The sequence below is a fragment of the Dromiciops gliroides genome, chromosome 3, assembly GCF_019393635.1.
Source record: "Dromiciops gliroides isolate mDroGli1 chromosome 3, mDroGli1.pri, whole genome shotgun sequence".
NCBI lineage: Eukaryota > Metazoa > Chordata > Mammalia > Microbiotheria > Microbiotheriidae > Dromiciops > Dromiciops gliroides.
The window spans coordinates 80,387,395-80,675,752 of NC_057863.1; the positions used below are offsets into that span (position 1 = coordinate 80,387,395).

The following is a 288,358-nucleotide window of genomic DNA, read 5'->3' on the forward strand; positions in this document are numbered from 1 at the left end:
TACTATGAGTTTTGTAAAGTTTACCAGAAAATGAATAAAGCAATTATTGGAGAAGTCATATGAAAACAGGAACATTAATGCACTATTAGTTGAGCTATGAATCAGTAACCATTCTAGAAAGCAAACTGGAACCATGCCCAAAATGCTATTAAAGTCTGCAAAGCCTATGATCCAGAAAAGCCACTATTAGGTCTTTACCACAAAAAGATAAAAAAAGAAAGAAATGACCCATGTATATTAAAATATGTATAGCAGTTCTTGGGTGGCAAAGAATTGTGAATGGTAAACAGATTATGGCATGAGAATGTAATTGAATGTGATTGTTACCAAAAATTATGAAGGGGATGGTTTCCATGAAATTTGAGAAGATTTGTATAAACTGATGAAGAGGAAAATGAACAGAATCAAATCAATTTATAAAATGGCCAAAACATTGTTTCAATTGGTGTTGGATGAGCAACTTTGAAAGACATACAATTTTCGATTAATGCAATGACCAACTGTCATGGGGACCAAATATGAAACATGCCACCCACCAACTGTTGGAGAGGTAGTAGACTGAATATACAGAGTAAAACATATTTTTGGACATGGCCAGTATAGAATTTTTTAATTAATTATATATATTTACTACAAATATTTTGTTTTCCTTTTTTCTTTGCTAATTGGATTAGATAGAAATAGAAAGTAGAGAAAATAAATGATTAAACAAAAAAATTATTTTTAAGATACTTGGACCAATGAAGAGGAAATTAAGACAACTGTTAGAAGCTATTTTGCCCAATTATATGCCAGTAAATTTGACAATCTAAATAAAATTAACTAATATCTACAAAAAATTACCCAGATTAGCAGAAGAAAAAATAAAATACTTAAATAACCCCATCTTAGAATAAGAAATTGAACAAGCCATCAATGAACTTCCTAAAAAAAAATATCAAGGACCAAGTGGACTCACAAGTGAATTCTACCAAACATTTAAAGAACAATTAATCCCAATACTATATAAACTATTTGGGGGAGAAAGGTAAAGAAGGAATCCTACCAAATTCTTTTTATGACACAAATAAGGTGCTGATACCCAAACCAAGAAGAGCCAAAAGACAGAAAGAAAATATAAGCCAATTTCCCTGATGAATACTGATGCAAAAGAATTAAATAAAATACTAATAAAGAGATTATAGCAATATATCACAAGGATCATACATTATGACCAGGTGGGATTTATACCAGGAATGCAGGGCTGGTTCAATATCAGGGAAACTATCAGCATAATTGACTACATCAATTAAAAAAAAAAACAGAAATCATATGATTATCTCAATCCATAAAGAAAACACCTTTTACAAAATATAGCACCCATTCCTATTAAAAACGTGAGAGCATAGGAATAAATGGAGCTTCCCTTAAAATGATAAGTAATATTTATCTAAAATCATCAGCAAACATTATCAGTAATAGGGATAAGCTAGAAGCCTTTCCAATATAATCAGGAGTGAAACAAAGATGCCCATTATCACCTCTGTTATTTAATATTGTACTAGAAATGTTAGCTATGGTAATGAGAAGAAAAAGAAATTAAAGCAATTAGAATAGGCAATGAGGAAATAAAACTGTCACTCTTTTCAGATGATATGATATTATACTTAGAAAATCCTAGATAATCAACTTAAAAACTACTTGAAATTATTAATAACTTCAGCAAAGTTGCAGGATACAAAATAAACCCATATAAATTGTCAGTATTTCTATATATTACCAACAAAGTCTATCAGCAATAGAAAGAGAAATTACCTTTAAAACTAAACTGTAGACAATATAAAATACTTGAGAGTCTACCTACCAAGACAAACCCAGGAAATATACGAACACAACCATAAAACACTCCTTACACAAATACAATCAGATCTAAGTAATTGGGGAATATATTAATTGCTCATGGGTAGGCTGAGTCAATATAATAAAAATGACAATCCTACCCAAATTTAGGAATTATGCCCAAAGGGCTATAAAACTGTGCCTACCCTTTTATCCAACAATACCACTGCTAGGTTTATATCCCAAATACATCCAAAAGAAAGAGAAAAGGACCTATTTGTACAAAAAACATTTATAGTAGCACTTTTTGTTGTGGCTAAGAATTAAAAATCAGAGGGATGCCCATCAATTGTGGAAATGGCTAAACAAGCTGGGGTATATGATGGCAATGGAATACTATTGTGTTATAAGAAACGACAACAGGATGATTTCAGAAAGACCTGGAAAGACTTATATGAACTGGTGTATAGTGAAGTGAACAGAACCAGGAGAAAGCTGGCATTATTGTGTGATAAAGAACTATGAATGCTTTAACTATTCTAAGCAGTACAATGATCCAAGACAATCCCAAGGGGCTAATGATGAAACATATTATCTACCTCCAAAGAAAGAAGTGATACTGATTGAACAAAGACTGAAGCATGCTATTTTTCACTTTCTTTCTTTCATCTTTTCTTTTATTTGAGTCTTCTTATACTAAATGATGAATATGGAAATGTCTTACATAATTGCACATGTATAACCTATATCTGATTGCTGACTGCTTCAGAGAGGGTAGGGGAGGAAAAGAGGGAGAGCTAGAATTCAGAACTCAAAACTTTAAATAAAAAAACAATGTTTATTACAAAAGATGTGGGCTGGACATTTTTTAACATCAAAAGACCTTGGAAGCCTAAATAATTGACTCTGTTATATCTGGGGGAGGGGAGGGAAAGACTATTCATTGCCTTTGAAACAGCCAGAATAGGCAATTTTTTAAAAATCTAAATCTCAATTGGTAATCCAGCATCTGCTTAAGAAATTTTTAATATGTACTGAAATCTAGTTACTATGGAGTCTCTTAAAGGATGGAACTCTAGAAGTAAGTCCATAATGTCAAAGTTGTCATTATAACAGCGGTACTGTCAGCCAATGCAAAACTCTATGATATAAGAAGGAGCAGAAACATTTATGTTGTGTACATCACTGAGGCGAGTTAATTTGCTGGCTGAATTTTTTAAATGATTATTTTCTGTTGTCAGGAAGTAAATCTATTTTGTGATAGAATTTTATTTATTATGGATTTTAAATTACATTTACTTCAAATAGGCATTTATGTATTTATCAAAATATTTTAATATTTTACTTTAGTTTTTATGAAATATTGACTTCTTAGCATTATATTTGGAATTTTAATTGATCATTTGTATTCTACAGATATGTTATTATTTTCTGGCTCAGTAATATTATATGTTCCATATCCTGTATTGTTTTAAACATTAACTGGAATAAAGACTAGGAAATATATGTTTCCTAGCCATAATCTCACCAGCCATGTTACTGACCCAATAAGAGGTTATGTCTTGGAGACCTTAAGCCTTTCATCTTCACACCTTGTGTTTTTCAGTCTTGCTGTCCTCATTTGGACTGCCCCTACCAGGCCCTCTACTTCAGGCAGACTCAATTTATACTTCACTTCAATCCCTACTCCCTAGATATGTTCTTGATAACCTTTCCAATCTGCCTTACCTTCATGTGTTTACCCTCCCATCTCCCCCAACCCAGTTCTGGAAATATGATCAAATTAACTCTGCCATCTTTTCTGCAAGTGGAATAGTTATTCCCCTGAAGGTCACTCATCATACCAGTAAATTGTCCTTCCTTAAACACCACTCCCCTATTTGTGTGGTCTTGCTTGGCACAACTAAGTGCTTAATAAATGCTTTGTATTTATTCAGTGTTATTAATCTGTAAATTATCTGCACAGATATGTTAATTAAACCTATATGAATAGAGAGCCAAGTGTTCCCTCTGACATATATAGTGGCTTCGTGGCCCTTAGCAAGTTACTTAGCCTCTGGATGCTAAATAACTCTCTAGAACCATGCATTGCAGAGAAGATACTGACATGCATCCATAAAGGGAGTCCCCTTTCCCCCTTAGCACCTCCTCATCACCATTGAATAAAGGAATGAAGCATTTATCTAAAGTAAGACATTCTAAAGGGAGGTGACAAACCATATGAAAAGTTTCAACTACAAGTAAAATAGAAAGGTCCCATGACCCTTGGATCACACATAGCACAAAGAAATGCCTTTTCTTTAATGTCATTTTCACTGATAAAAATATCCTCCATGTTTGATGTTGAACCATTTGACAATGCCAGGAACATTAGAGGCAATGACTCATTTCTGGGACTTCAGATACCAGACTGCATCTCCATAGGGATGGCTTGGCAGGATGATAACTGAAATCACAGGGCCTGTCCTTAACTCTTTATGATGCTGCCTTACTCTGCTTTAGAAATATCTTATTTCTTTTGAATAAGATATCCCTACCCACAGTGAGATTGCAGCCACAGGTCTCATTCCATCAAGTCTTAGGGTTAAGTCCATGATCAAATCCAGCTCCTTGTATTAGGATCTCTATTTCAGCTTGGCTGTTGCCTAAATTTTGTGCCCATGTGTTTGTCTATATGAGTGTTACCATTCCATGAGTTTTCCTGCTAGTAGCCTCTTGCCTTGGATTTTATCTCCTGTGAACTCCAGAGTCAGAACTCTGCCTACCCAGGCTGTTGTGTTCCTTGCCCTTCCTTTTCATTTAAAAGGCTCTACTGATGAAATTTATACTTTCCTTTCCAAAAGTGATCCGAAGTGAGAGGACTGAATAGAATAGAACAGATTACTCTGGCCTTCTCTTTCATTGTCCTAGCTACCATCCATTTCCCACCCTTTTAAAATCTTATCTCCACTTTGGGATAGCCTCCTAAATGCTCCCTAACTCTCCCTCTCCAGTTTATTCTTCACTTAGAAGTCACATAATTCCTCCTAAAGTGCAGTTCTAATTATGTCGTGTCCCTGTCTCAAAATGTTCAATAGCTCCCTGTTTGTCTGAATCAAGACCAAACTCCTCCACCTAACATTCAAGCCCTCCATGTCCTAACCTAAACTACTTATCGAGTAATATCTTACATTTGTCTCCTACATGGCCCCAAACTCTAGCCAAATTGGAAAATGCCGTGGTCCTCAAATATTCCCTGGACTGTCCTGCCTTCGGGTCTATCTGCACGCCATTCCTTCTGACTGGAATGTCTTGCCTCTTGTTCTGCATGGCAAAATCTGATCCATCCTCAGAAGTCCAACTCAAATTCTACCAATTTCATAAAACCTCTTGATCTCTATTTTCCCACCTAGAAATGATTCTCCTGTCCTCAACATTTTCAGGTCATTTTTTGTCCTCCCTCATTTGTCTCATTCTTCATTTCATTAATGTAAAATGGGTGCCCATATCCTTGAGTGGCAGTTTGACATGGAGAAAGTATTGGGGGCAGCTAGGTGGCGCAGTGGATAGAGCACCAGCCCTGGATTCAGGAAGACCTGAGTTAAAATCCGACCTCAGACACTTACTAGCTGCGTGACCCTGGGCAAGTTGCCCTGCAAAAAAAAGAGAGAGAGAGAGAGAAAGAGAGAGAGAGAGAGAGAGAGAGAGAGAGAGAGAGAGAGAGAGAGAGAGAGAGAGAGAGAAAGAGAGAGAGAGAGAGAAAGTAAGTATTGGACTGAGAGTCAAGAAGACCTGCCTTCAAAATCTTCTCCATTTACTTATTAGCCACATGACCTTAGGCAACACGGAACCTCACTTTCTTCATCTATAAAACAGATGATAATGGCTCCTAATCTCAAAGGGTTGCTGTGAAGATCAAATAAGATATATCATAAGCAAATATTAAGGCATTATATAAATTTAATTACTGTTGCTGTTGTTATATCCTTGATTGAAAGCTCTTTGAGGACAAGGATGCTTTCCTAGCATGACTGGAATTGCCTGAGGATTTTTTGATAGATAACTGCTGTCAGTCATAACCATCAACATGCAGAGATAAGGGGGGAAATCAGTTTAATATAATCAGAGCATAAACTTGCAACATTAAAAAAAATCAGTGAACCCTGAGTAACAGTTTCTGCAACATTATGTAGGTTTTAAATATATAGGTAAAGGGGCAGCTAGGTGGTACAGTGGATAGAGCACCAGCCCTGGAGTCAGGAGGACCTGGGCTCAAATCTGGCCTCAGACACTTAACACTTACTAGCTGTGTGACCCTGGGCAAGTCACTTAACCCCAATTGCCTCACAAAAAAAAAGAAAGAAAGAAAGAAATAGTTAGAAGGGGGCAGCTAGATGGGAAACTAGTCAACACAGGGCTTGTAACTGGAATTCACAAACCAAACAATAACACTGGAGCTAAATTTGGTATTTCAGCTTGTTTTTACAGACCCTCACTATCTTAAGTAAATGATGGTAATAAAGCTGAACCAGAAATTCTCTTATCACACTAGTCTTCTTTTTCTCTTTCCATATTAACTGGGACACTCTAGATTCTCACCTCATATTTATTTGATAAATAGGACACTGAAGGAGTTATTCTTCATATATTTTTCTACCCTCTTTTCCTGTAGTTTTGCTATGATTTTCTCCTTTCTCAAATTGTGTGGTATCTACTTATCTATATACAGGATGGATGTTCCAGTGCATGTAATGCAAGCTTCCTCGGGGCAAGGACTATTTAATTTGGTTTTTTTCCCTATCATTAGCGTATAGCCTAGTACAATATCCATGCCCATAGCAGGTGCTTAATAAATGTTTTTTCAATCAACTAGATTAGGGACTCTTCTGAAAGCACAAGATGTCAGTGTGCTGATATCTTTATACCAAGTGAGCTGACCTCAATTTTATTAAGTTCTAAGAAATAAAAGAAGGATTTCTAAATGGCTCATACTTACAGTGCAGCATGAGTCCTAAACTCCAGAGAGAAAAAACTTATACCTATACTTATACATAGAACTATGTCCTCTATGAACACGATTTAGACGTCTAATGGGATTTGGGGAAAGATAAACAAATATGTTTCTGAAGCTAAAGTTCTTAGGACAAAGCAGGAGCAAAAAAGTGGGGCAAAATGGCAAGTGTTTTAGGCAGACATTAATGAGACAAACACCAAGAGGTGGAAAGTATTCAAAGAGGAGAGTTATTAAAATTTGCCTCTTTCATAGTTCTCCCAAGAGTTTGCCTTCCTTTGACAAAGATTACATTTCCCCCTCAACCCAAAATATTAGAGTAAGCTTAGAACAAATGTCTTTTATCTGGTTGGCTATGAGGTACTAATGTTTTTGTTTTTGTTTTTTAATATAGAGGGTTTTCAACCTGAATTAGGGGAGTGAATTCCAACCCTGATTCATTCCCTGGTCCTTAAAGTATTCCTCTACTTAAAAATAATATAAAGTGGATAAAAAAACATGATTTTGATTTGTTTAATCAAGGTAGGATTTATAACTGTTAATATCCAAAGCCCACTGCAAAATACTGGTACAACAATTACTTGGTAGCTTAACATAAAGTCATTATAAGGAAGTATCAGCAATTCTTTTAAAATCCATTTAGCATTAATAGGAAGAAACAATAAACTTAGGACTCTCCTCTTATAAGTCTAGCTGTGTAGAGAAGTGTGAAGTAGGCTATTTGGCTTCCTTTTCTTTTCTTCTATTCTACCCATTCCTACCTCTTTCCATCAAACTTCTCTCGACACCCTACCCCTAAGACTGCTGGAGCTAGCTTATCCCAGCTCCATTGACTGTTAATTGTTTAGTGTGAGCATTTACACCTTGGAAATCAGCAAACTGTACATCAGAGCTTAATTTATTATTTTGCTATTCGTCTAGATTTCAGAAAGTGATGGAGAAATGTCAATAATGAAGATTCAACTAAAAGTTATAGGACAAACTTTTTTGGGAACCCATGGTTCACTAGTACACCTCTGCCCAGTGTTCCCTCTACCCCACAGAATTGGTGGTCTCTAAATGTTCTGACTACATAGAGCCAAATGACTATTTATATAAACATAACTATTTTAAAATGTAAATACTATTTTTTTAGCTCTAGGTCCGTACAACAGGCAGGATTTGGCCCATGGGCCTTGTTTGCTGAACCCTGAGCCTTCAGCTCTCCTGTGCACAGTCCTAGTTTTTCAGTCCTAGGGAAAGCTTCATGTTTTATAGTTAACCTTCCTCACCCCAAAATTAAAATTTCTTTTCCTTCAGCCTGAGAATATCATCTATTTTGAATCTTGGAACCTTACCCAATGAAGAAATTATTTGTATAGCATCCTTGAATAGTCACTCACCCTCTGCTTGAATAATTTTAGTACAAGGAACTATCCTTTAATAATAGCTAACATTTATAGAGCACTTTAAAATTTGAAAAATGCTTTACAAATATTAGCTCATTTTATCATTATAGTAACACTGGGAGATAGGTGCTATGGTTAATGGATGACTACTGATGTACCTTCTAATTCCAAAATTTTATAAAATATCCCAGGGAAGGGCAATGAATGCATCAAGTCATTTACATTTCAGTATAAATTAATTTTTCCCTTTAAGTTAAGTGACTTGTCCAAGGTCACACAGCTAATAGGTGTCTGAGGTTGCATTTGAATTCAAGTCTTCCTGACTCTAGGCCCAGTGCTTTATCCCCTGTATCACTTGCCTGCTGTGTCATGTGAGCAGCCCATATTTTTACCCAATGTGTTTTCTTGATGATGTTTTTTACACCATTTCTCCTTCGTTGTCTCTTCTTTGTAATATATTGTAGCTTGTTCATGTCCACTATGCACCCACACCATTGCCCTTTGGATGATACTCAACTTTCATTCGAAAAGTATCCAGATACTAGCCTTAGATATCTATTTTGCTTCTTACCAACAAATAAGATGGGTATTTTCTGCTATTCTTAGAATGGTTTCAAGTGAATTGGCATCATCTTGTTCCTCCATTTTCCCATCTATAAATGGTGACAACTTCACTTTCCACCTTCCTTCCAGCAATTTTAAGACTTGAAGTGATAACATCTTGAGAGAGCTTTGGTAAAGAAAGTTTCTCCAGCAGTCTTGCGAAAGACTAAAGAAAATCAACCATTAACAATATATCCTAACACCTGGACACTTGTTTAATAATAAGAGCTAGCATTGCAAAAAGCTTTAAAACCTCACACCATAAAATCAAAAATAAATGTAAAAAAAAAAAGTATTGGTTAAACAGAACTCAAAGAGTTCAGTCAGCTCATCTCTTCATAGAGGTGGAAGTTTCACAAGTGTTATACATTGTGTGGCCAGAATTTGTATCAATATATTGATTAGTTTTCTCTTTAAATTTAAAAATGTTTTTCATATGGGAGGGCAAAGGGGTAATTTCTGGAGACAATTATGATGATGTAAGAAGCAGAAGTCAGCAATAAAGATTCTTTTTTGGTTTTTGGTGAGGCAATTGGGATTAAGTGACTTGCCCAGGGTCACACAGCTAGTGAGTGTTAAGCGTCTGAGGCCTGATTTTAACTCAGGTCTTCCTGAGTCCAGGGCTGGTGCCACCTAGCTTCCCCTAAAAATTCATTTTTAAAAACTACCCTAAGATCTTGGGAATACCCTGCACATGTATACATGCTCTCCTCTCCCATTCAACCCTTCCATTTCTTTCCTCCCCCTCTGGTTCCCTCGCTTTTTCTCTTCTCTCCTCTTATCTTCTTCTTTCCTCACCTTTTCTTTCTTCTCTTGTCTTTCTCTCTTATGTCAATTTACCAAAAATATATGGTGTTTTCCTTTTTCTTTTTTCTTAGTTTCTAGAAATATTAGAGAATCACAGAATATTAGAATAGGGAAGATCATAAGGATCATCTCATTTAAACCCTTCATTTTGCAAATGAGGAAACTAAAGTCCAAAGAGGACTATTTTTTTTTTCATCTTGGCTTCCCCTCCACCTGGATAGTTTGAATATTGTTTTTTGGTTGCCTCCTTAAGAATTTAACTGAGAAGGATTTGTAGCATTCTAGGGCTCAATGCAATCAGCATAATGCTATCTGTTAATTGCAGCATTTGGGGAATCCTGTGTAGACCCAACAGGGTACTATGCATGACAATAGTAAACATATAGTTATGCACAAGGGTCATTGGCTTTACCATGGTTATTGCCTTATCATGGGTAAGGATCGCTGATCACCTTTGCCACATCTTATCTCTGTCAATTTTTCAAATTTTTTATGTTCCTCCAATAGTTCATATTCACTCCTTCTTCCTTTGCCCCTCTCTGTAGGCCAACCAGGCAATAGAAATTGGTATCAGCATATCTGGAGCATTAGGACAACTTAACAGTAAATAATTGCTCTTAAGTTTAGGAGTGTGGGGGCAGCTAGGTGGTGCAGTGGATAAAGCACTGGCCTTGGATTCAGGAGGACCTGAGTTCAAACCCAGCCTCAGATACTTGACACTTACTAGCTGTGTGACCCTGGGCAAGTCACTTAACCCTCATTGCCCTAAAAAGAAAAAAAAAGTTTAGGAGTATGAGAGGAGGGGCATGATAAAGAGATGAAAGTTTATAAAAGCTTCTGGTATTGTGGAATATAAAGAAATCTATTTCCCAAGCTACTGCTAGTTATTGCAAAAAAGAAAAGAAAAGAAAAGAGCAGATGATTGTCAGTGCTGCATTAAGAGAATATGGAGGGGCAGCTAGATGGCACAGTGGTTAAAGCACCGGCCCTGGATTCAGGAGTACCTGAGTTCAAATCCGGCCTCAGACACTTGACACTTACTAGCTGTGTGACCCTGGGCAAGTCACTTAACCCCAATTGCCCTGCAAAAAAAAAAAAAAGAGAGAGAATATGGAGCTTAGTTTAGATAGTATAGCAGCAAATTAATTCAAATTTAATTTAATCTAGGTAGTTAAACAACACTCTACAAACGTTTTATATCTCTTAATCAAATTCAAGTTTAATGTATAGAAGGGATGACAGAGCTTGAGCCCGCAGTAAAAAACCTAATGAACCATGAAACTTTAAAACCAAACCTCCTTATTCACACATTTTCAGTTTGACAACCTGTCAGTATTCTCTGCAGCCTGGTTAACAGACGAGTCAGTGATTTGATGACAAATCTAATGTCATAGCTGGCAACTAGTAGCTGGGTAAATCTGTTTGCTCCAGGTACAGGGGATTATCAGAACCAAGCATTTCCCCTCAAAATCAGTATTGCAGACAGTGTTAGCTACCGGGACAGCGATTTTTTTTTTAAACTCAACAGCCAGTCTCTGATATGTCTACAGATATCTCTCCTCACCTCCTGATTTGTGGTCCTTAGGAAAGAGAATCTGCTTCCTTGACAATAGAATTGCTTTGATCTTCCAGAAAGTGAATCATTTATTTATACTGCATGCCTGTACATATGGAGACTTCTCAACCAAAGCACGGAGGGTTTGCTATCTGCATCATTGGAGGGATAAGTACTGACATCAATGAAATCGAGGATATTTAAGCAGCATAGGGAAAGGTGGAAAAGATTCAGAGGACTTAAGAGACCACTATAACCAAACAGCCTGAGAGAGTCATCGGAGTTTTTCAGTTTTGAATCCCATCTACGCTGCTACCTCGAGTGACTAATCAGGTTGTGTGGTCATTCAGGGAACTTTTCGGACCAATCACTGAGAAGGCAGGATGATATTAGGCAAAGCATTGCTGACACCCGAGTGCGGATGCCTCTCAATTCTCTGGCTCCATCCCGTCTGGTCTGCTGCCTGAGGGGCTAAGGGAGCTGCCTGGCACCAAGTGCCCGCTGACGATCCGCAGACCACTGTGACCACACCTTCCTCCCCTCCCCCAGTTTTTCCCCCCTCCCCTTTCTTCTCCTGGCTGCTCCCTTTTCCAGGCTGCAGGAAAAACAGAGCCCGTGGCTGTTTGCATGTTTGTAAACCCTGAGCATGCAATTTCCTGGAATAGGAGAGACCTAGCATGTAGCGACTGGCTCTGCTGGAGACAACGTGGTCCAAAGAGCCCGTGGCAGCTAGGGAGCCCAGGCAGACCAGGAAGCGGTGTGCCTCTGCCCACACTGACCAAACTTGGGCACTGTCTGCCCTGCCCCTCGTGGCAAGAGGACCCGGGGCTGGAGGCGTTCTCTGGGGGGAGCCACAAGTTTGACGAAAGCCGAGAAAGTTGTCAGCACCTGGGACCGTGGTGAAGCGGTTCCCCACCACCTTTCCACTGCGCTCCCCACCTCTAGCTATTAACCATGGTCAAGCCCCGGGGGCTGCCCTATGTCTGGGGCTGGATGGCTCTCAGCAGCTGTCTCCTGACCAAAGCACAGGTAAGGGGTGGTGGGGAGCACCTGCCCAAGGAATCCTATCCTTCCCATGGATCCTAAACAGCAGAGATGAAGGCACGGCTTATTAGTAGGGGACTACCTCCCCTTCCCTGAAACCCACAGGTGGTCGGGAAGCCTGGGGCTTGTAAATATTTGATAGGGAATTGGTAGGGAATTGGGAACTGGCCAGGTGCTGTACTTCTCGTGGGAACTGCCTGGCAGCAGCCTTGGGCAATAAAGAAGGGGGTTGAAGAAGATGAAAGAGTTAACACTTCTCTTCTTAGGCAACTCCAATACCAACATAACTGTTCCAAAGATCTTGTGTTTGAGTGATCCAACAGACCCCAGGTCATTTCGAGTTTAGGAAAAACTGTAGTTATTATTTAAAATCTTATTTTTCTCCTCTATTTCAAGTAAGGAATCTCTAAGAAATGAGAGAGACTAGCCAGGAAAGATCAGTTTTATTTCTAGTGATGTTATGTTAAATTGAGGGCTTTTGCTATAATCTAGAAACAGCCTAAAGGTCAGTTTAGGGAATTTCTTTGTTATTTCCTGGTGTAACTATAAAGATCTGTAGGCTAGATGTATTGCAGAATTACCTGTCCAAGACAAAATGCTAGGTTTAAACTCAGAGCTCTGTGGATGAGTAAAATTTATGTGCTGGTGAACTACAGTATTTGTACATTACTCCTCTATAATTTGCCATTTCCAGACTCAAAACAGCAGAGGGCGCTACATCACTTTCCTATGCGGTGTCTTCACTCACCTTTCCTATTTTGGGAAAACAATTCCTAATTCTTATTTTATGTGTGTGTGTGTGTGTGTGTGTGTGTGTGTGTGTGTGTGAGTGGTAACTAACCATGCTTGATGACATTATGTTCTCTAATCTCAGGTGACAGCTTCAAAAGCCCAATAATTCTAGAAGGGCAATTATGGTCTATTAAAGTAGTTGTCATATTTATAATCTAATTATTTGGAAAATTAAGGGGGATTTCTAAAATTTAAATGAAAGGGAGTATCTTGAAGTTCTTTGAGTGTAAAGGTAATCATCACTATGTTTTAAGCCTTTCATACTCTAAACGAAAGTCAAATCAGTTTATAAGAGTAGTGAGAGCTTTAAAATGTGGCTCAACTAAACATCCAACTTAATGAGTGGGCTTTGATAGCAGAGATTACCTAGAAAGTAGAATGGGCAAGAAACCTGGTTTTGGAAACTGTTGAAAATCATATTTTTTCCCAATGTGACCCTCATTCTTTCCTTTGGAATATTACATCCCCTGTAGGACCCATTTGCTTGTTTATAGGTCAAATTAACTACAAGCAAGCATTATTAAAAATGTTAAGTGCACTGATTTTTTTTCCCTCTAAGGTGATAAGGACATATCCTTTAGTAAATGGGGAGAAATTCCCAATAGGGTGCTCAACTAGAGTGTTCTGCATTAATAATTGAATTCTGCTTTTAGATTGTGTTTAAAAAAAAACTTGTAGGGAACTTTTAAAGCAAGGTATCAAGTAAATGTTATTTGTGTTTTCTGAACACATGATTCAAACTGTTAGCCACTCGCAGTTGGAGTTTAAATTAACTTTAGGATGATAATATAGAAAGATATGGGAAATTGAACCAAGGATTTTTCCTTGGTAAATTTTAAATACTAAATAGGGCAGTTAAGCACTGCAGTGGAAAAAACAATGGGCTTGGAATCTGAAAGATTCATCTTTATGAGTTCAAATGTGACCTCAGATACTTACGAGCTGTGTGACCCTGGGCAAATCACTTAACCCTGTTTGCCTTAGATCCTCATCTGTAAAATGAGCTGGAGAGGGAAATAGCAAACTACTCCTATATCTTTGCAAAAAAAAAAAAAAACCCAAAACAAAAAACAAATAAACAAACAAACAAAAAAAAAACAACAGATGGAGTCAGGAAGAGTCAGACAAAACTGAAAAGACTAAAAAACAGCAATAACAAATGCTAAACTAACAAACCATATAGAATTCTTATCTGAAAAACAAACATGGATCTAGAAAATGGAAAGATCAATAGACTGAAAGTCAGGAGACTGGAGTTCTTGTCTCAGCTCTGCCATTAAACTGTGTACCTGTTCAAATTACTTTATATCTCTTGGCCTTGGTTTCCTTATGTGTAAAATGAGAAAACCTCTGTGATTCTATTGATTTGCAGAAAGTCCTTTACCATGTGACTGATATAATTTTATATCACTGATACAAAAAATGAAAAGAGTTGCAAGAAGTATGGCTAGCAACCAGGCAGTCCCTGCAAATGTTGAGCACCTTAGAGTAGAGAACATTCTCTGTGGAGAAGGAAAACATTTCTGGGGATGTTAAACAAGGAGGGAGAAGCCCTTTACAAAATTGAACTTAAATGATCAACCCTGACTTCTACCTGTCCCACAAGGACAATTGTAATTAGTATTCTGAGGGTCTGTTTGACTTTGTTCTTTTCTGATATCTAGGATTTTAATCATTAATCTTTTTGTAAGAAATTTATGTCCATGGGAGGAGGTGGGGGCACTGAAGGAGGAAGCTAATTGTTGGCAGGCCCTTTAATCCCCCAAAGCAAGGGAGCATCAAGATGGAAGAGAGCCAGGGAAAACTGGGCTAGCTTGCTGTTCCTCTGCATTGTACAGGAAGTACACTTTGGTCCCCTAACACTTTCTCAGTTTATTAAGAATAAAAAATAGAAGACTAAGCTAATGTTCATAGGGAAGAGGGAGTGAAACAGAGCCTGGTCTTATTTTCCAGTATGGTGCTTGAACTAGTTTAGGCTATCTTACAAAGGATCGTAGACTTGTTTTCCATCTTTTCTTCTCTAAGCTTTTAAAATGGATCATAATGATAGTTTCCTGTATCTGTATTTTTTTTCCTTCTAACTCCTAATTGTCCCTACCTGATTTTTTTCTGAGAAAAAGAAAAGGAGTCAACAAAATGTTCTGGATTTAGTAGTTCTATGCAGTTATGAGTGTCTTGTTAGCTCCTTGGGAGCAGGAACTGCTCCCCTCACTCTAAGCATACTGCCTGATTCATAGTCATAAATGCTTGTTTGACTTGACTTACTAATCAAAATGCTAATGTCCTTGGCAACTATCTATTGCCACTTTTTGTATCCCTAGTATTTAGCTCAGTGCCTACACATAGTAGGCTTTTAATAAATGTTTATTGATTGGGGGCAGCTAGGTGGCACAGTGGATAGAGCACTGGCCCTGGATTCAGGAGGACCTGAGTTCAAATTTGACTTCAGACACTTAAGACTTACTAGCTGTGTGACCCTGGGCAAGTCACTTAACCCCAATTGCCTCACATACCCCCAAAAAATGTTTATTTATTGATTGAGTGATATTGTGCTTCAGGGTTATTCCTGTTGAAGGATCTTACTACCTAGCTCTGGTTACTCTAAGAACTTAGTCATCATACCTGGGGTGATAAGGTCCAGCTGGCCAACTCACTCTCTAAATTCATAGCAAATTGATTCATAAATCATTCCCTCATTCAATAAGCACTTAGTGGTATACAAGCTATACTTCAATTTCTCTTTCTACTAGAGATAGTATCACTATTCCTGGAAGAGAACTGCTGGGACAACCAAATTAAAATGGATGAGTTTTCTTACTGAGTAAGGAGGAGAGACAAAATTCAGCACCTTAAGTATGGAAATGTTTGCCTTGTGGTCTAATTAATTATTCTCTCACCACAGGCTTTAAACTCTGGAATACTCCAATGCATCCTGGTTTTATCATCATTTAATATTTTCCTCTCCTTTAGCTTCTCTTTCTGATGCTGCAAAATACTATGCAAGTCTTTTCATAGTATTTTTCTTATTTCTATGATTTTTTATTTATGCTAATGGAATTTTTTCTAATTTCTATTTTACATCAATTTTTGTCTGAAAAAAATATGTTAATTCTCAGCATAATTTACACTTTTTTTCTTTTTAACTTTGGGGCATCATGTTAATTTGTATTTATTTTGAGCAAAGAAAATTCTTCCTCTTTGGCCTTTATCTTTTTTATCTTTTGGCCTAGTTTCCAGTTAGGCATCACCTCTCCAACATTCTATAGCAAGGATCCTTAATTAGTTGTGTGTTGATTTTTTTTTTTGTGGGGGAGGGGGTTGGGGAGAGGTTATGGTTCCTTTTGTCAGTTTGAAGCCTATGGATACTATCTTAGAATAATGTTTTTAAATGAATAAAATACAAAATGTAGAATTGCTAAGGAAACCAATTATATTAAAATTTATCAAAAATGTTTATAGACCTCAGATTAAAAACCATGTTCTCCAGTTTACATCTTAAACAGGGCATCATCTATTTTTCTGGGAAAGGGAAGAGTTATTTTCTGCACATATCAATCTTCTCAACTGGAGTTCATAGCATGTAAAGACCAGGAGAGGAAGTTATACACTGCTTGCCCAGCAACTCCGTAAGAGAGCTCAATATTTGCTAAAGCCTGTTCTGTCTCACTAACAGGCAAGACTTGGAGGGCTGAGCATTCAGTACAGCTATTGAACTTATTGAACAATATATTGGCTTATAGTGTATATCATGTATTGTTTTTTTAAGATCCTTAAAAGAAAGTAAATTAATTTGTCCCTCTGTCCCTCCCCACCACCCAAATTTTAAAATTCCCCTCCCAAGTAGAGTTAGAATTTCTATACCATCATTATATAAACAGCACTCTGTAGTGCAAAGAATGCTGGGTTTTAAGTAAGAAGATAAAGGATTCTAGTCTCCAGTCCATCAATTAAGAGCTATAGGTTGTTGATCTTATGTTACTTTATCTAAGATCAGAGATGTCAAATCCACAGCCCACAGTGGCCCACAATACTCTGATTAAAATGTAATTGGGAAGATCTACTTTAAAAAAAAAAAAGGCAGAGCAAAGATGGCAGAGGAAAGGCAGTGATTTTCCAGACCTCTCCCCACAATCCCTCCAAATAGCTTCAAATAATGCCATAAGACAATTCCTGGAGCAGCAGAACCCACTAAAGGATGGGGCAAGATCATTTTCCAGCCAAAGATGGCTTAGAAGGTCAGCAGGAAAGGCCTATTGTACTAGGGTGAGAGTGAAGCCCAGATCCAGGCAGCACTGTCATAGATCAAGCCCTAGGCAGGCTGCACCAGAGAAACAGAACTCAGGAGTCTCTGAATCAGCTGCAGTAGCAGCTACTTCTGGAACTCTGCTCAAGGTCTGGTAAGGGGGTCGAGCAGTTGGCCAGGGTGAGATTGCAGGGGTCTCTCCTGGTACTGAGGTGGAACTCTGTTGTATTGCCCCTGCTCAGAACCAGAAAGCAGTCTTGAGTGGTGAGCCATGTAGGGGAGGGATGCAGGCTCAGCTGAGTTTGCAACCACAGTGACACAGAATTCTGTTCCTGAGCTAAAGAGCAAGCAGGCCTGTGGTTACTTGTAGACCAGAGCACTTGCCAGGGGAGTGTAGAACATGCCTCAACTTAAATCTTACCATGTAGGACCCCCTGAAGCTTGGAACAGTATGCCCTGGAAGCAGTGCCACACTTTAAGGAGTTAAAATTCAAGAAATAGGCTTGCAAAATGAGCAGAAAAAGATGCTGACCCTAGAAAGTTTCTTTGGTGAAAAGGTAGATCAAAATACACCCTCAGAAGAAGATAATAAAGTCAAAGCTCCTACATCCAAAGCTTCAAAGAAAAATACGAATTGGTCTCAGACCATAGAAGTGCTCAAAAAAGACTTTGAAGATAAGGTAAGAGAAATAGAGGAAAAAATGGAAAGAGAAATGAGAGTGATGCAGGAAAGTCATGAAAAAAAGCCAATAGCTTGAAAAGCCAAATGGAAAAGGAGATTAAAAAGCTCTCTGAAGAAAATAATTGCTTAAGAATTATGATTGAACAAATGGAAGATAATGACTTTATGAGAAATCAAGACACAATAAAGCAAAGCCAAATTAATGAAAAAATAGAGGATAATTTGAAATATTTCCTTGGAAAAACAGCTTACCTGGAAAATAGATCCAGGAGAGATAATTTGAAAATTATTGGACTACCTGAAAGCCATGATTAAAAAAAAAAAAAGAGTTTAGACATCATCTTCCAAGCTCCCTCAAATTCTTATTTCCTGATTCTTTAGCCTCTTTAAATCCCATTGTCTACTACTTCCCTAATTGATAACTAACATTCTGCTATTTGGCCATAATGACCTATTATACCACCTTTTCTTATGCATCACTTTTCCTAAATCTGTTCTTCACTCTCAAGATTTTCAGTCCCTTAAACATCAGTACTTTCTGAGGCCATTACCTCAATCTAATTCCAATTTCCTTCCTCTCCAATCTCAACTGAATGGTTAGTCATTTCAGCTTTACGATGTCCTCTGCTCTTGTTCCCCATCCTATAGCCACTTCACTTGCCAAATGCTGGCCCTGATTATTCCCACCATCCAACTCTTCTGCACTTCCTCAAAAGTGGTTGGAGGAAAACCTACAGCCATGCTGACTGAGTTCATTAAAAATTCATGTTATCCACACTCAACTGGGCTCTCAATGCAGCAAAGAAGTCTTTTTATTCTCTTTTCTTTCTTCCTCAACCTTCCTTTTCCTCTTCTTCCCTCCTGCCTTCCCTCATCCTCCCAAGATCAAAAACATGCCTCTTACTGAGGCAACTGAGGCTATCCAATGTGAGCTACCTTTTCTCTCATTCTCTTTATCTCAAAATCCTTTGACATTATCTCCTAATCTCTTTTCCCAACCTCTGACACAAAGTAAACCTTTTTCCTTGACCAAGGCTCTCTACATAGGCACTTTATTTCATCCCTTTTCATCTTATTCTACAGATTTTATCTTCAATTGATGTCCCCACCTTGTTTCTTGAATCTTCAAACTCTCCCTAATTACTGATTCCTTCCCTACTGCCTTTAGACATGCCCAAGTCTCCCCAATCCTTAAAAAAATCCTTTGACTCTACCTGGCCGTCCCTTCAAGTAGTTGTCCTATATCTCTCCTCCCTATCTTACCCAAACTCCTTGAAAATTTGTCAATATTTAATGTCCCTACTAACTATTTTCTCACTCCTTGGCTCCTTGAAATCTGGCTTCTGAGCTCATCATTCAATTGAATCTGCTTTCTTCAAAGTTACTAATGATTTCTTAATTATAAAATCAGATGATCTTTCCTCAGTCTTCATCCTTCTTGACCTCCCTCCTGAGTTAAACACTATTAACCACCCTCATCTGTATACTCTCTCTTCTCTGAGTTTTTGAGTGTTTGCTCTTGGTTCTCCTGCTACCCCTGTGAACACTCCTCAATATCTGTTACTAATTCATTATCCATGTCACACTCCTCTCTCTATTCTCTTCCTGTTGGTAACCTTATCAGCTCCCGTAGGGTTTAACAATCATCTCTATGTAGTTGACTCAGAGGTATACACTTTTATATATCTGTATTTCTTTCCCTTTCCTTCCTTTCTCACTCTCCTTCATCCCACATATCTATTCACTTGCCAGATCCTGACTTTCTACATTCACAATATTCTCACTTTATACATAGCTCACCCTTAATTGGGGCTTCCATCCCTTCATAGCTATATTATTGGAATAGCTTCATAATTGGTCTTCCTGCCTCAAGTCTCTTACCCCACTTCAATGTAACCTACACACTGGTGCCAAAATGTTTTGTTTTGTGTTTTTTTCCTTAAGGGAAGATCTGACCATACTCAATCTGCTCCAAGTGTCTTCTTATTGCCTCTAGGATATATAACAAGACAAATGAAGTACTCTTCTGGTGGGCTTCCCAAATATAGCCTATGCCTTAATATAGTTGCCATCACTTGAACTATTGACCAGTGATATCAGTTCTCTGACCAATACTGAATCACCGAGCTGAAATAGTATCTTAGCTAATTGCTTCTAACTGCCAGAATTCCAACACAGTACTTTTTCAGCCCCCTACTCTTGTCCTTAATTCTTCTTAGGTTATTCTTCCTCTCTTGCTACCATCTTGCATGAAAGCTCTTCCCTGCTTAATTGTTAGATGAAATCCTCTTTACTCTCAGTGATTCACCTTTTACTTAAAAAATTCATAAAGTCCCCAGCTTTCTCCTATCAAAATGACAGTCTTTTTAAAATCATTAAGATTTGTTTCATTCTTTTTGCTTATATCCCCAGTACTTTTGCTTATATGCCTATAGAATCCAAAACCACGTTGTTGTTCAGTCACTTCAGTTATATCCAACTCCATGGCTCCATTTGGGATTTTCTTGGCAAAGAAACTGGAGTGGTTTGTCATTTCCTTCTCCAGTTCATTTTACAGGTGAGGGAGGCAAAAAGAATTAAGTGATTTGGCTAGGGTCACACAACTAGTAAGTATATGAGGCCAGATCTGAACTCAGGAAAATGAGTTTTCCTGACTTCAGGTCCAGTAATCTATCCACTGAGCCACGTCCAATCCAGCACAAAGTAAGTGCTTAATACTTATTTGCTGATTAGTTGATGGGAAGTACATTACATAGTATAGTGAATAAAGAATTGAATTTAGAATTAAGAAGACCTGGGTTTGAATCCTGACTCAGTTATTAGCTGAATGATGCAAAGAAATCACTTATCCTCTCAGTTTTCTCATCTGTAAATGGGGATAATCATAGCACAGATTTTTAGAAGATTTATGTAAAGAACAAATAGGATAATCCATAGAGAACACTTTGTAAGATCTTAATATAAGTTATTATGTAAACTATATATATATGTGAGCTGTGATTAAAAAGCTACTAATAGATGTGATTTTGAATATATACTAAATTGAGTATAGTATTGCTGAAAAGAATGGGTATTGGATTTACAGTAGCCATTCTATTCTTCCCTATCTCCTAATGAAAGCACCTAGCAAAGTGGTGAGAGATTTTTTGCAGAAAATCACAGGATTTTCCAAAATAAAAGAAGAAATACAGGGTGGAGGGAAAGCAATAGGTTCTGTTAAGCACTCTAGGGTCTATCGATTAAGGACAGAACCAGCTGCATGCTTATAGCAGCATTCAGATTCTAATTTAAAATATATTGCAACAGCTCATTGATATTTCCTAAATAAGATCACAATTGGAATGTTGGTGCCTCCCAAACAGACACTGTTTACCCTATTTCTGTGGCTAGGCTTCTGCTATTACCCAGAACTGAGGGTTTGGGGCATTATTTTTTTTTTTCATTTACTTTTCAATAGACCAGTTAAAATCCAGAAAAGAGAAAAAAACAGTGAGTAAAAACACTCTTAAATTAATCTAGCTGACAAGGAGTATGTTTATGCATTTATATTCTGCTTCCTTTACCACATGAGAATATGGAATTCTATGGTTTCAGAAAGGTGCTCATGCATATAATGGCTTCCATAGTGGAACTTCTCTCCCTCATTATATATTCTGCCAGTTTATTTCCTAACTGACTAAAATCTCTGAGGAACAAAAATCCAATAGCTTGTGGAAGCCATATAAGCAAAAAGTGTGGTTATACTTTCATGTTGATTAACATACCTTGGAAATACTTAAAAGTCTGTAATGAGATTTCAGGGGATAGGGATACAAGGATGGTGTTTGATGGGTCTACATGAAGGCTCAAAAAAACATGTGCTGTAAATGAGGACTAATAACTTATTGTGTCATTCTCCCCAACTAGGTCATGATTATTCTAATAGAAGCACCTTATTAACGTTTCACTGAAGGGCAGCTACATGGCGTAGTAGATAAAGCACTGGCCCTGATCAAGAGGACCTGAGTTCAAATCTGGTCCCAGACATTTGACACTTACTAGCTGTGTGAACCTGGGCAAGTCACTTAACCCTCATTGACCCGCCCCCAAAAAATGCTTCACTGAGCATAGTAGGACTCATACGTGCCTGAAGGCAGAGATATCAAACTCAAATACATATCTAAGGATCACTGCAGGTCACATATTTTAAAATCTAATGTAATCCAGGATTGGTGTATTTTGTTTAGTTAGCTAAATATTTCCCAATTACATTTTAATCTGTTTGGGTCCAGCCATGCTTTTGATACCTCTGCCAAAGGATCAGAGATCTAGAACTAGAAGAAGCTTTGAGACTGTCTAGCATAGTCTTCTCATTTTTATAGACGAGGAAACCTAAGCTGAAGGAATTTAAGTGACTTGCCTGAGGTCACACTGGAAGTAATCACCAGAGATGAGATTTGAATCCATATTCTCTGAATTCAGAGGAGAAATCCCCTTTTGTATTGTACCACATGCTCATACACTGCCTTATATTGTAGCTATTTGTGGGCATCTTTTATTATCAAGGCATCTGGATAATGCTGTAGATAATGCTGTGGACCTGAAGTACAGAAGACCTCAGTTCCAACCCTGCCTCAGACATCTACTGGCTGTGTGACCTTAAGCAAGTGATTTCACTTCTGTCTACCTCAATTTACTCATCTAAAATAGGAAGAATAATAGGACCTTGCTCTCGGGGTTGATAGGACAAAGTAAGATGATATCTATAAAGTGCTTAGCAGAACTGAATGTGTTGTTATGCCAGCAATAATAATAATATAATTATCATTATCATCATTACTATTATTATTTATTAAGTACTAGATTACAGTAAACTGCTGACTATAACATTGGCTTGAATGTCTTTGTAGCTGCCAAAACCTCTTCCATAGTGTTTCATATCTAGTAGGTGTTCAATAAATACTTACTGAATGATCAAACTGAGTAACGACTGTTTTTGGTCTCCTATGAGTTACTCTGCTAAGGTACAAAGGTATTCTACTTATAATTAGGGAATAACCCCATTTATATTATTTCCTCTAACATTTTTTCCTTAATTTTGATGTCAAGATTCCCTTCCCTAGGAGAATCAGAAAGGAATCTTGAGTGGCAGCAGCCCAGGTGGGGGAGGGGTTCAGGCTCATCAGAACTATCAACCCAGTGGAAAAAAAATTTTGTTGCTTGGTTGAATAGCAAGTAGGCTTGGGGTTATTTATAGACCAGAGCACAGGCCAGGTAAGTGAAGAACCTGCATCTCCTTAAATTGTACCACCATGGACCCCCTAAAACTTGTGCAGTGCCCCACTTTAAGTAGTTAAAAGTCAAGAAATAGGCTAGCAAAATGAACAGACAGAAAAAATGCAGACCATAGAAAGTTTCTTTAGTGACAAGGAAGATCGAGGTCCACCCTCAGACACTTGACACTTAATAGCTGTGTGACCCTGGGCAAGTCACTTAACCCTCATTGCCCCACAAAAAAAAAAATAGCACAGATAATGTTATTTCTGTTAATATTTTCCATGTCAATGAATTTTTTAAAGTTTTAATAGAGAAATCAATCTATGAAATTTAATGGTGAATATTAAAGTGCTCCATCAACTAAAATTCACCGATTCATTCATGTAATCCACAGTAATTAGACTACTTCAACTGATATGACAAATGCCTTTTAACTTATTTTTCTGATAGGAATGACCATCACAAAAATGTCTTACCTGGTGATTTAGAAAAAAGGAGAGTGTGTTTATATTGTCTACATGGAATAGTTATGGCCCCAGAGATATTTTTTCATCCAGGTTAGTTACACTAATTGTCTCCCTTTATGTACCTTCTCCCCTTATATTTAGTATTAGTAACCATTATTGTAATTAGTACCTGCAATTTTTTTTAATCCACAGTAAAAGACAGAACATGTTCATTTCCAGTCAATCTTTTTTTGAGGAGAAAAATCAAAATGCATAGAGCACTAATTCTCCAACTTGCCTCAGTTTGCCTGGATTTCCTCAACTGAAAATGGGAATGATAATAGTACCATAAAACTCATGTAGTTGTAAATAAATGCCTCTTTCCTTCTTTTATTCCATTACAAGACCTGGTTGTACTGGGTCCATTTTTATGTTATTTTATATTTCTTTTCCTAAAAATATCCTCCAATGAATATAGAGAGTAACCTGATTTTAGGGGACAAATTGTAGGAGAGGAAATAACCCTGCGATTAAATTAGTATGACACAACTCCCTCTACCAATGCAAATTGACATTTTCTTTGTGATGGATAGTATTAAAGAGTTGCCAGTGGCATTGAGAAGTTAAGTGATTTGTGCAGGGTCACATAAGCCCACATGTGTCAAAGGCAAGACTTAGCCCATATTTCTGTCTCCAAGGTCAGTTCTTTATCCACTACACCACATTGCCTTTTATGAATATTGAAATTGCACTAATAATACTTTTTAACCTGTCATATTAAATAGTCCCCCTTCCCAATATTAGTAAACCTAGCTATATTGTAGAACTAGATTCTGCCATGTATGAAAAGAATCCTTTGATGCAGTTGCATTATTCAAAATCACACTGCATATTTCCATTGGGCTGGAACCAATTACCATATTTTACATAATTATCATTTTGAATAGTAAGAATTCAAATAAATGCAACTACTTCAGGGGATTCATTAGTCATACTTATCAGGGCCTGGCTACTACATTGCACGTGGATTTTAAAATTCAGTATGGATAATGGCAAAGTTTTACTTGGGAATTTGAATGTAGAAAGTGTCACTTTTATATTGATATATCTTTAGAAGGCTTCTGGGCTAATTGTGACTATGTCAATAACTTGCTGTGTAGCCATGGATAAGATAGCTCATTTGGATCTAAGATTTACTTTTATTGTCTGCACATTGAGTAGTTTGGTTTGAAAAGTTTACATTGTAAGCTTGTTGAGGACAAGGACTATTGTATCCTCGGCACTTAGCACAGTACCCGGAATGTGATAGGCACTTAATAAAAAGTGTATTGAATTAGACAGGATTGATCTCCATAAAGGCTGGGGACCCTTCCAGCTCTAATATTCAGCAACATTTATAAATAACACAAATTATGAGAGGCAGTCATCCAGAACATTTACTTTATGAACAATGATTCATGCTTTTGTCTTCAATTTTCTCTCTTATATGACTTCAGATTCATTTTATACTTCTTTTATGTCCTCCATTTAGGTATTACTCTTGTTGTCAAGCAGAAAGTTCGGATCTTAACTTTGTAGACTTGATTCATACTTAAAGAAAAGAATCAAGTTAACTAAATTTGAGTCATGGTATTAGTTGTCTTTGACTTGCTGAGTGTACAAATGTGCTCAGGCCATTCTACCTACAATTTGTCCTGTCTGTAGAGTAAACAGTTATACCATTTCACAAAGTGGGTGACAACTCATAAAATGAATTGCCATATAAATACCTATATATCAAAGACAGTACTAAGATTGAAAATGCCTGCCTTAAGAATCATTATAGAAAAAATAACTACTGAGTGGGACTAGATATGGCTGTGAAGTCCTGTTCAGGTGTGTCCTACACATTTGTAGGAGTTCAGAATATCTTTATGAACATATAAAAAATACTACCTACATATTTCTGTGCTTCAGACAACATAAAATGAGAATGACAAAAATGGTGGTGGTGATGACAATCATATTTGCTTCCAATTCTTTGCTGCTATAGAAATCTAGCCTTTCTAGTTTGCCTGTGAATTCCTTTAGTAATCTGCCCATAAACATGTTCCATGCATGTTCCTGACATACCATGATAACTCCTTGTACACATAAGGGTTAAGCATTCATTTCAGGAGAATCTTACTTTATTTTGAGTCAGAGTTTTTAATGAACTGAAACATCAAGAATAAATGCGGGGGCAGCTAGGTGGTGCAGTGGATAGAGCACCGGCCCTGGAGTCAGAAGTACCTGAGTTCAAATCTGGCCTCAGACACTTAACACTTACTAGCTGTATGACCCTAGTAAAGTCATTTAACCCCAACTGCCTCACCAAAAAAAAAAAAAAGAATAAATATGAATTAGCCATTTCTTAACTTATGTCTCTGTAGGAATCTGTTATGCATGTGGGTTCTATTGATATTCATAAGTATCATTTTCATCTGAGTGATTTAAATTTTGATTTAATTTTTTCTATTTTGTGGGAATTGTGTGACATTTTTAATTCATTTTTTTTACAAATATAGATTATAGGGTAAAACATCACTACAAAATTGCTTTTCCTTATTCTAAAAGTGGCTTTACATTTTTGTTGCTTTAGTAATCAATAAAGTACACAAAAGAGATTCCTTTAGTATTTTCTCAAGCCATTTTTCTAACCAACTTAGAGTCTGTTGAAATCCAAATTAGAGAATACTGTGAGTCATACCTCCACCTCCAAAAATGGTATTCATATGATAGCTTTCTTCCAATATATTTAAAGAATTCTAAAAGCATGGTTTTATGAGGTCTTATAAACCATCCTTCTGTTTTTTCCTCAAGATAGCAAGCAAGAATTAGCTTCCTGCTATCATACTGACCTGCAAAGCTCAGAACAAACACATCTTCAATTATATAATTTTGTTCACAATGAATGAATGAGGGATTCTGGTATAGTGCCTTTAATTCTTCAATGAACATTGGATGAGGAACCAAATGGGCCATGTTTTCATCCCCATTTTGATTATAATTAAGGTTCCTGGGGACCTTGGACAACGTCGTCCATTTCACTGAATTTGATTTCTCATTGAAGGATTCCAGTAGGTTAGTAGTTATCTCCATGAACTACTTCAAAAGATCAGCTACATGTCATGCTAACTGATTCACAAGTTCTCACCATACACACACACACACACACACACACACACACACACACACATACATACACACAAACCCCAAACCCTAACAATTCATTGGGGGAATGGTATGACTTTTAATGAGATGCTGATCAAATGTCATAAGTAAGTTATCTCTTCATGCTGAGAATAAAACTAAAGCTTCTACACAATGGAAATATTTGTATAACAATGATCTGGTCCCAGGGCCCCCTGAAATATAATAGGAACAGCTAAACCAGATCATTAATTAAATTTTATAAGCCTTGTATTCTTAGCTTTAGACACCACAAGCTATGATGTGAAGAATAAATGTTCACTAAAAAAAATTTACCAAAAAGAAGAACCAAACACCAAAAAAGAAGTATAGATGACTCTAATGGAAGAAACAAAGTTAGAAGGTTAAAGGGCTAGGTGGTTCGCTGAATAAACCTACATGTGTGACATAGCCTCTTTTCTTTCCCAAATGATGATGCTACAGTGTGAATGATCAAAATTGTTATTGGTGTGCTCTGCCCAATTATCTTCCACATGCTGTTTCTACAGCTTCTGCTACATATTGGCTTATTCTGAACATTTTTCTAGTAATTATGGCTTGGTAATTATAGCTCAGTAGTAGTTTAATAAAATGCTCTAAAATGAACATTTCTGTCTCATTCCCGTCTAGTGATGGCCCTTATTTTCTAAGCAAATGCTCCCAGAGCAGTGTTATTTTACTATCCTGTTATTTGTTACACTTTGAAATGTACTAAAAATTTTGGTTCCTGAATTCCAATGTGAAATTCCTTTAATTTGCATTTTTAAAAATTTACATGTCACTATACATCTTAAGAATTTGAAACTGGGAAAAGTCACAAAATTTGGTAAGAAAATGAAGGAGGGAGAGAGAGAGAGAGAAGAAAAGAAGTAGATAGAGAGAGGCAGAGGGGAAGAGCAAGAGAGCTATGAGAGAGTGAGAGAGAGGAGATAGAGGGGAAGAGGGAGAAAGAGGGAGAGGGAGAAGGAGAGGGGAAGGAAGAGAGGGGAGAGAGAGAGAGAGAGAGAGAGAGAGAGAGAGAGAGAGAGAGAGAGAGAGAGAGAGAGAGAGAGAGAGAGAGAGAGAGAAAATACTCAGAGGAATAGGGACTGAAGCAGCTGGTTTTAAGATTATCAGAAACAGTTATTTTCTTCCTCAGGTGGCAGCAGTCACAATTCTAGGCAAGATCAAGGAGGAATTTGATCAACCTCTTAATTTACTACAAATATTCACATGGGATGAATTCTATTCCTAGGAAATTTATTTATTAGAAAAGAGACAATAGGGATACCCTTAGTATTTGATATAATACTATAGTAATTATATATAAAATGAGAAAATGAAGAGACAAGGGGAAAAATACTAAAAATTGGTAAAAAAGGACTCACACTGGTGCTGACTGAAGCCTAACATCCTGTAACTTTTGCCATTTTATAAAGGAGGTCACCATGCATTAGGATAGCTGGACTGAATAAAGTCCATTTTTAGGGAACGTTGACTGCCATTCTACCAAAGTGCTATGCTAAACCATAAATCTTTTCCTAAAATCTCTATCAGGAACTAACTTTTCTAAGTAATTTATATTACTACTCATTTCCACAGTTGTCTCTCATAAAATTTCACTAATAGTGTGCGGTGGGCTTTACAACTCATGTATAGTGACAGAGAGAACACTACTCTGAAATTCCAGCATCATCCCTACTATTTGCTCTAGTTTGCTATGGGAAATTCAAGTCATCTTTATTTTTCCCATTTTTTAAAAATCTGCAAAATGAGAAGTTTGAACTGGATAATCTCTGAGTTAATACTTTTTGTCTCTTCTACTCATATCATTAAGTAGTTGTGTTCTTATAAATATCTGTGGAGATTTGCTGCATCCTATTTTAAAAGGGATTGGGATTTAAAAGAATAAAGAATTGGACCTTTATCAAGGCATCACTTTTTCTTGAAGTGAAACTAGGATGTGTGTCAAAAGACATGGATTCTGGATTCACCCTCACATTGAATATGATATAGTACTTTCTCCCCTTTACCTCATTCTATACCATTTTTCTGGGGATATTATGGAGATTAATGTGCTAATATTTTAGAAGTCAGGCCTTAATACCTCTGAAAATAAAATTATTATACAAATGCTGATAGCTCTTTATTAGCATTCTTTTAACTTTAATTTCTTGCAGATATTTAATCATTATTACACCTGGAAACAACCTATACAATGTACTTTCCCACTTATATTCCACAGTGCTGTCAATTATTTCTATTTTAGTCTCCCTCTCCCCTAATGTCTTATTCAGAAATTAAAAATACTAAATCTTACAACAAATAGATTACCAAGGAACCAAATATTTTTGGCCATCTCCTTGATTTCCTTTAAATACAGTATTATCATGTTTTCATTTCTAAGAGATCACACTTTTTTAACAGAAGGGAAATTTTTAAATTTTCTTTTTAATTTATTTCTTTTTAACATTTATTTAAAAAAATTAGTTCCACTTTCTCTTGCTCCCACACTTCCCCTACCCATGAAGAACCAAGCAATATAACATCGATTATGCATGTGAAGTCATGCAACTTATTTCCATAATCAATTTCCATACAAAAACAAAAACAATAAAAATAAAGAAACACAAAGATGAAAAAATATGCTTCAATCCAAACTAGAGATCACTTTTCCATTAAAGAATTTCATGTTTTATGTCTGGTTTTACATAAGTATATATTTCCACCATTACTATTCCCTTAAAACCATATGCTTAACTCTAGGTAGAATATCAAAAATATAATTGGGAGATTTTCTTATACCATTATCATATTTGTTATATGGCACAATGTAAGCAATCATTTTGGATTACAGCTGCTCAGTTTCTGCACTTTCAATGCCATCACAATGAGCATTATAAAATTTTTTGTTGGCTTCCTTAGGAAAATCCAAGTTTATACTTTTACTAGTCTTTAACAGACACCAATTCCTAATAATGCTAATATTAAAAGTCCCCCTTTTTTCTCTACACACCTAATAGGTCCTTATGTAGTTAGTCCTTAAATTTCCATTTTGAAGGAAATTGTTCTTTCTTGTCAACAATTTCCAAGTATATAAGACATCTAAGTTAAAGAGTTGTCACTTCCATTAAAGGTTCATATTTTTTTTCTTATGTGTATAGCTTTTGAAAGTATTCTTAATCAGTAAAATTTTCAACAGGGCTTATGTATTTGAACATTTCAAAGATCTGTAAATTCCGTAAGGTGGGCTTCCCAATAGCAAATGCTTATTATCACCTCTTTAAACTTTGCCCTGTGGCCAACCTGATTATGAACTCCTCCAAAACAGAACAGAGCCTTGCACAACAGAGGTACTGTTGTCAGATATACTCAAAATATTTCCAGCTATCAGAATTTGTGCTAAATTGGAATAGCCTTTGAGACCATGGGGTCACTACTATATTACAGTGTGAAGATGATTATGAAGGTTAGTTTGCATAAGACTAAAACTTCTAGGTAATTCCCTATATTTTAATTTTCTTTTTTAACTTAAAAATTCCTAAACTAATCTGGTTTCATTCATTCAAGATTTCATTAGAAAAGAGACAATAGGGATACCCTTAGTATTTGATATAATACTACAGTAATTATATATAAAGTGAGAAAATGAAGAGACAAGGGGAAAATACTAAAAATTGGTAGACAGGAACTCAAGATAATTTTGAGATTTCTGTATTTTATTTCGAGTAAAATAAAATCTGTTTTGGATCAATCATTATACTTAATGAAAATTTTAACTAATGTTTTCTGCCATGTTAAATAATTATCTTACAATTTATTATCAACTCAGTTTCAAGCCATTTGATTCTTTGAAATTTAAGGTCTTCTTGGGGAATAAGACAGAGATTTTCAAATGACCCCAATATTTTCCTGGATGGAATCATGATTCAGAAAGATTTAGTGAGAACCTGACCTATCCCAAATCCTAACCAGATCCATTGTGTCTGAGAATGGAATCCAAATGATACATGGAATAAATCTCATTATTGCAAAAATTACTAAGTTGCAGGGTTAAACAAAGAAAAAACAAAGTCTCCAAGCCAAAGAAAATAGGTTTATTGAGAAAGGGATCTCACAATAAAGCTGGTCTCAGGTCTAGGACCCAAAGACCTGGAGCCCCAGGATCCATGGATATTTATACACAATAACTCCTCCCACAATTTAAACACATCCCAAGTGGAATATGTACAATAAGTATGAAGTAAAGAGAAAGAAACCATCAGCCTCTCATCATCCAAGTGGCTAGGTCATTGGATTTCATTCTTCCACCTAAGACGATGCCACCTTGGTAGCTGGCCACCTAGGTGGAATCCACTGGGGCCTGGTTTCCACTAGTTTAGAAACCAGATGATTGCAAGCCAAAAAGATAAATGTCAGTTAGATAGTTTCTATACCAGATGGCCATATAGCACTTGCATTTGCTCTACTAGTACCTGTCTTACTTCCTTCATTATTATTTGCTTAAGCTACTTAAAGAATACATAAACATGTTCAATCACAGTTTGTAGTCTATAAACTGATTATTACCATAGTTAAATCACTCATATCTAAGGAGGGGGGAAAATCTCACTCACATTATCAAACGAGACATAAACATGGAGACCTATACTCACCAAAGGTGCTTGCCACTGTCAGTCATAATGCCTATTCTAGAAGTCCAAATGGAAGAGCAATTCCATAGATCAAATGGGATATTTGTAATTGACTTAGCCCAGTGCCTTGTACATAAAAGGCACTTAATAAGTGCCTGGTATCCCCCTGTTCTTCCCATAGAGTGGACAGGTGACCCTTATTTGCATCTAGCTAAGATTGATTGAAATGAAAACAGAACACTTTTTCCTTAAGATTCATAGTCACGGGGCGGCTAGGTGGTGCAGTAGATAAAGCACCGGCCCTGGATTCAGGAGTTCCTGAGTTCAAATCCGGCCTCAGACACTTGACACTTACTAGCTGTGTGACCTTGGGCAAGTCACTTAAGCCCCATTGCCCCGCAACAAAAAAAAAAAAAAAAAAGGAAAAAAAGAAAAGATTCATAGTCACTCAAAAAAGGATGACCAATAATCCACACAGGGAAAATTAAGTAAAGAGTATGTATTTATCAGATAATGACATGTAGTTACAAAGACAACTATTGAGCTAGTTCATTTATATCCTAGCTTATTAAACTGTAGGTTGTGACCCCATATAGGGTCACATAACTAAAGGTGGGGGTTATAAAAAATTTGACAACAGTAATAGTTTATGTATACCTTCTATTTTATATACCTATATACCTAGGGTCATGTAAAAATTTCTCAGGTGAAAAGGGGCTACAAGTGAAAAAATTTTAAGAAGCCCTGATCTATATGACATATAGATGTAAAGAGATGAATACACTCACATGTATTTGTAACATATGTAATATTTGTTTTGAAGAAGATAGTTGATATTTTCAGTTTCTGATATTAATACTTTCATGGGACAACTCTTCTTAAGAAGGCAAGACATTCTTTTGATGTCATTTCTTAGTAAGGAGCATATTTTGTCTACAATAAGAAATCCAATTGATACTTAAGGGCTTTCATTTTTATTTTACTAGGGTTGCATGAGATTAATTAAAATGGGGCATGAAAGGTCACAAAAATGCTAGACCTACATCCAGCTAAATTGCTTGTATCCTTTGTCTTTGGGGTAACGTGGAGATATCTCTCTGAACAATTTTCGTTTTTTGGATACTTCTTTTTTCCTAAAATATACACTGCAAAGTCTCACAGCTGTATCTGCATTCTAGGACAAAAGTACAGGAAGTAAATCCTTCTTATAAATCTGTGTATTCCAAACTTTGTGTTAATGAAATGTAAAAGATATCCAAATAAAGAATGGACTGCTTTGGATAGTAATAGATTTCACCTCCATAATACTCTGAAAATGGGCAGATTGACCACTAGTTGGGTATGTTATAGAGGTGAACTTTGTGCAGGTATGACTTCAAATGCTAGCATGTAGTCCTGTCTTTGAAAGCAGGGACTAGGTTTATTTATTTGTTTATTTGTTTGTTTGTTTGTTTACTTATTTATTTTTTCACACGTATAACTTGTATCAGATTGACTAGTGTCTCAGGGAAGGGGGGAGGGAGGGATAGAATTTGAAACTCAAAACTTCAAAAAACCACAAATGTTAAAAATTGTTTTAACATGTAATTGAAGAAAAATAATTTTTTAAAAAATAAATTCTAGGGGCAGCTAGGTGGTGCAGTGGATAAAACACTGGCCTTGGATTAAGGAGTACCTGAGTCCAAATCTGGCCTCAGACACTTGACACTTACTAGCTGTGTGATCCTGGGCAAGTCACTTAACCCTCATTGCCCTGCAATAAATAGATAGATAGATAGATAGATAGATAGATAGATAGATAGATAGATAGATAGATAGATAGATAGATAGATAGATAGATAAATTGACTGAAACAGAGGAACTATGCTGACACAGTAGGTAGAAGACTGGCTTTAGATTAAGAGAGATCTAGGTTCAAGTCTTGCCCTTGATACTATCTACATGACCAATGGTCAATTACAGATGAGTTTCCTCATAAGTAAAATGGATATTGCATTAACTACTTCACATATTTGTTGCAAGTTTCAAATGAAGGGAGGGGAAAATAAGCATTTACAAAGTGCCTATTATGTGTGAATCACTGTGTTGTGCACTTTACAAATATCATCTTATTTGATACAACAGCCCTGAAAGGTAGGTGCTGTTATTATCCCCATTTTTCAATTGAGGAAACTGAGGCAAATGGAGATTAAGTGACTTACCCAGGATTATATACCTAGTAGGTATCTAAGGCCAAATTTTTCTGACTCCAGGCCCAGCACTCTATTCACTGTGCTACCAGCTCCAGCTGCCTGAGATAATAAATGTGATATTCTTTTCAAATTTTAAAACACCCTAGGAAATATCACATGAAATTGATTTAGATTGATTTAAAACACCCTATGAAATATCACTATTATTACTTATTCATTCCTCTTTCTTTCTCTGAAGTATAGTTAGAAATGATTCTTGGATTAATCACTATACTACTATTACTGTTTTATATTCAACATTCTTGGAATATTAAACAGGTAAATAAAATAATTGGCTTTTATAGTTTAAACAATGTATTATCCATAATTGTACGTTAATCCATAAACGATAGGGGCAGCTAGGTGGTGCAGTGCATAGGGTACTGGCCCTGGAATCAGGAGGACCTGAGTTAAAATTCAGTCTCAGACACTTGACACTTACTAGCTGTGTGACCCCAAGCAAATCACTTAAGCCCAAGTGCCTCAAACAACTTGCCACTGGACCCAGATTACTCCAGAGGAGAGAGTAAGGCTGGTGACTTTGCACAGCCCTCCCCTCACTTAATTCTAATTCACTGCAAGTCATGACATCACCTCCCGACACCATGATCCTCTTCCAGAACGAAGGACAAAAAAAAAGAAAAAAAAACTCCATGAAAGATAGCGAGTTTCTAATGTACAAATCTAGGCCTCGGGTCATGTCTTGTTAGGTATTTTATTAGGTACATCACCTCCATCTAGAGGTCAACTATTTTCAGTTACATTGATGAAGTCAATGGTATGGACCCCTTACTAATTCTGGCTATCACACAGTAAAATGATGTCTGATTTCTTTTTCTAAAAACATTTCTGCAGGGTTATTTTTTCTTCTATTTATCACCTATTCTTAGAATGTCTATCAATCCTCTTTAGCTTTTTAGTGAGAAAGTGGTATTCTTTTTATAGCTATCTTACATTGACTGGGTTTGGTGAATATTGTACAAGCATTTGCTAGGATAGTTTCTAATTCTGTTAAGGTCCAATTTATAGTTCCAAAAGTGTATGTTAAGTTCTGGTATTGCGTAGCTTTTAATTGCTCTAAATGTGTTGTTATTTACCTTTGATTTCAGGATGTCTGTAATTATCTAACTGTATTTAGCCACAGTCTTCTCTTTAATGTCTTTATACTTATTGTGTCGTTCACTAGATTAGATCAAGATATTTGTAGTTATTACTCTTGTCTTTTTGCTCAATACAACCTCAAGATTCACAGTTGGTGCCTTCAGTCTCTAGTATTCTTTGGCCATTAAGAATTTTTGCACTTATCAAGTAGAGATTCTATTTTTATTTCATTGGAGGATTCCATGTGTTGAAGGAGCTACTAATGTATTTTTCTGTGGAAACATATGGCTTGATATTATCCATGTAATCGATCAAGTGATTCATAAGATATTTTGATTCTCTCTTATTTTGGAAGCTATATTCAGTTCTGTTTAGGAGAGGTGATCATGAATTTAAGGCTAGGAGGAACAATAATATACTTAAACTATCTGCTGTTCTAAACATTATTGTGTTGGTAGCATGTTTTAAATAAAGAATGAATGTCCATGAATGTAAAAATTCTAACAAAATCACAAGTTGTTTATTTTATATATTTGTAGTATACAAATAAGTCATGAGCATGGAATTTATCAAAAGGCTTTGTGATAATCAATAAATATCATTATAAGTATTAACAACTTTTTGGCATCTTGCTCAATACTTATTGAATCACTAAGTTACTTTCATCTTCCTAACCTCGACCCTACACAGGCCCTTAAATTTTTTTCCACACCCTTTTTGTTCCTAAGTCAGTGTATTAGTTTAAGAATTTCCATAACTTTTTAGTAATACAGATTATACATTCTTTGTATGAGGTACACAAATATAAATTTTAGTAAAATGTTTTGCTAATAATTTATAATTATTGTTTTTGTTATATAGTCTTTGATTATTCTTGAGATTTAATAGACCCAAAGGTAACCCAATATTTTCCAAAATGCCTGTTAAAAAAGGAGTCATTGTTCATTAAAGGCAAATAGAAAAGGCAGGATTTTTATTTGGTAACTATTTCTGGAAAATGAGTAGGAAGAAACAATTTCCTTGCCATAATCCCTTGAAATGTTGCCAGTAATGTCTCATTTCCTTCTTTCCCCCTGACATGTGGAGTTTGGAGAATTCTTTAATATGATTAGTCTGCCACTTCTCCATCACTATGCAACAGTATAGGTTGAGTTTGTGCTGTCCTTATTTGAAAGTTAGACCTGTTTGCTATTTGAACACACATAGAATGCATGATTGAGTTCACTTTTTGGTCTTTTTTTAAAAATGAAACCCTTTTATGAAATGTTAAAAGAAGAGTCTGGAGCTACCATTCGAATTTATAAAATCTGAATAGGTAAGTGCTTGCCTATTCACTGAGTCAATCAGTCTCCCATAAACCATGTAAAGAACTTTCATCCTAGTAAAATGGTTTCATCATCTATAAAATGCAAAGGTTGGGATTAGCTGAACTCCCAGGTCCTTCCAGATCTAAAATTATATGAGTTTAACATTCAGCAAAGTACAGTTTCCTTTTTCTGAAACTTAAAGTGTTTTGTAATTTTTCTTTTTCTACTGATGCCTCTAATTTCAGGTTTATTCATCACATTTTATTCTTTATCTATAATTTCAATAATTAACCAAATGAATTGACTTTTCTTTATTATTGCACTTTGTATACAACTCTACTTTCTCAAAATCCCTCTCAATATGACACTCTCCTTCATAAGATTGCCAAAACCATTACTGACGGAGCATGCAACATTCCATACTTATAACTCTTTACCTCTCTAATCGATGGACAGATGTATGTTTTAGCATCAGTAATTTGAAACCAATATTGATCGCTGGATCAATAACAAGTTCTGTCATCTTTTGGTCTTGTCTTCATATGTTTTATCATAGCAATTTTGTATATAATTCTGGTTCTTCTTTCTTCACTCTACATCGATCCGTAGAAGTCTCTCTTTTTAAACAAGGTCACCACCTACTTTTCCAATTTTTTTTTCTTTAGTCTCTTACCTACACTTTATGGCTAGGCCAGATTGGCTCTTTTTGTGCTGCCTCACACAGAGCACACTGCACCCATGCTTTTCAAGGGTTGTCTCATGTTTAGGATATACTTCCACCTCTCTTCCTCCTATTTCCTTCAAAACTACTAAAACATCGCCTTCCATGTGAAGCCTTTCCTGATAACAATTTCAGTTGCCCTCTCTCCAAAAAGGTTTTTTTAGATTTATTTTGCATATACTCATCTATGCATAGACATGTTGTCTCCCTCATAGAATCCATGTTCCAGGATGGAGGCGACTATTTCATTTTTGTCTTTCTATTCGCAGGACCTATCACAGTATTGGTACATAATGAGTTCTGAATAATAAATTGATTGTTTGGTTCTCTGAATTCCTCATATCTGTCACTTTTCACAACAACAACAAAAAAAAATCCACTACTTTCATATACTACAATGTATTTGTTGCTGTTGAATCATTTCAGTCATGTCTATCCCTTCATGGCCTCATTTTGGAGTTTTCTTAGCAAAGATGCTGGAGTGGTTTGCCATTTCCTTCTCTAGCTCATTTTACAGATGAAGAGACTGAAGCAACGAGTGTTAAGTGAGTTGCCCAGGGTCACACAGCTAGTGTCTGAGGCCAGATTTGAACTCATGAAGATGAGTCTTCCTGATTCCAAGACCAAAGCTCTATCCACAATGCCACCAAACTGCCCTAAAACATAGTCATTTCCTAGTTGATGGTCACCTACTTTGTGTAAGAATTTGTTGTTTGGTTGTTTTTTTTTCCACAACAAAAAGTGGTGCTAGGAATATTGTAATATACTTGGGTCTTTTCTTTCTGGCACTGACCTTTTGGGTGTACATGCCAGTGTTAGGATAGATGGATCAAAGTATATTAACAATTTAGTAACTTTTCTCACTTACTATCAAACTGATATCAAGAATGGTTAGACTGGCAGGGGTGGGGGGTGTGGCTAGGTGGCACAGTGGATAAAGCACTGGCCCTGGATTCAGGAGTACCTGAGTTCAAATTCGGCCTCAAAACACTTGAAACTTGCTAGCTGTATGACCCTGGGCAAGTCACTTAACCCCCATTGCCCTGCAAAAAAAAAAAATTGGTTAGACTAAGAAACAGAATCATGTTAAATCAACAAGTATTTATGAAGTGCCCACTATGTGCCAGGCACTATGCTATGCACATATTAGTGTGCCTGTATTCCATAGCAACTTCAACACTGACAATTTTTATCTTTTCTAATGGAAAAGAATAGAAAAGTGCTTATCAAGTATTTACTGTATACCAACAAATTTCCTAAGCAGTAATGGTACAAATAGAAAAGAGAGCGATTCCTTGTTCTCAAGTAATTCACAATCCAATTAGGAAAAACAACGCATAAAGGAAGTATGACTTCATGAAAAATGAAGGGGCCCATTGTTACTTAGTTCTAGCCAGAAAAGGATCAAGGTATATGGCATGGTCCTCCATATCTTGGTGAGGAATGGCAAGGCAGATGGCATCCAAGCAATGACTATTGGGAAGGGGAGAAAGGGATAAAGGCCAAAAGATCAGCATACAGTGAGGTTCTGCGTTACTTCCTTTTTTTTTTTTTTTTTTGCACAGGGCAATGGGGGTTAAGTGACTTGCCCAGGGTCACACAGCTAATAAGTGTCAAGTGTCTGAGGCCAGATTTGAACTCAGGTACTCCTGAATCCAGGGCCGGTGCTTTATCCACTGCACCACCTAGCCACCCCCGGGTTACTTCCAACAGAAGTGTGAATGTGGGTTGGGGCCAGTTAATTTAATGGATATAAGGCGATACCTCAAATTTTTTCTTTTATTGTATTTCTTTTATTATGGAACATTTTTTATGTTTTTAGAATAAACTGCATTTCTTCCTTTGAAAACTGTGCCTATTTTTTGCCACTGTTACTGGGGAATGGCTCTTGGTCTTATAAATGTTTGACAATCCTTTATATGTCTTTACATATCTTCAATTTCAAAAATCATCTTAAATCTTTTTTTCTCCCCTTCTCTATAGTTCGAAAGTCATTTTCTTTGATAGACAAAAGAGATGAACAATTTGAATGGTATAGTTTTACTTTTACTTAGTGTCAAAGTGCATTGTTGCTTCTACCACCAAAAGTAGGGAAAACCTCGCTCAGTTTATCTAATGCAACACTTATTCAATGATTTAAAACTAGGTAAGAAATGAGGCAAAAGATGGACTAGTTTGCCTACTTAAAAAAAAAAATCAAACTGGGAGGGAAAGACCCTCAGGATATGTGCAAACTGACAGAATCAACCCATTACAAAAGGTGATGATCACTCCTGGTCCTCCTCTAAACTCTTTTCCCTTCCAACAGAGTTCCTGTTCCTGTACTCTGAAAGAAAAGTAGAAACCCCAATCCCCCTTAAACACACATGCACCATGCCCTATTATCACTGCTCTAGTCAGAAGGACTAATAAATTATTATTATAATAATAATGTTTTGAGAGCCACTAGTATACGATAGAAGTATGAACATGACAAGAAGTTATTTGTCTGGAGCTTTGTAGTTTAATATTGAATTAAATTGTTAGCTTGTTTCTTTGAATTACCCATAACTCCTAGGACAATGCTTTTACAAAGATGTGCTTAGCCAATGAATGAATGAATGAAATCAAACACATCCCTGATAGGACATTTTGTCATAATCAATAAATTTCATGTTTATTCTTCAGAAATAAAAAACATTTTCAGTTTTCTTCCTAAGGGTTTAAATTATATTATCGTTGTTTATGTACTGTGGTGTGAACTTTTCCCCACTTGATGCTAAAAATCAAAATAGCATAAAATCCTTACAGACTATTGCGTATTTTGACTTTATATCAGATAATGAATGCATTGGGCATCTACCTAAAATAAAATATACTAATAACTCTATTCCCCTTTTTTTTGGAGGTTGAGACAAAAACAATGTTATCCCTCTGAGGAAATGTGATGTTTATTTTTTTTCATTCATTTACCTTTTGCAGATAGATTCTGATGACACAATTACAATGGAGGACCAGATTGTCCTCCTCCTGAAGGCTAAGGGGCAATGTGAACTGAACATCACCACTCAGCAACAGGATGGAGGTAAGGAGATTCAAAATTCTTCTGTGTTATCTTAGAATACACACAAGTTGCAGGCTTCCCTTCAGTCTCCTTAAAGTGGTAGATGAGGGGCAGCTAGGTGGCACAGTAGATAGAACACTGGCCTTGGACTCAGGAGGACCTGAGTTCAAATCTGGCCTTAGACACTTGACACTTACAAGCTGTGTGACCCTGGGCAAGTCACTTAACCCCAATTGCCTCACCCAAAAAAAAAAGTGGTAGATGAAAACCTTAAAACTAGGTTCTCATTAGTAAATAATATATACAGTTTAGATTTCTACTTTAGGTTCAGTGATAATAAGAAAAACTGGTAATTTGCAGGCCTACCAAGAGGCCACAAAATTATCTGATAAATATTTTAGGTATGATTAAACCTGATTTATGAAGGGTTGGGGGAATTTATATTTTTAAATAAGGAAACTTTTAAAATTCCTAAATACCTACATATGCTTTTGGGAGGCAGGGTGTGTGAAAAGGTATTGAGTGATAAGCATCTCTATGTTATAGATACTATGTGAACTGGGGAAGCCCCACCTCTTCTTCTTAATTGATATGTGATCTTGAGCAATCTTGTGATCTTAATCTCTCTAAAGCTTTGTTTTCACTTCTGTGTCATTATTTTGTCATTTTTCAATTGAGTCTAATTCTACATGACCCCTTTCTTGGCAAAGATACTGGAGTGGTTTGCTATTTCCTTCTCCAGCTGGTTATACACATGACAGAGGCAGCTAGGTAGCATAGAGGATAAAGCACTGTCCCTGAAGTTAGGAGGACCTGAGTTCAAATTTCACCTCAGACACTTTATGACCCTGGGCAAATCACTTAACTCAAATTGTCTTAAACATCTGGAGCCATCTCCAGTTGTCCTGAGATATCTATATCTGTAGATGTAGATATAGATATAGATGTAGATATAGATATAGATGTAGATATAGATATAGATATAGATACAGATATAGATACAGATATAGATATAGATATATTGCCACTGAACCCAGATGGCTATGGAGAAGAAAGTGAGGTTGGTAACCTTGCATAGCCCTCCCTCACTTAAATCCAATTCACTGCAAGTCATGATATCACAGATATCATGATCCTCTTCAAGAATGAAGAACAAACAACAACAGATGAGGAAACTGAAACAGTTAAGTGACTTGCCCATGATCATACAGCTAGTAAATGTCTGAGACCAGATTGGGACTCAAATGTTCCTGATTCCAAGCCCAACATTCTATCCACTATTTCTCCTGACTGCCCTTTTACATCTGTAAAATTGAGATAATGAAATAATCTCAAAGGGTTATGAAGATCAAGTGGAACCATCATTGTATGTAAAAACATATTTATACTATATGGTACATTATGAGAGGAAATCATTAAGGGCATAATTTAAAATTCTAGAAAAAGATACTTTTTAAAAAGAAATCTTTCTGTACCTAGAAAAACTAAGACATAAGTAAATGTGGGTAAATTTTAGGCTAATTTTAACAGGCATTTTTCTCATCATCTCTCCCACTCCTGCCTCAATTTAATCCTCTGTAAAATGAGAGGGTTAATAGAGCCAATACAGGACCATATCAGCATGAAAACAATTCAGCTTGAGGTATAAGAGGAGATAAGGCTAGAACAGTGCCCAGGAAGTGTGCCATTCAGGAAAGACATAAGAACAGGGAAAGGAAGGAGATGGAAATGAAGGAGAGGGGAAGGGGTAGTGCAGCTGGGGAGGGAAGAGAAGGGAACATTTATTAAGTGCATACTATGTGCCATGCACTGTGCTAAGCACTTTAAAATATTGTTTTATTTGATAATCAGAGGACTGATAAAGAAGCATTCTTCCTTCCTCATGGCCATGGGGCTGTGCTTCACTCTAATCCCAGTATAACATACCTTTCCTGCCAACCTTCTTTTTTTTTAATTGAATAGAATTTTATTTTCCAAAATATATGTAAAAACAAATTTTTACATCAAGTTTTAAAACTTTTGTGTTCCAACTTCTCTTCCTCCCTCCCTTCCCAAACCCTACCCACAAGAACTCAAACAATTCAAAATAAGTTATACATGAGTAGCCATGGACAACATTCCCACATTAACTAGGTTGTGAGAGAAAACAGTTAAAAAACAAAACTTCAGATTAAGGAATTGTCAAAGAAAAAAATGTTTTAAAGGTGTTTCCATCTGTTTTTAGATACTATCAGTTCTTTCTCTGTAGATGGGTTGCCATTTTCATAAGTCCTTCAGGGTTATATTGAATCATTGCCTTGCTGAAAATAGTCTCTTGCTTCCCAGCAGATCATTTTACACTATTGCTGTTATTTTGTATACAGTACATTTCACTCTGCTTCAGTTCATATAGGTCTTTTCAGGTTTTTCTGATAGTATCCTGTTCATCATAATCTGTATATGATACTTTAAACTTAATGGAGAATTTTCTTTATAATAGCCCAGCATTTTGCCACTATAATCAATCATCATAACTATTTCCCTCCATCCTATTCCCTTCCCATGATATTTACTCTATTTTCTATCTTCTTTTAACCTATTCTCCCTCAAAAGTGTTTTACTTCTGACTGTCCCCTCCCCCACTCTGCACTCCCTTTTTTCACCCTTCCCTCCTTATCCTCTTCCCCTCCTACTTTCCTGTAGGGTTAAATAGATTACTCCTCCCAATTGGGTGTGAATGTTATTCCCTCCTTGATCCCACTCTGATGAGATTAAGATCTTTAAGCTAATTCTGTGTTCTAAATTTTTCTTCCTTCCTCCCTCCCTCCTCAACCCTCCCTATGAAATCAAGCACTTCAATATGTCATCCTTGTGCAGTAATGTAGAACATCTTCACCTGCCTCAAAAGTGTTTTGTTTTTTACTGCTCTCTCCCCCAATCTGTCCTTCCCTCCTTCCCTTCTTCTCCCCCCCTGCCCTGCCCCTTATCTCCTTCCCCTCCCTCAGGGTAAAAACATATTACTGTACCTACTTGAGTATGTATATTAGTCTCCCTTTAAGCCAATTCTGATGATATTAAGGTTCACTCACTCCCCAACTCCTTCTCCCTCTTCCCCTCCCCTCCATAAGCTTTTTTCTTGTTTCATTCATATGAACTACCTCTCCCCAGACCATCTCTCCCCTTCCCAGTTCCCCAGTCTATTCCTCCTATACCTCAACCCTGTTTTAAAGATGTCATCATGGGTTAGTTAGGTGGCACAGTGGTCAAAGCATCAGCCCTGGACCTAGGAGGCCCCAAGCCCAAATCCGGCCCCAGACATAAGACACCACACCCTGTTTGCCTCACAAAGAACAAAACATAAATGCTTTACAGATATCATCCCTTAATATTCAGTTCAGACCTGTGCCCTCTAAGTGTATTCCTTTAAGCTGCCCTAATGCTGGAAAGTTCTTATGAGTTTGAAGTATTATCTTCCCATGTAGAAATGTAAACAGTTTGATCTTTTAATATCCCTCATGAAGTCTTTTTCCTGTTTACCTTTTTATGCTTCTCAAGGGTCTTGTATTTGAAAGTCAAATTTTCTATTCAGTTCAGGTCTTTTCATCACAAATGCCTGAAAGTCCTCTTTTTCATTGAAGTCCCACTTTTTCCTCTGAAAGATTATCATAAATTTTGCTGGGTACATGATTCTTAGCTGTAGTCCCAGTTCCTTTGCCCTCTGGAATATCATATTCCATGCCCTCTGGTCCTTTAATGTAGATGCCGCTAGATTTTGTTTTATCCTTATTGGAGCTCCACAGCATTTAAATTCCTTTTTTCTAGCTGTTTGCAATATTTTCTTGATCTAGGAGCTCTGGAATTTGGCTATAATGTTCCTGGAGGTTTTCCTTTTGGGATCTCTTTCAGGAAGTGATCGGTGGATTCTTTCAATTTCTATTTTACCTTCTGCTTCTAGAATATCAGGGCAATTTTCCCTCACAATCTCTTGGAGGATGGAGTCTAGGCTCTTATTTTGGTCATGGTTTTCAGGTAGTCCAATGATTTTCAAATTATCTCTCCTCGATCTGTTTTCCAGGTCAGCTGTTTTTCCAAGAAGATACTTCATATCACCCTCTATTTTTTTATTCAGTTGGATTTGCTTTACTGTGTCTTGGTTTCTCATAAAGTCATGAGCTTCCATTTGTTCAATCCTAATTCTTAGGCAATTATTTTCTTGAGAGAGTTTTTCTATTTCTTTTCCCATTTGGCTTTTCAAACTGTTAACTTTTTTCTCATGACTGTCCTACATTGCTCTCATTTCTCTTTCTATTCTTTCCTCCATTTTTCTAAATCTTCCTTCTATCTCTCTTACTTTCTCTTCAAAGTCTCTTTTGAGTGCTTCCATGGCCTGAGACCAATTCATATTTTTCTTGGAAGCTTTGAATGTTGGAGCTTTGACTTTGTTATTATCTTCTTCTTCTGAGGGTGTATTGTGGTCTGCCTTTCCCCCAAAGAAGTTTGTGATGGTCTGCCACTTTCTCTGCCTACTCATCTTGGCTGACTATTTCTTGGCTTTTAACTCCTTCTTAAAGTGTAGTGCTGCTTCCAAGACATGCTGTTTGAGCTACAGCATGGCCCAGGGGTGATTGAGCTTCTTCTCAGCCTGCCTGGCCTGAGAGTAACCATGGCCACTTTCTCTTTGACCTGGAAACAGAAGTCTGATTGAACTCTGATTCTCTATGGTCAGAAGCTTGGTGTGCCTGTGCCCCTCCCCAACTGGGCCACCACCACTCGATTCAGCCCACTGGTTCAGAACCAGGGTGCTTCACCCTAACTCTATCAGAGACTGCCTCCACTTCACCCCAGCCTACTGCTGAACTCCCTTACCACTCCATGATCAGAACCTCAGAAGCTGCTGGTGCTGAAGACACTGAGGCACTCTGAAAGCACTATCTGTTCCTGGCTGGGTCCGGACTGTGAGCTGAGCTGTTCAGCCCTCTTTTGCTGAAAAATAGTCTCACTCTGTTCTTATGTGCATTAGGCTGCTCTGGGGTTTTGTTGTTGTTGTTGTTGTTGTTGTTGTTGTTGTTGTTGTTGTTTTACTGCATTATTTGAGCATGAGTGGATGGGATTAGCTGGAGCTTGTGGGAATCACAACCTCTCCTCTGCCATCTTGGCTTTGCCTCCTGCCTCCTACCAACCTTCTAAGCTGTCTTTGCCTGGAAAATGATCTCACCCTGTCCTTTTATGGGTTCTGCTGCTCCAGGAATTGTCTTATGGCATTATTTGGATGTTTTTGGAGTGATCATGTGGGGAGCTCTGAGAGATTACTGCCTTTCCTCTACCATCTTGGCTCCCAGGGATCCAGTTTTATTGGGAATTTGTTTTACTTGACTAGACATAATTTGTAAAGGAATTTTCTTTTCTTTTTTTTTTAATTTTGGGAGGGGAGAAGTAAAAAAAATAGGAGAGATGGTGATAGGATTGCCCCCTCCCCCCCAAAAAAGAAGAAAGAAAAGAAGGTCCTTGAAGTTGGGCGGTGTGGGGTGGGGTTCAGTGAGCATAAATATTCAAAAGTGAACAGAAGAAAGATTGGTAAACAGGATAGCTTTAAAAGCTACATGTTCAATTTATCATATAAGAAGAAAAAACAAGCTATATGTAATACAGATTCACAATTTCATTTAAATTTTTTCTGTAAAATGATCATTTGTAATTTCTTAAGTTCACTATGAAAAAAAAACACAAATAAAATTAAAGGGTTTGGCTCAATGAATTCTGAGGTTCCTTTTAACTATAATATGCCATGACTCTATGATCAGGTTATCTCGTGGCAAGTAACAAAAGTTTCCTTATTTGATTATGTTTACAAATTCAGATGGAAATTGAGAGAGGCTAATAGAATGAGAATCTGAATTAATGAAATGAAAAGAGGGAACTAAAACCATTTCATTTCTAATTTCTCTCAAGAAATTTTTACAAAAAGAAAAATTGAAACAAAATCTCAAACAAAGGAAACTGAATAGACATTTCAAGGATTTTAACATAATTATATTTTTACCATAGATTTAGATCTAGAAAAAAGATCATCTAGTTTAACCCCTTCATTCTACAGGAAAGGTTAAGTGACTTGCTGACAGTCACATGAATAGTAAGTGAAAGAGTTAGGCTTTGACCCAGAATCTTTGACTCCTAAGTCACTGCTTTCTCTTCTACTCTATTTAGACTACATACTATGATTACCAGAAATCATAATGGTACCAGTAAAAAAAAAAAATACCACTTACAAACACAGTCCTAACTTATCTTAAGGGAATAAAAGAAGCAAAGGTAGAGTGGATGTTCAACTCCTGAGGTCTTAGGATATATTTTTTTAATGCCACAGCTTAAAACCTTCTACTAATAATTAGTTTTTGTGCTGGCACATACAAAGATTTGGGTGTGATAATTAATGGCATTAATTTAGGAAGGAAGATCAGTAAGTCATTATACAATTAGTTATAAGAAGGAAACAATCCATTTTTCCCTTTTCCCAAGTAATGAAATAGTTTATTCTTACTATGTATGAAATGATGGTGACAGAAAAATATACTAATTAAAATTTATACTCAGGCAAGTATTTTCTATAAACTCTCTGAGAGATAGCAGCCTCAGTTATAGAAATACCTGATCTTTTTTATCAAAGGGTCAACATTAAAATGTGAAATTAAGTAATCTTGTCTGTTAATTCTTTTCTTTGAGGAGGAGTAATTATTTTCAGAAATAGATATTTCTAGGGTGAAAAAATTTAGCAAAGCCCTTTTGAGTATGTTAAGCATCACTAAAAAGGAATTGTTAGTTGTAATAACCATGTAATTAGCAAATAAAACAATAATTTGATTTAACATTTATTTGAAGGATAGCACCTTTAAGAATTCACATACAATTAACCCTGTGTAAAGTGCCTCTGCCAGAAAATTTCATATGTCTGAGTCATGTATGTTTAGTGGGGAAAATAGCAGATGGGAGATAAGCATAAGGAAATTTGATGGTATAGTAGATAGAAGGCTATACTTGGAGTTTAAAAGATCTGAGTTCAAATTAAGCCTCAAGGGGCAACTAGGTGGCACAGTAGAAAGAGCACCAGCCCTGGATTCAGGAGGACCTGAGTTCAAATACAGCCTCAGACACTTAACACTTACTAGCTGTGTGACCCTGGGCAAGTCACTTAACCCCAATTGCCTCACCAAATTAAGTCTCAAGCCCTTATTATCTGGATGACTTTGATCAAGTAATTTAATCTCTTTCTACCTCAGGTTTCTCATCTGTGAAAGGGAGATAATGATGACACCTACTTCATAAGTTTATTGACAGGATGTATTGAAACAAATGGCAAGTGCTTTGCAAACCTTAAAATGCAGTATAAATTCTATCGTTATTATCATTACAGGTATAATTCATATATATATATATATATATATATATATATATATATATATATATATATATGGTAGAAAAGATGTTAGATAATATAATATGGGTGTTATAAGATAAGTAAGTTACAAAGAATGAAAGAGAAAATATAATATTTTATGTAGGAAGAAAAATGAGCCTCCAGGGCAAGAGTTAAGGATGGAGGTTGTTACATCATAAGCAGTATTTTGAAAAAAAGCAATAAGTCCAGAGTGGGTGGAAATGATGAGAGCAGTTTATACAGCTGTACCAGTGGAAAGAGATGTAGGTGGGCTTGAGCACAGAGAAAGAAGCAGGAAGCAAGGTATAGAGGTCTGCTAAAGAAACATATTTTAGTTTGTGACACAGGATGTCACAACTTTTATTTTTAATAGGTAAGAATGAAGCTTTCTCTAAGAAAATTTTATTTTCTCATGGGGGAAAAAACCCTCCACTGTGAATATAGTCCCAGAAATAAAACCAAACCATTTTCTTAAGTTATTGTCCCAGAAATCAAGGTATATGTAAGAATGAACTATACGAGTAATATGACAGGTATCAAGGACCTATTTCCTCAGAAGCGGATAAAAAAGTAAGATGTTTCTTGCATGAGATTTGAGACTTCTGTAATTTAAAAATCTCTCTTTATTCCCCCTCCCCCATTAAGTTACAAGGCAAGCACAATGCTCCCTTCATTTTGAAATTCAAGCAGACCTACCTTAATTGCACTTTCCAGCAAACAATGTTAGTAAAACTCCAGTGTGTTGACTACCCAGAACTATAGGCTGGGGGGCAGCTAGGTGGCACAATGGATAAAGCACCATCCCTGGATTCAGGAGGACCTGAGTTCAAATCTGGCCTCAGACACTTAACACTAGCTGTGTGACCCTGGGCAAGTCATTTAACCCTCATTGTCCTGCAAAAAATGAAAAAAACAAACAAACAAAAACCATCAACATCCTATAGGCTGCTTCTTTATTTTAAATATTTGAAAGAATCGTTTTTAGTGAAATAGAAATTTTAAATGAAAATTAGACAATGTAGTAAAGTAGGTTATTGAGTTATTCGGGGGAAAGTTGTGGGTCCAAAATGTCTAAGGTGATGTGTTCTGATTTGAGAGATTTAAAGATGTTTAAAGTCTATTGGAAATTTACCCAAATTATCAGCAAGGACCCTGGGCTCAGACAAGGATAAAGCCTCTATCTTTGAAAAGAAATGTTAGACTCGATGGAATTGTTGAAATGATTAGCAAAAAGTTATGCCTGAGGGCAGCTAGGTGGCACAATGGATAGAGCACTGGCCCTGGATTCAGGAGGACCTGAGTTCAAATCTGGCCTCAGACACTTAACACTTACTAGCTGTGTGACCTTGGGCAAGTCACTTAACCCCAATTGGCTCACAAAAAAAAAAAAAGTTAGGCCTAGATCTTAAGTCCTAGGTGTGATGGTCAATTTTTCCCACCTGCCCTTTTTCCTGACATTTTGTTTATACTCTTGGAAAATAAAGAATTGGGATCATAGGTTGAGAGTAAGACAGGACCTTAAAGGTCATCCTTTCCAATTCACTCATTTGCATAAGGAAACTGAGGCCCAGACAGGTCAAGTAACTTGTTCTCAAGGTTACAAAATTAGTGAGCAATGTCCGGAAGCGTATCCAATGAACTGTCCAATAACTGAAGCTCCTCCGCCTGGGAAATATTTTGAAACCAGTGAGTCCTGTTTTAATTTCCATAACTCATATTAGGTAAGTTATTCAAGTATCGTTCATACTTACAACTATAAACGCATCTTCTTAGATATTTTATAAATACAACTTTCCATTCCTGCAAATATAAAGGTCTCAATGGTTCATGAACAAGCAGTGGGGAATAACTCTCAGAGTGAGAGCCATTTCAGAGTGAGAGGAGGACCAAGTGTGAGTATTTATAATATGTAACCCTAGGCTAATTCTTTAAGCATCCTGCTCTTCAGATTCTTTATCCACAAAATGGAAATAATAGCACTTGCTCTGCCTACCTAACAGGATCATTGGGGACAGCTTATTAAGTAACTGCTTAGTATGATATCTGCCTCATTCTAACACCCCAGTTTCTCTTATACACTACAATTCCCTGGGTTTTTATATGGTACTATAGGCTGTTGCACAAAACTGAAGACCTAGGTTTATATTGCCTAATGCTTTCATTCTCTTGTTCTTTCACCTTCTTTCCTGCTCTCCATTTCTTTTCTTTCAGTGGGAAATTGTTTTCCAGAATGGGATGGACTAATTTGCTGGCCCAGAGGGACAGTAGGGAAAATTCTAGCTGTCCCATGTCCTCCTTATGTTTATGACTTCAATCATAAAGGTATTGAACTCCAGAAATGGTTAATTTCTTTTTAAAAAAATAGCTCTGTCTATGTGATAGAACTGAGGGGAAATGATCAGATTAAATATATGTCCTTACATTTTTTTATATAGGAGTTGCATTCAGACGCTGTAACCCCAATGGGACCTGGGATTTTATGCACAGCTTAAATAAGACATGGGTCAATTATTCAGAATGCATCAACTACTTCCAACCAGAAAGCAGTACAAGAAAGGTATCTTGATGTTGAGTTTTTGAAATACATAGCACATTGACTTTTTGGGGGGCGCGGCAATGAGGGTTAAGTGACTTGCCCAGGGTCACACAGTTAGTAAGTCTCAAGTGTCTGAGGCCAGATTTGAACTCAGGTCCTCCTGAATCCAGGGATGGTGCTTTATCCACTGCACCACCTAGCTGCCCCCAAGCACCTTGACCTTTTGAACATTTTTTATATCACCCAATTATGTATATAACTCATTTTTCTTCTCCCTTCATTGAGAATATGGAAAACAAAGTAAGAGCAAGACCAGAGTCTTGGATTCCTCTTATTCAATTAAGCAGACATTTAGTGCCTACAATATATACAAATCACTGTTCTCCTAGATTCTGTCCTATCTGATACTGTCCATACGGGATGAGTTTGTTTTCTCTTTTATGCACTAGTCCCAGAGAACAGGACACCTTTCTGTTTCTTCCTCAGGCCAGGGCCATTTCTAGATACCAACCAAATGGCAAACCAACAATAAAAAAAGAAGGGATTGAACTAGATGGTCTTTAAGGAGACCCTTTCCAATTCTAAACTCGATTATCTCTTATCTCTTCATGGACAGCCTGCTCCTACATCCCTTAAAGCCCAAACTATTTTAATTTCTGCCTGCCCCTCTGCTCAATGGGAGTACCTTTTGATTTTAGCAGTATGGCAGATTTTTGAAATCTTATAAGGAATGACTGGTTATTGGGTGAATATTTGAAAAGTTAGAGGCATCTTGGCATAATGGAGAAACAGTCACCCTAAAATGCAGAAATACCCAGATTCAAGTCCTGTCTTTAAAATGTACTAGCTGTGTGGTCCAGAAATAGATTTGCTTTGGTAGAGTTCCTTCACTCAAAGTTCTCTGGACCAGTGAACTCACCTTTCTGATTGCCCAATTTTGAAAAGTTACAGTTATAAAAACATAGAATGTTACTTCTTTCTTTGGTAACTTTAAGATCATCTACTCACACCCATCACCCATATCAGCTTGCAGGTAAGAAAACTCAGGGTTAGACAAAAGAAGATACTTTCCTAGTCTGAAGTAGCTAGTCACTGACAGAACTGGGACTTGAACCTTGGCCTTTTGGCTCCCAGCCCAGGGCTGTGACAATGAAGTGATCATCAAGGCCTCCAGAATTTTTCATTTTAAATAATATAGAGTAGTCCACATATTATAATGCTGATTATTGTTTTCTCATACTTAATAAAAATGGATATAGTACTTCATTTACTTATACAAATGTGACGGAATTCAATTTCAGAAATACCTATTACACAGAAGGTACATTAGAAATAGAGTGCAATTAAATGAGATTTCTAAGGACGGTGGACAGGTTTTAATTCTCTCTTCAATTAAGAAATCAATTTAATTTGGTAAATCCTTTCATAAATGGTGACTCAGATGCATTTTAACTTTGAGAAAGTCACTTAACCTTCCTCAACCTTGGTTTCCATATCTGTAAAATGGGGATAATTATAGCACTTACATGATGGAATTGTTGGAAGATCAAATGAGTTGATATATACATATACATACACACACACACACACACACACACACACACACACGTATCTTTGAAAACCTAAAAGCATTATACACATGTTAACTACTATGTTTCTGATATTTAATTTTTTAGACAGCCAGAACTTGTCTTCTTCACCTCATCCCGTACACAGCACCAAGGGATTCTATTCCATAAACTGTTTGGAAAGTTGCTAAATAGCTTGATCCTATATTTCATTACCAAATATCTCATTTTAAAGAGTTAGTCAGTCTTGGAATTTCTTTGGCAACTACAGTAATGCAATATTCATTTTAGCGTAAGTTGCCTTAAAAGCAATTTCATCTTACTATATTCATGATTTTGAATTTTATCTGTTATACAAATATTTTTATAACATTGAACTACATATCTATTGCAAAACCATTCTTTTTAATCTCACAAAAACAGCAGAGTAGCAAGTAGTGAACACATAATGGTACCTACATTTTTTTTAAATAATTAAATTATAATATTTGATTAGATACTTATTTTGGAGCTCTGGCCAAGTTATGTAATGTAATTGATTCAACTACATTTTTTAGGGTTTATTCTATTCTCAGTGTTCAAAATATTATCTCAGAAAATACAAGAAAATTATTTCCCCTAAGACTTAAAGCTTTGAAATGCCCTGAAGTCAATTCTGGTTTATGATGGTATTATCTAGTATTTGTCATTGCACAAATGATATTGCCATAAATGATTAGTTTTGAAAAAGAACAATGTGAACTTTGAAGGTTTAGGAAACATTTATTTTTAAATTTGGAAAAAGATTACTAAGAAAAGTTTTGGCATCTTCCTTTGTACTTTGAAAGATTTCAAAATTATGGGGGAACAAAATAAGGAAGCAATTGTTTTAAAGGTGGAGAAGGAAAGGAATGCTTCAGATTAGGCAAGAGTTGATTAAAAGTGTTTAAAGCACAAAATTCAATACTATCTGTAGCATACCAAAAGGTAACTTACAACATACTTTTCATGATTTCATGTCCAAAGAAAATGTGTCATATTTTCTGGATATAATTTCTTTTATAACACAGAGCAGGAAAATAAGTAGGGAATAATTATGTGACATAAGCTTGTTTGTTTCTCCTCCAGGTATTCTTTGAACGTCTCTCTGTCATGTACACTATTGGATATTCCATCTCCTTCAGTTCCCTAACTATAGCTATTTTCATCATTGGTTATTTTCGGTAAGCAGATCACTCATGATTCCCTTTTCCTCATTTTCCTCCATACATTGAAAGAGGTTCTGTTTACTATCCACAGAAGACATAAATGTTTCAGGACCCTCTATGCTGAAACACATTTATCCCACATGTTATTTTATATATTCAGCCTTACATTGTTCCATTATTCAATTTTGGCAAAGCTCTTATCACCTAAGGAAGCTAGTTAATTTTTCAAAAATCACAATGGATCAAGCAGAATAAAGCCTAGAAGTCAGCAGAATTACATTGCAATGTATTTGTTTGCCAAAGATAGATAGCTATGTGAGTCATGAAGATGAGTATCTATATTTACAAGCTGATTTAACTCATCATACCAATGAACAAAGCTGTTTCTTAGGCAAAAATAAAGAAAGTGCATGATAGGACCATAGAAGGAATTCAGTGTCTGTTACTATAATACTTCAAGGTACCTGATTTCATTAGTGAAAAGATCAAATTATTCTACTAATTGGTACATGATCTTCAAGAGTTGCCATGGTCAAATGTTCATCACCCTGATGCCAACTTTGGGATGATGCTTTCCAAACTTGCCTAGTTGGTCCCCTAATGATTTGTAGATACCTAGTCCATCACCAGGCCCAAATGTGAAGCTTTTAGGACTTAGAAGGACCTCTCAGACGCTATAGTCTACTGGTATAGATGCCAAGAACCCAGTGTCACCTTTGATAAGCATCAGAGAAGGACTTGAGCATCTATAATGACTAAATTCAAGAACTTTGAAATAATGGAAGTGAGAAAATTTTATTTCCCCCAAACATATTATTTTTAAAGAATAACTCCTCAATCAATCTCCAATACTCCTTTAACTAGTTCATAGGATGTAATCTCCTGGAGGATGAGGCTCTTTTTTGTTTTGTCTTTGGATCCCTAGCATGTAGCATAATACTTTGCACAAAATTAGTGTTAAATTCCTCCTGTGCTTCTATCAGGTAATTTTCCTTTGTGTATAAAATATCAAGTTTACAAAAAGTAATTCATTTCAAAAAAACTAGTATTTTTTTAAGTATCTACTATGTATGAGGCAAACCAACACCTCAACCTAGTCTAATAGTCTATGCAATAGTACACATGTATAGTCTCCCATGTTTGCAAAGAAGGGAGAGATGATAACTCTTACATACCTTCTTTAAGGACAAATTTAGTCATTATGAAGTATTCAGGGTTTTTTCCCATTTTTTTTGTTCTTTCCACATATTACATTATCATTATTGTATAAATCTTTTCCCTGATTATGTCTCATTTACTTGACATGAATCAATAAAATTTTGTCATGCTCCTCCATATTCTTCATTTTCATGATTTATTTCTCTATATTCTAAATAATAGGCATCTATTTTGTTTCCAATTCTTTGCTGTTACCAAAAAAAAAATAAAATACTGCTATAAATATATTGACACATATGGGATCTTTCTTTCAATCTTTAATTCCTTCCACTTCAATCTCTGGGTCAAAGGATATGGACATTTTTTTTTCATTTTTTAGCATTGTGAGAAAATAATGGGATTTGGCAGATACTCAAAGGCTCACTTGGAGATTAAACTGATTGAATTAAGTGAGAGAAATTGACTTTGCTGATTAGTCTACTTCAAGTTAATTAGATTGTAACCACACCTGGTTAACCCTTAAGGAGGTATTGTTCTCAGAAGCTAAGGACTTTGAACTCAACATGAGACCACCTTCAAGTCCAGTGAACTAATGGATTTAGATGACACTAACCAATCAACTTGAAACAGCGTGTAAGGACTGCCTCTGCTCCAGACCTATAAAAAGCTTCCACACTCAGTTTGAGAGGAGTTCATGGTTGAAGCAGGCTCATGGCAGAGGACTTGAGGAAGAACCAGACTAGGCTGGAACTCTAGGCTAGATGGGCCTTTTCTTAACTCTACATGTTCTTTTTTTTCTAATACCTAGTATGCTTTAATAGATGCTTAATGCCCAAAGACTGGCGCTAAAGCTTCTAATTTAAGGTGACCACTCATTATATTTTAGACATCCTAGTTAGAATTTTAGGACCTTACAGCATATTTTCAAATTGAATTCCAGAATAATTAGACTAACTCACATTGGCTCTTTTTCAACGTACATAATTTATTGACTCTAAAAGTTTTGTTGGAAAAAACATGAGAGATCCAATAATATTTAATTCACTAAATTTTTTTATTGGAAATGATGTAAAATGTCATTTATTTGCTATATTTGAGTTTGGGGGCATGATAATATGTAATTTTCAACATGTAATCAGATTTCATATAATCCCCATTTTAGTAATGACCCTAAAGTTATACTTGGGATCATAGGTTAATAGATTTGCAACACGTCCCATCTTAATTTAGATTCATGGAATTTCTTGTGTCCTTTTTCTCCTTTCTTATTCCCTGAGTAATTCTCTCCAAACCTGTCTCTGTTCTGTTTCCTGTCCTCAGGAGACTGCATTGCACCAGGAACTACATCCACATGCACTTATTTGTTTCATTCATGCTGAGGGCTGCAAGCATCTTTATTAAGGACAAAGTGGTCCATGATCATGTGGGAATGAAGGAGCTGGAGTTATTTATGATTGGTGATGCACAAAATACAATCATAGCACCCCCAGTGGACAAATCACAATATGTAAGTATTATCTGCTCACGATCAATTAGAAGCCCTTTTCAGAAAGAAAAATCAAATACATGTGCACATGCAGGAGAAGGCACAAGAACATCACCCATTGGGCTGCTGCTACTTGGCTTATCTTGAGTGTTTGAACGTACTCCGATGAACACAAAGAGAACATCCAGCAGCACATTGTTCCCCATTGTTGATTTTATTGCTTCTCCCACTCTTATTAGATCTCCCCTTTTACTTATTCATTCCTTGTTCATTTCCTGTGTAAAAATTAATAAGACTTGTCATTCAAGAAATCTCTGTGGTGAGAATAGTAAAAAAAAAAAAAAAGGTTGAATTACATTTTAGAATTTTATTCTCTTGCCATGTATAGACAATTCATTATCATTAGATTCACTTTATTATAAAATAGTCATCAAATCATGGGAATTCTGGGATGTTAGTGACTAGTCTGGATTAGCAATGTTCTTGTTCTCCTAAAGGTGCTTTCCCTCTCTCTTCCTTTGTTTCTATATCCTCCAAATGGAAAAAGCAATCCCTGGTCACTCCCTGGCTAACAGGAAATGGGTGTTTTGTTCAAAATAATAAGCCTGACTTCTCCTAGTTAATAGAGAGTAAAGTGCTCACCCGTGAATTCAGGCTTTTGAAGCAGTAGCATATTCTGGAGCATTCAAATAATCTAGACCTGAAACATTCAAGTAATACAGACCATTCAAGTAATCTAGATCTGGCAACAAGAATGGCATATGCTTAGTTGAAACTTCAGTTAATCCACCAGTTTGTTAGTTTCACAGGTGAATTATTTTCTCCCTCCTCATTATTAATAGTTTTGTACTACTGTACCATTAGAATGTAAACTCTTTCAGGGTAGAGACTTTTCTTTGTATGTATAGAGTTTATCACACTGTCTGGAACATAATAGGAGCTTAGTAAATAAATGCTTGTTGGTGACTATTATCTTTGACTTTTTAGAAAAAATATACTTAAAATGCAACTTGGGTTTACATTATTGTGTAAGTGATACAATAAAAGCATAAAAAGAAGTCCCAGCCCTGTGGTTTGAAGTTTTCAGTCGTGTTGTTTTGACATTTCGTTCAACTGAGAGTTCTAGAATGGAGAAAGTAATGCTTTTCATTATTTTTAACAGGTGGGGTGTAAGATTGCTGTTGTGATGTTTATTTACTTCTTGGCCACAAACTACTATTGGATCCTAGTGGAAGGCCTGTACCTACACAGCCTCATATTTGTGGCTTTCTTTTCAGATACCAAGTATCTTTGGGGCTTCACCTTGGTAGGCTGGGGTAAGGCTTTTAGGTTTCTTTTTTCATCTGACCTTTAAGATTGAATAACTTTGCTTATACCATTTTTCTTTGTCTCTCCCTCCTTGCTTCTCTCACCTGTAGGTTCTTGAATTGCCTTTATCTCTGTTGTCACTCCATCTCTGTTACTGTGTTTCTGTCTCTCTTTCTTTATTAAGAACCTCTTCTAAGTACTGTGGATACAAAGAAAAGCCAAAACAAGCCATCTTTGATCTCAAGGAAGTCATAATCTAATGGGGGAGACAATATGCAAACAACAATGGACAAAAAAAATCTAGAGATAGATAAATATATCTACATGGATAGATATTAATAAATATATCTAGATATATAGAGAGAATTTTTCTGTCTCTATCTCTGTTGCTCTGTCTCTATCTCTGCCTGCCTCATCTGCACCCCTTTTCTCTCTCATTCATTTTAAATGACATATAAACACTAAAGAGAAATATAAAAGTCGATTGCAATGCTCCTCTGGAAATAACACTGTACTTTTTTGTATTTCAGGGCTTTTTTTAGGACTCAGATTGTATTATTATTATTACTGTTATCATTTATTATCATTATTATCATTATCATTATTATTAGTAGTAGTAGTAGTATTAGTATTATTATTGGTGGGGCAATGAGGGTTAAGTGACTTGCCCACGGTCACACAGAAAGTAAGTGTCAAGTGTCTGAGGTCGAATTTGAACTCATGTCCTCCTGAATCCAGGGCTGGTACTTTATCCACTGTGCCACCCAGCTGCCCCATATTTCATTTTTAAATTAATGAATGTGCTAAATATCTTCACTTCCTAACCTGATTAACTTGTACTGAATTTTTCTAAAGAGAGGAATTTTTCTCTATCCAAGGGCACTGAGCAAGAACCCTTTTGGAGTAAATGTTTGACCAAAATGTTTGCAACTTCTAAATATGGGAATCGTAAAATTGGTATTTCTTGACTTATCAAATTAGTTCATTCCAGTATCCCAACAGTTTGGACCATTAAACCAAGAAGGATTATTGAGAAAGTCCCTCTTTCATTCGTAGACTGCAACAAGTAGATTTCCATATTCCTAGGTTATAGAATCAATGCTAGAAATTATATGATGGAATCATTTTGTCTCTTACAATACATGAAGAGATGCAAGGAAGACTAGGTACATAAACTCATCCATTATTGCTTGAGAGAAAGAAAGGAATAAAACAGCATGAGGAAAGAAGGAAGGAAAGAAAAAGTATGTAAGTTATACAATAAACAATACAACTTACTGATAGGTGACATGGTAGATAGAACATTGGGCCTGAAGTCAGGAAAATTAATCTTCATGAGTTCAAATCTGGCCTTGGACACTTACTAGTTATGTGATTCCTGAGCAAGTCATTTAACCCTATTTGCCTCAGTTCCTCATCTGTTAAATAATCTGGAGAAGGAAATGACAAATCACTCCAGTATCTTTGCCAAGAAAACCCCAAATAATATCATGAAGAGTCAGGCATGACTGAAAAACAACTGCACAATTCACTGTTAGCTCCCAAGGTTAGTGGTCTAGCAATAGAAAGACAGATACATAAGCTACCTCACAACATGACATGATTTGAAAAGATCACCTATTCCACCATTTATAAGGCTTATGAGAAGTTAAAGAGCTGAATATGTTTATATTTAGGTAAGATGTTTGAGGGCTTTAATGCTAACCTTCCTCCTCATTGAATATTCTTTACAATGAAATTTGCTACATGCTAAACATAAAAGAAATCCAAACGGAAAGCTATTCAACACTTATAGCCCATCAATAGCTTCCAAAGTCTCCTCAAAATAAAGTCACCCATTTACTTGCTTAGACTTAATATGGTTTGGAAGCAAGACATGCTGCTAGTCTTGCTAATTAATTAAAAACCTTTAATAGAAAATAAGACCAACTGAATGGCTCATTTTGCTATGACACTTCACTTATGAAGATATTATAATAGATATGAATAAAATTCTAGTTCCAAAGGCAGAATGCCTTTTTCTAAGAAACTCTTATGTCTTACATTAGTCGTTAATGAAGCCAAAGAATATTACTTTTTTATTGCAACCAAACCCATATAACCTCTGTGTTGTATTTAATTCTTTCAAACAACTAATTGAAACTCTCAAGTTACTTAATATGTGTTCAATTTGTGGAACTTGTAAAGAATTGTGTTAAGCTGCCTGCCTCACTATGAAGTGGTCTTCATTAAAATTCAAGATGGATTTTTTGAAGTGTTCTAAATTTTATTTCTCAGTAATCGGCGGGGGGGGGGGTAGATTTCCTGTTATTTCTTTGTTGTTGTTAAATGCGTGTGTGTGTGTGTGTGTGTGTGTGTGTGTGTGTGTTGATGGTTTTGTTCTGGATTGTCTGATGTTACTTTCCAAGAAAGTAAGTCTTCATTCTGAGAAAGATTTCAAAAATGGAATGTACCCTAAAGTGGTTATAAATAATATTTGTAAATTATAAACCTCAATAAATACATGAGAGGACATTCTAGTTTAAAGACCTCCCTGCTGTTCAGGCTATTAACTATATTACATGATTACCCTTGCTCTCTTCTGAGTGGACAAAGCCTATGAGGATATTCTTTGGAAATGAGCTATATGCTTGATGATTAAAGCATAGAGAGAAACCTTAATAACAAATGCATCAATGGGTCTAGATATGGAATATTTTTGTGTAAATTGAACTTGATTTTTAAAATATTATTTGACTTTCATTTAAATCTTTTACTTATGTATCATATTCATTTTGAATCTATTCATACCTTACCCATGTAAGAAAGATTAAAAAGGAAAGAAGAAAAAAGGTTTTCAGCAAAAATAAGCAACAAAACATAACCTGAATATGATAACATATACTGTATCTCACATCCCTACTCCCCCATTTCTGCAAGGAACAGAAGATAAATTTTCTCAACTTTTCACTAGGATCAACCTTGGCCATTATAATTATTTGGACTTCAGTTTGGGGTATTGTTCCTTCCATTTATATTTTTGTAGTCCCTGTTTATATTGCTTTCCTGGTTTTGTTGACTCCACTTTGTATCAGTTTATATGTCTTCCTATGTTCCTATTAATTTTTCATATAAATTCTTATTATAGATCAACAATCTTCCATAGGCAGTTTAATGTAATGAATAGAATCCTAGACTTGGAGTCATGCAGACCTGAATTCAAATCCTCCCTCACATATGTATTATCTGAATGACTCTAGACAAGTTTTTTAATTTCTCTGAACCTCAGTTTTCTCATTTGTAAAATAGGGGTGAGAATATCATCTATTTCCCAAGATTAGGAGATCATACATGTAAAGCATTTTACAAGCCTTAAAGTATTACATCAATGTTGGTACCATTATCATGTACCACAATTCATTGAGACATTTCCCAATTGATTGGCATCTACTTTGTTTCCAGTTCTTTGAAACCACAAAAAGTACTGATAGGACGTGTGTGTGTGTGTGTGTGTGTGTGTGTGTGTGTGTGTGTGTGTGTATCCTTTATTTCTGTCTTTGACCTCCTACCTGGGTTTTATTCCTATCGGCGGAATCTCTGAGTCAAAGGGTATTGATATTTCAATCATGAAGTATAATTTCAATTTGTTTCCCCAATGACTAAACTGATTTGCAGTTTCACCAATACTGAATTGGTGTTTCTGTCTTTTTACAGTCCCCTCAGTGTTGACTATTTCCATCTTTTGTCATATCTGCCAATTTTCTAGAAGTGAAATTAAACTTCAGGTCTATTTTTATGCCCATTTCTCTTATTACTGGTGATTTGAAGCAATATTTCATATAGTTGTAATACTTTGCAGTTCTTCTATTAAGAATTGTTTATGTCTATGATGGTTAAAAATATGAGAGAATAGTATCTGGGTAATTTAATAACTTTATTAATATGGCTGGCAGGATATTAATAAAAGGTCTATGGCCATCTGTCTCAAAGAACCCCTCATGGTGGTCGGGTCTCAGTTCATATACCCTTCCCACTGTAGGAGGTTCATCATATAACAATCAAATCTAATTGGTTAATATCATTCAAACCTAATTGGTTGACATGATTGGAGGTAGGTTATATTAAAATGAACTTCAGACTCCCCACTCAAACTGATTGGGCAAAATTATTTCTATCTGGGTGTGATTTAATCTTATCAGTAATGTCCTTGAGTTATCTAGACAAAAAGATCTGTCTCCACCCAAGACTCTTTTTTTGAGCTTGGGTCTTGTTTGACCCAGATGAACTTCAAGGAGACCTTAGACCTTAAGTGGAGGAAGAAAGGGCTAAGAAAGAAGGAAAGATCTCTGGGTCCCCCAAGATATTATTAATAATTATTTCTCACATGTCGTTTGACTATCAATTGGGGAATGTCTCTTGTTTGTGTATATCTATATGCTTTATCTACTCCATTAGAAAGGGACTCTTCCATGAGCAGGGACTTTTCCATTAGTATTCCCAGTGCTTAATAAACAATTAAATTGCCAGTTAATTTTTAATTTACCATATCTATAGCACTAAAGAAGAAGCCAAAGCTTGAAAGGAAAAAATTCAAGGAAATCAAAGTTCAAGTTCTGACATTAACTCTCTGTATGTCTTTTTGTAAGCTATCTATCTATATGGGATCTGTATCCTCTTCTATAAAATGGAGAATTTGTACCCGATGGCCAATATATTCTCTCCTTGTTCTAAATTTTGGTCATTATTGCCTCTAGAACTATATATAGGGGGCAGCTAGGTGGCACAGCAGATAGAGCACATGCTCTGGATTTAGGAGGACCTGAGTTCAAATCCGGTTTCAGACACTTGATACTTACTAGCTGTGTGACTCTGGACAAGTCACTTAACCCTCATTACCCTGCCAAAAAAAAAAAAAAACTATATGTAAACTCCTCTATTAACTTTTGGGCAGCTAGGTGGTAGTACAGTGGATAGATTCTCTGACCTAAAGTCAGAAAGACTCATCTTCCTGAGTTCAAATCTGGTCTCAGACACTTACTAGCTATGTGACTATGGGCAAGTCATTTGACCCTTTTGGCCTAAATTTCCTGATCTATAAAATGAGCTAGAGAAGGAAATGGCAAACCACTTTAATATACTTGCCAAGAAATCCCCAAATGAGGTCATAAAGAATGGAGATGACTGAACAACTAAAATTTAGCTTTTAAAGCTCTACACAATGTGGCTTCAATCTGCCATTCCAGTCTCACTGGACATTACTCTCCTGGACTCTGTAATTCAAGTAGATTGGCCTTCTCTCTGTTCTTCCTATATATCACTCCATTTCCTGTCTCCAAACCTTTGAGAAACTGGCTGTTCCACATGCCTGTAAGATACTTCCTTCTTTACCTCTGCTTAACAGTTAGACACTTCCTGAAAGTCACAATCCAAGTACCATTTACTGCATGAAATCCTTCATGGTTCCACCCTTGTTAGTGCCCTCCTTCCCAAACTACCTTTTATTCAACTACTTTTATACGTTTGTGTTGGTTTACTTTTTAAATTTATGCAGTATACATGTATATATGTACATACACATATGTGTGTATAGTACTCAATCCCTTCCCCATTAAAATGTAAATACCTTACATGTTGGGATTGTTTTATCCTTTATAATTGTGTTCCCAGAATGTATACTGCCTTAAACTTAATAAATATTTAATTGATGTGGCAGAAACAATAAGCTTCTAAAAAGAAAACCCCAGTGTTTTCATTAAATTATTAGTATTTTTAAGAGTGCTCTGAAGAGATGGGAAATGGATCATTTTTATATCAAGATATAAATTTGGTTGACTTTCATAGTTTCTGCCCAATATTTTGTAATTTTGTAAAAAGTGGGAATAACTGGGATAAAAATAATTTTATACCATTTATTTAAGAGTTGGTATTTTTAGTGGGAGATTATTCTTCCAAACTGTGAATACAAGCTGATAAAAATAATAGAAATTAAGAGTAGGAAGTATGATGATTTTATCATGGTATCCAAAGGTCATAATGATTGAAGAAAGGATTCTTTTAAAGATTTAGGACTCTGTTTAGTAGAATAAAAGGTACCTGAGAGCAAGTATTGTTCATTTTTTCTTTGTATCTCCACCACCTATGGACTGTGCTTTACACAGAAGAGATTTTTAATCTTTTTTTTTTTGAGGAATAGTAAGCACATTTATAGAAAACAAAAAGGGAAAGATTAAGAATGCATGAGAGTAGATGATTGGTGAAGCAAGAGTCCGAAACAGGAATACACAAAAGGTTGACTACATAGGAAGATGTTTGAACATTGGAAAGGAATACATGTCTTCCTTTGTAAAAAGAGGGATGAAGAAGATGACAGATAAAAACATGAAGAAATTTTGAGGTATGAAGGAGGAGAATAGAGGAAGCCTACATCAGATGACCTTACCCTTTTTGCTAAGTTGGAAAAGGGTTCATCAACCATGGTAGTGCTATTGGGAGGAAGCAAGGAACAGAGAGGCTAGAGAATTGAAAAAGGAAGAAAAAGGTTGAGAAGAATTGCTATGAATAAAATGCCAGGGAATCAGTAAGAGTTCAGTAACAGTACTGCCAGACATGAAGGGCCTAATCTGAGGTTTTCAAACTTCTAACAACTGTCCAAAAAGGAAAGCAAGGTTACTGGTATTTTTGTAACACACTCCCTCTTTACCTCTGCTTAACAGAGGTAAAGTCCTCTTCCTTAAAGTTACCATCTACTGCATGTTTGCCCATGAAGAAATATTTGATATGGTTACCTTTTGGATTCAGTGGAAGTCTCTGAGTAAATGGAAATGTAAATCTGTATCGGGGACCAAAACTGAACACTGAACTTAGGAAACGGGCTGAATTTGTGAATTTGCATGTTAGCTTCATAGGGCCCATGTTTCTGAGGTATACAATTATAGCTTTATTTTGACAATTGTTTATTAAATCCTTGAAAGCTTCTTCTGGGGGGAAGAAAAAGGGGAAAAAATGTGTTTAAATGCAAAGCAAAACATACCTAGTCAAAGTAGTTAAAATGGGGAGGAATAACTTAGTTTTACTTTTTTTCGCTTAAAAATTATTCAAAAAGTAGTAGGCCCACAAATTAATAGAGAGATAATTGTGTGGTGACTAAGGTATTGAACTTTTTAAAACTCTGTCAGACTGATGTATGGTGAAGTCAGCAGAACCAGGAGAACCTTGTGCCCAGTGATAGCAGTTTTGTTTGGTGAAGAATTATGAATGACTTAGCTATTCTCAGCAATACGATGATCCAAGACAGTCCCAAAGTATTAATGATAAAGCATACTATCCACCTCCAAAGAAAGAACTGATATTGATTGAACACAGACTGAAGAATGCTATTTTTTATTTCCATTCATTTTTTTCTTTTATTCAAGTTTTCTTATACAAAATAACTAATATGATAATGTTTTACATATTTGCACATGTATAACCTATATCTGATTGCTTACCACCTTAGGGAGTGGGAAGGAGAGGGAGGGAAGGAGGGATAGAATTTGGAACTCAAAATTTTAAATAATAATGTTTATTATTTAAAAACTATCAATGGAGAAATAAAAAGGCCATTTGGAAGTAACAGAAACTTTTCTATGGGAACAGAAATATTTGGGCAATTTGTCTGTAGAACAGTGGATCTGATGCTGAATATCAAGGTTTTTTTTGTTTTTTGTTTTTTGTTTTTTTAAGTAAGGCAATTGGGGTTAAGTGACTTGCCCAGGGTCACACAGCTAGTAAGTGTTAAGTGTCTGAGGCCGGATTTGAACTCAGGTACTCCTGAATCCAGGGCCGGTGCTCTATCCACTGCGCCATCTAGCTGCCCTGAATATCAAGTTCTAAGAGAAAATAGCTAGCGTTCCTCCTGAATCTGATAATTATGTTTTTGTATAAATGTGTGCACGTATACCGCATGGGTGCATGCGGATACATGCGGTACCAATAGTCTACTGAAGCTTAAAACTTCAAGAATTTTGGGTAACCCATATAGTAAATATGGGTAATATGGAAGAAATTAGAATAATTATTTGTCTTTAAGTTAGAATGACAGCTAAGCATTAGCTATTAGTAAAAATGGTGAGAGGGAAAAAGAAGTTAGTAAGCATCTATCTACTATGTGCCAAGCATCTTACTAAGCACTATATTATCTCATTTGAAAGAAAAATAATAGTTACCAGTTTGAATAATAATTGTTTGTTCATAATTCACTTTAAATATAATGTGATATTTAAAAGAGTTTCAATACAAAGTTGGTCTCTACATTTTTCATTGCAGGCAGACATACATATATTTGCATATATGCATACATATATGGTAATGTGGAACAGTGGAGAGAGCCATCCTTTTTCTACCACAGATTTGTAGTGGTTCTGAGATCCTGGACAAGTCACTTACTTGTACCCCTGGGCAGTTTCTCTGATATTATAAAGTGTAGGGATGTTGCTGATATACATGGTTAGGAAGAGTTACCTTGACATAAATGAAATTACAGGTCCCTACAAAAGAAAATAAGAAATACCTATACCTGGTCCAGTTTATGCGTGTCTATATTTCATATAGAACTCCTTTTATAATCACAGAGTTGGAAGGGACACCTCGTCCAAGCCATACCTGCATAAGAACATTTTCTGTAACCTACCCAACAACTTTTTGCTTGGAAATGTCAAATAAAGAGAAGTCCTTGCCTCCTGAGGCAGCCTGTTCCAATCCCAAACATTTCTAACTCTTAGGAAAGCATGCCTTAAATGGAGCAAAAATCTACCTCCCTGCAACCTTAATTCAGCCCTCTGAGGACAAGCAGAGAAAACAGAATCCTTTCTATACATGTCAGACTTTCAAATACTTGAAGATAGCTTTCATAACTTCTTCTGTACCTCCCTCATTCTATGGTCCAATCTAAAACTTCCCAGTTCCTTCAGCTAATCCTTTTATGTCACCCAGTCACTTTATTGTCTGCCATAGAGGCTCTTCCAAACCTTTGCATCTCTCCTTAAACCTTCCATGGCTTTCCCTCCCCCACCCTCAGCTGAAAACCTTGCCTCATAATTTAATTTTAAAAATGAGGCTATTTGCTGAGAGCATGTTCTTCCTTCCTCCTCATCTTGCATCACTCTGATTGCCTCTGCCACCATCATCATCCTTCCTGACCTTTCCATAGCATCTATCAATCACCCTTTTATCATTGTGTGTAATTTAAGATTCTAAATGTGGATTCTAATCTGTTCCCCCAGTTTTGGGGGAAACTGACTAAAATCACTGATAAAACGAGTTTAGGTTTGTGGGAAAGCTTTCCCACAGTAAGTCTCCTGTAGGTGGCATCATTCCAGTCATTACAATTGATAACCTCTTCTCTCCAGGTTTCCATCATTACTCTTTCCTGGCTTTCCCCACTACCTATCTAACAACTTCTCAGTCTTCCTTGCTGGGTCTTCATCCAAGACATACATGCTAGCCATTGGTGTTTGGCATTCTAACTTGACCCTCTGCCTTGTATCCGTCGCCCCGCTGTGATCCAGTAATAATGACCTCTTTTCCATTCCTCCAACAAGACATTCTTTTTCCTGCCTCAGAGTATTTTCTGTAGATGTTCTCAATACCAATCATGCTATCCCTTCTCATTTGGGCTCCTTGTTTCTTTCAAGTCCCAACTAAAATCCCGCCTTCTACCAGAAGCCCTTCTGGATCCTCCTAAATACTAATCCTTCCCTCTGTTGATTATTTAAAATGTGTCCTGTTTATAAGTTGTCACTACATAGTTGTTTGCCTGTTGCCTCGCATACCCACTAGACTATGAACTCTGAGATCGGAGAGTGTCTTATTTTTCTTTGTGTCTCCAGCTCTTATCACAGTGGCTATCACATGGTGGACTTTTTTTTTCTCTTTTCTTTTTTGCAAGGCAATGAGGGTTAAGTGACTTGTACAAGGTCAGTTTGTAAGCATCAAGTGTCTGGGGCCGGATTTGAACTAAGGTCGTCCTGAATCCAGGTCTAGTGCTTTATCCACTGCGCCAACCAGCTGCCCCCCACATGGTAGACTTTTAATACGTGTTAAATGACTGCTCACCATCCTTTGGATGTTTCTCTAGCCTAATGGATGTTCTCCATTCTCAAATGTATCTCCCCAGAACTAACTATAGTATTCCTGGTGTGTTCTGATCAGGGTTTAACAGTATAGCAGGACTACTGTTGCCCTCATTCGAGATCACTGCTTCTGAAATAATTAGCTTTGTTGGCTACTGGATCATACTGATGGCTCATAATGAGTCCCAAATTCACTAAAATCCCTAGATTTTTTGCATATCTACTGTTTTAACCATGTGTTTTCAATTTTTCATTTGTGAAGTTGACTCTTTTTTTTTTAAGAACTTCACATGTGTATTAAATTTTATCTTATAGTCCACTGTTCTTGTTGGGAATTTTGGATATCCAAAGGTGGCACAATGAACAGAGCACTGTTCTTGGAGTCAGGAATACAAGTTCAAATTTGCCTCAAACATTACCATGTGACCTTGAACAAGTCACTTAATCTCTGAACTTTGTTTCTCATCTGTAAAATGGGGATAGGAATCATACCTGTTCCCCAAGGTTGTTGTGGGAATACAATGAGATATTTGTAAAGCCCTTTGCAAACCTGAAAGTACCATGTTAGTCATTGCTGTTGTTATTATTATCCTTATTATCCTGAGTCTGTCATCCAACAGGTTAGCTATTGCTTCCACTGATATAGTTATAAAAATACAAATTGCTCAAAGTGTGAAAAAGAGGATATAAAAATAGAGATGACTATGGAGACAAATTATGGTTAAGTGGCACAATTGGTAGAGTAATAGACTAGGAGTCAGATAGACCAGAGTTCAAATCCCACCTCAGACACAATACAGTCTTGGGAAAGTCACTTCATCACTGCCTCAGTTTCCTCATTTATAAAATGGGGATAATCTTAGCACCTACCTCACAAGGTTGTTAGGATTATATGATGTAGCATACAAGGCATTGAACAAACCCTCAAGCACTATATAAATACTAGCTTTTTTTACCATATGTACACTGGAAATAATAAAGCACTGAAATGAAGCTCCACTGACCATTTGATTGAGTTAACTTGTCAATATACTCCTGTGATACTTATTTTGCGTTTTCTGTCAATCCTTATACTATAATACCCTATCTTGCTGTGAAGTTCAGAAGACATGATTTTTGTTTCTTATTCCTCTTTCTAAGCTTCCATCAGAAAAATCTAACAATCAAATAGACTTTAAGCCACTTTGCAGTATTCTTTGCCTGTGTAATTCATAGAAAGGCTGAAAAAGTTGTTGTTTTTTTTAATATAGAAAGGGGGGCAGCTAGGTGGCACAGTGGATAAAGCACTGGCCCTGGATTCAGGAATACCTGATTTCAAATCCGGCCTCAGACACTTGACACTTACTAGCTGTGTGACCCTGGGCAAGTCACTTAACCCCCATTGCCATGCCAAATATATATACACACACATACACACATATATACATACATACATACATAGGCTGGTTCCAAACTTTCTAGTGTGTGATTTATTGGCTTCATCAGAGGAAAGGACTTGCTTGGATTCCCTGTATACATTTGTTATTCAGGCAGGCCTAAAAGTTCTTACTTTAAGATCTACCCAGCCAAGTAAATACTTAGGCTTTTATTACATACTCTCTGTTGATTTGTTAAGTGATTTTACTTACCATAATTTTACTTATTCACAATAGTAAAAATGGAAGAAAAAGAGAGCTCTTTCAGAGGAGTAGATGGTACCTTTGACTTAGGTTGTCTTGAACAAATTAAAGATGAATACTGAAAATGATTGGTATAAGACCTATTATCAGCCTCTTTTCATCATTCTGTATGTGTTTGTTTTTATTCTAACCTAAAATTCTTATAAAATAAAGGAAAATAGTTATTAATGGCTATGTTTCTGTATGTATATATATGGGGGCATAAATGTATGTATAATGTATGCTTATATATGTAAGCTATTATATATACATATACATACATATATGTGTGTGTGTATATATATATATACATATATATAAATTTTAAAATGCTTTATAATTATCATCTTACTTGATCATCAAAAAATTCCTGGGAGGCAGGTGCTATTATTATCCCCATTTTTTAATTGAGAAAATAAAGGCAGATAGAAGCTGAAATGTCTTGTCTAGGCTCATCGTCCCAACTAGCTGCCTTTTATTTATATGCCAGGCATATATAAATATATGTATGTGTATAGGGGTGGGAGTATATGCTACACAATATAAACCTTGCATATAATGGATGAATGTATATTCAGTTATCATCTGTTGGGGCAGTTAGATGGCACAATGGATAGAGTGCTAGGCCTGGAATCAAGAAGATGTGAATTCAAATGAAGCCTCACATACCTACTAGCTGTGTGACCTGGGGCAAGTCACTTATCCTCTACCAGCCTCTGTTTCTTCATCCATAAAATGAAGATAATAATAATACCTACCTTCCAGGGTTGTTGTGAGGACCAAATGAGATATTTGTAAAGTACTTAAGAAAATGCCTGGGAGACAGTATATATAAATGTTAGTTATTATAAAATAAAGATTCAAAACTGTCTTCTTTAGAAAGAAGCAAACATAAAAACTGAACTAAATATATTTTTTAAATTTCCCTCCTTTAAATTAATATATGAGAATCAAAAAATCATTGAGGATTCAGGAGGACCTGAGTTCAAATCTGGCCTCAGACACTTGACACCTACCAGCTGTGTGACACTGGGCAAGTCGCTTAACCCTCATTGCCCTGCCCCCCCCCCAAAAAAAAAATCATTGACCTTAAAGTTTGGGCTCATTTGATTGAAGAGATAAGAGATTGAAACTAATGAAATAATTTCCTCAAAGTCAAATTGCCAGTTAGTGACTGTGAGGGCTAAAATTTGATATACGGAGCATTATTTGGGTGACTCGCCTTAATATTTCCCTCCTTTAAAATTAATATATGAGAGGGGGCAGCTAGGTGGCAGCTAGGTGGCGCAGTGGATAGAGCACCGGCCCTGGAATCAGGAGTACCTGAGTTCAAATCCGGCCTCAGACACTTGACACTTACTAGCTGTGTGACCCTGGGCAAGTCACTTAACCCCAATTGCCTCACTAAAAAAAAAAAAAAATTTAATATATGAGAATCAAAAAATCATAGAGGATTCAGGAGGACCTGAGTTTTATTACTTGGGAATTAATTAAACAACAAAGGTGAAACTAGTAAAAATCAAAGATAAGGAAATAGAAATACAGATAAATACTCTTACCTCTGAACTTAACCTATTCAAAACCCAGGCCGTTTCTAATTTAGCTAGTTCAAAGGAATTTAGGGTTTTCCGTAATTAAACTCACCAAAAACCTGAACAACCCACCAGACTGAGAATCAGCATGCACCACCAGGTCAGCAGTTGCCACACCGAGAGGGCGAACTAGCATTCCGGAAGTGACTTGAGAGCTGGCGTTCCAGAAGTGCCCTCTAACCTCCCTTCAGGGAGCATTCAATCTTTTCTTCCCCAAAAGGGGAGGCCCTTCAAAAGCTGTCTATACCACATGACAGGGAGAGGACTAGAAGACATCTTCTATCTCCTAGGCTACTGTTTCCCCTATACAATATGCATGTGTGATATATTCTAAATAATTATTTTGTTGAGAATTTCTTATGATTTTGGTTTATTCCATTCTTGCTTTTAAAAAAAATACAAGTTTTGGAAAAGAAGTACCTACAAACGGGGATGAGAAAATCTGTCTGTAACTATAGAAAATAATTCATTAAAACATAGCACCTAATATAATGGTTAGAATTTTTTTTTAGTGAGGCAATTGGGGTTAAGTGACTTGCCCAGGGTCACACAGCTAGTAAGTGTTAAGGGTCTGAGGCCAGATTTGAACTCAGGTACTCCTGACTCCAGGGCCGGTGCTCTATCCACTGCGCCACCTAGCCACCCCTGTGCCACCTAGCTGCCCCTGTGCCACCTAGCCGCCCCTGCCCCCTACTTTTTTAATTCTGAATAGTATGCCTTTGCTTCTTCCTTTTCATAAAGGTTAAATATATAAGTAAGTTGTTTATTCATCTTTCCATTTTCTGTTGAGGTATCCCAAAAAGCATGTAATTATTACACTGTTATGTTATCATATACAATTTCTTTAGGAATCAAACTCTGAACAGCTAACTTCTTACGAAGACCAAAGAAAAAAATTACCTTTGGATTCTCAGCTACATTCACCCATATCATATTTAAGTCATTAATAAACAATATCTGTTCTTATCTTCAAATGGTAAAAAACAAAGTAAGGATTGCTATATCGGGTCAACCTTAGCTAGTTAATGAATTTTGATTCTATGCTCTCTAAGCTTTCATCTTTCCAGACTGAAGTGTCTTAATCCTCAAGTGTCATATCCCATGCTTTTGATCATTTGCTCTCCATTGGAATCATGGTATCCATCCATATAAAATTAGAAGCAAAATACTGAAATCCCACCATGTTTTTGTCCTTGGTCCCCTCAGCCATTTCCACATAGTCTGATCCCCTAATTTCCCATGCTTCAATTAAACCAACCACAATCTTTAGGTTATCAGCGACAAGAAAAACAAATGTTGATGATAAATTCTAGAGAAACTGGTAATTCATATGCACACAGTGCATAGATTCAATATCATTCTCTAATATAATGAAAGTCACAGGAACTCTTCTAGAACACAAAACAATGTCTGACATTTTAAAAGTTGATTCCATTAAATACTTTTGAATGATAATTATGTATGGTTAAAAAAATCTGAAATCAATGTTACCATAAACTTTGGGGTTTTTTTTTTTTTACTTATAGGATTTCCAGCAGTATTTGTTGTGGCCTGGACAGTGGTCCGAGCAATGATAGCAAATGAGAGGTAAGTATAAAAAGAAAGGGGAAAGGGACAGCTAGGTGGCACAGTGGATAAAGCACAGGCCCTGGATTCAGGAGGACCTGAATTCAAATCCAACCTCAGATACTTGACATTTACTAGCTGTGTGACCCTGGGCAAGTCACTTAACACCCCCCTCCCATTGCCCTGCAAAAAAGAAAGAAAAAAGGGGGGAAAAGAATGTAGTCTTTTCACCAGATATATCCTTTAACACTTTAAGGCATCTGGATCTTATCGATGAGGGAACTAACTTCATGAACGCAAAAACAACCTTTTTGGTTTTTGTCTATCAGCTTTCTCTATAGAGTATACACCTAATCTGTTTGAGGCCTTCCTCTAGGTCTTATTCCATGAAACAGATATATATTTCTAAGTCTCAGTTTCTTCAGCTAGTAAAGAAAAACAGGGGGCAGCTAGGTGGCGCAGTGGATAAAGCACTGGCCCTGGATTCAGGAGGACCTGAGTTCAAATCCAGCCTCAGACACTTGACACAAGCTGTGTGACCCTGGGCAAGTCATTTAACCCCCATTGCCTTGCAAAAAATAAAGAAAAGAAAAACAAAGTATTCAAACAGTAACTAACTAACCATCTGTCAGGGATACTACAGAGAGAATGTTTGCATTGGGTAGGAAACTGGTGAAGATTGGTGGGTTTTACCCTATTTTGTATCATGGTATATAAATACATATATTCTTTTTAACTGTTATTTTTCTAAAGTTCAAAGTCTCTAGGTTTGGAATCCATGGAGAAGATGAGTTTTGAGGCTCTTTTCAACTCTAAGATTTGATGATTCCTTTTTTTAATAAAAGAAGGCATATTGTTACGTTTTTAATAAGAAATAAGAAAATAATCAAAATTCTGAAAGTTTTAATAAGTTAAACTAGTACAGTATTGAACATAATTTTCAAAATGCTTTCCTACATACTATTTGATTAAAAACTAAAGTGACCCCTTTCTATTCAGTTTTTTCTAAATAATTCAGCCTGCATGCTCCCCTTTCTAACTTCAGTAGTAGTTGTCTATGAAAGAGCTAACAGTGTAGTTAGTCAGGAATTAGCCATTTCTGAAGTCTAATCCTTCCATATTAAAGGGGGAAAATGCTTGAGAACCTTCCTCCTAAATTGTATAGTATGGGAAATATAGCGGAAAGTGGTAGCAATTAAAGGACAGAAGAAATGGACCGCATTTTGTGAGTGTTACCAGCTCTCCTCTGTCAGATTGTTGTTAACTTAGTGAAATGCTTTTAATTGGCTTTAGGTGAACTTTGTGAAGAACCTTTCTTCCCACTTCCATGCACCCCATTTGGCATATTTCCCTCTAGGGGATGCATGATTGATGAACATCGAATTGTTCGTTTTTCATCTTATTTCTGTTTGAGCAATGATGAGTCAAACAAGAAAGGAAAATTCTATGTGGTACATGCACTTTGCTGTTTTTGTCAAATTCATTAAGGAAAAGAATCAATGACTATAGTTTTAAATGATATGAGTTAGCTAATGATGTATTTAACATTAGGTGTTATGTCAAAAGCTCAGAGTATAATTAAGCAGCTGTACATCCTGTACATTTCTATATTTGTATTATAGTCCTTTTAGTAATTCATTTTTTGTGTATATTATAGTTCTTTAGCTTTTAGATTTTGGAAAGAAAATCTAAATTTCTGGATTAACTTAAATCAAATAATTATTTATTAGTTGAGCACAGAGCATTGTGAAAGTTCTGGGAAAGAAACAATGTTTAGATAAAAGATGGTTTCTACTTTCATGGAGCTTACTGTCCAATATATATGTGTGTGTGTGTGTGTGTGTGTGTGTATAATAAGAGAACCTATTGTGGGAAAAAAAAAAGATAAATTAAAGGATAGGAAGGATTTCAAAAGTTGGGAGAAATGAGGTGGGGGAAAGCCTGAGTACTCATTACAATTACAAGGAAGAATAAACATAAAGGCAGAGAGACAAGAAGTCACAAGACCTGTATTAAAGAATAGTGGAGATAATGTTTAGGGAATTACATCAGATGAGGATGAAAATGTAGATTGTGGAATACCTAATACCAGGTTAGGAGTTTGGGGTTAGGAAATCGTAATTCTGAGTTCAAATCCAGACTCAAACACTTACTAGCTGTGTGACCTTGGGCACTAAGTCAATTAGCCTTCATTTGTCTCAGTTTCTTCAACTGTAAAATGGGGATAATAATAGCACCTCCTTCTATGAGTTGTTGTGAGGATCAAATGAGATAAAATATGTAAAGTGCTTAGGGGAGTGCCTGTCACATAGTGGGTACTTAATAAATATTAATTGTTGTAATTATTGATTAATTAAAAGGTTTTTTGAGCAGAGAAATGACATAGCTAGTTCCAGGCATAATGAAGAATAATCTGGAAGTAGTGCAAAGAATGGAGCTGAAAAGACTAATTAGATTATAATAATAGTCTAGGCCAGCATTCAATGGAGGCATATTCTAAAATGCAACAGAACCACATAATGTTTTAAGAACTATGATGTTCCTTCCATACATCATCTCATTTGGTTCTCACAACAACTCTGTGAGGTAAGTATAAGTATTATCATCTTCAATTTGTAAATGAGGAAAATCACGATAAGAGAGGTTAAGTGATTTGCCCAAATTCTTACAGTTAGTGTCATTAATGGGATTTCAACCCAGGTTTCTCAACTCCAAATCCACCTTTCTCTCCTACATCAGACCCAATAGAAGAGAGAAGTTGGATTTTAGGAATTGCAAAGGTATCAACAGGGCTTAGTGATGACTCTATGGGGGTAGAGGCAAGAAGAGGTTAAAGACAGCACCCAGGTTTCAATATGGGAGGCTGAGTAAATGGTGGTACTGTTAACAAAAACAAACAAGGAATTCAAAAGGTGGGGGGGGGCAAAGAAAGACCAGCTTAGTTTCAAACATTTGAAGTTGAGGTGGCAGTGGAGCTACAAATAAAAATGCCCAATAGTTGGAAATAGAGACCTGAGATTAAGATTTAAAGATCATATATAAGATATTATAGCCAAAGCCATAGGAATATATAAATTTGATAAGGCAGAAAATACAGAAGGAAGTAGAGAAAATAACCTTGGGAAATGCCCATCTTAAAGGATTGGGTTGAAAAACAAATAATAAAACCTAAAACCTTATCATCATTAATTACAAAAAATAAACTTCTGGGGCAGCTAGGTGGCACAGTGGATAAAGTACCAGCCCTGGATTCAGGAGGACCTGAGTTCAAATTTGACCTCAGACACTTGACACTTACTAGCTATGTGACCCTGGGCAAGTCACTTAACCCCCATTGCCCTGCAAAAATAAATTAATTAATTAATAATAATAATAATGATAAAATAAACTTCTACAGAAAAACAAGAAATATAAGTAAAAGTACCTCCCTTCAAGGCTGATTTTCCCACGTTTCCTGTAGAGTAATGAAACCTAGAGCAAATGTTAAATCTGAGTGATGTTTGTACCCAAAAGCTTAATGCTTTCAATTGTCTGAAAGATATGCAACCTTTTAGTTGCTTTGAAGTACATTTTTGTTCAGCATAAAAATTCTCTAAAGATAGAAGAGGTAGCTCTTATTGAGGCACTGCTAATTGCTCTTCCCCTAATGAAATTTAGTTACCCAGGAGCAAAGAGGCACTCTGAGAGCTTTCTTGAAAGCTGAATTTTCTGCAGAGATGAATAAAATCCAGAGTATTTTTCAGTCTCTCCAAAGAAAGAAATGATCCCTTCTTTGGTCTAAGGTTTGAGATTAGCAGGGGTCCTTGGCTATTTTCAATCTAGACTACCTCAGTCAGCATTTAATTTTCTCTACAATCTGAATGGTCACTTGGGAAAGAATTCATATGTAGGCTGTAACTGGATATATCAAATATATCAAGAATATGTTCTGAGCAAAGAAGACTAAGATTAAAAGCACAGACTTGGTTGTATTAAATTTAATTCCAAAAGCATTCATTAAATGCCTACTATGTGGTAAATACTAAGGAAGATATGAAGATAAAAGAAGCATGGTCCCTGCCCTCATGGAGTTTATAATTTACTTAGGGAGATAAGATATTAACAATGATAATAATTAGTGTTCTTTCTTCTTAAAAATGTATTAATGTGGGGGGGCAGGTAAGTGGCACAGTGGGTAGAGCACCAGCCCTGGATTCAGGAGGACCTGAGTTCAAATCCGGCCTCAGACACTCAAGTGTCTTACTAGCTGTGTGACCTTGGGCAAGTCACTTAACCTCAATTGCCTCACCAAAAAAAAAAATGTATTGATGGTATTCAATTTGCTAAAAGTGATTAGTTTTGAATTTTTTGAAATAATTTATTTTAAATTATCTTAGTTCTTGAGGGAGAAGAAAAATGTTATTGGGCGGGGGGCATAATTTTTATATAATACTGGATGCTGAAGATAGACAACACATTGTGATCTAACTGAAATTATTGCACGATTTCAGAATTTTCACACCTGCCCCCAAAATGATCAGTTCCTTATAGCAGTGAGCAGGTAAAAAGTACTCAAGTGACTGACACAATACTTTTGGTCAGATGATTATTTTTTTTTGGCGGGGCAACGAGGGTTAAGTGACTTGTCCAGGGTCACACAACTAGTAAGTGTCAAGTGTCTGAGGTCGGATTTGAACTCAGGTACTCCTGAATCCAGGGCTGGTGCTTTATCCACTGCACCACCTAGCTTCCCCCAGATGATTAATTTTTAAGGAGGCAGGTAGGTGGCTCAGTGCATAGAGCACTGAGCCCCAAATCAGGAAGATCTAAGTTCAAATCCAGCCTCAAAAACTTATTAGCCGTATAACCCTCAGCAAATCACCTAATGTCTCCTTTAACCTACTGGAGAAGGAAATGGCAAACCACTCTAGTATCATTGCCAAGAAAACCACATGGACAGTACAGTCTACAGGGACATGAAGAGTCAGATATGATTGAATGACAGAACAACAAATTTTTACCTTCTCATTTCTATAAGGAATTGATCTTTTGGAGGGCAGAGTGGGAGATATGTAGAAATTGTGTAAGAAAGACACTTTGAAGGGGCAGCTAGGTGGCAAGTCACTTAACCCCAATTGCCTCACTTAAAAAAAAAATCAAGTCCAACTCCCTCATTTTGCAGAAAACTGAGGCAAAAAAGGTTATACTACTTGTCCACGGTCACTCAGAGACTTAATAATGGTGTCAAAGCTAGAACCCAAGTAACCTGGCTTTCCATTTAGTTCATTTTCACTATACTACAATGTAATATCATACCCAATTAATTCCCTTTCTCTTTTTGTTGTTGGTTTTGCGGTCTTGCTCCAAATCTATGATTTCATTGTTGTGGAGAACTTCCCCATGTGGAAATCCCTTTCATTAATATAGTCCAATAATTCATCTGGAAATTATAGTCTCATGTTAACAACAGGGTGACAGAAAGGCTAAGTACACCCTATAGTCACACAAATAATAAAGTAAAAGGCAGGACTTACATGGGGGTCTTCTATAGTTGTTACCCCCTAAGTCAGGCTGACTCTTAATGACCTAAATTGTTATTAAAATTCCCCATCTTCCTTTTTATCCCATAGTCCCAGTGATGATGAAGGAGGTACAATAACGAATCAGCTCCATTCAGTTGACTTAGAAAACTACTGAGCTAACTTTGATTTTTCCATATATGGCTAAGTCCTGATTAGTGTGAATAAGGAATCTAGTGAATTGGTTGCATGTATTTGAGTTTGCACTATTCAGAGTTATAATTATACAAAATATGGTCATTGGTTCCAGTCCAATGGGAACCTATAATACGAATTTGAATAAAGTGACCAATTCACAAGATTCATCATTTGAACTAATTGATACCTGAATGTAATTTCCATAGTACTTACTGAATATCCTGTGTGGCCTGATTACAGGGATATAGGTATAGAAGAGAGGTTCATAGTACTTTGAAAATTCTGAGGAGCAGGTGATCATTCCTGACTAGGAAGATTAAGGAAGGCTTCTTGGAAAGGTAGTATGATATAAAGGAAAGAACACTAAAATTTTAGTAGGACCATATAGATTCTGCTGTTGTTTCTACTGCTTACTTACGTGGGTAGCCATGGACAAGTCACTTCATGACTCTAAACCTAAGATCATCACTAAATTGAGAGGGTTGGATAAGATGGATCCCTGAAGTCCGTTCTAGTTATAAATCTATGAGACTGTCCTTCTAAGGAGCTGATATCTAAGCTGGACTTTGAAGAATTATTGGAAACAGAAAAGAATTATAGCAAGGTGAGGGAGAGGACATTCTGGCTGTAGTTTATGGTGGGAGCAAAGGCACAAAGTTGAGAAAAGCACCTGATGTGTTCAAGAAAGAGTGAGAAATTCAATTTGACTCATCTGTTGGGTATGAGAAAGTAAAGAAAGCAAAATGCAGCTGGAAAGATAGATTCAGCTACCTCAAATCAAAAAGAAGATGGGAAGTTTATGAAATGCCACCAAAGGATAATTATAATTGTATGTACTTTAAATTCCAGGTTGTTGCTTTCCCTCTTCAAATACAAGTATTTTGCTATTCTGATAAACCACTGTTTTTAAATGTCAGTCTTTTTTTTTTAATACACACCTTAGCATGATGAAATACTATTAATGGCATACATATATTATGTTCATTTGACGGGAAGAGAAGATTTCAGAAATAATGCTACAAAGAAGAAAAACTTACAAAACAGAAGGAACTGAACAGCTTTTGTGGTTAGAGAATTGCTGGGGGCAGCTAGATGGCACAGTGGATAAAGCACTAGCCCTGGATTCAGGAGGACCTGAGTTCAAATCAGACCTCAGATACTTGACACTTATTAGCTGTGTGACCTTGGGCAAGTCACTTAACCCTCATTGCCCCATTAAAAAAAAAAGAAAAGCAAAAAAAAAAAAGAGAATTGCTATGCTATATTTCCTACATTCTTCATCTAATCTGTCCTACAAGTCACAGAAAAGGCATCTTTTCCAGAGCAGTAAATGCTGGGAAGTTAGTTTAAGACAACCTTTTATTTTTCTTGACTGAGCTTGCATCATTTGAAAATCAGCTGCATGCAATTTACACTAGAAACAAGACAAATCAAATGAAATATCAGTAGAATTACTCTCTAATTTTTCCCCTACAATTTTATCAAGATTCCTTGAGCAACTAGAAGAGGGTGTTTGAATGACTTGTACAGAATTTCTCAGTTTTACTCTTGTGAATACTTGAATTCAGTGCGAAAATGTTTTCAGAACAATGATTCAAATATTTATTTAGCATAGTGAATAGATCAATTTGCACAAATTTTCTGTACCAGTGACATGACATCATTGACATGACAGGATGCTATTGAAAAAAAAAAAATCTAGGGACGAGTTTCTACTTCTTGTTACCTGGACAGAAAGTAAAAACCATAAATTCGACAGGATAATTTGTTCCACCAGGATTCTGCTGTCCAACTACTTGGTCAAAAAAGTACACAGAGTAGGTTATGGTAATCCAAAAGGAGAAAGCATTAGAAGTGGGGGGGGCAGGGCTAGAAAAGACCTCTTGCTGAAGGTGGGCTATGAGCTGAATATTGACATAAGCCAATGAAAATGTGGAATATTTTTGAATTGACTAGGGCTAATTTGGGGGGACTAATTTGATTGGGGTACTAATTCTGGGACTGTTGACTAGCTGGCTATCTGACTGCTATTAATTTAATGTGGGCCATTTATAAAGTTCCACCACACTGTTCCCAAATTGATAAGCAAAATATTAAGAAGCCTCTTAACCAAATAATCAAAGCAGAGTTTATTTATGAGATACTATTGAAAATTAAGAATACAGGGAAATAAAATGTACAACCTGACTGCTTTCCTGCGGTCTCTTTCCACTGCATCTCTTTCCCACCTGCTGTGCTTTGAACTTTTTTAATACAGCACGCAGTCCTTTATTCTAACTCCGAACCCCTTTTACTTTGTAAATCCCCCTGCTTCTAACTTTCCTCTCCTTACTGCCACCGCTAAACCCCTGTGTTTCTCTCTCACCAACCTTCTGTCTGTCTGCTCTGTCAGTCTACCCTTTGGCCTCTCTTTTTTCTGCTCTTAGTCCTTCTCGTCTTCTCCTGCATCCTTGTAGACCCATCTCTAGTCTGCCACTTGACCTCTTCTCCACCTCGTCTCATCAGTCCAAACCTCTGAGTCTTGTCCACAGGCCTCCAGTCCTCCTGTCACCCCCATACCTTGTCTGACCCTCTGCTTCTAACCCCAGGTCTATAAATACCTTTTCTTCTCTCCACTCAAATCTCGGGGCTTCTTGCACCCACACACCAAGCTAATCTGCTAGCCAGGGCTGTGGCTGGTGGGGGGGGGGGGCGGGGTGCGCTCCAGCTTCTCATGCTTCAGCACAGGCTACTCCAGAGCCCAGCATCTCTCAGATACCTCCGCTCAGGTCGGAGGGAGCTGGGGCCCTTTTTTTCCCCAACTGTCTGACCTGGAGTACAGCCCACAGGGCTTTTGGGCTCAGCTGAAGAGGAGGGGGAGGGGCACCAGCCCCTCCCACACAGAAGAGACCCTGAGGGCCTAAGGCTTTCTAATCTCAGCCTAAAGGTAAGGTCCCCAAATCAAAATAAATTTCCACAAAACTAAAAAGCAAAGGAAAGGGAGGCAGCTAAGTGGCACAGTGGATAAAGTACTGGCTACAGATTTAGGAGTTCAAAGCCGGCCTCAGACACTTGACACTTACTAGCTGTGTGACCCTGGGCAAGTCATGTAACCCTCATTGCCCTGCCCCCCCCCCCCAAAAAAAAGCAAAGGAAAAAAGTGAAAAATATTCCAAGTATTAGGTGCAATACTGGAGCAAAATGACAGGGACAGGAGTTGGGGTTATTTTCACAGGAGAGCAAGAAGGCCTTCTTACTAGATCATATAGTATGTGAAAAGGAGTAAAATACAAATTGACTAGAAAGGTAGGAAAGTACCAAGTTATGAAGAGCTTTAAATACCAGTGGCTTTTATAGTAGCAGAAAGAACACTTGTATGAAAGTAGGAAACCCTGGGTTCTGATCCTGGTTCTACCAATTGCATGACCTTAGAAAACTCATCTAAGTTATATAGGTCTCTATTTCTTCATCTATAAATAAATTCACAGGATTCTTGTGAACAAGAGATAAGATCATATATGTAGAAATATGTTATAAATTTTAATATGTCATCAAAATACTAAATAATAATTATTATCAGCTATTGAATCATTACTGACTATAATGGGGTACTAATCTCATTTAAAGGTTCTTCAAATCCCTAGAAATTTAAACACATTATAGTCCAAAGTTGGATCATGGAGATGTGCTGTCTTTATTTTTGTCATACTCTTTATTCCCTAGTCTTATAACATAACTATTGTCCAAAAAAAACCCCACACTAAATCTATATACTACCTTATGCTTACAAACCACTTTTGAATTCCCCTATTTTAAGAATAATTATACAGGCACAGCAAGGTTAAAAGTGATTTTTCCCAGGTTACAATGAGCAGAGATTTGAACTCAGAAATTTTATTTCTGGTTCTTTGCATCATACCATGATGGATTGAAAATTGGAAGGTTAACATTTTATAACATATCACTTAAGAGAGAAGGGTAGAACTACAAATGTGATTGCTTTTTTTTTTTTTTTTTGGTGAGGCAATTGGGGTTAAGTGACTTGCCCAGGGTCACACAGCTAGTAAGTGTTAAGTGTCTGAGGCTGGATTTGAACTCAGGTACTCCTGACTCCAGGGCCGGTGCTCTATCCACTGCGCCATCTAGCTGCCCCTACAAATGTGATTGCAAGCAGTTATTTTCTCCTCATATCTTGACTGCTTTTATTATATCTGCTGACCCAGTCATTACAAGATCATGCTACATTTGAATTGGTAATGGGAGACAGCTTGAATAGAACAACAATGAGGAAATGTCTTAAGTAGTAATCATAATAAATAGGTTGGTAACGTATCATATACTTTAAGAACAAAATGAAGAATCTTGTTGTACTTGGTTGTCCATCAACTCCAAGTGAAATTTTCATCAACATATCATCTATGCTAGAAATCCTTTTAAGCATGCCCACAGTATTCTCTAAAGAGTTATCCTGGGGCAGCTAGGTGGCACAGTGGATAGAGCACCGGCCCTGGATTCAGAAGGAACTGAATTCAAATCCGGCCTCAGACACTTAACACTTACTAGCGGTGTGACCCTGGGCAAGTCACTTAACTCTAATTGCCTCACCAAAAGAAAGAGAATTATCCTGTATGTCATCTACCATCTCTATTATAGTTAACTTTTTCTGGGGCAGATACTGACTTTTATAATTAAAATGTCAATTTTAATAAACTCTCCAAATGAGTCTTCCAATTTGCCAGATACATCAAAGACTTGTGTGTCATTTTCCATTAATTGTAGTTTGACAGTTTTATTTATAATTTTGCTTTTTTTATACTAGACCTATGTTTCCCTCATTGTAGGGAGCTCACACTGAGTAATTTCCACTGCTAATATATAATTGTACCTTTGAAGAATGTGTCTTGGAATCCCATAACAGTTGGGCAAGCCTATGTCCCCCTTCTCAGAGTAATATTTTTAAATGCATACAATTCATAGGATTACAAAAGAAACCAGTTACATTGAAATTGAGTTAACAAATTTTTAAGTACTTAGCTGAAGGTTAAGAACTCCTAGGGCCCTGAGAGTTTAAGTAACTTACCCAGGATCACCCAGCCAGTATTACGTCAGAAACAGGATTTGTACTTGGGTCTTCTTGCCTCTGAAGGAGCTCTCTATTATACCAGTTCTTATTCATAACTTAGGACCTTTCAATATCCTGTCACAAATTCAGAGAGTTTCCCCCATAGTTTGAATTTGTTTTGGTTTGGTTTTGGTTTAGCTACAAAAGATTATACAGTTTAGTCATATGAGCTAGGATGTAATAAAATTCACTTGGCTCGAGTTTTATTTACAAAATTTTAACACATGAGAAAATCAAACTCAACATTTAGCAAATTATCATACTGCAGAACTGGCAAGTTGGAAAAGACCTCAGAGCCCAAATAATACCTATACATGAACCCTCTCTCCAAACCCAAGAAATGTCCAATTTTTAACAGCTCTAGTCAGGAGATAAGACATTCTCCCCCCCTCCATTAAGCCTATATCTTCACCTCTGCAATTTGTACTCATTGCTTCTGGCTGTGACCTCTGGGACCAAGAATAACTAGTAATCTCTCTGTCACATGAAAGGTCTTGAAATACCTGAATGTCATTATCATTCCACTCCCTACAACCTAATCCATGCAAATCTCTTCTCCAGGCAAAGTAGCTCCAGTTCCTTCAGCAGAGGATTAAAATGTCTAGCTTACACCAGTTGCCATATGCTTTAAAATGGCAGCAAGTGGTCTTATCCCTGTGTTAGAGCTACATGATTTGGCCTTTATTATGTGGCTCAATCTATGATTTCTAGAGAAAGAGGAACAATAGGTCCAATAGGGGAATTTGTGGTTAAATTATTGTTTAGCTCCACCTACGTGGCCAGTTATAGTCAAGTGATTCTCCCTTTTAAACAAGACATACACTAAATTTGAGTCTAAGATGGAGAATGGGTTCTTTTCCCTGTGTCATCCTAAGGCTAACTAAAAGAAATAAAGTCAATTTTATTCATTCAAAAGTATTTACTGAGCAATTATTTAGCTTTAAAGGAGATAGTAAAAAAAAAAAAGGTGGGGGCAAGGTATAGATCCCTGCCTTCTATGAGCTTACCAGGAATTTCAGTCCCTTACTCACTGATTATATTCTCATTATAAAAGTTCATGTGTCAGGGATTTTTAAGAGATAGACATTATTATTGTGTTAAATCAAAATATTAAATTAGTATTCATATTATACTTTGAATTTTGGGAGTTTGTTACTAGGATTTCCATTAAAAAATTCTCTGAATAAGAGAGTTTACAGATGGAAATTTTTATCCATGATTTCAATTTGTAGGTTGTAGTTTTAGAACAAATAATATAGGGAAATGTTGAGAAACAAATGTAATCCTTGGATTCTACTTATTGAAAATGAAATACTTTCTATAGTAATTTGAAATGTAACTTAAGTTGCTTAGGCTACAACATTTATTTATAAATCAATTCAATCATCAAGAATTTATTAAGGATTTATTGTAGGCTAGGCAATGTTCTAGGTGCTAGAGATACAAATGCAAAAATGACAGTCCTAGGAGCTTATACTTTATTAGAGAACTATAACACATGTAGAGAAATGATGGTCAGGCAGGTTGTTTTTGTCACAAAGATTTTGAGTAAAGCCATACATATGTCAGTATACTGTTATTTCTTTTTCAGTAGCCAAGGTAGTATTTATTTGATTGTTGTTGTTCTAAGAGCAAGATATAGGAAGGGGGAATGGTATGATGTATGTGGCATGGTGTCAGGACAAATGCAAGATTCCTCAGACTAGATATGCTCCTGGGTCCTGTTGGATTGCTGGATGGGATTTGAAGGTTTTTAAATTCCATTCACCAAAGCTTCTGAGGTTCTAAACAGTGTGAAATAATTTGATCAGCTAAATGATTATGCCACTGAGAGCTAGGCATTGAAACACTATTAGAGTTTTCAACAAATATACTTTGAGAGAACCCTTTGAGATGATGTGGTAAAGTGAAAATAACTCTAGAATTGAGTTTTAATTCCATCTCTACCACTAACTAGCTGTGTAATGTTGGGCAATTCATTTTAATCACTCTGAATCTCAGTTGCTAGAATTCCATTCCCCCACCCCCATTTGTAAAATGAGAGGGTTCAACCAATTAATTACCAAGCATTTTTAAATTTCCTAATATGTATCAGGCACTGTGCTAAAGATAAAAATTTAATAATCACTTCCCAAGAAGTTTATATTATACTAAGGTAGATGACATGTATAAAATTATGCATAATATAGAAATACAAGATCATTTTGAGAAAAGACATAAGCAGCTTAAGGGATCAGGAAAGGATTTAGGCAAAAGAAGGTGGCCCTTGAGGGAAGCCTTAAAGAAAACTAGAACTTTCTAAGAGGTGCAGGTGAGGAGGTTTCCAGACATGGGGGACAGCCAATACAGAGGTACAAAGAAAGGAAGATGGGATGCTAAATATGAATGCACTTTCAATTTGGCTGGATGATAATTCTAAAGGGTCTTGTACTGTAAGGTTGGAATAGTAGGTTGGGGCCAGATTGTTCACATCATTAAATGGCAAGCAGAGGAATTAATGTGTGATCCTAGAAGTAAAAGGGAATCATGGGAATTTGTTCTATAGAGTGATATTTTCAGAATAAAGCTTTGGAAAAATCATTCTGATAAAATGAGTCCTAAGATCATTTCCATCTCAATAATCTTGTATCTAGGACAATTCCAGTTCTAAACTTCTCTATATTTTTTTTTTACTGGTAAGAATTAGAAATATTCAAAAATGAAGATCTGAGGACCAACATTTGACAATCTTTTGAGCTACTGGTGACTTCCTCACTTCTACCTATGCTCCTTTTTTTTTCTTATTCCAGGTTTATAGATACCAAATTTTTGCTTAGATTGTGTTCAGCATCAGTAACTTAATCAAAACCAAAGGAATGAAAACCCACAATGGTCTATACATGCAAACATTTTTAATTTAATTTTCTAAGTTAACAAAATGTCTAAATAACAAAGATGTATTTCCTCTCTGCCTCACCTTTCCTTGGAGAAAAAGAAAAGGAGAAAAGCAAAAGCAAAACTGTGTAGCAAATACACAGAATCAAGCAAAACATATTTGTGTATTAATATAAAAGTTCAAAATCAACTTTAGTATAATAAGATAATGGAAAAATCCTAAAATTGGGAGAGAAATGTTGGTAATATAAAGCCATGCAGCCTCAGTCAGGCAAAGTCAAGTTAGAAACAGTAGATTTGATTATAGCCTTGAATAAACTTCTGGTTCTCCATGAGTATATAAGAGCAAACAAAGCCACACGCTTATGTTAGGTCAGCAGTGACAGTGATAAACACAATAAGATGAATGCCTTGATGATCAGCCTCTTCAACTGTTTTTTTTCACAAGACAAAACTGAAATCTTGCACAACTCTTGCAGAGAAATGGAGACTTCCTTATCTGCAGCCATGCTTTATTAAGCTATCATTTACTTTTTGAACTGTCAGTATGAATTATGTACCAAAGTAAACGAAAGGATTCCTTATTCATCTGTGATTTGGAAAGAGTCAGTGACTAGACATAGTAGCCCATCTTTGGTAACATGTGGGCAGTGAGTAAAAGGAAAAAATCAAGGATGAATCCAAGACTCTGAGCCTGGGAAAGATGATAGAGTTTTATTTCAATGAACCACAAACATTTATTAAATGCCTACTGTATACAAGGAAGTATGTGAAGTGTTTGAGATACAAAGATGGAAAATGAGGCAGTCCCTGCCTTCAGTGAACTTACAGGCTGATGATGAATTGGTAGAGAAGGGGAGAGGGAGAGGCATTATCCCTCTCTTTAACCACATAGCCTAAAAGTAATGCTAAAATGACCCAGCTTTTTATTGTCTGTGCAATAGCCAGCCAATGGCGGGAGCAGGCAACTCAAAAATTCCCACATTAACAGGGACAATAGCTCAGATATCAGATGTTGCTGCCAAAATGTAATCCGCAACTCTTTGGTGTTTAAAGAGAAGATAATTCAAATAGATAAGTAAGGAAGGACAAAGTGGGCAAAATATCTAATTGCACAAATGAAGCAATTATTGGTTATTTGCTTGTTTGGCTTGTTAAAGATATGCTCATTAAAGGTTTCTACTCAAACATATAGGAAGATTAGTACAATAAGAAATGAAATATAGCAACATAAGAAAAAGATACTGGAAGGGGTTTTTTAAGCTACATTTCATCAGGGAGAGTTTTTTGCTCTCCCTTTGTACCATTTCCATATGTTGAATGAGATTTTTTTGTTTTATTTTTCTTAGATAGATACAAGAATTTCCAGAGTTTTCTATCATAAAAGTTCCAAGATGAAAGCCTCTTCTCTTTTTATGTTGTGCTGCTTACATCCCATACAAAGGATTCCATGATATTTTTTGTAAGCATTTTAACAAAAACAACCAACAATGCTGTCAACAAGTTAGGATAGTCATTCAATGAAGAAAAAAATCCATTTGTATCAAGTTCAGAATATCTTTGTATTCTTTCGACCTATGACTGACTGTTGTTGAGACAAAAGTCAATTTTCCATTAATTATGAAGGCAGAAGGCACTTGGACTTTCACATTAGAAAAAACAGGACTGATTTCACTTTTATAAGAATTAGATTTTATTACTTTAGGTCATCAGTCAATAAATATTTATTAAGCACCTACTTTATGCTGGGCATTTTGCTAAGCACTAGGGAGACAAAAAGGCAAAAGATGGTCCTTGCCCTCAGTGATCTCACAAGCTAATGTGTAAGACGGCTAGTGGCAGAGTAGGCCTAGAGTAAGGAAGACTCAAGGTCAAATCTGGCCTCATGTGAGCCTGGGCAACTTAGCTGACCTCTGTTTGCCTCAGTTTTCTCAACTGTAAAATCAAGATAATAATAGTACCTCAAGGGGGCAGCTGGGTGGCACAGTGGATAAGGCACTGGCCTTGGATTCAGGAGGACCTGAGTTCAAATCTAGCCTCAGACACTTGACACTTACTAGCTGTGTGACCCTGGGCAAGTCACTTAACCCTCATTGCCCCACAAAAATAAATACATTTATAAATAATAATAATAATAATAATAGCACCACAAAGGATTGTCGTAAGGATCAAATGAGATAATATTTGTAAAACAACCAAAACACCTAGTACGGTGCCTGGAATATAGTGGGTGCAGTATAAACACTATTCCCTTCTCCACACCTTTCTTTGTCCTTTGCTAAGTCATCAATCTGTCTGTTCCCTGATCAGCCATCATGGGGCTTCTGGAGAAGAGTTAAGAGATCTTGAAAGTTTAATTAACAATAACTGCCATGAGGGCAGCTAGGTGGCACAGTGGAGAGAGCACCGGCCCTGGAGTCAGGAGGACCTGAGTTCAAATCCAGCCTCAGACACTTAATATTTACTAGCTGTGTGACCCTAGAAGTTACTTAACCCCAATTGTCTCACCAAAACCAAAAACAAACAAAAAACCCAATAACTGCCTATTGCTCTATCACTTCATTCATAAAACATTCCTCTTTGCTTTACAGGTGTTGGGAGTTTAGTGCCGGGGACTTCAAGTGGATATATCAAGCACCTATATTAGCAGCAATTGGGGTATGTTTAATAAATTTTACAAGTTTAACAAACTTAAAGCTACAACTTGAAGCTAAATTCACTTCTAAAAAATAACAAATGGTGGAGAACAAATCGATATGGCTATATGTATTGATGTGATTATATGTATTGATATGAATAATAAATCGATAACTGAGTGTTGATTTACATAGTCTGGTGAGATACCAAGAAACAGGATGTGTCTATCATTTTATTCTAGGGTATCTTACTAGTGTAAAAGTAGCTATATAAGAAGAGTCCAGTTCAAGAATAATTTTCCGTGATACCTAGAGAAAAAGGCCCTGATTATCCTGAAACATCAAAGAAAAATTGAAACAACTTCCCATCTCTTCTATTTGCTGGTCCCTGTGGCTCTTCCTCAAACATAAGAGATTGGGAGTAGAAGCAATTTAACAGGGACCCATGTCTATCTTAGCGTTAAATCCTGAACAGATACCAATATAATGGTAGGGTGAATAGGTCTTGAAACTGCCCCTTTGTCATTCCCTGCATTTCATTTCTCCCCCTTGATATAGCCTACTAAGCCCTACTGTCCATGTCACCAGAAGGTATTAAGGATAAGTTACCAGTTCCCCTTCAATGATATTAGGAGGAAGAGAAGTAGTTAAGTTAGTCTACTAGCATTTATTAAGTATTTACAATGTGCCAAGCTCTGTGCTAAGTACTAGGAATACAGAGAGAAGAAAAAAAGAGAGACATAATATCACTGATATAGAGCTTAGGGCAACCTTAGACCTTATCTAGTCCAACTTCCTCATTTTTCAGATAAGGAAACTGAGGCACATAGAGGTTGAATCATTTGTCCAAGGTCTCAGAAAGAGTAAATAGAACTGAGATTCAGCCAATTCTTTCTCAATACAAACCCAGCCTTCATTCTATAGGTTGAGAGCAAGAGTTGGGTTTTTATATTTTTGTACACCCCCCCTCCCCCCTCCCACAGCACTTAGCCCAATTCTAGTACATACTAAATGAAGCAACTTATTTATTGAATTGTATTTAACTTCATCGTATCTTCATTATGCACTTGGCCCCTCTTTTTTAAGGGTCTAATTTGGTTTTCCTCAAGGATTAGGGTCATATAGTTGTATTTATCTACAGAAAAGCTCACAGGGTCAAGGAAAGAGAAAAAAAAAAAAGGAAAGAAGAAGATATATTTATTAAGAATGTAGTTCTGAAGGGTCTATTGCATGAGAAAGATAAAAATGCAAAGGAGGGCCTCAGATAAGAAATAAAACCCCAGGAGACCAAGAGTATATCCAGGGTTCGGAAGCTTTTCAATTTGAAATATAGAAGGACACAAAATTCACCACATTTGTAATAAAACCTGATTGCATGTTTGCTGAGGCATACTGAGTGTTATCAGACTAAACCAGACTTCCTAAGAGAAGCTCAGAGGATGGATTTGGTGCAAGAGGATGGATGAGTTAAAGGTATGAACTTTAATATACTTTAATTTTTGTATTTTAATGAAATTATACATTACTATAGTGACAACCCAGACCTGGCCTTTACTACATCTCCTTGGAACAATATTACTGGTCCTAACTTTGAGATAAAAGCTAAACTTTTTTATAAAAGCATTGAATTTTTAAAGTAGATTTTTATATTCTATCTTCCAATATATACCTTACCTATCAATTTCTATTTGATTTACCTATATACTTTTGTATTCCTTCATCCTTTGTAAATTCTATCTCAGGTTTCCTCACTTGTTATGATTTCTTTCTTTTTAAAAAATATTTTAAGATGTTTCCTTTCATTAATTCCCAGTTCAGAGTTAAGCATAGACTCAACATATGAAGTAAAAGCAAAATTGGGAACAAAAGTAGAATGGTGAAAAAAAAAGAAAATTAAAAGAAACCATATTTGGTAAAAAGTTTCGTCAAAAAAAGCTTTAATTTTTGCTTGCATACATAAAAATCTGCTGAGTTTTTTAAATGACTATGGAGTAATAACATTGATGCAATTAAAAGGCATCTAAGGGGCGGCTAGGTGGCGCAGTGGATAAAGCACCGGCCCTGGAGTCAGGAGTACCTGAGTTCAAATCCGGCCTCAGACATTTAACACTTACTAGCTGTGTGACCCTGGGCAAGTCACTTAACCCCAATTGCCTCACTAAAAAAAAAAAAAAAAAGGCATCTAGAGTACTATTCACCATCCAATTAAGGAGGGCAGACAATTAGAAATCCATAAATTTTCTTTGGAATGATGTCATGGTATTTAAGAGATCAATAAAAGGACAAGAAAATAAAGGATATACATAGAGGTGAGAGGACAGGACAGGTAAAGATATGTTGGAGATTATTTCACCTTTGAAATCATGTTTGGAAAAGGAAAAATCCCTCAGAAGAAAAAGATAACTGGGTTTTCTGACTACTGTAAATCTCATTTTGGACATTTGATAGCATGTCCCCAAAATCTTAGTAACAACTTAGAATTTTTTAGAACTGCCTGTTTATCTTTTCTCACACTTCAAATAGAAATTCATCTAAAAAAATATGCCCATTTGTAAATCTCTCTTGGCTGCCATTTTGTTTCACAATTGGTGCTTAAGGGGCAGCTAGGTGGCGCAGTGGATAGAGCACTGGCCCTGGAGTCAGGAGGACCTGAGTTCAAATCCAGCCTCAGACACTTAACACTTACTAGCTGTGTGACCCTGGGCAAGTCACTTAACCCCAATTGCCTCACTAAAAAAAAAAAAAAAAAAGAGCTGGAGAAGGAAATGGTAAACAATTCTAGTGTCTTTGCCAAGAAAACTCCAAGCCCAAATGGGGACACAAAGTGTCAGACACGACTGAAAGTACCAAACAGCTAACACTCTGTGTGTATATACAAATATGTATATGTGTGCGTATACATGGTCTGTTTGTATACATGTATATGTATACACACACAAGCAGCTAGGTGGTGCACTGGATAGAGTACTGGACATGGGGTCAGAAAAATTCATCTTCATGAGTTAAAATCTGACCTCAGACACTTACTAGTTGTGTGACCCTGGGCAAGTGACAACCCTATTTACCTCAGTTTTCTCGTCTGTAAAATGACCTAGAGAAGTAATTGGCAAAGTACTCCAGTATCTTCACCAAGAAAACCCCAAATGGAGTCACAAAGAATCAGACACAACTGAGAAATGACTAAACAGCAATGTATGTACATAGGAAAATTTTTTTAAAAGTTAGTTAGGAGGTACTAGTACCTGGGGTAATCAGGAAAACCCTCCTATTGAAGATGGTCCTTGAGCTAAGCCTTGAATAAAACTTGCAATTCTGAAACTAACGTCAGAAGAGAGTGAATTCCTGGTCTAGAGGACAGCCTATGTGAAGGCTGGGGATTGTAAGATGGAGAATCTTATGTGAAGATCAGTAAGAAGGCCAGTTTGACTGGACTTGAAAAAAGAGTACATGAAAAAAGAGTAATGTTGAATAAAACTAGAAAGGTAGATTACAGTCAGATTGGTAAAAGTTATAAATGTTCAATAAAATCTTATTTTGCATTTGACTCTAGAGGTAAGAGGGAGTGATTGGAATTCGTTGAATAGGGGTATGACATGGCTAAACATTGGATCATAAATGAAGAGCTAAAGGGTGCCTTAGAGGTAGATCATCTGGTCTACCTTCCTTCACTTCAAAGTTGATAAAACTGAAGTACAATTAATGCTTTGCAGTACATGTCATTAGGCTGTGCGCCCAAGGAATTTTGGGTTGCTTTTTAAGGGAAACATTTATACAAGACTCAATAATAAAGGATGGTTTTTGGCCTGAAGCACATTGAGTGGTGTATGTGTGGGTGGGGGAGATGGAAGAGCAAAGGGGACAAAAATCTGTGATTCAGATCCTGTACTAGGTGTTGTTTTTTTTTTCTTTGCTTGTATTACAAATAGTATCTCATTTAATTCTCACAACCACCCTGGGAGGTAGGTTCTATTGTTATTCCTATTTCACAGTTGAGGAAACTGAGGCAAATGAGGACCTTGCCCCAAGTCACCCAACAGTGTCTGAGACTAGATTTCAACTGGGAAGAAAATAAAATAAAGAGAGAAGAAAAGGGGGAAAGAAAAAGGAGGGGAAAGGATAGAAGAGAGGAGCAGGTTTAAATGTTCCCTGCTGTGCGATTAGGGATACAAATACAAGCAAAAAGAAAGACACTTGTCTTCAGGACGTTTATATTCTAATGAAGAAGGACAACATACAAAAGAGAATGAAAAACAGAAGGAGCAAGTGAAATTGGCGAGGTATCTGGTACAGGGACATGATTCAGAACTACAATAATCTGAGGTGGCACAGTGGATAAAGCACCAGCCCTGGATTCAGGAGGACCTGAGTTCAAATCCAGCCTCAGACACTTGACACTTACTAGCTGTGTGACCCTGGGCAAGTCACTTAAGCCCAATTGCCCCATACCCCAAAAATAAAAGTACAATAATCGGGGGGGGGGGAGCTATAAATGAAAGAATTGTTTTGCTGCATTGAGGCAACAATTGAGATTCAATAACCTTTTTTTTTTTTTTTAGTGAGGCAATTGTGGTTAAGTGACTTGCCCAGGGTCACACAGCTAGTAAGTGTTAAGTGTCTGAGGCCGGATTTGAACTCAGGTACACCTGACTCCAGGGCCGGTGCTCTATCCACTGTGCCACCTAGCTGCCCTTCAATAACCTATTCTTAATCTCTTTTAATTCATTAAGCCCCTACAATTTTTGTCTTTTTATCATGCCCATTTTTGTATGAAACCTTCCCTTGATATCTTTAATTTACTTGAAGTGATTTTTTATCTTTCTCATTCTATCATTTTTTCTATTTCTTTGCATTGCTCATTTAAGAAAACCTTCTGATTAGAGTAAACCTTCTGCAATAAAATAAATATCATGGGGAAGGGAATAGGATGGAGGGAAACAGTTAATGACAGTAATTGTGAAAGAGATAAAAGGAAAAAAATGGACAAAAAATATTTATAGCAACTCTTTTTGGTGGCTAATGTAACGATTGGAATGACGCCACCTGCTGGATACTTACTGTAGAAGAGTTCTGCCCATGAAGTGAAGGTCTTTGAGGGCAAGACCAGGAGTCTCTTCTTTGGCGGGAGGAAGTGACGCGGACTAGTGGGAGGAGGAAGGAAGAGACTGGCGCTGACTCTGGGGCGCTCTTTCCTGGGGACGCTGGCGGAGAAGGGAGCTAAAAATGTGCTCTCCCTTTAATAGATAGAAATCTAGGCCTTTCTCTCTCTCTTTACCAAATTCTTGTTTTCCTTAATAAATGCTTAAAAGCCTAACTCTTGCTAAAGCTTATAATTTATTGGCGACCACTCATTAGATATTTTAGACAGTTTAGCTAGAATTTTAGCCCTTAACACTAAGAATTGGAAATCAAAGGAATGTCCATCAATTGAGGATAGACTGAACAAGCTGTGGTATATGATTGTAATGGAATATTATTATGCTATAAGAAATGAAAAGTAGGATGATTTCAGAAAAACCTGGAAAGACTCATATGAACAAATGCATAGTGAAGTGAGCAGAACCAGGAAGACATTGTACACAGTGACAGCGGCATTGTTCTCTGAGCAATTGTGAACGACAACTACTCTCAGCAATAAAACGATCCAAGACAATTCCAAAGGGCTAATGATGAAGCTTACTATCCACCTCCAGGGAAAGAACTGATATTGACTGAACACAGACCAAAAAAGAAAAAGAGTACTTATGGATTGTACATATATAACATATATCAGATTGGTTGCTGTCTTGTGGAGTGGGGAGGAAAGGGAAGGAGAAAAATTTGAAACTCGAAATCTTATAAAAATGAATGTTGAAAACTACCTTTACATGTAGCTGGAAAAAAAAAAGAATAGGAAAAGAACTATTTGTAAAGCTTTAAAAAAAAAGAAAAAAGAAAATCTTATTTCTCCTTGTTCTCTGGAATTCTGAATTCAGTTTAGTATATCTTTCCCTGTCTCTTTTATCTTTCACTTTCTTTCTTTCCTCAGCTATTTGCAAAGCCTCATAAGACAGCTATTTTGCTTTCTTGCTCTTCTTTTTCTTTGGAATGTTTCCAATACAATATTATAACCCCCTGTCCATAGTTCTTCAGGCATTCTACCGGATTTTAAACCTATTTATCACTTCCACTTCATATTCATAATGGTTGTTATGTCATACCCATACAATCTGATGCTTTCCCCTACTTTTTAGGGGGGAACAGGGCATGAGGGTTAAGTGACTTGCCCAGGGTCACACAGCTAGTAAATGTCAAGTGTATGGGTCCAGATTTGAACTCAGGTCCTCCTGAATCCAGGGCCAGTGCTCTATCCACTGCACCACCTAGGTGCCCCCTTTCCCCTACTTTCTTCAATTTAAGTCTGAATTTTGCAATAAGAAGATCATGATCTGAATCACAGATAGTTCCAAGTCTTGTTTTAACTGTAAAGAGCTTTTCCACCTTAGGTTGAAAAGTATATAATCAATCTCATTTTAATAGTGACCATCTAATGATATCCATGTGTAGAGTTACCTTTTGTATTGTTGAAAAAGAGTGTTTGTTAAGACCAGCAAGTTATATTGACAAAACTCTTTTAGTCTTTTCCCTGCTTCATTTTGTACTACAAGGCCAAACTTGAATGTTATCCCAATTATCTTTTAATTTCTTATTTTAGAATTTCAATTTTCTGTGACAAATGTGACATTTTTTTTGCTGAACTTTATTTGAATTTTTTTAGCATGTATCGTCTTCATGGCATGCTTCTTTTTATTTTGGCCTTTGATATTTCATTTTTGCCAATTACCTGTAAAAAAAAAACATTTTTAACATTTGTATTTCACAAATTTGAGTTCCAATTACTCTTCCTCTTCCTCTTCCTCTTCCTCTCCTCTTCCCCTTCCTGAGATAGTAAGCAATTTCCTATAGGTTATGCATTTGCAGTCATGCAAAACATATTTTCATTATTAGTCAGGTTGTGAAGGCAAACATAAACCAAAAAAATTTTTTTAATTAAGTAAAAAGTAGTATGCTTAAATCTGCATTCAGACTCCATCAGTTCTTCCTTTGGAGGTGGATAGCATTTTTCATCATAAGCTCTTTAAAATTATCTTGGATCGGGCGGCTAGGTGGAGCAGTGGATAAAGCACCAGCCCTGGATTCAGGAGTACCTGAGTTCAAATCCGGCCTCAGACACTTGACACTAGCTGTGTAACCCTGGGCAAGTCACTTAACCCCCATTGCCCCTCAAAAAAAAATTACCTTGGATCTTTGCATTGCTGAGAATAGCTAAGTCATTCACAAATGATCATCAGATGAAACTGCTGTTACTTTGTATACTGTTCCTCTGGTTCTCCTCACTTCACTTTGCATCAATTTAAGTATGTCAAAGTTTTTCTGAGAACATCCTCCTCATTATTTCTTATAGCACACTAGTATTCCATCACAATCATAGACCACAACTTGTTCAGCCATTTCCAATTGATGGTTATCCCTTCAATTTCTAATTCATTATCACTAAAAATACAGACAAACAGACAGACAGACAGACATAAATAAATAAATAAATAAAAAGAGCTGCTATATTTTTGTATATATATATATGACCTTTTCCTTTTCTTTGACCTCTTTGGGATACATAGTAATGGCATTGCTAGGTCTAAGGGTATGCACGGTTTTATAGCCACCTGGTATCATTCCACATTGCCCTCCAAAATGGTTAAATTGGCTCACAACTCCACTAACACTGCATTAGTGTCCCAGTCCCCCCTCCCCAACATTTGTCATTTTCCTTGTCATATTAACCAATCTGATATGTCTGAGGTGGTCTTGGTGTTGTTTCTAAAAGATGTTGTAAATCTTCATAGAACAGATCAATTTTAGCCTCTTCAGTATCAGTGGTTGGAACACAGATTTGTATTACTGTGATGTTTAACTGTTTGCTTGGGATTCAAACATATATCATTCTGTTCATTTTGATATACCCCAGGTCTGCTTTTCTCACCCTTTTATTGACTATGAGGACTACTCCATTTCTTCTAAGGAATTATTGCCCACAGTCATATATGTACTGATTACCTGAATTAAATTTACCCTTCCCATCCTTTTAAATTCACTGACATCCAAATGTCAATGTTTAATCTTTCCATCGCATGTTTGACCACATCTGGCTTACCTTGGTTCATACATCTTACATCCAGGTTCCTATGCAATACTGATCTTTACAACATCAAAACTTTCTTCTTTTCACCAGGCATATCCAGTTGAATTTCCAACTTGGTTGTGCTGGGCTTTGGCCTAGCCATTTGATTAGTACTGGAACTACTTGTAATTGTCCTTTGCTCTTTCCCTTCTGACCTGAGGGACTCATCTTCCAGGGACATATCTTTTATTATTTTATACTGTTCATGGGAGTGGTTTGCCATTTCCTTCTCCTCCAACTCATTTTTCGTTAGGACTCTCTACTATGACCTGTCCATCTTGAGTAAATCTATATAGCATAGCTCATAGTTTTATTGAACTATAGTAATTCAGGAAGAGATAAGCATTCTAGTTGGAAAGACTTGTGTTCCTAGGCTCCAACTTTGGTAACTATTTTAATAAATAATTAAATTAGTTTTGTAAGTGGAAGAGCAACAAATATATCTTTATTAAATCAGATGTAATAGTATTTTATTTAATTTGTTTATGTCAGTGGAAAACATTTCAAAACAACCAAAACTCTTACTCTTCTGTTACAGTCTTTTAATCCTTAGGATGATTTTATTATGAACTTCTCTAGAGGAAAATGTGCCATTAATATCTACAGCACAGCTGTGCCCAGTTGTCTGAAGAGTCAGATATAGTATAAGAAGTTTTAAAACAAGTCTAGATAGCTGAAGCTCATTTTCTAGAATACCAAGTTAGCTGAGAATTGTATTGCTCATTGGAATGCATTTGTTGAAGAGTCTGAGGCAGCATGGTATAAGTGTATTGAGAGCTGGCTTTGGAGTCAGAAAGACCAGTCCTCCCCCAAACACATACTGTCTATAGGACCCTATACAAATCATTCAACCTCTCAGTGCCCCTCCAAACAACTCTTTTAAGCCACAAGTTTCAGAACAGATGCAGTTTTTCACTGGAAATCCATATATTATTGAAATTATAGGCCCAGGGGCGGCTAGGTGGCGCAGTGGATAAAGAACCGGTCTTGGATTCAGGAGTACCTGAGTTCAAATCTGGCCTCAGACACTTGACTTACTAGCTGTGTGACCCTGGGCAAGTCACTTAACCCCCATTGCCCAGCAAAATAAATAAATAAATAAATAAATAAAAATTAAAAAAAAAAAAAAGAAATTATAGGCCCAGTTAAAAAAAAATAGTTAATTAGGTACTTGACAGGCAGGTCCCCTTCTCTTTATTTCTTCTAAAAAATATCCAGTGACCAGGGAATCATCAAGTTTGTATACTAGTCTTGTTTTGTCACTCAGAACTTCAGATTTAAAATTAATTTACTTAGAAATATGGAAATGCTCCCAATGATCTTCTTCTGAGGTTCAACTACACAAAGCCAGGAAGGGGTTGACCATTATAAGAAAGAAATTTAATATTCTGAGGGCTCAGGTAGTCTTGGTGAATATGATGTGACAATGGGGGAAGGGCAAGTGGCTAAACTTAACAATTGAGCGTAGTTTAACAAAAACCATATCCTTAAAGATTTTCTTTGAACTCAGGAGGACCTGAGTTCAAATTCGGCCTCAGACACTTAACGCTTACTAGCTGTGTGATCCTGGGCAAGTCACTTACCCCCAGTTGCCTCACCACCAACAACAAAAAAAAGTAGGTGGAAGAAGAATTGGAGGTGCCCGGCCTCATTTTGTGTTGGAGGGATGCTCATGGGACACACCACTTGCTCAGCCCCAAAGAGAAAGCAGGATGAGTTAGTAGGGAGCAATGACAAGAAGAAACAACCTGAACTCACCCTTTCTTAGGTATTTTGAGTCATGTAGATTTTATAGACCCATGGGGTATTTGGAAGGAGCTTGCTTTACTCTTAGCAACCCCAGATTCCTTCCCTATATTTTTGTGAGAGAAGACAAAGTCAGGGTATCATTATAAGTCTGGTGTGACTATAGTGGACCCTGGGGAAGGTAAGAGTCCCACCAGAGCACAGGATTGTCTTCAATCTTTGGGGACTATTGTATGAGTCCTTGGTGTTTTCTGTTGAGTAAAATAAAACCAGTCCAACATTTGATGTTTTCTTAGCCTGTATTCTTAAATGAGAGCTGAAGGCCTTTTTAGGGCAAGCCACAAGATAAATACAGAAAAGGAACTGGGGCAAGAGCACTTAGAAGGGAAGGGACAAGGGCCTGGAGAAGAAGGACAAAGTGCCATTGCAAACCATTCTTATAGGGGAAGAGAACTGAACCTGCAATAGGAAATGAAGGACTTGTGATAGGCAGAGACTTGGGGCAAGTTTGTGTTTGGAGGAGCAGAGTTCCCCTTCTCTGAGAGATAGGTATACATACAATTTTCTATCTCAGGAGAAAAGGTGGTCAGGTAGCCTCCAGAGTGAGAGGCAGAACATAGAGCCAGAGGAGAGAGTAGTCTTGAGAATGAAGACTAAGCATTAAAGAAAGAAGGAGGGGGCGGCTAGGTGGCGCAGTGGATAAAGCACCGGCTCTGGATTCCAGAGTACCTGAGTTCAAATCCAGCCTCAGACACTTGACACTTACTAGCTGTGTGACCCTGGGCAAGTCACTTAACCCCCATTGCCCCACAAAAAAAAAAAGAAAGAAGGAAACGAGCATTTATTAAGTACTTACTGTGTGCCAAGGACTGTGCTAAGCACTGAGGATAAAAATCCAAGCAAAAAGAAGGTCTATGCTCTCGAAGAGCTTATATTCTAATGAGGGAAAACAACACACAAAAAAGGAGCTCAAAGAGGAATGGGTGAGAAGGGAAAGGTACCCACCTTGGGAGCATGGTTTTAAAGTCTAGAAGCCAAAAACAACAAGGGGAAAGTAATGAAGTCTAGTCTGAGCTCGTATAAAATTTTAAAAAGGAGGTTCCATGAAGAAGTATCAGTAGGAAGAAGTGGCAGGTATTAGAGAAAGATGTTTAGTTTGAGAAGGCTGCAGGGTCAGGAATATGGCCTAGAAGGGGGGAAAGGCAGGGAAAGGGCCCAGGAAATGCAATTTTGGGAACAGATTATCTGCAACCATGAGGCATTACTTCCATCTAGCTTTGCTACATAAATGCAACTACTATATCATTAGTAACTAGAGGGAGATTCAGTACTCATGACAGGCCTGTGCCAATAAAATAACAACTGATTTATTATTTAACCTACCAAGAGGAGTAGACAAAATAAAGACAAAATTTACCTGAAGAAACAAAAAAATGTAGAAAGGACCACGTAAATAGTACAAACAAGATTGGAATAATTTCCATACTTCTAATTATACTATAAAGCATTAATCATTGAATTTACTTGATTGTTGTCATTTAATCATTTTCAGTCATGTCCAACTCTTTGTATCCCCATTTGAGATTTTCATGGCAGAGATACTAGATCCATTTCCCTCTCTAGTTCATTTTACGGATGGGGAAACTGAGGTCAGCATGGATAAGTAATTTGCCCAAGGTCACATATCTAATAAGTGTCTGAGGCCAATTATAACTTCGGAAGATGAGTCTTCCTGACTATAGACCCAAAAGCAAAACAATTCTGAAGTTTCACCTCATGCCCCCAAAATTGTCAAAGATGACAAAAGATGTGAACAGTGTATGTTGGAGGAGTTATCAAAAGATGGGCATGGAATTTGTCCAGCCATCTTGGAAATCTTAAATTATGCAAAGAAATGGTGTAAAATGTCCATAATCTCTGACCAAGAGATCCTATTGCTTGGCATATACCCCTGTGGAGGTTAATGATTTTTTTAAAGTTCCATATACATACCAAAACATTTGAGCAGCACATTTTTTTGTAGTAGCAAAAAATCAGAAACAAGGTAGACATGCATTGATTGAAGGAATGGCTAAATAAGTATGCTGCATGTAAATGATCAAATATCACATGAATGTGATACAATAGATAATGAAGAATATATGGTGGCCTGGGAAGATTCCTGTTTTTGTTTTTGTTTTTGTTTTTTACAAGGCAATGAGGGTTAAGTGACTTGTCTAGTGTCACATAGCTAAGTAAATGTTTGAGGTTATATTTGAGCTCAGGTCCTCCTGAATCCAGGGCTGGTGCTTTATCCACTGTACCACCTAGCTGCCCCAAGATTCCTATTTTTTTATGTGAAATGAAGCAAATGGAAGGAAAAATCTAAACAATGACTACAGTAATGTATGTTGAATATTTGAAACTCAGCACTGTCATTATAATAACCAAGCTAGGCCTCCAAGAAGAGATAGGAGAATGGACCTTCTCTCCTTCACTGGGGCCTAAGATGCTGGAAGACAGGATATCCTGTCACACCTGATTAATGTGTTTTATGATTAATGTCAGTTTTTTTATTCTTATAAGAGATTATTCTCAGAATGGAGGAGGAAAGGATAAGTTGGGAAGATGATGTATTAACAAAGATATCAAAAAGAGAAAATCCAGATAGGATAGGAAAGGAAAAATACCCTAGAGGATGACTTAAGATTACCTCCTATGACAAAATAAGAGACCAAAGTTCTGATTGACACTAAAGATTTGGATATTTAGCAGATCCAGGAAAAGTAATGGCATGTGTTTATCTGATGAAAATTTTTATTGAGGAGCGTAGGATTGAGGAGGACTGATATAATATGAGACCATTCTCTGAGCATGAATGGTAGGAATTCCTTGGGGCTAGGTGGCATGCCTATGGTTGAAGTGGTATTCAGACATAAATGCCAAAGTAATATAACCAAAAATTAATGGTGTTCCAAGTTTTATCATTTTAAAAGTGAAGAAATGTAGATACCTAAGGTTTCCAATTCATACATCCCATAAAGAGAGAACAGAGAGGCTTTCTTCTAAATATTAACACAAGAACTCTTGGGTTATGGAGAGACAAGTAGTCCTCTGCCCCATCATTATAATTATTGCATAGGCCTACTTGGAATGCCCCCTCCACTCCCCCCAAAATTTAGGCAATTATTGAGTGAGACATAAAAGTCCTATGAGAACACATAAAAGTCAATGAAGATAAAGTATTTTTTTCTGGGCACCAGCATAGGCCTATTTCTTTTCCTCATTCACTACTTCCCCTCTCCTTCCCCTCTTCCACGTCTATGCCCCCCAATACTACTTAGAATGGAGGAGAACCAAATTGTGCTACTACATTGATTAATGAGTCTCCTCATATCCAATACCTATTTACATGACTTTCAAATATTTGAATTACCATCCAAGGAACATGAAAACTTCTTGGAGGAAAGAGACCAGGAATGACTAAAAATAATATATCACACATGGTTCAGCATTGTTTTGCATTTGCTCATATTCTTGTAACTGACTCTCAGCATCTAATTGATGAAGTACTGATCATCTTTCGTGGTCAAAATATCATAGGTATTTCGATGCTTTTCTTTCCACTCAGGATGAGAAGGATTAAAATATGAAGGTTTGAGTATTTACCCATTTATTTCACCGTTCCTTATGTGGTAAGCCTGAGAAATGTATTCTTCTCCAGTTCCAGATAGCCAACTTGAGATTTATGTTGGGTCCTCAAAGGTCATGAGTGCACAAACTCAAAAAGACTGGTTCCCATCAGCAGGAGTCAAGGACCAGTAGTGTTTTCTAGGAATGGCCAATGACTGTAGACAGTTCATTCCAGGGCTCATAAAGTTGCTGAATGCACTCAGTTGCTAAGGAAGCAGGACAGTATACAAGACAGGGACTAATCAAGCAGGACTCTTTCTGATCTGTCAGAGGGTATTCAAGGTTGTAGCCCTGCTCTAGCATCTGATTCAAATTGCCTTTCTTTTGTAGAAAGAAAGGCTTTGACAATGGCTATTAGGGTAACGCTAATATAAAATTTGTCTAAAAGGATTAAGAATTAGACCTTAAGACTGTATGCTCCAGTAGCATTTTTTTACATCAATTATCTTTAGGAAAAAGGAGTTCCATTGCATTTGGAAATTACTAGGCATTTACGCTGTCTTGGAAGCATGGTAGCATAATACCCTAAGTGTCAATATAACTTCAAAAAATTTTTTTCAGATTTTTAAAAAAATTTTTATTTGAAGTTTTGAGTTCCAAATTTTATCCCTCCCTTCTTCCCATAATTCCTCTCTGAGATGGTAAGCCATCAGATATAGGTTATACATGTGCAATTATATAAAACATTTCCATAATAGTCATGTTGTACAAGAATACTGGGATAAAAGAAAAAAATGAAAGAAAAGTGGAAAATAGAGTGCTTTAGTCTGTATTTAATTAACATCAATTCTTTCTCTATAGACAGATAGTATGCTTCATCATTAGTCCTTTGGGATAGTCTTGGATAATTGCATTGCTGAGAACAACTAAGTCATTCACAATTCTTCATCAAATGCTATTGTTGTTCCTGTTTACAACATTCTCCTGGTTCTGTTCACTTCACTATGCATTAATTCATGCAAATCTTTCCAGGTTTTTCTGAAATCATCCTGCTTGTCATTTCTTATAGCATAATAATATTCCATATGGTCATACACCACAGCTTGTTTAGCCATTCCCCAATTAATGGGCATCCCTTTGGTTGCCCATTCTTAGCTACCACAAAAAGAGTTACGAGAAATACTTTTGTACAAATAGGTCCTTTTCAAGAAATTTTGAAGCAGAGGCAAGAGCAATATAAGATGATGATTGATTATGATTATGATTGATTGAATGATTGATGGATGGATAGATGGATGGATTGATGAGGATTTGATGAAGATGAGGACTGATTGATGATGAAGATGATAAACCATATGGTACTTTGCTGGGCTATTGTGATGAAAATTCTTTGTGAGGTAAAAGGTGTTATGTAAATGCTATCTGTTACTGTTGTTGCAATAATCAACCTCATGGGTTTATTGTAAGGAAATCTCTCTTTAAAGTACTATATAAATGTAGTTTACTATTTTTAAAAATGATGAGCAGGATGCTATCAGAAAAACCTGGAAAGGGGCAACTAGGTGGTGCAGTAGATAAAGCACTGGCCCTGGATTCAGGAAAACCTGAATTCAAATCTGGCCTCAAACACTTGATGCTTACTAGCTGAGTGGCCCTGGGCAAGTCACTTAACCTTCATTGCCTGGAAAAAGAATTAAAAACAAAAAACCAAATTATATTAATGTTTGGGGCAGCTAGGTGGTACAGTGGATAAAGCACCAGACCTGGATTCAGGAGAACCTGGGTTCAAATCTGGCCTCAGATATTTGACATCTACTAGCTATGTGACCCTGGGCAAGTCACCTAACCCTCATTGCCCAGTCCCCCCCAAAAAAAATTAATTAAAAAAAAAGAAAACCTGGAAAGGCCTACATGAGCTGATGCAGAGTGAAATGTACTGTATACAAAATAACAGCAATACTGTAAGATGATCTGTTATGAATGACTTGGTTATTTTCAGCAATGCAATGATCCAAGACAACTCTGAAGGACTTATGAAAAATACAATCCATCTACAGAGAAAGAACTGATGGTATCTGAATACAAATTGAATCATAATTTTTTTGTTAGTTCCTTTATCTGAAGTTTTGTTTTTGTCTGTTTTCTTTCACAACCTAATGTGGAAATGTTTTGCATGATTACTCATATATAACTTATACTGAATTGCTTGAGTTCTTGGGGGAGGGGGAGGGAAGGAGGAAGAGGATTTGGAACACAACATTTTTAAAAATTGGTGTCAAAATTTGCTTTTACATGTAATTTGGGAACATAAGTTTCTAAAGAAAGAAAGAAAGGGTACAAATAGGTCCTTTTCCCTTTTTTGGATATCTTTGGCATAAAGATCTACCAGTAGTATTGCTGGATCAAAGGGTATGAAAGGTTTTGATAGCCCTTTGGACATAGTTCCAAATTGCTCTCCAGAATGATTGGGTCAATTCACAACTCCACCAACGGTATATTAGTATCCTAGTTTTCCCAAGCCTCTCCAACATCCAAAATTTTCCTTTTTTTGTAATATTAGCCACTATGATAGGTGTGAGGCGGTACCTCAGAGTTGTTTTAATTTGCATTTCCCTCATCAATAATAATTTAGAGCATTCTTTCATATGACTAGATAGCTTTGATTTCTTTTTCTGAAAACTGTCCATTCATATCCTTTGACCATTTATCAATTGGGGAATGACTTGTATTTTTATAAATTTGACTCAGTTCTCTATATATTGGAGAGGTGGGGCCTTTAGCAGAAATACCTGTTGCAAAACATTTTTCCAAGATTTGTTTGTGCAAAATCTTTTTAATTTTATATAATCAAAATTACCTATTTTATATTTTTAACGTTCTCAATATCTCCTTTGGTCCTAAATTCTTCCCCTGTCCATAAATCTGAGAGATCAATTATTCCATGCTCTCATAATTTTCTTATGGTTTTTACCCTTTATGTGTAAACCATGTACTCATTTTGACCTTATCTTGGGATACAGTGAGATATTGGTCTATACCTAGTTTCTGCCATACAGTTTTCCAGTTTTCCTGGCAGTTTTTGTCAAATAATAAGTTTTTGTTCCAAAAGCTTGAATTTGGGGGTTTATTATATACTAAATTACTATAGTCATTTATTATAATGTAATTTGTACCTAATCTATTCCATGGATTCACCACTGTATTTCTTAGCCAGTACTAGATCACTTTGGTAACTATTGCTTTATAATACAATGTGAGGTCTGGTATGGGTAGACCACCTTCTTTTGAATCTTTTTTCATTGATTCCCTTGATATGCTTGAGCATGTATATATCACATATATATGTGTATGTATGTATAATACATATACATATATACATATATAATATATATTTCTTCCAGATGAATTTTGTTATTATTATTCTACCCCTATAAAAATAAATTTTAATTGTTATGGCATGAAATATAGAGATTAATTTAGGTAGAATTGTCATTTTTGTTATATTGGGTTGGCCTATCCATGAGCAATTAATATTTTTCCAGTTGTTTAGATCTGACTTAATTTGTGTGAAAAGTGTTTCATATATTTCCTGGGTTTGTCTTGGCAAGTAGACTCCCAAGTACTTTATAATGTCTACAGTTATTTTACCTCTTGCTACTGGACTTTGTTGGTAATATATAGAAAGGCTGATGATTTATATGAGAGAAGACCTGGTGGAGAAAGTCTGGAGAGTTAAAGAAGAGCCCTGAGAGGAATGAGGAAATCATTGATCCAGGAACATATCTTAAAGTGAAGACTGAGAGGAACCAATCAATCACAGGAAGGGGTATAACATATTTCCAGTGTAAGGATACCAGGGTTAAAGTGATCTTCCAAGATGAGAATGCTGCAGTGGAGGAAATGGAGGAAAATGGAGGAAATGGAAGAAAAAGTCTGAAGAGTCAGGAGTAGAACCCAGAAAGGAAAGAAGTTAATAAAGTGTAAATTACAATGAAAAACTAATAGACTTTTGTTAACAATTTCCATGTTTGAACTACTTTAGTAACTAATCCTCTCTCCTGTCCAAATGAATTTGCCTTAATTACCATTTATATTGTGAGAGCCTAATCTGTACTGTTTGACAAAGATACTAAAATCACTATTTATGGCTCTTCTGTTATGTCCAGGACACCAACATTAACAAAATGATTCAATAAGCTACCACTAACTTCATATAAGTATCTATACTTTATCATATTTTTCATCCATTTTGTTTGTCTAGTGTTTACAGCCAGACTTCTCTTTTGTTCCTCCCAAAGGCCTGAAAGAAATTTAGTGATATTCTGGTGCTTGAGTGAGAAACTGATAGAAAAACAGTTCTTTGCCTTTCCTGTGTCATAGACAACTCTGGCATCAGTCTGGTGAAACTATGCACCCCTTCCCACACATAGGATTACAAAGTAGTAGTAGTAATGGTGGTGGTGGTGGTAGTAGTAGTAATAGAAGCAGCAGTAGGGTAATAATAGTAGTAGTAACCACAATAATGATAATAATATTTATATAGCACATACTATGTCTCAGTAATTGTACTAAGAACTTTACAATTATTACTTCACTTGGTTCTCACAACCACCATGGAAAATATAGGATATAATTACATTTTACAGATGAGGAAACTGAGGCAAACAAAGTTTAAGTTTGACCAGGATCACACAACTAATATCAGTGACTAGAATTTCAGCTCAGGTCCTCTGACTCTTGGCCCAGCATTCTATCCATTGTGCCATAAGTTACATTAAAATAGAATTATAATGATTTTTTTAAAACATTAACAACCAAGTTCATGGATTCCAGGTTTAGAATCCCTTCTATAGATTTCTAGTAGCATCTCATTTTCTGTCTATTAAATGTTAGGAGAATTAATGTATTAATATTGGTTTTGCATTATCTAAATAACAGAATTTCAATATCAGATCACTGAGGTTATTTGTTCATTCCAAACTTAATATTTTTAATATGTAAATGAGTACAATGTCTTTTGGATGAAACTATATGTGTGTATACATTCTAGTTTGACCTTTAAAGTAATGAAGCAAAAATAGCCATCCTCATTCATAAGATTTATCAGACTATATTGTAAATGTTAAGGAAGGCTTAGTATACCTTAGTGTGAGGCTTAAGTATCTGAAGTTACCTCATTTTACAAATATGCAGAGCACACATCTGTAGCGACATTCCGTCAGTATATGGATTTGAAGTTAGAACTCCTTAATCTCAATTTAGCCAGCCCTCTTTTTTATCCAGAGTAAGTTGGTGTTTTTCTTTTTTTAATGATAATAATAGAATGAATTTCACAACTGTACACCAAGGGCCTTTCCTGTAAAGTATATTGAAAGGGATGGGTTTTATTTGTTCTTTGAGCTTCTCATATTCAGAATTTGAATGCCACAAGTCATTATATTTAAGGGCACAAAAGTACCCAATAATAACTTTTGGCTTGTCTTGTTTTTGATATCTTGGTGGTTTATTTTTCTTGGAATTGAAAAACTAACCATGTGTTAACTAGTCCCTGGCTAAGTTAAATCCCATCAACAAAAAAAACCAAAAATGAACCAAAAAAATGGGGCAGCTAGATGGCACAGTGGATAGAGCACCAGCTCTGGAGTTAGGAGGACCTAAGTTCAAACCTGGTCTCAGACACTTGACACTTACTAGCTGTGTGACCCTGAGCAAGTCACTTAACCTCAATTGCCTCACAAAAACAAAATAAATCCCATCACGCTTGACTTCAAGGGACTCTCTATATTTTTTCTTATTTTAGAATTTTACCATGCTCATTATTTCTTTAAATAAATGTTGGCATTGCCCAGAGCTTAGAAGCCTGTTTTATAAAGATATTAGTTGCTGTGATATTTTTTCCATGTACTCAATTTTGCCGTGTAATTCAATTCAATAACAATTCCACTTAAACAAGTCACCATACTAATTTGTTGGCAGAACAGGGTAGTTCTTCAACTGGAACGAAACAGTAACATTTGAGGAAAATTCAAATCACATTACTTTATGTAAACACAGATGCAATCATCTATATTCTAGTAGCTTGGCTGCAGTGTTTCTGAGTAGAGGGTAAGGAGCAAGAGACAGAAGGAGAAAAACAATCCTTGTATATATGTGTTGTTTTTTTTCTGATTCCAGCTTCCTTTGGAAATTACAAAAATCATCTTCTGTGTCTGACTCTTCCTTCCAGCATTAACATCTTTAGAACTGAAGTGATAGCCAATATTTCAGGAAGGCAGAGGAGAGACAGAGATTACAAAGGTTTTGTGGTAATATAGACTAGTTACTCTTGTCTGAAAGCAAGAGAGCTATTTTTGGACTCGCAAAATCAAGAACTCATGTTTCACTACATATCTATTAATCATATGGTAGGGAATCACGGGTTAGTGTACTATTTTTATATAGATACTTGCAAATTGCAATTGGTATCCATTAATAACTTCAAGAAAAAAAAATGATTGTCTTTTTCTTAAGGGTAGAAAAACATATCAGTTTCTCCTACTTTTAGCACAATGCACCCATCACATAGGAGGCCAAATCAATGCTCAACACACACATACATACAATATACACACTCTCTTTGAATACTCATTATATGCAAAATATAATGGGCCTTGGGAACAAGGCTCTTTGGTAAACTAGGAGGAAGACTTAGTCATAAATCTGGCTGTTATTTAAAAAAAAGGTTAGAGTCTAATTGGCAGGATGAGACATTAATAAATAAAAAATAATAATAACCCAAAAGAAAAACAACATTAAAAAAAAGAAAAACCTAACTCCAGAGAAGTGAGAAACCAGCAAGAGCTGGTTCTGTCAAGGAAGGACTCATCATGGGAGATGGCATATGTGAGCACATGTCAATTATCACCAGCATATGACTCAGCTACCTAATTAGATCCCACTTACTGGAATGCAGAATCCATATACTTTATAGACTTCCTCCAGCCAGAACTAAAATTGTTTTGGCTTGATAATAATGGCCATTTATGTAGAACTTTAAAGTTTACAAAGTTCTTTGTATACATTACCATTTCTTATTAATTCTGTCTCTGCAAGTCTCTCTTATATTCACCTCTTCTCTTCATTCACATGGCTAATAAACCATTACAGACCCTCACAGCCTTTTGCCTGAACTATTGCAATAACCTAATTTGCCTCCCAGCCTCCAGTGTCTTCCCTTCATCAGTCCCTCTTCCACTCAGCTGCCAAAGTGATATTCCTAATGCTAAAGTCTGATGATGTCAATCATGTGTTAAAGGATTCAAAATAGAAAAGTAAAAAAGAAGCCTGTTTTTAGGGACCTTGTCCTTTCCTAGTGGATTTGTATCCTACTGGTACAAGTATTTTGATACTGTGATTTCATAGATGTTGGTATTCTTCCCAGTGGTTCATATCTCAACAAATCTATGCCTTCTTATCTTGTGAAGATCTTATTCCAGCAATTTTTTCATTTCTATTATTTTGCCATTGCAAATACAGGAGAGCACACATGATGGAGGGGTATTTTTTAATTTGTTACCAGCTTTGCCAAGGCCAAAGAATTCATCACCACGTTTCCATCCACTTACAAATCTCTCTGCACTTAGGCTGGCTCTCATAAAGCAGATATAATCTATTACTGATACCACACTTGAAAACGTTCCAGTATGGTGGAACCTATAGAAGCCTGTGCTCTATAGCCATAATTTTTAGGAACCCAGGGTCACCACTACACCATAATGAAATACTTGTGGGGGCCCTGCATAGTGCCTGGCCCATAAATGAGTTCTTAATAAATGATTGTTGTTGTTGACTCAAGAGTGTTAACTGGGTGGAGGAGAGATAAATTCAGGAAGTATGTCATTTAAGAAGTTGTATCTGAGCTGAATCTTGGGGAAAAAACAAACATCAAATATTCTAAGAGTTAGAGGTTAGGAGGAGGTGCTTTTCAGGTATTGGAATAATGCAAAGACAAAAAAGGTAGGAAATGGAATTCTGACTTCAAGCGGTAACAGGTAGATCATTTTACCTATGGGTTGTAGAATGTGCGAAGGGGAGTAATGTGAAATGTCTAGGGTGGTAGGTTGTAGTCAGATTATCAAGGTCTTTAAATGCCATACTGAAGAGTTTTGAGTCTAAAAAGGATAGAAACAACTGGAAAAAATTTAACACTAGGGTGCCATGGTCAGATCTTTGGTTTGAGAAGATTGTTTTAATGGCTATATGGAAGATATATTAGAAAAAATGAGAAACGTGAAGGAGGAGGATGAATTAGAAAGCTGTTGTAATAGTCCAGGCTAAAGGAATTGGGGGTCTAAATTAAGGTGGTGGCCATGGGAGAAGAGAAATGGTGGACACATGAGAGGTTTTAGTGGAAGAACTTGGCAACTGACTGGATGTAAACGGACCAAATGAAAGGTCTTATGAATTGAAAATAACTATGGGGATTGAAAAGATGGTGATACCAGAAATTGGTACTACTTGGCAGAAATAGAGAAGGAGGAGGATTAGGATAAAAGATGATGGGCTCTATTCTGGACATTTTCCATTTGAGATGCCTACAGAACATCTAGATGGACGTGTTCATTAAACAGCTGTTGATAAGGAACAAGATTTATGGAGAAATTAGAGATGTATGCATAGATTTGGAAATCAATAGCCAAGATATGACAACTAAAGCTCATTTTTTGGCAACTAGTCAGATAATGTTCTATCTGGAGAGAACCTCAAGACAGCTAGGTGGTACAGTGGATAGAGTGCTGGCTGTTTCCTCTTCCAGGTTCAAATCTGTCCCCAGACACTTACTACCTGTGTAACCCTGGGCAAGTTTGCCTCAGTTTTCTCATCTGAAAAATAAGCTGGAGAAGGAAATGGCAAACTACTCTGGTATCTTTGCCAAGAAAACCCCAAATTGGGTCACAAAGAGTTGGACATGACATAAAATGACTGAACAACTATTACATTAAGGTAGCCATCTTATTCCACAAGCCAGTCAAGAAGAATATTTAGTTGTCTTTTTCTCAATCATTTTCAATATGACTAGCCCATCCTCAGAATATTATTTTGATGTTTAATCACCCTTAATATAAAGATGTTCTTTCATATGTCTAGCCAAAATTTCTTCAACTTTAATCAATACTGAAAGATATCACTGTCTTCCTTTATGTTTTTCCAAATAACTCACATTTCTTCAGTTTTGTTTGGTCCATTCTTTTACTTCAACAACCCTTGACTAAAAATGTATTATATTCGAAAAATTATGCTGTATTTTATTCTTCTCTGAACTCCCTCTAGTTTCTCCACATTCATATCAAAACTGATTTTTAAAAATTTCTAATAGGAATAATTATTTATCTCAAAGTACATTTTTATGTCTTTTATCATAAAAAATTAATTTCACAGTTATTTCTAAAATCATTCTCCTCTTCCCACTCACATACTTCTAGATTTTAGTCCCCACTATAACAAAAAGAATTAAGCATTATGACTACATCTGATAATGTGTACAACATTCTGCTCCAGGAATCCAACAACTTTTTGTGAAGAGAAGAGAGACAGATTTAATGTTCTGTTCTTTGGCTTCTTTATTGATTTTTCAATTACTCAATGTTCAGCTGGCTATCAGATCCAGTGGGGATTGAAGAGGATCTGTGTCTACACATGAATGAATGGGGTAAGGAGCAGTCATGAGCCTGAAACTATTCAGTGAGCAAGGAAACAGAACAGAAGTGAACAATATCCACTTGACTCTGGGCCTGGAGCAGACAGAACCTCAGATGCAGCCAAGCTCAAGCTAAACCATGTGGCAGATTTCCCAAGGCAGGAAGCTCAAACAAAGAGGAAGTTCACCTTTTTGCACCTCTGAACTGACAGAGCCTTTTAAATGTGTGGCCAGGACCAGCAGCAGTCTAATGGAGCTCTAACCAGGGACAGTCCCATACCTGGAGGCCTAGACCCAAACTAGTTTCAGGAGCTTGCAAAGTTAAAATAAGTAAGCCGACAATTAGACTTCATGCTAGGTGGATAGCTTTGGACCCACTGAAAGCTTGCAGGTCCCTAGCCTGAGATTTTTCTGTGATCCCTGAAGAATGCAGCACTCAGTCCCTGGAGAGATCCAAGAGAGTGCAAAACCAAAAAAGCCGCAGAAATGCCTTCCAGAAGTGGATAGTACTTGGCCCTATCAAAACTCCTTATTTAGGAAATAATTGTGGCAGAATAAATAAATAACAAAAGAAAATCAAGGGAGAAGCTAGGTGGTGAAGCAGATAAAGCACCAGCCCTGGATTCAGGAGGACCTGAGTTCAAATATAGCCTCAGACACTTGACACTTACTAGCGGTGTGACCCTGAGCAAGTCACTTAACCCCAATTGCCTCACCAAAAAAAAAAAAAAATGACAAGAACACCCAAGTCATGAACCCCAAACAAGAAAGTAATTCCAGAACATCTACAGGATAAGCTTCATCTACAGGATACAACTTGGTCACAAGTGCAACTAGAATTACTGAAATAAACTAATCATGAGATTACAAAAGGATTTTTTAATGATTTTATAAACGAAATAAGAATGCTAGTAGGAATAACTTTAAAAACTTAGAGTTAAGACTTGGAAAGAGAAGAGCTTAGCACAAGAATTATACAACTTTACTCAAGAAAGACTCTTTGAAACTTAGAATGAACCAAATGGAAGTCACCAACTCCATGAAATAACAAGAAACAGAAAGAAATATCAGGTATCTCCTACAGAAACAGCTGACCTAGAAAAGAAATAAAGGACAAACAATTTAAGAATCACTGAACTGCTTGAAAGCCTGAGTATAAAATGTAATGAAATCATGCCCAGATCTCTTAGAACCAAAGAGAAAAATAAGAATGGAATGCATCAGTTATTTCATAATAGAAACCCCAAAATTTAGACTCCCAGGAACATCATAGCCAAAATCAGTAGCTTCCTAGTTAAAGAAAAAATAATAGAATTAGAAAAAAGAATTAAAGAACTGATAAGCCAAAGTCAGGGTCACACAAGATGTAGCAGCCACCACTACAAACGAGCAGAATGCCAGATATGTGATATTACATTACTGATTACAATATTGATAGTCTTTGGGCCAAAGATCTCACTGATAGGAAGGTATACCTTCACTGCATAAGCCAAAGACAGATAAAATGGCCCAGGTATACACCAAAATACTCATAGCAGCACTTTTTGTGAGAGAAAAGAACTGGAAACAAACCCCCCAAAAAGATAGCCATTAAATAGTTATATAGAAAACATTACTAAGTGTTTTTTTTTTAATGTGCCAGGTACTATTGTTATACACTAAAGTACAAAAATACAAGGAAAAAAAGATTTTAAAGGTCCTAACCTCAAGGAGTTTATAATTTAATGACAAGAGACAGCACAGAAAATGGACTGCAAAAATCAAGAAACAGTCGGGGGAAATGGTTGGAAGGGTACTAGTCCAGGGGCAAGGCTACTACAGAGGAGGTGGAAAAGTCTGGATAATAATCAGTGGATCTTGGAGTGAAGTGAACATGGCCTACACACCTAATGAAATAGTAGTCTGGACCAGGGACTAATCAGCTGAAAAGAGAAAGGCGCAGGGTGAAGGCATCTCCAAGTTAAGATTACTTGAAGAATGGCTAAACTAATAATGGTACATGGATGAATTTGATTGAATACTACTTCACCATGATAAATGATAAAAATGAAATAGTTAGAGAAGAGGAATTAATTTCAATTAATGCTGAGTAAAATGAGGACCAGGTAAATGATTATTTAATTGCTTGTTGTTCAGTCATTCAGTCAAATATGACTTTTCATGGAGCATAGCACATCAGTTCTGTCCAAGGTTTTTCTTGGCAAAGATACTGGAATGGTTTGTTATTTCCTTCTAAAGGGAATTAAGGCAAATAGAGGTAAAGTGACTCGTACAGAGTCACAACTAGTGTCTAAGGCAGGATTTTAACTGAGGTCTTCCTGACTCCAGGTCCAGTGCTCTATTCACTCAGCTACCTACCTACCTACACTTAATTACTCCAACAATGGAAATAGAAATAACAAAAATTAAATAAACCATTGTGAAATTAGAATGATCAATACTGGCCATGGAAAAATGGTTGAGAAAATGTTCCTTATCCTCTTTATTACAGAAGTGGGAAACTATGGATGTGGAATATTGCATATACTGCCAGACACTGGGAATATGTTGGTTGGTTTTATTGATTATCTGTGTGTGTGTATTTATGTATGTATATTCCCCTTTTCAAATCATTTCTCATGACATATAGCTCACTGAGTAGAAGACATTAGAAGGCTAAATTTGTAAATAGCGGAATGTGATGTAACAAAAAAAGACATTATATTTTAATTTATTTATATCCTACCTCTTATCTATTAGTTTCATATATTTGTGTCATTTTCTTATATATCTTAGATACCAAATGTATTAATCATGATTATTAATATTTTCCTTCTACAATTTTTCTTACCCTATTTGCAACTGTGGTAAAATATGAAAGTTTTTAACAGTCGGTTAGGATAACTGAAAGACGCCAGTTTTTCAAGGACCACCCTTTTGGGGAGGAGATGAACAGTCCGCCTGCTGCGCATGTCAGACTGCCTGCCGGGTTTTTTGACTTCCAGGGTGGAGAGAACGAGAGTAGCCTTTTTTGCCTGCTTGGCAGGACTCCTGGCGGCGCGGCATAGACGGTCTCCCTCTCTCCAAAGGTGGCCTTTTCGGTTTGGTGAGTTTTTATAAGGAATATAGACTAAGCCTAGATTTAAGACGATTTGTACTGTATTTCTATTTTCCTATCCTTCTAATCAACAACACCTTATATACAATAAAGGCTCTATCTAGAAAACCAGAAGCTTCTTCCATTTACTAGTCTGGGAGATAAATTAAGGGAAAAGTTAAGTAGGGGAGATTTATGATCTAATATCCAATTTTAAATCTCACACAACTTCAGTTGTGTGAAAGTTTTAATTTTATGTAATTGATTTATTTTCTTGTTTTTTATGATCACATATACCCCATGTTTGGTTAAAAATTTCCTACCTGATTATTGTTATTAGAGTTGCCTTCTTAAAGTCTTTCTTTATGAGGTAAGCTTTTGTATTCATATTGAGATTATTATTATATATTCTATAAGATGCTTGTCTAAACACATAGTTTCTGCAAAGTAGTTTCCACTTTTTCTAGTAATTCTTGTCAAATATGGAATCTTTTCCTCAAGCAATTTGTGTTTTGGGGTTTGCCAAACATTGAGTCATTTTTAAAATTACTTTCAGTTCTTGGTTATCTAATTCCTTGGACTAATCTACTTTTCTGGTACGAAATCAATCTGATTATCAATACTAATATTTAATATTGTGGCAAGACCACCTTGATAGCTCAGTTAGAAATTTTGCTTATTTATGCTATGCCTATATAGGGCTTTAGAATCACATAAGACAATGAAGCTTTTACTTTTAAAGATAAATAATTATGTATGAGGTATTTTATTTTTTCCATTACATGTAAAGATAGTTCTCAACTTTTGTTTATACATGCTTTACAATTTCAGATTTTTCTCCCTCCCACCCCTCCCTCCCCCCTCCCCTAGACAGCAGGTAATCTGATATAGATTATATCTATATATCTCTATACATATACATATAGATATATATATATATATATACACACACATATATATACACATAATAACATTAATCCTATTTCTGCATTAATCCTGTTACAAGAGAAAGAATCAGAGCAGTGATGCAAAACCTCAAAATAGAAAGAAAAAAAAAAAACCAACAGCACCCAAAACAAAAGAAATAATATGGTTCAATCAGCATCTATACTCCACAGTTCTTTCTTTCTTAAAGATAAATAATTATGAACAAATATGGTCCTATAGTACACAGGGACAATGGTGCCCTAGTCCAGAGTTTCTTAAACTTTTTCCACTTGTGACCCCTTTTCTCCCAAGAAATTTTTTCATGACCCTGGGCATATAGGTATGTAAAATCGGTATAGAAATCAAACATGTATTGTCAAATTTTTCACAATGCCTACATTCAGTTACACAGTCCCATAAGGGATCATCACCCACAGTTTAAGAAGCTTTGACCTAGTCTACTAGCATCTGAGCTAAGAATTTGATTCCCTTGTCCCACAGTTAATTTATTGTGTTCCTAAGGTGCAATTCATCTTGTAAATAATAAAATAAAGTCTGAATGGCATGAGAATCACATTATGTCAAAAATTATACTAAGAAAAATATTTCATTTGAGTTAACCACACAGCCAAATCCCCAGAAGACTGCCGGCCATTTAGAATTCACTAAGAAATGGACAGTTTCACATTGTTCAGGCAAGTTCTGACTTTTTCCATATAAGAGGATTTGCAGTAAAACCTGTGGGATGCTGGCAGGTGGGACGAGACAAGAACTTTAATAAGCAGGTCTTTAAATTCGCAAGATATGAAATCTAGTACCATTTCAGGTATTTGAAAGGAGGAAGGAAGAAAGGGCAAGAAACAGAGTCTAGACATAGTACTGAAAAGTTCCCAGTTCTTTCACTTCCCACCCTATCCCCCTTCAACATTGAAGTAAACTTAATTAATAACAGCTTGGGTTTTCATGGCATTTTAAAGTTTTCAAAGTGTTTTTACATATGTGTCATTCAATCTTCATAATATACCTATGGAATGGGAAATTAATTATTATACCCATCTTACTAATGAATAAACTGAGGCTCAGTTGTGAAATGACCAGTGCATGGTTACATGGTTAAAAGATCTCATATACAAGATATATGCATATATATTGTATTCACATTTCCTTCTCTGTGTACATATTATTTTCTCCAGTAGACAAAAACAAAAACAAAAACAAAAAACCTCCTTGAGTACAGAGGGTATTTTATTATTTCACTTTGATATCTTTAGTACCTAGCACAGTGCTTAGCAAAACTAAATTTCTGATTTAACTGGTGTAAGGTAAGGCCTTCCCAGTGAAGAAACTCCTCCCACCAATAGAACTTGGTGACTACTCTACAATGTAGAGAGGCATCTAGGGCATAGAAAGTGAAATGATTTACCCAGGGTAAAACACATGCTATGTGTCAAGAGAGGGCCTTGGGCCCTGGTCTTCCTGATTCAGAGGCTAGTTCCTTATCCAGTATAATATTGAGCCTTAATTAATTGATTGTTATTTTTTTTAAACTTGCCTGAAAAATTCCTTGATATATTGAATTTAAAATGTCTCCTATATGTAGGTGTTTATGATCTGTCAGAAATAAATTTAATATTTAGGATGTAAAGGAGCCAATTCCTGTTTCCTATGTACTAATTTTTACTCTTTTTGAAAGATACCACCTAATGTAATGTTGAAAGTGATGTGTAATATGGACTAAATCATATAGATTGGAATTGTAAATAGATTGCGTGGATAGCTCTAAGATATTTTATCCAACTGGCAATAGGATGAGTGATTTTCAAGACTGAGCCCTGGGATGTGTACCCAGAAGGAAAGCTCATGTTTATTTATAAAAAGCAAATTGAAGCATAGCTGATGTTTTTTCTTTCTCATGTTTGTTTTTCAGCTGAACTTTATTTTATTCCTCAACACCGTGAGGGTCCTGGCCACTAAAATATGGGAGACCAATGCTGTTGGGTATGACATAAGAAAACAATACAGGTAACTCTGGGACAGGAATCCACCAAAGGTTTATGGTGATCTCTGTGTAAGAAAAAAATCAGAAATCAAAGAAACAAATATTTGTGAGAAATGTCTGTCTCATTGTTTCCTTTGTTTCATTGGTATACCTGATTGGAAAAGTTTGTATATATTTTATGAAAATAGAAATTATGTTTTAAACATAATTATTGTATTTGGTGCACAGCATAAGATAGAGTTTTCTTTCTCTTAAAATGTTTTAAACTGACTTATTTTGAATAAATAATGTAATTTCCTGAGGGTAAAGACAATGAGCATTCTTCAGAAAAGATCAAGATAAGGGGTTTGCATTAGGAGTGCTAGAATCTCAGAGTTAAAAAGGTCACTAATAGCCACCTGTCTATCCTATATAATATCTGAACAAGAATCCCTGTGATAATACACAGGTCACCTTCCTTTATTTATATGAGTAGGACCCCAACTGTTTCCTGAAGTAGCCCATTCTACTTTGCAATACTTAGGCAGTTTTTCCTTAAATCCTTTAACCTTATTATTATCATCACTGCTCTTTTTGTTTTCATAATTTCATTATTGAGAATTCACTATTCTTCCAGGACTTATTTCCCCTGTTGAATTTTAGTCTACTTCTCTTTCCTCTAAATACTTTGAAATTTGCTATCCCAAATCTAGGGTGCATGTCAGACTATTCCCATCTTTTCTCTCCTCTAACAGAAATTCTAAGAGAGAATAATTCTTTTCCCATCTTTTCCATTCCAGCAAACAATTTTTTTTCTTCCTGGTAAAAATCAGGTCCCAAATAGAGTTTCCGTTTATTGATTTTGAAGAATAATATTACACTTTTGTGGTTTTTTAAAAAAAATTTTGGTGAGGCAATTGGGATTAAGTGACTTGCCCAGGGTCACACAGCTAGTAAGTGTCAAGTGTCTGAGGGTGGATTTGAACTCAGGTCCTCCTGACTCCAAGGCCAGTACTCTATCCACCATGCCACCTAGCTGCCCCAAAATAATATTACTCTTAAGATAAACCAAGAAAGAACTCAGGCATATGTCCAAATAATTAAAGATTACCATAACTACAATAGCACCCCTCTGTGCCCTACTTCTGATCTGTTCTCTGTATGCGCTGATTTCCTCTTTCTGAAGAAATGGTATATACACCATAATATCAGTTGTTGGATATTCACAATTCATTGATCTTTAATTAAGTGCCCTCCACTACTCATTCACCTTCTGGTTCCTGGATTTGTTCATCTACATATACTTTAATATACAATGCTACTCCAGGCCTGCTCCTTTTTTTAAATCTTCTTTTTCTAAGGTGTATTCTTCTAAAGTAGTAGTCATTCATAGGTCTAATTCCATCAAATCTTAGCAACATCTTGGTTTCTTCAATTGAAAAAAAAAAAAAAAGGATGAATTGGACCCAGTTATCCTTAAGTGCTTTTCAGCTCTAAATCCTGTGACCACCACTCCTCCCCTTCTTCTAGATATGTTTCACTTGACAGTGCCTGTGAAGAAACAGTCTGTCTTGGAAGATGTCACTGCTTCTTTTGCATGGTATACAGCTGCCACCTCTTCAGGAAGAAGCCTATAATTATTCCTTGTCTCCTGTTACTCTCTGGTTCTTCTTCCCTTCCTACTTTTAGCCAAATTCTTCCACCTCTTGATATCCTGCTATCAGAGATATCTTTTCTGTTGCTGTTGTTATTGTTTTGTTTTTGGTGAGGCAATTGGGGTTAAGAGATTTGCCCAGGGTCACACAGCTAGTAAGTGTCAAGTATCTGAGGTCGGATTTGAACTCAGGTTCTTATGAATTATCCACTGAGCCATCAAGCTGCCCCAGAGATATCTTTTTATTTGTTTGTTTGTTTTATTTTGTTTTCACACTGAGGCCCTTGGAGAATTGCTGCTTATGGGCATTTTTCAACTCAGGAGTTGTCATTTTTCTTCTCACCTCATTTGCATCTCATTAACAACTTCCTGGTCACAGCCAACCTTTTTTCCTTTCTCTCTTTGAGGACTGTCTTACTTGGTGATACCAACTATCCTCTCTATCATTCCCCTCTGTCAGCCCTCCAGCTCCTTAAGTGACTTAGCTCTTTCCCTTCTCCTCCCCTAGTCCTTTTTCTTCGACTCTAGCTCACCTTCTGAACTTAGGTCTTCCTCGAATACTCTCAAGTTCAACCTCAGCTCTTTTTCATGATTCCAGAGTCCCCCAAATTACCTTCACCATTCCTTCTCCTGTCTCTTCTTCCACAAAGTATCTTCAGAAAATTCAGTAGAACATGTCTCAGGGTATTACACCCTTTCTTTCATTTTACTTAGTCCAACATAACATCTCAGGAACTTTCAAATGTGTTCACCCTTACATAATGAAGTGGACAACTTGAATATTTACTTCCGTAATCAAACCCTTCAAGCTAAAAAGGAGCTCTAGATTTATCATCAGATTAGTGGGGGCTTTAATGAAAAACCCTTAGGGGAACATATGAAAATGGGGTCCTCCTGCCATAGATTTAATAAAACGTGAGAACTTGACCTTGGAGATCATCTAATCCAATCACCTCATTTAATAGATGAGGAAAGTGACTTGACCATGGCACCCAATAAACTGGTGAAACATCTAGTGCTAGAACATAGCTCTCCATGCCATCAAACCTGTTCTGCTTTTCACAAAATGTTCAAGGGGGGAGGGGGCAGCTAGGTGGCACAGTAGATAGAGCACTGGCCCTGGAGTCAGGAGGGACCTGAGTTCAAATCCGACCTCAGACACTTAACACTTACTAGCTGTGTGACCCTAGGCAAGTCACTTAACCTCAATTCCCTCACCTCCCAAAAAAATGTTCAAGGGGACAAATATATGAGGCAGGGGGAAAGCCTTAAATAAGAATTAGATAGGTATGGGGCAGATAGGTGGTGCAGTGGATAAAGAACCAGCCCTGGATTTAGGAGGGCCTGAGTTCAAATCCGACCTCAGACACTTGACACTTACTAGCTGTGTGTGACCCTGGGCAAGTCACTTAACCCTCATTGCCTCGCAAAAAACCCAAAAAACGAGAATTAGATAGGTCAGTATCTGTAATCAATTATTAGGATTTTTTCCTTGGGAGTACAATAGTAAGAACTTGGAAATGCAGAGAAAAAAACATTCTTAGTCCTATAGCCCTTCCCCATCATAGTTATATAGTTGTTAATGTAGGTTGAGTGATGGAAAAAATATTTGTTCCTTCACTAACTCCTTAGATATGATCTTACCACCACTGACAATAAAAACATCACTGGCAATAAAAATGATGGCCACCCCCCACTTCTCATAAAGAAAAGAGAACAGTAAGCAATATAGAGCATCAGTTCTGTATCTTTTCATTGCTTACTCTGCTGTCTTGCTCCTCATGCCCTTGTATGCCCTCTGCCTTCTTGAACCTTTTCTCTCTTACATCCACATGAAAGTGATGTGTCAGTGATGCAATATTAGCTAAAACAAAAAATTTAGATTACATGTTTAGTTTTGAATGCTGAATTTGGAGAGAATTTAAGCCTTCAAAATCCAATTATCCACTGCGAATTAATAAACAAGCATTCATTAAACATTAGATAGTCAATAGTCAATAAATATTTATTAAGTATTTATGAGCCAAGCACTGTGATAATTATGGGGGGATGCAAAAAAAAAATCAAATGATAGTCCCAGCTCTCAAGGAACTCATGATCTAATGGGATACAAATACAACAAATGAAACAATTTATACTATAAAAAACAGGTGAGAAGTAGATATATAAATGTGTGCAGAATAACTACAAAGAGAACAAAGTACAAAACCATGCAATGAAGGTAAATACAAGGTAGTTTGGGAAGAACACTGCTAGTAGTTGGGAGGATCAGTAAAGACTTCATGCAAAAAGAGCTCCTTGAATTGAGTCTTGTAGGAAGAGACATCCTAGGAAGAAGGATATCATTTCAGGCATGGGGAATGGCCAGTGACATTCTATGTGATAATTTGCTACAAATATATAACATGATTATGCCTTTGTTTAACTTCTAATTAGCAAGTATTCTTGACTCTGTGAGTTACTAAGAAATGTTCATGGCATCATTTGAGCTTTCTCCTAACCTCCTGTTCATCTGCTCTCAAGCCTCCCTTGAGATAGCCTTTTTTAAAAATTGTGTTATTTCTTGGACTATTGATATATTCACTTTTTGTCACTGGTAATTTCATTACTGATCATCCCTCAGCAAACCAGTCACTAGGCACATACTGTCCAACTCAGAAAATGGGTAGAGAATTGGAAGGCACTGAAAAATTGAATTCTCTCTTTTTTTTTTTACAAGGAATTCACTAGGGTAGTGTTTGATTGGTATGAGTAAACCTATGAGTGGGAATTATGAAGAAGAGATTGATTTTTTCATCCTACTCTCTATATTGACTACCGAACTCCATTAATTGCTCTATTTCTAAGGTTTTATCATCATCATGTGTTCACTGAGGCTTCATTTTTTGTTTTGTTTTGTTTTTTGTTTTAGGGGTTTTTGCGGGGCAATTGGGGTTAAGTGACTTGCCCAGGGTCACACAGCTAGTAAGTGTCAAGGGTCTGAGGCCAGATCCAAACCCAGGTCCTCCTGAATCCAGGGCCAGTGCTCTATCCACTGTGCCACCTAGCTGCCCCTGGGGCTTCATTTTACAAACAAGAAGACTGAATAGTGAATGGGTATTTCTTTTTCTTATCCTGATGCAATTCTTTGAAAGTGAAGAAATGCATAAAATACAGGTTTGTTCTGATACCAGTTAAATTCATATTTCATTCAAAATTATATTTATTTCAAAACATCTGTCTTCACATTCCTTCTCATATAATAACTGAGTTCATATTAAAATAATAGTACATAAATTAGATTTAACATCTATTTTAATAAATACTTCCCTCTTGAACACTAGTTTAATCTCATTGATCCGGTCTCCTAGGAAAGCATCAAAATTAAGTAGAAGCACATATAAACATACAAATTATGACCCTTAAAAAATAATCCCTTATTATAAACAGTAGTATATTATTTTAAAACTAACTCTAGGGGCAGCTAGGTAGTACAGTGGATAAAGCACTCAGGAGGACCTGAGTTCAAATCCAGCCTCAGATACTTATAACTTACTAGCATGTGACCCTGGGCAAGTCACTTAACCCTCATTGCTGCCCACAAAAAAAAAAAAAAAACCCTGAACCTAAAATGGAATGAATTAATTGAGCTATTCTAAGGAGGATATGCAGATAACAGATAGAGGAATCTATAAAATTTAAGAGAAAAACTTTTTAAAAAATTATTTGAAGTCAGTCCTTTGGCAAGACAAGGGAAGATTTGGATCCTCAGATATAGAAGAACAAGATATGTTTAAAATTCAAACTGTCATGGAGGGCAGCTAGGTGGCACAGTGGATAAAGAAACAGCTCTAGATTCAGGAGGACCTGAGTTCAAATCCAACCTCAGACACTTAACACTTACTAGTGTAAAGAATTAATTGTTATTTGAGGTTTTTATGCTTCTGCGAGCACTGACCTGTGGCTCCACAAACTGCGCAGTGCTCCACCCACTGGTTGTAGCCATTGCCAGGGCTCTGGCACCTCGTGTCATCACCACTTGCCGAAGCCTACATGGGCCTGGCAAAATTATAATGACTGGAAGCCTAGTGAGGGCAGTCATGTGACTGTCAGAGTGGCCATCCCATTGGCTGGGGCTATGTGGGTTGTTTCTAGGTTTGGGGGAGGTGAATTGGGCATTCTAGGTGGAAGCTGGAAAGCCACAGGCGTTCTGCTGCGTATTTTCAGCTGATTCCTGAGCAGTGGTATTTTTTCAGGTATTATAATTTTCCTTTCCCCATTTTATTTCCTTTCCCTTGATCCTACTGATCCTGTTTGTGTGTTGTTTTTTTTAAGTTCATTCTTGTTAAAATAAATCTTGTTCTGTTTTGAGAGAGTCTGCCGGTCTCCTTCCTTGCCCCAATATTGCGGCAAGCCGCTTAGCTAGCACTCCCCAATTAAAAATTGGTCCCCACACTAGCTGTGTGACCTTGGTCAAGTCACTTAACCCTCACTGCCCTGCACCCCCTCCCCAAAAAAAGAACAAACCGTCATGGAAAAATGATCCAAAAGTTTTTTAATAATTTGATCATTGAATATTCAAGCATTAGAAAGTAAAATTGTCCTCTGTTGAATTTTACTTGAACAATGTATTTATCAACCTTTTCAAGAGGACCCCAATAACTTTAAATTTTTCATACATTTCTATGAGCATTTTCTTTAATTATGCCATAGATATTAATTCCTTCTTATTAGAAGTTGTCTACAATGCCCAGCTATAATGATGATGTGTGCTATGCAAATAGTATGCATATGTGTAGAGATCAGCCTGCCAACCAAACTAGCATACTGCTTCTAGGAAGCTGGAGCAACATAGGGTAAGATCCAAAATCAGACCTGGAAGATATGATCACTAAGTTCTCTATGATATTTGTGAGGGAAATTTCTCATCTTACTTGTACAAAATTTTTCTTGGTTTTGACATAAAATGTAGATCTGATTTGAAATTCTGAACACATTTTTTTATTTCACCCAGAAAGAAAAATGTGAGGCAGAATTGGTTTTGGCAAAAGACCTTAGGACTTACTGGTTCATCCTACCACACAGGTTCTTTAACTTTTCTGGGTCATGGACCCCATTAGCAGTTCAGTGGAGCCTATGGACCTCTGAATGATATTTTTAAATTCCTACTTGGAGGCTAAATTACAATTAGAGATGGTTTTTTTAAGTTATTAAACAAACCATGATATATGAATCAATAGAATAGTATTGTGCTATAAGAAACAATAAGCATGAGGAATTCAGAGAAGTATGAGAAGACAAAGGAAATATGCAAAGTGAAGACAGCAGAATAATATTTTTAAATTCATCATTGGAAGCAAAATTTCTGTTAGCAGTAAGTGAAAATAATATCTTTTTATTTTCCCATCAACTTCTCAGGCCCCCCAAAACAATTGAGGAGTCTGTGGATCCCAGTTTAAGAACCCCTGCCCTAGAGTGATGGAATGATTTTTTTTCCCAAACTGGTATTATACAAAGACTCTAAGGCACTGGCAGTAAAAATTAATTTTGTTCCTCTCTGCTATATTCAATTCAATTAAAATATACTGAGTGCTCACAAAGTGGCTGGCACTAGACAAGCAGCAATTAGGTGATATCCCACAGAGAGAGTAAAACCTCTGTTAAAGCTTCTGAGAGATGAGATATAAAATGAAGAGCTTCAAATAGTTAGTACAGGAAAAAACATATAGTATTTCCATTTATTCCAGAGAATCCTTCTAAAGAAAAGAGTCCTGAATATAAACTTTGAATCATGGAAGAAATACACTTTACAGGAAATAAAAAGATATGACAAGGATGAGATGAAGGAACCTGGGACATGTTAAAAAAAATCATGGAGATCACTAGTAAATATGTAATCAATTGAAATTTAAAAAAAAAAACAACATTAACATATCCGAAAAACTATTCTCTGTGATCAAATTGGATTTATACTAATAATGGAAGAATGCTTCAACATTGTAAAAAGAATGAACATAGTCATATTAAAAATTCAAAATACATTATATCAATAGATTAATAAAAAGCCTTTGACAAAGCACAGTGCTTATGCTAAACTCTGTAAAGTATAACTACAGAAGGACTTTGGAATGTGAGTATATCGTGTAGAACGTACCTGACAAATGCACTTAAGAGCAAAAACCAAAATTTCCCTTCCTCTAATCTTCTATTAATTTGTTGCATTGTAAATTTTATCTTACTGGGATCAAAAGGCAAAAAATAGTTTTGTTTAATATGATTAAAAGCTTACATCTAATATAAAAACCAGCATATGTGCAATGGAAAAACATCAATAAATTCAAAAGGAAATAAAGAATGCTCACCTTTTCCCACTGTAATTTGACACATTTCTGGAAATAAGAATGAGAGAGAGAGAGAGAAAAGAAAAGAAAAAGAAATCAAAGACATAAACATAGGCAAAGAAAAGACAAAACTATCCCTATTTGCTGATTCAGAAAAACCCTGAAGAACCATCAAAGAAAATAATTGAAACTATTGATAGATTCAATAAAGTAGCAGGTTATAAAAATAAATCTACAAAAATCATAGTGTTTCTATGAAGCAATAACAAAATCCAGGAGGAGATAATAGAAAGGGAAGCCTTGCTGAAAATAACTACAAAATATATAAAATATATAAAATATTTCAGAGTCAATCTACCAAGGTTTACTTGAGTATAAATACAATTGTTTTTTTTTTAAACTAAATAAGAAATAAATAATTATGGATGTTGCCCCAATATAATAAAACTAATAATACTATGTAATCTAATAGAATTATACCTATCAAACTACCAGGAAGATGTTTTAAAGGAGTATGAATATAGCAAAATTCATTTGAAAAGAACAAGAAATAATAGAAATGAGGGGGAATAGAAATGCAATGGAATAGCACTTCCAAATTTCAAGTTATATTCTAAATCAGTGATCATGAAAATTAGTTGTGCCAGTTAAAAAATGAAAAAGTAGAAATAAAAACAAAAACAAAAAATGAAAAAGTAGACCAGTGAAAGAGATTAAATAAACTATATCAGAAACATTCAACAACCCAATGTTCAAAAACTCCAAAACATAAATGACTTGGTGAAAAACTCTATATTTGACAAGAACTACTATGAAAACTAGAAAGCAATTTGGCATGAATTAGATTTAAGTATATCCAACAGTAAATACAGGGTGGGCCAAAAGTCATGAAGGGGTTTCAATATTTAATAACTCCTTTATTTCTTGTTTTTAATTTACAATACCATAGTATCATATACAGTGTATATGGGAAATTAATATAATTAAGATGTGATATGATATAATGAAAATAATTTTCAAAAAGTTATTAAAACATCAGACCTCTTTGTGGCTTTTGGCTCCCTCTGTATAACCTGGATGTTAAAATGTCATAATATTTTTTAAAAAGAAGAAGAAAAATAGGTCTGCTCCCTTTCACATTTGTGGTTAAGGTGGAATTCTTAACCAAACAAAAGGATAGACATGAAGATAAAAAAAACAGAGAAGTTTGATTACATGAAATTGAAAACTTTTGTACATACTAGATCAATACAACTAAGATAAGAAAAGAAGTGGTCATTGTGGGGGGAAAAATCATACCAAATATTTTTATAAGATTCTGATATCAAATATATATAGTTAACTAACACGAATAAATATATAAAACCAAGAGCCATTCCTCAAATGGATAAGTGATCAAAGAATATGAGCAAACAGTTCTCAAAAGAATCGGAACCTATGAATTACATGACTTTTCCAAATAGCTTTAAAAAAAAAAAGGAAATTCAAATTAAAGCAATACTGAAGTATCACTTCACAACCAGCAAATTGGCAAGAATGACAAGTACTATCAATGTTGGATGAAGCTGTGGAAATTCAGACAGAATCAGTAGAAGTGTGAATCAGTACAATATGGAAAGCAATTTAGAATTATACTGTCACTAAAATTGTTGGTATCCCCTGACTTTGAGATCCAACTGCTGGGCATATACTCCAATGAGATTAAAAACATAAGAGGGATTGGGGCAGCTAGATGGCACAGTGGATAGAGCACCGGCCCTGGATTCAGGAGTACCTGAGTTCAAATCCGACCTCAGACACTTAACACTTACTAGCTGTGTGACCCTGGGCAAGTCACTTAACCCCAATTGCTTCACCAAAAAAAAAAAACATAAGAGGGAGGGGGGGAGAAGGAGGAAGAGAAGAAGGAAGAAGAGGAGGAGGAGAAGGGGGAGAAAGATTAGCATTTCTGTAGCACTCACCTTTGCAAAGTACTTTAAAGTATTATCTCATTTTATCCTAATAACTTTCAGACATAGGTGTTAATAATTCCATTATACAGATGAAGAAACTGTTGCAAACAGAATTTAAATGATTTTCCCAGGATCACACAGCTAGTAAGTGTTTGAGGCTAGATTTTAATATGAATGTGATAGAATATTATTTTGCTATTAGAAATAATAACTATGAGTAATTCATAGAAGCAGGAGACATAGGAACTGATGCAAAGTAAAGCAAACAGGAAAACCATATACATTATGACCACAACATATAAATGGTAAAAAGAAAAAAATTAAATGAATTATGGGTAATTATAATGGCCATATTTTGTCTGATGATTATTCTGGATAAGGTGGTAGTAGCTAATGGTGATAAGTTTGGAAATCATAAATGCTTAGGACAATGTAAAAGCATTCATTTGTATGAGTAGTAGTATTACAACTAAAATTGGTATGACTTTTACAAAGAATTTTCTTTAAGACAATCTAGTGAATTAGAGTTCTCATTATACTCATTTTTCAGATAAAGAAACTACTTTAGAGAGTTGAAGTGACTTGTTCAAATTCCAATCTTTTTACTCCAAGTCCAGTGTTGTTCCTAACTACTTGGAAAAAAAAAAGATTTTGTTAAGTTGAAAACAAGACTAAGGAGAAGTCACTGATAACAATTAGAGGAAATGAGACTATACTCCACTTTTCAATTTGGAAGTAAAAGGAAAGAGAATGAGAGACAATAATAACTGGGTTGGAGAAGGGGTAAGTCAAGATAGACAAAAAACAGAAACTCCTAGCTTCATTAAGTCACTGTTTCTTCTGCAAATTGTGTTTACCCTAAGTATTCTAATTAATTCTAAGAAAAAAATCTTGTCATTCTCTTTCAGAAAACTTGCAAAGTCTACTTTGGTTCTGATCTTGGTCTTTGGTGTCCATTACATTGTTTTTGTGTGTCTGCCCCACACTTTTACTGGATTAGGATGGGAGATCCGGATGCACTGTGAACTCTTCTTTAATTCCTTTCAGGTACAAATGACAGAAAGGTTATAAAGGTTTCGGTTTTGCCCCAGCTTAGACCAATTTCCCTTCCTTCCTTTCTTCTCTTTGATTAATGCATATGGCCCCTACAACCATATAAGAGCATAACGCTACAGCTTCTTATAGTACAGATTTGAGGGCTTATCTGTCCTTGATCTCTGTTCATAAAAGCATCACCTCCAAGAGCTCTTTCTCACAAATGAAAATTCAAACTCAGGACATGTAACCATTGTTTGGTGGAGAATTGATCTGATCTGATTATCAGATATGATTTTCAGATGAAGGAGAGACTTAACAACTCCTTATATTTGCATAAGATTTTAAAAAGTTTTCACAAAGATTAACTGATTTGATTCCCATAGCAATCCTGTGAGGTAGGCAGGTAAACATGTCAAGATTTTACTACTGTTGTCATTGAGTTGGTATTCAGAACTGTGATTTTTGTAAGTGTGGAAAGTCAAAAGCAACTGGGCAGTATTGCTCCAACTTAGTCTTAGAGAGTTGCCTGAGGCACTGAGATGTTGGTGTTGTGAGATATTGGATATTAGATCATAAATCTCCCCTACTTAACCTTTCCCTTAATTTATCTCCCAGACTAGTAAATGGAAGAAGCTTCTGGTTTTCTAGATAGAGCCTTTATTGTATGGTAGTCACAAGGTGATGTTGATTAGAAGGATAGGAAAGTAGAAATACAATACAAATCGTCTTAAGTCTAGGCTTAGTCTATATTCTGTATAAAACTCACCAAAACCCAAGGTTTTTTTTTATTTAGTCAAGCGTGTGCTGTTAACCGAGAGCCGGGTCGAGTCAAACTCCAGTCCGCGTCTGTCTGTGCAGCGCAGCCAGGAGACCAGTGGAGCAGGAAAAAGCCCCACTTCCCTTCTCAGCTCGCACCCCGGAAGTTGAGTGCATAGCAGGCAGTCTGACATGCGCAGCAGGCGCACTGACATGCGTAGCTCATGCCATTGGTCTCCTCCCCAAAAGGGTGGTCCTTAAAGAAAAACTGGCGTCTTTCAGTTATCCTAACCGACTGTTAAGGAACTTTCATATTTTTTTACCACAGTGTCAAAAGGCAAGACTTGAAACCAGGTCTTCTGCCTCTCAAAATAAGTATCATCATCATTCCCATTTTACAGATGAGGAAACAGGCTTAGAGAAGTGAAATGTGTGACTTGACCAAGTTTGCATATCTGTAAATGACAGAACCGTGATTCCTTCTCAAGTCTTCTGACTCTAAGTCCAGTACTTTTTTCCCCTTATGCCATGTTTCTGTTGGGCATGTTGAAACTCTCAGTACTGATCCTGGTTCATTTCTCTACCTGATTGTTATACCCTGCTTGATGCCATTATTAGACCTTTATGAGTAGCTAAGAATCACCAAAAAAGATGCTACATTGACCTTCAATCATGACACAACTGGAACTAGTGGAAATAAATGTGAAAATCATTCTATTTGCCAAGGAAGAAATAAGAAGGAAAAGTAGTATGATGCAAAGAGCCCTGAATCTTGAGTCAAATGATCTGAGTTCAAATTCCAACTCTCACATTTACTATCTCTATAAACTCTAGGTCTTTGAAAGAATTGAACTAAATAGCTTTTAAATCTATGATCTTATGGTCTGGAAATTTTTTGAATGAATGACTAATGAATCATTTTTATATCTATATACCAAGGAGGTAAGAAGTTTTTTCCTTTCTTTGAATACTCAAGTGTACTAATTTCCTGATTTGTTTTCACTACGCAGGGTTTCTTTGTTTCTATCATCTATTGTTACTGCAATGGAGAGGTAAGTTGAAAACATCATTCATTAAGGGCGTAGTACTATTCAAGCTATCTCATATAGGTGACAATTTCTTTAGTATTAAGGGGCAGAAAAAAAAAGAGGATTCATTTTCCTCACATAATTCTTGACCAGTGAGTCAAATTCCAGTGAAAATTAGCAAAGATTCTCAGATGCTAATGTTCTTTCATGATGTCCTACTCAAGTCAAAAGAGCTGGATTCAAATCCTGGCTCTGCTATTTACTACCATTCTGAGCCCAAGCAAGTCTCATAACCTTCCTGACTTTCAGTTTGCTTATTTGTAAAATGAGATGATTGGACAAGATGACCTCTAATGTTCCTTCTAACTCAATCCATGAACCTGTGATCCCAATTTCTCACAACAGTGGGATCGTAAAACTTCTCCATTCCCAGTACAATTCAATAACAATTGGAATCAGCAAGCACTATTAGGCATCTGCTTCATTCAAAGCACAGCGCTAGGCACTGGAGGAAATCACTCAGTCATGAAGGATTTATTAAGTGTCTGCTATGTCTAAATGGGGCTTGATCCCTATCCTTGGGGTCTAGTGTCATTGTTTTTGTTGTTCAGCTGTTTCAGGTGTGTCCAAATCTTCAGGACCCCATTTGGAGTTTTCTTGGCAAAGATACTGTTTGCCATTTCCTTCTCCAGCTCATTTTACAGATGAGAAACTGAGGTAAACAGGATTAAGTGACTTGCCCAAGATCATACAGCTAGTGTCTGAGGCCAGGTTTGAACTCAAGAAGATGAGTCCTTCTGACTCCAGGACTGGCATTCTATCTACTGCATCACCTAACTGCCCATAGGGTCTGGTAGATATGTTTATATACAAATATAATTAAAACATATGAGAAATTCATTAAAGAGATGTAAAGTAGAGGCAAATAAATTTGCCAAGCACTAATTTGAAACCTTCCAGGAAAACATTAGATAACTTTACTCCAAGGGTATTATAGCTTTACTTTATGATATCTCACACACTTAAAACTAGGTTGAGATCCACATTCTCAAGAAATTCCAACATGTATTTGTTACAAACTGGTGATGGTCAAGTTTACGTTGTTTGAATTGACTAGAAAATAACAAAAACTAGTGGCAAATTATTACCTAAATATTTAAGGTAGTTCCATTACTGATAATCTCAGCTGGGGTAAGCTATAGACTCTCTCCCTTTGCCTATTACAAATCTGATGTAAACCCCGGAAAAGAAAGAAGGAAAGAAAAAAAAAATATATATATATATTTATATATATATATGTATAACCATGGCTCCTATAAATATAAAACCATGGCTCTTATTGATGCTGACTACCTGTTTATTCTGGAAACAGCCAAAGTTTATAAAATGATTAGTTCAGGCTGTCTATTTAAGAGAATTACATTGACTCTTTAGGAAGAACTTTTGTTTTGTGCCTTTGAGATATGTGTTTTTATATGTGTGTGTTTAATATTGCATTTTTCATTTTTCCCCAGGGGGAAAATGGTCATGGCAAATGTTATTTCAAATGTCACTGGGTTTCATGAGCATTTTAAGAATGGGGTATACCCTCTTTCCCTCTTCTAGAATGCCACATCAGTCCTTGCCTGGAGAACAACCATGATGAAACAAAATTAAAAATCTGAGGATAAATTCTAGCCCAGTGAAACCAATTTTTCATTGATTGCTATTCTTAACGCATTCCTTATTTATCCCTTTCTCCCTTCCTGCAGTACTCCTGGGGAAACAATGATGGGTGTTTTTCACATTTCTAGCTAAATATTACCCCTTATCACTACTACCCACAGTGAACATCGAGTAAATATTATTTACTTGGTAGATTGCTCCCCATTGTACCTAGTTTTAGGAAGTGTTTTATTCTCTTTTTTAAGCAATTCCTATTGGTCTCCAAACACACTTCTGACAAAGAACTTGCAACTGGTCAGATAGTCTCAGAGTAACTTTGCAATTTTTGAAATTATGATTTTAAACATATAATAAAATTATTTTGCTTTAGGTTCAAGCTGAAATCAAGAAGACTTGGACAAGATGGCATCTAGCTGCTGACTGGAAAAGAACAACGCCATGTGGCAACTATAGGTATGGCTCTGTCCTCACCAACATGACTCATAGTACCAGCAGTCAGTCTCAGATGGTGGCAAGTGCCCGCCTAGTGCTAATCTCTGACAAAGCTCCTAGGAATGTCAATAGACAGTCTGACAGCCATGTGAATTTACCAGGCTATGTCAGGAGCAACTCAGAACAGGACTGCCTTCATCAATGGATCCAGGAGGAACCCAATGAAAATGGAGGGAAGCAGGTGGATGCTATATTACTGAAGGAGTGTTTGAAGCCAGTTGAAACTGTCACAGACCCTGAGGAAAACAAAGGTGAAATTGAGGATGCTGTCTGAAGTATATTTTTGGCATGTGTGTGGCATCAGTTTATTATGAGGTGGGAAATTGTAGCAATTTTTTTCCCTGATTCAAATTTGATGACAGTTTGATAGTAAAGTATTAACCCAAAGAATCGTCCATAGGATGTGTGTGACTCAGTGATTATGAAAGGCATTAAGTGAAAATTATAAGTAAACTGTTTATTTTGACATGAAATTATCTTTGATTTGTAAGAATGTAGTACCTACTTTACATGTATGTATATTTATGTGACTGTGGTGTGAAAAGATTTCTTTGGATTGGCTCAGTCCCTGACATGAAAAGATCACCAAAAATACTTGATTGTTACTGTGCAGGTTCAGTCTGAAACCAAGAAGTTGCATCCCAGATGGTATCTGCCTGGAGTTGATTTTTGCCCTTTAAAAGTGATATGTTATTGTATCTCCCCCACCCCCTTTAGTGAGCTTTTACCATTGTTCTCATCTGAGCTATACAACAATACTATTAAGAGGATGGGAAAATAATTTGAAAGATCAAAGATCTGAGAAGATGAAGAGCAAATGAAATAATAAGTTTGCTGAGTTTCAAAAAAATTGATGGCCAATTGGAGCTGGGTTTTTTGTCTAGGAATAAGGAAAAATTTTACAAAGCTGGTGCAAGACATAACCTCTTACTGCATGACACTTCTGCAAACCAGAAAGAACCCCATGCTTTATTAACTCATGCTCTGCTCCAAGCCATTACGCTGGAAAGGGCTCACGCAATGAATGAAGCTTTGGAATCGTAGATTGGGAATGGTCATTGGTCTTTTTACTCAGTTGCATTGCTTCAGTGGCTTTCCTTGAATCCCCTCTTAATGAATATTGTAAAATGGCATGTGCAGAAATTAAAAGCTCATTTCTCTCCACTTTGATGTCCTCTTCTTTAATGTTATTGAAACCCCTCTGCTTCTTCCATTTTTCTTCTTGAGATTCTTAGGCATTTACTTTCTTGTGGATGCTTTTACTCATCCTTAAATCTCAAGATGTTTTTTTTTAATTTTCTCTTAACTGCAAGTCAACCCAGGTCATAACTATATTGTGGTGTTGTGGGATTAAGATTCTTTGGACCTAAGCAGTCTCTACCTGGAAGGTCCCCCTCCCCTGACTCTTAGGACCTCATGTCTCCAGAATTCCTGCATGCATACCTAAAGGCAAATGATACTCATGAACTGACCGCTCTAGGCTTTGCACTGAATGATCACAAAGAAAATTTAAACAACACACACGAAGAAAACATGCTCCCTGACCCCAATGTGAGGAGATTACATTTAAAAGACTTGAGTGCTTGCTTGAGCAGCACTTATGCTAGAAAATTGGAACAAAATAGAGATTAGCATGGCCCCTGCACAAGGATGACACAAAATTCATGAAGTGGGGGGCAGCTAAGTGGTGCAGTAGATAGAGCACCGGCCCTAGATTCAGGAGGACCTCAGACACTTAACACTTACTAGCTGTGTGACCCTGGGCAAGTCACTTAACCCTTATTGCCCCTCAAAAAAAAAAGTCATGAAGGGACTTGAAAACAATTGGGAAGCAACAAGCATTTATTAAGTACTTATTATGTGCCATATACTATGACAAGTTCTGTTCAGGAGATATCAGCATATCAAAAGTAAAATAAAGATGCTTCAGCAAAATAAAAAACTGACTTCACTATAATAAGCATTTAGTCAATAAATACATAGAATTCAAGACTAGAATGTTCTAATATTTAGTACCATTTCCATATTTCTCTGGTTGTGTGGGTATGTTCCAAATAGCATTGGCCACTTCTATATGGTTTACTCCCCAACACACACACACACACACACACACACACACACACACACAGAGTTATGCTCTCATTTGGGCAAGATAGAGTCTGATACTATACGACCAGGATTCTAGTTCAACTTCATTAGTCAAGAGATATCTAGACTCATCAAGTCGCTCAATTATCCTCACTGCCACAGTTTCTCCACCTATACTATGCGGGTAACATCTGCCTGTCTCATAAATATATACAAGTAAATGTGTTTGGGGGAGACTTGAAACCTTGATGGGGGGGCAGGGTAGTTCACCCAAAGAATTGGAGGCTCATCATGAATCTTGTAAAAGAAAAAGAGATTTATTAGGAGAGGAAGATATGGCTGGAAAACTCGGTGACTGTCCCGCTGAAGTAAGAGAAGACTGGTCTTTTGTTACAAAACAAAGAAAGGGAAGGGAATTTCAAGGTAAGGGGAAATGCAAAGACTTGTAACTAAGAGGGGATCTTTTACAACAGGGTATCAGTAGGAGATGCAGCATCCAACTATATCATGCATATCCTTTAGCAGAGTTTAGTACTGCTTATCAGGATACTGGGGTCCTGTCCTGCCACACTTCATACCTGAGGTGGGAGAGAGAGCTGCTTTTCCCTTGGTCTTATTATGAGTTCCAATGATCAAACACATAGATTTGTAGAATATAAATAACCTGGTCATATAGCAAAAATCTTAAATTATATCTGAATTGGTACCCAAATTTGAGGACTAAGTCCTTAGTCATTTAAAACGTCCAACTAATGGGGGCAGCTAGGTGGTACAGTGGATAGAACACTGGCCTTGGATTCAGGAGGACCTGAGTTCAAATCCGGCCTCAGACATTTGACACTTACTAGCTGTGTGACTCTGGGCAAGTCACTTAACCCTCATTGCCATGCCCAAAAAAATGTCCAACTAGTGTTTATGGAACCAATTTAGATGCCAAGGTTAATCTTGCTTTACTTAAGAATTCCTCCAGAATTTCAGTTTTTTTGCAATACGTAAGCACGTTACCTAATTTTCTTAGAAAAAATGAAAAATGAAGTTTTTGCAATGTTTCCACTAAACTAGACACCTTTATAAATAAATGTCAATAAGTTCAAATGCTCTATTGGTTTTAGCAAAAGGTAGAAAAATATCAGGTATGTTGGACAGTATGTATTCGTCTATTTTTATAGTTTAATCCCAGGGATTCTTTCCAAATATTCTTCAGAAGTGGTATCCTGTCACATATTGCTTAAAAGTCTTTTTAAAAGGCACTTAATACAAGTTTCAAGGAGTAGTTATATTTCATTTGAACCTAGAATAATTGCACTTAGAAATGTTCTCTAAACCTCTAATGAGCAGATTTGAATTAGATGACATTAAATGGACAAAAGAAGACACACTGCACTTTTTTATAACCACTTTGCAGATCTCAGCTCCCATTTCTGAAACTGGGATGCTTCTGAATTGTTTCTTTGTAAAGCAACAGACTTTCTGCCTTTGGGAAATGCAACAGATGCTAAATGCTAGTGACCCAGTGTGATTGCTACAGGTCAATCAAACAGCCCAGCTATGAATGTTTTCCTTATAAGGCTTGTTTACATGAATATTCCATTCTATTACTGAATTTTGAATTTTGTGCATCAGTCAAAAGATTGGCATCACTGATAGTACAATTTCCCATTGTCTATTATTGCCAATAGGAATAGAAAATTGACTTAGGTTAGACTGCTTTCTCTGATACCCATATAGTCTATTCCCTAATTACTGTCTACTTTCAGAGTGAGATAGAACCAACAGAGCTTGGCAAGCTATAGTGATGTTTGTCCCATAGCCTCTGATATACATGACCTGTTGTAGCATGGCTATTTGCCTTAGAGCACTGAATTTCCTACACCTTTCTAAACAAATTATATATAGCACAGGTAAGCAGTTATGTATAATTTCATCAAAGGGATGATACCCAAATAGTATTCTATTCATGTAGTATTTCTCTTGGAGATTTATATATAGTTCTTGCATGTGAAGAATTCTAATGGCCATGGAGAGAGAAATTCTGTATTGGTCATTTGCTTAGTTGATTCTATGGACGGTCAGTTCCTATCATTTGTTCTGAAACAAATGTGTGAGATCCAGAGCGGGGCCAAATTGGGAGTAAATTGTACCTCCCTATTCTTCCCAGAAATTATTGTATTCTAGCAATATATTTCAGAAGAGTATGTTCACTTCTCATAGAAGCGGGTTCATAAGTTTAATCAAGGATAGAGTAGGTACTTTCTTCCTTTTGTAAAATGATCTCTGGGGGACTTCTCTAACTTTAACTAGCCTTGGTGGTCTGAGTCCCCAATATACAAAAGCCACTATATCAGGGTTACAGGGGTAACCATGAGGAGCTAGGTTTCTAGGCTTGTCATTCACAAGCCTCCACCAATATGCTTCCCATCCATGTTAGTATGACTTCAATAAGCTTTTGGCAAAAGGTATTTATTAAATTGGTGAAAGAAGAACAATTGCTACAAAATACTCCCCCCAAACCTAGCATAAATTCTCCCACAAATACATGTAGAGTCTGTAGGGAGATGGAGCACTACGTAAAGAAATGTGTAGAGAACATTTGTGGGGGGACAAAGAACACCTCCCTATTCCTGGCCATGGAGGCCAATTTGTGGTTTTCTAAATCAATAGGCTACTCACAGGGATCATTTCTATTTGAGTTTGGTCTATACAATATTTAAGGTCCTTTCTACCACTAATAATACTGATGACCTATCAATGCCTTCAGGGCAGCTATGTGGCACAGTGTATAGCATACCAGGCCTGGAGAAAGAAAGACTCATCTTCTTGAATTCAAATCTGGCCTCAACTACTAGCTGTGTGACCCTGGACAAGTCACTTCATCCTGTTTGCCCCAGTTGGTCATCTGTAAAATGAGCTGGGGAAGGAAATGACAAACCACTCCAGTATCTTTGCCAACAAAACCCCAAAAGGGATCACAGAGAGTCAGACATGGCTGAAAAATAACTTAAGAATCAGTGCCTCCATAAGTTGGTCAATAGGAGCAGAGAAGTATATTTTGTTTGGGAAGATAGTGAGGAAAGATATGGAGAGCCAGATCAAGTAAAACGTGGTAAAAATTTTAGTTGGGCAGTGGGCAACATAGGCTGGGGAAAAATGAGAGGAATAACAAAAGGCAGAAAGAGAAGAAAGAAGAGTAACACAGATTAACATCATCCCTAACAATATTTTGCCAAAGCCAGCTCTATTTTGAGCAGGAAAAACATGAGAAACAGAATAGGAAGAATCTTTGTAATGAAATTCCTCACAAAAAAATAGTTATACCAGGATACATAGATCACTAACAGAGAGAGACAGACAGCCATTCCCAAGAGATAAATGGTCAAAGGATGTGAATGGTTCTCAGAAGAATTGCAAACCATTAATAACCATATGAAGGAATGCTCTAAAACATGAATAATAAGACAACTGCAACTCAAAACAACCCTGAAGTTTCATCTCATCACCATTAAATTTGCAGAGATGTGAAAAGATAGAAAAAGTTAGAGTTGGAGGAGTTGTTGAGAGGCAAACCAGTACCTGTGATTAAAAAGAAATTTGGAATTATACAAATATACTTACTAAAATATCCATACCCTTTAAGACAGAGATTCTGGGGGCAGCTAGGTGGTGCAGTAGATAGAGCACTGGCCCTGGATTCAGGAGTACCTGAGTTCAAATTCGGCCTGACACTTGACACTTACTAACTGTGTGACCCTGGGCAAGTCACTTAACCCTCATTGCCCTGCAAAAAAAAAAAAAAAGACAGAGATTCTGCTACTAAGTATGTACAACAAGGTCATTGATAAGAAGGAAGTCCTTGTACACAACAAAATTTGTGTAGCAGAACTTTTTATGGTAGCAAGCAGTCACCCATTAATTGGAAAATGTTTAAGCAAATTATGCAACATGATTGGAATGGAATGGGACATTTATTCTGTTGTAATAAACAATGACTATAATGAACACAGAGAAATAAGAAAAGAATTACATGAACTAATGCAGAGGGAAGGAAATAGAACAAAGAAAACAATATATATATAATGACTACAATAATATAAATGGAAAGAACAACTACAAGACAATTGAAAATGAGCATTGCAGAATTACAAAGAACAAGCCTGACCTCAAAGAAGAGATATGAGATGACACCTCCCCTTGACCCTTTGCAAAGGTAGGAGGTCCATAGGTATGGAATATTGCATATATTTTCAGGTTTTTTTTTCTTTTATTTCTCTTTTACTTTTTGTCATTAAAAATCTTTCTTAAATGGAATGCCTCTCTGGGAGTGGGAAAAGAGGGATACTGGGAGACATTTAGATTATATCAAAATTTAAAAGATATCAATATAATTTACTTAAAGAAATTGTAAATTAGAGTCTCAAGGTCCTCACTCATTTCCCAGATTATCGTTTTATTCTCTAAATTTCTAATTTGTTACCCCTCTTTTATGATTAGAATTACTAAACCTTAAGAAGGAATAATAAACAGTTTAAAACTTCTTTTTTCTGTATGTATTCCCATCCTTATTTTTGTTGGGACACGTCTAAAATATTTTTGCTTAAAATCAAAATCTTCAAATGGCAGCCAACAACATCTACATGTGAGGTGAGGTAATGTGATGTGATAAATCATGATACATTCTCCCTTATCGCCCTAGTAAAGTTCATGGACTATATAAGGTGCTAACTCACCCACACCCATCCCCCACACACACACACACACATACAAACACATTATTACTACAACATTAAATTACCACTACACTGAAAAATTGAAAATTGTTGGGGTTTTGAGAGAAGGAAGCATGAATTCCTCCCATGCATTAAAAGGACTAACCCATTATTTTATTGTGATGACTTTTTGCTGTAACTTTGCCTCTTCTTTTTCTATCTGCCTAGCCAGATTCTTCCCTATGCACCCCAGTATTTTAGTAATAATGTCTCTGAAAGAGTCTTTCTTTTAGTGAACCTTAGATTACTTATACACTGACATTTGAATATAACTTTTATGTAGACCTCCATTTAATCAAAGGCTATCATGCTTCTCCATTGTTCAAATTGCACAAAGTAATAGGTGAGTCTAAGGATGGTAAACTGTCCAGAATACATAGGGATTTTTTAATCTATGACATTATTTATTTATCATTAATAGTTTAAATCTATCGACCACCTGACCTTCTAGTCTTTCTATAACCTATTTTTAGATGAAAAACATATGTGGGTTTTTCCTATGAAACCAAGACTTTTGTTTTCTCGATGTGAACATTTAGGCCAAAATCTTTTGAGGGGCACATATCTCATGTGATATGAGAGGGTGCTAAGAATAATAAGCTCTGACTACACGATAAATAATTGCTCACCAACTGCAGTATTCCCCTATCACTACCAAAGAGTAGTAGCAACCAAAAATATAAGAGCTCCCACCGGATTTGATGCATCCCTGGTTGTTGAAATACTGTTGTTAAAATATAATTTTTGCAGACTGAATGCAGCCACCAGAATTTGCAAAGGACTTAGTTGCAGACAGTTCAAGTATCCTTTGAGATGTACTTACTTTCCTTCACTGAAATCCTATTCTGTTCCTCATTGCCTAAGACCAACAAGAATTGGTAGATCCTATTAAGCTGGAGGGGCTTCAGTTATGGAGCTGGTGATAGATCATGTGTCTTTTGACCTAGAATAAACCTAAGTTCAAAAGGTCCCATCACCATGTTGGCCAAAAGACAATGGATTTTTCTTGTACAACAACCCTGGAAGACAGACCGTCTGGTAAATAAGACAGAGTTGTGATCGGCATCTATAGAGTAACTAACTACTCCAGATCCTTGAAGAATTGATATCCTGACATTAGGAAGCCCTATTTGCCTTTTAGAGCAGAGATCCATTTTAATAATGGACAATCAGGGAATCAGTGTGGAAATTAATGTGTATATTAACCAGACTTCATTTGAATTTCACCTACCAGAAACTATATTTTAAAAATGTATACATAAATTATATGTGTGTGTATGACAGTTTCCAATTAAACTGATCTACCCTTTAGGACAAAGGTGTCAAACACTCTCCCCCACAGTCTGTGACACTTCCTGAGAACTATCGAAGCAAAGTAAAATGTAATTGAGAAACATTTAACAAAATAAATAAAAATACAATAGAACATAGATAATATTAGCATGTTTTTAAGGCAATATTGGGCCTGTAGGGATCTTGTGTAGGGTTTAGTGGCCTTCTTTTCTATTTGAATTGGACATATTTTGCTTAAACAAGCATATTGTTTAAAATGTTGTCTGTAACTATCCATTGACTATTGACAAACAAAACACAGTTGTAGTCTCTGAATAAGGGGTATATTGTTTATGTCAGATATAGCATTATAATAATTGCAGGTGACCTTCTGTCCTACTGGGAGCTGCCAAAAAAAAGTCTAATTAAAAATGGTTTGAGGCAGGCTCCCATTTGATAAAGGAAGATAGATTCAGATTTTTTATTGCAAATGAAGACGCACACATAGTGGATAGCAAGCTGCCCTATGAGTCAGAAAGATCTAGCATCACTTCCTGTCCCTGACACATACTGCCTATGTGACCTTGTGCAATTCACTTCACCTTGCAGTGACTCACACAACTCTCTCTAAGGCTATCAGTTACAAGGAAGGTGAATTGGAGAAGAAAGTCCTTTATCAGATGTTCTCTATACTAATAAAATCATACAACCAATCAAAAAATAGTAAATTAACTTCTTCTTCTTTTTTTTTTTTTTGGTGAGGCAATTGGGATTAAGTGACTTGCCCAGGGTCACACAGCTAGTAAGTGTTAAGTGTCTGAGGCCGGATTTGAACTCAGGTACTCCTGACTTCAGGGCTGGTGTTCTATCCACTACGCCACCTAGCTGCCCCTGTAAATTAACTTCTAATTGGAGAGAAAGGAAGGGGAGAGGGGAAAGAGAGGGGGGAGGAGGGAGAGAGAGGGAAGGGAGAGGGAAGGGAGAGGGAAGAGAGGGGAAAGAGGGAGGAAGGGAGGGAGGGAGGGAGAGGGAGAGAGAGAGGGAGAGAGAGATTGAGATTTTCTCTGATGGAGGAAGATAGAGATATGTTGTTAATGTATGGGGTTTTTTTGTTTGTTTTATTCTTTGTCCAAAAGGAGGCAGAAGCCCTTCAGACCCAGACAATGATTGGGAGAGTATCAAATAAAGAAATTAATTCCTTGCCTACATGTAAAGGTCCTGCTGGCCTAGGAAGCCTGGGGCACCATCTCCAAAAAAGGAGCCTAGCTTTGATTTCATGTGGGTTGGGTTCAGTCTTAAAAGGTCTTGGTCTCAGGGCAGCTAGATGACACAGTGGATAAAGCACCAGCCCTGGATTAAGGAGGACCTGAGTTCAAATCCGGCCTCTGACACCTGACACATTAGCTGTGTGACCTTGGGCAAGTCACTTAACCCTCATTGCCCTGCCCCCCCCCAAAAGAAAAGCAGTCCAAAGGGGGTTGGTCTCTAAAAAGAAGCATGTGAAAAGAATGAGGTGTAGGACTTCAGTGAGTATTTATGTAAGAATCTGCATGAGGGCTATTATCAAAGCAAATACAATAAGTATTCAATACTTGGTTACATAGCCTTTTGTTAAGGTAATTCATCATTTGATCTTCAGTTGTGAACCCAAAGTTTTCCTCTAGCTTTGTCATACATTTACATTCCTTAGACTATCACCTGGCTGCTACTTGAGTGTTCTGTTGCATGCACCTTTTATTTTTATTTTTATCACCTCTGTCAAGAACCTGCCATTTCCTTGTCCTCATCATTATCAGGTTGCCCTGATTGCCATTTTCAGTTCCATGATACATCACACACAAACAGAAGCTGAGCATATGAGCAGGAGAGCCAGAGGAAGGAAGGAAGGAAGGAAGGAAGGAAGGAAGGAAGGAAGGAAGGAAGGAAGGAAGGAAGGAAGGAAGGAAGGAAGGAAGGAAGGAAGGAAGGAAGGAAGGAAGGAAGGAAGGAAGGAAGGAAGGAAGGAAGGAAGGAAGGAAGGAAGGAAGGAAGGAAGGAAGGAAGGAAGGAAGGAAGGAAGGAAGGAAGGAAGGAAGGAAGGAAGGAAGGAAGGAAGGAAGGAAGGAAGGAAGGAAGGAAGGAAGGAAGGAAGGAAGGAAGGAAGGAAGGAAGGAAGGAAGGAAGGAAGGAAGGAAGGAAAATCTGCATACAGGAGATAGATATCTGGCAAGTTTTCTGGGTTACATCAAAGAACCTTCTCCTTGAGAGATTAAACCAAAAGACAGACACCTAAAGAGATAAATGGAACCAGATCCAGATTGAGCTAGCTTCAGGACCACCACCTTCATTCCAATCTCCCCCACCCCTGGGGAGATAAGATTAGGTGTGGCTGCTGCCTTTGTGGCAGGAGGAGGAGAGAGATGGCTTGAGAGATTCCCAGCCATGTCTCACCCAACTACCCCAGGCACCACCAGTGGGGGATGGTCCTACCTCAATAAGGGAACTTTCCATAGTCAGATGATCACCCCCCCCCCCAATCAGTCCTCTATAAAAGCATCTGCCGGTCTCCTGCTCAAGGAGATAGGTATCTCAGAGCTATGCCTCTGTGCTATGCCTTCGCCCTATGAGAAAAAGTCCAAGGATTTCTTTCTTGGTTTCCTTTCCCCAGCCCCTAAATAAACTATTATCTTATTCTATTGGATTTGTGTGCAAGAGGGTATAATTCTTTAAAGAGGGATTCCTAAGGACCCCAAACCCCTATCCCAAATCCCCACTCTATTTATTATTATTATTATTATTATTATTATTATTATTATTATTATTATTATTATAGTTATTGTTCATTTGTTCTCAGGAATCATCCTTCTGAATAACAAGAGCCCATAAGAGGAATAGAAAATTCATACTGCTAATCAAATGAAGACCACAAGATTGACTTCAGACTACATGAATTAAAAACTCTGCCACCATTTAGTGGTAGCATATATTCCATTTGAAAATGTACTTTTGCGGGGGGAGGAATTAAATTTAATTCCTCAAAAAGATGACAAATAACAGCTTTTTCTGCTGCTGTTATTATTGTCTAAACCATTATTCTATGGCCCTGTACTCATTCATTCATTCACTCAACACTCAACAAGAATTTAAGTCCCACTTTGCAAAGACCCTGTTTTCAGTGCTTTGAATACAAACATAAAATGAAAAATAATCCCTGCCCTCAAGGAACTTCCTTTTCACAACATTTGCAGCAATAAATCAGTGCAAAATAAGTTAAGGAGAAGGAGAACACTGACTGCTAAGGGTAAATCGGGAAAGATCTCACATGGCAGGTCACACCTGAACTAAGTCTTGAAAGAAGTCAAAGATTCTAAGAGGCACCAAAGAAAGTTTTATTTCAAATACATTGGTCCCCATATCTCCACTGTTTCCAGTATCCAAAACACATGACTTAAATTGTTTGTAGTTTTTTCCAGAGCCCTTGTCCTTCCCCAAAATGACTTGAGAGTCTATTTTATATAGGCAAACTGCTTGCTTCCTTCAGTTCTTCCTTTCAGACTATAGCTTTTATCCAGACCTCCAAGTTCCCTTCATGCAGACACTTATAGGGACACCATGACCTCCTCCCCTTATATTCATATAAGAGGCTTTGCAAATATTTGCAGTAAAGGGCTCTGCATAATACAAACACTACAGGTTCACTTCTATTATTTGTGTCTTTTTATATATGTTAGCCAGTAAGTATTATGAAAATGGGTAGGTACCTTGATTTGCTTGAGCCCCCAATTATCTAGGTAACCAGAACAAATGTGTAAGGACTGGCTTCATTGACTAACACACCAATAATCCTTTTCATGACCAAAAGTAAACCTAGCTGGTCTTTCAGTAACTCCAAAGCCAATCAAAGACTTATCTGACTGCAGGATATGTGACTATAGTTATAGACCTTATTTTCAGTTATAATCCTCTTTCTTTTTGAAGAGATCTCATCAAAACCTTGAACTGAACTGCCTCTCACCAAGAATTTCTCTCTCCCTCTCCCTCTCTGCCCCTTTGGGTGTGATCCTTTCTAAGCCCTTTTTTCCTCAAAATTCCTTACCTGCCTTTGTTTAAACTGTATATAAACCCTTGCAATCTACTGCATGGCATACTATTCAGCAATAGGCTGGATAGCACCAATGATCATGTTAGATTTTCTTCCCTGCTTACTAAAACCTTTCTTGTAATTTTTATAAGTGTTGTCTTTTGGGGTAGCTAGGTGGTGCAGTGGATAGAGCACCAGCCCTGGAGTCAGGAGTACCTGAGTTCAAATCCGGCCTCAGACACATAACACTTACTAGATGTGTGACCCTTGGCAAGTCACTTAACCGCAATTGCCTCACTTAAAAAAAACAAAAACAAAAACAAACAAAAAAAAAAGCGTTGTCTTTCTCTGGTTTCCTTCCCTTTTAGGAAGAAAGGGGTTTAAATCTCAAGAACTTATCTTTGCACTCTCCAGGTCTTCCTCTTTGGGGAAAGATAAGTCTAAAATTCATTAAGGGAACATCTTCCTCAGTTTACAGTATTAAGCACTTACTATTTGTTAGGCACTGGTGATACAAATAAAGGCAAAAACAGTCCTTTGCTTTCAAAGAACCCACAGTCTTGGTGTCTATCACACAAATATTTGCTATGCATTAAGCATGAATACACATATACTACAGGCTATACAGTAAGAGGACCAAGATAAGTGTTATTGGTTAAGCACTCATGCCACCTTTCTTTTTTTTTTTTTTTTTGGCAGGGCAATGAGGGTTAAGTGACTTGCCCAGGGTCACACAGCTAGTAAGTGTCAAGTGTCTGAGGCCGGATTTGAACTCGGGTACTCCTGAATCCAGGGCTGGTGCTTTACTACTGCGCTATTTAGCTGCCCCCCACCTTTCACTTGTGCTGTCAAACACCAGAAGGTACTCGGATCTATCACTGGGAAGATCCCAGGAAGTTCAGTCTGGGGAGTATTAAGACCACGCTAGAATGCAGGATGTTGCTGCTGTTCCCTCTTCAAGGGGGCTCTGTCTCAGGAGGCAGAGTGCACATACATAGTCTTATCCCATCAACCTTCTAGTCCCCAATCCATGGCTCACTTCTCCAGCTGCATTCCTTTAGAATTATCTCTGCCTCCTTAAACAACTGTGTGCCTAAGAAATTTTACCCTAGGGGAAGTAAACAGCCTGAGCCTCAGTCCCATCTCAGTAACAGAAGAAAGGGAATACCCATTGTCTCATAGCAAGGTATTTCCCTTAATCTGGCTTCTCATGTTCATCATCTTGGCCCCTTTTAAATGACACATACCTTTGGCTCCATTAAGGCAGGGCAGGTGGGGGGAGGTCAGAGACGACAGATGCCAAGTATGTTTGTATTTCTGGCGGGGGGAGGGGGGATTGTTTTGGTTTTCGGTTTTAATTATTTTTAATTTATGGAATAAAACAAGCAATTCTATAACATAATAAAAAAGATGATTGCACACAAAACTTGCTATTCCTTTTAAAATATATAATAGAATTATCATGTAGGTTTCTTTTGTAGCATCATAGATTTAGAGCTGAAGGAATTTTAGAGATCACCTAGTTCTGGGATTTTTAACCTTTTTTAGTGTCATGGACTCCTTTGGTAGGAGTGTGGTAAATCCTATGAATGTCTTCACATTTTGGGAGGGGGGGAGAGAAAGAGGGATAAAAATTGGAACCCAAAACTATAAATAAAAATGTTTATTAAAAATTTTAAAAATGAAATACATCAGATTACAGAGGAAACCAATTATCTTACAGTTCTCAAAATAGAAAAAGTTCATGGACCCCAGAATAAGAACCCCTGGTCTAGTTCAATCCCCCTTTTTTAAAACTGAGGAAACTGGGCCCATTAAAGCTTAAGTGACTTGTCTAAGGTCACACAGGTAGTAAATAAATCCAAGAAAGCTGCTGGGAGGAAAAAAAGGGGAAAAGTAGATCACATGTGGCAATCCTCTTGGGAAAGAGTTCAGGTATGACCAGAGGGGTACAGTGACTTCCAACCCAGGAACCAGACAAAGTTGAATTCTCTTTCCCCAGCCTCTCTCCTTGGGGTTATTAGATTTCTTCTCTACCTTATGGTATTCAACCCAGGGCAGTAGCATCAAATTGTCTTTCAGCCCATACAGTTTACCTCCAACTTCTCTACCCCACAAAGCTGATAAGACTTTCCTCCCTTCCAAATTCAATACCTTTAATCTCTCTGTTCTGTTAACATTGGGGAGGTCCCTCACCCCAACCTCCTCTCCTCTCCTCTGTTAATTATCTTCTCTTTAGCCAATATGTAGCTTGTTTGTATATAGCTATTTCTCCCTCATTTGCTTGTGAGCTACTTAAAAGCAGGAACTGGTCTTGCCTTTCTGTATGTTTCCTGTGCTCAGCACAGTGCCTGCCACACAACAGGCACTTAGTAAATTCTTTTGGATGAACTAAGTAACCAAGTCAGGATTTGAACCCATGTCATCAGACTCCAAATCTGGCATTCCTTCATATTTCTGTCTTTCAGATTTGAGATGTAAGTAAGGTCTATGTGTAGAGTTCAAAGCATGCTTTTTTTAAAATTACAACAATAACTTTATGAAACCTTGAAAAACAAAGGTTTTTTTAAAAAATAAGTACAAAAAATACTTAGAACATGACTGCTAAATGTAATGATGGAAAACCACTTGCTTCAACACTTGAAGGAAGTGTAATTCTTCAGCATGTTCACACCCTGCACCCGTGTGGATTACAAATTCTCTGTACTTTAGTAAATTATTAAATGAGTTTTCATGGATGAAAAGATTCATTTCATTAAGGCTAACCCAGTGATGTGCCTCTCTGCACTTGGCTCAGCTGGTCCTCAAAGGATAGATGCTACTGTCTCTGTCAGGCCTGTTTATATCCTGTTAGGAATGATCACCTGTTATATTCCTCATGCCTGGTATATGAGGAACCAAGCACACCCCTGTGCCACCATGAGGACTCTAATGGAAATTAATCAAGACAGAATATTATAGACCTGAAGTAGGAAATAGTTAACCTTCATCAAAGAACAGTCTTCATATCCACCATCATCATCATCATGATGCATTTATCAAGCACTTACTATATAGGTCAGGCACTATGCTAAACCCTGGATACTCAAAGAAAACCAAAATACTGTCATCACCCTCAAAAAGTTTACATTCCATTCCATTCTCAGAACTCTGCTAGAAAATGCTGATAACATTAAGATGATTGAGAAAAAAGCTATAAAACCTGTGAGAAAATTATTAATAATAGGGTGTTTGGGGGACACAGAGACCCTACACACACACACACACACACACACACACACACACACACACACAGGAACTCGGTCTGGTTTTACAGGGCCAGCCAAGAGTCAGGAGAATTTCAAAGGAAATGTAGAATGACCTTGCTGACTACCTACAGGAAGTTACCTCACTAAAACCACACCTACCTGCAGGCTTTTTCCCCTTGGAAGGCTCTGTACTCTGACATCTGCACACACTGAGCTGAACCACCCTCAAATCCTATAAAGCAACAGATTTGAATGATGTTACACAATTAGCTTTGAGGAATGTGGAAGGGCGGGCTTTCCTCTGGACCGCAGGAAGCTTACAGTCATGTTCTCTCTTGGCCCTGGAACTTGGAGGGAGCAGACGCAGCCCACCATAGTTCTTGTTTATCTCTCCTTCTTGACTTTCTGAGCCATGTGCTCTCTTTATTAATATTTAATATGCTTTAATAAATGCTTAATGCCCCTAAACTGATGCAGTGTCCTCTAATTTCTAAGTAACAAATATATGATAAATCCCAGCTAATTTTCCCTAAATTTGGGACAGTAATAGGGCAATCCCATAAAATTTTATTCACCACAAGCCAAAAAAGGAATTGATTCAATATTGATAGAGGGCCTACCACATATAAGCACCTGGAATGAAAAAGACTAAAATAGAACGAATCAGTGCACAATATTTGTCATTTATTAAATTGAAAAAAGTTGAGAAAAGGATGTGCAATCAGTTGGTCCCAGATTATCAGTAAGGCTCAAAAGCCTAGACATCACTAGCTTTTTATCCAGTTATTTGAAAGTATTCTGCTATAAATCACTGCCCAGATGTGTTTCAGAGGGGAAGAAAAAGCAGATCAACCATTCTGCAGCCTCCCCATGTTTTGAAGCAAATTCTTATCAAGACATCATAGTATGACTCTAAGCTCCATTTCCCAGAATCTAATTCACATAATTAATTCAGACTGATTCCTTGGTTTGTTGTTGCTGTTTAGTTATTTGGTCATGTTCAACAATTCGTGATCCCGTGGACACATACCAATACTGTCCATGGGGTTTTCTTGGAAAAGATACTGGAGTGGTTTGCCATTTTCCAGTGGATTAAGGCAAACAGAGGTTAAGTGATATGACCAGTGTTACACAGCTAGTAAGTGTCTGAGGTCAGATTTTAACTAGGATCTTCCTGACTCCAGGTCCAGCACTCTATCTACTGAGCCATCTAGCTGCCTCTGATCCCTGGGTAGGAAGCATTTATTAGGTGGTTAAGGCAGGGAGCTGGGCGCTGTTATTTGTGGCATTTACTCTCAGCTACCATAATGACTCAGTGTCTTATAGCCAGTCATCTCAGCACTTTGGGTTCTGTCTACACCTACATCCTGTCATCAGTAAGCCCGGAAAGCTCTCAACAATTCTTGGATGAGCAACAGTACATTATTTTATCCCTACTATGGATACTAACCTGAGTATTTCAAGGACTCACTAGGTCAGAACAACTTTGAGATTCACTGGTGTAGGAAAATGAGGCCTCTTGAGATGATGTGCTGATATCAGAAAACTATAAATAAATTCTAGAAAGAAAAAAAAAGATTCATGCTTTCGGAGTGAGGGTTCTTTTACATTATCCTCCAATGCACTTTTATAAAAAAATCCTTTGGAGATGGATGCCAGGAAGTAGCGGTTACTATGTTACTTACCAAATAAGGAATATAATATGAGGTAAATGAGCTCAATGGCCTTTTTAATATTTGGAACAGAGCAAGGAAGATGAAAAATAAACTGAGAAGTTATAGGAAAGGAAAAAGGATAATTTTGTTCCTTAGTTGGAAGATCCAATCTAGAGAGGACAAAGGACATCAGACAACAAATATTAGAGGGCAAGCATGTCCCATCAGGCCTCAGACAGATTACTTCCTAGAATGATTTATTCCAGCTTGCAGAAACTGATAAATTTACAATATGGCGTGGTGAAAAGAACCCTAGATTTGGAGTCAAAAGTACTGTATTAGGAACCATGGGTGCATCATCTGATTTCTCTGTGCCTCAGTTTTCTCATTTGTAAAATAAGAGGTTTGCAATAGATAATCTCACTTCTAAATACTCTGATTTGACTTTGCCGGGTTCCTATCAGTCCCTAGTCAATACACCATATTTTCAATCATCAGTACTAATTTATTTTATTTTATTTTATTTTATTTTTTAGGCAATGGGGGTTAAGTGACTTGCCCATGGTCACACAGCTAGTAAGTGTCAAGTGTCTGAGGCCGGATTTGAACTCAGGGACTCCTGAATCCAGGGCCGGTGCTTTAACCACTGCGCCATCTAGCTGCCCCCCATCAGTACTATTTTTTAGGAAGGAAATGAATAAAAGAAATAACTGGCAGAATTTTTGATAAATAATGCAATGATGTTTAATATGAACAAAGATTCAGCATGGTTTCTAGTCAGAAATGGACTCTTTTTTTTTTTTAGAATTCTTCCTACATTATGGTGAGTAGCTGGGGCTATGGTTTATAGTTCAGATATTTAGTAGCATTAAGGGACAAGAATCACTTCTTCAAGTGGTCTAATTTTAGGGGATAGAAAATAACCAAAAAGCAGAAAAATAATTCTCTTCTCCATGTTGAAAGTTTCCAAAGTTGAAAATTAAGTTTAAAACTGTTAAGAATATGGGGTTCCGGGGCAGCTAGGTGGCACAGTGGATAGAGCACCGGCCCTGGAGTCAGGAGCACCTGAGTTCAAATCCGGCCTCAGACATTTAACACTTACTAGCTGTGTGACCCTGGGCAAGTCACTTAACCCCAATTGCCTCACTAAAAAAAAAAAAAAAAGAATATGGGGTTCCATGGGGGCACCTAGGTGGCCCAGTGGATAAAGCACTGGCCCTGGATCCAGGAGGACCTGAGTTCAAATCCAGCCTCAGAAACTTCACACTTATTAGCTGTGTGACCCTGGGCAAGTCACTTGGCCTTCATTGCCTCACCAAAAAAAAAAAAAAAAGAATATGGGGCTCCTTCTATAAGTTGAGTTCATTAACCAGTTTTTTTAAACCAGACTAGTGATTTCATTAGGGGCAGGTAGGTCACAGCGTGGTTAGAGTGCCAGGCCTAGAGTCAGGAAGAATAATTTTTCTGAGTTCAAGTCTCACCACAGACACTTACTAGCTGTGTTACCCTCAGCAAGTCACTTAACTCTGCCTCAGTTTCCTTGTGTATAAAATGAACAGAAGGAAATGGCAAACCACTCCAGTGTCTATGCCAAGAAAACTTCACAAAGAGTTGGACATGACAGAAACATCTAAACAACAGTGATTTCATAGGCATATGTATGACCTAGGAATTCTTTCTGCCAGTACATATGCTTGCTCTTCAACGTGTCAATCAACGAGCATTTATTAAGCCCCTGCTCTACGTCAGGCACTGCTCATGATACCAATACCAAGAATTAGATAATCTCTATTCAGCGGAGTAGGACCTTGGTACCTACTGTTACCCAGCCAGTGTGAGGCAGAATAGTCAGGTCTGCTGACTCCAAATCCAAAGCTCTAATGAGACAAGTACATGATAAGAATATGCATAACAGGGGCAGCTAGGTGGTGCAGTGAATAGAGCATAGGCCCTGGAGTCAGGAGGGCCTGAGTTCAAATCCAACCTCAGACACTTAACACTTACTAGCTATATGACCCTGGGCAAGTCACTTAACCCCAGTTGCCGAAGAAGAAGAAGGGAGAAGGGGGAAGGGGGAAGGAGTATGATAAACATAAAGCAAATAAATACAAAGCAGCAAAGCAGTTAGGGAGGGAGGGTATGTGGTGGTACAGTTAGGGCAGATGAGGCAAGGATTTATATGGCAGGTGGTATTTAAGCCAAGTTTTTTTTTTCCTTTACTTTTTTTTTTATTTAATAGAATTTTATTTTCCAAAATATATGTAAAAACAAATTTTAACATCAATTTTTTTAAAATTTGTGTTCCAACCTCCCTTCCTCCTCCATTCCCTGTGTACCATATGTTTTGCCATTATATTCAATCACCATAACTATTTCCCTCCATCCTATTCCCTTTCCATGATATTTACTCTATTTTCTATCTTCTTTTAACCTATTCCTCCTCAAAAGTGTTTTACTTCTGACTGTGCCCTGAGGAAGGGGAGGGAGATTGGGGGGGGGAGAGGGGAAGGAGGGAAGGGCAGAGTTGGGGAGAGAGCAGTAAAAAGCAAACCACTTTCAAGGAAGGTAAAGATGTTCTGCATAACTGCACAAATATGACATATTGAATTGCTTGATTTCATAGGGAGGGTTGAGGAGGGAGGGAGGAAGAAAATTTGAAACACAGAATTAGCTCAAAGGCCTTAATCTTATCAGAGTGGGCTCAAGGAGGGAATAACATTCACACCAAGTTGGGAGGAGTAATCTATTCAACCCTACAGGAAAGTATGAGGGGAAGTGGATAAGGAAGGATGAAAAAATAAGCCAAGCCTTGAAGGAAGAGAGGACTCTATGAGGAGGAAGTGCATTTCAAGAGTGGAGCATGGCCACTGCAAAAGCACGGAGATGGAAGATGGAGAGGTACGTATGAGGAAAAAAGAAAAGACGAGTTTGTCTGGAGTGCAGTGTCTTATCATCTTAGAGAGATGTGTGGGTGTGGTAGGAGGTGAAGTCACTCGACCAGGGTCATACAATCAGAATATATCAGAGGTGGACTTCAAATTCAAATTTTCTCAACCGAGGCTAACTCTATACCCACTATTCCTTGCTGACTCTCAATATGGGTCCCAAAATGGATGAAGTGGTCCCAGTCTCAATATTTAATCAACAGCCAACAAAATGGTGCCTTAGGGGCCTATCACGTGTCTGACAATAATTCCAAGTACTGAGGGGCACATAAGGGGTATAAGACATAATCCTTGCCTTCACGGAGCTTACAACCTATTTGGAGAGACAAGATAACACATTTATGACACAACTCGGGTATAATACAAAATATTATATAATTATGTATTATACAGCATAGTACAAAGTCTATATGCATTGGGGAGGGGGCTTCAGAAAAGATAGGGATTTGTGGAGGGGAGAGGTCAAAGTAATTGGATAAGGCTTCCGAAAGGAAGTACAACTTGAGCCAGGCTCTGAGACAAAAGTAAGATTGGATTGGAATTATGTCTATGTATGTATAGTGTAAACAGCCCTGGATCTGGAGTCAGCAGATCTGGCTACTCTGCCTCAAAGTAGCTGGATAACAGTTGACAACTGCTATACCTCTCTGTGCCTCAGTTTCCTCCTCTGTAAAGTAAAAAGGATATCTCCAAAGACCAGTTTTATAATCTTATGACCCTATAATATATACTGAGGGACAAACATTAGAGAAACAGTTGGCATGGTCTGGAAGTTCTAATGGTTAGGAAAGGGTAACATTTTTTTATTCACTGCTTTCAGATCCAGGGCAGTTCAATTCCACTGTAACATTACTGATACATTTAGCGATACAACTTATGTGTAAGAGCTGACAACTGTTCACAAGGGAAAAAATAACTATGAGGACATATTTAAAACCCTCGGCTCCCAGGGATAGCTGACACATATATCAAAGTACTGCTTAAAATCCAAATGATAAAACTGTACAGAGGAGAAATCTAATGTCAGTGATGCATAGAATTGCAACTAGAGAAAATAAATGAGAATTCTGTACTTCTGTGGCACTGGCCTCAGCTCCAGTCTCTCTTCACACATAAGCTCTTCAATGAAGGATGACAGTCAAGGCATCTATCCTTTCTCTCCTTTCTTTCTTTTTGGGACCTCAATATATTGTTGTATCTAGGGATTATTTAGTGGCAAGGTAGAAGCCCAGTGAACCCAATAAGAATGAGGAGCAAACAGTAACGGCAAAGATGGTACCCGCAGCTAAGGAGAGATGCATAATTCACACTGCAAATTATGAGGTACATCCATGGAATAAATGGAATGATGATAATTCAAATAGTAAGTAGAAGCCTGCTGGGTATAATGATAAAGAAGGGCTGAGGAGAGGATTTTCTGTTCTCCATTCCCAGCAGAATCAACTAGTATTTATTTATTTAGAATTTTCCACAAGTTACATGTATAAAGAAATTTTCACATCAATTTTTTAAAACTTTGTGTTCTAAATTCTCTTCCTCCCTCCCCACCTCCCCTTAAGAACTCAAGCAAGTGAATATAAGTTATACATGTGCAGTCATGCAAAACATTTCCACATTGGGTTGTGAAAGAAAACAGGCAAAAAAAAACTTTAGAAAGAGGAACTAACAAAAAAAATTATACTTCTATCTGTATTCAGATACCATCTGAAGATGGATTGCATTTTTCATAAGTTCTTCTGATGGCATCCTGCTCATCATTTCTTACAGCACAATAGTGTTCCATCCTAATCTCATACCACAATTTGTTCAGTCTTTCCCCAATTGATGGGCATCACACCAATTTCAAATTCAACTTTTTATAAATCTCTTTTAGGTTACCAACCTAGTAGTAGTATTGCTAGGTCAAAGAGTATGCATGGTTTTATAGCCCCTTGGCCATAGTTCCAAATTGCCCTACAGAATGTTTGAGTCCGTTTACAACTTTACCAAGAGTTTATTAATGTCTCATTTCCCCCATATTCCCCACAACATTTGTCAATTTCCTCTGCTGTCCTATTATCCAATCCAATAGATATGAGGTAGTACCCAGAATTGTTTTGACCTGAATCTCTCCAATCGATAGTGAGTTAGAGTATTTTTTTCATATGGCTATAGGATGCTTTGATTATTTCATCTGAAAACTTCATGTCTTTTGATCATCTATCAATTAGGAATGAGAATCAACTATTATTGATGTCATGCATTCAAACATTATTTGTAGAAACCATGTGCTTTATCATAAATGGGCAAGGTACATTAGAGAATGGGGTAGTGTGGAAAAATAGTTTGATGTTCAACCCTTAGAACCTAAATTGCAAAGAGATAAAGTGAGTGAACAAATCAACTTATTTTTATAGTATGCCCCTCCTTTTCCGCATTTCCAATTTTTCCCCCCTTTTTCTCTCTTGAGCTTGTGGGAGACTGAGAAAAGTAAGGGGGTGGGGGGAGAAGCAAGAACTATGTTAAAAAAAAGTAGACTCTGAGTCTCATATTCTTCATCAAAGAGATAAACATTATGAAATAGCACACATCATTAAAAACACTAAGAAAAGGTACTCCAGAAACACAGAAAGATTTCTATTTACTCATTCTTTCATTCATCCATCAATTCATTCATTTATTCAAAGGCTGCCATTTTCAATTGTAACTGTTAATTCTTTGGTAAATGGAATGAGTTTCTGAATTTCTAAACAGAATAAAAAGGAGATCCAAGCTTCTTAAAGAGAATATGCTATTAGATTGGATAATAATTCATCCTCATCTACAATAGTGTTTATAATGTTGACTAAAGAAGAAAGTTACCAATAAAATTGAAAAAAGAATGAGTGAAATGAATAGAGGTGCAATTTAAATAATAAGCATATGAATATATAAACACATATATAACTATACATATACACCTGCATGTATGCACCTTTTTCTTAAGAAACTATTGAAAATGGAATCCTTTTTTCTGAAAAGGTGAAATGGGAATAAAATATGATGTTTCAAGATGACACAGGATTTAATGGGAACTGAACATCTGCTTCTTTTTACACAATGCCATAATTTGAGAAATTGAGGGTCATTTGGTGAAATTTATATGAAAATTGCATAAAAAGTGGAAATAATTTCAAATGCAGAGCTGTGGTGACTTCTCTTTTATAGTCAACTAAGGTGGTTACATTGAAGTGGGTAAGGAAGGTACTAATAAGCTAATGACATGTCAAGGAAGAGATCATTTGCATCATCATCAAGATAGCAGTATTTGTTGAGTTTCAACAAGGTGAAAGTACTATGTCAAATTAGGAGATGTATAGTACTGCTATGGGGATATAATAAATTATCTTCCCCTTTTCCAGCATATACTATTAGCATTATCTCTCAGTCTATATCACAAGTTAATTATTACTTTTTAAAGTATTAATCTTATTTTATAAAAACTATTGACTGATGTAACCTGGCAGATATTAGAGTGGTTGTTTTCAGAAATCCCCCAACAACACAAAAACTACAGGGAAAGAGAAACAGGCCACAAGGTCAGAGAACATAAAGACCACACAACTTTAAATCTCATGAAGTAACATCAAAGAACTTAATTACTTACATCTCACACAGCATCCCCAACCCCAACCCACTTAACATGCTGGCTATGGTTAGAGTAAGAAAATCTGAAGGCTGTGTGTTTCATGGCTCAGGTGTGAAAATCTCTGCCCACTACCCCCATGGAAATGACTCAGCTTGGTGCATACTCACAAAAGATGGCAGATAGTGATCATGCCCACTCACTTGAAGGAAAACATGAGAGCTAAAGGAAGTAGTATGTAGAGGGTAGAAACAAGGAGCAGCACTTAGAACATAACAGGAACCTAAGGGAAAGAGAACAGGGAACGGACTGAAAATCTGACTATGGAAAGCATCCCTCACCCTCACAAGGAGCTTACTCCAGGCAGTGATCAGTCCAGACTGACAGCCATAGACCCAACAAAAGGAGGTTAAGGATATATAATAGCATAGCCTCAAACAACAATGTCTGTGTAGCAGTGGAAGAGGAGGTGCCCAAAAAAAAAAAAAAAAAGAACTGGGAATATAAGAATTATGAATGGTTCATTATAATAAAACTAAGCAAAGTACTCTGTAAATACATAGAAAAGATGAATGACTAAAATTTCAAATGAGAAAGTCGTAATAAAACCTTAGCTCACAAGCTGATAAAGTAACAAAGAGGATTGTAAAGAAAATTCGTTGTTTTCTTTTTTTTTAAAGGATTGTTCAAGGCACCATGAACAAGAATTAGATGATTCAAAATTATATAATAAAAAAGAGAATCCTATGCACATCTCAAAAACCATGGAACATTTCAAAATAAGGAAATTCCATAATGGTTCAAAAGAGAAATGTATTTAAAAGATGGAATTAGGAATAAATGAGTTCATCTTGGAAATCACAGATTTTGATACAGAACTAAAACTCAACAACAGCAGAGTAGGAAAAAATGAATACATGATAGAAATTATTTCCAAAGAAGTAGAAGCTCTGCAAAGGAGAATAACTGAGTTGGAATATATGTGTTAAAGTACTGAAATAGATAAAAATAATGAAATACTGAAATAGATAAAAGTTGGGAGAAAAGAAATAAAAGATAACATTAAAAGTGCATGGATTCTATATGCAAGCTAAAAATAATTGACCTTAAAGAAATGATGAACAGAAAGAAGCTAACAGGATTATATCCTAAAACAAATTAAAATGTATATTCAAAAACAAATATTTTAGGAAAACCTGAACATAAAAGGTTGCATTAGTATTGGCAGAAGATGGGTATGAGATGATTCTCAAAGAAAGCCAGGGAAATTAAGAGGCAGAGGTGAAGAAATAGGGCACTCCTGGAGTAGTGGTGGGGCAGCCAATTCAAAGGCAGGTAAATGATGAGTGGAATACTATAATAGAAGAAACCCACCTACATCATAGGGTTGTTGTGAGACTCAAATGAGATGTTATTTGTAAAGCACTTAGCGTAGTACCTATTACATTATAGATACTATGTAAATGTTTATTCCCTTTCCTAACCCCTTCTAAAGATATGGAAGTTAGGGTCTAGAGAGATGAAAGGACTTACTCTAGGTCACATAAATCTGACAAGTTTTCTAGGCTTAGACAGAGCATATTAATCCCCATTGCACTGCAAAAAAAAAAAAAAGCACAAATGCTTCAGATATTAGGCATGTTTTTCTAGGATCACCTAAAAATACATAACAAAACTATTTATCATATCTCTCCTCACATTTATGCACTTAGAAATGCATAAAGTGTCATATTACAAGAATACAATTCCAATGCTAGGGTTGATAGAGCTACATTTTCAAACAAAACAATATTTTCTATTTACTCATTTCCCCATAACATACTTTCCCTAAATAAATAATATTTCTGATAATCAATTTTCATGTTTGAGGATTTCTTTTGTTTGTGGTTTTGTTATTTATTTCATTTCCAGGCACTATTCCCCTCTTCAAGTACCTTGTTGCTGAGGAAACAATAATGTTTATGTGAATGTTATCCACATATGCTGTTTTTGGTGACATAATCCCTACCTTACTGGCAGCTGTTTTGTTCAACAGGAAAGGAACTATGTAAGCAAATATTTCCCATACAATACTGCTGACAGGATAATTGATTTAGGTTTTAAATGGGCATTAAAGGTCATCTCTTTCACTCACTCAGTTTACAGGTCATCAATGATTTGCTTAAGCTCATTCAGGTCACCATCAGTGGTGGATGCAGGATTTAAACAAGTTCCCTCAGGTACCAATGATGTGCACTTTGAGCAGGGACTGCCTTTCTCTATATCCCTAACATTTAGTACAGGTCTCTGCCTATACTATAGTATCCACTTAGTAAATGCTGATTAAATGACTGACTTTCCTCTACCGTCCCTCAGAACTTCAAATTCTATAACCTGAAACCGTATTTGCCCAGAGCAAGATCCATTGACTGGCTGCTTAACCATCAATAAGCACTTTCTGCTTTACCCATATCCTCAAAGAGATCAACCAAAGAAGAAAAAGACCCCTAGGTACAAATACTTATAACATCATCTCCTCCTCCTCCTCCTCCTCCTCCTCCTCCTCCTCCTCCTCCTCCTCTTCTTCTTCTTCTTCTTCTTCTTCTTCTTCTTCTTCTTCTTCTTCTTCTTCTTCTTCTTCTTCTTCTTCTTCTTCTTCTTCTTCTTCTTCTTCTTCTTCTTCTTCTTCTTCTTCTTCTTCTTCTTCTTCTTCTTCTTCTTGTCACACAGAACTGGAAACTAAGAGAATGTGAATCACTCAGGGAAATGGCTGAGCAAGCTATGGTTTTATAAATGTAATATTGCACTGAAAGAAATAATGAGAGGTATGGTTTCCCTGAAGTCCTGGAAGTCTCATATAAACTGATGCAGAGTAAAGGGGAAAGAACAAGGAGAGCCATTTAAACAGAAACAATATTATAAAGAAAGCTCCTTGGAAAGATTTAAGGATTATAATCAATTCAACGAACCAATATGACTATTGATACCTTATAAAGAAGTATGCTACCCACCTTTTGTTAGAGGGATGATGGACCCAGGGGGCAGAGTAAAATGTACATTTTTTGGACACGACAAATGTGTGGATTTGTTTTGATTTGGTTTGGTTTGGGTTGGGTTGGGTTTTTTTGCAGTGGGGCAGTGGGGGTTAAGTGACTTGCCTAGGGTCACACGGCTAGTAAGTGTCAAGTGTCTGAGGCTGGATTTGAACTCAAGTCCTCCTGAATCCAAGGCCAGTGCTTTATCCACTGGGGCACCCTGTGGATTTGTTTTGCCTGGCTACGCTCATTTGTTTCGAGGATTTTGTTTTTCCCATTTTCTAAGGAGGGGAAAGCAAGTGAGGAGGAGGAGGAGGAGAAATGAAAGACAGCCATCGAGGCAACCTAAAAAAGAACAAGGGGCAGTTCAGAGGAAACTTCATAGAGGCAGGACGGTTTTGAAAATAATATGTTGTATTTCTTATATAATACCAAAACTAAGCTGTACATAAAGATTTATGATTTCACATATAAAATCATCTTTTTCTGTACTATTTCACATGGAAATTCTTTCTTGGCAATAGCAAAATTCAGGGGGGAAAATAATTTTTAAAATCAAAGATCTATCATTTTTCTTAAGCTGCTCAGATCAAACCTTTTGAACACTTGTGGTACAGCTGCTACCAACCAAAGAAAGTAGAATGATACACAGGAGAAAGAAATGAAACTCCTTCCTCAAAATAGAAAAGAAGAAAGAAAATAGTAAAGGTTCAAAATATATAAATAAATATGGGACTGTGATTCATTTCCTACAGCATTTGTCTATAACATAATGATCTAAAGAGGATAAAGACATTTTGAGGAATGACTATCAAGGAAATCAGAATTCCATCTTAAATTTGTTTGTTTGTTTTGCTTGAATCATGTGCCTTGACTTTCTTAATTTTGATCAAATTAAGAAAGTAATTTCAGATAACTTTACTTGATGCTAATCATTTTATTTGATACTGTGTAGATTAAGCATATAAAAGCTCTTGATATTTCAATACCCCTGTGGTCTTAACCACAGATATAGTTCAAGGGAAATTCCAACAACAAAAATAACAACAACAAAACATACCAATAATTCATGAAGCAATTGATCTTTTGTTGTGGCTTATTTCTATCTTACCAGGGAAGTTCCTAGGGAGGTATTCTTAAGGGATTTTGGTTAGTTTTTGGTTTTTGTGTTTCTTGGACTTCTTTGGCAGTCTAGTAAAACTATGGACATCTTCTCACAAGAATGTTTTTAGGGCAGCTAGGTGGCTCAGTGGATAAAGCACTGGCCCTGGATTCAGGAGTACCTGAGTCCCGGGTCAGATACTTGACACACACTAGCTGTGTGACCCTGGGCAAGTCACTTAACCCCCATTGCCCCACACAAAAAAAAAAGAATGTTTTTAAATACAAAGAGGACCATGACTTCAGAATGACTTGGAATGAATTGGATTTAAATGAGGCAGGGCTCAAAGTCACCAGGCTCACTCTCTCTCTTCCAAAGCCTTCTGGGTTCAGTGGCAAGATATCCATCAGGATAAATGAAGATGTCCCTAGATGTTTGAGGCAATAAGGATTAAGTAACTTGTCGAAGGTTACACAGCTAATAACTGTCTGAGATGAGATGTGAAATCAGGTCTTCCCAACTTCAGGGCCAGCGCTGTCTATCAGCTGGGCCACCTAGCAGATTACAAAAGAAAATGAAAAACTAGTTATGAAACTAGTTTTTATAAAGACAGGTTTGTGGACCACAAATTATGCACCTTCACACACAAACAACGTCTAGGAAACCAAGGATATAAAGTAAGAGTTTTAAGATAAAGCATAGAGGGGCAGCTAGGTGACGTAGTAGATAGAGCACTGGCCCTGGAGTCAGGAGTACCTGAGTTCAAATCCAGCCTCAGACACTTAACACTTACTAGCTGTGTGACCCTGGGCAAGTCACTTAACCCCAATTGCCTCACTGAAAAAAAAAAAGATAAAGCATAGAAAGGATATCAAAGGAATAAAAGATACAACTGAGTCACTGTCACCAGAACCTCCAATGAACTAGACTTTAGGCTTTTTAGAGAAGGATAGGGGTAATACTCTCCCACAATCTTCATTCTATGCCTTCTAGTTCCAGCCTCAGCCTCCCTGACCCTCTGACCCTGACACTTCAATGTAGTTTCTCCTTTGGGCTTCAGGCTCAACTATTAGTATTCCCCATTCATATCTTTTGGGGGGGGGGGCAATTGGGGTTAAGTGACTTGCCTAGGGTCACACAGCTAGTAAGTGTCAAGTGTCTGAGGCCAGATTTGAACTCAGGTCCTCCTGAATCCAAGGTTGGTACTCTATCCACTGCGCCACCTATATGCCCCTTCACCATTCATATCTAACTCAGATACAGACCCAATCAAGCTGCTGTCCGGATACTTTCTTCTGACCAGCTGCACATTGATGCTTTCTACACTGTCACACCCCTCTAGCTCTAGGAACAGTAATCAAATTAACACTAAAGTTTCTGGAAAGGATAAGTCAATAATTTATCTGATGGTTCATTGACCTTCCCTATGACTTACCAAACCAACACCCTACCCTGACCACCACTCTTTTATATGTGCTGTCCTCTCCTATTATGAGAGGTGAGGAAAAAAAAAATTAGAAATTATAAAGGCAGCTAGGAAGTACAGCAGGTACTACACTGAGCCTGGAACCAGGAAGTCATGAGTTCAAATCTGGACTCAGTCACTGGCTAGCTGTGTGACCCTGGGCAGGTCACTTAAGCTCTGTTTGCTTCAGATTCCTCATCTATAAAATAGAGAGAATAATAACACCTACCTCTTAGAGTTATTATTAGAATCAAATTAGGTAATATTTGTATAGCTTTTAGCACAGTGCCTGGCACATAGTAAGTGCTATATAAACGTTAGCTAATTTTAGTAGCAGTAGTAGTAGTAGTACATTTCAGATGAATCCAAAATATCTAGAGTTGCAAGCATGCTAGCAAAGCAAAACAAACATTTATAACATAAGAAGAGACAAACAAGGAAACTACATTATGCCACAAGGGACCACAGAAAAGAAACCAATGCATATGTTAAGCTCCAAATTGTATAGGCTCCAAATGCCTCAACATCTAAATTAGTAAACAGAAAAAATTAACTGAATGCCAATACCAAAACTGAGAACACAAAATAGAGGAATACCTTCAAAATATAAAATACTCAAACAAAAAAATTGAATAAAGATCTTTTTGTTTTGTTTTGTTTTTGCAGGGCAATGAGGGTTAAGTGACTTGCCCAGGGTCACACAGCTAGTAAGTGTCAAGTGTCTGAGGCCGGATTTGAACTCAGGTACTCCTGAATCCAGGGCCGGTGCTTTACCACTGCGCCAGAATAAAGATCTTAAATCATCCAATCTCAAGAGAAAAAAAAAGAGAATTAGCTCTAGAAATACCAAAGTAAAAAGCTCCTAGTCCTGATACATTTGCAGTAGAATTCCATCAAACCTTTAGAGGAAGGAAGGCAATTATAAAAGATAAGATAGATGAGTTTGATTACATATAACTGAAAAGCTTCTTCACAAACAAAATTAACTGTCTTAGGATAAATAGGAAGGGAGGCAATCAAATGAGAAAAAGTCTATCAAATATTTCTAATAAGGGTTTGGTATTCAATATATATAAACAATGAACACATATATCAATATAATATGTAAATATATTTAGAGACATCTGTAAATATGGGCATACATACAGATATAACCAAAAGTTGTTCCTCAATAGATAATTGGTCAAAGAATATGAATAAAGAAAATTGTAAACTATTATTACCATAGGAAAGAATGCTAATAATAAGGGAAATGCAAATAAAACCAATCCTGAGGTTACACCTTGCACCCAGTAAACTGGCAAAGGTGACAAAAGATGGAAATAGTAAAAGCTGTTGGAAGATAATCACATAGAAAGCATATAATTGGTGGAGCTGTGAATCAGGACAACCATTTTGGAAAGTAAATGGAATTCTGCAAATAAAGTGAGTAAAATGTCCATATCGCTTGGTTCAGAGATTCCAATACTAGGTCTATGCCATAAGGAAACCATCAACAGAATGAAAGTTCCCATATACACCAAAAAAAAAAAATATCTATAGCCACACTCTTTTTGTTTTGTTTTGGTTTGGTTTGGTTTTTTGCAGGGCAATGGGGGTTAAGTGACTTGCCCAGGGTCACACAGCTAGTAAGTGTCAAGTGTCTAAGGCCGGATTTGAACTCAGGTACTCTTGAATCCAGGGCCGGTGCTTTATCCACTTCGCCACCTAGCCGCCCCCTTTTTGTTTTGTTTTGGTTTTTGGTTTTTTGGTTTTTTGGGTTTTTTTTAGTGAGGCAATTGGGGTTAAGTGACTTGCCCAGGGTCACACAGCTAGTAAGTGTCAAGTGTCTGAGGCTGGATTTGAACTCAGGTACTCCTGACTCCAGGGCCAGTGCTCTATCCACTGCACCATGTAGCTGCCCCAGCACTCTTTTTGATAGCAAAGAACTGGAAACAAAGTATATGCCCATCAATTTGGAAATGACTAAACAAATTGTGGTACATGAATTTAATGGAATCTTATTGTGCTATAAGAATAATAGCAACTAGCATTTATGTAGTAATAACTAGCATTTATAAAGTGCTTTAAGGTTTGCAAAACACTTTACAAATATTATTTCATTTTATTTTCACAACAACCTAGAGGTAGGTCCTATTTTTATCATCCCTGTTTAACAGATGGAAAAAAAAAAAGGCTGATAAAGGTTAAAATTCTTGCCCATCACAACTAGTAAATGCCTGTGATGATTAAAAATATGGGTAATTTAATCATTTTATTAATATGACCAGAGGAATATTAATTAAAGAAGGTCTATGGCATCTCCCTCAGACCAAAGACCCACTCCTCATGGTCAGGTCTCTCAGTTCATATACCCTTCCCCCTGTAGGAGATCCGTCACATAGCAATCCAACCTAATAGGTCAACATCATTCAAATCTAATTGGTTGAGATGAGTAGAAGTGAGTTATATTAAAATAAAGTCCAGGGATGACATCAGGGAAAAGAATGTAAGATTCCTCACTCAAGCTGATCAGGGTAAAATCCTTTCATCTAGACATGGCTTAATCTCATCAGTAACATCCTTGTCCTATCTAGACAAAATGATCTGGCTCCATTCAAGACTCCTTTTGTGATCATAGGTCTAGTTTGACCCAGATTAATCTTAACGTTCAAGGAGAACTTATACCTTGGGTAGAGGAGGGAGAAATGGCTAAGAAAGAAGGGGAGATCTCTGAGTCCCCCAGTATATTGATTATAAATAATTATTTCTCACATGCCTAATGTAGGATTTGAACTCAGGTATTCCTGACTTCAAGTTCAACATTCTATCAGCTATGCCAGTTAACTGGAAGAAATGATGAAGTGATTTATACAGAGGTGAGAAAAAAATCTTCATGAACTGTTGCAGAATGACATAAGCAAAGCAAAGAGAAAACAATACACACAATGACAATATAAACAGAATGAAAGAAAAAAATCTAAAATGACATATTGCACATATTTTCATATTTTTGCAATGTATTATTGATTAGTTTTGATATATTTCTCTATTTTTCTTCATTTTTGTGCTTAAAAAATACTATTTGTTATATAGGTGGCTGTCTGGGAGGTACAAGAGGAGGGATGACTTTGGAAATTTTTGGTGAAATAACAACAAAAGATATGGGGGCAGCTGGGTGGCACAGTGGATAGAGTACCAGCCCTGGAGTCAGGAGGACCTGAGTTCAAATATGGACTCAGACACTTGACACCACCTTGCCTCGCACATACACACACCAAAAAAAAAAAAGATATTAATCAAAAGATTTTGAAATAAAAACAATTTTAAAAGAAGGTAAGCTCCCTACGGGTGGAGAGTTGCTTGGTTTTTGTATTTGTATGTCCAGAGCTTGGCAAAGTAACTGACACATAATAAATGGTTTTTTTCACTGATTCATTCATTCTGGGCAAACTACTCTTGGACTTGGCAGAGTAGCTCAGATTCAGCAGAGCACTCTCTTTTCTTCATTGATTTTTTTTTATCCTCTGGGTAACCATCTCCTTGCCTGGATTGCATTTCATCTCTTCAAAGGAGTCATACTTTTTTTTCTTAACATATGATAAACTCACTCAAGTTCCTCTCCTTGTCTTAAGCATGACAATTAGGGAAACTACCCGGGGCCCAATAAATGTCTATTTCTCATCTTAGAGTTATAAGTGAATAACTTTTCCCAACAGATCAGTATAAAAATGGATAGATGAGGGGAATTTTACTTAGGAAAGTAAGCTGCAAGATATTCGCACGAGGTCAGAATGGTCAAGGAAGTTAGAGGCTAAGAGGTCTCCCTCTCTTGCAACATTTCTGTCTCCTTTTGACTCATAACTGCCTCAGAACAGAACAAAATGCATTTACACAAGTTACATAAGGGGGAAAAGATAGCGATGAGCTGCCTTATCAAAATAATTACTACTTTGGATATTTTATTCCTGAATCCAACTATGACCAAAACAACCAGTTTGTCACCTGCTGATCTCCACCTCCTTCCTACCTCCTCTGGACCATTATCTTTCCTCTGGTCAGTGACTGTGTTTACTATTTATGTCACTGCCTTTTGACCACAATCTATTTGTTCAAATAAAGCTATCACTGCCTTCCACAAATAATAAAACAAGAGCTCATATTTGTGTAGCCTTATTTCCCTTGTTTATCTCTGTGGTACAAATGGTAGCAGCATTGCACAGATGAGGAAATTGACGCTCAGCAATGTTAAAGATCTTGACTATAGGCAATAGCAAGTAAGCCTTAAAAAGCAGGGAGTCAAATCCAAGTCTAGGAATCCTAATGGGACAATGGAGGGGATTTCTGCAGCTGATAATTCCAAGCAATTGACATGATGTAGTGGGAAGACACTTTGGTTTGGAATTAGAGGACCTAAGTTTGAATTCTGACTCTGCTAATGTTTATCTTTAGCCAAGCAATTTAACGTCTTTTGGCTTCAATTTTCTCATCTGTAAAATGAGAGCGGTAATTAGAATAACTTTTGGAAGTTTGATTGACTTAGTCTGTGACAAAGTCCATTTCTCTTATGTACATTTCATTTACTGTATCCAGCTATATTATATCTGATTTTACATTAGAGAGTGATAGAGGGAGAGGGAGAAAAGGTGAGGAGGGAAGGAAAGGAGAGAAGAGAGAGGAGAGGGGAAGGGGAGAGAGAAAAAAAAAAGAAACAGAGACAGAGATTAAAAATGAATATGTCTGGGGCAGCTAGGTGGCGCAGTGGATAGAGCACCAGCCCTGGATTCAGGAGGACCTGAGTTCAAATCCGACCTCAGACACTTAACACTTATTAGCTGTGTGACCCTGGGCAAGTTACTTAACCCCAATTACTTCACCAAATAGATAGATAGATAGATAGATAGATAGATAGATAGATAGATAGATAGATAGATAGATAGATAGATAGATAGATAGATATGAACATGTCTGATAAATATCTATCCAATCAGTCAAACTGGGGTCAACTTATAAGTCCATGTAAATGTAGCATCAGCAGAAGAATGTTATTTTTTTCACTTAGTTAACTAAAAATAATCATTATTTAAAGTATTAAAATCTTTTTCCGATACATTTTTTTTTTACTTCTTTTCTCTCTCAAATGAATTTGGGAGCCATGGGAAGAAAAGAAGATGGAGATATAATGAGGATAAAGAAAAATTGAGTAAAGTTTCCCTTTATTCTGGGGTGGGGACAGTTTAGAAAGAGATCCAGTCAGAAGGAAAAGTATAGGGAATAAATGTATCTATCTTTCTACAGGGAGACAAAATTTCTCTAAGAAACTTAATGGTCAGAATCAAACCAACCGTCTGAGAGGTCAACATGTGGTACTTTTAGATTGTCAATCACTTCTGTCTTCTGCCAGCTGTTCCCAAGTAGACCAGAGTTGACTGAATACTAAGTTAGAATGGCAATAAAATAGTGCTATCAATGATGATAATGATTATATATATATATATATATACACACATATATATGTACATATATGTATATATGGGTGTGTATATATAAATGTACATATATGTATATATGGTTGTGTGTGTATATATATATATATATATATATACATATATTTCAGTCTCCCTTATTAATGATTTCCTATAACATTTGTACTCTTCATTAACAAAAACAGGAAATTATTCTGAAAATCTCTAGTTCAGGTTACAGTCTTCCAATTAAATCCCATAAAAGGTTAATTTCTCTTGTTATGGAACATCCATAGTCAAGTAGAGTTCCTTTCTCTTTATTGTTCTAAGGGACCTCATTAAAGAGGTCAAGTTGTCCCAGAAAATCTGAGTGCGACTTAATTTTCTCCTTTATCCTTCAAATATTTGCAGCTCTTTGGGTTATGCAATGAGACCTGGCTACAGCTCCATCTTTTGATCTGTGAAATTCCTATGATGGAACCAAAATAATATGAAGCTAGATTTTTGCATTCCAAAATCTGTTTCATTTTTTGTGAATTAATTAGCATCCTGTCACTTTATGGCATCCCTGTGATTTTCAGAGTTGTTGCTCAAGAAACAAATAAGTTGTATGAATGAGAAAAAAACAGCAACACCAACTCAAGAAAAGTTGCATGATATCTACTTTGCAATAGGACCCAAAAAAGGCATATGATTTCTGTTTCAAGCTTTCTTTTCCCTAGAGAATGTAATGGTTATTTTTATAGGTCATTCTGAGACAGGCAAGTAGAAATGTTAGTGTAAATATTTCAGTCTGTTTTGTTAAATTTATAGCAACAGAGAAAACATATTGAATAATAAAAGGAAAAGGGAAAGAATGGGGCAATAGAAAAAAAAAAAGGAATATGGTCAGAAGGGAAGCATATTAATGATCTGGTAGGCACAGATTAGCCCATGTGACTCTTCTGCTCAATATACTCCAAAGGCTCTCTATTGGTTCTAAGATAAAATATGAACTCCTCTGTTTAGTTTTGAAAGGTACTCACAATGTTGCCCCAACATATCTTTCTATGATCAGTGGACATCAAGTTCTATCTGTTTCACCAACAGAACAATCAATTTCCCATCTCTTTGCCATTGCACTGCCCATGGCCCATGGCTGGAAAGCACTTTCCTCACCTCCCACTGAGAGAATCTTTCTTCCTTCAAGACTTAGCCCAAGCACCATCTTCCACATGAAGTCTTTCCTGACAACCTCCTCCAATAAGTGTCTTACGCCTTATTGATTTCTTTTTATTCACTTCATATTTGTTCTTTATATGTTTATATATGCACTTATTGCCTCCTCTAATATAAGTAAAGTTCCTCAAGTGTAGGGACTTTTTCATTCTTTGAATCTGTATGCTCAGAATCTAATACAGTGTCTGGCACCTAGTAGGCACTTTAAAAAATGCTTGTTGGGGGCAGTTAGATGGTGCAGTGGATAAAGCAAGGGCCCTGGATTCAGGAGGACCCGAGTTCAAATCCGACCTCAGACATTTAACACTTACTAGCTGTGTGACCCAGGGCAAGTCACTTAACCCTCATTGCCCTGCAAAAAAACCAAAAAAAAAAACCCACACACGGCAAAAAATACTTTTTGATTAATGTCTGGAAAACCAGCTGTGGCTGAGAAGCTTTTTCTTCTTAACTTTTATGTAGTTTCTTCAGGTTTTCACAAATTTTAGGTTTCATCTGGTGAGAAGTTCTGTTTGATAAAGCAAGTACCTGTCCTCACATAGTAGGTCAAGTACTGCCATGGTATCATACAAATGCAATCATTTCCTTTTTCATACAATCATATGATCCTAGATTTAAAGATGAAAAGGACTTAAAAGGCCACATAATTCAGGCAGCTAGGTGGTGCAGTGGATAGAGCACCGGCCCTGGAGTCAGGAGTACCTGGGTTCAAATCTGGCCTCAGACATTTAACACTTACTAGCTGTGTAACCCTGGGCAAGTCACTTAACCCCAATTGCCTCGTTTAAAAAAAAAAAAAAAGGCAGGCGGCTAGGTGGCGCAGTGGATAAAGCACCGGCCCTGGATTCAGGAGTACCTGAGTTCAAATGTAGCCTCAGACACTTGATACTTACAAGCTGTGTGACCCTGGGCAAGTCACTTAACCCTCATTGCCCTGCAAAAAATAAAAAAGAAGAAGAAAGAAAGAAAAAAAGAAGTAAATGGAAGAATCAAGATCTGAACCCATGTCTTCTGCCTCAATATACAGAGCCCTTTCCACCAAACTACACTGTTTCTCCTTTGTAACTACTAAGTACAGTTCACAATAGAGACACTAGCAAATCGGTTCAATTTCAGGTCCAATCTTCCTCCCAATTTAATAGGCAAATGCTCATTGGATAATCTAAATCAGCTGGGACTCATGCCAATCTGTACATGTGTCTATTTCCCACTCAATTGCCTTTTGTGGTTTTTGAAAAATATAGTGTTCACAATTGTTTGTCAAACTCCTCTGGAATGATTTTTTTGGAGGGAGGGGGTGCAGAACATAGGCATCTGTTTCCTTTAGTTGCATGTCTTTTACCTTGTCAAGAAGATTCAGTGTTTGCTGGTTGAGGTAGGTATTTTTGGGATTTGCCATCCATATTGTAGTAAAATCTTTTACAATTAAAACTCTCTAAGAAATATTAATGAAGTGAATATTTTTATTTTTGCCTCTTTTTCCATGGAAATGAAGCCCACAGCTTCTTTAAACAAGATCAAGTTAAAGATGTTATAAGGGGATTCAATGTCTTATCTTTTATCTTTTTTTCTAATTTATTATTGGTTTTGTTCAGTGCCTGCCATTTTCAGGGACTTATGACTTCTTTTTTTTTTTTTTTGGTAATAAAGTATTTTACTTTTTTCCCATTACATGTAAAGATAATTCTCAACTTTTGTTTATACAAGCTTTCCAATTTCAGATTTTTCTCCCTCTCTCCCCTCCCTCCCCCCTCCCCTAGACAGCAGGTAATCTGATATAGGTGTATATATATATATATATATATATATATATATATATATATATATATATATATACATACACACACACAGACTTATGACTTCTTAAAGGAAGAATACATGCTATATAAGCATGAACTTTCTTGGTAGCTTACATGTGTCTCTTTCATTTCTTAATTGCGAACTATGTAGCCTAGTATTTTTGCCATCCTCCCCTGTGCTCAACTTAATAAAATTATAGGTAGCAAGGTATATATTGATTTAATTTGAGAAGCTTGTCAGGCTCTTCATAGAATGTCTCTATTTCATCCTCTGTAGTAGTTGTTGGTACATAAGCTGTAATTATTTTTTGTGATGTTCTGTTTGTTTAAGCTCATTGTCAGTACTGTAGGGCAAGATGCCCAAGAACTCAGTGAAATTATATTTCTTGTTGCCTTTGGGTAGAAAATGAAACTAATTTTGTCAACCTGTTAGTCATCCTTCCATCTGGCTACAACTTCTGTATGTCTTCTGGTTTTGTCTATAACACAAATTTCAATAAAGATGTGATTTAGTTCCTTTAGAAGTGCATTATTGACTCATTGGGTATTGGATAAAGATCATACGTTAAAAAGACCAATAAATATTTTCTGATGGTTTAAAAGCTGTATGATTGTGAATACACCACCACAACCCCCTTTTTTTTCTTTTTTTTTAACCAATATGTCCCTGTGATTGTGTATAGTCCAAGGGATAAACTGCATGTCTAAGGTTTGTTAAGTTTGGAAAATCAGGAGGATTCATCACCAAGATGTTGGTCAATTCATAATAAATAATGATTTTTTTTTAATACGGTGACCCATACAACAGAGAAAAATACAAAATGAACCTCAGTACTCTCTGACTACATTTTGCATTCACAGTAGCATTAGTGAGTGAGAGTTGGTTATCCATCATTCTCAAAAAGGACCAATGATATCAGAAGGGTGATGTCTTGACTTGCAAGCGGATTGTCTTTAAATGAGGCAGGGCTGTGCAGAGTCATCAGCCTCACTCTCTCCTCCTAAATCATCTGAGTCCAGTGGAAAGACCTAGGTCAGGATTAGAGATGGCCCCAGATGTAGTGGAAGTCCCTGGCCTTTTTAAGCTACAGTCTTTCCCAAGTTTCAGTTTGTCTGAGGTGACTCCCATTCAATGATTTAAAGGCAGGTGAGAAATGAAGTAAAAGATGGCCTACTTTTCCTAATCAAAAGAATAAATCTGGATGGGGAAGTGATAAGAAAGCAGGCAGAAGATATTTAGACTCACAATTCTTGGAGATATATAAATATTAATTTAATTACTGATATTCTTTTTTTTTTGGCAGGGCAATGAGGGTTAAGTGACTTGCCCAGGGTCACACAGCTAGTGTCAGGTGTTTGAGGTCACATTTGAACTCAGGTCCTCCTGAATCCAGGGCCAGTGCTTTATACACTGCACCACCAAGCTTCCCTCTATTGTTGATACTCTTAAGGAATGATTGTTAACCAATAATCATCAAGTCAATGATATACTATTGGAAGAATTGAACTACAGGGGAAGCACCCTATTCAATGCTTTTCTAGCTTGGTAGAACTTGCTGGAACTCCACTGGAATAGTCTTCAAGAGCCATAGGTGGGGCAGCTAGGTGGGGCAGTGGATAGAGCACCGGCCCTGGAGTCAGGAGGACCTGAGTTCAAATTTGGCCTCAGACACTTGACACTTACTAGCTGTGTGACCCTGGGCAAGTCACTTAACCCCAATTGCCTCACCAAAAAAAAACCCAAAAAAACCCCATAGGTCACCTCTGCATTTACAATAAGGCATAGGGGAAAACTTGTATGGAGGACTGACACAATATAAGCCATAAAACAGGAAACATGTGTTCACCAGTTATTTTCCAGGGTCATAGAAGCTGTCTTGCACAGTCAAAAAAGAAAAAGATATTGAAGTATTTCAAATACCCCTGTTCCTATATGACTGTGTACTGATAGCATCAAGCCCCAAGACAAATTCCTTATTCTTTCCCATCCCATGTATCTAATCAACTGGCAAATTTTATTGATTCAACCTCCATACAATCTCTTGTTTTCATCCTCTTCTCTCCATAAATACTTATTTGGGGGGGGGGGGGACATAGCAATGAGGGTTAAGTGACTTATCCAGGGTCACACAGCTAGTAAGTGTCAAGTGTCTGAGGCCAGATTTGTACTCAGGTCCTCCTGAATGCAAGGCTGATGCTTTATCCACTGCGCCACCTAGCTACCCCTCCATAAATACTCTTACCACTGTAAAGAATTAATTGTTATTTGAGGTGTTTATGCCTCGGCTGTGCACTGGCCTGGGGCTCTGCAAACCGCATGGTGCTCCACCCACTGGTTGCAGCCGTTGCCAGGGCACTGGCACCTCACGTCATCACCACTTGCCAAAGCTTACATGGGCCTGGCAAAATTATAATGATTGGAAGCCTAGTGAGGGCAGTCATGTGACTGTCAGAGTGGCCATCCCATTGGCTGGGGCTGTGTGGGGTGTTTCTAAGTTTGGGGGAGAATTGGGCATTCTAGGTGGAAGCTGGAAAGCGACAAGCGTTCTGCTGCGTATTTTCAGCTGATTCCTGGGCGGTGGTATTTTTTCAGGTATTATAATTTCCCTTTCCCCATTTTATTTCCTTTCCCTTGATCCTACGTTTGTTCTTGTTAAAATAAATCTTGTTCTGTTTTGAGGGAGGCTGCCGGTCTCCTTCCTTGCCCCAATATTGTGGCGAGTCGCTTAGCTAGCACTCTCCAATTAAAAATTGTTCCCCACACCACCTCAGTTCAATCTTTCATCACCTCTGATCTAGTTTATTGCAATAACCTCCTAATTTCTCTCCCTACCTCAAGTCTCTGATCACTCAAATCCATCCTTCTGACAGATGCCAAAGTGGTATCACTAAAGCACAACACTCATCATATCACTCTCCTACTTAATGTCAATGTCTTCCAATTACCCCTAGAATTAAATACAACCAGCTCCCCCCACCAACAATCTGGCATTTAACACCCTTTACAAAGGGACTCAAATCTACCTTTTCAGTCCCATATGTATTATTTCTTTGTATACACTCTTTTGCCCAGTCAAACTGACCTTTGAGCTAATTTTCACTCCATAACCCACCTCTGTGTCTTGGTACACATTGTCCCTCATTCCTGGAACATGCTCCCTCCTGACCTTTTAGAATCCTTAGTTCCCTCCAAAGTTCAAATCAACCATTACCTTCCTCAAGAGCTCATTTCTGATTCCTCCCAACTACTCATACCATTTCATAAATATTACCTTGTATATATTTTGGGTGTGCTTTTATATGTATATGTTGCCTCCATGCTTCTTGAGGGCAGAGATTATTTCAGTTTGGATTTTACATCCCCCGTGCCCAAAACAGTTCCTGGAACATTATCAGTGATTAATAAATGCCTATTGACATATATGATTGATTCAACACTGCAGAAGCTCCTCAGAGAAATCACAGCAATGCCAAAAATATTGATCTAATTTAACCACACTGGAAAGATAAAGTGGATGGAATGCATATTGTCTATTCTCTGAAATGCAGCTGGACAGGTAGCCCATCAAATTAGTCTATTGACGTGTGTGTGTGTGTGTGTGTGTGTGTGTGTGTGTGTGTGTGTGTCATAGAGGTGATAGAGATGGACAGTGAGCTGGGCTCAGAATTGAATAGGAGGTGACATGAAATAAAAGTTAGAAAATTATACCATGCTTTAAATATTTTCAATTTACTTAATGACAGGAAAAAAAATCTCTAACACAAATATTCTCCCAATAATGCTCTATATGGACATATATAGAACATATAGAATAATGCTCTATATGGACATATATAGAACAAGAGTTCTAAAGAATACTAATACAAATAATCCAAAGGACAATGGAAGGAAATACCAAGGACACAATAAAGGGACAGCACCTCATTAAAAATAAAAAGTGACATCAAAGAGATCATCATACACATATGTGATTTGAAAACAAGGTATCCTGGTCATGTGTTAAGAATGACAGAAAGTACATATGACCAAATGGTTCACTGGTATTCCCAAGAGAGTAAAAAAAATTTAGGGAGACACCTCCAGGACACAAGATAGATCCTCAAAAGAGGATTTATTAATTCAACTCAATAAGGGTCTCCTATATTTCAAGCACTATACTAGGCTATAGTGGTAGAAAGACGGAAAGGTTCCCTCCCCTCAAATAGCTTACATTTTCCTGAAGAAGAGGGCAGAACCCAAAAATAGATAACTGAATACAAGATATTTCAAGAAGGTAGAAAGTACTAAACCCAGTAAGATCAGGAAAGGATTCATGTAAGAGGTGAGTTGATCTTGAAGGAAATTGGTGGAAGTGAAGAGGAAAAAAGACACTGAAAGTATGAAATGATGTGGCAAGGTGAAAATCTCTATTAGTAGGGGTACTGCCCTCACAGACTAAATCCTAAATCCATCAGAGTAGATAGACTCAAACACTTAGTTTTGAAAAGTACTCACGACGTTGCCCCAACATATCTTTCTATCATCAGTGGACACCAAGTTCTATCTGTTTCACCAACAGAACAATCAATTTCCCATCTCTTTGCCATTGCACTGCCCATGGCCCATGGCCCATGGCTGGAAAACACTTTCCTCACCTCCCACTGAGAGAATCTTTCTTCCTTCAAGACTTAGCCCAAGTACCATCTTCCACATGAAGCCTTTCCTGACAACCTCCTCCAATAAGTGTCTTATGCCTTATTGATTTCTTTTTATTCGCTTCATATTTGTTCTTTATATGTTTATATATGCACAAACACAATTATTATTATAATTTATATTATTATATATTAGACTATTATATATATTACATATAATATGTAATATATATATTATAGGTATGTGAATATGGATTCTGATGGTCTTCCAGCCTTTTCAAAGACTTTAAATGAATAGGAAATAATTTCATCAAGGTAGTTTCTTCAAATGAAAAAGACAGTTCCAACTACTCACTGCCTTCCACAACAGCCAGAGGTCTGTCCTATCTTAGTATTTCTCTAAAATGCCAAACACTAAATAGTGTCTAATTTCACTCAACCACGGTAATAGAGACCCTAGATGCTAAGAGAAATATAGCAAACACCTGAATAATGCAATTACTTTGAGGAACTTTGAAAGTCACTTACCTTTCACTGGTGACCTGACACCATCTCTAGCCTACCCATAAGATTAAAAAAAGGTAAAGCCAAAGACAGATGACCAATGTTAAAACTCTACATTACCTGGGAGAAAGGACAGTCCTCATTTCATTAGTACATTAATGTCTTTCATTAACTAGATTACATTAATTTATTATATTATCTAGTCATCACATTGAAACACAGGACTGTATCAAACCTGAGGAGAGTGAAATTTGAAAGGAGAGGGGAAGGGAACAAGTATTGTTAAGTACTTACTATGTTTCAGACACTGTTCTAAGCACATTACAAATATCTCATTTTTGATCCTCACAACATCCCTAGATGGTAGGTACTATTATTTTCTCCATTTTAGAGTCAAGGAAACTGAGGCAGGCAGAAGTTAAGAAACTTTCCCAGAATCACCCAGTAGGCAAGTATCTGAGGTCAGATTTGAACTAAAGTATTCCTAAGTCTGGGCACAGTGCTGTCCACCACATCACCTAGCTGCCGAGCAGAAGGAAAGTGATGAGGGTCCAAAGCATGGGATGATTCCCAAGAAGTGGGGCACATAGCATGAAAGCACTAAGTGACTGAAGGGAGTAAGCTACTAAAAGTCACCCCCCACACACAGTGGGCAGAACCAAGATGGCAGAGGAAAGACTGTGTCTTGTCAGGCTCCCAACAAATCCATCCACATACTCCCCCCCCCAAAAAATGCCGTAAGACAACTCCTGGAGCAGGAAGACCCACAAAAGAACAGAGTGAGACTATTTTCCAGGCAAAGACAGCTTAAATAGGTGGCAGGGGTCATCTGCTGTATGGGGTGAGAGAGGAGCTGAGGGTACAGCACAGATCCAGCCCCAGGCAGGCCGCACCTCTGGAGCTTCATAATCTTCAGTGTCAGCAACTTCTTCAGAAACTCAGCTCACAGACTTGTGAGGGGGTCCAGCGGTTGCCCAGGAGAAATAGCGACAGTCTCTGCAGGAGCAGAGGTGGGGGCATGTTGCCCAGGAAGTGGACTTGAGTGGCAGAGGGCCAGTGGGGGAAGGGCACAGGCAAGCCAAGCTTGCAGACCACAGAGAATCAAATTTCAATCACACTTCTGCTTCTGGGTTAAAGAGCAAGCAGGCCCATGGTTATTTACAGGCCAGACAGGCTGAGAATGAGCCTCTCCTTAAATTGTACCACCTGGGACCCCAGTGTAGTTTGGGAGAGTGCATCCTGGAAGCAGTGTTCCACTTTAAGAAGGAGTTAAAAGACAAGAAATAGGCAGGCAAGATGAGCAGGCAAAGAAAGCAGCAGACCATTGAAAGTTTCTTTGGTGGTAAGGTAGATCAAAATACACCCTCAGAAGAAGATAAAAAAGTCAAAGCTCCTACATTCAAAACTTCCAAGAAAAATATGAATTGGTCTCAGGTCATGGAAGTGCTCAAAAAGGACTTTGAAGATAAAGTAAAAGAGGTAGAGGGAAAAGTAAGAACTGTAGAGTAAAAAATGGAAGGAGAAATGAGAGTGATGGAGGAGGGTCACCAAAAATGGCAACATCTTGAAAAGCCAAATTTGGCCAAATGGAAAAGGAGGTACAAAAGCTGTCTGAAGAAAATCATTTGTGGGGACCAATTTTTAATTGGGGAATGCTAAGTGGCTTGCCACAATATTGGGGCAAGGACGGAGACTGGCTGCCTCCCTCAAAACAGAACAGGATTTATTTTAACAAGAATGAACTTAAAAAAAAAACACACAAACAGGATCAGTAGGACCAAGGTAAAGGAAATAAAATGGGGAAAGGGAAATTATACAACCTCAAAAGATACCACCACCCAGGAATCAGCTGAGAATACACAGCAGACCTCCTGTCATTCCAGCGTCCAGCTAGAATGCCCAATTCTCCTCCCCCAATCCCAGAAAAAACCCACACCAGCCCCAGCCAATGGGATGGCCGCTCTAACAGTCACATGACTGCCCTCACTAGGCTTCCAATCATTATAATTTTGCCTGGGCCATGTAGGCGTCGGCGAGTGGTGATGATATGAGGTGCCAGCGCCATGGCAATGGCTACAACCAGTGGGTGGAGCACCATGTGGTTTGTGGAGCCCCAGGCCAATGCACGCCGAGGCATAAAAACCTCAAATAACAATTAATTCTTTACACATTGCAATTAGGATAGAGAAAATAGAAGCTAATGATTTTATGAGAAATCAAGACAGAATAAAGCAAATCCAAATGAATAAAAAAATACAGGGAAATATGAAATATCTCCTTGGAAAAACAGCTGACCTGAAAAATATATCCAGGAGAGATCATTTGAAAATCAATGAACTACCTGAAAACCATGACTTAAAAAAAGAGCTTAGGTATCATCTTCCAAGAAATTATCAGGGAAAATTGCCCTGATATTCTAGAAGCAGAAGGTAAAATAGAAATTGAAAGAATCCACTGATCACCTTCTGAAAGAGATCCCCAAATGAAAACTTCCAGAAATATTATAGATAAATTCCAGAGATCCCAAGTCAAGGAGAAAATATTGCAAGCAGGTAGAAAAAAAGGAACTCAAATACTGTGGAGCTACAATCAGGATAACACAAGATCTAGCAGCATATACATTAAAGGATCAGAGGGCATGGAATATGATATTCTGGAGGGCTAAGGAACTGGGATTACAACCAAGAATCACCTACTCAGTAAAACTGTGTATAATCTTTCAGGGGAAAAAATAGGTCTTCGATGAAAAAGAGGACTTTCAGGCATTCATGATGAAAAGACCTAAACTGAATAGAGAAGCATAAAAAGGTAAACAGGAAAAAGAAATCATGAGGGATATTAAAAGGTTAAACTCTTTACATTGCTACACAGGAAGATAATACTTCTAAATCATAAGAACTTTCTCAGTATTAGGACAACTGAAAGGAATATACTTAGACAGAGGGCACAGGTGTGAATTGAATATGAAGGGATAGTATCTGTAAAGAGTTTATTTGTTGCTTATCGTTGTTTTTTGTGCAGCAGGCATGGTGGGGTGGTTTATGTCTGGGACCAGATTTGGGCTCAGGACCTCCTGGGTACAGGGCTGGTGCTTTATCCACTCTGTCACCTAGCTGACCCATGATGACATCTTCAAAATAAAGTTAAGGGGTAAAAGGAATGCACTGGAAGAAATGGAAAAGGAGAGATGGAATGTGGTAAAGTAGTTCACATAAAAGAAACAAAAAAAAAGCTTATGGAGTGGAGGGGAAGATGGGAAAGGAGCAGGGGAATGAGTGAGGCTTACTTTCATCAGAATTGGCTCAAATAGGGAATAACATACACAGTCAAGTGGGTATAGTAATATATTTTGCCCTGAGGGAAAGTGGGAGGGGAAGGGGAGAAGCGGGGAGAAGTTAAGGAAGGGAGGGGAGATTGGGGGAAGGGGCAGTAAAAAGCAAAACACTTTTGAGGATGGATAGGGTGAAAAAGAGAGAAAATAGAGTAAATATCAAAAGGAGAGAACATTATGGAGAGTAATACAGTTAGCAATAGTAATTGTGAAAGAAATGATAAGCAAGATGCTATCAGAAGGACATATGAAAAATGAAATCCATCTACAGAGAAAGAACTGATGGTATCTAAATGAAGTATAATTAAATTTAAAAAAAGTCGGGCAGGAGGTGGTGCATTGGATAAAGCACTGGCCCTGGATTCAGGAAGACCTGAGTTCAAATCTGGCCTCAGACACTTGCCACTTACTAGCTGTGTGACCCTGGACAAGTCACTTAACACTTATTGCCCTGCCCCCTCTCCAAGGGTGGTGAGGTCCTTGATGATAAATTTCTTTTGTAATACAATGGTATCAGTGCTTCTCAACTTTTTCTGAAGGTACCAATAATTATCAATCTAGGATAGCTAAAATGTCCTCTACTTTTGCATACACTTTTTAAGCTAAACAATGGCTTTAATGATATGCTTAGCCCAAGTTCCTGCAACAAACACTTCAATTTCATGGGCTTCAGGTACCTTCTGTAACCTCCAGTAGACTGTAATTTATCTGAATCTTTCTAAGAAAAGAGTAGGCTACTTTGAGGTAACTTTTAACATTTTGGAGGGTGTATCCATTTAACCACCCACCATTGCTCTTAGTTAGTGAATTTTTTATAGTTTTGACAGATCAACAATAAGATTACTGAAATGGAATTAATTCTCAAATCACTATTTTTTTGCAGGGCTTAATGAAAATGTTCCATGAGTGCCTTTCTCCTATTGTTCATGTGGAATGTATGGAAAGAAAAAGACTGAAATTAGACACATACTTAGCATGTATCAATTAAAACATTTTAGAAAAGGGGTCAGAGTTTAGAGACAGCAAGGTAGAACAGTGTATAAAACCCAATCAAGAAAAGTTGAGTTCAAAACCTGCCTCAGACACTTACTAGGTATAAATTGTCATTTAGATGGTACCTAGTGTTTAGATTTAGTACTTAGCATGCTGAACATGGAATCAGGAAGACCTAAGTTCAGTTCTTCCCTTAGATACTTAAGAGTTGTTGGGCTCTTGCCCAGTCATTAAACTCTCAGCTTCCATTTCCTCAGCTGTAAAACGAAGATAGTAATGGCATCTACCTCACAGAATTATTGTGAGGAACAGAAGGGTTAATTTTCAGTACAATATTTTGCAAACTTTAAAGTTCTACACAAATCTTATTAGTATTTTATAACTTTGAACCAAGATTTTTTTGGGTTTTTTTTGCGGGGCAATGGCGGTTAAGTAACTTGCCCAGGGTCACACAGCTAGTAAGTATCAAGTGTCTGAGGCCAGATTTGAACTCAGGTCCTCCTGAATCCAGGGCCAGTGCTTTATCCACTGCACCACCTAGCTGCCCCCCAAAGTTATTTTTTAAGTAATATAATGTAGGTAAAGGACTTCATAAACTTTAAAGCACTATATAAATGTTTAGTAGTAGTAGTAGTAGAAGTAGTAGTAATCATTATTATTAATCAATGTTAGTTTTAGAGCAGGAATCAACATATATTGGTGGAATTCCCTATACTAGGGGTCACATGTCTAATTTTAAAAAGAGAGAGAGAGAAGTAACATTTGAAAGTTGATTTCATAAAAAGAATCAGTCCAATATATTAATCCAACATCACTGTGTCTGTCAACAAGCATTTGTTAAGCACCTACTATGTGTCAGACACAGGACTGTTAGAGATTTTATAATTACAAAAAACAAAACAAACTAGCACCTACTCTTAAGGAGCCCTATCTAATGGGGAAACAACAGGCAGCTCTTGGCAAATTATACATGCAGGATAGATTAAAGATAATCAGCAGATGGAAGACAGTCACTTTAAGGGAGATCAATAAAGTATTTCAGAGAAAATAAAATACTATGGTATTTACTTATAGTAACTAAATGAGTTTTGCTACTGATTTCTAAAGTGGCCAATAAAAAGTCACCCAAATAATTCTGAGCATTTCCATGTCAGGTAGAAAATAATTAGCCATTTCTGCTATAGTCTTGAATTGATACTCACTTAGATCACCTCTAAGACATTTTTGGCCTGGTTCCATATTCATTGGGCAGTTGGAAAAATAATGTGGGAGGTTCTCTGGTTCAAAAGCTGCACAGATACAAGTATGTTAGGCTGAGTGCATCTTAGGGTGTCTCCCTTTGATGTTTCTAGTAGATGCTATTTGGAAGAAGCTTCTTAATGAAAGGGTAACTGAGCTAAGGAAGACTTCCCACTTGGAGCAAATTACTGTAATCCATTTTAATTCTTTTTTACTATTGTAAGAAAATAATGGACTTTGGCAATGTCCAAAGGTCCCAGGTTGATTTGGACTGATTGAATTGACTGAAATGATTGACTTTTGCTGATTGACCCACTTAAAGTTAATTCAGTTGGAGCCACATCTGCCTGCCCCTCAAGAGGGTATTGTTCTCAGCTGACCTCAACACAGGACCTCCCTCAAGTCCAGTGTTGGGTGATGCTAGCCAATTATCTTGAAGCAGTGTGTTTGCACTGCCTCTTCTGGGATGCAGGAAGAGCTTCCTCTCTCAGTTCAAGGCTCGAACAAGCTTGTGATGGAAGACTTAGGAGATGAAGCAGGCCAGGCTGAACTCTTATCTCTTCTCTAGAGTAGATAGGCTTTTTCTTGGCTTTCTGACCCAGGCATTCTCTTTTTTACTAATAAATGCTTAATGTCCCAAAACTGGTGCTAACGCTTTTAATTTATAAGTAAACCCTAGGTAGCTTTCCCTACACTTGGGACAGGAATAAGGCAACCAAACATTAGATTTTTTTTTTGGTTGGGCAACGAAGGTTAAGTGACTTGCCCAAGGTCACACAGCTAGTAAGTGTCAAGTGTCTGAGGCCGGATTTGAACTCAGGTCCTCCTGAATCCAGGGCCGGTGCTCTATCCACTGCACCACCTAGCTACCCCGCCAAACATTAGATTTTAAATGTCATGCTATCTGGGGTAAGAAATGTCCATCCAAATAGCCAAGCATATCTATTTTAGACTTTAGTGTATAGACTGGAAATCCACTTGAGTATTGATTTGTGATGTTTAAAAATAACCTGTACAGGGGCAGCTAGGTGTTGCAGTGGATAGAGCAACGGCCCTGGATTAAGGAGGACCTGAGTTCAAATCCAGCCTCAGACACTAAACACTTACTAGCTGTGTGACTCTGGGCAAGTCACTTAACCCCAATTGCCTCACCAAAATTTTTTTTAAAAATTTTTAAAAAGATAACCTGTACACCTGCAGGAATGTAAGAGTTAAAGTCATTTATGGCATTTAGAAATCCAGCCCTCATAATTGTATATCCCAATGTTGGTAGTCAGTTCTCATAGGGAATACAAATTCTGATTATGGGCAGAGGTCATCTAGTAGTTCTACCTCTTAGAGCACACATCACAGAGAACAACTGGGGCAAACAGAAGTAAAGGTGCCCTCAAATCATGTTATTAATACAAATGTAGATGGAGGGGTAGGTAAGAATGCAGGAAAATACCTCAGTTCTCAGCATAAAGATCCCATAGGGAAAGTCCTGAATAACCACCCTTTTCAGTGAGGAGTCAGAGATAGCAGGACATTGTCAGTGAATGACATCCATATTCATAGAGACCCCAGGTCATCAGAAGGTCACTGATGGAAGTCAGAAGCAAATAGGACCAGGCCAGGAAAGAGCTGATCTGAAAAATACTGTTAGCAACCTATAAGTTTTGTATCCTTGGGGAAAGCTTGAGTTGCTGCACTCTAGTTATGTCTGCCATTGAATATGGGTTCTAAATGAAATGAATCCAAAAAATCAGTAAAAGTTTTATTCTGTTTTGATTTTCTAAGGAATGGCTTTTAGTGAGGCATCATACAATAACTGAATTTTTTTTGCTTCCTTTTAACAAATAAAGCCTCTTCTCATTTAGAATCCATTTGTTGTAGTTGGATTGTTTTTCAGTCATATCTGACTCATTGTGACCTCATTTGGGGTTTTCATGGCAAAGATGTTGGAATGGTTTGCCATTTCCTTCTCTAGTTCGTTTCACAGATGAGAAAACAGGGTTAAGTGACTTGCCCAGGGTCATACATCTAATTAAGGGTCTGAGGCCAGATTTAAACTCAGGAACATGAGTCTTCCTGACTTCAGGCTGAGCATTCTATTCACTGTACCTCCTAGTGACCACAGCCTCAGGTGGAACAAATGGGGCTTTCTCCCAAAGGTCAGAAATTTATATGGTATTGACAGTACTTGTCAAATGAGCCACTTCCTGGCCTGCCGCTACCTTAATTCATTCCCCTCTTTGACCCAGGTTAGAGTTGCCAATGCGGGGGATGGGGGTGGGGTGAAGGTTGGATTATAAGAGATTTATTAGTGAACTGTCTTCTTAGCTTTCCAGATTTATTTCAATCACATATCTCTCCTGCTTAAAGATTTGGATCCATTCTTTCTCTATGGCATAGTTCTACTGGATTATCAAATAAATAGAGGAGGGCGACTGGGGCTTTGATTACTGTAGCCTTTATTGTCTTAGTATATGTATATGTATATATATATATGTGTGTGTGTGTGTGTGTGTGTGTGTATACATATATATGTATATATGTATGTATTTTCTAAGAAATAGTTTCTTCCATAGTCCTGTCTATATTGACCTATACGATTAGAATCCATGGACGTGGCAAACAGACACTCATGATCACCTAGCACACCAATGGAAAGAAGGATGTTCAGAATCTCTCTGTGTTATCACATTACAAGTAAAGCGCACCCGTAAAACGTCAGGGGTAGCATGTGTACTTAAAGAAATTAACCATATGAAGAAATGCTAGGCAGATCATAAAAAGTAAAGGTGAGACAACAGATAGATTTACGAATTGAATCCTCTAAGGAGCCAAAAACTTGATGGAAGGAGTCAATTGTACATTTGTTCAGAGAGAAATGGAAAGAGAGCACAGGTTTATAAATTCGGAGGCTTAGTGGTTCTCTACTCTTACCATAGAGAGCAATCATGGATTTTAATGAATTTCATCAAAATTAAGAACCATATAAATACCCAACACTGGGTATAGTATCCATAGCACATAAAAGCTTCTGAGATTTGCCCCACTTAAAAAAAAAGTTATTGATTAATGCTTAAATATTCCTTTGTAGTTACCATAAAGCTTAACCAGTAGCCTTTGGAGTCATATAAATGTAAAAAATTCTAAAATCACATCAATCAGTTCTGATCCGTTACCTTGTGCCTAAAACCATGAGCAGATCTCCATTATCTTTATTTTTTTTAAATCTTCCTTGTCTCTACTATCCCCTCACTTACTCAACATACTCTCTCACTCTGTGTGTGTCTGTTTCTCTCTGTCTCTGTGTATTTATCGCTATGTGTGTCTCTGTCTCTTTCTCTGTCTCTCTCATTCCTTCTCCTTCTACCCCTCTCCATTGCTAAACTTCCAGGAGGAACAGTCTAAAAATCAGTTCTTTTACTTATTCATTCCTCAACTCCCTTCAAATGACCTTTTGGGCCTCTACTGAAAACACACTTTCCAAAGTCCCCAGTGACTAAATTGTTACTTATCAGTAGCAGTACTTAATAACAAGTACTCATTTCCCTGACTTTTCTCAATATTTGATACAGTTAAATAACAGGAGTCACCTCCCCTACTTGATATTCTCTCCTCCTCTGGCTTCTATGATAAGGCACCCTTTGGTTCTCCTCCTAATTCTCTGACCACCCCTTCTTCATCTCCTTTGCTGCTTTCCACAAGCTGGCTTCAGCTTCATAGAAATTCCTTTCCCACAAACTGAGCCTGTCCTTCCTTCAGTGCTATTTTTGTCACTCCATCTTCTATATCTTGTACAGATTCTCCAATAGCTTACCCGATGCCATTGAACTCATTCTTCTTTTTCAAGGCTCAGATCAGGTGCCAATGTTCCCAAGATGCTTTCCCAGATTATTTCCAACTAAAAGTGAACTTTCCCTCCTTGAATCTCTCAAGATACTGTTTGACCTTTACTATGAATCGAATCATTATCATATGTTAGAATTGTAAAATGTGTGTATATGGAACACTCCTGTTGCAATGGAATAGTTAGTTCCTTGAAGGAACTATATCCCAGCACCTAGCAAAATGCTGCACACATAATAGACTTTAGTAAGTATCTGTTGAGTGGAATTGAATCAAACTCCAGTGTTATGATTACATTGGGGGGGGGGGTGGAAGCTAGGTGGTTCAGTGGATAAAGCACTGGCCCTGGATTTAGGAAGACCTGAGTTCAAATTCGGCCTCAAACATTTGACACTTACTAGCTCTGTGACCCTGGGGCAAGTCACTTAACCTTCATTGCCCCACAAAAAAAAACCACCATAATTATATTAGGGGCTTTTGTTCTTCCATTTCATCTCTCCCTTTCCGCATGCTGGAATGGCCCCAGGATTACCCAAAGGACTACCCTTGGGAACAGAGAAGGTAGCCATAGTAACTCTGACTTCTAGGATTGAGTCCCAACAACACCAACAAATTCTACAACAGGGAAACAAAAACTAAATTATGTCACAGTATCAAAGGATAGACAGATGGGAAATCCCATAGGTACAAGCTAAAGGGTGACTAGAAGGGAGATTATGGAGTGAGGAAGGTTACTATGGAGACCACCCAGGAACCTGGAAAGAGATGCAATACAGCTTGGCTCAGTGAGCATCTCTCAAATCTCCACCAAGTCTGTCTATGGCTATGCTCCAAGTGCTAGGAGAAGTTGAGTGCTGGGTTCTGCCTCTTCTGCTGAAGTAAAGGGTATAGGTCTGGTGATTCGCCCACACATTTCTGCTGACCTCCATCAGGCTGTGACACAGCTGTTGGCTCAAATAATCATTACTTCCCTGCCTCATTGGCAGGTGGCTGGCCCAACTGGTATTCTTCACTACAGATAGACAAACACATATATGACAGATGAGGTGATTTATAAAGAATTCACAAATATTATCGGATGAGTGTTCATTATATTGACGATTGAAGGGATTGGGAGACCATGGGTGGAGAGAGCATGCCTGTCTCTGGAGCTCTCTTCTTATTGTCTTCTGACATCTCAAGTTGTCCTTAGGGCATTGAACACAAAAGAGGTTTTATTCTCCTGATTTTGATATCTACCTTGTGCTGCTGATTTGAATTTCCATCTATCTCTCCTGTCTTTTGCTCATTGAGTATGCAATTAAAAGCCTCAGTGACTTGGGGCAACTAGGTGGCGCAATGGATAGAGCACTGGCCCTGAAATTAGGAGTACCTGGGTTCAAATCTGGCCTCAGACACTTAACACTTACTAGCTGTGTGACCCTGGACAAGTCACTTAACCCCAATTGCCTCACTTAAAAAAAATTTTAAAAAAAGAAGCCTTGGTGACTCAAAAACATCCATTTAAAAAATAAATAAAAAGGAAATTTGCAGCCAAATTTCATTTATTCCATTTATTTCCTCTTTTAAGGCATTATAATCACTGAAGGCACTAATTTTGGATGGAAGAAAGACTTCCCTGGTCCTTACTTTAACCTTATCCTTGCCTCCAGAGCCTGATAAATATTTTCTTTTGCCATAAAAATAAATGATTGTAGTCTTTCTAAAAACATTTCTAATTCAATTGAAAACTTTTTAATTTGTAAATTTTTTTTTCTTTTCTTTTTTTCTTTTTCTCTCTCTCTTTTTTTTGGGGGAGGTAAATTTTTTTTCAAACTAAGTTTGACAAGAAAAAAATTTGTCCAGTCATTTTCCCGGAATTGTTGCCAAAATGTTAAGTTTTTGTTTGTATGTTTGGTATTTTTTAAGTGTATTCAATTTAGAAAGAGAAAGAGACCCCAGGAGATAACAAGGTCTCTGCTTGCAAGGAAGAAAATTTGGATGAGGGAAGAAGTTTAGGACGATTGTTGTCACTAGCAGAAGACAACTAGTCATCAGGTAACTTTCTCCTTTGATTAATTTTCCAGCTAATAAGTTGTGAAGCTCAGTTGTTTCTACGTTGTAAAGATTGCTAATATTATCAATGCCCTCTAAATTTTCACCCCCTGAGACAAAGCCAGGCTCATACCATCCTAATTATAGTTGTGTTCAACTTAAAGCTTCAATGACAGTCAAGATATCATAGCAGTCTTGAAGGAACCATTGCACCATCTCTCAGTAGATATATCAATACAATTCAGCCCTAAAAACTGAAAAATAATCAGGGAAATTCAAGCTCAACTGGATTATTAATAGATTTTACAAGTATGAAATACCTTTCGGTTCTAAATCTGATTCTTTTATTATAACATCTCTGAATGTCAGTTTCCTAATCTGTAAAATGTAGATGTAGATACTATTTTATACCTACTTGATAAGATTTTGTAAGGAAATATGTTGCAAACTTTAAATTTTTATGAATTATTTTATTCTATTATTTATGCTTTTACTTTTAGCCTGTGGTGAACATCCTCCCAATCACCCAGGTTGGCAATTTAGATGTCATCTTCAACTCCTCACTCTCTCTCATCACCCTCTCCCCATATCCAATGAAGTCCTGTCCTTTCTATCTTTGTAATATCTCTTGTATATATATGTCCCATTTGTTCCTCTGACACTGCCAGCACTCTGATGCATGTCCTCATCACCTTGCACCTGAACTATTGCAAGAGCCTGATTGTTGGTCTCCCTACCACACATCTCTCCTCATCCTAATTCATCCTCCACTCAGCTATCAAATTAATCTTCCTAAAGCACAAATCAGTTTCCTCATCTGTAAAATTAGTCACAGAAGGAAATGGCAAAGCACTCCAGGACCTTTGCCAAGAAAAGCCCAAATGGGGTCACAAAGAATCAAACAAGACTGAAAACTGACAACAGTAAAAAAACAAAAAACAAAAAAAAAACTGCATCTGGTCATGTCACTCTCCTCCCCCATTTAATCATTCCAGAGGTTCCCTCTTGCCTCAGATAGGATCAAACACAAAATCTACTGTTTAGCCTATAAAACCTTCCATAATCTGACCCTTTCCTACTTCCCTAGTCTTCTTACACTCATCACCCCCCTACACACACACACACACACCCTCTCCAGACACTAAGCAATGAAGAGATGCTGGCTTCATTGCTGTTCCTAGTATAAGACCCTCCATCTCCCAATTCCTTGCATTTTCACTGGCTGTCCTCCATGGCTCGAGCTCTCTCCCTTCTTATCTCCACCTTCTGACTTCTTTCAAGACTAGTTAAAAGTCCCACTTCTACATAAAGACTCTCTTGATTTCTCCCTTAATGCTAGTGCCTTCCCTCTGTTAATTGTCTCTAGTTTATTCTGTTTATACTTGTTTGTACATAGACTGTGACACATTTGAAATCAGGGACTATTTTGTAGCCTTTGTCTCCCCAGCTCTTAGAGCAAACCCTAACATATAATAGATGGTTAATAAAGGGCAGTTTATTGATTGAACCCAACACTCAAATATGCAAATGTTTAAATAAATCTGTGGTCTTATAAATTTGGATATTCTCTCCATTGATGCATATGACAAGCCATCCATGTCTGCTCATCTTGGGGGATTCTTGTCCATGCTCTCCCATAAATTCACCAGAGGGGGTCCACCCAATATGCTGAAGGCCATTCTCAATTTCTCCTGACATCAAGAGGAGCACTCAGCCTGGCATCTATCATCCCTTGTCCTTTCCATATGACCAAATCCTTTTCTCTTCCTACAATAAATTTCCCTGATGAAACCTTTTACTTCTAATTTTCAAATTTTTTTCACTCAGACTGGGTGTAATGGTAATCCCTGTAATCCCTGCTACCAGGAGGCTGAGACCAACAGACTGCTTGAACTCACAGCAGTCTAAAGCCAATCAAGTGGCCTCACTAAATCTAGCATCATTTTAGTCAGCACATGGGGGGAGGGGGGGACAATCAGGCCTACTGAGGAGTAACCCTGGTCCAGGTCAGAAATGAAACAGGTCAAGGGGTCCCACACAATAAGAAGTAAATCAGGGAATGCTGCACTTACATCCTGGATGAGATAGAGACCCAATTTCAATGACAACATGCTTTTCAAAGGTTTTATGTTGCACCTTGCTCACACCTGCCATGCATTTCTCTATTGCACGTGTGATACTTACTGTTAGTTCTTTGGAAATTGTTCTCTTCTGTGTGTCACAGCCAGACATGAGTGCATGGCACATAATAAACTCTTAAATTCTTGTTGAGTTCACTTGACGACTCTAATCCTTCTGAATGGAATTCAGGTTTCTCTGAATTTGGGCAGGATTTTGATACATTTGCATGTAGTCATACTGAGGTAAACTGAAGAGCTCTTCTGTAGGTCAGATGGACATAACCCACCCAAAAATGAACTTTTATCTATAGATGCACCATAGTAAATACAAAAGAATGCCCACACAGTGTGTCAGGGAGACAAATAGATTGCCTCCTTATCACATTGGCCTAAGACTTGCTTTCTTCTTTCCCCTGATGTTAACAAATTAGGGGTGTGACCCTGGGCAAGTCACAACCCTCACTGCTTCACAAAATGAATGAATGAATGAACGAACGAACAAATTGGGGTGGAGCCTATTTTTCTATTTCTACAAAATACAAAACTTCTTTCTACGTGAATTGAGGTCAAATAACATTCTGCAATGGACCACATATATGTCACTGTGGAAGACTAAAAGATGTAAATTGTGTAAGATCCTGATGAACTTAATGATTTTTAAAAACTGAATTTTGCTGCTTTTTAGGGTGAACTTACTGATTATCAACAAATAAAACATTTCAATACACAAAGAAGAGTAGGAGTACACACCAAGCATTATAGTCTTGAAAATGAGAATGGCACCAACGATATCAATAATGATAGCTGGAGTTTATCTAGCACTTGAAGGCTGGCAAAGCACCTTACATGTATGATATCATTTTGTGCTCACAACAAAGTCACCAATAATAACAATAGTGATGATAAAGATGCATCAAATTTGAAAAGCCCTCCCAATTTCTGAAGCACTTTTGTACACATTATCTCATTTGGGCTAGAATAGATATCAATCAAGCGGAGCCCCTCTTTTGGCATTCAAGTGTGGCTTGAACACTAAAATATGAAAGCATGATCACAACAGTTTCCTAAGCTAAAAGAATAATTGATGTAGGCATAGAGCTTGGGAAGATGGGGGAAGGGGAAAGACTCAAGAAAAACATTATGACTGAGTAGAAAGGAAGAAAGATCTATGAACTCTCCAGGATTTCTCAAATGGTGGTGAAGATGGACTCCTGACCTCCTGGTTGTCTGTTTCTAAAACATATTGTGAGTTACCAGTCACAGAGTAAGAAAAGGATGAATAATGCTGAATTTCTGCTTCCTTGTAACAGTTTTCTCATATAGTTTGTTTTTATCATTGTGTTAGATAATTGGAATGTTTTAAGGTGACCTGTGGGTTTGCTTGTAGCTTATGTAATTGTAATTCTGCATGTCCCATTGGAAAACTAATTTCCTCCAATAAAAAAGAATCCATGGCAGCATTCTCCATTGAAGCCAGCCTCTCCACAATGCAAGATTTTTTCCATCTGGTTTATAGTTGCTTTTGTGCTAAGAAACTGCTTTACTTGAGCTCAATGAGTTGTTCCATAATGCATTTGTAATGTGCCTCTTAAGACAGAGGTGCCTAAAGGAGGAGTTATATTGAAGATGAGAGACCAATGAAGGTTCTCTCAGACCTGGTCTATGGAGGTTCTTGACTAATTGAAGAGTTTAGTTATTATAAAGGTACAAGGGCAAGAATAAAAGTGAGCAGCTCAGAATTGTTCCATGCAGATCCAGGTAGAGAAATAAATAGAGCACCCAGCTTGAAGTAAGGAAGATTGAGTTCAAATCTAGCCTCCGATCCTGACTAGCAAGCAGTGTGACCCTAGGTGAGTCACTTACCCTCTCTCTCAATTTACTCATCTGTAAAACAGGGATAATGACAGCACCCACATTGCAAATGAGATAATAATTGAAAAATGCTTAGCACAGTGCCTGGAACATAACAAGCAATATAAATATGTGTGTATATGTTACTTATCATCATCATTATTGTCATATTGTTTTGCCTCTTTTCTTGCTCTTTATTTGGCTGATGAATTCATTTGACCAAATTTGATTTCTCAGGCATAACTCAGCCTTTTTGATTCTAATTTATCTCAAAGCAGTATTAGTTTTAAAATTCAGATATGCTTTTAATATAACACTATGTGTGGGGCCTTTTGCCTACCTCCTCCTTAAAATAGACTTCTTTAAATTGATGGAACTGGGTAGAATCATTATGCAATTGATTAAAATATATAGAACATATAAAATCTTGATGAGTTTATTGATTGTTTAAATAGAAACTTATTTTCTATTGTAAACTTAATCATCAAACACAAACATTTTAATACACAAATAACAAGGACATGTGCAAAAGTCTTGAAAATTACAATGATGTTAATAACTAATATTTATATAATACCTCTTTCCTGAAAGCTTCCCTGTCTTATTTTTAATGAACTTAATTTTCGGTTATGGGAGGTTACTGTTATCCAAAACCTGTCCTTCCTCATCAACAGGACTGAAGTCCAATCTCATTTCACAGGCTTCCTTGATAGTTCTCTCTTTAATGTCCTTCCTATCAACTTTAGCAATACCAAGTCTACATTATCACAAATATTTTCTCTGACTCTGTCTCTGTCTCTCTGTCTCTCTGTCTCTCGTCTCTCTGTCTCGCGTCTCTCTGTCTCTCTGTCTCCTTCCCTCCCTATCTTGACCCCACTCATTTCTCTGAACCCAACATAATTTGGCTGCCTTGGGGGATAACCATATCTAGGGAGAAGGATAATCCTGGACCACCAATGAACACAAAGGAAAAAGTATTCATAGAGGTAGGAAAATAACCATGGGAGTGCAATGTGAAGGGAGCTAAGGGAGAAAAAAACATCTGGAAGAAGGGGGTGGACAATGGTGACAGGTGCTCCAGATAAGCCAAGAAAAAAAAGAATGGAAAAAGAGGACATGGATTTGGCCATAAGAGGTCATTAGGGTTAGGGTTAGGGTTAGGGTTAGGGTTAGGGTTAGGGTTAGGGTTAGGGTTAGGGTTAGGGTTACCACTTTGTAAGCCTAAATATGATAGATGTTAGCTATCATTTTGTTATTATTCAGTAGACTAGTGAGGGTGAGCCGAGAGAGTGTGGTATAGTGAGGAATGGTATGCCATATATAATTCATGAATGCTAGACTTGGAGTCAGAAGATCTGGGTTCAAATAAAGCTTCTATTATACTTGTGACATTAGGCAAGACTCTCAACAACTCTCTTTCTTCATCTGTAAAATGAGATGGTTTGAAAATGCCATATGCTTTTGTATCTCTGCCCCCCCCATTGTCTGGAACAGTAAGGAACATAACCAATACATACTTATTGATTATTACTATTACTATTGTGTTAAGATAATGGAATTTGGTAGATGCCCAGGGGTCTGACTTGATTGACTTAGTATTGTTTGAATTGGGTGTGAATGAGGAACTACTGGGTGCCCACTTAAAGGTGATTAGATCTTGAATTTGAATTTGGCCAGCCCTGAGAAGGAGTGTTCTCAGAGGCTGTGGACTGCTGCATCAGCAGGAGACCACTCTCAGCCAATCAACTTGAAGAGCCTCCCATTTCTGGGAGGAGGACACAAAGTAGGAAGTGGACGCTGGTGGAGGGCTTCTCTCTCTTTGGTTCAAAACATTGGCTTGGTGGCAGGACTTCATGTGGGCAGTTAGGAAGGCCAGGATTTCCATGCTATAAGGAATCTGTTCTCAATCTTTCTCTCTCTTAACTATCTTGTATCTTTTAATAAACCCTTAAAAGCCTAAACTCTTAGTGAATTTATCAGTAATTTTAGCCAGTTTCCCCCAAAACTGGGAACAGATTAGAACCCACATTTAGATTTTTAAACAATACACTATGAAGGTCATACTAATTCAATTCAACAAATATTTATTAAGCACCTACTCAGTGCCAGGCACTGTGTTTAATACACAGGAATACAAAGACAAAAAGGAAATAATTAGTCCCTTTAAGAGAACAGACAAATTGAATTTATGGAAATAAAATGATAAAGGTGCCTCAAAATCTGCAATTATCTGAGGATTCCTTATAATTTACTGGTTCACCAAGGGGAAGAATTGTTTTCTTCCTTTGCAGAGTCAATTCTTGTCAAAGCCATCCATATCTTCTATAGCAAAGAAACAGCCAGGGGAAGGAGGGAGTGAAGAACTGAGGAGTAAACTTTTAGCATTCAGATGTTTTTTTTCTTCCTGAATCCATTTTATCCCATGTGCAGGTGATACAAGAAATAGGAGGGAATTTTTTTCTTTCAAGTAGTTCTGAATGTCTGGTGTCAAAGATAACACTTTGGACAGGTGGTTTCCCCCTGAGTAGCTGGTTGAAATGCATTAATGACTTCTAGATTCCTGAGCATCCCATTCTCCAAATGTGCTCTTAGAAATTTGTCAAAGTTGTCTCTGAAACGTGAATAACTTACTTTCCAAATGGACTGTAACAAATCTGTAGGAACTGATGCTTGCAAAGACAGCCATCTAGTGGTGCCCTTATTAATTATATTAATTTGTTGATTGGTATTGTGTCTTGTGCCCTGAGGCTTTTGTATGCTTGAGCACAATTTAAAATAAATCATAACACATTTACAATTGCTCTGTAAGAAAATGTCAATCATGGCACAATGCCTATGAAAATATGTTACCTTGAATAACAATTCACTCTTCGTTTATTCATTCTAATTAGATTAACCAAACCAGAATGTTTGGTTTCTGTAGAATTAGTTTCCACAAATTCCACACAACCACCATCACCTCTGAGTCCTAGCAATGACCCTTCTATAGGAACATAAATAAATCGCTTAGTCACCTTGACTGAGAGAGAGTAGGCTCTGTTTTATCATGGCCTCATTTGTTTTAAAGTGGTCACTTCATTCATTTCTACCATTTGTGAAAAGGTTATAAATACATTGGACTGAACTTTTTGTAGGTCACTAGGACTTTATCTCCCTATAACATAACAATCAGTAGACAAATACAAAACATTACTGAACCATTTATTTGAAATTATGTAAATAAAATCCAGTTTCTTTTATTCAATCTACTTCTCTTTCTTTCTGAATTCCATCAAACTCTTTGTGTTTGTTGATTGACAGCCATACAAGAATTGTTGAAAGAAACAGGTTAAATCACAAATGCTTAAGAGTGAACTTTGGGCCTTGTGGAAGAACAGGCTTTTTAGAGGTCTTTTGAATTGAAATTTGAAATAGCAATATCTTTGGAAGCCAAACACTTCAGAGAAAGAGAGAAGCAACAGCACTACTTTGACTACAATTTCAGGTAATAGGAACATTGTGTGTATGTGTGTCTGTGTATGTATGACTGTGGCATCATAAATGATTTAAGGTAAACGGCATTACAAAATATTTCATCAGAAAGACTTCAAATGTGCATCTCATACACTCTCTCATTTAATAGTTGAGGACACTGAGGACCAGAGAGGTGTAATCATTTCTGCAAGATCATAGAAGTAGGAAGTAACAAACCCAGGACTCAAACAACTGCTGTCCAGTCTAGAATTTCTATCAACTTTGACTTATAAAGTTATCTTTCCTTGGTTATTACAAAAAAAATTAATCAGAATGTTTCAGTGCATAGGGAATTCTAGTCCAGTCTATGCAGCTAGGTGATGGAGAGTGCTGGACCTGAAATCAAGAACTGAATTCAAATCTAGTCTCAGAAACTTGCTAGCAGTGTGACCCTGAGCAAGTCACTTAACCAGTGTCTGCCTCAGTTTCCTCATCTGTAAAATGGTAATAATGATAGCATACACTTCCTGGGGTTCTTAAGAGGATGAAATGTGATAACATCTACAGAGCATTTTGCAAACCTTAAAGCACTATATAAATACTAGTTATTTTTATTATTAGTCTTATTAGTTAATTTGCCTTTGAAAATGAAGGGTGGGGACAGCTAGGTAGTACAGTGGATAAAGCACCAGCCCTGGATTCAGGTGGACCTGAGTTCAAATCTGGCTTCAGACACTTGACACTTACTAGCTGTGTGACCCTGGGCAAGTCACTTAACCCTCATTGCCCCGCCTCCCCCCAGAATGAAGGGTGAATTTATTTTTAAAAAACCCATAATTACGAGATACTTTATGATCTTTAAGGGGGATGTTGTCCCCTTTTCTGTAAATAACATAGCTATACAGAAGTATTGAAGTATTTTTGGCATAACTGTTACTGCCAAGTCCAAGACCAGAAGAATCTGTCAACTACATGAGCAGAAATCTCATCACAGTTCTCAATATTGTCTGAACTGGGCTTCAGTTCTGTGTTAGTATTCCCAACCATGCAGAAAGAATGTACTTTAATTCTGTAGTTCCAAACAGGAGGGTTTGTGGAAATTCAAAATAGTACATTGTGTTATTTTGGGGATTACCAGATGACTGGTCTATAGCTTGAGTATATTCTTGGGAATTTAAAAACCAGTGGCATATTTTGCAGATACTGACAAACTATTATCAATTAGAAGATGCTATTTGCCTCGGGATGCTTTATATATTCAGAAATATCCTGTGACTGAGGAAAGTGAATTATGTTTCCAATTGGTTGAGGAATTTTTCTCAATCATCAGTAATGATCAACAACAAAAAAACTATTGAATGCGTATTATGCACAAGGCAATGTACCAGATTGGTGTCATAGAGAAATGGGAAGTATAATCAGGTCCATGCTTGGTCTGGCAGAATGAATAAAGCATTGGATTTGAAGTCAGAAAGACCCAGGTTTAATTCCATCTCTGATAACTTGCTACTTATATGACCCTAGGCAAGTCACTGAACTACACTGAACCTCAGCTTTTTCATATATAAATGGAGGATTATCTCAATTATCTAATAGCACCTAACCTCACAGAATTGGTGTTGGGGTCCAATAGAATAGCATGTAAAATTCTTTGCAAACCTTCAAACAACACAGAAATGTGAAGGATTATTATAAGGATAATGTTTCTCATAAGAAGCAAAATTAAATGAAAAGAAACTCCCACCTTGTCCCATTCCCTGTTCCTAAGCCATCCAGAAGCCATCCAGGCTGCTTGATGGCTCACATTTCTTGAATGATACATATGTCATAAACGATTCCTTTCAGCAGAATGGAGAATTAACTAGGCATAGCTATCTAAAGTCCAATACTTAATTTCTGTCCTGCCTATGCCTGCCAGATTTCTAACAGTTATCTTACCATTACACAGCTAGTAAGTATCTAAGGCTGGACTTGAACTCAGGTCTTCCTAACTCCAGAAACAGCTCTTCATCCACTGGGCATTGTGACTTTAGGACTTAAGGACCTTTCCTTCTGCCCTACAGGTGAACTTTTTTTTAATGTGTTATCCTCTCTGATTAGTATGTAAGCTCCTTGGGGCAGCTAGGTGGCACAGTGGATAAAGCAATAGCCCTGGATTCAGGAGGACCTGAATTCAAATATAGCCTCAAATGCTTGACACTTTCTAGCTGTGTGACCCTGGGTAAGTAACTTAACCCTCATTGCCCTACAAAAAAAAAAGAAAGAAAGAAAGAAAGAAAGAAAGAAAGAAAGAAAGAAAGAAAGAAAGAAAGAAAAGAAAAAGGAAAAAGAATGTAACCTCCTTGCAAGCAAGGCTGGTCAGCTTTCCCCATTTGTGTCCCTGACACATCTTACAGTCTGGTACTTAGTATGAGTTTAATAAATGGATTTTCTTTTTCTCCAAAACAACTGTGGGGACCAAATCTAATATGTAGAGCATTATTTTACCACACAACCCAACAATTCCCACCACTTGATGAGCCTGCTTTGACATTTCTCAAAGAGTATGCCCCTAGTTCTGGCCAGGTATGCTGATGAATTGTAATCAATTTACAATAGCAACTACATATACATTCAGGAGTCTCTGGTCATCCTATCCCATCCCCCAGTAATATGGCCCAATTCCTCACCAAAAAGGAGAAATCATAATAAGATTAAAGAAAAAAGTTTTGAGAACCACTGGTCTACTTTCTGTTCCCTGTACACATTCTTCTTCTAGTTTCTGCACCTTTGCATAGGCTACCTCTCCTACCTGGAATGCTTTCTCTCCTCAACTCTACCTTTTAAAATAGGAAAGAAAGAAGCATCTATTAAATACCTACTATATCCCAGGCACTATACAAAGCTCTTTACACATCTTATCTCGTTAGGGCCTGACAACAACCCCAGGAGATAAGAGCTATTATTATTCCTATTTGACACTTGAGAAAAATGAGGCAGAGGTATAGAACCATAGTCTAGGTGCTGACCTTTATCTTCCAAACCCAGAGCACCCCAGACCAATGAAATCAGCTGCCCAGACCTATTGTTGTCAATGTTTTTTATTGCTATTTCTCACCATTACTAGTCTCCAGTCAACAGGGATCTTTAATTAGGAATTAGGGTCTGTCTCGTTTTATCACTATGTGCTGTGTATATATAAATACAATCACTGTGGAAATTTATTTTGATTTGGGGACCCTACCTTTAGGCTGAGATTAGAAAGCCTTAGGCCCTCAGGGTCTCTTCTGTGTGGGAGGTGCTGGTGCCCCTCCCCCTCTGCTTTACCCGAGCCAAAAAGCCCAGTGGGCTGTACAAGACGCCAGGTCAGACAGCTGGGGGAGGGGGCCCCAGCTCCCTCCACCCTGAGCAGAGCTATCCCAGAGATCCCCGGCTCATCCAGGCCAGCCTCTGCCATAGCCCGTGCAGAGGTCTCTGGGTGCACAGCAGGGGGCACAGCCCCTGGAGCCCTGGGTGTCGTACTTACAAGACACCTAAGCATCCCCTCCCCCCAGCTGCAGCCCTGGCTGGCGAATTAGCTTGGTCTGTGGGGGCGCAAAAAGCCCTGAGATTTGAGTGGAGAGAAGAAAGATATATATATATATATAGACCTGGGAGTTAGATGGCAAAGGGGGGGCAGACAAGATTAAAGGAGGCTGACAAGATTAGAAGAATGGAGGAGAGGGGCAGCAAAGGCGGCAGAGGGCAGACTGACGGAACAGGCAGACAGACAGAGAACAGGAGGCAGTGGAGAGCACAGAAGTGGTCAGCACAGGGTACAGGTTAGAGAAAGCGAAGATTAAGAGAACAGAAGGACACTGGAGCACTAGGAGAATGGAAGGAGAGGTCAGTGAGAGAGAAACACAAGGGTTCATCGGTGGCAGTAAAGAGAGGAAAGTTAGAAGCAGGGGGATTTACAAAGTGAAAGGGGAATGGAGTTAGAAAGTAACTGAGCAGGGAAAGTGGCACATACCCTAAGGCAAGAGGTGGCTATGGAACTAAAAATTATGGAACTAAAAAAGTTCCAGGCCAGCAGGTGGAAAGAGATGCCCAAACGCAGTCAGGTTGTACATTTTATTTCCCTGTATTCTTAATTTTAAATAGTATCTCATAAATAAACTCTGCTTTGATTATTTAGTTAAGAGGCTTCTTAATCTTTTGCTTATCAATTTTGGAAGTGAAGCAGTGTGGTGGAACTTTATAAATGGCCCACATTAAGTTAAAAGCAGTCAGATAGCCAGTCAGTCAGCAGTCCCAGATTAAATACCCCAGTCAGATTAGTCCCCCCAAATTAGGCCAGTCAACAAAAATATTTCTACATTTGAATGGCACCCTAGATGGGACTTACGGCCCAATTATAACTTTCTAAAGTTATAATTTTTCATATAAATCCAATTATATATTTTTTTCAAATTAGATTTGATCATTAATAATTAATTTTTTTTACAATCACCCAAATTTTACTGTTGGATCAGGATTATATATATATATGTATGTATGAAAATTAATAGATGTAAACAAACATATACATATATATGTGGATATACATATAAATATCCATACACGTATACACACATATATGTGTGTACATCAGTGAGAGATTTCTTAATCTTCCTATCACATAATCTGAAAATGTCACTATCAAACTCAATCCTGTTTGTCACCATCAACCCCACCTTTACAAGCAACAAATTCATAAATCTCAAATATTGTACATGCTTACTTATAGGTCAAAAAATCAAACCAAATAGGGTTCATAATAGAGCTCATTAAAAAAAAATAACAAGGGGCGGCTAGGTGGCGCAGTGGATAAAGCACCGGCCCTGGATTCAGGAGTACCTGAGTTCAAATCCAGCTTCAGACACTTGACACTTACTAGCTGTGTGACCCTGGGCAAGTCACTTAACCCCCATTGCCCTGCAAAAAAAAAATAAACAACAACAACAACAAAAATAACAATGCCTGCCTATAAACAATTCTTCATGTATGAATTCAACCATAGTCATGACCTGCATTAAGACTTTCAAAATGTATCATCTCCAACATGGGTATTTAGTATATTTCTCCTACTGAGGTTCTCCACAGTCCTGTCAGGGATACCCATAATCACTCTATCATTCCCTTCCATGGGTCCTTGGGTTATCTACATATTGTGGTTTGTCAATCTAACTATTCCTCTGTGATTCCCAGCAAATATCAGAGTTCCTTGCTCTTTATCAGAGTTCTCCTGTCCTGAGGACTAGAGCCATGCTTGTAATCATCCAGCAGATGACATCCCTTATCCTCTGTTGCTCTTCGATGGAGATGTCTGTCAATATTATTTCTGTGGCTTCTCACAAACTATCCAGTAGGTGGCACTGATATCCTCTTTGGCTGATCTCTTGGTAGTGTCCTACTCAAAGACCAGACCAGCAGCATGTTGGACACCTCACAGCATCCCTGCATCCTCCTCTACCACACTCTGTCCAACCATGTTTTCTGTTTCTCCCTTGCAATTACAGCTCTTCCAATCGCTGGCCTTATAGAAATGGACAGGCAGAGTAGTATGGTGAATAAGAACACTGGCCCTGGAATCAAAAGGATTGGGGTCAAATCCAGCCCTGATGCACATTACCTGAATGACCTTGGATGTATCACCTAACCTCTTTGTGCCTCACTTTTCTGATATACAAAATAATCAGACTGGATGGCTTTTGAGGCCCATTCTATTCTGGATCTGTAATGACCCCAAGACAAGTAGAAATGCACCTCCCTTCTTATTTTCCATTCCTTTTACCAAAGTGAACAAGGGCTCCTACACAGTCTTGCATGCCTATTTCCCCAAACACCTAGGTGATAAACTTTACAGCTGTACAATAATTGCCTCCAGATTTAGCAGAGAGGCACACTAATCTCCATTTACCTTTCCCTGCCTTCTGTTAGAAGGGTTCTTGACTTTTTTTATATATACACCTTTGGCAGCAGGATGATGCCTGTGGAGCCCTTTTCAAAATAATTTTTAAGTGAATAAACTAAAAAGGTATAGAATATAAAACCACTTTGTAAGCCTAAATATGATAGATGTTAGCTATCATTTTGTTATTATTAAAATACAGAGGATTATAAAGGAAATCAATTATGTGAAGATAGTTATGAATTTTTTCACATTTTAATAATTTGTGCTTTATGGAATTTCCAGGTGAGGCCAACTAGGTGGGGTCATTCAAATTCCATGCTAATGGATTTGACTGAGATAAAGCTAGACATTCCCCTAGCCAACTGGACAAGGACCTGCAAGTTCTGTAAACTGTCAGTATTATATATCCCTACCTTATGCATATCTGTATTAAAAAGCTTTGTTTAAATTTTAAAAACAATGAAGTCAATGAAGTAAGGTGGTTCACTGTCATTGAGATTGCATCCTTCTCTGTGGCCCCTAAAACATAACTTCTTCCAACTATAAAATTAGATTGTTTTCCTTTAGAGTTTCTTTGCACTCAGCATTAGGGAGAAAAAAGTTTTTAGCATCACTCTGGGATGTTAGTTTCTGTTATAAGAATATTTGCCTGCGGCATTTGAGGGAGGGAGAGTGAAGAATGACTGACTGGATAATTTCAGAGAAGCTGGTTTTCCTTTAAAGACTGAGAAGAATTCTGAGACTAACCAAATGTCTGTGAAGGAGAGAAAGAATAAACAAAATATTTTCAAATGAATGTGAGTTTAAAAACTGAAAATAGAATCATTTTGTGGGCCAACAAGGAGGGGCAAAAAGAGTGGGGTGTATTTGTACCCAAAATGATCTGCTGTCTTATAAGTAGCATGTAAGGGAATAGTTATTTTAGTAGATAGGTTGCTAGACTTGGAGACAGGAAGAAATGACTTCAAATTGGGCCTCAGACACTAATGCCATGACCCCAGGCAAGTCATTTCTCTAAGCCTCATCTGTTAAAGAGGGATCCAGACTCAGTGGCCTCTGAAGTCCCTCATATGACTTTAAATATTTTAAAATTAAGACTCTATACATAATGAAATCAATAAAGAAATACTATACTAAGGTAAGGAAAAGTAATTATTTTATACCTCAAATACCCAAAATTAAAATTTGGCATAATTTGGTGAGGATAGATCACCAATTTTGAACTATTAAGTACTATGAATAGACTTGTAAATGACATCCTTTTCAGCAAACACCTTCACCAACACTGTCATTATTCTCTGCATATTACTGAAATCAAGAAAAGAGGGGGAAAAGTATTTGCTCTAACTTAGCAAGCACTTTGATTTTAAGTTTTAAAATTTAAAATAGTAACATCAAATTTCAGACTAAAATAATAAAATATTTTCTGATATAATGTCACTTAAAAATATGAGAATGTGTCTACTGTCTGACAGTTCTAATATAACATTTTTCCTCATATACTTTTATTTTATTATTTTAATAAACATTTTTATTTAAAGTTTTGAGTTTCAAATTCCATATCTCCTTTCTTCCTTCCCCTTCCCCCTCCCTAAGGCAATAAGCAATCAGATAGAGGCTATATATGTGCACTTATGTAAAACATTACCATATCAGTCATTTTCTATAAGAAAATTCAAATAAAAGAAAAAATGAAAGAAAGTGAAAAATATGCTTCAGTCTATGTTCAGTAAATATCAGTTCTTTCTTTGGGGGGTGGATAGTATGCTTCACTTGACACCTACTAGTTGTGTGACCCAGGGCAAGTCACTTAACCCTCATTGCCCAGAAAAAACAAAAAAAAGCAACAACAACAACAACAATTCGAGAAATAACAATGATGAATTTCTAGTACTGTTGCTCATGAGCCCCAACCCATGTGCTCCTAAGAGGAATGGTGTGTCCTCTTCAGAAGGCAGGATACATTATTCAAGTCTTGAGGGTTTCTTCCCCACCCCCCTCCCATCTCCACCCTTCCTTCCTTTTTCCTGCTGAGTTAACAGTTAACCAATAGAATATATTACTCAAATTAGAACAAACTATGTAATTCAAGACCTAGAAGGCTTATTCCCAATCCCCAAAATTTTCCTTCCTTTCTCTGCTGAGTCAACAGAGCATTTCTGAAATTAGAGAACAAAGAATTGTAAAATCTCAGGGTCTGGTTGTCCCATGGGGTGGGGGCAGCAGTGGCACCACATCTGGGGGGGGGGGGGAAGAGTGTCTACATGTTTAGAAGTGTCCTTGGGGCAGCTAGGTGGCGCAGTGGATAGAGCACCGGCCCTGGAGTCACGAGTACTTGAGTTCAAATCCGGCCTCAGACACATAACACTTATTAGCCGTGTGACCCTGGGCAAGTCACTTAACTCCAATTGCCTCACTAAAAAAAAAAAAAATTTAAAAAAAGAAGTGTCCTGAAGAACTTGTGTTAGATCTAGGATGAAGAGGGGAACTTCACTGTGGCAAGGTATACTACTTCAATGGAGTGCCTGCCCTTTCTTGAAAGATCGTAATAAAATGGCCTTCCTTCTTTGCACCAGACCGGGAGTCATGCCTCAGTTTACCTGTGTCTTACAGCTCCTAACATTATTAAGCAGTAATTTCAATAAGCTTTTAGGAAAGGCATTTACTGAAATTATATAGTAAGAATGGTTAGTAAAAAGAACAATCCCTTTAAACTTCTGGGACCTACACTACTACTACAAAGACAGTTTCTGAGGTCAGGAGGAATAGGCACAAACCAAAAGTACAATGATGGTAAGACAAATTAATAGAAAACATATGTAGCAAGAGGTTAGTTATATTGGTTGGCCCCTAAAGAGATCATAATTAGTATCAATGGATAGAAAAAAATTTTAAGAGGTAGATTTAAATGTAATATAAAGAAAAATTTCCTAACCATTAGGGTTATAAAAAAAAATCAAATGGACTACTTTAGGGGGTAACAGTTTTCTACTCACTGGAGATCTTTAAGTGAAGGTTAGGTGACCATTTCTGGATAGAAAGGATTGGTCAGATATTGTTTGAATTAGACAGCCTCTATAATGCCTTTCAACACGAAGATTATGTGAAAGAATTCTGAGTTGACAGTGTCAAACTCTTTCTATCAGAAAGAGATCCACCATCCATTTCTTTTCAATTAAATATTTACAATTGCAGTAGAGAGGATTCGGCCTCCCTTCCTCCTCCACCGTTCTAGTTTAGTTGGCAATCAAGAATGGGGGGGGGGGGTGCAGTTCATAGAGAAAATGAGGTATTAAGGCACCAGTAAAATAAAAAGATATGTCTACTCTAATTAATCCTTCTTACACTGTGGAAAAGTTTTGCTGATTGAATTGTAAAGAAATCTTGGCATTGGCTCTCAAAAAAAATTGGCTATACCACTAAAAGAGTTTTTAAAAACTAATGCTGCCATGCACAGTATAAATTGAGGTTCAATCAAAGTAGGGATTAGCCTTTGGGAGCATGACTTCTACTTCTTTATAGGAGGACAATGTGCAGACATTTGCAAAGGAAGAGGGAAATATCAGGGGATTTTTCTCCTTTCCTCCTCCTCCCATTTGACATATCTTCATAGCAACTAACAGGAAGTAGAGACAGACAGACAGGATATAGCTTCAGGTAATGTGACCTCTGGCAGCATAGAGCTGACCACTGATACAAAAGAAAAAATAGACCAGGCATTCAAGAGTAGAGCTGTGGAGAGGAGGAAACTCTAGGATGCCAGAGAAGCAATCTGCTGAGCAGAGGAATTCTGCCCAGGAGAGAAATAGTTGGATGACTCAACAAGAAGAAAAGGAACATTGGAGCCCTACAATACTAAACGTGAGATCAGTCTTGGCATATTTGTTCCCTACATGTGTGCTTCACTACCCAGAAAACCCTAAGTCTGTGTCTACTCTTCCTATACATGATGTGTATTTGTGGGAGAAATCACTACATTTTATGCAAGAAAGACACTTGTGGTGATAGACTTGGCTCTTCTCAGCAGTGCAATGATCCAAGACAATTCCAAAGAACTCATGATGGAAAATGTTCTCCACATTCAGCAAAAAGAACTGTGGATTCTGAATGCAGGTTGAACCATACTGTTTCTATTTTTTTGTTTGTTTCTTTTTTGAGGTCTTTCCCTTGTGTTCTGATTCTTCTTTCACAACATGACTAATGCAGAAATATGTTTAATGTGACTATACATATATAACCTAAAATAAAATTTTAAAAAAGAAAAATAGTTGTGGCTACACCATCAAAGTAAATATCAATGCTTTGAGCTAGCTGTGTCTGTAGGTTGACTATAAAGGAAAACTCATCAGTGGGGGATGGGGGTACAAAAGTTATAGTCTTAGGAACATGAACTCACAGACTACCCCTTGAACCCAAGAGTGGCCACACTCTGGGGAACACAACCTGCAAATCTGTAATCCTCAAGTTAAGGAGATAGCACAGAAGGAGTGCTACACAATCCTTTACAGATCACACAGACTTAAAATTTTTGATTAAGCGGTCCGTTGAATTCACGACTAAAGAGATAGAAAGGAAACTAGGAAAAAAAATTTCTATTTAATAGATTGTTTTGTTTGGTTGTTTTTTTTTTATGATAGTCTCATTGTTACTGACTTTTCTCTGAGAATAATTTCCATCTACCTTGTGTATATCTTTGTATGTATATGGTTTACACAGGACATCCTCTCCTGGAATGTGAGCTGGGGGAAGGGAGTGTTTTTGCATTTCTTCACGTCCCTAGCACTTAGTTTCTATGAGGAAAAACAACTCCTGCTCAATAATTCTCTGCAACTCAGTGGCAGTGATGTGTCAAAGTGATATGGTGGAAAAATGGGGTACGGGGTTGGGGTTCTTAGGAATTCCTCTTTAAAGAATTACACCCTCTTGCACACAAAACGTAGTTAGAATAAGGTGATAGTTTATTGAGGAACAAGGGAAGGGAAGGGTGGGGGGGAGGGAAACCATGAAAGAAATTCTTGGACTTTTCATGGGGAGATTTGGCATAAAGCACATGGCTCAGAGGTACCAAATCTCCTCGGACAGGAGACTGGAAGGTACTTTTATAGAGAACGGATGGGGGTGGACCATCTGCCTGTGAAAAGTTCCTTTAGTGAGAGAGGACCATCCCCCACTGGTGGTAGCTGGGGGAATTGGGTGAGGGGTGGCTATGGATCCCTCTTCAGAACACAAAGGCCGAAGCCACACCCAAATTTATCTCCCCAGGGTAAGGGAGACCAGAATGAAGGGTAGGAATCCCAAGCTAGTTCAGTCTGGTTTGGTTCAGTTTATCTCTCTAGGCATTATCTGTCCTCTGGTTTAGTTTCTCAAGGAGAAGATTCCTTGGTGTGCCCCAGAGAACTTCTGGGGTGCTCTGTACCCCATGACAAAAGGCTCATTTATTGTCATTTTTATGAGAATGGGCAACCCAGTGTGCAGCTAGTGGGTGCAAAGAATGGGGGCTTGCAGGCCGTTTTAAACCCTAGTCCCTAACTCAAATGGAGCCTCCCCTTTTTCATCATTGGTCCAATTCTCAAGGGTTACAAATTAAGGGCAAAAACTAGCTAACCAGAATGCAGTATTCCTAGCCTTAATTTCCATGATTATTCTTTGGGTTCTTAGCCAGTGGGGGAGGTGACACAGGGACATTTCTTCAATCTTCCCTTATATAGACACAGCCCAGGACAGGACCTACCTGAGACCAGCTCAGGGCTCCTTGAATCATGTGATCTTGTTTGCTGGAGGGGAAGGAGGGGGACTGAGTCCTTTTTCCTCAAACTGGTCTGGAGGAGTATAATTTGAATGGTGACTATTATATCCTCATTGAGAGATCATTCCCCATTTCCTCACAGTATCTGATGCATAGTAAATGCTTAATAAATGTTTTTTCCTAACTTGCTTCACATTGCACTGCCCTAACGTTCTTTTGTAATCAAATAACATGTTGTTGCAAAAGTGCCAAGCTTCAAAAAATTTGAAGTAGCTGTTTATTGAAGTAATTCAAGTACAAAAATTCTAGACTCTGGATATTCTATTACATGACTGTACTCTGTCAGTTTTACACTTTACACAAAGGCCTTAAATTTAACTGTCTTCTTGGCACCCATTATTTATTCTCTCTAATGGTGTTGGATGTGTGTATATGTGTGCCTTTGTGTATATTTTGAGGTTATCTGTACTGCAAAAAAAATTATAATTAGTCTAACAGTACATACTCCAAAATTCCAATTATGTTTAAAAACCTTTTCCTTCATTTCTTGTTTTGTGTTGATCAAACACACCTTCTCACACCAGTACATTAGGGTGTATAACAGTAGGATGCCTAACCTTGATTTTTATTTGGTTTCTAATTCTCTTTATTTTTTAAGATTGAAACTATGCAAAGGTTAAAAGGTGAAGTTTTAATTGGCTGGGCCACAAAAGCATCAAGGAAACTACACAAATTTTTCTGGTATAGAGAGAAATGGAACATCTTAAGAACTGTTTGCTCTGATGAACTTAAAATTGTGCATAGATGCAGATTTCTGTCTTTTTCAATGCCTACTTTGCTTTCTGGGGAAGATAAATTCACTAGAGCACTTTCAATTACTTTGCTTTCACTCTGTTGTGTTTCCTATTTGGGAAACAAAGCAGAGAATCAGCGATTACCATTCCCAAAGGGATTAACCAGGCAATATATCTCTAGACACTGGTGTCCACTTTGTCTCTTGAGCATTTGAAATTGAAAGACTATGATGAAGCTAGTGTGGTAAATGCTATCCTTCTTCATTAAATGAACTGAATTTAGAGATCTCAAAACTAACTTTGTTTTTCTCAAAGAAAATTTAGGCTTTGCCTCTGAAAAAACATAGCCCAAGAAACATTCCAGAATGAATAGTGTATTTGCTTCCTTAATTCAAGGGGTTTTGAAAAGTCTGCTCCTCAATCTCCCTACACAGATCTGATAAATAGTGTAGTTTCCAAGAAGATTTATTAAATTACATCATTGAAAGAAGGAAGAAAGGGAGGGAGGGAGGGAAGAAAGAAAGAATGGAAGAAAGGAGGGGAAGGAGGGAAAGAAGGGGAAGGAGGGGAAGGAAGGCAGGAAGGAAGGAAGGGTCATGGGGTGCAGAACACCCCAGAAGTTCTCTGGGGTACATCAAGGAATCTTCTCCTTGAGAAACTAAACCAGAGGACAGATAATGCCTAGAGAGATAAACTGAACCAAATCAGACTGAGCTAGCTTGGGATTCCTACCCTTCATACTGATCTCCCTTACCCTGGGGAGATAAATTTGGGTGTGGCTGCGGCCTTTGTGTTCTGAAGAGGGATCCATAGCCACCCCTCACCCAATTCCTCTAGTCACTACCAGTGGGGGATGGTCCTCCACTCCTCACCCAATTCCCCCAGCTACCACCAGTGGGGGATGGTCCTCCCTCACTAAAGGAACTTTTCACAGGCAGATGGTCCACCCCCATCAGTCCTCTATAAAAGTACCTTCCAGTCTCCTGTTCGAGGAGATTTGGTACCTCTGAGCCATGTGCTTTATGCCAATCTCCCCATGAAAAGTCCAAGGATTTCTTTCATGGTTTCCCTCCCCCCACCCTTCCCTTCCCTTGCTCCTAAATAAACTATCACCTTATTCTAACCACTTTTGTGTGCAAGAGGGTGTAATTCTTTAAAGAGGAATTCCTAAGAACCCCAACCCCTAACCCAACCCATACCCCATTTCCCCCCATATCATTAGGAAGGAAGGAAGGAAGGGGGAAGGGGGGAGGGGGAAAGAAGGAGGAAAAATCAACAGATCAAGAAATATGTATTAAGTGTTCACAGTATGTCAGGAAGCACTGTACTATGTACTATGGATACAGTTACAAAGAATAAAATAAGCCCTACTCACAAGAAACTTACATCCTAACAGAGGAGACAACCCCATGTGGGGTTTTCTTGGCAGAGATAGTGGAGTGATTTGCCATTTCTTTGTCCGACTCATTTTTCAGATGAAGAACTGAGAGGCCAACAGGATTAAGTGACTTGCCTTGGTCCACACAGCTAGTAAGTATCTGAGGCTGGATTTGAATTCAGGTACCTGTTCCTGACTCCAGGGCAGGATCTATATCCACTGCACCACCTAGCTGACCTATGTGCAGTTTATGTATCAATATCTATGTATCTATATCTATCTATCTATATAGTAAATACAAATATATGCAAACACACATATATACATGATTTATATACATTATATATCCATATATATATATACAAAAACACTTTGTATAGATTTGTATTTACATTTATGTGTTTCTGTGTGTGTCTGTATATAATATATATAATTACACACATTCATATGCATATAGCAGTTTGGGAGGGAGGGTAGCAGTATTTGGGGGATTGTGGGAAGGCTTCATTCAGATTTGGGTTCCTTAGCAACATATTAAAGGAAGTGGAGAACTCTATGAGGAAAAAATAAAGGAGTTTGTTCCAGTCAAATGAGACAACCAGCTCAAAGACATAGAGAGGTTTGATGAAATGTCATGTATGAAGAATAGGGGAAAATCCAGTTTGGCTGGTTGAGAGTATAGGAGATGGAATAATGTCCAATGAGACTGGAAAAAAAGAAAGGTCACAGATGCACCAAGATATTCGGTCGTTCTTGTGGTAAAGAAGTGGAAAGAAAGCTAATGTCCATTAACTAGAAAAGAGCTAAACAAATTGTGCTTTATGACTGTCATGGAATATTTTTGTGCTTTAAGAAACAACATATATGAGGGATTCAAAGATAAAATTGAAAGTTATATAGCCTAAAGGAGAACCAAGAAGACAGTATATTCAAGAATATAAAGATAAATAATAATACTGAAAAATCAAAACAACACAAGATGACAATTGAATTCAGATTAATTGAAATGACCAATATTCGGTCCAAGGGAACAGATAATGAAAGAGCTTTCTATCCTTTACCCTGAGAAGTTGGAGGCTGTACTTTATAGACTATTAGAATCAATTTCAGGTTGGTTTTGTTGAACTGGTTTTTCTTAGTGTTTATGGGGGGTTAAAAGAAGGGTTCAGTTGGGGAAGGTAACATGTTAACTGACAGTAATGTAAAAAACAAAAAGCATCAATTATTTTTCTTTTTTTTGCATGGCAATGAGGGTTAAGTGCCCGGGGTCACACAGCTAATAGCATCATCTATTTTTAATGAAAGAAAGAGCATTGAGACAGGAATCAGAAGACACAGATTGCAGTTCTGGATCTATCATTGTCACCTTGAGCAAATAAATTCTCTGAATCTCTCTTTCATCACCTGTAGAAATGAGATAATAATACCCCCTTGCCAACATGACAGAGTTATTGTAAGAATGGAAAGAATTTTGTTCAGTCATTTCAGTCATGTCCAACTCTTCATGAGCCCATTTTGGGATTTTCTCAGCAGATACTAGAGTGGTTGGTTATTTCCTTCCTCAGCCAACTTAGGCAAACAGACATAATAATAGCACCCATCTTACAGGGTTGTTGTGGGGATAAAATGAGATATTTGTAAAGCTCTTTGCAAACCTTGTAGTGCTATATAAATGCTAGCTATCTTTAATTTCTATGAACCTAGAAAAGAGATACAGCTGTTTTGCTAAATAACAGCAGTAAATTTTCTTTTATGTGATACAGAAAGTGATCTGAGTTAGGAAGGATGTGTTTATACACTTTAAAAGCCTATGGAGATGGGGCAGCTAGGTGGCGCAGTGGATAGAGCACCGGCTCTGGAGTCAGGAGTACCTGAGTTCAAATCCGGCCTCAGACACTTTACACTTACTAGCTGTGTGACCCTGGGCAAGTCACTTAACCCCAATTGCCTCGATTTAAAAAAAAAAAAAAAAGCCTATGGAGGGGGGCGGCTAGGTGGCGCAGTGGATAGAGCACCAGCCCTGGAGTCAGGAGGACCTGAGTTCAAATCCAGCCTCAGACACTTGACAATTTCTAGCTGTGTGACCCTGGGCAAGTCACTTAACCCCAATTGCCTCACCAAAAAAAAAAAAAAAAGCCTATGACAGGGGGCAGCTAAAGCAGCGGCCCTGGATTCAGAAAGACCTGAGTTCAAATCCGGCCCCAAACCCTTGACACTTACTAATTGTGTGATCCTGAGCAAGTCACTTAACCCTCATTGCACATACACCCACAAGAGAAAAGAATATGAGAAATAATGTACATATAGGCATGTATATCTATACACATACATTATAAATGCTGCATAAACTATAAAGTACCAAAATAGATGTAAAGCATTATTGTTATCCAGGGTCGACTAGAATAAAAATGGTCATTGCAGGTCCTCCTAATGATTTCCTTTGGGTAAACATAAGGGTTTTTCTTCTTGTATTCAAACATTAGGTTTCAATGCAAAGAATTTTTTTTTTTTACAAGGCAATGAGGGTTAAGTGACTTGCCCAGAGTCACACAGCTAGTAAGTGTCAAGTGTCTGAAGCTAGATTTGAACTCAGGTCCTCCTGAATTCAGGGCTACTTTATCCACTGCGCCACCTAGCTGCCCTGCAAATTTTTTTTAAACACACATGAGATAGTTTCTCTCCCAAAGCCAATTAATCATTTTGTAACTTGTCTAAAGCAGGAGTTCTCAGATTTTTCTATGTTGTGAATCCCTCTGGCTGTCAGGTGAAGCCTATGATGTTTTTAAATGCATTCAATAAAATACACGATTAAAAAAACAACCAATTATATTAAAATACAATTATCATATATCTATATGTATCTATATATACATATACATATATCTATATGTGTGTATGTGTATGTGTGTGTATATATATGTATATATATGTGTGTGTATATATATATGTATATATATATGTGTGTGTATATATATATGTATGTGTGTGTGTGTGTATATATATATATATATATATATATATATATATATATATATATGTAATTTTAAAGTTCACAGACTCCAAGTTAAGAACTCCTGGAAAGGATAAGCATTGGATATGAATCTATCAATATTAGGGATGACTATGACCACAAACTAAAATAAATATTTGCTATTGGCTGTCATGTGAAATCTATAGATAATGTCAACTATCTCCTCTTGGGTACCATGCCTCATAGTCCTAGATTTAGAGTCAGGATGTCAGTAGTTATTTAGGCCAAATTCTTCATTGTTTAGGTAAGGAAACTGAGTCTTTGGGAGTTAAGCAGTTTGCTTAGGGTCACAAAAGTGGCAATCACAAGAAGTGAGATTTGAATCCTTATGCTGTGATCCCAGAAGCAATTCCTTTCCAACCTACCTGGTTTGAACTATTAAAGGTGTGGATTCCTGAGGACAGAAATAGAGTATATGCTCCAAATTACTGTGCTTTTTCTATTTTAACAAAGCCCTTATTAAAGAAGTTAGCAAATCACTACCTGGAAAGGCAGTGTAGGTAGAGGGAATAGTGTTGAGTGGTAGGTTCCAATCATATCTTGAATACTTTTTAGCTAATACTTATTTTTAAAGGATGTAAAGTTGTATGTATTTATCTCAAATTTTAATTTAAAAGAACCTTAACTTGTTTAAACAAGTTACCAAAGCCAACCATCACCAAAACAAAACCCCTTTCTAATAAAATGTAATAATCCAATTCTAACAGGTTATTAGCACGTCATCACTTTTTACTCTTTTCAAATATGATACGAATATACTTCTTTCCTTGTCATAACAGGACATTTATCTAAGTAGTAAAATGTTCACAAATAAAGTTAAAGAGAAAGTCATTTCTTTAAACCAGTTCCTCTCTTTGTCCTTTCTACTCCACCTCCTATACCTGACCACATCCTGATGAATGAAAATAAATTATTAGCTTGTTCAGTTGATTCTTTTTTAGTGTCAGTGTGTTTAGCTAATACTTATGAGATGGATAACTATGGGCAAGTCCAAGTAACTTAAATGATCTGAAATTGACTCCTCATTGAGGAAAAAAAAAAAAAAGAGAGAGATAACACCTGCACCACCTAACTCAAAAGTCTCTTGTATGTCTCCAATAAGATGATTTCTGAAAAGTACTTTACAATATTTAACATGCAATAGAAATATTATTATTACTGTTTTCTAATGATAAACATGTGGTTCAACTTAAGATTTAAAAAAATGCAATAACTAAAACTAAAACCAAGAACAGGTTAGTGTGAGAAGGAAGCATTCTTCTCATAGTAATCTTTAACTGTAGTCTATTGCTTCTTAATATAACTGGAGTGAACCCTCACTTATGGTACTCAGAGCCCTTGCATCTGTTTGTCCATCAGGGTCAACTGCAGAAAGTTTGAAGCTTTGCTTCTTCCTCCAGCCTCAATTGCTAATCCTTTGATGACATGTGAACTCAATCATCTGCTAGTTTCTTTTGCAAGCTGGTGTTCAACTCTCTGTGAATAAGAAACGATTACTTTTTCCTTTATTCATGCCTCTATTTCTTCTTCCTTTCATTGTCCTGCTACTGCAGACTCCTTCCAGCCTACACCCATAATCTTTTCTCTCCTATCCCTAAAATCACCATCACCATCACCATCTTCATTTTACCTTGTCATTCCCTCCAATTATAATCCTATATTTTAATTTCATTTCACTCCTTAACTCCTAGTGAGGCTGACACTAAATGTCTCCACTGCCTTACCACCCACACACCCCTCCACTCCTTACAGTCTGAGTACTGATGCCCTAACTACTGAAACTTCATCCTTTGAGGTCACCCACAATTTCTCCATAGGTACAGTCCTCATCCTGCTTGTCTGATTAATTGGTTGTCTTTTCTCCAGTTTTTCACACTATTAGCCACCTCTCCCTCACCGTACTTTCCTCCCTTGGCTGTTGTAACACTGTTCTCCTCTACTTCTCCATCCATCCCTTTGACAACTTTCTCTCCGATTCCTTTGTCTGGAAATTTTATTTTCCTACTTCTCTCTTTATACTCTCTCTAGGTGACGTGCTTCAATGAGTCCAGATTACCACTGGTTTACAAACGTTTTTGATTGTGGACCTACATAATTAAAAACTTTTGAGTACTCAGTCTTAATATTTAGATATTTACTGTTATAAATTTATATATATATATATATATATTACACATTATTGAATGAGTTGTGTATGGTAAAATTTACACAAAATTGACATTTTAAAAGAATGAGATAAAGACAAAAGAGAATATGATCCTTAAGTCACTGGAGTTTATTGAGTAGGGGAGACTTAGGAAAATCACTTTGACAGTTGGGTGGAGAATGAGATATAGAGGGGAGAGACTTGAGGCGGAGAGCCCAATTGGGAGCCTATTCCAATAGTTCAGCCAAGAGGTAAAGAGAGTCTAAACAAAGACAGTGGTTGTGTGAATAAAGAAAAGGGGTTACTTACAAGAGAATAGTTGGTTTAATGTTATTACTACACTAAAGGGCCTACACCCAGCTCAGAAAAAGGGAGATTAGGAGCTTGAACATCAGAGAAAGAAAGAAGAATGCTAGAATATTAGGAGATAAGGGCAAGCACAATTGTGTGAAGACAAGCCCACCATTGGCTATCTCTTCAAGGGTAGAATGTGACCTGTCTTCCCATTTTCTAGTTAGTGAATCTCACACACAAACACACACACACACACACACACACACACACACACACACACACACACACACACACACACACACACTTTGTGGGTCAAGTCACAGGGCCTCAGGCCCTTCACTTTGGAGACCAATATTGAGCCCTAATTTTTACCCTGAGCTCTAATTCCGTATATACAATTGTCATTTGAACGTCATCCCTGAGACACACTGCAAACACCTTAATCTCAATATCCCAGAGAGGATCATTTATATCTCCCTTTAAACTTTTCCCTCTTACAGACTTCTCAGGTTCATAGAACCTGCTCAGAAGGATGAAAGTTCCTTGAAGGCAGAGACTTTTCATTTTTTAATTTGTATCCCCCAGTGACACAAAGCTGAAATCAAACTGAACCAACCTCCCAATTACCCACATTCAAAAGTCAGAAGAATATATTGTGGAAGGGAAAGAGGACTGATGCTTTATCCACTGTGCCACCTAGCTGCTCTGGATTCAGGAGGGCCTGAGTTCATATCTGGCCTCAGACACTTGACACTTATTAGCTATGTGACCCTGGGCAAGTCACTTAATCCTCATTGCCTTGCAAAACAAAAACAAGAGTGGGAAGATTTAGAGAAGTCAGCTCATGAAGGTAATAACAGGTATCTTCTAGAAATACCATCCCTTCTCCTCTTGGAAGAGGTAGCATCATCTTGGCTGATCATAAGCCTAATATAATCCTGGGGTTTTGTAACATATGAGGTAAACTGGATTGTGCAGTGACTAAAGCACCTGGCTGAGAGTCAGGAAGACCTGAGTTCGAATCCAAACTCAAATACTTATTAGCTGTACATTCCTGGGCAATTTACTGCCCGATTCATTTTCCTTACCTATAAAATGAGGATAATAAAATGAGGATAAGGATTTATCTAGCAGGATTATTGAGATGACAAAATGAGATGGTTTTTAAAAACCACTTTGCAAACCTCAATGTGTTATATAAATGTTAATATCATCATTACTATCATATGAATTGACAAGATTACAGAAAACTATGTGTGTTGAGGGGAATTTCCAGCCATTTAAGATACTATAGCAGGTTACTTCAATTTGAGGATTGACAAGAGATGCTACAGATTCTAGTATATGTAAACAATGGAGAGCTCTCATCAGGGAAGCCTAAGTTATGGCAGATCACCTACTATGGACCTCACTCTCTGAGATTTGAAGCTGTTCAGTGGAGGAAAAGAATTGTATGGGAGAGATCAAAGAACTAGGAACCTCAAGGGGACCTCATTTCTTCCCCATTCCTTTCTGTGCCTCCACAAGATAACAGAATTGACACATAAAAGACAGACGTAGCCTTGGTTGTACCTGCAGCTATATGGGACTTTTGCTCTGATTGTGGCATTTACTTCCTGTCCTAAGTTAAATCATCAAACAAGTTTAAATTTGACCTTTTGACAAGGAGAGCTTTATCCACTGTGCCACCTAGCTGCCCCCTGAACTCAGGTCCTCTTGACTTCAGGGCTAGTTCTTTATCCACTACAAAACTTAGCTGCCCCTGCTTGGAACATAATAAGCACTTAAATGCTTTTCATTCATTCAGTTATTCATTCATTCATCCATCCAACTGAGCTTCAGTTCCCTGCCAGAAGAGACAAATGAATAGAGCCGAGTAGAAGAGATAGCTACCTTTCTACTGTTACATGAATAGAATGAAAACCTTCTTTGCCATGCTCCATCCTGCCTCTAGTATACTGGGCTGATCTGCTTTGTTCTACATTACAGTAATCTATAACTTCAGGGGTAAGGAATAAGTGTTTTTTTTCTCCCAGGAAGATGACAATGACAACCTGAATTATTTTATAGCAGTGCCAGGTGGGATGAAAGGGTTTGTCTAGAGAAGAGATGAAATGCTAAGCCTGGAAGTCCAGAAAGTTTTTTTGGAGAATATTATAGTTTACATTTTTTTTTAAGCATCATTTAAGGATATGATATAAAAGCCCTAATCAAAGTATCTTACAATATGAAAAAAAAATTTTTTTTTTTTGCAATTGTAAACACATTGCCCTAATGTCAAATATATTTGGAGACTAGGGGAAAAAATGGTTCTCTAGATTTAAATATAATCTACAAACTTTACCTTTGTGGTCTAATTAAACCCGAATTTATCTAACTTTGGAGTAACAAAAATTCTTAGTTTTCCCTCATCAGCCCTTGCTATCTTTGAGCAGATCGATCTAGATCCTTATCAGTAGAAAGCAGCTTCTAGAGCTTAAGCCATAGAAAAAAACTTGATGTTTTTACTCAGAGAGAAAGATCCCTTCTGATTCCACCTCCCAAACTAACTCCTAGGAATCTCATCCTGTTTTTTCAGTTTCCTTACTTAAGCTAATCTTAGAAACCTCACAGACAATATGGGATACTGTGACTTTAGTGGTATGGCTGGGTCACATAAGGAAAGCTAACCTTTCATTCACCCACTTAGGGAACCTGGCCTCTCATTCACACTGTTACATAAGGGGAGGTATGTGCACCTGTGCATCTTCCCCAAATCCTGCCATATCATTAGCCAATCATTGGCAGTTTTAGGGATTTCTTTATCAATAGTTTCCCAAAGAAGCATATGTGTACACCTGATCTCTCTTAGGAATACTTTGTTTACTCCTCCCTATAAAAGGAAGTCTCTCAGGATAGGATGGTACAAGGATCTGGGAATTCATGTTGTCCTCCTGCTTGTCATGGACTCTGTCCACCAGCCATCACGGACTTCTGCTACCCATGTGTGAGTTGCTTATAATAAATCTTTCTCTGTTTGGGCCTCATTCTTCAATATCTCTTTTAACTTGGCTTATTAGAGGAAATTATTCTCCGGAGTCTTTCCTGTCATCCAACAGACAGACACAAAGACAGAGAGACACAAAGACAAACAGAGCATTAGTGACCCAAAAAGAGAAAAGTTAAGATTAAAATTACTTTCTTCCCTTGCCTTAATGCATTCATTTCACTTTACTCGCTTTACTTGCTTTAATATCTCACTTTATTTTACTCACTTTTCTTCACATATCTCTGCCTAAAAACACTAAGAATAGGGCTCCTCTAGGCCCTCTTGGTCAAGCTTACACACCTCTACACCCTTACTTATACACATAATTTAATTTATATAACCCCCAAATCTTGAAAGCAAGGATTATAGCTTTAGAGACCCTCTGACAAAGTATTGGCCTGCTGGATTTCTCTCCCTCAAATTCTAGTCCTGTAGGAACTTCAGAATATATTATTAGTGTTTGGGGGGGGATCACCAGTAATTGGTTTCATAAGCTGAATATCCATTATACACTAAATCTTCCAGGTGGCCCCTTACTGTATACACAGCGTTGTTTTTTTTCCTCTTATGACCATATAGCTTACTTTGGAGGATCTTGTTCAAGTAGATGCATCTACGTGATGATTACCTCCCCGTGAGTGTGAAAATTAGGAAAAAATTCTGCTGCAGCACAAACACAAAAACCAGACATATAGACACATATATGCTTACATAGATATGGTAGAAGGTTATAATCAGAAGTTTGAGGTTGAGTAGAGTCAAAATCTTAACAGAGTTCCTTAGAAAAGGGCTTCTCTCTAGGTGAAGAAATCTCACCATGAGCACTAAAAGGAGAAGGCAGTTCCATGGGATACCCTAAGCCAGACCTATCTCTTTTTCTCTAAAATCCCTTTGTCTGGTTACCATAACTGTGACAATTGATAGACATAGTTTCTGGGTCATTTAATTATTTTATTAATAGATCCAGTAAGTTGTTAATAAAAGTGTGGTCATTTGGCTGTCTCTTTTAGACCAAAGACAATCATAGTAATAGGACTTATAGTTTTTATATCCTTGAAACGGTAGGTGGTCAATGGGGCCAAGAGTTGACCCCTGCATAGAGAGTTTATCTCCACTCAGATCACCCCCCAATCCCTCTTCAATGGGGAGGGGGGGGGGGAAGTGTCTATACACACACACACACACACACACACACACACACACACACACACAGAGTGTGAGAACAAGGTTGAGAAGTCTTCTGCTATATAGACAAAAGGATCTGTCTCCACCCAAGCTTGAGAACACCATGAGCTTCCCACTCTAGATTAAATTCCTTGCATGGTTGGGTGGGGTCTAACCAAGATGAAAGAGAGTTAATGCAATCTCATCACCAACAGTCTTTCAGGAAAACCTGAAGGACTTTGGAAGAAATGGGGAGCTCTGAATCTCCAAGATATTGGTTATTAATAATTTCTCACCATGTGTAATGTGGAGTGTGGCTCTAATTCTATTTTTCAATAGATTCAGTTTTTCCAATATCTTTTATTGAATAATGCAATCATAAATTTAGAACTAAAAGGGACCTTAGAAACCATGTCATTCATATTCCTCATTATAGGTGAGAATATCTAAACCTAGAGAAGCTAAATAACTCAACCAGGGCAACACATATGAAAAGGGAAAAGGCCAGGATTCTGACAGAGATTCTTCAATTATAAACCCAGCATTCTTCCCACTCCACCAAGTCAGTTCTTCCCTCTGTTTTTTTCAATCTTGGATTTATAAAACATTAATCTATCATATTCCCTTTATATTAATTCTGGATTTTCTGATCTTTTCCTCTAATCTATATGTATTCTTTTTTTTAATTAATAAAGTATTTTTTTCCCATTACATGTAAAGATAGTTCTCAACTTTTGTTTATACAAGCTTTCCAATTTCAGATTTTTCTCCCTCCCTCCTCCCTCCCCTAGACAGCAGGTAATCTGATATAGGTTTTATATATATAATCTATATGTATTCTTAAGCATTTTTTCATCCAGTACCTAATTGTTTTGCTAATTACTGCTTTACAGTATAACTAAAGGTCAGGCAGCACAGCTTTGCTCTCTGTTTTTTTGTCATTCGTTTAAATTTCCTCAGACAACTTCTGACTGAAGAGTAAAGAAAAAGCATAAGTCCTGAATATTTCTCCTTATGTCATGTCAAAGAGTACTTAAAAAAATCATTAAAAATAAAATTGCATATACCTTCTATCAACCTGAAAATTAATGAAACAATCAATATAGGAGAAATAAAGTCCTTTAATCAGGGCATAGGAGCTATAACTTTGAGTATCACAAAGCAAGAATGCTAGGAATACCCAAAAATGGGGAAGAGAGGACAGGGTTTATATGGGGTGGGTAACAGAACAAAGGAAACTATGGCACTGCCCTTGAGTTAAGTATAGAAGCTACTTAACTCTAAAAAGAAACTACTTAATGTAAATCTACCCTTTTTCACAATAACCTAAAGTCCAAGGAGTAAGGCGAGGAGTCTTTGGGTGGGGATAAATTTGTTTGGGGGAGATCCATAAGACAATCAATAGTCTGGAACTGACAAAGATTGGTTACCCCCAGGCATTTCATTGGCCTGAGAATGGGGAGTAGGTGGGAATCAGTCAGTTCTCAGTAAATTGTCTTTATCACTGCCTAGCTATTTTCCTGGAACATCAAGAACAAAGTCATAAAATTGTGTCCTAACACCATGATTTGATAATCTTATAGACTGTCACAGGTGGAAAACTCTACACTTGGGTACCAGAGCAGAATTTGTGCCATCTATCTTTCACCTGTGTATCATGATTAGACTGCTTCCTTATTCAGTCATACATCTCCTGCAGGATATCTTTTACATTCCTTCCTACATGTAGATCATTAACCCCCAAAACACATCTTTCCATTGGCCTTTGGGTAACATTCAATTTTAACTCTTGTAGATTGTAGTATTTTTCATAAGTCACTGTCATATATTACCACTGGAAGAATGCTTGTGTTCAAAGGATAGATTTGTGTTTTGGGGAACAGTTTGTTTTTAATGCAGCTATTTTCCCCCACATTTGATCCAGTCTGCTCTTTTCCCATTTAATTCTGGCCCCAAATAGCATCCATCTGCAGTGTTGGCCACATGTAGCCATATGGATAAACCAACTCAGGTTGTCTATCCAAATGAATGTCTCAAAACTAAGTAGAGTTTAGAATTTGTTCTTTTATGTGGGGATTATCAGTTCCAACTCTTTGCAGTGGTTGTGAATCTCATTAAGTAGGCTCTTTAGTATTCTGGGGCTTGATTTAATCAACACTCTATCACCCACATCTAGAGAGAATCCATCCTCCATTTGGGCTTTGCACTGGACATCTTCCACAATTGTAGCAAATACCTTTGTGTTTTAAATTCCTTTAAAATTTTCAATAGTTTAGTCTAAAGCTACAATAAGAATTTGCCACGCTGAAGGATGCTTTCTCATTCTGAGTCATATCATAGAATGATGCAACTCATAATTGTATATATCATGCAATCCAAACTAACATGTCGGTTCCTAGAGTTCAATAGGAAATGTTCTTTCACCACACTGAGGTTTTACAATTAGGCCTCAGATAGGTTATGTCAAATGTCAATTTCCTTGGCTCACTCATAGCTGAATTATGCTGATGTATGTCATTCCCGATGTAGGAGGCAAAAAAGGGGTTAACAGAAAAACCTAAGACCCAAGCTCTAATTCAGATATGAGTTCTAAAAGGGATTCAGATCCCAGTTAATGGATAACTTACAAGTCAGGATGCTAAGTTCTCTTACCCACATAAATCAGTACCCATAATGCGAACAGAGGGAGAGATGCCATGAAGACCTTAGACTATAACAATGAAAAAATGACAAGATATAGAAATTTAGACTAGAAATAAAAGAAAAATGAAGATGTTTTGAAACTAGCCATGGGCATCAGAAAGAGACATGCGTAGAAAAGACTAAATTTGTCCCCAGATTCACCTTATGATATGTAAACCCCCAAAACACACCTCCACAGAAAAAGGTACCCACCTCAGGGGTTGGCTTAGGATCCCAGGAACTCCAAATTAGGATAGGCCCTCCCCTGTACCTCCCTAAAGTGGAGATTATTATAATGAGACTGATAATAAATTTATCCATACTATAAATATAACTGTCTTTTCTTTCATTAATTGAGAGATACCTTTCCACTTTTCTAGTTCTCTCCCTGTGTTCACTCACAATATTGCAATAAAACTTGGGAAATTGAGTCACCAAGTCCTGTAATTCTTTTGGGATGATTCACGATCAATTTGACCCTAATTCAATCTCACATCAATTCCCACTACATTGATGAATATACCCTCATGAGAGGAAGTTTGTAGACACAGTGGGCTAACTGAGAATTTCTCATTCTTTTCAAGTGGGATTTGCAATTAGGTAGTCTCCCATTGACCTAGGTATTATAAATTCTGAAATGTCTCTACCTATCACTCATCATTATAATGTAGCAACATTTAGAATCTATAAAACATTCTGTATTTTCAATGTGCTTTACAATCAGTTGTATTAAAGTCATATCTTGTTTATCTAAGGTAATAGAAGATGAGGAAAGTACAAATAATTGAAAGCCATAGATAATTTCTAAATTTTACTCCAGTATTTTATTTCCTGTCTAATAGAGATGCTAATGAACCATTAAAAAAAGTCAGTTAGAGAGAAGGGAAGAAAGGTCGTGGTTAATCCTCAAATTAGGTAATCAACTCATAAAAAAATTGAGATGTGCTCCTCATTATTCTTCACAATAATCCTAAAAAATAGGTTGGTATTGTATTAGCCTGAAGATAGTGTGTGTGTGTGTGTGTGTGTGTGTGTGTGTGTGTGTGTGTGTGTGTGTGTAAAAGTTAATATTTTATTGGCGCTTTAAGGCTTACAAAACAGTATTGTGAATATGTGAGAGAGATGTTTAAAAGGATATATGGATTTGTTGATGAAATAAAAGGAGGATAGGGAAAAGGAAGGAAAGGAAGAGAGGGATCGATACCCCTCAGATCTCCAGAAGTGTCTTAGGTGCCTTTTTTTCTGACTAAAAGGATATTGTGACTGAGACTTTTTGAACCATATGGAATTGATCCTCTCCTCTCTACCCCCAATCTCCAAGTCAGAAAGAACAGTCCAGAAATAGCAAAAGCCTTCAAAAGTAAGCATCTATGACCTTAATCTGGGGTAGTCCCATTCAACCACTATCCATTTTAACCAGAAAGTGATTCATAAAGGGACAGTACTGATCTCTCAAGTCTCCAGCCTAGCATAGAGACAGCTCAGTTATCAAGAAAGTAACACAGTTACTATAACAATGTAAAAAAAGGTATCACTGAGAGACAGCAAAACTCAAGTCAAATATAAGAGAGAATACCCTGAAAGCGAATTTCATACCCTGAAAGTTAAAGCATATATTCTTCCTGTTAATAGTCAATAAACAACAAAAATGGGAAATGACATCTACTACTCTACCAATTGAAATTATACTATTAGGTGCTTTTGTTTAACTATCTTTGGGGAATATACTTTTTGTGGATAGGTGTTATTTCTGAGCGCTGGTTTGTAAGGATGTATTTTGTACAAACAATCAAACAAAAAAGCCTGCCCCTAACTAAATGAATGAATAGAAGAGACAGTTGTCATTCAATCATTTTAGTCACATCCAAATCTTCATGAACCAATTTGGGTCATTTTGTTTTGTTTTGTTTTTCCCCCACAGAAATACTAGAGTGGTTTGCCATTTGCTTCATCAGCTCATTTTACAGATGAGGAAACTAGGACAAACAGGGTTAAGTGACTTGTCTAGGGTCACACAGTTACTGTATGAGGCCAAATTTGAATTTAGGATCCTGACTCTAAGCTGGGCACTTTATCCACTATGCCACATATATATATATATATATATTTTTTTTCCTTGTTTTCTTTTAAAGTAACAGCCCCTACCACCATTGTTCCCTTCAATTTGCTGGACCAGAGGTTCTCAAGTTTTGGTCTCCTGGTCCCTTTACACCCTTAAAAATTATTGAAGAAAACTTCACCACACCCAATTGGGTGGCATAATCTATCTAAACAGGGCAGTGGATGAGCCTTATACTCATCAGAATTGGCTCAAAGACCTTAATATCATCAGAGTTGGCTCAAGGAAAGAATAACACACTCAGTTGGGTGTGAAGGAAAATAGGAGTGGAAAGGGATAAGGAGGGAAGGGTAAAAGAAGGGAGGGCAGATTGGGGGAGGGGCAATCAGAAGTAAATCCCTTTTGAGGAGAGATAGGGTGAAAGAAGATAGATAATAGAGTAAATATCATGGGGAAGGGAATAGGATAGAGGGAAACAGTCAACAATAGTAACTGTGAAAAAGAGAAAAGGAAAAAAATTGTACAAAAAATATTTATAGCAACTCTTTGTAGTAGCTAAGAATTGGAAATCAAATGAATGTCCATTAATTGGGGAATGACTGAACAAGCTGTGGTGTGTGATTGGTTTTTTTGTTTATTTGTTTATTTTTTTGTGGAGCAATTGGGTGTAATGATTGGAATGACGCCACCTGCTGGAGAGTTACTGTAGGAAAGCTCTGCCACGAGGAGAAGGCACCTGAGGGCAAGCCATGTGGCTTTTCTTTGGCATCAGGAAGTGACATTTGCTCATGGGTACTGTCTATCAAAGCTACCAGCCAATTAGCTTGGAGCTGTGTGTGCAAGTGGATGGTATGTTCTCAGTTTCACAGGAGGCTTATGGGAGGAAGAAGGGGCGAGGCTGGCCCTCTCAATCTCTTTCATCAGGACTCTCGTGGAGAGTGGAGCAGAAATGCGGGCTTCCTGAGACAGATAGCTGAATCTAGGCTTCTTTCTCTCTCTCTCTTCACCAAATTCTTATTCTCCTTAATAAACGCGTAAAAGTCTAACTCTTGCTAAAGCTTATAATTTATTGGCAACCATTCATTAGATATTTTAGACAGACTAACTAGAATTTTAGCTCCTTACATGGTATTAAGTGACTTGCCCAGGGTCACACAGCTAGTAAGTGTCAAGTGTCTGAGGCCAGATTTGAACTCAGGTCCTCCTGACTCGAGGGCCAGTGCTCTATCCACTATACCACCTAGCTGCACCCAGTATATGGTTGTAATGGAAAATTATTGTGCTATGAGAAATGACAAGCAAGATGATTTCAGAAAAAAACCTGGAAAGAATCATATGAACTGATATATAGTACAGTGAGCAGAACCAGGAGATCATTGTGCACAGTGACAGCATTATTGTTCTATGAGCAATTGTGAATGACTTAACTACACTCAGAAGAAAAATTCACACTCAAAAATTGAGAACTCCAAAGAACTTTTGTTCATGCAAGTTGTATCTATTGATATGTATCTTATTAGAAATAAAAAATTGAAAAAAAAGAAAAAAATTTGATTGTTAAAAATACTTAATTCATTTAAAATAACAATAATAAACCTATTACATGTGATCACAAATAAAATTTTATGAAAAATATATTTTTAAAAAACAGAAAAATTGTATTGTTTTACATATTTTACAAATATTTTAATATATGCTTTAAGACAGCTGGATTCTCACATCTCACATTTTAAAAAGAAAGCATCATCTTAACATTACTATGAAAATTGTTTTGACCTCATGGAACCACTGAAAGAGTTTCAGGGATCCCAGGGGTCTAAGGACTATACTTTGATAAGTACTATGCTAAACCGTTCCCATCCAAGGTCATCTGATCAGTTGCCACAGCAACAGCATCATCTTTGTAATCTCTGTGTCCCTCCCTTCTGTTAAAACAGGAATCAATGACTTTTCCAAACCTACTCTAAACACAAGGAAGTACAAATTCCAAAATAGCCACTACCTTCATGGCTTCACAAACTAAACAAATACCTTAATAAAAATATAAGGCCCAGGCAGTATGACAAGGTGCTGATATAAACCTTCATCACAGTATACAGCCACTAACAGATAGGGACTGAAGAGGTCTTCTAAACTGGGAAGACATCTGACTGTATAACCTAACCCACTGGAACAATTCCCAGCAAAGAACTGCAAAGACTAATAATGAATAAGATATGTGAATTTGTATTTCTCTGGAATTAAACTTGCTTACAGTGATATGACAATGTGTGCAATTCATGCCAAAATGGTAAGCATTCTTCCCTAGCATCAAAAGATTTCAAGATGAAAAGGATTTTAGAGATGATGTAGTCCAATATCTTCATTTCACAGGCAAGGAAACAGGCTTGTTCAAGTTCTCACAGGTCATAAATTGATGAAACCAAGATTCAAACCTATTTCCTCTTATTCTAAATTCAGGACTCCCTTGCTCACAACACAATGTTCAGGCTCAATTTGCAGAGCCAAACAATTCAATTTGATTGAACAAACACAAAAGTGCTTACTGTGTGCCAGAGAGAGTGGACAATTTCAAGTAATATGTACTAGTATTATGTGGCTAGAATACACAGTCCAGGAAAAGCAATGAGGCAAAAATGAGGGTGAAAAAGTAGGTTGGAGTCATATTAAAGAAAGTCTTAAAATGTCACTCTTAGGCTTATCCTATCAGTAATAGGGAGGTACTAAAGATTTTAGGTCATGGTCAGACCTAGATACAGAAAACTAGATATTCAAGTAGATGAAGGCCAGATAAAGTAAGACATGTTGAGAAAACTAAGTCACCTGCAAACTCATTTATTTTACCATGGTTACTCAGGATGCCATATATAACTAGAGATTTCTAGCCCCTGCATTTCTTGATTGTTCAGTTCATTGAGCCCAGTAGTCTATTCAAAACTCCACATTGGAAGCTTCCTTTTTACTACTATTTCAGTTAAACAAACATCTACTATATTTTTTCCCCTCCTAAAGGTTTCACAATTTCCTTTGATAAGCAATAGTGAGAATGAGATCTGGAGCAAGGACCTGTTCTGTTACTCAGACTAGATAGTATAGAGCTAACCTTGCCTTTCTCCTAGCTCCCTAAATCATTTATCAAAGTGCTCCTTGCATAGGGGCTGCTCATAAGTGTTGTTAATGGACTGGAATATTATGTAAGAATATTTCCCTTAGGCTTGTTAGCTTTTTTCCCTGCGTTTTTTTTTTCTTTTTGCCATTCTTTGGAAAACCTGACAGGTGATTTTGCTTTGCTACTTGAGGGGCTGTGTTGTGGCAAATATGTGACATGTTTGCTTTCTAATGAAATAACAAACTGCATATACATTACTGGCAGGTAAAATGATATGCATTATTCATCATTAGTCCCTGGAATACCATGCTGGGTTAACTGTGGTGCAGCATCCCTGAGAGCTGCTGTTTGGGAGTATGTTTAAAAGAAAACTTTACAATCAAAGTATGAGCAATCAAGTAGCACAAAATGTTCACAAATCCTCTTAAACAAATGCATACCTTTCTTGATGTAAGACAAGGTGGGCATTTAAGCAGTGGGACATTTTGATAATGTTGTCATTGAGGGATAGAGCTAAAATCGGTGCTATAGATTAAATTTACTATAATGGACTTTAGCTATAACTATAATTACAATGGAGTGTCATGAATTGCCCTGTGGCATATCTGAATGAATGTAATAATGTCTTGTATCAAAATTGTCTTTTCTCTAACATAACAGGAAACTCACTATACATTATTCTAACTAAACTTATGGCTTTAAAATGGTCTTCATGACAGCTGAAGGGAGATAACAGTTTAGCATAAGAACATTTTCAAAACATTATGATGGAAAGTGATATAAAGTTATGAGCAGCAGTGCCACCCAAAATATCCAAAAGTGGTGGTGAGCATATAGGTATTTAGGACAATTGTCATCATTTCCTCTGGTTTAGATTTGTAGTCATCACCCATAAAACTCTGCTTAATTCCTCCTAGTGATGGAGGAGGCTAAAAAGGGTTAACAGATAACCTATCAATAGTACCTAAAAGGGGTTAACAGATAACCCTTTTAGGTACTATTGATCTTAGGTTAACAGAGAAACCAAGGCTTGTGTTCTTACAGTAACCAAGAGGATCTGAGTCCCTTTCAAGCAACACCATCAACAGAGACAGTAACTAGGGCCCATTAACCATTAATAGTCATTAATATTCCTAGATGACAGGACACCTAGAAACCAGATCTTAAGGGAAGGGATATCATAAACAGAGAAACCCTATGGGTCTGACAAGTCTAAGCATGTCTTTATGAACATGCGCAGAAAAGGCCAAATGTGTCCTTGGATTCACCTTATGATATGTAAACCCCAAAAACACACGTCCAGAGAAAAAGGTACTCACCTTGGGGGTTGTCTTAGAATAAAAACAAGGGCAAATATTCTAATTACCACAATTTTATAGTGAATTATAACTATGCAAAACAGCCACCTCAATGAGGAGACCAAAAAAGCCAGAAAGAACTCTAAGAATCAAATACTTGTTCATCATGTCAGAGAAACACCACTGCAAAAAGCATTGGTGAGAAAAATGATTCCACAGAAAGCTTGATAAGACCCAAGTAAGTTAAATCATCCTGAAAGCACATATACATAATATTAGAAGAGGGAAGAAAAAGGAAAAAAATATACACTTGCAGAGATATATTGATATACACATGCACATATGTGCATAAGGTACATATACATAAGGTGCGCATGCACATATATTTACACACATATATTTGCATAGGCATGAACCAGATTTGCCAACATTTCCATAGTGATGTATTCTTATTACTTTACCACCCCAGAATCTCATTTGCTATGTAGGGAAGTGGAAATGACACTTAAGGAGATTAAGACAAGAAGAACAGTTGGACTGGACTGAAAAGATGCAGGGGAAATTCATGTTGGAGGAAATATAATTATAAAAACATTCAGGAAACTATCTGCAAAAGATCTCAAAGAGCTTATAGAAGAATGAAAAAAATCATAAATCAGAACAACAACAACAAAAGATAAAGGAGAAAACATGAACATCTACTGATGCTTAGAGCTACTTTGCCATTTCTATAAATTTTGCATGAGAATGGTATATACACATCACGGGTAAGTGTCCACTATGTATATAACTCTTCCTAGATAGAAACCAATACAGTCTATATGTGCAATCACTGAATTGTACAGCTTTTTATTAAGTTATATACTAAATTACCCGATTCTGATTTTACATTCTCAGCTTCAGAAACAGAAAATTTTTATTTATGTCTATATCTTAGCCAACATAATTAAGAACATCTGCATGTTTTGTGACACTTTTAGAACTTGTCCACACCACAATGTAAATAGAGAAATCAGGCCCCTCATTGACCCCCTTTGCATTTTGTATGCCTTTTTCTGGTTGGATTGTTCATGGAGGTCTATGGACCTGGTGTGCTTTTCCATCTTTATTGAAAGGAAGAAACAATAAAAGATACTCAACCCCCAAAAACATGTGAGAAGGGAAGAGAGTATCTATCACAAGTCATTTTCTACAGTAGATAACATTTTCAGAGACATAATTTATGAAAGATGTAGAGAATATAATATTCAACTGTGTGGTGGTTGTTGTCATTGTCTATTACACAAAAGAATTCGACTCAATAGAGGAAAATGTGGCATCAAAGACTTTCCTCCAAGGAGTTCCTCCATGAATATTTTAAGATCTGACAAGATTCTTTGATAGAGAAAATCACAGAGATTATTTTGTTCAAAGAATCAAAATTGCAGGTGACCCAAAGGACAATGGAAAGATGTATGAGAAAGAAGAGGTACAAACAAAAAGTAGCCTATTACCACCATAATTTTCAAATAAGAAATGGCATAAAAGATATCATCAAGGACATGTATAAATGAAAAGGATGTGGTCATCATGAAGCAAGAGTGAGATTTGGTCAGTCCCAATTATATAATGCTATCCTTAAACCATCAAGAGGACCAGACTAAGTTTTCTAACACTTCAGATAGACCTTCTAGCCAGAGAATTTTGGGAAATACATGGGCAGGAATCACTGCTATCTGCCCAGGTAAAGAGCATGCCCATACAGATAAAGCCATGAAACAAATGAAGTCTCAAAATATGCATTAAAATTTATAATTTCATAATTTTCACTGACATGATAAAACAGATAAATAAGAGATACAACCTCTAGAAATAAAGGAACATAGTAGGTTCAAAACCAAGTTTTCTGTCAAAAAGGTTTTTTTTCCCTTTCCTGAAAGGAACTAGATCCTTTTCCTTCTATTTTACAACAGGATTTAAACATAATAGAATGGTTCTGATCAAAAAATTATATGGTGGCTTCCTCGTATTTGGATTGGAATGGTGCCTACTATAAGTGCCAGCTACCAGAGTTAAGTACTGTACAAATATTATCTCATAACAACCCTGTGAAAGAAGTGGCATTAGTATTCCCATTTTTAAGTTGAAGAAACTGAAGCAGCCAGAAGTAAAGTGATTTGGGCAGAGTCTTGATACTGAACTCTTGGACCAGCACTCTATCCACTGTGCCACCTAGCTGTCAAACACTTGATGACTGATCCGTTTTATAATCTTACTTCAAGGGTGTTACATCTAAAGTATTCCTGGAATTCATGTTACTAAATACACCACCTCAAGCATTTGAAATCTTTGCCATGCATGTCAAAATTAAGCCTGTTTTGTTTGTCATAAAAGCCATAGGAAAATGATTTGCCAGGATCACTACCAGCCACCAACCATCTGGTTCCACCACTTCTCACATCACTTCTAAGAGTCTGTTCCTTTTCCTTGCCCTAGTCAGAAGCTTCATCCCAAAGGGAATTAGCTAAGGACCTTTAGCTGAATGTTTCTCCCATAGAGAGAAACACATTCCAGCATCCTGTCAAGAGGACATAGGAACAGCTCTTATTGGTTTCCCAAAACTCAGGCTGCTTCCAAAGTGATTGGCAACTGAAAGTCAACTAGGATGGACTTTAGAAAAGCATCCCTACCCCCTATGAAATGGCTTAATCCCTCCTTTCCACATGCTTTCTCTTCCTTAAACTTTTAGACCAGCATGTAGCCTAGAGTCGTTGGGTAGGAAGAGGGGAAGGACAGGGCCACTTGTCATATTTCTACAATGGGTAATGAGTCAATGCCAGTTCAGTCTTTAGAACATTTACAATATACCTTGTCTAATTGTAATTCACAAGCAAGCCTGGTGAGCCTAGATCTGGGTATGTCTAAAAAATAGACCCTTTCTGACATGTCAGAATATGTCCTTCCAGTCAAATTAGTATGTGGTGAGTAAAAGCTGCTGAGCTAGGGGCAGCTAGGTGGTGCAGTGGTTAAAGCACCGGCCCTGGATTTAGGAAGACCTGAGTTCAAATCCGGCCTCAGACACTTGACACTTACTAGCTGTGTGACCCTGGGCAAGTCACTTAACCCTCATTGTCCTGCCCAAAAAAAAAAAAAAAAGCTGCTGAGCTAGAACTGAATGTGCATACAAAGGGTTTGGAAAAACAATCTCTAGCTCGGTTCCCTGGTGGCTTTTCAGTGAGAAAGAATCACTGTGGACCTCAAGGTAGAGGGAGTAGCATCGGACCCTGTCTCCCATCCAGTTACCATATGAACTCATGGTACCTCTGTTTCTTTTCTTTTTTATCTTTGTGTTTATTCTTTCCTGATCTTAACTGAATGACTATCAGAGACAGACTGGATCAGATTATAACACTAGGGGCTTCAAAAGGATAGAAAATCCTTCTCTCAGCAACAAGCATCATCAGCAGTTGAATTCAGTGAGGAGCAACCTTTTCTGAGATGTCTATATGGGATAATGAACTTCCTGGATGTCTTTCTCTATATAACTTGGCTCTGTTTTTTTTTTTTCCCTTTTGCCTTGATGTTTCTCTACCATCAGTTCTTTCCTACTTAACTTTTGAGGTATCTCTTCTTTCAGTCTGTCTTTCACAGAGTCTCTTTGAGAACTCTGGGGTGTAATTCAAATCTACCTTATGGCTAAAAGATTGTTACAGTCTCAAATAACTCTCAAAGATAAGAGAAAATGTTTATGTCTTCAAATTACAAATTTCACAATGCCAGTCATTTGCAAACTCTTCTTTATCAGTATAAATATCGACCGATTACCCATGCAGATTACAAACTCTCTACATTTTACTAAATGGTCTTCATGAATTACCAAGGAATAAAAAAATATATTCATCTGTTGAGCAACGTTCTGATTATAAGCCTCTCCAAACCAAGCTAGGTAGAACCTTGACAATAAACACAAAGTCTATCTCTTCTTTACTCCAAGCCTTTCAATTTTGGTAGGGCCTACCCAAACCTACACCCTGTTTGCATAACCTTCAAGAACCCAGGACCACTCCTTGTCCCAAAGTGCAGTAGGACTTAAGTGGAGCCCTAGTCAGAAAAGAGACTGGTAAACCTCCGGTTTTCTCCTATCTACATTGTTTGGGATAAATTTTTTTAAACTGCAAAACATTTCAAAGAGACCCTTGGAAGCTCATTGGAAGGAGCCAGTTCTAGCTGGTATATCCAAATACTCTTTCTCCTTTATCTCTTTCCACAATTCTACTATGTTTTCTTCTGTCTATGGTCTTCTGTTATATTTGTGTAGAGATGTGATTAATTTACCAGGTGATCTGAGCTACCCAATTACAAATGTGAGATTAAACATGACATTCTCTCTTTGAATTGGATAAACATATACTTTCTTTTTTTTGTTTTGTGGGCAATGAGGGTTAAGTGACTTGCCCAGGGTCACAGAGCTACTATGTGTCAAGTGTCTGAGGCTGGATTTGAACTCAGGTCCCCCTGAATCCAGGGCTGGTGCTTTATCCACTGCACCACCCAGCTGCCCCAACATATGCTTTCCATGTTTTAAAAATGGCAAAAAAGAACTGTTTATGAAAATGAATCTCCGTTACATACAGTTTCATTGTTTAAGTGTATGTTATATTTATTGTGGTATTACCACACTGCTCTGTTTGTTTGTTTGTTTCCTGCTTCTGAACTTCTTATAGCTTTCTTTCATGTATGTTGTTTTTTTTTTTGCACAGGGCAATGAGGGTTAAGTGACTTGCCCAGGGTCACACAGCTAGTAAGTGTCAAGTGTCTGAGGCCGGATTTGAAATCAGGTCTTCCTAAATCCAGGGCCGGTGCTTTATTCACTGTGCTACTTAGCTGCCCTCTTTCATATATTTTTTAAATATTTCATTGCCAATCTCTTCTCTTTTCTTGTTTTTTTCTGATATCTCTATCACCCCATATTCTCTGCATCTCTCTTCCCCTAGTCTCACTCCATTATTATCAGTCCTTCCTTATAGCAAATGAAAACATTATATTATAGTCAAAAGAAACAGATCTGCATTCTGGCCATACCTAACAAAATATGTGCCTCTGTTCTATCACCTTTATGCCATGAAGTGGGAAGCATGATTTACCGTCAATCCTATGGAGTTGAGACTGATCATTGCATTCAATTATCTAAGTACTTACATCATTCTTTTTTTTAATTTATGGGATAAAACAAGCATTTCCATAGCATAGTATAATAATAAAAAAAAGATGATTGTACACGAAACTGCAAATCTGTTATATACAATTTGCTATTCTTTTAAAATATATAATAGTTATACTGTCCATTTCTTTTTTTTCCTCTTTTTTTCTTCCCTACCCTACCCCAACTATACAGATGGCTACCAGTAGAGCCATATGTTTATAATGTAAAATCATTCTATACATAACTTCTATTATCAGTTCTTTCTCTGGATGCAGATAGTGTCTTCCTTCATATATCCTTTGTAGTTCTTATATATTTCAAAACTGTGGGGATTTTTTTCTCTTGCAATGTCATATCCAGTGCATCATTTGTCCTCCTGGTCCTACTTACTCTGCCTTGACCTTCTCCATTAATTCTTCTCATTCAAAAAGAATGATTGAAAGAGACCGATGTCATGCACTGACAGTAACTAAAACAAGAAGGTCTGTCTTTCACTTTCACTGTGTATGGAGCAAACTGCCTCAGTTTACCCAAATAACTCAAGGAGACCACCAAGTCAAGCAGAGACAGATTTATTACATCCTCATGAGGACGGGCAAAACCCAATTACACATTGAAGTCTTGCAAAGATATGCCCAATCCTCTAGGTTTTTATAGTAATCTTGAAAAGGACTGTCCCCATGTACACCTAGGGTGGATGAGCTCACAATCTAACATCCAATCCTGTCTCATCCAAGGTGCGTGTTCAGCTCGTGATCAATGTATGGAGACATGCATACGTGTTCCAGGAGCAAGGGGGAAAAGGGGAGGGGGAACAAGGTCAAACCAAAGGAAAAGGAAACAGGGGAGTGAGAGTCAGATGTTTCAAATCTCACAGTTCCCACTGACTCCCCTCTCCAGGCCCCTGTCTCTAAAGATAAGGATGACAGGGTTAAAATTTATCTTTGGCTACGTTGGGAAGTCAAAGAAATAATTGGCAATTAAACTTAAAGGAGACAGTGAGAATTTGACAAGCAATAAACTTCTAAATAAACTATACTGGGGCAGGTCTGGGTACCTTCTAGACCCCATGGTCAGAGTTTAATCTGACTCAAATATATAATCATATCATACAACTGGTTATCATCCAAAATAAGGACCTATATCAAAACATTTCAGTCATAACTTTTCATCTGACTGATGAAAGCAAGCCAAGTACCCTGCATAGACCAGAAATATATAGGCATCATCATAATAATACAAGTATATTTTGAAAGACCAGAAATTATTTATCAATCTAGACTCACGGACAAATACATAAGTAATCTGATTCAACAGCCTGAGAAATTCCTGATGTTAGAACACCCTCCACCAAAAGAGTTTGAAACCCATCCTTTATGTAGTAGGTAAGTCCTAGAAAGTTCCCTGAAGCACATAGAAGGTTTATGACTTGCCCAGTGTCACATAAGCCTTTTAACTAGATAGACCACACCTATCAACATAAAGGTTGTTTGAAATCATCTCACTGCAAACTACAGATGGAGCCTTGGAACTGTCTGGTTCTTGTTTTCCTGAGGCAGAAAGAATGTACACCATTTAGTTATCTATCTCTATCTCCTGAAATGAACATGGGAAGTAAGGCACTATTAAATTTACAAAAACTGGCATTCAAAATTGGGAGATATCCAAGTGAGTCTAAATAACAATATCTCTTGTTACTACTGAAGAGACAGAGATGTGTAGAGATCTGTGGATTTTTGTGGAGGTCATTAAAGTGGGATGAAAAGAAAGAGATCATGATAAATTTCTACCCACATGTTGGTTATTAATCAGTTCTATTGGATTCAAGAGAACCTTAAAGGTTCCCCCCAGAAAGGCCCTGGGTTACAACAGGCAATAAAAAAAAATGCCCTCTCCTCACTTCCAAAGAATAACTCAATGGGACATTTAGATTCTAAGATTTGTTCCAACCCTAAATCAACCATAGAGATGATAAATATGTTGAAAGCATTCAGGATCCCAATGTGACCAAGACAAATAGGAAATCAAAGTGCACATGCTTAAAAAGAAAGTAGATAAATTTAAGTATCACATGGTATTTCCAGCTACTTTCTGGCTGTTGTTGCTGCTTCTTCCAATGCCTCTAGTCAGCAAATCATTCCATTTTCTCAAAACTACAACTGAAATCATAGTCACCAGACAAATGGGTGCATGAATTAGGCACTTGGCTTGATTCACCCCTTTATGCCAAGGAACACTTGGGCACAAAGAAGAGAGTATGCTACCAGCCATTGACTAGATTTCTTTTTCCCTCTTCCCTGGGATTATGTTCAGGAAATATATCATAATCTAGCAGACATGAGCACCATCCTAAGAGGGCAACAGGCAAGGATAAGTGAAGGAAGGGATGTTTTGCTAAATGTTGTCCCAATTCAAATATGACTTAAATCCTCTTTCTTCACTATCCTATTCATTATTCATTATGTTTCTCCCCTAAAACTTTAACCTGCAGTGGTCTTGCTCCTCTTTTAAATCTTCTTAGCAAAAACTACATCATGTGCCTTCCCCCTCACATCTGTTAATTGCTTCCAGTACCTGGGATAGAGATACTAAAAAATATTCAAATTGCTATTCCTGAAAGTTCTGGAGATTAAGCAAGATGTTAAAAAGCAAAATGAGTTCATGCTTATTTCAGATGGGTATATAATCCTTGCGTTCTCATTTTAAAAGGGGGCAAGGGATGAGGTTGGACTATGCTTGAAATTAAAAAGTGGACTGTATTTATTAAGGATGACTACAATATTATCCCTGAAGGCTGATCATATTCAGAGAAAAAGACCTCTAAAAATATTTTTCTTTTAAAAAAATATAACCTATGGTGGTTGGGGAAAGGGAGTTGTACAAAATTTCTATAATATGCCTCATAGTTTCATCGGAGTCAGGAGTGAATTGAAAAAAAAAAAAACCAATCAAGTTGGCAGACTCAGATTAAGACATCGTCCTTTGAGAAAGGATGGCATTTTTCCAAAGACTGAAAGGTCATCAGGTCTAAAGGTGGCATTTCATAGGTTATCTTCCTTACCTGATTATGGGTTCAATGACAGTGGCCTTCCTCCCCAGTTAAATCAGGACAAAACTAAACTCTAGGGAGAACCATAGTTATACTTGACCTTCCCCCAAAGGTTTTTAATCAGTAATTACTATTTACCCTTGCATTGTACATTAAGATTTATGGAACATTTTTCTCATGACTACCCTGTAAGGTAGATAATTCAAACATAATTTTCATTTTGCAAAAGAAAACAAGCCCAGAGGGGTGAAGTGACTCACCCATGGACTCCCACCAACAGTAAGTGTCAGATTCAAGGGAGAAGTCCAGCTTTTCTGACACAAATATTTCTACAATCAGTTTTTCTCTATGACACCACCCTTCCTCTCATCACTGATTGTTACCTTTACAAGAGAAGCCTTCTTTCATAGCAATTTTCTACTAAAACCTGTACTCTCTGCTAGAAGAGGAAGTTATTAGCCAGACCAATGGGACATTCAACACATTGATTCTAATACCCAGGGAGAACTTGAGGCTTCTGAAAGACCTGAAAAAAGCATTGATTCTAGAGACCATTGACCGTACCATCAGAGAACAACTGACTTCCTGAGAATTAATTCAGATAAAGAAAGCTAAGCATTTAGAAGAGATCATTAGCACAATCCAGACATTTTCCAACTACAACATCCCAGTGACTACACAATTGAATTTCATCCAAAGTTACACACAACCTTCTCCACTGCTTTGTGATACACAAAACAAAGTTTCCATTTCTTTAGTTACATTTATTTACTCAAAAAAAAAGTGAGATGCACAGATTTAGAGACATGACCACTTCAAATGTGCATATGGACTATTTGTGCCTGACCTGTGGTAGAACTTTCTGAGCTCATATTAGTCTGATCACCCACAGTCAGACATGACCCCAACATAGTGATATCATTTTGGTCTTCTTCAAGCACACACCTGAATTAAAACTATTTGGGGGGGGGTGATTCTTATGTTTTAGTCCTTTAGATAAAGACAGATGGCTAAGCAATTAGAAGAAAGGTAATCTGTTATAGGTACAGTGGGTAAAACTTAAGGATAGAAACCCACCATTCAGTTCAAGCACTAGGCTAGGCTTGCACAGAATTGACAAAAACCATGGAAACAGACACTGAAAAGAAAGTGATTATAAAACATATCCAATCTAGAATACTAATGTAGGCAATAATTTGAATTAGATCAGTTCTTAACCTGAGGGCTGTGAACTTATTTTTTAAATATTTGTATACTTGCATTTCAATATAATTGGTTTCCTTCATATTTCTATGTTTTATTTTATCCATTTTGGAATCTATAGACTTTATCAGTTGGTCAAAGGGGTCTATTACACACACAAGCACAAAAAAAGAGTTATTAAACTAGCTATATATACCCTTTGACCCAACAATGCCATTACTTTACCACTATTTGGTCTATTTCCAAAGATGATTAAGGAAAAAGGAAAAGAATGTATATATTCTAAAATGTTCATAGCAGCTCTCTTTGTGGTGGCAAAGAACTGGAAAGTACAGGTATGCCCATCAGTTGGGGAATGGCTAAACAAGTTGTGGTATATGATTGTAATATAATACTACTGTGCTATAAGAAATGATGAGCTCATTGATTTTAGAAAAAACATGGAAACAATTCTGGGATACTACCTCAAATAATTCTGGTATACTACCTTATACCTATTAGATTGGCTAATAAGACAGGGGAGGAAAATGACAAATATTGGAGGGGATATGGGAAAAAATGAAACATTAACGCACTCTTGGTGGAGTTGTGAATTGATTCAACTATAATAATTGCTCTATAGAGCAATTTAGAACTATGCCCAAAGGGCTATGAAATCATACATACCCTTTGACCAAGTAATACTACTACTAGGTCTGTATCCAAAAAGAGATAAAAAACAAAAAGGAAAAGGACCCATAGGTACAAAAAACATTTATAGTGGCTCTTTTCTAGTGGCAAAGAATTGGAAATTGAGGGGATGCCCATCATCTGGGGAATGGCTGAACAAAGTATGATATGTGATTATGATGGAATACTATTGTACTATAAGAAATGATGAGCAGGATGCTCTCAGAAAAACCTACATGATGTACATGAGATAATGCAAAGTAAAATGTACTGTGTACAAAGTAACAGCAATATTGTAAGACGTTCAGCTATAAATGACTTAGCTATTCTCATCAATACAATGATCTAAGACAGCTCTGAAGGACTTATGATGCAAAGTGTTATCCATCCCCAGAGAAAGGACTGATAGTGTCTGAATACAGGTTGAAGCACACTTCTTTTCCTTTTTTTCTTGAGTTATTTTTTTTGCCTACTCTTTCACAATGGAAAAGTTTTTCATGACTATGAATGTATAACCTATATCAAATTTCTTGCCTCCTCAGTGGAGCAGGCAGAGAAAGGAAGGGAGATAATTTGGAACTCAGAGTTTTAAAAATGAATGTTTAAAATTGGTTTTGTATGTGACTGAGGAAAAATAAAATACTAAATAAAAGTTTTTAAAATATGGAAATACTTCCACGAAACAATGAAGAGCAAAATGAGCATAACCAAGAGAACATTATATACAGTAACAGCAATATTGGTTTTTTTTTGTTGTTTTGTTTTTTTTAGTGAGGCAATTGGGGTTAAGTGACTTGCCCAGGGTCACACAGCTAGTAAGTGTTAAGTGTCTGAGGCCGGATTTGAACTCAGGTACTCCTGACTCCAGGGCCGGTGCTCTATCCACTGCGCCACCTAGCTGCCCCAGCAATATTGTTTTAAGAATGACTGAGTGAATAAGTCACTTTTTTCTATTATACCCAAATTAACTATAAAGGGCATATGAAGAAAGATGCTATCTGCATCCAGAGAAAGAAATGATAGACATATAGAATAATTTAACATAGTACAATCATCTTTTTTATTGTACTGTTATAGAAATGCTTGTTTTATTCCCTAAATTAAAAATAGAAAAACTTTGAAGGTTAAGGGACCCCTGAATTAAAGGATCATAGAATATTGAGTTAGAATGGATATCAGAGAGACTGTAGGCCAAATCTCTCACTTGAGAGATGACAAAATTGAAGCCCAGAAAGGTCAATAATCTTACTGAAGCTCACACAGCTAGCAAGTAGCAGCGCCAGAATTTAAGTTCAGATATCGTGATCTGTCTACTATACCAGCACTTGCATATCATTCTTTGCTTTAAAGAGCTCAAAAACCTCACTGTGTACTAATAGGCAATATATTGTAGAAATGCTACATAGACAATTCTAACGATAGAGGAGGAAACCAATAACCCATACTTTGAAGGTACTTCAAGGTGTATAAAGCACTTTCCTCCCAAGAATCATCTCAAGTGGGCAGCACAAATGTTATCTCTGTTTTAGATATGAGCAAAAGGGACTTGACTAAGGTCACAGAACTAGGAAGTATCAGGACTGTGGTTCAAACCCAGATTTTCTAGCTCCATATCAATTTTGCTCTCCACCACATAATACCAGAAGAGAAAGGGCATACTATTGTTCCAAAAGGAGTAATGGAGGGGATGGTTTCTGAAACCTCCAGGAAGACTGGTATGAACTGTTAAGGGCTAAAATTCTAGCTAAACTGTCTAAAATATCTAATGAGTTGTCGCCAATAAATTATAAGCTTTAGCAAGAGTTAGGCTTTTTAGTGTTTATTAAGGAGAATAAGAATTTGGTAAAGAGAGAGAGAAAGGCCTAGATTCCTATCTATTAAAGGGAGAGCACATTTCTAGCTCCGCTCTCCACCAGAGTCCAAAGGAAAGAGCCCGAGACCGAGCGCCAGTCTCTTCCTTCCTCCTCCCACTAGCCTGCGTCACTTCCTGATGCCAAAGAAAAGACTCCTGGTCTTGCCCCTCAAAGACCTTCGCTTCATGGGCGGAACTCTTCTACAGTAAGTCTCCAGCAGGTGGCGTCATTCCAATCGTTACAGAACTGATGCTAAGTAGAGTGAGCATAGCCAGGCAAACTATACAAATAAAAAGCAAATCAAAATAACTCTTATGTATGACCTCACACCCATCAGATTGGCTAAGAAGACACAAAAAAAATCACAAATGCTGGGAGGATGTGGGGAAATAGTTATATGAATGCATTATTGGTAGGGCTGTGGATTAGTTAAGCCATTCTGGAAAGCAATTAGGAATTACCCCCCAAAAGTTCTTAAACTATGTATATCCTTTAACCTAGTAATACTGATACTAAGTAATATCTAGTAATATTGATACTAAATCTATATCCCAAAGAGATCAAGAAAGGAAAAGGACCCGTGTGTACAAAATATACTTATAGCTGTTCTTTGTTATGCTGGCAAAGAACTAGAAACTGAGAGGATGCCCATCAATTCGGGGAATGACTGAAAAAGTTATGGCATATGAATGTGATGGAATACTATTGACTCTATATAAAAAGATGAAAGATGGTTTCAGAAAAACCTTGAAAACTTACATGAACTGATGCAAAGGGAAGTTAGCAGAACCAGAACAATATCTACAGTAATAGAAATATTATAAATATTAAAACTTTGAAAGTGTTAATAACTGATTAATGCAATGACCAAACATAATTCCAAAAGAATAAAACACCTTCAGATAAAAAAAACACACCAAACGTAGGAGCAGCTAGGTGGTGCAGTGGATAGAGCACCAGCCCTGGAGTCAGGAGGACCCGAGTTCAAATCCAGCCTCAGACACTTGACACTTACTAGCTGTGTGACCCTGGGCAAGTCACTTAACCCCAATTGCCTTGCCAAACACACACACACACACACACACACACACACCCCAAATGTCTTTATCTAAACTTAGAAATGGGATATTAGAAATGGGAGAACACATGCCTAGAACACAGGCCTGAGACACATGCCCAAGACACACGCCTGAGCAGATAAATCAACAGGTAAGTTGTAACACTCATGGTGGACTCTCCCTCTCCTGACATGAAGGTGTCCTTTCTATGGCTTATCTGTCTATACCCAAGTAAGGCACTCTCATACATCATAGCCTATTTTGGCGCATCCACATGTAGGCGTGTGTTGGTGTGTGTAGGTATGTAAGGCATCTGGGCCTTAAACACATACCTAAAACCCAAAATCACTTATGAACCACAGTGTCCATCTGTTTATTTACATATCTCCAATGATTAAATATAGACTAATCATAGCACCTTCATCTCACTATCAAAGCAGCTGGGAAACCAAATTAGCCATCAGGAGGCTCCTCAGAACCATGGGATCTCAGTGTTGAAAGCCACGTCAGAGGTTATCTGTGGTTCTACCCCTAACTGAAAAGAATCTCCACTACAGCCTATAGGACAAGTCATGACCAAACTTTGGCTTGAAAATCTCCAGTGAGGGGAAACCTACTGACTTTCTAAGCAGTTTCTAGTTTTCTGGTGATTCTGTTTTTCTCCTTTAGGGTTTTAAGATTTTTGCATTGCTCTAATTATAAAAAAAAACAAAAAACCACCACTATTTGACCTTTGATTTGGCCTTCCAATTCTAGAATCTTACAAGCTTTTGAATGCCAGTAACAATACAGTTCCTTATTTAAGTGTTGCAGTCTACTCACACCCACCATGACTCTATTTGTTGACCAAGTTATGATTATTTTTTATGAGTTTTATATGACTCACAACCCAACACCACCAGTATTGGCACACACAAAAAAAAAGATGAGTTTTTAATTGTTTTTGTGACAAGGAAAGGCTCAAGTGGGAGGGGTCAGAAGCTGAAGAAGTAACAGATGATCAAGACAGAAGGCATCAATACACAATAATTTAAAAATAGAACCTTTATTTCAGGGAGAAGTTTGGGTCACTGAAGGGGCAACCCAACCCATTCTTCATCAATAGCATGTTTATGAATAATTTAATAGCATGACTTTTCTCCTCCTCTCCTTTTTTTAAACCTTATTCCCAGGCCCAGGAAGTATATACTGTTTTAGTCTCTTGTCTCCCCATGCATTGATTATAAATAGGACTCAAGCCCATCTAAAATTCCTGGAGGGACAAAATTGCGGTCATTCTAGTTGTAGAAACCAATCACATGCAATACAAATCTCCTGAGTGCAGAATCACTTACTGGGCATTATATTTGGAGGAGGGGAACTAGATAACAAAAGAAATAATAGACCCTATGCTATTCCTTCCTTTTTTTTGTTTTGTTTTTGTTTTAGTGAGGCAATTGGGGTTAAGTGACTTGCCCAGGGTCACACAGCTAGTAAGTGTCAAGTGTCTAAGGCTGGATTTGAACTCAGGTCCTCCTGACTCCACGGCCGCTGCTCTATCCACTGCGCCATCTAGCTGCCCCTATTCCTTCCTTTTGATTACCAAATTTACCGTTCTAAGACTGATTTCCTTCTCTGAGGAAGAAGGTAAAGATATTGTAAATCCCAATCATCACTTCATCTGCTCATAAATAAGTTCTATAGGCCTCATGAGGTTCATTACATATACTGATTCCTTAGCTTTCTTGATTGGTTTTTAAACTTAGTACCTTTCATTCTTAAACTTCTCTGAATTTTGATGAGTCCTTCAAACAAAAGGGAAAGTGGCTTTGGGACAAAAAAAAATTTCTCCTTTAAAAGAAAAACAAGAGGAAAAAATATATGGTTCAACTTTTGTCAGACATAATTATCTGATGAGTTCAGTACAAATAAGGTATGATTTGAAAAAGAAAAACAAAATTGGGGAAAAAAAGAAAAGAAAAAATTAAAAAATTAATTAATTTTTTAAAAAGGTACGATTTAGGGGCAGCTAGGTGGCGCAGTGGATAGAGCACCGGCCCTGGAGTCAGGAGGACCTGAGTTTAAATCCGGCCTGACACTTGACACTTACTAGCTGTGTGACCCTGGGCAAGTCACTTAACCCCAATTGCCTCACTAAAAAAAAAAAAAAGGTACGATTTAGAAAACACTAAAAGACCCTTCAGCAGAAAAATATCCTTCTACCCATTTTGTTATTTAGTTCCCTTATTATTCCTTCTCTTGGGTTAACACATTTAAAAAAGCCATGCTGATAACAAGTAAATATGACTCAAGTAGGCTATTTGACCTCTAGTTGACATTTAAAGCCCTTCTTGCTTGGCCCCACCCTGAATTTCCAGCTTTTATTTCCATTCCACTTCATGAATTCCACTGTCCATCCAAATTGGATCATTACCATTTCTCACATGCAACAATTCATATTCATCTTCCATCTTTGTGCTTTTAAATAGGCTGTTCCCCATGCAAACTCTTCCCCTCTGACCATTAGGAGACTTAGTTTCCTTCAAAGCCCAATTCAAACACTATCATCTACATAAAGCTTTTCCTGTTACCCCCATTCTTTCCTGTTCATTTTGTATATAAAGAGTTCCTGGTATCTATACTCTTTCCTCTTGCTTGCTCACCTCCATTGATTCTGACAGGTCTGAGCTCTCAGACTGGCACACAGTTTTACTCAAAGTCTCTCTGAGTACTGGGGGAAGCCCTGCTTTGGAGTTATAAATTCCACCCCTACTCCCTTCTATAGCTCCTCAGTCCCCTCTGACATGCTTCAACTTGTACAAACCAGCCACTCACAATGACAACACCATTAGATCTTAAACATAACCATTTGCTTAAGACAAAGGTAATAGTAATCACTACTAATACTCGACATAAGCAAATGAAGAAACAATCAACACACATGAGCCTGGGTCACACTCCACAACCAATGTACTTAGTGTCTGGAGAAGAGTGGAAGAGCAGGCAGACATTCACAGAAACCTGGTAGGGAAGCCCAGGAGAAAAGAAAACCCACATTTGAAAGTACCTTATGTCTCTGGATTTCAGGCCTTGATGTCATTGGTCCATTCAGGAACATCGCCATCTCACAAAGTTGCTTCTCTGCTAACTTCCTTCCCAATAATCCTCAGCACTCTCCTTCTGGGCAAATATTCTTCTGTTCTCAAGCTGATGTTGACAATTCTTTACTTCCCCTCCCCCCAATAAAGTTAAACTAGGTTGTTATTTTTTCCTTAAAAGTTATGGAAGGAGGGGGGGAGGCAGCTAGGTGGCACAGTGGAGAGAGCACCGGCCCTGGATTCAGGAAGGCCTGAGTTCAAATCCGGCCTCAGATACTTGACACTTACTAGCTGTGTGACCCTGGGCAAGTCACTTAACCCCAATTGCCTCACTAAAAAACTTATGTAAGTAGACAGCTAGTTGGTGCAGTAGATAGAACACCAGCCCTGGAGTCAGGAGGACATGAATCAAGCGGACCAGAGTTCAAATCCTGCCTCATACTCTTGACACTTACTAGCTATGTGACCCTGGGCAAATCACAACCCCAATTGCCACACACACACACACACACACACAAAAGAAGTTATGTAAGAAGCCTCTTCAAAACTTGATTGACACATAGGACTAAAAGCTCAGGCTACTGATATTACTAAAAAAACAAACAAACAAAAACAAAACATGAGGTTTTTCCAGGACTCTCTGTTGCTTGACTGGCAGACCATGATGAGCAACTCTGAGATAAAGGAACTTTGGTCAACTGAATCAAGTCACAGTGTTCTTAGTGTATATTTTTGTTTAATGCTTTTCTGCTGTGGCTCAGTAAATCTCCCTTTATTTACTGCTGAATGACCTACAAGCATCTTATTTCATTCCAATATCAAACACACACTTCTAAGGGATAGGCCTACGTCAAACCCAACCTAGAATAAACACTGACAAGATATTTTAGTTTATAATCCACCCTTAAAAGAGCACTGATAAAATTTTGCACTACTTTTATTTTCCCTTTAAGCCAGAGAACTGCAAAGCTTCTCAGACTGGTTCTTGCTGAGCAATTCACATAAACCTGAGAAGCTCTTTTACCCACAAGGATTTCACATCTTTTTCTTTTTCTCTTTTTTGCCAATGCTCTCTATTCACTGGGCCACCTAGCTGCCCCCACATATTTTAATAGATTGTCAGCCAACCAATCCAACAGTAAATCAACTGCAAAACCTGTTTCCCCTTTCTGATTTTCCCTTTCAAACCAGAGAAACAACAGGCACTTTCTTTCTTTCTCCCCCCCTCCCCCCGTGGGGGGCGGGGCAGGGCAATGACGGTTAAGTGACTTGCACAGGGTCACACAGTTGGTGTCAAGTGTCTGAGGTCGAATTTGAACTCAGGTCCTCCTGAATCCAGCACCGGTGCTATATCCACTATGCCACCTAGCCGCTACCTAGCTGCTCCCTAGGCACTTATTTTCAAGATGTTTCCCTTCTCTCAAAATGTGGCTAGCAGTAAAGGACAATAGCTGCCTCTGAGTGAGCTTCAGCTTTATCAGAAACCATCAGATGAAGCTTCTTTATCAGTTGTGTCAGCTGTCCCTGAGATCTTCCCACAGATCCATCAGTTCTGACTTTTCGTCCCCCTGCTGATTTTCCATTCTCTCGATTAATTCTTTATTCATCCATTTCTCCCAGATTCTAACCAGGTTCTTCACATTTCTCAATGACTCAAAGCAATTTACAATGGTTCAATGTTGAGCCTTTTCCTTATGAAGAAAAAACCCTGCAAACTGTCCTTTTCTGTTACTTATAAAACCAACAGTCTTATCCTTTTTATTATACTATGTTATTAAGATGCTTGTTTTATTTCATAAATTAGAGATAGATAGATAGATGGATGGATGGATGATAGATAGACAGGGGATCACACCATCATCTCAGAAATCGTCTTTGATTTGCCACTTTGTAAATTTTAACCTCCTAAACTCTAAACAGTTAAATATAAATGAGCTAAGAGACCACAAAGCACTGCAGCCTGAGCCATTTATCAGTCCTCAAACTGGTCCTCTTAACATTCTGTGCTCCTAAAAACGGTTTCTTTATGCTCAAATTTTATAAGTTTTTTTTAGTAAAATTTCTTTTTCTGCCCCTTTCAGTGATTAAATTGTTTATATATGAAAGGGCCATCACCTTCTAGGTAACAAGATTTTTTTTTGCAATATTCTATTTTCTATATTTTCTGGCAACCAAACTGCTGACATAATATTGAAAAGTATTGGCCGGGGGCGGGGGGGGGGGGAACACAAGGATTTTTACCAATTTTCATTAAACAGAAATAATTTTTCTACTTCTTTTTCCCACCAAATTGTTTACCTATGAAAGGGAGTGTTATCTTAGATTCTTCCCAAAGTAATTTATGCAAAATACATTATTTTTCCCCTTTCACCAACCAAACTACTGACATCCTAAAGGGACCACACCACCCATATGCATACATATATATGTATAGATGTGCATATATGTAAATGTAACTTGAATAGATATATGTGCATATATTGTCTCTAAGAGAATGAAAGTTCCCTAGAAGCAATAACTGTTTCATTGTTTACTTTATATCCTAGGCACCCCACCATAAAGCCAAACACATAGTAGGCATTTAATAAATGCTCATTGATTAATTAAAGTCCCTGTCTGCCATCAACAGCTCAATTCATATATCAGATTAGCTTAAGTAATTTAGCAGGAGGGCCCTATGATAATGAACCAGGGACTCATCCATCAGTGATGAAGGAACTGGGAGGACGCAGGAATAGATCCAGGATATGGAGCCCTGTAGAACACTGAATAATAAGGAATGACATTCTGGAGAGGGGGAAAGAGAAGATGGCTCTGGAAGGGAAAAGACAGTGCCAAAAGACAGGGTACCCAAGATATACTTTGCCTAATTCAAACCTTTGCCTCAGCCTGACCACTCCTTGGCAAAAGTTTGTGTGTTAATGCTTAATCATGATGCTTTAAAATTGATCATAGCACTGGCTACCATTTTCTTAGGTCTATATTTATCTGGAAACTAAGTTAATGTTTTTACAAATGGTTTCATCAAAAAAAAAAGTGCTGATTCAAAAACGAGTAAATGCCTTAAAGCATTCACAAAAGTCGTTGTGATGTTGTCACGCCCCATCTTTTCCTAACCCTGGAAATTAAGCATATTTTATCTCTAAATGAAAGCTTCAGTCCTGTCCCTATTCTGGGACCAATTCTGGCCCTAGAAAGGGGAAGATAGAGAAAGCCTAACTGCCAGGAAAAGGCTTCATCACATCCTTGTGCTGCTGTATCTGTTCTGACCTTGATGCTCCATTAGCTATGTGACTTGCCTTAACCCATCCTTAACGATGGAGTTTCTGCCTCAAATTTAAATGCTCTTTCTTCCAAAAAGTCTTCCCTGCTCCCTCTGACAAGTAACTTTTTAGGTGGCACAGTGGACAGTGTGCTAGGCCTGGAGTCAAAAAGACTCCTGTTCCTGATTTCAAACCCAATCTCAGACACTTACTAGCTGTGTGACCCTAGGCAAGTCACTTAAACCCTGTTTGCCTCAGTTTCCTCTTCTGTAAAATAAGCTGGAGAAGGAAATGACAAATCATTCCAGTATCTTTGCCAAGAAAACCCCAAATGGGGCCTTGAAGAGACTGAAAAATGAAACAACAAATTATATTGTGTAATATAATTGTTTGTGATCATGTTTTATCTCCTCCTAGAAGTTTCCTGAGAGCAGGGACTGTTTCTTATCTAAACTTTCTATCTCCCCAAAACCTAACACAGCATTAGCACTTATTACATGTTTGGGGGGGCTTTGGGTTTTTTTTTTTCGTTATTGATGTTGTGCCTTGTTCCTGAAGCTCAGGATCACAAGGTTAGATTCATGATCTAGCCTTCTCTGAGATCAATCACCTGCCCACCTGGATCTCTTCATAACTCGCCTGCCTCTACTAGGTCAAAAACACTGGATCATAGACTCTCTTTAAATCTTGGTAAATGGTTTTCAGATCTTTCCTGGCTTTCCTCTTTCTCTGCTCAGACTGATCTCTCATGTAGGAACTTCAAGAAAACAGCTCTAAATAATAGACCCTTGAAAGTATTGTTTCACCTTTCATATCTAGCCAATCAGCCAGCTGACAAGCATTTATTAAACATTTTCTACTGTGTTTGAAATATTGGGGAGAAACTTGTCTCTGTTCTAAGTTATTGGGGAACTTAGCTGGGGTTTTCTAATATATTGCTACTTATAAATTAGTTTTGGCAGCAAGCATTTATTATTAAATCATAGTAAAGAGTTGACTACATTTAAGGTGAACCAAGAGTCCCCACCATCATAGAGATAGAGCACATGGCTCCAGAGTTCAGAGGTCTTACGCTACCTAGAGCTAGAGAGAGAGGGAGGGACACTTTGCTACCTCCTCCAGCATCCCAGGTCAAGAGAGTGTAAGCCCTGGGGGCAGCTAGTTGGCGCAGTGGAAAAGCACCAGCCCTGGATTCAGGAGGACCTGAGTTCAAATCCAGCCTCAGACACTTGACACTTACTAGCTGTGTGACCCTGAGCAAGTCACTTAACCCTCATTGCTCCCTGAGAAAGAGAGAGAGAGAGAGAGAGAGAGAGAGAGAGAGAGAGAGAGAGGTAGGTATACGCAGAAAAGGAACTGATCTAGTCCTATAAAGAGAGAGAGAAATAGCCAATGAAGAGTGTAAGCCACTTGAAGACCAGAAGAGAGGCAGCCCTTACACACTGTTCAAAGCTAATTGGCTAGCATCGTTCAAATCCATTGGTTAATGGGTCCTGAGTGTGGTCCATATTAAAATGAGCTGTAGTGCTGAGCTCAAGCTCAGAGCTTTTCTCTGAGGCTAAAGGCTTACAGGTAGGTGTGATGTCTATTGTCTCTCTACTGAGTTAATCTGATCTCTAATATACCTTTGGGGCTGACTCTGAGAAACCAGCTAGAGTTCCTGAGTGGGGGTAGGGTCACTGGATCTCCCCAAAAACCCATTATTAATAATTGTTTTCTCACACCCTATCAGGCACCCTACATGACAGGGACACAAAGAAAGGCAAAAGCAATCCTTTTCCTCAATGAGCTCATATTCTAATGGGGGAGGCTACATCTAAACAACTAGGTACATACAAAATACATACAGAGTAGATGAAAGGTAATTCCACGTAGGAAAGCACAAACAACTTGGAGGAAGAGGAGGAAGAAGAAGAGGAGGAGGAAGAGAAAGAGGAGGAGGATGAGAAAGAGGAGGAGGATGAGAAAGAGGAGGAGGAAGAGAAAGAGGAGGAGGAAGAGGAGACAGGAAAAAGTCTCTAGTCCTTAGAAGATTCAATTAGAGGATAGTGAGTACTGAAGCAACTAGCACTACTTGTGGAGAGATGAAAGCTTAAATATCATTACCCTTGCTTCCTTCTTACCTCCTTCCTCTTTTCCTTCTATTCATCCTTCAGCCTTTCTTTTGACTCCCTTATGTGCCCTGGCTCTTGTTCTTGGCTGGTAAAAGTAATTAACATAACATCAAACTCTTCCAATTATGGTAGCCTTTCATCTTCATCTAGTCTTAGATGAGACTGGCATTTTAAAAAGCACTGTTTAGAACCAAGCTTTTGTAAGTGTTTGGTAAGTAGGAAATACACATTTAAAAACCAAAGGCCTCTCTCTCTATTTGACTTGCATGAAGTAGAAATTGAGAAAGGAGAATAGTGTTGCTAGGCAATACAGAGTCATGGCAGAGAAGTCAACATTCCTTGAATTTAATATAAACTAGGAAGAGGTCACCATGTTTTAGTTTTTAGTTGTTGGGCTTTGGGGACATCCAGGAAAAACTGGGTTGTTCGATGAATAGGGAAGTGCTTTGGGAATATATTTTTTTCTAAGATTGCCATACTTAGAATAGCATGAGAATAGTAGGCTTTGTTTGAGATAGCATAATAGTAAGAGCTAGTTTGGGTTTCATCACAATTGGGGTGGGGAAAGGAGAGAGAGAAAGAGAAAGAAAATTACCAAGTAGCACAGCTGCAGATCGAAAAGCTCCATATACAAAGCTGACTTAAAGAGAATTTCAACTAGAACAACAAACGTGCCGCAAACACCTGAAGCATAATTAAAGACCAAGACCTGAGAATCTACAGCAATTCTTCCTGAGAGGGAGAACTTGAAAATCATTCTGAGTTGGGCCATGAAATACAAGGAGCATATGGTTTAATTAAGGAACTTGAAGTAGGGTCTGACAGAAAGGCTACAGATCCATTTTACCTCTCTGGGTCTCAGTTTCCTTATCTGTAAAATGGAGTGTATTTAACTAGAAGGTTTCTGAGATCCTTTCCAGATTAACCCTTTGATTTCTAACTCAACATCTTCCCCCAGAATTGTAGTTTCATTCCCTCCATCAAACTATAACCCTCTGGGTTTGTTTGTTTGTGTTTTTTTTTTTTTTAACATTTTGTATGCCTAAGATCACCCCCTGAATATGTAAAGACAACACTTATATAAATTTTGTCTGATTACAATGAGGACAAAATACATCAAGAAAATTCTAATAATAATAATTGTGCTAATATATTTGACATGTGAAAGGAATGAATATTATCAATAGAATTACAATTATTGATAATAATTATAATAATTATCCATAGAATTATAATAGGATTATCAATAGAAGTATAAAATACCAAAATTAACAAAAGAAGTAAATAACCTAAACAGACCAATCTCAGGAGAAATCAAATAGGTTTTTTAAGTACTTCTGAGCAAAAAAAAAAAAAAAAAGACTCTGAATCTGGATGGATTTGCAAATGGATTCAAATCCTACCTCTAACCCTGTCTGACCTTGGGCAAATCATTTAACCTTCCTGGGCCTTAGCTTCCTCATATGTGAAATGAGGGCATTAGACTAATTGGTATCTGATGCCCTTTACTGGTCCAGATCTATGATCATATGAAAGCTACTAGACTTTGAAAGTTTAATTAAGTTTACTATATAGACTATCTTTAGACTACCTCAAAATATGTGGATAGGCTGTCCTATTCTTCTTTGAGACAAATGCAATCCATATCCCTACACTAAAAGACAAAGCCAAGAAAGAAAATTATATTCTAATATCAATATAGAAATAAAACCTTAAACAAAATACTTAAAATAGAATATTTAACTTATAGCATTTTTTAGAAAAGCAGGATCCTTTGTCACATTAAGCCATCTGACCAGCAACCTAGGGGGAAAAAACAACTTTCTCACCTTTTTGTCTCAAAATGTGACCTTTCTGTGTCTTTTAGAATTTTGGGTAGAAGAAGCATTTCATTTCTAGTAGAAGATTCTTTGTCCCAGGACTCAAGTTCTTTAGAACACAAAGCAGAGCTTTTCCTACCTAGTTAGTGAGGACCCTCGGACAATTTCTTTTTTTTTAACTCCATCTTCATTTTGCATCTGTTGCTCCACCTGTTTTCAATTCCAAGGAACATGATTCCCCTCCCAGGATAAGCTGATCACTTCTAAACTCATCTCCAATGCTGCTAACTCAAACCTTGATCGACAGTGCCTCCCTCAGCCTCCTCTGCCCTCTGATTAGAAGACAGAATAACAAATACCTCCTAATGCCTTTCTTTATAAAAGACAGAAGATGGACACTCAGCTCTCTCCCCTTTACATCTACTTCTTTGCCTGGTTTCAACTTCATCTGGAACAAAATGCCTGCCCCTAATGTGTCCTTCCCTTTTATATCTCCTTTTGTGTGTTGCCTACCTCCATTAGACTGTAAATTCCTTGAGGGCAGGGAGGGTGTTTCTTTTTCTTATTTTTATTGTATTTGTACTGTACTTAGCACAGTGCCTGGTACATAGTAGGTACTTAATAAATATTCATTGAATTGAATGTGTAGGTCTTAAGAAACATAAATAAAAGGGTTCTCCACATCCTGTATAAGCCTTAAGGATACCATAAACTTATCAAAGTGTCAGTCTTTATTTCATGTCATAAGACATACAGAATGTGCAAAGGACTTATTTGTTGTTATTGAGTTCCATTTTCAGTACTGCCTGACTCTTCATGACTCCACTTGGGGTTTTCTTGGCAAAGATAATGGAGTGGGTTTGCCATTTCCTTCTCCAGCTCATTTTAAAGATGAGGAACTGAGGCAAACAGGATTAAATGACTTGCTGAGAGTCATTTAGCTAGTACATGACTGAGACCAGATATGAACTCACAGAGATAACCCTTCCTGACTCTATGCCTTCCACTGTGCCACCTAGTTGCCAAGAAGGACTTATAGGAGCCCATAAACCGGGAGGGGGCGGGGGGAGATTGAATTAAGGACTCACAATAACTTCTGTATGGGATAGGTGGACTTGAGTCAGTTCAGATTCTGAGGATGGGGTCTGGAAAGTACCCAGGCCCCAGTCCCTGTTATAGTCGGATCATTTTGTTCATGTTTAATTCCATTGCTTATAATAGAAATCATGTATTTTGCCTTACTGAACCTGATGGACCCTGGTACCCCTTTCCTTCCCCTTGTCTACATTCCAAATCCCCAGTCCTTGTTACACTGTTGCTACAACATACCTCATGACCAGGCAGGAGAAGATGTCTCTTGCTAGCACAGACCCAGACCTCACCCTGATACTGCTTCCCCTTTTGCATTTCTAAGTCCTAACTCCCCCCTGGTACCAGCTCCTGGTACCATCACTCCCTTCTTCCCCCTTGCCCCTCCTTACCCGGGTTGAATGGTTTGGAGTGGTTTCACCCTTTCCCCCTCCCTTGGTTTGACCTTTTCCCCCTCCCCTTTCCCCCTTGATCACGAGCTGAACACGCACCCTTGGTGAGACAGGATTGGATGTTTGATGGTGAGCTCACCCTGTGTACAAGGGGACCCCCCTCAAAATCTCTATAAAAACCCCAAGCATGAGCCTGTTATTTCGGATCTCATCTCTGGCACTCTGGCATGAGGTCGCCTGTTCTCATGAGAATGTAATAAATCTGCCTCTGCTTGACTTGGTGGTCTCCTCAAGTTATTTGGGTAAACTGAGACAATTTTGTCCCAAACAATTCTAACCAGTCATCACAATTCTCTTCCCTCTCTAATGGGTCCTAATATTCCATAAAGTTCTGAAGTATTCTAAACTCAGATCTACCCCATGATTTGGACTTCTTTTGGAAGGAAACTGAGTTTACCAATGCAGGTGATCTCCAGACATTTCACTGAGTCATTTTTTCCACAGTGCCCCACAAATTGTAGTAACAACATAAGGCTTATACATCCCCTAGAAGGAAAACTTATTTTAGGAGCTTCTAGACTAGCTACACTACAACATACTGGTGGCTCTCTCTTTCAAACCACAGAGGAAATTCTGAGTTTGAACTCTTCTAAATGGAAATACACTATTTTGGAATGACTAGATGGTCCAAAGGACCCTTTGTTGTTGGATCTATTCTTTTACCTCTCAGAGATTTTGTGAGGATCTCTTGGACTTCCCCAAAAAGAAACTCTGACAAAAATGTAGACTCCTCTCAGCTGATTAGAACTGTCTGGGAAGGGGACGGCTAGGTGGCGCAGTGGATAAAGCACCAGCCCTGGATTCAGGAGTACCTGAGTGCAAATCCGGCCTCAGACATTTGACACTTACCAGCTGTGTGACCCTGGGCAAGTCACTTAACCCCTGTTTGGGACAAACTGCTTCAGTTTATCCAAATAACTCGAGGAGACCACCAAGTCAAGCAGAGACAGATTTATTACATCCTCATGAGGACGGGCAAAACCCAATTACACATTGAAGTCTTGCAAAATATGCCCAATCCTCTAGGTTTTTATAGTAATCTTGAAAAGGACTGTCCCCACGTACACCTAGGGTGGATGAGCTCACAATCTAACATCCAATCCTGTCTCATCCAAGGTGCGTGTTCAGCTCGTGATCAATGTATGGAGACATGCATACGTGTTCCAGGAGCAAGGGGGAAAAGGGGAGGGGGAACAAGGTCAAACCAAAGGAAGAGGAAACAGGGGAGTGAGAGTCAGATGTTTCAAATCTCACAGTTCCCACTGACTCCCCTCTCCAGGCCCCTGTCTCTAAAGATAAGGATGACAGGGTTAAAATTTATCTTTGGCAGTGTTGGGAAGTCAAAGAAATAATTGGCAATTAAACTTAAAGGAGACAGTGAGAATTTGACAAGCAATAAACTTCTAAACTAACTATATTGGGTCAGGGCTGGGTACCTTCCAGACCCCATCCTCAGAGTTTAATCTGACTCAAATCCATAATCATAGCATACAATCCTCCGTTTTTCTTTTATGCTCAGAGAGCACATTCTGGATTTGAGTCACTGTCGTTGAGCCCTTCAGCCATGCAGGATTTCAGCCCATCAGTCCAAGTCCAGCTCATCACCAGTCTTTCCTTTGTGAAGTTTCAGGATCATGGCCTTTACTCCTGTCAGCTGCATCTGTTGAACTGCACGTTGTATCAAACCTATAAAGCAAGGGACTAAACAGGGACAAGTATAAGGAGAACTCCAAAATTACAAATGAATACCTAATCCTGTCCCATAGGCATCTTTCAGGAGGTAAATTGGGGTCTAATTAATTATCCCAATATACCATATACATGTCAATAACTACCAATATTATAACAACAAATGTGATTTAAAACCTCTTTGTAATTTCAGTGATGTGTTCCCAGTGTCCATTCACTTAGCAATTTTCATCTTTGACCTCAGATACCCCTATTAGAACCTTTTACAAAGCAAATTTAATAGCAAATACAACTGTTTCCCAACTTTATCCAAGGAAAGAGTAATCTCTAATTGACCCCTTCTAGGCCTGAGCATCCCCGACTAGACTCAGGCCCACCAGGCTACCACTACATTTCCCCACCCCTCCTTCCAATAGCTAAGGAAAAAGAGGGCGAAGATCTCTTCTTCTGTAACTGCTTCAAGCTGAATATGTGTGTAGAGCTGACAGTAGAAGGAGCAGAAATCCTTGCAGGCTTGGTCCAGATGGTGAAGAGGTACATAGGCTGGAATTGCTACCATAAAATTGAAAGCCTTGAGCCTAGATAAAACAAACTCTCAAGAGGTTAAAGAGACAAAGGCCAAAAATTTAAAAAAACAATGATAGGGAAAAGGGACAAACCAAAAGAGTGAATCCAGGAACCCCAGGATCCTGCATCAGGAGCAAAAAACTGTTCACAAATGTCCTTCATCCAGTGAGAGGTGTCAGGAATGCCCCAAGCTGTTCAAAGCTTAACCTAGTTCTGTATCTGACAGACATTATTAACAACAAATCAAAGGGTTACCACTATCTAGCTACATGCAAGCCATATAATCTAAATGTTTCAAAATGCCACTGATGGCAGAACCCTTAAATTTTTCCAAATTACATATATATCCATTTCACTTTATTTCCCCAAAAGTTTTCACTCAAATGTTTGAGATCTAATCCTCACATAAAACTTAGGTTACAAAATACCTTTGTAAGAAGATGACCACAAATGAACTTACATAAGAGTTACCAAGTTAACTTCAATTCTAATAAAAGACTTAGGATGATATTTAATCAATTAATTTCAAAACAGTGCATGTCAAATAAGTTGTCCATAATAAACCATGTTTGTATTACAGGACATGCTCTACAGACAGATATTATTTCTTCATTACACAATAAACTTATATAACAAAACATTCTATATTTTACTCTTCTCTGTTTTCTTGAAACAGGCTTGAGATGTCTCTGGTTCAGTTTTAACATACATAACTAATAACAGACAGATGACAAGGCTAAATGCTTATACATTCTAGTTGTTTAGATTCTGAAAGGGACTAGAATTTCTAAGCCAAATAGCTTGAATCTTAAACCTGCATCTCACCCAGATATTACAGTATTAATCTAGGGATGAAGAGACAATATTGTGTTCATGCTTATCAAGTGACATGATTATAGGAACTTGCCATAAAAGAAAAAGAACAAAGCTCTGAGGAAAGGTACTTCCCAACTCCCAGTAGAAGTTTTATAGACAGCCAATGCAATATGCCAGACTTAACCTCAGCCAGATGGGAGAGTTTACATTCCATATGTAATATTTGGGGAAACCGAGTCAGGAGACACCTACCTCAGCCTTTGCCAAACAGTTGGTCTCCCATCCTTTCCCAAGAGAACTCCACCTGCAGTGCACACATGTAAAACCCCTATAGGGTTGCTGGTATCATGAATCATATGGCTCACCATTCCTCGATAGTCATAACTGGAGTCAGACTCAGAGCAATAATGATTAATAGTCCCATAACATCTTAAATAGCAAGTCCCAACAATCAGCACTAAAAGGGAATTCACTTCTCAAGACAGCAAGTATTAACTATTCTTGTACTTAAATAGGTTTTTCATCCCCAGATTAGCACTACACAAATGAATCTGCTTTGAGATGCTCAATAACAAGCAATGGTTGCAATGAGTGCAAACAATCCCAAATTGCATACTGGGAAAAAACTAGAAAATGTCCCACACAATAGCACATAGTAAAGTGCGTTTAGATGTTAATTCCCCTAAACAATGGGAACATCTTTAAAGTGACAACTAGTTTACATGTGTTTCTACACATATTCTAATTCCAATTAATTAAAAACATAAGTAAACTTCAGATTCCCTATTAAGATGATACAAGATAGCTCATAAGTTACTTATTGTTCACTAACATGTCATACATGACAAGTTCAGGCACCAATTTAACTATTGCTTAGCACCAATAAATCCAGATCAAAACAGCAAGATCTTTCTCATAGCTTACAAATTATTTAGATGTTCTAGTATTAATTCAATAACCAATTAATTCAATGTTGCAATAACAAACTTCCACTTTGTCTACTCTCATAATAAAAATAAACACCAAACCTTAAGAATGAAACTCAAATATTCAAATATTCAGGATTCCAGAAAAGCTTTTTCCATTAATTAATACAATTTCACAAATCACAGTAGGTTTGAACATGATTGTTATCAATATCAAATCACCATTGCAACAAATTAGCTTAACTTTATCTCTGCTCCCCTTCTCTCTTATCTAAAGTGTTTTCAGTGGGGAGGAATTTCAGCTTCTTCCAAACCAAAAAGGAAATATTCAATTAACCCATTCCAATTATAATAACAAATTTTACTAGGCCCCTTTTAAAATTCTCTCATTATCTCTTGTTGTTGTTGTAGTAATTGTTGTTCTTTCAAACTACAGTATCCCAGATCACAATTGAACTTAAAGTAATCCAGCAGTTTCCTTTTTTTTTTCTTAGCCAGTTTTTTTTTTCTTTATCTCTAGATTTTGTTTCTTCCTGTCCTTCAAGGTAAGAGACTGCACTAAGGATTTCAAGTCCCATCCCCCCTCTAATACCAAATTACATTTCACAAAGAGATCCCATCAAACTTCTAACTTTTAGAAAAAAGCAAATCACTATACTTTACTGAGGATCTGTTAGATCTTAAAGCCTTAATATACAGCTAAGAATATTCTTACTATGCCCACTTCACAGAAAACCATTATCACATTCAATTAAATTCATAACCCAAAGTAATCTAGAGAATCCAAATCTGACCATATCTCTAATACAATAAACTATTAAACTATTGGGCACTTTTCCTTTCCATATTACAAATCACCTTGAGGTAGTCAGCTTAAAGTTACACAAATAGAACAGTATATATTTCACTTAGAATTAAATCAGAATTAATTCAATTAAACCTCAATTTGTTTTCTGAATGGTATCATATAGAACCTCATTGATAATTTCACTTTAGTATTAATTCATCCCATAACCACTTAATCTAAGCACCATTTTCCTGGTTTTTTCCTTAAATTTTTCCATTACAAAAGAATTTTTAAAGTGGCAGTATATAGTTTGTATGATTCCCAAAGTTCCTTAAATAGATAGCCCAATCAAATTCAATTACCCTTCTTGATTCCCTAATAACACAAACTTTTCTTTTGCTAGTTTAAAGGAATATTTTAATGCCACATTTAGTCCTCCAAATTAGTCTGAAAGACAATGCCAGAGCAGCAAGATTCCCCCTGCTCCTCCCCCACTTCCTTAACCTAGCCAGTTTTTTAAGGGTAGCTTCTTCAATTAAACAAAACTTTTCCTTCTAGATTCCAAGCACAGACTTTTGCTCTCTCCTCCCCCCACAGCAGAAAAAGGGGAAAGGGGGGGGGCTTTCTTTTCTTTTCTCTCTCTCTCTCCCTCTCCCTCTCTCTCTCTCTCTCTCTCTCTCTCTCTCTCTCTCTCTCTCTCTCTCTCTCTCTCTCTCTCTTTCCTTCTACTTTCCTTCTTTCCTCTCTCAAAAATCCCAACTATTCACTCTCATACCCCTGGTCACAGTCAATGCAGACAGGGCAGACCATGTAGGCTAGCAAACAGCTTCCTAACCATTCATTCCTCCTTCTCACTTAATCAAACTTCCTCGTACCTTCTCAACATACTTAAACCATCTGAAACTAGCAAAGTGGCAGCTTAAACGATATCTCACTAAAGAACCCCATTTATCTATTTTAAGATAGACCCAGGGGATTTTAATCTGCCTATTACAAATTTCAGGTATTTCTAAGAGCAAATTTATCACATTCACTTTTTCCTTTGTTTACCTGAGGCTGCAGCAAATCCACATTCCAATGGCCCAATTCAAATTCTGAGTAATTTATAATTCTACAACTTCTCCTTCCACAATCTCTCAGTCCCTTATCTAACCCAAACTAATTTCCCTTTCTTCTTTTGTCAATACAGTTTTGTTTTCTTTTGAAAATATTTTTATTTTTATTTAATTTCACTTGGGACTGACTCCTGCCAATTATTAAAACGTTGCCCTACTCTAGATGTTCTACCCGTATTTTGTTCAAGATCCTAGCCTGGTCTGGACTTTTTAACCCTGAACTCACCGGGCTCCTGTTTTTGCTCGGGATGTCTATTCAACCCTGGCTCAGCGTGGACCTCCACCTTTAAAAGGTCTCTACCATCTAGCCGGTTTTTCAACCCCGCAAACAACAGAGTTGGTTGGGCGTCCCCAGACCTTTTCAACCCTGCAAACTCAATAGGACCTAGAGGGCACCCTAAGGTTAATTCTGTATCTCGTATCTCGTATCAGGGTGTCTATTTAGTCCTAGTGACCTGTTCAACCCTCCAAAACTTCAACAGACCTTAGGATGATAACTAGGGGTTCCCCGATTTCTTCCTAGAAATCCGCCTGAATGGTCACCCAGTTACTCACCAGTCTGGGTCTGTGCACACGTTGTGACCGAACCAATCCGGATACTCATTACTTTAGCCGGCACCCCTGTGTCTGGTTGGCTTTTAAGTCTCTCTCTCTCTCCGGGCATGGATGCTGAGAAGCCTTACCAAGAGCCAGACCCCTGAACCTGCTGAACTCAGCAGGGACATCCTTGTTCAGAAGGACAGGCTCCTGGGAGTCTCCAAAGATCCCCAAAGAGATCCCAGACGAGCCCCCATCTGTTTGGGACAAACTGCTTCAGTTTATCCAAATAACTCGAGGAGACCACCAAGTCAAGCAGAGACAGATTTATTACATCCTCATGAGGACGGGCAAAACCCAATTACACATTGAAGTCTTGCAAAATATGCCCAATCCTCTAGGTTTTTATAGTAATCTTGAAAAGGACTGTCCCCACGTACACCTAGGGTGGATGAGCTCACAATCTAACATCCAATCCTGTCTCATCCAAGGTGCGTGTTCAGCTCGTGATCAATGTATGGAGACATGCATACGTGTTCCAGGAGCAAGGGGGAAAAGGGGAGGGGGAACAAGGTCAAACCAAAGGAAGAGGAAACAGGGGAGTGAGAGTCAGATGTTTCAAATCTCACAGTTCCCACTGACTCCCCTCTCCAGGCCCCTGTCTCTAAAGATAAGGATGACAGGGTTAAAATTTATCTTTGGCAGTGTTGGGAAGTCAAAGAAATAATTGGCAATTAAACTTAAAGGAGACAGTGAGAATTTGACAAGCAATAAACTTCTAAACTAACTATATTGGGTCAGGGCTGGGTACCTTCCAGACCCCATCCTCAGAGTTTAATCTGACTCAAATCCATAATCATATCATACACCCCCATTGCCCCACAAAAAAAAAAAGAACTGTCTGGGAAAACAATTACAGGTGATTTAATGTCTGTGAAGTAGATTCAGATGTAGCTGGGAGAATAGCAGATACTCAAATGCTAATATCCACAAATGGGGGTTAATTCAAATAGAGAAGGACTTCTCATAGGAAGGTTCCCATGAGAAAAATCAATGAGAAGGGGTGGGGATGCTGTGTTTGATTGATTAGCCAGAGAGAGGGCCAATTGCCATTAGGGATGGGAAGAGATAAAACAGGCCTGCAGCCTGCCTCCTTGTTCACTCCACTAGGGGGTGGCCGTTCTTGCGAGAATGACAATAAATGAGCCTTTGACACATCACCAACACCGAGTTACAGAAATTATTAGAGTTCTATTTCTCACACTAGATGATCCAAAGGACCCTTTGCTGTTGGACCCATTCTTTTACCTCTCAGAGATTTTATGAGGGTTTCTTGGACTTCCCTAAAAAGAAAATTCTGACACTAGACAATCTCCTATCAGTTTTGCACTGTCCCATGTTGTATTTAAATTATTTGGTTGCTAGCTGGTTTTTGCGGCAACCAAATTGTTTTGCTAAATTATTGGGGGGCTAGATTGGGTGTTCCAAAATATTGCTACTTATAAATTAATGGCTACTGCACCCATTTTTGTAATAAGTATTTATTATTAGAATATATGAAATATTAGTAAAGAATTGACCACATGACATTTAATACAAGTAGAAAAACCTCCACTGACATTTTGTCTCTACAGTGCTTCTCCTGGCCTAAGAGGAGAGTGTTCACTAATGGGACAGCATTCCAAGACTAGAGTGCAAGCCAAGAATGGTGCTGGTCTCCTATTTGAGGCTTTTTCCTGTTTTCAATAAGAGGTGGCTCTTTACACACTAATCAAAGCTAATTGGAGAATATTGTAATGAGAAGGACAGGCCCTCCCCTGTACCTCCCTAAGGTGGAGATTATTATAATGAGACTGATCATCAATTTATCCATACTATCAATATAACTGTCTTTTCTTTCACTATTCAAGAGATACCTTTCCACTTTTCTGGTTCTCTCCCTGTGGTCACTCACAGTATTGCGGTAAAACTTGGGAAGCTGAGTCACTGAGTCTTGTAATTCTTTTGGGACGACTCATGATCAATTTGACCTTAATTCCACCCACATTATTTGGCGCCCAATGTGTGAGGAACTTTAGTCCCGTACTCAAACTTTTTCCTTTTTTTTTTGAAAGCAGTGGGATGAGATCTTGTTAAGGGAAGTTTGGGATCTGCACTCGGGTTTGAGCTTATTTAGGAGGCTGGCTTGCCAAATGGAGTGGGGGTATTTCTCATTGATCTGGGATCAAGTGATTTACCCTGAGGGATTTCACCTTTGTTTCTGAAAAGGGAAAAAGGGGATTACCCTGTTGGCAAGACCTAGCAGTCTAGAGGACGCCCTGGATTGGATTCTTTGTGGTTAATTAATGGATACCCATGTGGACACAGGTATGGTGTCGGTAACCTCTGGGAGGTTATGGATGGGTCAAGAAGTTAGGGTAGTTTGGGGTGTATTTTGACAAATTGGGACAAGTCCAATAGCACTGACCTGAAAAATAAAATGGGTGGTGTTTTATTGAAATACTGTCTGGCCACAGCAACCCCCTCATTCGGCTGGGACAGAGTATGCATTGTATTTTTGTCTTCTGTTGCCTCAGAAACCTTAGTCTCATTGGGTAGGCCCCCAAGGTCTGAGGTAGGATTTTTCTCAGGTGAGGTCTAAGCCCAACCCACCTTAAAGGGACAGGGAGAGAAAACATTCAGCATGACCCCTCGGGTGTATCCTTACAAATTTGGAAAAGGAAAAAATTGGACATGGGTGAAAAGAAACAAATGACTTATTTGAAAGAGAAAGATTTAAGGTAACTGACTTTCTGATTAGCCCTTACCAGAGTGGACTGGTCAGGAAGAAATAATATTGTATGGCTGTTTGTTTGCTTGTCTGCATGCGGCTGCTAGTCTGCTCATTGTCTTGTGCATTTATGTCCGTCAAATGTTGTAATTGTGTTGTACAATCTGTGGGTAATTTTTGGTTGTACCCCTGTAGCCTTTCAGAGTGATGGCCAGGCTCTGAAAGTAGGGGGAAGGTAAGTCTTTGACTTCTGAAAATCTGTATAGGTGTGTCTCTACTTAAGAGTTTTGAATTTGGAATTGGGATGTAACTTCTTTGCTAGGCATTCATAGCCTTAGATGAACATTGTAAAAGCTGGTTTGAAAATGCTGCTACTTTGAAATATTTTGTAGTGGAATGGTTAAAAATCAGGAACTATTTGTAATGTGTAAGTTTCAAAACTAGTGAAGTGTGACTTGTGGCTATGCAGCTGCTCTTTCTCTAACCCCTTCCATCTCAGGTGCTGGCTGCACAGCAAGGGAGCGGTGAGTGAGTGAGAAAATGTTTAGAAAATCTTAAGAAACTGTCCAGAGTATTTTAAATTATTGGTAAAAGCAAATAGAAAGAAAACTGTGCCATTTTATACTGACAGAGCAAAGAATTTGGAATCTTGGGGGGAAAAAAAGATGGGGTAGTATATTTAAGGTGCACTGCCACTTTAAGTGTTCACATGCCATTTCAAGGTTTGTGAATTCTGGAAGAAACCAAAGAATAATTGAGTTTGATTGGAAAAGTAAAATATTGTCGGAATACTGTTAAGAGTTTTTAAGTTACTTTTAAATTGGGGTGTGTGTGTGTGTGTGTGTGTGTGTGTGTGTGTGTGTGTGTGTGTGTCCTGGTAAATCTTTTTTTGTTTTGAGTTTGAATTCAGGTATAATTGTTTGAATGGTTAAGCAAGTAATCCAAGTACTGGAGATAATGCCACAAATCAATGCCACAAGAGGGAATGTGTTGCTTACAGGTGGAGGTATCTGGGAAAAAGCCAAGAGGACAATTTTGGACTCAATCCGAGGTAGGCTCCTTTTGGTTCATTGAGTTCCTACTAAACAGGAAATGTTTCCCCACCTGCCTATCCCTGAATTTGGCTATTCCTGTATGACTGATGGTCACTTGTAACTTTTACCTGAAATCAAACAGAGCTAAGGATATTTTATCCTGGCCTTACAATCATGTCCCTGCTTTTTCTTTTATAGCAGATTTCTATAATCAGAGCAAGTAGTCAGTAGAAGAAATGAGCACAATGCAAGTGTGTAAGATCTTACTGTTTTCAGTTTAAAAGTGTGGTCACTTGGTATGCCAAAGAACAAGGTATATTAATATTCAGGTTTGTCATCTGCCCGTTAATGTTTACATGGTATTATGATAAGGTTAAATTAACTGGGTATCTTTTTGGTTTAGAAGAAAGTGAAATTCCTCTCCATTCAGATGAGAGGGAGGATGGTAACTAGGAAACATAGTTATGCATTTTAGGTTTTATCATAAATCTGCCCAGTCAGATCTCTATGTACTGACAAGAGCACCAAGCTACCAACTCCATAGCATAAGGGAATCACAGGGCAGACCTTGCTGCTAGATTAGTTGCCACGTCCATTCACTGGTCAACCCTAGCCCTGGTCCCCTTGCACCATATTGTACCCCAAGGTGTTTCCCCTTCCTATACCAAGGAGGAGATTATAAATCTTTAGTGTTAACTACCAACTGCTTAAGCCCATATGGTCCTTTGGGCTATTTGGATTCCAGAGTAAGAATGCTACTGCCTCTTCTCATACTAGAGTCAGAAGAAGAATCTGGGATAATTTTCTTTGGTGTGTCTGGAAAACTGCTGTCCTCACTATTCCTTTTGCTGGGTAACTTGAACATGAAACTCTGCTTACAAATTTAACATTGATAATAGAATAAGTTTCTAATTCTACTACACTAGGGTTACAGGAATTGGAAGAGTGCTTTAACTCTCTGGCAAATGTGGTCCTGGACAGAGGCAGAGTCTATATGGTTCAGAAGACCTCCTGAAGGTTGAGCTGCAATACAGAGATTACCTGGATGGCTGAAACTGTTTACAACTGCTTGCTTCGTCCAGTTTTTCATGGAACTCTTAGATTTGTTCTGTATTAGGGTCCCTGTTGTCCCTTGGTCTGTTTGTAAATGATTTGTGTTTTGTGTTGTGGTTCTTGCATTTGTAACTCTGGTTCCTAGATCTCCCTTAATTCATAAAACCCCTGTGGGTCCCTTCTTCACCCCCACTCAGCAGGAAGCAGTGAGAGAACAGATGATTGTTGTTCTTTTTCCTGGGGTATATGAAAAGGGGGGAATGATGTAGGAAGCAAAAAAGGGTTAAAAGAAAAACCTAAGACCCAAGCTGTAATTCAAATATTAGCTCTAAAAGGAATTAAAACCCCAGTTAATGGATAACCTATAAGTGAGGATACTAGGTTCTCATACCCACAGTAACCAGTACCCCTAACAGGGACATAAAGGGGCAGGTCATATAACAATGATAAAATTGACAGGCTATAAAAATTGACAGACTAGAAATAAATGATAAATGAAGATGTTTTGAAACTAAGCATGGGAACCAGAAAGAGACATGTGCAGAAAGGCCAAATTTGTCCCCAGATTCACCTTATGACATGTACACCTCCACTGAGAAAGGTACCCAACTTGAGGGTTGGCTTAGGACCCCAGGAACTCTAAATTAGGATAAGCCCTCCCCCGTACCTCCCTAAGGTGGAGATTATTATAATGAGACTGATAAATCAATTTATCCATACTATAAATATAACTGTCTTTCCTTTCCTTATTAGAGAGATACCTTTCCAATTTTCTGATTCTCTCCCTGTGGTCACTCACAGTATTGCAATCAAATTTGGGAAACCGAGTCACTGAGTCTTGTAATTCTTTTGGAACAATTCACAATCAATTTAACCTTAATTCCACCCATATCACTGCCAATGGGCATATTCACACCATTCATAGGGAGATTATTTTTTTTTAAGTCCCAGACAAAAGATTCATTATTCTTTGGACATATCAAGCTTATCAGGAAACTTCGTCAATCAATCCCCTATCAATGAAGTCTTAATAACTTTCCTGAAAAAGAAAACCAGGAAAGGAGACTAGTGCTACAAAATCTCAAAAGCAATAATTATTAAAAATTATCTAGGACTAGAAAAATAACAAAATCAATGGAATATTATAGAGAATTAAAAATACAATCCAAAACATATGAAATTATAGTATTTGATAAATTAGTGCTTTAAAATACTTGAATATGACACTGCCGATGGAAAAAAAATGTGAAAAGAATGAGTTTGGATCAACATCTCAACACATATTACAATTCACTCTGAATAATTTTACACAACAAAAAGCAATATGTCTAAAATCAAAAGAAAAGAAAAAGATTGAGGAAAATATTTTTAGATGATATATCAGGTAAAATATCTGATATCCAAAATCTATAAGAAATTTATACATTTAAGCATATATAGCCCAATAATAAATTGTCTCCATTGAAGCCAGGATCAAAGGACATGAATAGATAATTTATAAAGAAAAAAATTCTAATGGTGAAAACATATACAAATTCCCTAATAAACATAGAAATGGCAATCAAGACAAACTTAAGATGCTACTTTACACCCACTAAAATAAAAAAAATAGCAAAAAAATAGATTTTGAAAAACAGTGTTATCAGACCTGTGGGAAAACAAGCAAGTTAGTGGGAATGTAGATTGATGTGAACATTTTGGAGAACACTATGCAATGAGTCATAAAACTAATACAAAAATAAATTTCTACATTTACAAAACAATTTGAAAGGGAAAGAAAGAACTATTTCAGGCCAACAACTTATTTACTTTCCTTAAGACATTTAATCAATAACAAGAAGGATAGCAAAATGGAAAAAGGAAAGGGAGAAATAAAAGATGTTTAAAATAGAAAGACAAGTACCAAAGTGCTAGTTTCTAACTAATTTTCCCTACAAGCTTTTTCAAGCTCTAACTACTTAATAATCCCATCTGAAACCATTTAGGAATAATAACTATTTGAAGTAAATTTGAGGGTCTCAGTAATTAATAACAATTGCTCTTAAATACTTCAGGGAAGGAATCCTGGTGAGCTGTTACATTTAGCATCCTTTTTTGTTTCCTGAGGGTTGAAAACCTCCCTACAAAGAGGGAGAGCTTTGATGAACTACTGGTGAATATTTATGTGAGACTGTGAAGTTGAATCTGTTGGAAGTAAGATCAGTTAAAGGTTACCATCTTTAAATCAAAGCTAAGAGTCAAATTCAAGCAGCCTGACAACCCTGTCTTTTGGGCCTTGGCTTATACTGATGTAGGAGGCAAAAAACGGGTTAACAGAAAAACCTAAGACCCAAGCTCTAATTAAGATATGAGCTCTAAGAGGGATTCAGACCCCAGTTAATGGATAACTTACAAGTCAGGATGCTAAGTTCTCTTACCCACAGTAATCAGTACCCATAAAGGGAACAAAGGGAGGCAGGGCATGAAGACCTTAGACTATAATAATGATACGTTGACAAGCTATAGAAACTCAAACTAGGAATAAATGAAAAATGAAGATATTTTGAAACTAGCTGGGAATCAGAGACATGTGCAGAAAAGGCCAAATTTGTCCCCAGATTCACCTTATGACGTGTAAACCGCAAAAACAAATCTCCACAGAAAAAGGTACCCAACTTGGGGGTTGGCTTAGGGCCCCAGGAACTCCCAAATTAGGATAAACTCTCCCCTGTACCTCCCAAAGGTGGCGAATATTATAATGAGACTGATAATCAATTTATCCATACTATAAATATAACTTCCTATCTTTCCTTATTTGAGAAATACCTTTCCACTATTCTAGTTCTCTCCCTGAGTTCACTCACAGTATTGCAATAAAACTTGGGAAACTGAGTCACCAAGTCTTGTAATTCTTTTGGGATGACTCATCATCAATTCGATCACCCTAAATTCAGCCCACATCAATACCACTAATTGAGAACCCTGAGATAAATTGTTCTTTTTTAAAAAAAATTTTTTTTGGTAAATTGTTCTAAAAGAGATTGAAGGTATATATGGATGCTCTGTTGTCTTTGTTTAGAATATTCCTTTTCCTTCCTATTTCATAAGCTTGAGAAACGAAAGAAACACTTTAGTGCTTTTTGTGTTTCTTGTAAATATATTCCATTAAATACATATAGTCATTTTTATTTTCAGTGAAAAATTCAAGGCATTAGTTAGCACCCAAGTCTAAATATTAATTAATTAATTTTTTATTTTTATAAAGATAACATTAACTTGTAGAAATTGGATGGCAAACCAATGTACTTGCAAGGAATAAGAAAATTTAGTTCTGTAATTATAGCAATGTAAAAAACGACCAAATCACCACCAAATTGAGACTTTCTGTAAAAAAGGACAAAGTGTGTGAGTCACCTCACAGTCTAAAAGGCACCCAACTGTGGTGCAATGATCATGTAATAAAACTTTGCTCTGTCATTAACTCTGAAAAACATTTCTTACTGGAAGAAGGAAAATGGTGGAAAGCCATAGACAGAAAGTGAGTGGGTAACCAGAGACAAGAGTAAGAATAGGGAGGGATAGGACTCATTCTTTTTTCCCATCAGTTAAGATCTGGGCAAGCATCTTGCAAACTTTGTAAGGGGAGAGATCATTTCATTTTTGTCTTCCTATCCCTAATGCATTGCATATAGTAAGCACTTAATAGATGATTGTTTAATTTAATTAAGGAACAGGTGCTTTATCCACTGCACCACCTAGCTGCTCTGGGGCATGACTTTATTTTATATTTGGAGGGAATAGCAAGTTGTACATGGTCGATTTACAGTTTCATGTGCAATCACCTTTGTTATTGTACTGTGCTATGGAAATGCTTGTTTTGTTCTATAAAATGTGTTGTTGTTTTTTTAAAGAGTGAATTGGGAAATAGTAGAACTAATTATTTCATCCCTATCTACAAAGAGCAAGCCAGTCTTAGCTTTCTTCAGCAGATCATACTTTAGTATACCTACTATTGTATAACAATGATGGATAATATTTATAAAGCACTTTTCATTTAAAATAACTTTACATATAGTATGTTACTTTGTGTTGATAACTACAAATTTACTGAGAACTGACTGATCCCCACCCACTCCCCCTTCCCAGGCAAATGAGTTGCCTGGGGCTAATCAATCTTTGTCAATTTCAGATTCTTGATTGACTTTTGGACCCCCCATCCCCACCCCAGCAAACTATCCCCTCCTACTGATTCTCCACCTTACTTCCTGGACTTTATGTTATTATGTAAAATGATGCATTTACATTAAGTATTTAAGCAGTTTCTATACATGACTCAAGAGCAGTCTTTTAGTTCCCTTTGTTCTGTTAACCCATATAAACCCTGTCCTCCATTCCCATCTTTGGGTATTTCTAGCTTTGCAATACCACCAGCTATAGTTCCTCTGCCCTGATTAAAGACCTTATTTTCTCCTATATTGATTATTTCCTTAATTTCCAGGTTAACTGTATACACAATAACCCTTTATCCCCATTTTACAGATGAGAAAGCTGAGGATCAGAGAGAAATTACTAGCCCAAGTTTAAAAAGAAGCTTAGGGGCAGCTAGGTGGTGCAGTGGATAAAGCACTAGGTCTGGATTCAGGAGTACTTGAGTTCAAATCCGGCCTCAGACACTTGACACTTACTAGCTGTGTGACCCTGGGCAAGTCACTTAACCCCCATTGCCCCACAAAAAAAAAGAAAAAAGAAGCCTAATTGCAAATGACAGAGATCAAACCCAGATCTTCTAATTCCATGTCCAGAACTCTCTTCTACTCTGCAGCAACTGTGCATTTCATCTAATTAGTTAAGCACCTTGCTTAAAGCCATAGGTAGGTTCTTAAGAAGTCATAGGACACTTGGGTGGAAAAGTATCAAAAGCAATATGTTTGGAAGCACAGAATAAGCAATGTCTTTAAATCCTTTGGAGATCTGAGATACAAAGCATTTTAGTAGCAAGCAATGTAACATGGTATCAAGCTGACTTTTTCCTGTGCCTAAATTGCATGATAGTTTGTATGTATAGATATGTTCCATTCTCTGACATGAAGGTAGGGACTGCAATTTTATGGAGCAGGAGTGACAAACGTCCAATATTCTCTTTTCCTTTTTGTTTTTTGTTTTTGGTGGGGCAATGAGGGTTAAGTGACTTGCCCAGGGTCACACAGCTAGTAAGTGTCAAGTGTCTGAGGCTGGATTTGAACTCAGGTCCTCCTCAATCCAGGGCCGGTGCTTTATCCACTGCACCACCTAGCTGACCCCCCCCCCAATATTCTCTTTTTTTTTTTTTAAGTGAGGCAATTGGGGTTAAGTGACTTGCCCAGGGTCACACAGCTAGTAAGTGTTAAGTGTCTGAGGCTGGATTTGAACTCAGGTACTCCTGACTCCAGGGCCGGTGCTTTACCACTGCGCCATCTAGCTGCCCTCCCCAATATTCTCTTAATGCTCCATTGACTCACCTCTGGTTTTTGACACATTTGACAACTCCCAGGAGTTTTTCCACAACCTACTCATGACATGTACTGGATTTTGACAGGAATAAGAAGGGAGACAAAAAATAAAACCACAAATAGAAACTGTTTAAGGAATTCTTGAGTGAGTAGAATGCTTATAGAATCTTTCACTAGAACTTAGGTGTCTATTCTGGACTACTTCCTCTTACAATAACAAAGACATCATGATTCATTCTATGAAACTAGTGTATTTACAATATTTCTCATGGGAGCAATTGAAAATTAATTTAAGGCTGACAAAAAGGCTTTGAGAGATTTTAATTATAGATGAAAAATTATTCCTTCGTAGCACCTGGGGGCATCCTACAGTTCATGTGTGGATCACTCAGGCGAGGCTAACTTAAGCTTAGCATGAGAAATAGTTTGGTTTTATATGTCCCAGATTCAAAGCATTCCATTCATCTGAATCTGCTTAAAATCATAGCTCATGAACCCCCTTTGATGTGCTTACTTTTTCTAATCAGCAAGAAGACACAATTAATTTCAATCAAAGGCATTTAACAAAGTAGCATAGCAGGAAAAGTTGCAATAAAAATATTTTCCCCACAAACTTTGAACATACTTCCACAAATATACACTCATCAATGAGAAGAGTGGATACAGATAGGGCACATGCATAGATAACGCACATTCTTTTATTATTATTATTTATTTAATCATAAAAACATTTTATTATTTTTAGTTACATGTAAAAACAGTTTTCAACATTTGTTTTCACAAGACTTTTAGTTCCAAATTTTTCTCCCCCCACCTTCCCTTCCCCCCTCCCCAAAACATAAAGCAATCTTATATAGGCTATATATGTACAATCACATTAAACACATTTCTCCATTAGTCATGTTGTGACAAAAGAATCAGAACAAAAGGGGAAAACCTCAAAAAAAAGAAAAAAATAACAAAAAAAATTGAAACAGTATGGTTCAATCTGCACTCAGAACCCACAGTTCTTTTTTCTAGATGTGGAGAACATTTTCCATCATGAGTTCTTTGGAATTGTCTTGGGTTATTGCACTACTGAAAAGAGCCAAGTCGATCACAGTTGATCATCACAATGTTGCTGTTACTATGTACAATGTTCTCCTGGTTCTGCTCACTTCAATCAGCACCTAACTCACATTCTTTTTTTTTTCTTCTTCTTTTTCTTTTTCTTTTTGGTGGGCAAAGAGGGTTGAGTGACTTGCCTAGGGTCACACAGCTAGTAGATGTCAAGTATCTGAGGCTGGATTTGAACTCAGGTCCTCCTGAATCCAGGGCTGGTGCTTTATCAACTGCGCTACCTAGCTGCCCCCAACTCACATTCTTTTAATGATGTCATCATACTGCCCTCATATTAGTCCTATGTGGTATTTAATCTCTGCCATAGGTTTGGTTTGCTTACTAAAGCAGGGTCTCATCAGAAGCCTCACTGTGACTTAGGGTTAGAAATTCCTTGCAACTGTTTTTTTTTTTTTCATGGGAAGGAACCAGTGTATAAGGGTCTCTGTCTCCTCTCATAGGACAGTTTCAAATACCTTCACCCCATGAAGATGATGTTACAGTCTTCTCTCCCACAGGGAATAATGAGCTAGGGTATCTACACAATCGTGAACCAATGTCCTGAGATGTCACAAAGAGAAGACAGGGCTTCTGGATCTCTCCCAAAATTATGACAGTTGTTCCAAGGTTTCCTTTGCCATTTAGTTGACTCTTCCCTAGTTTCTTTTTATATTATTTTCATATTATGAAGCTTAAAGTTGATTAAGAGGATTGATCAGTAGAATTTAGTGCTGCTTGTCTTGGGTACCAAAATGACAATAAGCAAGGAGTAAGATGAGAAATTTTTAATAGCTCAATTAATGGTATGTGAACATTATTGAAACACATTTTGGGGGAACTGTGTTTGGATTGCATAATAATAATCTACTTCTACCCTTAATCTACAACCAATGAACATACACTATTTCACTTGACAGCGGCAGGACCTGATTGTGAGAAAATCATGGGATTTGGCAGCTACTCAAAGGCTCACCTGGAGATTAATCTAAACTGGTTGAATTAAGTAAGAGTGATTGATTTTGCTGATTAGCCTACCTCAAGTTAATTAGATTGTAACCACACCTGGCTGGCCCTTAAGGAGGTATTGTTCTCAGAAGCTAAGGACTTTGAACTCAACTGGAAACCACCTTCAAGTCCAGTGAACCAATGGATTTGGATGATGCCTGCCAATCAGCTTGAAGCAGTGTGTAAGAATCGCCTCTGCTCTGGACCTATAAAAAGCTTCCACACTCAGTTTGAGGGGCAGTACATGGTTGAAGCAGGCTCATGGCAGACGACTTGAGGAAGAACCAGACCAGGCTACAACTCTAAGCTAGATAGGCCTTTTCTTAACTCCATGTGTTCTCTTTTTTCTAATACCTAGTATGCTTTAATAAATGCTTAATGCCCAAAGACTGGTGCTAAAGCTTCTAATTTAAGGTGACCACACATTAGATTTTTTTTAGACAACACATTTAGATTTTAAACATCACATGATGTAACTTTTCTCAACTGAACAATTTCCTAACATTATCTCTAGGGGCAGCTAGGTGGCGCAGTGGATAGAGCACTGGCCCTGGAGTCAGGAGTACCTGAGTTCAAATCCAGCCTCAGACACTTAACATTTACTAGCTGTGTGACCCTGGGCAAGTCACTTAACCCCAATTGCCTCACTAAAAAAAAAAAAATCATCTCTATAAGCATTTTGCGGATTCTTCCAAGCTCTAGGTCCAGGAAATAAAACCTTATAATATACATTATTTTAATAAAAAATCAATTGTACAGAGTACCACTTGAACAATAGGAAGACAAAAGAACATAATATTGACCTTTTTTTCAAAGATTCTATCCTTATTTGTTTGTGCTTATTTAATTTGTCTTTTATTTGATTTCTGAAAAAGTTAGTGTGACATAGAGGAAAGAAGACTGGCCTCAGAATCAGGAAGACCTGGGTTCAAGTTCCACCCCAGACAAATACTGCTTGTGTAACCCTGGAAAACTCATTTAGCTTTTCACTACCCCAAGCAACTTGCTAAGACTATAAGCTGCAGACTCTTTATCCAGGTCTTTTTACTGGTCTCTTAAAAGTGAGGCTCAAGGACTATATGAACCAACAAATGGATTGGTTTTCCAATTAGTACGATGAACTGTTATGTGCAATTTGCAATGTTATCAAGAAAAGCAACGGCCACCAGAGTTTGTAACCTGAATTTTTAAAACTTTAAAAAATATGGTTTTATTACTATATTTCAAAATAATTGGCTTACTTTTCTTTTTTCTTTCTTTTTCTTCTCTTTCTTTCTTTCTTTTTGGTGAGGCAGTTGGAACTAAGTGACTTGCCCAGGGCCACACAGCTAATAAGTGTCAAGTGTCCAAGGCTGGACCTGAACTCAGGTCCCCCTGATTCCAAGACTGGTGTTCTATCCAGTGTGCCACCTAGCTGCTCCCTTACTTTTCAATATTATGCATTTTATTTTTTTACATTTAAAAACATGGAGTTTCCACATTCAAAGTTTCCTACATGGATGAAATTATAGGATTATAGATTTAATGCTGGAAAGAACCATAATGGTCATCAAACACAGAGTTGTCAATCACATAGCCGGGCTATAAGTATTAGGGAGCACTCCATTACTTTAACCAGAATAAAATGTAATCGGGAAATATTTAACAAAATAAATAGAAATACAATAAAACAGATAATAACACATTTTAGAACTAATAGCCAAAATCCTGCAAAAAAACCTTTGTTCTAGTGACCACTGTTTTTTTTAAGTTTTATACTACTGATCTAATCCAATCTCTCATTGTATAGATGAGAGCAGTCAGGCCAGAGTGGTTACAGTGACTTGACCAAGGTAATACAGGCAACAGAAGTAGCAGCTACTGGCTCTAAATCCCATAGCCTTTTCACCATACCATGATGCAAATCATGTACACATCATCATTATTATCATAGGGGAAAAAAATTACTGAAGTAAAAGAGCAGTAATTGGCTGCTCATTAATTTTTTACGTCATTCTATATATTTTATCCCCTTTGGGGACTTTTTTCAGACCATTTCTAGAAAGTCAATAACAATGAATTATTTTAATAATCAGTGAAATGAGTGCTGACTTTTTAGTCATGTAAATTAATTTCTGTTTAAAGCAATCATTTATAAATATTTGCCAAAGTTTAAGAATGCTCAGTAGTAGGAAACTAAGCACAAAATAGGTTCTCACTAAATATTTAGTGGGTAGACCATATAATTCCCACCCCTAACACTTCCAAATATCCCAAATTCAACATGTGGGGAAAGTAAATCTGTATTGTCATTCATGGTCCATTCTCTTCTTATGAGGTTTGATAAATTCACAGAATTGCTTATGACAAAAGCTAACATCATACAAGGCTTTATGGTTTGCAAAGCACTTTACATACATTAATTCATTTGATCATTACAACAACCTTGTTCATTCATTCAGTTGTGTCTGACTCTTTATGACCACATGGTCAGGGCTTCTTAAACTTTTTCCACTTGTGACCCCTTTTTGCCCAAGAAATTTTATGTGACCCCGGGTACATAAGTATATAAAATAGGTATATCAATCAAACATATTTCATGACCCCCACATTCAGTTACACAACCCAATATAGGGTCACTACCCAGTTTAGGAAGGTTTGGACTATAGCACACCAGGACTTTTTATTCTCTGTTTTCTCCTGAAGTCCTTCCAAGTTCATGTTCATTGCTTCCATGACACCATCTACCCATCTCATCTTCTGCCATCCTCTTCTCCTTTTGCCTTCAATCTTTCCCAACATCAAGGTCTTTTCCAATGAGTCCTTCCTATATTGAAGCTTCAGCTTCAGTATTTAACCTTCCAATGAATAGCCTCAATTAATTCCTTTAAGTATTGACTGATTTGATCTCCTTGCCATACGAGGGATTCTCAAAAGTTATCTCCTGCACCACAATGGAAAAATCATTGATTTCGTAGTATTCAGCTCTCCTTTTAGTCTAACTTTCACTGCTATACTGGGAAAACCATAGCTTTGCTTTTTTTGGCAATATGATGTTTCTGCTTTTTAGTATGCTTTCCAGATTTGCCTTAGCTTTCCTTCCAAAGAACAAGTGTCTTTTAATTTCATGGTTGCGGTCAACATCTACAATGATCTTTGAGCTGAAGAGCACAAAATCTGACTTTGCTTCCATTTCTTCTCTATTTGCCAGGAAGTTATGGGACCAATCGTCATAATGTTATTTTTTGTTGTTGTTAAGTTTCAAGCCAGCTTTTACACTTTCTTCTTTCACCCTCATGAAGAAGCTTTTTAAATTCTTCACTTTCTGCTATTATAATAGTGTCATTTACATATCTAAGATTGTTGATATTTCTCCTGAAAATTAACCTTAATTCTGTTGTTTGATTCATCCAGCCTGGCATTTCTCATGGTATATTCTGCATATTAGTTAAATAAATTAGGTGACAATATACAGGCTTGTCATACTCCTTTCCCAATCTTAAACCAGTCAGTTGTTCCATGTTCAGCTTCAACTGTTGCTTCTTGACCTGCAAACAGTTTCCTCAAGAGACAAGTAAGATGATCTGGTACTCCCATCTCTTTGAGGACATGCCATATTTTGTTGCTATCCACACTGTCAAAGGGTAATCAGTGAAGCAGAAGTAGATGTTTTTCTGCAACTTCTTTGCTTTCTCCATAATCCAGTGAATGCTGGCAATTTGGTCTCTAGTTCTTCTGCCTCCAAAAACCAGCCTGCACTTCTGGTAATTCTCAGTTTACATATTGCTAAAGTCTAGCTTGCAGAATCTTAAGCATAACCTTCTTGGCACATAAGATGTTTGGTAATTTGAACATTTACCTTATTTAGGATTGGGATATAAACTAATCTTTTCCAATCTAGTAGCCACTGTTGAGTTTTCCAAATGCACTGGGATACTGAGTGCAACACTTTAACGGCATCATCTTTTAGAATTTTAAATAGCTCAGCTGGAATTCCATCACCTCCACTGGCCTTGTTTTTAGCAATGCTTCCTGTGGCCCACTTGACTTCATCAGTAACCACACTATCATGGTTATTGGTGATGTTATGATCCTTTTTGTCTAGTTTTTCTGTATATTCTTGCTATCTCTTCTTAATCTCTTTTATTTCTTTTAAGTTCCTACATTTTTGTCATTTATCATGTCCATTTTTGCATGAAATCTTTCCTTTTTATTTCTACTTTTCTTTTTTTTTTTTTTGGTGGGGCAATGAGGGTTAAGTGACTTGCCCAGGGTCACACAGCTAGTAAGTGTCAAGTGTCTGAGGCTGGATTTGAACTCAGGTCCTCCTAAATGCAGGGCCAGAGCTTTATCCGCTGTGCCACCTAGCTGCCCCTTATTTCTAATTTTCTTGAAGAGATCTCTTGTCTTTCCCATTTTATCATTTCTTCTCTTTCTTTGAATTGCTCATGTAAGAAAACCTTATCTTTCCTTGCTATTCTCTTGAATTCTGCATTCAGTTAAGTTTATCTTTTCCCTTTCTCCTTTATTTTTAACTTTTGTTCTTTCCTCAGTTGTTTGTAAAGTGTCATCAGACAGCCATTTTTTTTTCTTTTTCTTTGGTTGCTACTTTGGTTTTCTTTTTTTGGTTGCTACTTCCTACACAATATTTGAAACCTCTGTCCATAGTTCTTCAGGCACTCTATCTACCAGATCTAATCCCTTACCACTTCACTTCATATTCACAAAGGATATTATTTAGGTCATACCTTTGTGGTCTGATGGGCAGCTAGACAGGGCCTGGAGTTAGGAAGACCTTAATTCAAATTTAGTCTCTGATACTCGTAAGCTACGTGACCCTCAGCAAGTCACTTAGCCTCTGTTTGTCTTAATCTGCAGGAGAAGGAAATGGCAAACCACTCCTGTATCTTTACCAAGAAAACCCCATGGACATTATTTTTCATGGAGTAGTAAAGAGTTGGATAGAACTAAACAATAACTATATAGTTTGATGGTTTTCCTTGCTTTCTTCAATTTAAGTCTGAATTTTGCAATAAACAGCTCATGATCTCAGCCACAGTCAGCATCAGGTATTGTTTTAACTGACTGTATAGAGCTTCTCCACCTTTGAGTGCAAAGTATAAGATCAATCTGATTTCAATATTGACCATCTGGTTATGTCCATGTGTAGAGTCACTTTTTAGATTGTTGAAAAGGGGTGTTTGCTATAACCAGTAACTTACCTTACCAAATCACTGTTATTCTCTGCCCTGTTTCATTTTTTTTTATAATTCTTTTTTTTTTTTTTGGTGAGGCAATTGGGGTTAAGTGACTTGCCCAGGGTCACGCAGCTAGTAAGTGTCAAGGGTCTGAGGCCGAATTTGAACTCAGGCACTCCTGAATCCAGGGCCAGTGCTCTATCCACTGCACCACCTAGCTGTCCTTGCCCTGTTTCATTTTGTATCCCAAGGCCAAACTTGCCTTTTATTCCAATTATCTTATGACTTTCTACATTAGCATTCCAATCCCCTATGATGAATGTGACATCTTTTTGGGGAGGGAGGTATAATTTCTTGAAGATATTGTAGGTCTTCAAAGAAGTAATCAACTTTGGTCTCTACCTCTTCAGCATCGGTAGTTGGAGCATAGATTTGTGTTATGGCAATGTAAAACAGTTTGCGTTGGATTCAAATATTTGTGTCATTTTTGAGACTATACCCCAGTAATGCTTTTCTCACCCTTTTACTGACTATGAGGATTATTCCATTTCTTCTAAGGGATTCTTACTAACAGTAGTATATGTAATGATCACCTGAATTAAAATTCACTCATTCCTGACACCCAAGACACCTCCTTTTTGACTACATCCAGCTTACCTTGGTTCATGGATCTTATGTTTCAGGTTCCTATGCAGTAGTGCTCTTTACAACATCCTGCTTTCCTTTTGTCATTAGACACATCTGCAGCTGAGCTTCCTTTTAGCTTTAGCCTGGCTGCTTCATTCTTTTGGACTTTTTTCTTTTTTTAATTTTTTTTGTGTGGGGCAAGGAGGATTAAGTGACTTGCCCAAGGTCACACAGCTAGTAAGTGTCAAGTATCTGAGGCTGGATTTGAACTCAGTTCCTCCTGAATTCAGGGCCAATGCTTTATCCACTGTGCCACCTGGAGTACTTGTGGCTGTCCTCCCCACTTCCCTAGTAATGTGTTGAACATCTTTCAATGTGAGGGGATCATCTTCTGGTGACATAAATTTTATCATTTTATTACTGTCCATAGGGGTTTTTTGGTGTGTTTTTTTTTGGTGAGGCAATTGGGGTTAAGTGACTTGCCCAGGGTCACACAGCTAGAGAGTGTTAAGTGTCTGAGGCCGGATTTGAACTCAGGTCCTCCTGATTCCAGGGCTGGTGCTCTATCCACTGTGCCACCTAGGTGTCCCCATAGGGTTTTCTTGGAAAAGATACTGGAGTGGATCACCATTTCCTTTTTCATTAAGGCAAACAGAGGTCAAGTGAGTTGTCCAGGTTCACATAGCCAGCAAGAGGCAAAGGTCACATTTGAGCTCAGGTCTTCCTGACTCCAGGCCCAAAGCTCTATTCACTGAGCCACCTAGCTGCTTCCCCTGTGAGGTAGGTGCTATTATAATTCCCATTTTATAGATGAGGAAACAAAGGCTGAGAGGGGTTAAGCAAATTTCTCAGTATCACATAACTTGTAAGTGTGTGACACAGCATCTGAAGAAGGAAGAAAACAAATATTTATTCAGTGCCTACTATGTGTCAGGAACTGCTTTAAGTGCTTTAGGAAGATCTTATTTTATCCTCACAACAACCCTGTGAGGTAGGTTCTATTACTCTCCCCCATTTTACAGTTGGGGAAACTGAGGCAAGCAGAAGTTAAATGACTTGCCCAAGGTAAAACAACTAGAGTCTAAACTTAGATTTGCACTCTGATCTTCTTGACTCCAGACTCTATCCACAATCTCTACCCACTGTGCAACTTAGCTGAATTTGATCTCCTTGATTTCACATCCATTACTCTCTCTAGCCATTGCATGTTCAGAAGGTATGGAAGCCAGAATAAAGGTGACAGCTCCAAGGTATGGTTCTCCAGTAAAGAAATTAGTAAAGATTTTTCTCTGGCTTGAGCACCTGATCTCCTAAATAAGAGGCACTAGATATGTAGAGAAGTAACAGAAAAAAGCCCTCAATAAGACATTACCATATGAATGAGTAAGCAGCAAGCCACCTCTTCCTGCTTAGCTTAGTCTTTTGTGGAAAAGGCCTGAAGTACTCAGGATGAAACATCTCTGGCTGATTTGCTATGAAGTCCTTTGGCACATTCTCTCCTGGAAGCTCCCCAGAGTGGTCTTAATAACCCTTGGGGTAGTGGTGAATGCCAAATCATGCCATAATAACTGTTTCCAGGTGCATTAGGATTCACACCCAAATCGTGTCCCATTTGCTATGTAAATGCCATAATCAAGACTATAGTGAAAAGTAAATTAACAATGAGCCCTCAGCCTCTTTTGGCCCCTGGGATACCACCTGCAGATGCATGAGCTGGAGCCGTGTTTTGTTTAACCCAATGTATAATTTTCTTCATCTTCTCTTTCAGTTAGCAAAGACCAGACTTCATATAGAAAAAGCTTTGTTTCCCCATATTTCTCCTGTTCAACACTAATCCCTCTAACATCCCACCAAAAATGTTTCCTTTTTAAGATATTTTATTTTAATTTTTTAATGGGAAACCAATTCAAATTTCCCCTAACTTTCTCTGTTCTGGTTCCTTTTAAATCAATTCAACCTCCTAATTCAACAAATTCTTTTCAGCTAACATATATAAAGCACCTGCTGCCATGACCAAGACATCAAAAATAAACTCAGTGGATCTCTCTCTCTCTCTCTCTCTCTCTCTCTCTCTCTCTCTCTCTCTCTTCCTCCCTCCCCCCCCTCTCACACACACACACACACACACACACACACACACACACACACACACACAATCCTTTTCTCTCTCCCCCAGAAATTACCAATGAACTATTAATTGCCAAATTTTATAGCCTTTTCTCAACCTTTATCCTTCTTGACCTTTGCAATTTCTTTTTTCTGGGGGGGGTGAGGGAATTGGGGTTAAGTGACTTGCCCAGGGTCACACAGCTAGTAAGTGTCAAATGTCTGAGGCCAGATTTGAACTCAGGTCCTTCTGAATCCAGGGCCGGTGCTTTATCCACTGCGCCACCTAGCTGCCCCTGACTTTTGCAATTTCTGAAGAAGCAGCATGGCTGAGATGAAGAAATGTGGGCCTCAGAGTCAGAAAGACCACAGTCTTCTTTGCTGGATCTTCATCAAGGCCATGCCCCCTTCCTGCTAGTATCCCCCAGGGATCTGGCTTGGATTGTCTTTTCTTCTCCCTCTATACTAGCTCACTCAGTAATCTCATCAGCTCCCATGGATGCAGTTATCAACTCTATGCCAATGATTTTCAAATCTAGTTTTGTCCAGCACTAACCTCTTTGTAGATCTTCAGTCTCAAGTCAATCTGCCTTTCAGATATCTCAAACTAGATATCACAAAGACATCTTAAATTTAACATGTCCAAAACTGAATTCATTATCTTTTCCCCAGAACCCTACCCTCTGTCTAGCTTCCCTATTACTGTAAAGGTCACCATCATCTTCCTAGTCACCCAGGCTGGCAACTTAGGCATCATTCTCACTCTCTCACCCATCCATATCTCCTCTCTTTCCAAATCCTATAGATTCCACTTTTGAAACATCTCTCATATATTCGTATTTTTGTACTCTGACACTGTCACCACTCTGATTCAGGCCCTTATCAATTCCTGCCTGGACTATTCTAATAGCCTGCTGGTTGGTCTTTCTGCCCTATCTCTCCATACCCCAGTTCATTCCCCATTCAGCCATCAAACTGTTCTTCGTAAGGTGCAGGTCTACTATAAGTTATCCCTATTCAATATATCCCAGTGGGTCCCAATGACTTCCAAGATCCAATATAAAATCCTCTATTAGACTTTTAAAGCTCCTCAAACCCTTTCCTACCTTTCTGTCTTCTTATACTTTACTCTCCCCTCATACTCTATGATCCATGAGACTGACCCTTTTACTGATTCTTTAACAAGACAACATTTCCTGAGTCCAAAAATTTTCTTTACTTGTCCCCTATGCTTGGAATGCTTTCCTACCTGGTCTCTACCTCCTTTTTACTCTGGTTTTTGTCAAGTGTTTGCTAAAATCCTTCTTTCTACAAAAAGCTTCTAGGATAAATGCTAGTGCCATTTAGAAATTGTCTCCAATTTATCTTGTATATCTCTTGTTTGCACATAGTTCTTTACATGTTGTCCCTTCCATTAGATTGTGAGCTTCTTGAAGGCAGGGACTGGTTTTTGGTTTTGCCTTTTTTGTGTCCCCAGGACTTAATATAGTGCCTGACACATAGTAAGTGCTTAATAAACATTTACTGACTTAAGTCTGATAATATACATCAGAAAAAAGCTCAAATCAGTAGGATCTTTTTTAATGTAATTAATTTTTGTAATTGACATTTAATTTAATGTAATTGACATTTTTATTTATAGTTTTGGGTTCCAATTTTTATCCCTCCTCTCCCTCCTGCACCCCCTTCCTGAGGCAGGAAGCAATCAGATATAGGTTATACATGTATGATTATGTAAAACATTATCACATTTGTCATTTTGTACAAGAAAAGTTGATTAAAGGAAAAAAATGAAAGAAAGTTTGTGGTGGCTAAGAATTGGAAATCAAAGGAATGTCCATCAATTGCGGAATGGCTAAACAAACAGTGGTATATGATGGTGATGGAATATTATTGTGCTATAAGAAATGACAAGCAGGATGACTTCAGAAAGACCTGGAAAGACATGTATGAAATGATGTTAGTGAAGTGAGCAGAGCCAAGAGAACACTGTGCACAGAGACAGCAATATTGTTTGATGAAGAACTGTGAATGACTTGACTTCTCTCAACAATACAATGATCCAAGACAATCCCAAAGGACGATTGATGAAATATACTATCCACTTCCAAAGAAAGAACTGATATTGATAGAACAGTAGGATCTATTCTTCCTTACTTTTTTTTCTTTTTTTTTTAAGTGAGGCAATTGGGGTTAAGTGACTTGCCCAGGGTCACACAACTAGTGTTAAGTGTCTGAGGCCAGATTTGAACTCAGGTACTCCTGACTCCAGGGCCAGTGCTCTATCCACTGCACCACCTAGCTGCCCCAGGATCTATTCTTGCCAAAAGTTTTCATCCATGTGATAAAGGAGATCCAATGTAAAGCCCAAGGATTCTCAGTGGATGGTGAGGTCCTTTAGATGCCCCATTGCAAATAACATTGTGCTGAGTAAATCAAACCTGATCAAGCAATTCAGGGCCTCCTGAAAAAGATCCATAATCATACATAGGAGTTTAGCCAATTGGATGAAGAATGCCTATTTCCAAGTTTCAACAACCATTTGGATAGAAACCATATAGAATTATTATAGAATTATCCAATAGGACTCCTATCTGGGACAAACAGTAGAAATGGAAAATGAGCTGAGCCTAGGGTTGAAGAGGAAAGGAAAGGGTACTGGATTAAATTCATGAAACTGCAAAGCTCTTTACTAACTCCAATATTGCATGAAAGCAAAGATTCATCTTTTCTATACAGATATTTTACCAGCGTCATAGTGGATAGGGGGCAAGAGTGAGGATGGAAGACATGTGTCTCCCCTTCTTTCACTAGAATTTATCTTGTCGTGGCCACATTCTTCAGCGTGTCATAGACTGGAAACTGTCAGGAAATATTTCTTTAAATTGCCTGGGACATGGGGTGCATGAGTTACATAGAATGCTATGTGCTGAGTAGTACAAAAGTTCTATGAGTTCAGGAGGCAGAAATGAGGAGGAGGCAAGAGAATAAAAACGTAGCATTTGCCTTCAAAGAAATGATGGTCTGTGAGTGGGAAGAATGTTTGAATTTGGAGTCAAAAGAGCTTGTTTGTTTGTTTACTTTTGTAAAATAACTTGATGTAAGGAATATAATTTGAGTGATTTCCAAATTTTTGTGACTTTGAACTAAACACCTGGTCTCCTTGATGTTCCTCTAAAAGGATGCTCTATCTCTAGCCAAGGGCTTATTGGTATGGGTACCAAAAGTTTCAGGCTGGGCTGCTAGGTATCTGTAAAGGAACCAGATTGTTATAATACTAGTTCTTGTGGCAACAGCAGTAGCAGTAACAGCTCTACTCTACTGAGGTCTCAAATGAAATATAGGCACCTAGTTAAAATTAATGTTCAATGCATGTGATATTATTTTCTTTATCTATAAAATGGGAGGCAGTGTGGCATAATGAATAGGGGAATGGTCTTGAATGAGAGGCAGTGTGTTGTAATGGACTGGCCAACTGCCGTTGAAGCCTGGAGAACCTAGGTTCAGGTCTCACCTTCAGGTGTCACCTCAGATGCATATCAGCAGGAACAGATGACTGGGCAAGTCACTTAACCTCTCATTGCTGTAGGCAACTCTCTAAGACTTATACTTTGAAGAGGAGGTGCTGACCTGCAACAGTAGATGGAATTTCTTCACCTGGGATATCCCTAAATCAATGAAATCTTAGGACTAGTCCTACTCCCTATGTCATCTATAAAATTAAAGAGTCTTATTTGAATGGTGAAGTATAAAGGACTTTCTTTGGATTAGGAACCAGAATGTCTGGGTTCAGATCCTAGCTCTGAGATATACTATTTGGTGTGAGCTTGGTTACATGAGAAAACCTCTCCAGGCTATAGTTTCTTCATCTATAATGAACTTAATGGACTTAGAAATTCTACTCCACACAGAGATCAAAGGGGGAACATTGCTATGTAGATATATACTTTTATACACTAGAGTTATCCTTCTTCCCTTCTCACTAAGGTCTCATCTCCATACCACCCTCATAAAAATCCAGCAAAGAGGAAAGAAGCAAAAACCCCCGACATCAAGACCTGTTGTAGCCACACCAAAGAGTCCTTTGGTACAACCTTGAAAATAGTAAATTAAAGGGGCAGCTAGGTGGCACAGTGGATAAAGCACCAGCCCTGGATTCAGGAGGACCTGAATTCAAATCCAGCCTCAGACACTTGACATTTACTAGCTGCAAGTCTCTTAACCCTCATTGTCCCACAAAAGAAAAGAAAAAAGAAAAAAAAAAAGATGAATTAAAGAATCACTGGACGTTCAGTAGGGTTAAGAGACTGTCAGACAAGACAAGTCAATGAAATGTAAGCTATACATTAGCAATTATAGCAGAGTGAATTATTTGGGAAAGAGTCAAACACACATAAAACTATTCTGTATGGGGCAGCCAGGTGGCACAGTGGATAAAGCACCAGCCCTGAATTCAGGAGGACTTGAGTGTAGATCCAACCTCAGACACCTGACACTTACTAGCTGTGTGACCATGGGAAAGTCACTTAACCCTCATTGCTCCACCAAAAACAACAACAACAAAAGACTATTCTGAGAAGCAATCTAAATGAATATAAAACATTCAAGGAAAAAATACAAAAATAAAACTAGATTTATGTCAAGCAAACTTTCTTCCTGTAGTATATATTAATGCAAATTCTTTCTGGCTCCATTTTTTAATGCTTGGTAAGTATAATTATAGTTTATTTCTAGAACTAATTATACATCATAAGTAGTAATCACTTCATACTTGATGATTTTTTCTTTAAAATCTATTTTAATTAAGACACATTAAAATTGGAAACTTACATGCCACTTCATTTAGGATATACTTTGGAGAGGCCTAATGATGAACTTCTCATGACTGGGAGTATCATTCTCTACAGATGATTCCAGTGATGATGAAGTTAAAATATCCTCTCATTTGCAGGTTGCTGTTTTTGTCATCCCCATTACAGGATGAACTGTTGTTGAAATATTAGAGCAGCTACCATAAATCAAAGAGATTCTTGATAGAATTGTTGCATGCTTACAAACTACTATTCATTGCAGTATCACGCATCACTACCCTGTTGTGCTCATCAGATTTCAACATATTGTGGGGGGATACAAAAGAATTTAAGAGGCATGAGATCTAGTCCTCATGAAGTTGCTTTCCATCCTCACTCTTGCCCCCTATCCACTATGACGCTGGTAAAATATCTGCATGAGGAGAAAAAACTAACACACAAATGATAGAATTAGAGGAAGCAAAAAGATGAAGTGGAAAGAGCCCTGGATTTTCTGTGAAAAGACTCGAGTTCAAATCTCATCTCCATCATCTCTGTGATCTTGGACTTAACCTCTCTCTGTAGGACACAGTGACTTTGTGTGTAAAAAGAGGTATTCCCCAACCATACATCTAAAGCTGAAAGGGATCTTATTGCTTATATCTAGTCATTTTACTCCCTCATTGCCTTCTATGAGACAGAGACAGGGAGACAGAGATAAAAATTTAGACATTAGATAAAAATGTTTGAAATGTAAAATGCCTGCGTTTTGCCTTATAATTCAGAGGGAGATGAAATTTTTAAAAAATGCATGAGAGATTGAATTATATCTTATAAAGGAATAGTTCATTCTGGCTAAAGAACAAATCAGTACTGACAAAAAAAAATAGAGATCAGATCCAGAGGTTTCCAGAGGTTCATTTAACAATTTAAAATATATTTCAACAATGTTTTGAGAGACAATAAAAGTAAGCCTGATCACTAAGCAAAGTAGTGAGGACTATTTTTTTTTTCTATAAATGGCCACGGACCTATGAGGCTGGGGGGAGAGGGGGAAGGTGGAAATTAGCCGTGGGTCTCATGCAAGTAAGCAGCGATAATCAAGAGTCAGGGACATTAGAAAATTAGTTCCTGGTTGCCATGCCAGCATAACATTGAACACCACCCACTCCACCATCAATGCACATTTAAAAAAGTAGCATTGGCAACAGAGTGCTAAAAATGCTATGTTTCTCAAATGATTACAATTGCTACTGTATTTGGTCAATATTTTTGGAAATATTTCAAGTCATGAATTGTAAATCATTAGAGCAGAAAGAGAACGCAACAGGCAAGACACAATTCTGGAATATAGTTTCTCTACTGAAGACTTAAATACTACTTTCAGGAATAAATAGGGGGGCAATCACATAATAACATAAAATTGCTTTATTAGTCTCTCTTCTTTTTTTATATCCACATAGCAATGTCCCCCCTTTGATCTCTGTGGGTATATGTGTATGTGTCTAGGGGGAGGATATACACTGGAGAGTCAAGGGTGAGGAAGGAAAAGATGAATCTTCCTCAGACTTCCCTCCTGGAATCTTTGGGGCAAGGGTTCCCAATCATTTTTAGAAAAAAAAATTTATGCTCCTGATTGCTTAGGAATTGATTCACAAAGTTGAGTGGCTTGAGCAACTGCTGCCTATAAAAGGTACTGGGAGCTGCCATTCTCAATGGGAATTCATAAGTAGGTCATTTAGATTCTTACTTCTCTTCTACCTCCTGAAGGAGAGAGATGAGAATCTGGGCTTCTAGTCCTCATCCTCCCAGATATATGGGGATTCTTGCTATGAGGTGTCAGTTTTTACCTTTATATGTTATTGGAACTTCAACATCTTTTTGAAATGAAATTAATTTAATTGTAAATGGATCCTTAAAAAGTTTAGGTAAATAAATGCCTGATGCTAAATTTTCTTTTTTTAATTAAAAAATTTTAATTAGCAAGTATCAGTTTTCTTTTCCTTCTACTTCCCCACCCCACCCCCTTGGGGGAGAAAAAGAGAGAAAAACAAAACTCATGTAACAAATATGCATAGTCCAGTGAAACGAAGTCCTACACTGGCTATGTCCAGTACAAATTTGTCCTTCACTCTTTACTTTTCAGAATTAATTATTCTTTTTTTCAAGATAGAATTCAATCTCCTATGAATTTTTATTTAACTTTCATCTCTCTTGGACTTATAAGGCAAAAGGCAGACATATTTTACATTTCAAATATTTTTATTGAATGTTTTGACTTTCTCTCTCCCTCTCTCTCAAGGCAGAAGGAAGACAAGTACTTAAATGTCAGGAAACTTCCAAAGGATATAATCTCAATATACATAAGCTTATAAATCTCCTATATGTTTCTCAATTACAATTGCTTTTCTTCTACTAATTCAGTTAGTTTAAAATACTCACTGTAGTTCAGGAAGAGGGATTTTATTTGTTTTGGGGAAAAACAGTCATTGTCTTTTAACTTTCCTCTCAGATTATCCATTATTCTGAATGAAGAGAAGGGCAAGGAAAGAATGATTTTTTTTGAGAAGCTTTCATTTGCATTTCCCTTTGGGAATGTTTCTATAAATGGAGGGGCAGGGGGAGTATTCAACTGTGTATAAGAGTGGAACCAAAAATTCTCGTTTCCTTCTTTCCACTGTTTTTGGGTGAGTCACTAAATCTCTCTGCTTCTGGGTTCCCACTTGTAAAAAGGATAACTGGGGCTCCCTTGTGTTCCTAAGTGATTTCCTCTTAAATGAATTAAGGCATTTAGATAGTAAAGTGTGTCCTATTGCTCAGAATGAGTTTAGTACAACTTTGTAAACAACTGGGGCAAGAGAATCAGACTAAAGGAATCCCTTCTAAAAGTAATGAGAGGGGCAGCTAGGTAGTACGGTGGATAAAGCACTGACCCTGGATTCAGGAGGACCTGAGTTCAAATCCAGCCTCAGACACTTAACACTTACTAGCTGTGTGACCCTAGGTAAGTCACCTAACCCCAATTGCCTCACCAAAAAATAAATAAATAAATAAAATATAAAGTAAAAGTAATGAGAATGAAGGATTATTGGGAATGGGAAAGGAATGTGTGGTTTCTTTTGTATTGGAAACTTCAAGGTAAAGAAAATCCCTTTACCAATGCTGGTCCTGCAACCTATTCCCTGCAAACTATTGCCTGATAATATTGCCTAGAATTAATAATAGGTTAAGTGACTTGCCAGGGATATACAGATAGTATGTTTTATTTTTATTTATTTATTTTATTTGGAGGGGTGGGGTGGGCAATGAGGGTTAAGTGACTTGCCCAGGGTCACACAGCTAGTAAGTGTCAAGTGTCTGAGGCCGGATTTGAACTCAGGTCCTCCTGAGTCCAGGGCCGGTGCTCTATCCTAGCTGCCCCCCAGATAGTATGTTTTAAAAACACAAACTTGAACCCAACTCCTTCTTGGCTTCCAGGTCAACCTTTTAAGCCACTTCACCAAGTTGCCTCTCTGGGTGTTAAATGCTGTATATTTGGTCAGACAGCATTGATATATTGACTCTGTTGAGAAATTTGCCACCTTTCCCTTTTAATCTTTGTTTAAAAATTGGCTCACTGATTAGGGGAGGGAGAAGAGACAAATTCCGAAATGAAGGTGATGTAAAAAACAAATATGTCCATAAAATAAGGAATATAAATAATAGAATATTTTTATATAAAATGTGAATTAGTGCAAAATAAAAAATAGAATTGTATAGCCTAGAAGGAAACAAGGACCACCAGAATATACAGCCTTCACAGCTCCAGAGGAACCTTGGGAATTGCTTTCTTCTTGGCTTGTACCCCATTTTTCCTTTTTAACTTATAAATGTTACGAATGAGGGAAGCTAGGTGGTACAATGGATAAAGCACTGGCCCTGGATTCAGGAGAACCTGAGTTTAAATCTGGCCTCAGACACTTAACACTTACTAGCTGTGGAACCCCAGGCAGATCACTTAACCCTCATTGCCTCACAAAACAAACAAACAAACAAACAAATGAATGAATGAATGAATGAGTGAATGAATGGATGGATGGATGGATGGATGGATGGATGGATGGATGGATGGATGGATGGATGGATGGATGGATGAACAAATGAATGAATGGATGAATGAATAAATAAACAAATAGATGCTACATATGTGTGTTTTTTAACTTGATAAATGTAGAATACCTTTTTTTTTTTCCCAGAGCAATGAGGGTTAAGTGACTTGCCCATGGTCACACAGCTAGTAAATGTCAAGTATCTGAGACTGGATTTGAACTCAGGTCCTCCTGAATCCAGGGCAGGTGCTTTATCTACTGTGCCACCTAGATGCCCTGTAGAATATTTTTTAAAGTTTCCAAATCACTCTATATGTATTAACAGGATCCCCACACCAAGACCACCCCTCTCTTTTTACTATTAGGAGACACCCTGTTTTCCAGAGCTAAGGTTCAGCAAACAAGCTGTTTTCCTCTGCTTTGTGTAACAATCCTTTGCACTCACCCTCTGGATGAGCTCTCATGCAGCAAAATCCCAAAATTATTTCACACTGGTCCCAGGTGGTCCCTAAGCTCAGATAAGCATCTGAAGGAAGTACATTCCAATCACAGAGCCCTGCTGGGAATCAAATTTGCCTCATTGTTGCTGTTAACCCTCATTCTAAGTGCTACAGCTCACTGTGTAGCCAGAACTATATCCAGGCCCAGCCTCATTGCAGTGGGTCTCCCCAGTATCAGAGCAAACCCTGGCAGACGTGTCTAGTTTTTCTCTCCAACAGAATGAAGAAAGATTTTGCTTATAACCACTATTAGCTATTTGGTTTTATTGCATTGTATTGTATTGTATTATTTTTACGAGTTAACAGTTGAAGGGGCAGCTAGGTAGCGCAGTGGATAAAGCACTGGCTCTGGATTCAGGAGGACCTGAGTTCAAATCCAGTCTCAGATACTTAACACTAGCTGTGTGACCCTGGGCAAGTCACGTAATCCTCGTTGCTCCCCCAAAAAAAGAAAAAAAAAACAGTTGAAGAATTACCTTTGGAGTTTTTTGGAGTTTGGGGGGTATTTTTCAGAGTTAACAGTCATTACATAACCTCTGTGACTCTTTGGTCATTAATTTTCAGGGTCGACTGTATTATTTCATTTGACACTCATGACAGCCCCGTGAGATGGGTGCTTGTAGGTATCATCATCTCCATTTCATGAATGAGCAGAGGATCAGAGAAGTCAGCAAAAAGTATCAGAGGTAGAATTCAAACCCAAGACTTTTTCACTGGGCTCTAAGTCCAATGTGTTTTCTATTATAAAGCGTGTCTCCCACTAAGCAATGATTTAAGAATTCAATCCTTCTTCCTCCTGTTTCTTCTTGTGCACCCTAACAGAGGGCAAAGCTCATGCTCATGGTTGAAAAAATAATCCAACCAAAAGAATACAAGTTTATGTTCTCAAAAGGCAGAGGATACACCTTTAATCCCTACCAACCATTTTATTATGTGGGTCTCAGAAACAGGGTAGAGGATAAAAGAGAGAGGGGGAGAAAATATATGGAAATCGCACCTGCTTATGCCACTTAAAATTAAGAGTTTCCTGAAGGGGAATGCAGCAAAAGGAGTAACAGTGACAGAGACAGGATGGTACAAAGTAAGCTCAGAAGATTTTTTTTTGAAAAATAGACAATTATGGCCTCTAAGGTTGGACTAAGCAGGCTCTAAGGTCCCTTCAAGCTTTAAATCTATGACCCAAAGTAGATATTCATCTCCATCAAATGC

General features: G+C 37.4%; 1 protein-coding gene and 1 non-coding gene across 2 annotated transcripts; both read left to right on the forward strand.

The window, feature by feature from the left end:
- Positions 1-11,450: 11,450 nt before the first annotated feature.
- PTH2R (parathyroid hormone 2 receptor) lies at positions 11,451-132,976 on the forward strand. The gene is made up of 13 exons (XM_043996247.1): positions 11,451-12,190; positions 39,769-39,871; positions 49,473-49,583; positions 49,697-49,818; positions 52,473-52,567; positions 55,031-55,217; positions 56,359-56,512; positions 71,369-71,429; positions 87,671-87,737; positions 116,895-116,989; positions 127,780-127,918; positions 129,676-129,717; positions 131,729-132,976. The coding sequence occupies exons 1-13, from the start codon at positions 12,116-12,118 to the stop codon at positions 132,122-132,124; spliced, it is 1,647 nt and encodes a 548-aa protein (XP_043852182.1). The 5' UTR covers positions 11,451-12,115; the 3' UTR covers positions 132,125-132,976.
- A 453-nt stretch (positions 132,977-133,429) lies between these two features.
- On the forward strand, positions 133,430-133,534 carry LOC122752317. The gene has a single exon (XR_006356081.1). It is a non-coding gene; the product is annotated as a U6 spliceosomal RNA (small nuclear RNA).
- The last annotated feature ends 154,824 nt before the right edge of the window (positions 133,535-288,358 follow it).

What these genes read in the sequence shown, in the direction of transcription:
- PTH2R (XM_043996247.1), top strand. Translation starts at nt 12,116, where the DNA reads ATGGTCAAGCCCCGGGGGCTGCCCTATGTCTGGGGCTGGATGGCTCTC. An exon ending in TTATGACTTCAATCATAAAG is followed by an intron (nt 49,584 to 49,696) that starts GTATTGAACTCC and finishes TTTTTTATATAG; the next exon opens with GAGTTGCATTCAGACGCTGT. An exon ending in CTATATTAGCAGCAATTGGG is followed by an intron (nt 87,738 to 116,894) that starts GTATGTTTAATA and finishes TTTGTTTTTCAG; the next exon opens with CTGAACTTTATTTTATTCCT.